This window comes from Micrasema longulum, unplaced genomic scaffold (assembly GCF_059751315.1).
Source record: "Micrasema longulum isolate JH-2025_06_02 unplaced genomic scaffold, ASM5975131v1 h1tg000132l, whole genome shotgun sequence".
NCBI classification, from domain to species: Eukaryota; Metazoa; Arthropoda; class Insecta; order Trichoptera; family Brachycentridae; genus Micrasema; species Micrasema longulum.
Genome location: NW_028277338.1, coordinates 1 through 224,689, shown reverse-complemented (window position 1 = coordinate 224,689; position 224,689 = coordinate 1). Strand labels below are relative to the sequence as shown.

Below are 224,689 nucleotides of genomic sequence, written 5' to 3'. Positions count from 1 at the left end.
TTCTCCAAAATATGAATTAGGAAGAGCGGAATAGACCTTTGTTGAGTCAAACCCTCAAATAGATTTTTCTCAGTATAGGCAATAATGCTTTCAGAGGGTTTTATCAGTACAACGATGATACCTATATATTGTCTAATGATCTATTAATTTTTTAAAATTAATAGATATGTAAAAATATTTCATTTGTAAAAATAACCTAGCAACGAATTACTAAATTTATTATTACTAATTATAATTTGAAAATAATTTTGGCATGTTATGGCAAAATACGAAATAATGATCACCCTCTTCCTAGTGAATTCAAACTCCTTCCTCTCACCTCTTCCCTTTTTCAAGATTAAAAAAATGCGCATAAGTAATTACTGCACATAAGTGTTAGCTACTAAAAGCATGTGGCCTATTAGCACGTTAGTTTTATATTTTTGTGCAACTACCATGGTAAAGGAAATAGTAGGATTTTTGTGTAGGTGTAATAAGGGTACTGATGAAAAAACGGTTAGGTCTTGAAACCGGTGTACATAGAAAAATTTATTAATCGTTATATACAATCATTTACTTATGTTCTTTTTAATTTTTGACCACACGATTAATTCTTGTTTTACTATTTATGTATATATTATGTGTATATGTATATATACATTTATGTTTGTTTATGTTTATGCATATATTATTACAGGTACTAACCATTGTGACTAGGAACATATCATTAATAATATAAATGAATGCCTATACACAGGTTGTGTCTAACGAGATGTTCATAAAGAAAAGAAAAATATAATGTGTCAAGTGAAATAAAATAAAATCAAATGTTAGTAAATAAAAAAATAAAGTTCAAGAATAAGCCACGGAGTGAATGCAAATATTTTAAAACGTTTTTAATCTAGCGATGCACGTATCGCAGTGGTGAATGATGGTTTTATTTACAGGTAAGCTATAAAAAAATATCATAAATTTATATGTACCTACATAGAAGGTACATAATATAATGTAAGTAATATATACTGTAAATTGGTATTTTTCTGTGGTTCTGTGTGATACAACAACTCTCATCCATGAAATCAACTCAAACAACATAACTTCGTGATATATTATCCATTATTTTAATACATAACTCATTAAAAAAAATATAAAAAATAGCACTACAAATTCAGTCGATATTGAATGTTCAATTGAAATTTCAACTTGCCGAATTATTCTAGAAATTAATAATGCTAAAAACGGCCGCGTCGAGCGCCATATGTCCTGCATTATGACGCATGAAAGTAAATATGGTCTTATGTCAAAAGTACCATCTCAAGGAAAAATAGCTCCTAAAAAATAATGTTTGAAATACTGTATTCGAAATCAAATATTTTCAAATAATTTGTGTAATCTGCAAGTTTAATCTAGGAGAAAAAACCCCGACATTTAAAATATAGTATACTTATTTAGATGAAAAAATAAGCTGGAATAATCGGCTAGTTTCTTGGCTAACCGCAGGCGCTGGGCGCACTTTATTAATATTAATATTTATAATAGAATGAAGATACAAACGGTAGAAATGATTTAAAATTAATAGTTTTAATTTATTTGTTTTTCTGTAATTAAATAACAGTAAAACATTATTATGGTTAGTCAAATATAATGGTAAGCTGCGCATAATCGCTTCTATACACGGTTCGCCTCTGACATATCGTCACCTTTACTTGTAAAACTCATAAATCCACAATGGTTAAAAATGTTTGTTGTTTTTTTTCCTTTATATGTGTGTAAATTTTGTATATCCGTACATTGTTGCATATTATATTTAATATCGGAAAAAACTTCACTAAAATTCGCTACTAAAGTAAAAACTTTACTAACTCTCCACTAAAAAAAAGTACGTTTGGGATTTAAAAGTTTTACAAGCTAGGCTGACGATATATTATAACGTTAGAACACCCTCTTACAAAATTAAGGTGATTCAGTCGGTTCAAGCCACGGAATTCAATCTGAACGCTGTACGTTTATTCATTTCTTGGTACATTTTACGGGGCACAATCGAATCATTAGTCGGGTTAGTGAGGTGCAGTCTCCAAAAACCGAAATATTTTCTCAATTAAAAAAAGCAATTTGACCCTTTTATTTATGTATTTATTTTGAAACCTTCAGGTACAAAGAATAAGGACTTATTGTTAAAAATAATATATTTCAGCCGATCGAAAAACAGATTGATCAAAAGAAGAATTAATTGAAAATTTGTGCTTAAAAACAAAAATATCAAAAATGTACGTATACAAAAAAAAACAATTTAAAATTAAATCTGTTATAATGGGAAGATAAAGTTTGCACATATTAACTTAATAAAAGTACTAAACATTATACTATACACATTAAAGGATGTCCTCATCCTGGGACATCCTCATCTTCCTCATAAGGGATCAGGTAATGAGTTTGGAAGGAGACAGTCAGAGGAATCTGGAAAGAGTGTGTAGGATTTGATGCATGTTGATGCATGGAAGCTTCTACCCAGTTGGAAGTTGACAGAAGAAACAATGTTGGGGGTTGAAGTGTAATTATTACATGTTGAATAGAGTAAAAAGGAAAGTAGCTGCGTAGACGTTTTTATACTGAAGTCCGAACTACCTATTGTAACAGAACATCTTAACTGAGAATATTATTACTTACGTATTTTCCCGTGTTTATTTAACTTCCGGAAGAGATTCTGAGGTTACGGACTAATTATGTGTTTGACAGCAGTTTTACATCCGCTCGTATAAGCAGTTTGTTAATAGTCAATTGAATAGTTTGATAATTATTTTTTTTTGTACTTGAAATGTGTGATTTTGTTTTTGCACTATCTCGAATACAATAATAGGTCAGCCGAGACAGAATTAATTTCCAGAGAACTCTTACAAGTGTGTGAAAGGAAAGTTTTGCATTTCAAATTAAAATAAACATTTGCGTTCTTAAACTTTTGGGCCATTTTCAACGAGATGTAAACTCACCATTAAAAAATGAGAATCAATCTGTAAAGGGGTGAGTTTTAAACCTCTGATCCGTGAGTCCGTGACACTAGCCACGGGGTCACAACTTGATTCCCACGGCTCACATATATTGATATAAAACTTTTTCATTTCAATTAAAATGACAATCAAACGATTTAACATGGCAGCATGTTGAATGTCATAATTAAATATATGAAATATCACCAATAAAATACAACGAATAGTTTAAAAAGTTTTCTGAATCATACCGTCAAACATGTCGGAATATTTTTTGAAAATTCTAAAATAAACTCAGGTGAACTTATTAAGTAAAACATTAAAGCAAATAACCGAAGAAAAAAGTGGTCGTGTATTGGATTCTTGCCCTCACTTACAGATACATATGAATATTAGGTTACTTTACCTTCTCCCCTAAGTACGTTTTATACTCAATCAGGAATACCGACGAACCCTCACATAGATAAAATGAAAACCTCAATCTTCTTCCATTTGTCTCATTCTAAATTATTTATCTGAATAATAAAGATAGGAATCAAATTGAACGGTTTCAAATGGAAAAGTCTGACATTAACTTACATAATTATTTATAGGAAATCTATTATTGAAAAGTGAAATGATTCAATTCTTATAATTAAAATATTATTATTAATTTTGAGGCCGTTTTGAACAAATTATTAATAAATTTTACACAATATTTATTTATTTATTCTATGAATTATATTTTATTTATTTTATTTATTTTATTTATTTTATTTATTTTTTTTATTTTAATTTTTTTTTTATTTTATTTATTTTATTTATTTTATATATTTTATTTTATTTATTTTATTTATTTTACTTATTTGACCTTTTTTACTTATTTTATTTATTTTATTTATTTTATGTATTTTATTTATTTTATTTATTTTATTTATTTTATTTATTTTATTTATTTTATTTATTTTATTTATTTTATTTATTTTATTTATTTTATTTATTTTGTTTATTTTGTTTATTTTGTTTATTTTGTTTATTTTGTTTATTTTGTTTATTTTGTTTATTTATTTTTTTTTTTATTTTTATTTTTTTTTTTTTTTTTTTTATTTTTTTTTTTATTATTTTCTTTTTATGTTATCTATTATTCATATTATCTACTTTATTTATTTCAATTATTTATCCTAATATTCATATTACAAATAAAAACTTACCAAGAGCCCTGTGTTATATCTTTATATATATAATTTCTCTGTACGTGTGATGTCACCGAACTCCTTAACCGCTCCTTAAACGCTTTAACCGATTTACGTGTGGTTTTCAGAGATATATACATAGATCTTTGCGCTGTGCGTGTTCGTAAATATTAAAATCTTCAGTACAATATGTAAAAAAAGAAGTAAGGAGCATAAATGTTTTATTCGTCGATATACCAGGGTTGCATTTGAGGAAAAATGGAAAGATGTTGTTTTTTTGTGTTTAAAAAAGTTTGTTTTTGAACGTTTACAAACAGCATTTGTTTTTCGTGGATCTCAATCAGATTTTTTCCTTAAATTCCTTATAATTGATTTCTTTTTATTGGATTTTTCGTAACACTAATATAATATTAAATTCAATAAATTAAAAAAATCGGATTCCTACATTAGTTGTTGTTGAGAAGATCGGAGTTTGGCGTTTGTAAAAAGAATGCCATATTAGAAAAAATATTTATTTTATATTTTGGAATCCAACCATAAACAATTACCAAGGTACCTACTTAAATTCAATATTTGAATATTAACAGTTTTTAGTTTTGGAATTTAATCACAAACAAGTACCTAGGTACCTACTTATCAATGAAAAGTCTTTTTCAAAGCTAATAGCAGGCAAGCCAACGTTCGGGCAGGACAACATTTGTCGGGTCCGCAAGTATATGTAAAAATAAATAAACAACCATTTTCTTTACCTCGTTATTTAAACACATAATAAAATTAACTTAGCACCAATACTAAAAAAAACTGAAAACATCAACTTAATACTGTTGCCAGGATGGGGTTAAATACCTTAGGCTTAATCATACGCGCCACTTTCAGGGAACATCACTATAGCGGTGTTAATGCGCAAGCCTTTTATTGGCGTGTGGAGCATGCAGGCAACTTGGGTGTTAATTTGCGGAGTAACTAATGTATGAGAGTTGTTTACTTCCCTTAAGCTTGTCGAGGAAGTAATTAAAAACTTCATAACACGAAAGTTATTATAATAATTTATATTACAACGTTCCATCGAGTTTATAATGAAACTCATTTCGTTTATATCCATATTATAGGTACATGTGTACGTGTTATGCATGTAATTAATAGAGTTCAACTTAAGAGCCTCCTAATAAAATACAATGTTAGTATGTATTAAATCTTAAATTCTATTAGATTCATGAGATATTTATTTTATTATATTTTTTATTCAGAAAATAAATATATCCATATAATATTACTACTTAATTTAATTTTATTCAGAATCAATAGATATATTCACGTTAACGTTTCCCATTACCCAAAAGAAAAAAAAATAAATTGTTGTGCACATAATGGAGAGTGACGTCTTACAATACTGAGTTTATTTTATTTTTAATCATAAATATTTTTAGGATAACATATATAAATTACAAAAAAAAAATTAAACGGTGTTTTTAATCAGAGCTATGCAAAAATAGAAAATAATATGAAATAACACTTTTTTTATGCTGTTGCGCAGTTGGTTAGACCAACTGTAAAACTGGATCGCGGGTTCGATTTCAGCCAGTTGTAAGCAAAAAGTCCAAGAATTTTTTTTTTCTAAATTGGTCTAGGTGTTTTTTATTTTTCAAAATTTTTTTTCGATATCCTTTTTTTTAATTTAAAATATGATTTTTAACTAAAAATACCTAATAATTTTTTTGTATATTTTTTTTCCTTTTTTGGGTTGGTTCATCTGATCATTTTGAGAACAAATATAACCATCAAAATGGTAATAAATTACATGACGAAATCTAATGTTACCATATTCTTTGCCCAGGTGGAGGAAGAATACAGTTATGTACGTGGAATGGAACCAGAACCCTGAACGAAGGTTTTTGACTCGATCACTACTCTCAGAAAAAAAATCTGAAAAGGGAAATCGAGTGAATAGTGGTTAGTGCGTTGGCCTGCCAATATAACACGATGAGTTTTTCTGGGTTATCGTGTCATTGTACTGTTTACCGACGGTTCGGTTGATTTTGAAAATCTAAGAAATTTAACTTACTTATTTTTCCGACCACTCGCCAGACGCACTATTTTACTCAACTGAAATCTGAAAATTCAACCAAAAATTGGGGTTCGTCTTATGGTCCGATGCGTCTTATCGTCAGCAAAATACGGTACATATTATTATGTATGTGTATATTTTTTTCATTAATTCATATATTCTTTATTTTCTCTTCATCATTTTATCAATTACAAATTTAACTGTACGTAATTTTTCTGGTTTAGCCATTTAATGATATATTTTTTTCCCTATGTGAAGTACTTTTATGGTTGCATACTATATATAAAGAATATTTCATTTTTGTTTACCTATATTCATAATATAATCGACTATAAAGTCAGATTTTTTATATACTAACCAATGAACCAACATACTTTTATTTTGTTTACACTCATCTCTCGAAAAAAAACTAACTCGCGTTATATAAGTAATTAAAGTTCTTTAATTAAAATTTTTGATATTAGTTCAAAGTCGTTTGTTTTACTTGTTGGTTTTTTTTTTAACAGTTAATTTATTTTTTGAAAAGTGTATTTTTTTTCCTCAATTTTTGTTGATAGATTATTAACGTTTTTAATGCCTGAACAGATGTTATTTTATTTGTTTTTTTTTTGGTATATTGTATTTTGGTATTTGCGCCTTATTTGGAAATCTTTGAAACTAAATTGTCTCATATGTTATGCAATGGTTTTCTTTGATCAATTGAATAATTTAAATAATTCCATATACATATTGATATATATGTACACACCAGATGCAGCACTAAGCACCCGTCTTGCGTTCCATTCAATTTAAGTTCCGAAACTTAACTTGTAGTCTGTAAAGTTGAAGCAGCGTAAAAGAGGGGTTATATACAGCTTAGAAATAACAGTAAACTGGAATAGACAGTTAGTCTGTTTTACTCTACTAAACGTTTTGCACGGCAGTGTTAACGCAACAACGATCATTTTTTAGAACATAATTTCAAATTATCGTTGTAAGCATCACCTGTATTTAATTATACCTCAGTGCTTGTACCAAAAAATCTCAATAAATAAATTGCTGCAACGGTGATATATTTTGTTTTCTATACATTTGATCTTTTGTTTTATTTTTTCAACTGTTATCAAGCGGAAGCGATACGGTTGGCTTGGCCTTGTGCTGCGGATGCCTCTTGAGAGTCTTAACCACGCTTGCCAACTTAACAAGGCAACAGGTTCTCGACCTCCTGGACGTCCACTGCTGACTGTTCTTCGATAGTTCGTGTCCGAACTACGGGACGCGAACCTGACTTGGGAGGATGCACAGCAGTTGGCTGACGACAGAGATGCTTAGAGGATCTTTGTGGACACCATATGCTCCAACTGGGGAGCGGACATGGAACAATGAATGAATTAATATTTGTTCTTTTAAATATTTGTGTAAAATACCTACAAGCGTAAGTAAATAAATCAATATTACTTTTACACGAAGGACTTATAGTTTTCCAAAGGTTAAGCGGATTAATTTATTTCAACACCGTTTTATATTAAGATTTTTCTCGTTGAAACGTGCTAGAAATCTATATTTTCTGTTCAGTTATAAGAACATATTTATGTAGGTATTAACATACGTGACGTTTGAACTCGTACTCAAACGTATGGCAATCGGAAATTAAAAAATAATTTACAACCTTCGCAACCCACATCTGTCCGTAGAACAAAATGGAGTTATATGCAATCGACGCCGCGCCTGTGACGAAACTATGCGACGATGAGCACGAACGCGAAGTATTAATTTGAAAAGATATTAGAAATACGATTTATTCTTTATTTATATTTACGCCCAGTGGGTAATTTATAACATGATCGTTATAAATTACATGATAGAAAAAGGAAAAGAAAACAAAATTATACAGTAAAGAGTGCAAGAATATACATCAAACTATTGATATAACCTAAGGAAGAGATGGGAAAAAAATGGAATAGATGGGAATTGAAGGGGGAGAGAGATGGATCAAAAAAAAGATGAAGAAAACTAAATGGATGGTTTTTTTATTTTTATTCAAAATATTAAATTCAATATTTGACTTTTCCTAGCTGTTACAACTAATTAACTTGCGGGTTACGGGCCAGGTTACCCGATTTAATAAACTCTTCCATGTAAATGTATCTACAACAAGATATAGTGCACATTCGCCAATTAAGAGAATTTGCAAATGAATACGCAAATAATATAGATATATTTAATATAACACTTTTGAATTTTAAAAGGCAGTGTATCAATTTACTTCCTTCAAATTGAAATGCCTAAATAATACTCTGTTCATTTGAATTGGGTACCTTTTTTTTACTTACATCTGTAATTCTAAATTATTATTTTTATTACTTCTTTTTTAAAGTTTTTTTTAACTTAATTTATATGAAAAAATGCACTTTCTCTCCACTGCAAGTTTTGTGTGTATTATTATAGGTACTCATATATTTTAACTAATATGTCAAGACGATTATTTGTATTTATTTTTCTTACTCTATTAATTCATTTGAATTTTTCGCTACTTTTTTATAAAATACATTTTATTATTTTTTATTTTTTTTTGAAACCAACACAGTCATAGTAATAAACAATACATAAAGAATAACAACAAATAACAAGACCAATAATGGGTTTCATATAGGAACAAAAATATAAAAAAACAAAACGTACAGTTCGCTAGGGGTGAAAGGAAGTGTGATGGGAAAATAAGGAAGGAAGGGAAGAAGAAGAAATAGTAAGTAAATAAAAAATAATGATTAAAGAAATAAAAATGTATCTAAATGTACACATGCAACATACATACACACACACATCCATATAAGTATATAAATACATACACATACATACATACATATGCACACACGAACATGCATATATATATATATATATATACACATACATACACACATGAACATATACGCATACACTAATGCACATACTTTCGCGTACATATATATAATTGATAATAAAATAATAAATATTAATAAAAAAAACGATAAAGCTGTTTTTATATTTAGAAATGCATTTCTGTTCTTTCCACTGCAATATTTGTACTTACTATATGTATAGTATACCCGTATATTTAATACTTATATGTAAAGATTTTTTTTTTTAAAGATGTTTTTTTTTTAACTGTTTTTTTTAAAATATGATTTTCATTTTTCTTCTTAAAAACATTTAATATTTTTTACTACTTCTGTGTAAAATACATGTTTGTCTCTATATGTATATAATTAAATAATTTAAAAAAAATCATTTTTCCATTATAAAATGTTATCATCAATATTAGACTATGTCATTAGTCGAGAAATCAGACAAGACGCTTACGAGAAATGGTTAAGACGCTTGCCTCATGCTCCGATGATTCGGGGTACAGGAATTCACCTGTTCTGACTCAACATGATTTTTTATGAGTCGGAGCAAGTACTCATAGGCATGAGTTGTTTCAAAGTATCACCTAATTATATATTTGAGTCACCTTTTGTAGTATTTTCCCTTTGCTATTTTTTTTATTTTGCGATCTGCATATATTGTGTTTGAAGTCATTTGTTAATTTACAAACATATTTTTAATTTCTCTATCGAAATGGCATTTATCAAACTTGTAAAACTTGCTCAAGTTGATACTGTGGAAAAAAATTGAGACACTCCATAGCTATTTATGACTAAACTTTCGTTCTTTTAAACAACTCTGAATCTTACAAGCTATAGGTGCAAACTTGGAACAAAGCAATCCCATCTCTTAACGAGTGTTACCTACTACGGTTGTCGGCGTTCGTTGTGTACTAGGGCGTACTTTAAACATGCAAAATACTTTAAGTGTTTATTATTAAATTATTTTTAAGTCACTCGCTATTAAAAAAGGGAATTAAGCTGTGATAGAGTGAGGTTCGGACTTCTGAGCTCTAATCCGCGAGTCCGCGACACAAACCACGGGACCACAGCCCGGTTCAAATGATCATTCAATTTATCATCATTGTTATGAGTTTACCTGCACTTAATAGTTCATAAATTAATTAAATTAAATTACCTACTTAATGCCTTGGATTGGAGATTCTAACTGGATGTTAAAAATACAATATAAAAATAAAGAAAAAAAATTAAAAATTCAAATGGCAATCATTAAGTTTTGCATATATTAAATAAATTGTCTATCTTTTACGTATGTATGTGTGTGTATGCGCATGGTTATATGTATGTGAATATATATATATATATATGTGTATGTATATATGAATATGTGTATATATATATGGTGTTCTTTAAACCCTGTCACATCTGAAACCACGATGATCAATATGAGCATGAAGACATATTAGCATATTAAAAAAAATATTGAGAACAAATATCATTTTTTTAAATAAAGTACATAAAAAAAACAAATGGTTGCTTACTTCTGCAGGAGAGAAGAGAGGGGAGCGCGGTCGCTCGATTGTAAGCGCATCAGACTCCCCCTCCCCCCTCCTCGTTTCTCCCCTGCAGAAGTAAGCAACTATTTGCTTTTTTTGATATGTTGTTTTTAAAAAATTTATGCGTTCAAAAAAATCATTTTAGTGTGCTTATATGTCTTCTTGCTCATACTGATCATCGTGGTTTCAGATGTAACAGGGTTTAATGAACAACCTGTACCTACGTATCAATATGTGCATACGAGTAAGTTTATATTTTGTTTTATATATTGTATATATTTTATTTGTCAGTTCTTTCTTTCAACTTTTATAATATTTAAAAATGTAAGTGCCTAGCTTGGAACGAGGTTTGTACCTTTGTTAGCTGGGCAAAGTGAACAAAAAATTGTATGTATGAAAAAATATATAAATGAATAGATAAACAAAACAAACAAACCATCACGCCGTTTCCCCGTAAGGGTAGGCAGAGAGGATAGAACGCCACAACACTCTATCTTTGCATACAGATCTCGCTTCCTCTACATTCATACATCTTCTCATGCACGCGCGCCGATTATTCCGACTTTTGACATGTCCATCTTTAAGTATTTGTTGGATTTGGTCATGCCATGTCTTTCTCGGTCTTCCTCTATTTCTGCATCCATCAACATTCGCATTGTAAATATTCTTAGCCGTTCTCTCGCTGTCCATTCGTTCTACATGTCCAAACCAGCGCAGAGCTCCTTTCTTGATTTTGTCGATAATGCTTGTCTCAGCCTTACATAATGTACGGATCTCAACTCTTATATTTGATTAGCTTTTATTTATAATTAAATGGTTTTATGTTTTTTTTTTGTTTAGTCGGCCTCGTGGAGTAATGGTCAGCGCGTTTGCCTACCACGCAAGAGGTCTTGGGTTCGATTCTCAACATGGTGAACATGAAATATTTATTTAAAACGGTGTTTTCACATAAGAATATTTCATAGTCCCTGGACTGATACCTGATGCGTAAGACTGATCATCTAACCCTAATGTAATAAAAATGATCAAAGTACGCTGCGATTGGTATACCAATGCACCATCAGGTGCGGAAAGGGAATGATGATGATGATTAGGGAGACATTTGCGAGATAGTGAAAGAAAAACAATGTTCAAATACATATTTATTAAAACTTCCAACAACCGCATATTTTCTTTAAGTACGTCCCTGGCTATAAAATTCGACCCCCCACTCCACACTCACCCCTCACCCGCCTACTGTAATCCAACAGGAAGATGCAACCTTATACGACAATTGGAACGGGAAGATTAAAACAAGTTTAAAACACAAATGGGTAGATGGTTGATTTTTACTTATTTTATTTTTGTATTATACCGAAAGAAAATGTTTTGTGTCCTGCGGATGAAGAATAAAGTTCTAATAAAGAAATATAACCAAAACCCACAAATACTGTTTTCGACTTCAATTGTGCTCTCGGGTAAAAACCTTAAAAGAAAATCGAGTGGAGATGCGTCCTCTTTTCAGGGTAGGGGATTTGACTCGTTCGCGAAAAATTATAAGATATAGCCAAATAAGAATTATCAAAAAATATCAGTGAAATAATGACATATTAAATGTTCCAGCGAGGGCGACTTATGTGGTGCAAAGTCTAAGATGCCTGCCTCACGGAAGGAGAGTTCCGGGTTTAGTTCCCGCTGAGAACATAAAAATCGATCTCAATTTACTACCGTTATTCGATCTCTAGGCCTGCTGTAGCAAAATATCTAATAAAATTAACTTCGGTACTGTTAAGTCAATATTAAATAATTGCTTATAAAAAAAACGCACTTATTTGTTCTTAAATTTCATATGGAGCTTACACTTACCAGGATACGTATTACAATGGGAAGTTTATCATTTATCTTTAGTTTTATCTACGAAGTAAATTTTTTTTTCTAAACATGTTTAATTCTAGGTTACAAAATTTAAACGATTTAAACCAACTTTTTTTTCTGATATTTATTATTTATTTAACTTTTCGTACATAATGTTATTTATACATTGGCGGGCTTATAGCCAAATGGCAATTTCTTTCAACCAACCAATATATTAGTAAAACCTTATGCTTAGTTACTATAATAAAATCTTGTTTTATCTCTAATTCTTAATACTTCATATATTTTTATATTTTTGACGCTTGTGCAATAATATTTACACACATGTCCACCCTCAATCCGTAATAACACCCACTCACCCACCCTCTCACACACTTACACTAACACAAACACACTTACATGTATTGTACCGAGTACTTGTCTTTCTGTGGATATCTGTCATTGGTTTTATTCTCCGTATATTTTATTTGTTGTATTTTTTTATGTATTACTGTTGATATCCCCAATAAATAAATAAATAAAAAATATAAAAAATACCGACGAAAATACTTTAAGTTTTCATACAAATATATATTTTTTCGTACATTAATATTGATTTTACTTTATACTGTCTCGATATGTGCCGATAAAGATAGCAAATATATTTTTTTTTGTACATTAATATTGATTTTACTTTATACTGTCTCGATATGTGCCGGTAACGATAGCAAATGTAGTCGCGGCCCGAGATTTAAATTTATAGCCATATGGAGGGAAAAGATTTTTGAGCCGGAAATATGGAAGTTTAAGCATTTACGAGGCTTATGACTTGTCATTGATCGGTGTAAGTGGTCACCACTTAACGTGTCATAAGCCCTGTAAATGTCTACGCTTTCGTTTTTCCGTCTCGAAAACGTTTTTCCTTTCGTTTGCAATAAATTTTATTTTGTTTTCAACTAGTAAAAATTAAACTAGAGACATCTGGAAGCTTTTGCATTAACTTCTTGATTCAACAAAGTCCTTTTCAGCTTGAGCCATTACGTCCTTTTTGTTCGCCAAGAAAGTCTGAACCATAGAGCGAATAGCAGAAAGGCAAGATATGAAGTAAACAGCAAAGACCGAAGAGCAAAGCCACCGGAAGGTGCTACAAAGTGAAGCATTGATGCATCAAAGGTTTCTTTTCAGGAAGTAAAATAGAAAGAGTGGAACTTAACGTGCATAGAGTTGAATGGAGATTTAACATGCGTTAAAAGTAAGAACATGATTAATAATGCCGAATATAATTTATTATTTTTTTACGTTTTTACTTTATTTTCAAAATATTTACGAATAAAAAATAGAAAACACATTATTGTAAGACGTCACTCCCCATTATGTACATACAAATTTTTTTATCATTTACGTGGTGGAAAACGTTAATATAAATATACGTATTTAATCTATAAAAAAAAAATATCTGAACAAAGTGAAAAAATCGGTACGTAGATTTTCACGGTCACTTTCATCCATGTGTATCATTTTTGGGTGATACTGTGTAAGTTGGATTAATTCCGACGTTTCGGCTACCATTGCAGGAGCCTTCTTCATATATGCATGAAAACTTCAATAACGTGAACAATGATGATGTCAATGGGCTGAAATTATACTCTACATGGTTCCTGGCACTACACACTCATAAAATGACACGGAATGTACCTACTGCCGACTGCGACACGGTACAATTTAATATATAAGCACATTTTTTTTCTACAATACGTCTCTTCAATTCGTTTTTATCTATCAGACCAAAACGTAAGGATGCCTCAGCTCCATAGAGGGATAACTAAAAAAATATGTTTAAGTTATACTATTCATTGTATTAAAAAAACCTTTTTCAATTCTAAAAAGGAGTAACACTTAAAAACTATTGATTTTCTCCTAAAAGACATTTTTTTTATATGGAAGTAAATAAACTCTACAATCTCTCAACTCCATAACTAATTAAAACGTTGTGATAATTTGTACACCTTTAATTCTAACACAAGTAACTATTGTGTACATATTTTACATTGAAAGCATTCACCACATACCCGAATCCGCTTTAAAGATTAAATTTCTTTCTTCGAATTCACTCACACAAGCAAGTTTTTTTTTTATTTCGAATTGATTATATTTCATACTCTACTAACCTAATTCAGTAAAGAAAAGCGCGAACAAATATTAACATTTACAACTTTCAATATCTCTTTCACTGTTGCTCTAAAACCCCCCCTCATCGTTCACAAGGTAGGGAAAAGGGGAAGTATAAATAAAAAAAACCTTCACCCATTTTAAACCCCTTTATGTCAACAGTGATAGAAAACGTTAGTTACTACTCTCTGGAGCACCAGAACGCCCCCAGGTGACACTCAGACAAGTCACCGGCAGCGCACCCAAAAACAGCAGACTTACCCAAAGACTGCTGGTTGCAAACCATCTTATGCCACCACTCATACCTACGCAAACTGTAATTATTGAAGAATGTTACCTCATCAAGCGAAAGCAATAGAGGAGACGTATATTCTGTGCTCAGGGAAGTCCTCATCAAAAGATGTCTACTGACGGGGGCACCCGCAATCAAAAACTTTAGGCCCCAGACACGTCTGGTAACTCCTGTTTAGTAAATAATTAATTACCCCCCCCCCCCTTCTCTTAGATCAAAACAAAGACGGCACAGATATGAGTTCCGCACCTCGACCAGCATGGATCTACTCCTTCCGTATATGTGTTATCTACTGGTGCAGTAACAGGCAGGGCGGCAGTGGATACGGTTCGGTAGGCACACGAAATGGCTAACATATTTTTAATAAATACATTCAAATAAACAACACTTACGGTAATGTAAATATTAATTTGTTACAAATCAATTTAGGTCTGTCAAAACTTTGGTCAGCCATTACTCAAAACAAGCTATTTCTAATTATCTCCATCTGGAACTAAGCTATCGATAAATCTGCAGAAATAGAGCTTTAAAGCTTTACGAAATAGGCATAAACTATGACCACAACTTACGAGAAAATTCGTGAAAAGACTCTTAAACTATTTTTTTTATTGTTTTAATTTTATAAATAAAGGCTTTCTCAAAGCTCCTGTACTTAACTCAATTCCGTCAAAAATAGACTGTTGGACAAAAACGAACTTAAGCGACCATCACACAGTTTTCTCTTTAAGTTTTCTCCTGAAATGGTAGCTAAAACGTCGGAACGAATCAAACTTACATAGGATCGCCCACAAAAAAAGAGGATATTAAAAAAATAAAAAGTTATATCAAATTTAACAAAACATTTTAAGTCAGGACTTTTATTTCAAACAAAAGATACTTTGAGTTTGTTCAATTTTTGATACTTTCTTTACCTGCACAGGGTACAGTCCTTCTTAAATTAATATTTTATGTCAACCATGTCACACATAAACACATAAGCACACGTAAACACATATCCTTATAATGCATACAGGCACAATTGAAATAAATACAAATAAAGAAAATTAAACTTAGAACACAAAATAAACAAGTATAGTTTACAAATAAGTATAGTTTATGTAAATCAACTCTATTCAATTAATTCAAAGACGGTGAACGGTAACTTACATTTGTTAGGCTATAGACATGTACTTACAATATATATTTTTAATTTTATTTTTGTATCTTTTGTATCTTTTTGTGAGTATATATTATATATATTTTTAATTGTTATTTTAAACTTTACGAAAAAACTTTTTTAACTTGGTTTAATCATATTTTGTATTTTGGATTTAATTTGGGCTTTTCTTTTTTTTATTAAAAAAAATATCAGTTTTCTAACTTCCTAACTTCCTAATTTTTTATTTTATTTTTTTGCACCACAACAGGCCAGGAGACCCAATTACAGCGGTGAATTACATTACAGAACACCCAGGCTTGAGAAAAATCACATTTTAATTTTTGTGTTCTCACCTGGAATCGAACCCGGAACATTTCGTGTGTGAGTCAAGCGTCTTGACCACTACACCACGGAGGCCGCCATGCCTTTCTATAATTTATTTTTGCACAATAATATGTTAGCGTGATCATTGTATGAAACCACTGCGTATAATATGTGCTTGTAAACTTTTTATGCATTTTTATTTTTGTTTATTTATTGTATATTATTTTAAGTGTTTATTTCTACATACTATTTTTTTTCACAACGTACCCCTTTATATTAATAAATACCATAACTTAACCACATCATCAATGTTTGGTTTCCATTTTATTAGCATTCCGGAAAACAGTTCAATTACCGGGTCGCTATTTATCACACATCTTGATTCTGTACTTCAAGGGTTAAAATGTGTAATTAAACCCATCTTCGTTGTGATCTCGGGTTAATCTAAACTCTGAAGCTAGCTAGCTTTCCAACTTAATTGAATTATTTTAGGAACAACGTATATTAGAATTCCTAACACTGATTACGGGGCATTGTGTTTAACCCAGAAATAACTAGGAAAAAGGAAAACAAGTTAACTAAATTTTGGTGCCTACATAAGTTGTGTCCTTTTTTTTCAAAATAAAGGTACCAAGAGGACACAAAAAAAAATTACGATAAATTATTCAATAATGTATATTTCTTCATTATTTTACAACAAATTACCGTATATTTTGGACCATAAGACGTACTTGTTTTCTCTAAAAAATTCAACAAAAAATATAGGCGAGTCTTGTAGTTCGATGCGTCTTATCATTTAAAACTTGTGAACGTGAAGAGATTTATCTGACTAAATTAATTCACATACTAGGCAACAATAAAGATTTCAGCTCTCTAACTACACTAAAATCAACAAATGAAAAATTTAAGAAATATGGATGTTCAAACATAGGCGAAATGGTGAATGTTACACAGTGTGTAAAATGGCCACATAAACCAGCCAACGATATGTCTTAAGCCCTGTAAATTCCTAGACTTCCATATTAATTCCGTAATTTGTTATTATTATTATTCACTTTTGGTGGTCATTTTTTAATTTGGAAAAAAACGATCACAACTTATGTTAACACATTATATATAGCTGATGTTACAAGATAGAAAACAGAGAGCAGCTTAAACTGTGTTTATTTTATAATCTGCATATAAATTTGATGAATATTTGGGTTTTCTTAAAATAACTTACTGCCGAACGAACAATAAATTCTATTCATTGGATTTTTTTGCTCAACAGGTTAGAACATTTACAGTACTGAACACCCAAGGTTAAAAAAAACACATTTAATTTTTTCAAGCTCACTAAGACTCGAGCTCTCCGTGTGTAAGATAAAGCATCTTAGTAACAAAGATGGGTGTTTCGGATATTAAATTGGTGTAGCAGCAACAGTTATTGTTTCACAAATTAAACTGTTATTGTACCGTTTCCTTTTTTCTACAAAACACTCAGTTTATCCTGAAGATGGCTCCTGCAATGGTAGCCGAAACGTCGGAACAAATCCAACACACACGGTATCACCTAAAAAATAAACATATTGAAAACAGTCACCGTGAAAACCTTCGCACTTATTTGATTATGAAAGATTAGTAAACATCGTTATAAATTTTAATTAATTTTTCGAAAAGAAGTTAAGGCCATAATACAAAAAAAAAATAGAATCTCTGTTGACATTTATTGGTTGAACTAAAATTTATGTTTGCATTTTATATATATTTTTTTTTATGTTTATTTATTCACATATGACGTTTCTCTAACACTATGAGGCCAAAGTTTAGTTGGGATACAAATATGGTCTAAATAAATTTTGTAAAATAAATCTAATCATATTTTTTTGATTTGATCGTAACCAAAAAATAATGGACATAATTCTTATTTGGATAATTTGATGATAATTTACTTCCATAAACAACAAATCACGGCTCATTAACGTACGTTTCTAGCCTTTTTAAAAATACGCCTGAAACATAATTATATGTTCTTAGAACCTACATATTTTAATTTTTATAAAAACATTTTCTATTCCATCTTTTTTCAAGTTCCTTTTCCTGTCTCCTTCAAAACTCATTACCTCGTCCCACATACCTACTTTATATTTTAAAGTGTATAAAAAAATGAGATTATATTTATTTTATTCAGTTTATATGTGCAAGCTTTATCTTCCCATAAAAAAATAGCTGTTATTTTTAATTCATTCGTTTGATTTTTAAATGTATCTTTTGATATGATTTAAGTGTTAGTGTAATAGTTTTATTTTGTATTTGTAACTAATGTATACCTTTTGTAAAATATAAAGAAAAAATATTGTAAATATTTTATTTTTTTAAACTGATAATCCCCGCTCTCTCGGTAGGCTGTTCAACATACCATCATTCTTCCCACATTATCAACGATAAATTTGTCCTGCACTCGGGAAGAACAAATGGTTTTGTGTTGTCTAGCTGTTAAATAGTTGCTCGGTACATTTGATATAATTTTATGCGCTCCAAAATGTTGGGATTATAAATTAATTCATTTTGAATTTAAAGGCTATCATACGTAAGGCAATGCTCCTTCTGGCCTGCAAAATTGTGATACCAAGCATACTTTGAAGGAACAATGATGGGAACTGCCATGGGTAGTATCCATACTCTCATGTACCGGTAACGAAGAAACTTCTTCTGTATTCTCTCAACCGTTAGTGAGAAGTGGCTTTTTCAGATATTGCTTTAAGCAATAAAACCGCCTAAATACTTGTTATTTGTAATTGAAAATAAATATTTAAAAAAGAAAAAGTAATAATATTATATCAATGGTAAGGATAAATATTTTTTAAAGAAAATCCTTGTTATTTATTTTATTTGTTTACTGCAGTTACGTTTTTTTGAGACTGAAGTCCCAACTCCATGGGACCAAAGTCCTGTATTGAGTTAGGACGAATAATTAAATAAAACAACGTAGTCCAACAAATATTATAAATCAGAAATATTATAACAAAAGAAGGCATAGCACATCAATATGATAAGAACAAAGACAAGCATTTGATTAACGTGAAATTAAAAAAAAAAAATATCTAAAAAATCATCAAAGAGTTTCCTACTTAAATCCCTCCAGCTAAGGAAAATCCGGTCCTTAACCTCTCTCTTGAAAAAGGTTTTGTCCTTGAGAGCTTAAAAGGGTATGCGGTGCTAGAAAATTTTGATGAATAGGTATTTGAACATAGTTTTTCTCGCAAATGCCTCCCCGATATTGTGCAAAAAAGACAACTGCTCGTCGGCTTGATTATGCCTCACTAAAATTGACATTTCGATTTTACATTTTTCCCACCTCAAAACTGTACCCATTTCGTTGTTATATTTTTGGGAACAGTATCAGAATAAACTTTTTTGTGTCGGTATACTTCACGTTTTTGAAAAAAAGTTTCGATATTCGAAGACACCACATAAAACTGAGCGCTTTTATTTATTTATTTTCACTTCACAAACAGTAAAAGATATTACAATATAAATACAATTTATAAAATAAAAAATTATAACACTAAACATCTTTCATCAATTATATGTGAACACCAATAGTCACAAAACAAAACGCTCCTGCGAACGTTTTTGGATGGTTCTAGTTCCCATGGTAAACACAATACTTTGGTTCCATGGAGTTGGGACTTGTGTCTCAATAAATGTTTGAATTAATGTATTGTGAATAAAAAAATAAAATAAACAATTTACCAAAAAAACAAAACTAATGGATACGCCGATAGTAAATATCTATACAATGTAAAAAAATGAATCACTGCTCTGATGCCATGGTCTAGCTAGAAAATACGTAAGTACGTTTGTATGAAAAAAAGGCAGACCGCGTTTTCTTTTAATAAGCTCTTCCAAAGTACTGAACACTCTCGATGCAATAAAAAAAAGGTGCATCTGAGCAAAAGATTCTAATTTGATTCTTAATCAGCTTTAAATGTTAATTTTATTCATACCTGTTGATAAAAGAGCGGTTCATCCTTCGGGAAACCAACACCGAATGCAAGAGCGAGATGGGCTGCTGACAGTAGAGCGGCTATCACCAGTGCAACAGAGCGAGACACAGGAAGCATTGTGTGTACAGCCTATAAAGAAAAACGAAAATATAATAAATTTACTAATTACTTGTCCTAACGTATATTTAATAACTCTTAACAATATTTTTTAAATATCCAAAATTTTATCGTGTCATTAGTTTTTCCATTTTTGCACCTGTTAGTGCATAGAGCACTACATTGGTAAATTAACTGTAGCAAATCTCGAGAATTTTCGAAACTAGAAGTAATTTTTTTTTATACGATGATCAGTCCTACGCTTTTATTTTGTGTTAGGTATTACCGTTAGTTTTGTTCGTTTTTTTCCAAAATAAAAAAAACAAGAGGACACAACAAAAAAAATACACTTACGTACTCAATAATATATTCTCCATCATTATTTTACTACAAATTTATTAATAATTCATAGCATCTACACTGTACACTGCACAAAAATCGCGAGCAGCTTTGGGAGCTTTATTCCCTCGATTTAATACGTATTAAAGAACGTGTTGAAAATGCTCACTTTCATCTACTTGACATTTCATTTTGATCAAATAAAATAATACATGTAATGCAAAAGCAAACACAACACAATTTTCTTTCGAATAATGTATAATTCTTACCATTTTATTTTACTTTTGGTGCTCATTTTTTAAATTGGAAAAATGCGGACACATCTTATGTTAACACTTAATACTCCACAATAGTTGTAAGATTATTATGATGATAGTCTTATTTTAAATGCAAAAAATACTAAATGCTTGAATATAAAATATCCACATGCAAAAAAAAAGTTTTGCCTAATATTATTACCCATGGCACAAATTGCTTACATGGCGGTATCTCTAACCCATGTAATTGCGAACTTAAAGCATTTGTAGGGAGACAAAGTATTTGTGTTTTAATAGAATTTTATACGGGATTGTCAAATATTTAAACTTTGCGGTCGATTGCGGACTCTTGTGAGTACTTCTTATAAGTCATATTTTATTTAGCATAAAAGCATTCTAAAAACTTTTTACTTTTTATTAGTAGAAATAATAATAAAATATGGCATAGAGTCGTGGGGACATTCAACTAAAACTAATATTAAAATGATCCAAAGTCTGCAGTAATCTATAGTTAAGAAAATTATACCAGCAGAGAATTACAGACAAAAAAGTGATAAAATTTTCCAGTACTAAACACTTTAAATTCTGCCAGTTCTAGGATTACTGTGGATTTGCATAATTTTAGAATAATTAAATAGTAATAATTTCAAAAACCCTCTCAAACATAACCGTAATAAACGCTTCACGTATAATGATGGTTTAGTAGCTAAAATAACTTAAATTTAACTCACAATGTATCAAAAGCTAAATAAGAGAGTGGCTACACGATCAAAAGTTTATTTTTGTGAATAATTATTCAATTTCATTGAAATACATATTTTTTTAACATTTAACTATTTTATTTTATTTTATTTGAACAAATAACTTTATCATTAATGTTCTAAAATTGTCATCCTAAATATTTACATATTATACTTACATACATGTAATCATATTTGTATGTGTGTATATGAGTACTTACATATATGTATTTTTTTGTTTTTTATTACTTTTTTGAATTTTAATATATTTTTAAATTTCGATTTTAGGCCGGAGCGTTCTTAACAATTTCACATCTATCGATAAGGTGGTTGGTAGGTTTCCTCATTCAGGTTTTAAAAAAAATTTGATAATATTGGATAATCATTGTTCAATAAGTCCACTTATATTCAATGCACATTGTCACATATATACAATACTAACACACCCATACACATATACACACATCCTCACTTACCCTGACATGTACAATAATAACACTGATACACTAAAACAAGTTCTTAGCATAAATATTATTTTTTTATAATAAAAGTTATCCTCATAATGTGATTGAGACACATTATAAATACGAGCAATATTTCTAGTCATATTGAATCCATTGTATAAATTCTATAATGTGTTTTGTTTTTATGAGAGACACAAATACGTATAATGAGTTAGAAACTAGCTTAAATATATTTTCTCTTCAAGGCCGTCGAAATAAATGCAACCTTCTAGTCCTATTTAAAATTCTCAACTCACTCTTTGATGCGCCTGAACTACTGAGCTCAATGAAATTAAATATCCCAACTAGAAACCTCAGCCAAAACTCACTCTTTCATACCGATAACCATAGAACTAACTATAGTTTTCATTCCCCTATGCCCAGAATTCTTAGGACTGCCAACAAACATACCAGTCTTGATTTCTTTGATTACAAGTTGTCTTCTTTCAAACGATCACTGAATCAAATTCAATTATAAACACCTCTCTCCCGCTTCCACTCCCACAAAGTCTACAATATACCATTGTTTTGTTTCTACTTTTCTTTATAATAATTTTCTATGTATAAAAATATGTCCTTAAAAATGCCCATTGGGCGAATATTAAAATAAATCAAATAAAATAAAAATACAAATAAAATTAGCTTACGTGTAAATATTTTGTTTCAACAAAACAGTTTAGTTTTATGTATATAACTGATCTTTGTGGCTGTTTATTAGATCTGCAAATTCATCATTTTTTCATACATTTAGGTGATATTATATAAGTTGGTATTAATATTAATCTCCACCAAGCCACAGAAAGTGTCTTGGTGGGATTTCAGTTACTTGTAAATAAAAAAAAAGAAATGCTTAAAGTGTAAAAATGTATCATAATCATTCCCTTCCCGCACCTAATGGTGCATAGGGCACTGCATTGGTACACTAAGCGTATCTTTATCATTTTGTAACATTAAAGTAAGATGATCAGTCTCACGCTTTAGGTACCAGTCCAGGGACTATGAAATAAGTATTTCAACTCAACCACGACAGATATCATGTGTAATGGTCAGCGCGTTTGCCTACAATGCAAGAGGTCTCAGGTTCGATTCCCGACATGGTTGATATGTAAAAGTGTATATTAATGAAAATTTTATGAATATGGATGTTTAAAAGTTGTGAATGTTATAACGTTATTATTTTTGTCATCAAACTCTTATCAACACCTGATAGTGTATAGGGCACTGCATTTATTACGGAAAGGTAAGGTTCAGGTGCCAGTCGTTTGACAATGAAATACTGTATTATGCACCTTTACACTGCAATATATAAATAAATATTTCATGTCGACTTTCCCAGGAATTGAACCAGGGCCTCGAGCGGGAAAGACAAAAGCGCCAACTACTACACTATGAAGCGGAGTTTTCTCTACCCAATATCCTTATTCAGAATTTTCATTTGAAAGTTGTCATCGAGACGAAAACACTCGTCCGGGATTCTGGTTCTATTTCACACACAGTGTATTCTTAATCCGCTGAAGACAGACAAGTAGAACTGTTAATTAAAATTAATGCAACCTCTGTGATGTAATGATGTTAATGATGTTGTGATGTAAAAAAATGTGATAACTTAATCCAGCCAATCACAGATTTTATGACTGTAAATGCCTTGACGTTTATTTTCCATTTTTCAATCGTTCTCCATCTCCGATGAAACACCTGTCAATTCACCTTAATAACGATCTTCGGGCAAATATTTATTTTTTTCATAATAATCATGTGTAATTTCAACAAAAAACGTATTGGTAATTAAATGAAAACATGGAAAAGATTTAAAAACAGCAAAAAAATCAATACACACACAAAATATGTTTACAATATTTTAAGTTTGTCAAAATATTTGTAGACAAAAGACTGGATTTCACCCCCTATGAAGTCAGTCATTAAGATTAACAAATTACAACAGGGATGGAGAACGTTTTAGAAAAGGGAATATGAAAGTCTAGGCATTTACAGGGATTATGACCTGTCATTGGCTGGTTTGTGAAATTGGTTTTGTGGTTCAGTTTTTTAACTTCACCAAAATCAACGGATGGAAGAATTGAAGAAATATGGATGTTCAAACATAGGAAAAATGATGAATGTTACACATTGTTTGAGTTATTTATTTATTTGAGTTATTTACAACTCGTTTAAAATGGCCCTAAAAATTAAATATTTGGGTAAATCATAAGAACGCAAGTATTTATTATAATGCATAATATTTCTTTTATCATAAAAAAAAAAGTTTGTAAAGTGGCTACTTAAACCATTTAATGACAGATCATAGGCCCTGTAAATGTCTAGTCTTTCGTATTACCTTCTCTAAAATGTATTTTTTCCTGTTGTAATTTGTTAACAAAATATTTGTTTTCATGCAAACGTGGATATAAAGTAAATATATTTTCTCATTCTTGTACAAGAAAAACAAAAGGGTAGGTTTGTTATGCTTTAAACTTTGGGGCAAATCTTTGTTTAGATTATTTTGGTTAAACTTTGTTTACCGTTCTTGTCTGTCTATAAACATATCTTATCAGCATTTACATATTCATGCACCCTGATTTACTACATAGAAAATAAAATAAAATATTTGAAGCAATGTTCTATTACTTTTAGACAAGGATTGGATTTTCAGGTAGATAACCCTGTGAATGTCTAAACTACCATTTTTTTTTAAATAAATATAAAAAATACTTCAGTTAGTCTAGCCTGAGTGCGTGGCCGTAGGGGCGAGCATTTATTATCTTGCTCTATTGAGGAGATAAAAGAAAAATCGTAAAGGGAGCAAAAAGTCATTCCGAAATCGGCATACGAGAAGTGCCGTCGAGATTTTAAAAAACCTTTGCAAATTGTTGTTGCCTCTAATGGTGATTACTATAAAGGAGATAAAATAAATAATGATGAATAATTAAGCTAACGTTTTTGTTTTAAATTCCGGATCGCATTGTTACACAAGGCATTTAGGTATACAAATATATTATATGCAAATTTAAGTACAAATAATCCATCTTTCATATACTCGGCCACCGACTGATTACAATTTATTGTTTAGATAGTTATCTTGTGGTTAAAAACCTAGTTAGACTGGTTAAAAAGCTCAGAGACAATAAATGACAAGCTTTGTTGGATAGTATTCAAATCCTTTCATGAAATGGCTCTAAGATATCTATCGAACTTTTGTATCAGGGAAAATACATGTCAAAGAAAATCTACTCTTAGGTCAGAATTTGATTCAGGAAGAGGAAAACTTGTCGAAATCCGGCGCTCCCCAAACACTTTGGAGATCGTGCTTTTGCCGTCTCAGTCAGTTCAGATCCCAACTAAAATTTCACTTCTTTAGATTATCATACTCTCAATTTTAAATAAGTTAATATAATGTCACTTTAGTTTAGTTAGAATGTAAGTTTAAGTATACAATGACGAACTTTAGCCCAACGGGAAATAGTATACCAAAAATGTTTTCTTGCACGCGGTAAAAATTAAAACCTTAAATTGTAGGAAAAAAATTATAAACAATATTTTGATAAAAACACACTACTTTGAATGACGTCACTGGTTCATATGAACCATCTTATGATATGGGAGCTTTTAAGGATATCCGGTTTGGTCACCGTAAACGAACTAATTGGAAGAACTGTTATTGAACACCCGCGGAGTTATTTCAGAAATACAAAACGTAAAAAATCAAAGCGCTGATAATACGATTTATAAAAATAAAAAATTGGCTTAGTTTAATATTTTACTAACAAATAAAAAAAATTAAAAAGACACTGAACTTCCTCATTGTAAAGTAAGGTAATTTTTCACGAAAATAGCGCTATGTAAATCAGCCAAATATTATTATTTCTATTATTATTAATGCACATAGCGCTTTTACAACATACTGCTATGTTTCAATATGATCCGGAGTTTGGAATTTAAAAGAACCGCGCGTAAGATATTGGTATTTGTTTCTTCTTTAGGTTGATAAAACGATCACGAAAATATATGTCCATTTTTAACACGACTGTAATGCAGTTTGTTCGTGGCAGCTGTGTAAACAAGTCAATCTTCGTGTATTCCGCGAATTTCGTTTAATTTAGCTTAATTTTCCTCAAAAAGATCAACGCAAATCTAGATATACTTTTTATGAACGATACCGCACCACCGTTCGGCGCATCATGACGGGAGATGAGACGGAGATTTATGAATATGACGTGGAAACGAGGAGTTTAAACAAACTTTGGAGTAGCGCTTGCTAACACCAAAACCCAAAAAACCAAGACAAATCCGCTCAAAAATCACGGCGATGTGAACTGTTAATATTTCAATTCAACTATTTATTTCTACTTTCACCCGATGTATCGATTAGGTTTATGTTAGAGTAACACATTTCGGAAAAAAACACGGTATTACTCATACACACAAGTGAAGGTATACCACCGTGATTCTACCGTGAAATTTTTTAAATTATTTTGTGAAAGCTTTCCAAGAACTAACCCGTCCATGTTGACAACAACAGACTAGCTTGCAACTGACAACCGAAGAACTAAAATCCACTCTATTTAAAATGTCTTTAAAAGTTTTGTAAATATATATCTTGATACTTTTTTACTTCCAAATATTCAAATAAACAAATTCAGTGATGCTTTTACGGTGTTATATATTTCTCAAACGGAAATATACGTTACGGTTTTAGCATACGGGTACTTAAATATTATTGCCTAAATTAACTGAAAGAATGGAAACCAAACTCAATATTTACAATAGTTGTCTTCAATTGACAGGCGCCGGCGCCGTGGCGCAGTTGGTTAGACGGCCAACTGTGAAACTAGCGTCGCGGGTTTCGATTCCCACCAATTGCAAGAAAAATATCTAAGAAAGATTTTTTTCTCAATTATTCCGGGTGTTGTGGTGTATTTTTCATTACCTCCTGCCATTTCCCCTCTATCCCACCTCCTGACAAGCCTTAAAATAAAGGCTTAGCGGGTTATTCCTTTTTTTTTTAAATATATATTTAAGCCGTAGTTTAGCATGTTTTTTAAATTAATTGTACAACAAAATATCATTATTTTTAATATACTTATCCTGTGGTGCGTAGGACACTGCATTAGATACTCTAATCGCAGCATATCCGGATTATGTTTGTTACGTGGAAGGTTAGAAGGTCGATCTTACACTTCAGTGCCAGTCCAGACATAATAAAGTATTGCAGTGTAGAACCACTTTAAAAAAACATTGTTTTACCCCCTCCCCCCCTGCCAGGAATTGAACCCGGAATATGTTAATGTAATCGTAGCGGCTACTTAAAAAACATTTTGCTTCTTTTCACAAGTATTAAATGTATCTATCGATTTATTTTATGAATTTTCAAAGATATCCTGAATTGCAAGTTTTACACACCATAAATAATGATTTTGATTGATTTATTTACATTGTTATATTCCATCCCTTAGAGTAACTAATTCTAACGTTAAGTCATGTGAGGTCTGTTTTGTTACTGGATCCATCATGTGCTTTTAATTAATGATTAAAAATTTGTATCCAATATAATTTTTTTTAATATTCAAGTATCAGTAAATAATAAAATCTCTTATAGTTTACCCGTTTCTTTATCCATCTCTTCTTTAGAACGTTCACTACATAACATGTAAATATTAAAATACACCAAAACTTTCGCCATCACCACAGTAGGTAGGTTTTATTAATATTTATTTAAACATTAGCATTGAAGCACAAGCAATGCTTTTTGCTAGAATCAAAGAAGACCAGCAATTGTTGGTAACAAAAGTCTTTGATGTATGCAAAAAAACGGTTTGCTCATAAATGTTGATAAATCGAATATTAGGTTTTAAAAGGGATGAAAATACAACTAAATGCGAGATCAGTGTAAACGGAGATAAACCAAATCAGGTAGAAGACTCTGTAAATCAGGGAAGTATGTTTACTTGAGATGGAAAAACTGAGAAAGATATTGAAAGGAGGGTGAGTGCCGGGAACAGAGTGAATGGTGCACTTAAATCTATTTTGGCAAACAAATGTTTGCTGCAGTAGGCAAAACTAGCAGTTAGCAATGGCATTCTGGTGCCGAGCCTTATGTAAAAGAGCGAAGTTTGGATTTAAAAAAGGAATTATGAAATTAATTGCGATCTCTCGGGCAAATGTGTGGTAAAACGGTGTATAATAGGTGATCAAATGTAGAGATCTGTACATTATGTAAGGCTGAGACTATCATTATCGACAAAATCAGAAAGCAGTGCTGCGTTGGTTTGGACATTAGAGCAAATGGACAGCGAAAAATCGGCTAAAAAGATATAAGATTCGAATGTTGATAGATGCAAAAAACGAGGAAGACATGGCACGACCAAATTCAACAAATTCTTGAAAACGGTCATGTCAAAAGTCGGAATAAAAGGCATGCGTACATGAATGTAGAGGAAGCGAGTGATGTAGCGTTTTATCCTCTCTGCCTACCCCTACGGGGAAACTGCGTCATGCATTTTATAACTCAGATTCAAATAAGGAGATGGTGACGATTCAAATCTGATCATTATACTTTCCTAGGACAAATCCCCTAGATAATATAGTTTTCTATGCACCATTATGTAATAAGTAATAGGCCCGCCAATGTACAAATAACATGTACAAAAAGTTAAATAAATAAAAAATTATGACAGTGTTTTTTTATTAAAAAAATACGTAACCTGCTTTTTAAAAAAATATTTATCATATTTCATAGATATTTTACAAATGTATTTTTTAAACTATTATAAATTCCCGCGAGCGAACATCCCGCTATAAATTTATATATATTAGCATTTTTACGTCATTTATAAGCTATAAAGCAAATTAATGTTAGTTCCGTCAAATCATAAATTGAAGTTTTCTCTTTAGCTGAAGACTTAAATAGATCTGTAGCCATTACGTGTACAGTTTCCAATCCATTAAACTTCGGGCTAGGAGTTAAAGAGCTTTCAATGGATGGATGACTCTCTTTCTTTTCAAACCCAGTTTTCATATTTCTATAAATAAACTCATATTTTCAAAAATAAATATTCGCCGCAAATGTTTAATCCAAACATATATTATACTAAGTCATGAGATTTAATTATTATATTTATTATTCACGGCTAACCATGCATTTATGAAATATAATCTGTTTTCTTAAAATTACGAAATTCAGTAGTAGAATTATGACTATCTTTGAAATATTATTTAATAGGGATAATGTTTATTATATGTTAACAGTCAAAAGATTATTTTGCATACATATTACAAAAAAATATAATAATAACGTATCCCAAACTCAATGAGGCCAAGGGCCTAGTGTTGAGTTGGGATACAACATAATGGAAAGTGGTAGCACATACATACTTAAATAATAGCAAAAATAAAAATGAAATATTATTACAAAACATACATATACGAGTATTTTAATGGGCATCTGGACAGCAAGCTTAATCTTTATATATATCATTTTTCTGTACGTGTGATGTCACTGAACTTCTCCTAAACGGTTTAACCGATTTACGTGCGGTTTTCAGCGAAATGTAGATCTTTGCGCTGTGCATGTTCGTAAATATTAAAAATTTTAATCGAATCAGTGAAAAAAAAGTTAAAAGCATAAATTTTCTTTTATCGATCTACCAGGGTTGCATTCGACAAGAATGCATGTACAAAAAAATAATCAAAGGATGTTGTTTTTTGTGTTTAAAAAAGTTTTTTTTTTAATGTTAACAAACAACATTTGCTTTTTATGGATCTCAATCAGATTCCTTCCTTACATTCCTTATAACTTCTTCCCATTTATTTATTTTTGAAATAAATACATTTTTGAAAATCGCATTCATTCAATTCCCTTGCTGGTGAAAAAAGCCGAGTCTGACATTTGCAGAAATAATATTTTATTTGAAAATTAATAATTTTTAGTTTTGGAATTCAATCACAAACAAGTATCCATGTGCTTATTAATAAAAACTCCTTTTCCAGTGTAATAGCAGGCAAGCCAACGTTTGGGCAGGACAACGTCTGTCGAGTGCGCTAGTGGTATATAAATCTATGCAATATCTCGCAGCAGTCTCCTGCAATTGTCTATTCCCTTAGACAAAATCCAGACTTGTACACTCTTTCTGATAATGGCTTTTATTTCGAAGAACTTAATATGTTCATTCAGAACATTGAGCACTCTTGGGGCCACAAAAAAGAAATTCTTCTGAGCAAACATCAAACGTGTTTTTGGAATTCAATAATTCAAATTACAGAATAACCTCGTACGAGCATTCTGCTGGGATCTACTCTTGTAGCCGCATGACCAGAAATGTGTCCATGACTTTTTTTTTTCAATTGTCTAGAGTCTACTCTGAATGAAATGAATTGGAACAATGTCTCAGATGGGAAAGTGGAGGGACATCGCAGGATCACTCTTGGTATTAATTTTTGTACGTTTTTTAGGGGGTTCATGATAGACGCAGTGCAACCTCCCCAGCCCACTATACCATAGGTTACTACTGACTGGAAAAGAGCGAAATACACAGTTCTGAGAGTGCTTGAGATTATCTAATGATTAAGTTACTTGCAAGCATTTGTCAAACCGAAGAACCGGGTCAAATGTTATCTAATTAAAGATTTTGTCGAAATTAAATTATTTTAGCATGTTGATACTACACAGTCATATTCAAAATTACGTTTCCACGAGACGTGATATTATTTGAAATTAATTATTCTTCCGAAAACCACACCACTTCCGGAATACTGTTAACTCCCACCTTTACAAACTAGGCCGTAAGGTATTTTCTTCCTTTTATATCTTCTTCCTTTAACTGTTTAACTTCCCAAACTAAACGTAGAAGCATTTTGGAAATACATGTATTTTCTTTAGTATATAACCACTTAACGGCATTTCTTATGTATCTAAATAATTTGTAACAGAAAGTAAGATTAAAACCCGTATTCAGAGACAATACTTAAGGTTAGGAAAGTACATTCTAATCTCATACGCAGAGAATAACCCGAAGGTGAAGACAATAGAATGTACTTTCCTCACCTTAAGTATTGTCTCTGAATACGGGGATAAGAATCTGGTTGTGGTCCCGTGGATAGTGTCTCGGACTCATGGCTCAACGGTTCGTGGTTCGAATCCCACTCTTCCCCAACTTGATGCCCATTTTCTAATAGTAAGTTATTTACAACTCGTTGAAAATGGCCCTCAAAATTAAATATTTGGGTAAATCATGAGAACGCAAATATTTATTTTATTTTTAAAAAAAAATATCAGTCTTACGTTTCAGGGGCCAGTCGATGGACAAAAAAATCCATTGTAAAATCACCTAATAAACAAATATTTAATATTGCCCTACCCGGGAATCGAACCAAGAAACTTAAGCATGATCGGCAAATGCTCTAACCACTGCACTTCAAAGCGGACTCCTCTTAACTCGATTTACATTTTTAGTATTTTTAACCATCCAGTCAAAAATGATCATCCACGATGCATATTCGTAAATACCCTCTGCATTTTCCATTCGGGATGCTTTAGTATCACTCGGAAATGTGTCTCCCATTCGGAATATTTAGAAATCACACGGGCACTCGTTATTAAATAGCACTGTTAAATCTACAAAATAAACTTATAAATGTACTTATTTATTATACGTACACTTTATTTTTATTTTTATTATTATTTTATTTTTTTCAAACTTTTTTATTACTATTTACATATTTTATTTGCAGTTTCTGAATCACTAACATTTCTTAACATTTCAAATAATTTTCTTCTCTTACTGGGTTTTTTCAATGTGTACACTTGATTAATAACATAAATAGCCAAATAATAGGAAAATGAATATTGACTGTTTTTACAATTTAAGTTCCAATGTACCCTTATCTTATATATAAAATATTTAAAAAAACCGTTGTTTTTTTCTCAAATAAATAAAATAAAATCTCGTAACGCGACAAAATTGCCTTTGAGTACCTGCTAACGTCACTCAACATAATCGTTCTCGTTTTTATTGTAATAAATATCTCGGCTACGCCATTTATTTTTTTAAAAAATAGGTTGAATTCGTTAATTACTGGGGTGGATAGTGTTTTAGGCATTCCCATCCGACACGTCTGCTATTTACAAGGCCACTTTGGGTGCATTCCGAAACATCCCGAACGGGTAAAGCGTCAGGCATGCAACCGGGTTGCGATCCCGTGTTAGTGGCCCAAGGGAGTAAGCGGCATAAAAAAAATATCGTGCGAATTTCTTTACCAAGATGAGCGCAAACAGCGGCAAAGGCGCGTGGCTGGACGCCAACAGCAGCGCAGCCGCGCCCAGAGCGGCGGCGGTCAGCAGCGCGGCGATCAGCGCGGCGAGCTCGCTCTCGAGCCACGCGGGCAGGCGCGACGCGCACAGCACTACCGCTATGATGCCAGTGACCCCGACCAAAGTGGCCACAGATATTGATTCCGAGTACAGCTCCTGAAAAAAGAAGAAGAATGCTTTAATATCATGGCCATCATCATGGTTATTAAGAACCAACTACATCAGTATCACTCAATTCCTTCCTGGAATAAGGAAAATAAAATAAGGTTAATGTACTGATTGCACTGACCAGGTGTATTTAATTGATCACATATTGACAATACTACAGAGGAACACAAAAAAAGTTTTTGAAGTTTTAATGTTTCGTAATTTTCGCAGTTCATGTGCAAAGAAATATAAATCTTTCAACAAGTTAATTTTTTTTTTTTTTTTTTTTTTTTTTTTTTTTCATTTTATTTGGGATTTTTACAGCTATTACATAAACAAAATAATTAGAAAAATCTTAACAATACTAAAGCCAATTAAAAAAATCCACTGTAAATATAATGACACATAATATATAAGAAAAGAAGTTTAGTAATTGTATTTGTGTGACGTTTGTATTCATGTGTATGTGAATGTGTGTATGCGTGAATGAATGAGGGAGAGGATACATGTGCGTGTGGGAATGAAAGAGGGAGAGGGTGCGTTTGTATTGTATTAAAAATGGTACAATAAAGAGCTTAGTAAAAAGTTAGAAACCTTTTTGTTAAAATTCAAATGACGAAATGATATAAATTGTTTTTTTTTTTTTTTTTAAGTACGTTAAATTTCAAAACCGTATTCTGAAGAAAAAAAAAAGCATTTTATTTTTTAAATTTAACTGATACACATCGAATGAATAATGTGGGACGAGTCCTATACAATACAGTAGGTAATCACAAAATGCAGTAAATACGAAATAATGACAACAATAAAATAAGGATTGACAATACGCGAACGTTGATTCAAAACGAACACACAAATGCATATTATATGCACCTACATAATATATAAATAAGAATAACATATAAGTTTAATAGAAATGATTCGGATTATAAAAATCAGGTTTCACAAACAGTTGGCCCGCAGTACGGGGATACATAATTATATTAAAAGATCTTCTCACTATAAAACTTATATATGTTCAGGGATAGAGAGCAACGGAGAGGAGGATGCGGACAAAGACAATTTATTACCTATGGCAGTTTTGATAAATTTAATATTTTTGGTAAATATATCTATTTCGTTAAATTTCCTGTTATACGTATCCATAATACGGTTAATCGTAGCGTTTTTTGACGAATTTGTTCTGCATTTAGGTATGTGGAAAAGTTGTGTATAACGCGTTTGTCTCTGTGGTACCTTAAGATGAATGCGGTTAACCAATTCGGGGGAATCTATTTTATCAGATATTATGTTGGTGAGTAACACTATATCAGCTGTGGTTCGTCTATCAGCGAGAGTTTGGATATTATGAAAAACGCACGCTTGGCGATAATCTGGAAAATTGAGATGTAATCTACGATTTAAATTTTTTATAAACATTTTTTGAATTCTTTCAATTTTGCAGGAATGAATTTTATAATAAGGAGACCAGACAGGTGAAGAAAATTCTAGTAAACTACGAACATAAGAAAAATATAATTTTTTAAGAGTATCGGTATTTTGAAACGGTTTGCCTGTGCGTAGTATAAATCCTAGTGTTCTAAAAGATTTTTCAGTAATACCATCGATGTGACGATTAAAAGTTAATTTTTCATCTAAGAGGATACCTAAATCACGGACTGTTTCGACAGATTTAATATTTGTATTATTTAATTTGTAATTAAAATCGATGGCACGGGTCTTTCTTTTGAATGTTATTTTATTGTTATTATTTTAGGCATTTTTCAGGGTTAAGCGACAGTTTATTATTTAAACAATAAACCGACAGTCTAGTGAGGTCCTCCTGCATTTTATGACAGTCATTAGTATTTTCAATATTTAAGTATACCTTCATGTCGTCTGCATACATAATGTATTTAGAGTTATTAAAACAATCGCCTATATCATGAACATATACATTGAATAAAAGGGGTCCTAAATGGCTACCTTGAGGGACACCAGATGGAAGCAAGGAAAAGTCAGAAGAGTGCCCGCCAACGACGACTGCCTGACTCCTTTTACTGATGTAAGAACCAAGCCAACATAAGAGATCTCTATTAATTCCGATTGCTATTAACTTTTTTAAGAGGATTGAATGATCAACACGATCAAACGCCTTTGAATAATCAGTGTAAATAACATCAGATTGTAATCCCTTGGCCATATACTCAGCAATATCGGTTGTGAAGAGCATTAAATTAGAAACTACTGATCGTTTCCGCATAAAACCGTGCTGTTCATTTGGGATGTGTAAAGCAACTTCAGATAAAAGGTGATTATAAACTAACATTTCAAATATTTTGCCAAACACTGGTAAGATTGAGACCGGTCGATAATTCTCAACTTTATTTTTGAGGCCACTTTTATGAATGGGAATGATAAGTGCTCTTTTCCAGTGATTCGGAAAGACTCCATCTTTTAATGAGCGATTGAATATAATTGTTAGAGGTTTGGCAAGTTGATTTGCACATTTGATTGCGAATAATGGAGGAATGTCATCGCTTCCCGCGCCTTTGCTAGAATCTAATTTAGTAAGAATTTTACGGACATCGTCGTAAGAAAAGTTAATTGAAGATGTAGCAACATTGCGTGTGCTTTGATGGAGTGGGGAGGTTATGCAGGCTTCATCGATCAAATTGCTTTGAGTATAGACCGAATTAAAATAATTAGAGAAGTGGTCGACTACTTCTTGGGCATTATTAGACACTTGGTTTTTATACTGCATATTCAAGGGAATGTTGTTAGAGTTACGTTTACTTTTAATAAAAGACCAAAAATATTTAGGATCGTTCACAATAGCTTTCTCACTTTCGAGTATGAATTTTTTAAAACATTCTTTTTGTAATTTTTTTTGCCTGGCCCGGAGCAAAACAAATGTATCATAATCACGTGGATTATTGTATTTCTTCCATTTTTTATGATATTTGGATTTCTCCTTAATAATTTTTATGAGAGATGAGCTGTACCAGCGAGGATATGAGTTATTTTTCAGTGTTTTTAGAGGTACAAACTCACTGAGAACATTTTTTAACTCTAAATAAAATTTCCGTGTTGCAAAATTCACACAATCACAATTAGAAAATTTTGTTTCCCAATCAATAGTCGAAAGAAAGGAATTAATACATTCAAATTCCGCGCGCTTAAAATTAAACGCAACACGCTCCACTTCAGGTAGTGTCCGGGCGTTTAAAATATTCAATTCAACAAGAAGTGCTGGATGATGACTATCCTCTTTTACCAATGTAATATCACTACGTTGAACCCTTAATTCTACGTTACTAAGCATTAAATCAAGCAACCTGCCATTTAAGTTCACTGTACCGTTATACTGGTGCAAGTCAGAAAATGACATGCACTCACTCAAAATATAATCTGTGCTACCTATGATATGAGGTTTAAGAGGTAGCGAAACAGGATCTCGTTCCCAAGTCATGTGTGGTAAATTAAAATCTCCCATTATTAGGAATTGGTCGTCAGGATTGTCGATGGAGAGCTGGTCTACTAAATCACAGAAATTTTGTAACTGAGAGGTGTGATTGGGGCCACCAGGTATATATACACATGCTACGTGAAGTTGATTGTTATGGTTAAAGTTACCTGAAGGAATGGTGACCCAAGTGCAGTCAGCCTCGCACTGCCAGTTGATATTGTGCTGGGCGCGTAGTGTACGTCGTGCTGCAATAAAGACACCACCTCCGCGAGATCGGCCGGTACTGGATATATCACGGTCACATCGAAACAGATCATATCGATCGTCTACTATTTCGGGGCCAGCTATACCATCAGTAAGCCAGCTCTCCGTGACAGCAATTATATCAAAGTCGTTATTAAGTACACTTTGTGAAAATTTCAGTAGCTTTGTTCTTAAACCCCGCACATTTTGATAGTATACGCTTAACTCGCCGGTGATGGGTAACTCAATAGTTTAAATAAACAGAAGTCAGCATAAAATATAAAATGAGAAATTACAAGTATTATATAGGTGTCGCACATTAAACATTCCATGTATATCAATAATATACCAAGTGTAAGCATTAGAGTAACATAGGCAAAATATAGGATGGTAGACCACTGGTAAATATTAGAGGTATAAAAAAGAAAAGGTATTGAAGTGGTTCTACTAGGAAAAGAAAAAGTAAGAGAATCGAAATAAAATTTTTGCAAAAATAGGATTAAGCATATTGTGTATGAGTATGCGTGTGTTTGTGTGAAGTATAGTATGTAAACAAATATTAAACTATTTTTTTTAAGTCGTTCTCCTCGCTGATTAGTATGGGTGGCGATTCTTCGTTGCGGCGCACGTATATACGGCAGTTTTTTGTCCATGTAAATTTATGTCCTTTTTCCTTAGCCAGTAGTTTAGTTTTTTGTAACAGAGTCTTATTACACGGAGTCAGATGTTCATTCACGTAAATTGATCGACTCGGTCCGTGGATCCCAATATCAGGTGTGCTAATACCTCTGCATTTACGCGCGCCAGAGATGATGTTGTCCCTCGTTTGTCGACATTTAAGTTTGGCTACTATGTTTTTCGGTCTGCTTTGATTAGCAACTTTAGGAGTTATTCTTGAGGAAAACTCAATATCCTGCCGGTCAATGTTTACTCCAGCCTTCTTTGCGACGGAAATAATAATTTCCGCAGTATTTTTTCCAGATTTTTCTGGAACCCCAACCACCTCAATATTTGAAACTCGTGCCCGTTGCTCGCGGTCCTCATTAAAACGAAGCACGTTATTTAATTTTAATTTAAGTTCTGCGATTTCTGTCTCGTGCCTCTTAATTTGAGAATTGTTTTCTTCCATATTGTAAGATAAAGATGCAATGGTACTACACAGTTCTTCGCGGAACGCATTCATATCGTCTTTTATTGTGCTGAGAATTTTGAATTCATTTCTCATTAATTTTACCTCTTTAAGAAGCGCGACTAGCAAGTTTGAGTCCTCTTGGTTGGAGACCCCTGCCGGCGATGTACTGTTTACAGGTGCTTGTAGGCAGGCAGTACATTTCAGCACTTTACGCCTGTCTGCAGTAAGGCGTTTAGAGGCCGTTGCAGGCAACCCGCCGCAGTTGTAATGGAATGCACCTTTGCATTCCGAACATGTAAATGAGTCACTGACACTCACCGGCTCGGGACATACGGTGCACTTTGTTGAAGCCATTATTTGTATTAATGACAGGCACAATAATAATAAAAGAGTTTGATTTTTGATAATTTAAGAAGATTTACACAGCGAAACACCGATTCTAAAATAGACAAGTCAATCTAAAATGCGTAATTTGTTAGTTTGTTATAAAATTAGAGTGAAATTTTGATTTTAAACTGGTAAAAACTTATTTAATTGTAGGAGAAGATTTCAAAGCGTGACACTTTGTTATAAGTATTGTTGTGATTACTTTAAAAAATTATTATTGTTTGATTATTTTAAAAAATTAATTGTGAAAATGCGAAACTGAAGAAAGTCATCAGTTTTTATTAAAAGTTTCGGGAAGAGAGTGGGCACTTTCATTTTACTTGTCACTTTCGTTATCTAAATTATCAGCATCATATATTTTACCAACAATATTTTGAGTTTGTCCAAATTTTGTAGACAAAGACTGGATTCAACTCCCTGGGAAGCTGTTAATATTCATATATTACAACAGAGAAAAGTCAATATTTTAATGAATATAGATGTTCAAATATGGGCAGAATGGTGAATGTTACACAGTGTGTAAAATGGCCACTTAAACCAGCCAATGACAGGTCATAGGCTCTTTGGATGCTTAGACTTCAATTTTACCTTCTATAAAATGTTATTCATTTCTGTTACATGTTAATATAATTTACCATTTTTATCTACGTCTTCATCATTAACTACGTTTTTATCTTTTTTAAAGAAATATTTCTCATATGATGATTTACAAAAAATATTTTAATTTAGGGCCATTTTCTTTAAGTTGTAAATATCTATCTAAGAAAATGGGAAAAAAGTTACGAAATAACTTGGTTTGAACCTCCGATCTTCTGATCCGCAGTCGGTTATATTACCTACGGGACTACAACCTGTCTCTTTTATTACATACGTACATATAACATTTTTTTATTTCCCATTATCATTTGCTTCATCACCATCAATCATCATAATAATCGATATCACTGAATCTTCATAATCCATTTCATCTTTTTTTCATCTGCTTCATATTCTAGGTCATCATTGTCTACTTTATCATCATCATCTTTTTCATCATTATCTCTACTTTGCCGACGTCATTTTTTTATATTCGTCTTAAAAAAAATTTTTTTTTTTTTCATCTTGTATTAATCAAAATCATGTTCGCTTGACCTAGCATCCTTGAAGCCCATACAACTTATTGATGTAGAACATAACTTTAAATTTGGATCCAGAAAAAAGTTAATAATACATCATATCAAATAAAACACGACTTAGTTTAAAAGACAAAAAATATTTCAATTGGGTACTCTTTTTATAAAATATATCAATCGCTTTAGGTTAGTGTAAAAATAAAGCATGTTCAATAATATATAATTTTTTTAAGAACTAGGCAAAATTTTGCACTGTTTATTGGCTGCGATTTGTTGTATTTGTCCGTGTTTAAATCTAAGGACAACTTAATATAAAGTTTTAAAAATATGAACACGTATTTTAATAAAAGAAGCTTGAGCTTTGTAGACAATATTCCTACTTTGAATTGGATAAGAAAATAAAAAGATATTTGTATCTTTGAAGAAAGTGAGCTATGCTACGGTTATATTATAAATTACAATAGGTTTATTATTTTTGCAATGAAAAATGGCATTTAACAAAGCATTAATAAAAAAGAACTAGATGTTTCGAACTGCAAGAATTCCATATTATATGGGAACAATACAATATTACTTACATGTGCCCGGAAAAAGCCCAAACAATTCTTTCTTATCAAAAATAATAAAAATAACACACAATTCCTGCATAGAATAGAACCCCTGGACAAGTGTTTCGAAATCAAGTGATGATCGTGATCCAAGTGGTTGGCGCGTTTGGTTAAGCGTGGTCAACATTAAATTGTATTTATTTAAATAGCGGTTTTACACAGCAATACTGCATTCAACGTACGTACGTATATTATACCACAATTTGAAAAATATTTTTTTGAACGGGATTATACCTCGGTACAACGGTTTCGGGTGGGTGGAAATAGTGCTTTGTCTAAAATGCTTAACAATCTCTTAATAAAAATCAAACGCTGTTCCTCGATTAACACAGCACAAACTATTACTTACATGCACTAATGTCCCGGTTGTGTCATATTATAAACTCGAGACAGGATCTGGACTTTTTTGGTGAGGGTCTTAAGGATCTTGTCTCACGTTTGTTGCTTTTTATCCTAGCTAGTTCACCGTTTTCGTTTAAACTGATTACCGGTCATGGCTCCTGAATTTATATTAATGTATCTGTTTTGTGGCGAGCAACACCAACAGCCGTGAAGTTGGCAGGTCCGAACCCTGCTTTGGCCCTTAACGCGTCGTCTGCTGCAACATCAGCCCGGACGAGATATTAAACGCCGTGCATCGGAGAACTCACTACATTTCATCTTGGCATTTCGTGTCGCCTGCCCACAGCTTCCCGCCAGTGCTAGCTATTGTAAATTCCTTCTGTACAAGATAATTGGATGTAACGCGTGTGTAACTTCTTAATAAATAACTTCAATTGTGATCCATCTTTCTCATTTAATCTCAAATTCACTCACGCGTATCCGTCCTAAAGTGTATTTCTAAAGTACGATGAAAAATTTTAATATGTTTAATTATAAAAATAAAAATACATTATAGTTTTATTCCACTTTTATCAATTATTATTTTATAAATTTTCTCCATTATTGTATCCATTAAAATACAAACAATGAAACTAATCGATAAGAATTAACTGCCGGGAATTTTTGCTTTCAGAGAATCACTTAATTACCCCCCGGGCCCGGAGACATAGCTGTCGGTGGAACTACCAACCAGCGGCCCCTGTTTTAGTTTTAATTAAATTTAAATACATGTAATTCAAATACGTTTTCATTATAAAACTTTATAAAATTATAAATTTTACTCCAGTTTTTATTATATACATTCAAACAAAACTTATATTCTCATAATTGTTATTACCCTATACTTAAATGATTTTAATTTATATTCTTTTGTTTACATAATTTTATAAAATCATGATTTACAACCCCTGCTTGCACTTGTATATAACATAGAAATTTGTTTAGTCTCCCACCAGTCTGACGATGTTGGTCACGACGAAACCCTGTCGCTGGTAAAAAATTTATAAAATAATTATAAATAAAAGTGGAATAAAACTATTTACGTATTTTTATTATCATAATTAAAATGCAGTTCCACCAAGAAATGTCAGTAGAAAAACTCAACATACTAATATGTTTAGTCTATGTTGTAAAATAAACGTATTTTATCTTCTATACCAATAAAAAATATTTTATTTATTTAAATATATACATATCTGTTTAACCAACAACTAATACTTCGGTTTTTTAGTCTCTCCCGAGAGTTACATTAGCTACCTGACCGGATCACCTTTGACTTCTTTGCAATATTAGCCCCAACATTTGGCTTTTCTATGGACCCTACTAAATCCCCGTGTGCGGGCTTAAAATTATTATTCCAGTGTTTTCTTATTCGTGAACCGTAGATACGAACGGATGATTTTATTTTTATGTTAATATGACCTATTGTACTTTAAACACACAAAATAAAACATTCATACGTCAATAATATTTGAGGAAAGTTCTAATCTTTGTTAAAAAAACTGGATAACCCTAGAGGGTTTTCATTGAGACCCGTGTGGATATGGTTGCCAGAATAAAAAATGTAACAGGTGTATAAAGTACAAAATGATTACATAAACTAGAAAAAGCCAGTGACGAATTATAAGCCCTTATAAACCCAGATTCTTTTTATTCTGTTCGCAAAGTTTTTCCATAATTGAAAATTGATATTTTTAATCTTACAAGTATTAAAACCAACTTTACAGAAGAGCTTATCATTTTTTTTTTCATTAATGAAGAATGTCGTATTTAATTTTTTATTTAAATTATCCAGGAATCACGCTAAAAGAATACGTATGTATGCATGAGATTTTTTAATTAGCTTCGCCGCTTAGTAACTTTTTGCTTAACAGCTTCGATATGTTGGCAAATGTACTGAATGTAATTCGTTAGAATTTAAAAAAATATATAAATGATTTTTTAAATATTTTTTATAATTATTTTTTATGTTTCTTATCCTATATTTGTCGTGATATACTCATGGCTCTGCGTCATATATTTGCTCGTCCCATCTCAACACAAGACTTTTAGTCCCATGGAGTTGTCTCAAATAATGTACAATAAATGTATGTATGTAAATTAATAAATAAATAAAATAAATTAAAAATAAAAATAAATGTAAAATGTTATTTCAATTTAACCTCATAAAATTAAAAAGAAAAAACATGTAATAAATTGTCCACTTAAAACAGTCAACGTCAGGTCAAAATACTGTCCAGGTTTTTATTTTATCTTTCTTAAAATAAATCTGCTTCTTTGTTGAAAAAAATTAAAGCATACCATTATTAAAACTTTTGAGAGGCCTGTATTTTAATGCCCATTCAGTAGGAAACTCGATTTTTCTCGGTTACTGTCCCGTGTGCTGTTTGCACACTTTGCCGACGTTTCCGATTTCATTTCAACGTCCATCTTTAGAGTAGACCAAAAAATTTCAATACGCACTTTAAGAGCCGTGTAAAACCTTTCAGTACACAAAAAAACAGGCAAAGTCTTTGATCTGAAATTCGCAGTTTTCTCATTTGTCACTTCAACCATTTTGCATGCTTAGAACAGCACTTCAAAACTTTACAAGTTGTGTCCACAAAGTTTTTTGATATAATGAGACCCTTTTGAATATTCTGCGCGTCATCGGCCCCTTCAAATTATCATTTTTATAAATGATTATGCACCCTTATTCTCTCTTTTCTTCCCCAGCATAAAGAAGCTATTCGTTTTCCTATCTATTTTAAGGTGAAGTCAATAGCCTCATTAAAGAAAGCATTTTTTAAACTATGAATAATTCTTGTTTTTCGTACGTTAGTACGTTTTAAGTACGTAAGTGTATTAAAATGAAAATTCATTATCACACCAGTGCACACAATTATCCAAATTTTCATAGTGCTTAATTGTACATCCTAAGAAGTGAATTAATCAATTCTTTTATTGATTTTATTTTGCTCTTTTCCGGTCAGTAGCTACTTATGGTATAGTGGGGGAAGGTGGCACGGCGTCTATCATGAACCCCCTAGTAAATGTACAGAAAATAATTCTTAGATTGATGCTTCAAAGTTCCCTAACATTCTCATCTGAGACTTTTTATCAATTTATATAGGAACTGGACATAAGCCTATTTTTTTAAGAAGAGTCATCGGCATAATTGCCATCCCGATCAATGTATGTAGTGAGTTGCGGCACAAACTTCCTTGTGCCCTCCTCGAAGAACTCTCCCGCCAGCTCCTTCCTTTACTTCAGAATCTCTTTTTGCACCTGCTCGTCGGTTAAAAATTTAATTCCACTCTCGTGTATCTTCAAGGAGGTAAAAAAAAAATAATCTGAAGGCGCCAAGTCAGAGGAATACGGGGGTTGGTAAAAAAAATGTTCTTCTACACTTATCTTATATCTTTAATTAACCTGGATCTCATAATGTTTGCCCAATATACTTATTTGTGTTTGTTTTTTTTCTTTTTCTTTTTCTTTTTGCGTTTCTAGTTTTATGTTACTGTACATGTTATTTTCGTTATAATTTATATTTTTAATTGCTTTTGTCCGTGAAACTATTAAAATAATAAAAAATGAACATGCAAATTTCTTACAATCTTTTTTGATTTTTTATATTGCAGCAAATCTTGATCATTTTTGTTGCATGAACGTAAGATGATCAGTCTTAGGCTTCAGATACCAGTCTAGGGAATATAAAATATTATAGTGTGAAAAAAACCTTTAAAACAAATATTTTATATTAACCATGTCGGGAATCGAACCCGAGACCTCTTGCATGGTAGGCAAATGCGCTGACCATTACACCACCAGGCCGCTTTTTTATTAACAAAATTTTCTCCGTTATAGATACAAGGTGTTTATATTATATGTGCTTGATGCAAAAAATAAACATAATAAATTATGTTGTTGGCGTAGTGTCAACTCGGTTCAATCACATGCTTCGTTCGCTTTACGATATAAAAACAGTATTTTTAAAATGAAGTAGTTTCCTTGAACCAACAATAGACCAGTTATATACACGATTTAAAAAAGTTAACGTACAAATTTTAAATCGTTTTTCAATAAACACCCGCGTTTTTACATACGGTGCATTCGAATGTTTAATAAGTGAGTCAATGATAATGTGTTAGTACCTGTCGATGAAGCATGTAAACATGCTAATTTTATTTGTGTTAGTAGGCATACCAGAATATATTTTTTTTAAAAGGTCTAGTTACACACACATAGGACTAGGTTTACTAAAGATTTAAGTGGACCGCACGTGCGTGGCGCAAATTGAATAGGTGCGTATTGTAACGTTGATAGAGAGAGATATCATATTCTAATGAGATTGTATTTTATACAGGTTCCTTTTTTTCTACCTTTTTTATCTTTTTCCATTTTTGCACCTTATTCTATTTTTATTTATTCCACCTTTTATAAAAAATAGTTAGAAATGTACGTAATTATATTACTACAAATAAGGATAGAATACAACTACAGCAAATAATCTCAAAATCAGAAATATTTTGAGTTTGTCCGATTTTTGTAGACATGGATTAACATATTACAGCAGTGGTGGACAACATTTTAGAGGAGGAAATATCTAAGTTTAGGTATTTACAGGGCTTATGATATATCGTTGGCTGGTTTGATTGGCATTTTTACACAATGTGTGACATTTACAATTGTTGAATGTTCAAATATGGTCAGAATGTTAAATTGTTCAAAATCATCAGTTCGGATAGTTTCATTTCCGATTCCATATTATATTATTCAACATCTTATATGTAATATGCATCAACGATTTCTTCTGTCATCTCTGACTGGTGCAAAAGCTGTATGCATCAACAAACAAAAATCCTACAAGCTTTTTACTAAGTCTTTTAATTCTATTAAGCTTTTGGATTAGAGTTTCTATGGCCACCTGTTAGATTTTTCAAACTGTTGCATTTAATACGATATAGGAACTCCAAAGATTTTGCCAAATAATTGCCGTTCTTATAAATTATGTCTTCACTCTTGTGATTCTATGATGTCACGTGAATCTACACAGAATTAAAAGTTTAATATATCTCTTTTATTTTTTCAAATAACACTGACACGTTTTGCTATAATAGGTATATATATTAATGCTAGCGGACCCGACAGACGTTGTCCTGCCCGAACGTTGGCTTGCCTGCTATTAGCATGGGAAAAGACTTTTCATAGATATGTAGATACCTAGGTACTTGTTAATGATTACATTCCAAAACTGAAAATTGTCAATATTCAAAACATATTGAATTTAAGTAGGTACTTGTTTATGGTTGAATTCCAAAACAAAAAATACATATTTTACAAATATGGCATACTTTTTGCAAACGTCAATCTTCGGTCGTCTCACCAACAAAGGGGTGTACTTATGTAAAAATACGATTTTTAAAAATGTAATGAATTAAAAATTATTTTAGTATTACGAAAAATCCACAAAAAAAATGGTTAGAAATTATAAGGAATTTAAGGAAAGAATCTGATTGAGATCCACAAAAAACAAATGCTGTTTGTAAACATTTAAAACCAAACTTTTTTTAAACACAAAAAAAAATATCTTTCCATTTTTTTGCAAATGCTTTCTCCACGAATACAACCCTGGTCGATCGATGAATAAAATATTTATGCTCCTTATTTCTTTTTTACATATTTGATTGAAGATTTGAATATTTTTGAACACGCACATCGCAAAAATCTATATTTATCTGAAAACCGCACGTAAATCGGTTAAGCTGTTTAGGAGGTTAGCCGGTTACATCACACGTATAGAGGAATTATATATATATATAAAGATACCGTATTTAAAAAAATGTACGAAATTAGTTTTAGTTTCCTGCTCACTAGGGAAACTTGTTCTAAGGAGGACTGTAAAGTGTTAAATAATTATATGTTTTTTCAATACATGTATTCAAATATTTTTTATTTCTTCTATCCTTATTTTCTTTTGCCAGATTTAAATTTCTCTTTCGAAATATTGTTTTTTTATCAGTTAACTTAGTTTTATGTGGAAGCATATTACATAATTTAGCAGAAGAATAATCCTTGGACCCTTGTCTAAATGTTGTGTTAAAGGAAGGAATATTGACAATGATATTATTTCTTGCCCTTGTTACTCGTACATATTTAAAATTGTTTGGTTATATATGACAATTATGGAAAAAATATGAGTCAACAATATATATAGGAATGTGTGAAATATTTGTTATTTAAAGCTAGTTTTTCAAAATATGACTTATTTTGCTTAATGTAACAAACACGACGTTACAGATTTTTCAGCACAGTATTTAAAGGGTTAAGATAAAAACGTTTTTAATAGACAAATAAATAGCAACCTTACCTTATTCATCATCATTAAACCCTCTAATTAACCCAATGAAATATTATTTTTAAAAACCAAAGTTTTAAACTCAAAGATTGAAGTTAATATTAAAAGTTTTATTTCAAATAATGAGGATGCAAATTTGGACAAAAATTATTAGAAAACTTCTTTCCGGTGACTTGTTAAAAGAAAATGTTACGTTTTATCAATAGTTATATAATTTACACTTTCGGGAAAATTGTGACTCTTTAAAATTACAAAACTTTACCATGTAAAAGGAAATAAAATATATACTCGTATAATAGTCTTTTAAGTGCTGTACTTACTGGTAAGTACGTTTGCCTACCGTGCCTGGGAACCGTGTTCGATTCCCAGCAGTATCAAAGTGAAATATTTGTTTAAAAGATGGCTATACTCGTATTCTGCAATATTTCATTGTCCCTAGACAGGCTCCTAAAGCGTCAAAATCAAAATCAAATAAGCGGACAGTGATGAAATCTACAGATATTTCAGCAGAAATGGAGAATCTTTTCCAAAAAGGATTATGAAAATTTAGAAATTTAGGTTCCATTTTACACACTTTGTGTGTTATAAGATAATATTCATGAAAGATGGCATTAAAAAGATTATTTTTTTTATTAAGGATAAAAGGATTTTCAAACATTTTCAACGTTACCATGACGAAAAAATTTAAAAAGAAGAACAATATATTAATATTTAAAAATACTCAATATTATTATGCCAGTGTTTTCATTAAATTTATCAATTAAATTTGAATCGAGTTGTGGTCACGTAGCTCGTGTCTCGAACTCACGGATCAAATGTCCGTGGTTTGAGGCTCGCTCTATCCCAACTTGATTCCCATTTTCTAATAGTGAGTTGTTTACAACTCGTTGAAAATGGCCCTTAAAAATAAATATTTGGGTTAATCATAAGAACGCAAATGTATTTGGATATTTTAAAAATAATATCATTATTACTTATTAATTTGCAGACGTATTAAGTCCATTTAACAATGGTCAGTTCATTTCTTTATATACCGGTACAATTAAAATAAAATACATCCAAAGAATATTAAAGCTAGGACACAAATAAAATTATAATTTCTACCTCAAAACAAGATGTGGTCTATTTTAGTGATTGTTTAAAAATAAAAAGGCAAATATAAATAAATAAACAAGTAAACATTTTGTCTCAAAATTTAGTCAAAAATTAATTTACGAAATGCCTTTCAATGAAATATCTGGTTAATATTAATGATAAGATCAAAAACCTTTTGGGAAAGTATTTAGGGAAATCTTAAAATATAAGAGAATCCTAAAGAAAAAATCACTTTTGACAAATCACTTTTTTCATTCGTCGAAAGTATGACAAGAAAATCCCAAACCCCTGAAAATATTTCTAAAAATGCCAAAATGCTAAATGAAATGTCGGCTTAATTGACATGATGTATCTTTTAAAAACAAATAAAATGTAAATCAAATTCGTCTCCTTAAAAACATTTCTCGAATCCCATGAGATGAAAAAACATTATTGAATTGTAAAGCACATAATTTATTTCATTGATGCTGTACTCGCTTTACAAAAGTAAAAGACATTCATGATTCAGCATGTCGTTGGCAGAAATTTCGTTCAAGAGTGGGAAAAAAATGGAAAAAACACATTTATGATTTAACAAATTATCAGTCGATATTTTGTTGAGTCAGATGAATCTTCCCAGCATTATAAAAGGTTCAGCTCTTCAACTTCACAAAAACTCATCTCTAACCATAGCTGCTTTAGAGTCCGGGAGGACTCTGTCAGTCACGATATTTTAATGTTTTTTGTGTTTTTTCGACAAGTGATAAGTTGTGACAAAAATGTAAAGCAGTAAGAACATGCAATCAATAAATTATTATTTAAGCTTTACCTACCCCAGTCTCTGAACGCCTTACGTCCCATTTTTTTATCATCCAATTTTATTTTTTTTAAATTTAAAAGAGCATAAATATTTACATAGTTAATAAAAATCGACAGATGTAAGAATTGAAAAAACATAGATGTTCAAACAAAGCTAGAATAGAAAATGTTACACAATGTGGCCACTTTAACCTGCCAAGGACAGGTTTATGCCCTGTAAATGCTTAGATTTCCGCATGTCATTCTCTAAAATATTTACCACATCCGTTTTGAATATCTTTATTAAACGTATTTATTTCCATATAAGTTATTAATTTAAAAAATACTAGTATTTATTTTTGTTTTTTTATATTTTTTTTTACATTACTATACATTTTTACACTTTCAAAATTTCAAGTTTTTATATTTTTTCTTACACCGCCTTCCTTACTTCCGCCAGTGTAAATTATTTCTGTACAAAATAATAAAGGCCTACCATGAGTACTAAATTAGTTTAGGATGAAAGGATGCATAATTGGGCAATAGCATTGGTTGTCTGAACTGAACTTTTGTCCGTCTGTGTTGTTCTTGTCCCATAGAAGGGAAATGGTAAAATACAAATTTAAATAGTAGACTAACTCAAGAGAACCACGCGCTGACCATGCTCTAGGACCCGTTTCGTCTGCTTTAAGGTCTGTGAGATTGTTAGGACAATTAAGGTCTTTGCATAGGATTGTTTCTACTGTTGGTATTAGAAAAATAGTTTTTGCAAGGAATTCAGTACTATGACTCAGTACTATATAGTGTCTTGATAATTTGATGTTCCTCTGTGATTTGTTATAGATAAGTATTGTTTTTCTTCTGTTGATTGAGTGCATGTTGTATAGGGCATATTATTCCAATGTTTCCTATATGTATTTGGGTTTCGTGTCGTTTGATTGATTTGTTTGTATTACTACGTTCTTCTTCCTTTCCGATGCGGGATCTGGAGCGTGCGGCCGCGGTCTCAATTTGGAACTAACACTGTATTCCTCCACTGTCATACTGGGAAATTAGAAAAAGGTGATTGTGCTGACCATGTGTATTTGATTGATCACAAGCTGACAATACTGCAGTGAGGGGTACAATGAAAGTTTTTAAAGTTTATTTGTTTTGTTATTTTCTTGGTTTGATTGTAAAGAAATATTAAATTTTCGCTTTATTAGTTTTTAAAAAAAAATTATATATATATGCGAAACTGAAGAAAGACTTAAGTCTTTATGAACAGTTTCGGGAAAGGGGTGGATGCTTTCATTGTACAAAATAATATGATGTAACTCGTGTGTAACTACTTAATAAATAACTTCAATTGAAATCCATCTTTCTCATTTAACCTCAAATCAACTCATGCGCAACCATCCTATAATATTATCAACAGCCATATACATAAGTTATAAATCAGATTAAAACCAGTCTAAACTAATAATAATAAATACTTTCTTACGAAAGTATTTTTTATTGTCCATTTTAATTTACTGACAAAATCTTCATATTAGAATTTCAGAAAATAGTCAAGTGAAAAATTGATAAATTCAATAACAAAACATCATTTTTATCTATAAATTTTAAAACGAGAGGAACACTTGGTACTTAAACATCAAAACTTTTACGAGTGATATCAAATTTAATAAAACCCTATCGTAAAAGGGGGTGCAAAAAATGCTCTTAAAAATACTAATTTTTGAGCTACTGAAATGCTCGAAGATAAAACTGTAGAAAAGAACAAGGGGAAAGTATTTTTAATTACAATTTTTACATTAGTAAATGAAAAGTTCGAAACTCAATTTAAGAGTTCAATGAAATATCGTGGGGAATATAATGTATTGAAAAGGTTAGTGGTCGGTGTTTCGTCGGGCCAGCTCGGATTAAAAAGTTTTCGCATCTTTACATCGTTATTGAGAAAATATTTAACCTAATTATCACTTTCAATGAGAAAACTTTTATGCGTTCACCGATAAATATGGTTACGTTGGTACTTTTGGTTTTTATTTATTTTGAAATATTTTTGTTTATTTTAAATCTTGAAGTAGGGCACACGTAAATATATTCTTATGTGTGATCTAATAAGAAACTTTGTTAATATATTTAATTCATTAGTTATTTAACACATACATCTATGTTTAATTATAATAATTAAAATACTACGATAGTTTTATTCATCTTTTATTTTTACAGGTGACCGGGTTTTTCCGTTACCGACATCGTCAGACGGGGGCGAGACTCAACAAATTTCTATGTTATATACAAGTGCACGCAGGGGTTGTTAATCATGGTTTTTTTTATAATTAATAGGAATAAAATAGTTAAAATTTAAATAGTTTAAGCACAAATTAATAACAATTGTATGAAATTATGTTTTGTTTGAATATATAAAATAAAAATAGATGTAAAATACGCCATTTTATGAAGTTTTGTAATAAAAATGTATTTGAATAATATATTTTTAAATTCTATACAAATTATAATAGATATTTGTCTTAACCTTCGGTTCGAATTTCGTTTTTTTTCATAATTGTTTTTTACCATATCATTTTTTTATCCCTTATATAAAATTGAATTGTTGCCTCATTAAGTTTACGTTTTACATACAGCATCATCCCACTTTAAACGCCTAGTGGTACATAGGGCACTGCATTGGCCAACCAAATGCAGTGTAGTTTGGTCATCTGTTTAGGTAATCAGTCTTGCAGGTGCCAGTCTAAGATCAATGAAATATTCCATTAAAAAAACAATATTTTACGCCCATTCTCCCAGGAATTGAATCCAGAACCTCAAGAATGGCGGGTGGACCCGTCAACCACTACGCAACAAGGCGGACTTTTCTCAACTCGATTTCGTTATTCAGAGAGAAGTCATCGAGTCAAAAACACTCGTCTAGTGTTCTTTTATATAAACAGTTTTTACACGTTCTCACGCACAATCACGTATTTGGGTTTCAAATTAAATATTAAGCTCACGTCAAAACCGTCTGGCGGTTAAAAAACTACTAAATACGCGTTGGCCATGACTGAGCGTTTGCGCATAAATTAAGTGTTATAATTTAAGAGGGCTCAGGGTGCGCCTAGGTGTACTAATAGTTCAATGGTTTTATTTAACAAAACTGAACCTGTTTCTTTGGTAACGTAAAAGCATTATGAAGCAAACTTTGTAAGTATACTTAATAATGTTTTATCTTGAGAGGAAACGCGGTCTGATTTTTCTTAATACAAACGTATTCTCGTATTTTCACCCTGGATTATGGCACTATAAATATTTACCATCGGTGTTTTAATAGTTTTGCTTTATTGATGAATAGTTTATTATAACTATCCAAAAACCCATAAAACGTCTAGTTTTATCTGTAAATACTCACATAGAAAAAAACAAAACGTCCTGATACATAAAATTTCATTTTGATCCTATGTTTTAAAAAAATAACAAAATCGGTAAAGTTTTGAAATGAGACAACACGCCGATTTTGTCTATTTTAGTTAATCATAAAAGGATAGAAATGCGGTTGTCTTTTTCGCATAGCATTTTCAAGGCAGTGTCAGGAAAACATATTTATTGAAATTCCCTGTCACCGAATATCCTCACAATTCATATAATCCGAAACACAAAAATAATAGTAAATACATAATTTTAACTAAATACAATAATTATTGATATCAAACTTTCGATTGTGTTTATTTAATATACGAGTATATATACGTACGTATATATAGTCACTCTCATCGGTACCTTAAAATTAATAAGTAACAACAGTTCAAGACTGTCCAATTTTGCATGGATAATTTTGAATAAAATGAACAGATCATGAATTATTCTTTAGTCACTTAGTTTAAAAAAGCAGAAATGATTTGTTCAAACTAAGTGACCGACTCGACATTCTTAATTTAAAATAAACATACCTCGAAAACTTTTTCTGAAATTATTTTTTTACATGTGTTTACATTTTCAAGTCCTTGGTGATACGCAAAATTATCCCAAGCATCTTCAGAGACCTAAAGCAAATATCATTTATGTAACAATTTCAGATCACATCCAAATCACGCATTTCAGTAACCGAATAATAATTTAAGAAGAAATAAATATTATTTTTTTTGTCTTAATTTGTTGAAGTTAATGGATTTTAAACAGCTATTACACAAAACAAATATTTTGTTTTAGTATGTTCGTCTAGTTCTAATTCTTTTATGAGTATATAATCCGGGAATTAATGTTATAATGCTTTGTTTGGATGTATAAAACTGTTTGCGAATAAATGAAGTGTATCTTGATCTCTTAATCCTTTATTCAAATTTAAAAGCAGCCATCTTAGGACTACTTATCCTGTCAAACAATGAACTGGCACGCACTCATGCAGAGAAAATAAATAATTAATCTGTCCAGGATTATCATATTATGTTCCTATGTGGGAGCAGAACAGCCACGTATCCTCTATCCTAAATCATATTGAATTAATAATCAAACCAAAAGGAGAGAGGATAAATCTGTCGAAATTTGAGAAAAGCCAATTAAGTCGGTTGAATTAAATCTAGGACAGGGAAACATAAAAGCTGACTTGGTGATTTAATTATTGTAAAAGGTCTGTTCTATAGACTCAAAGAGTTATCAAAGATCCTCAATCAATTTTACTATGAGAATTCTCACTTCATAATCGTATTTCTTCATTACTTCATAATTGACGGCCTCTGTGGTGTAGTCGTTAAAATGCTGGAGTCACGCACAAATGATTCCGCGTTCGATTCCCGGTTTGAACACAAAAAAAAAGCGATTTTTCTCAAGTCTGGGTGTTCTGTACTGTAATTTACTACTGTATTTGGGCCTTCTATGGGCCTGTTGTGGAGCAAAAAAAAGGTAAATAATTAAGAAAATTAAAACGAAAATATTAATTATAATAAAAATATTCAAATAATTACAACAAAAAGACAAAAAATAACAATTGTACAAACTTTCTTTATTTTCATCAATATTAAGTATTTCCAAAATAATTAATCGAACGACTGAGTATAATATACTTCAAACATATCATATGCTTCCAATATGTATTAAAAGTTATTATATTTTAAAACGTGAAAGAGAGAGACGTATGCTGGGGACCTGGCTAATCGAACGTACAATATTATTATTTTAATGTTTTTAAACCTTAAAATAATCATAATAATCTGAAATGTTTTGTATTTAAAAAAAATATACTTGAGAAAAGAAGTAGTGAGTAGTAGTTTTACTATCACCTTTAATAATACCTGTTATACTTAATGGTTTGTAAAAGTTTTTATTATTTTACGACTTAATGCAGATAGAATACATTAATACAATCTGCAAAATAGATCGCAAGCTGTTACTACAAAAGGTTTACAGTCTTCTTCTAGACCAACTCCATCGGGCATCCAAAAGATTTTCATCTTGGTCCACTACTTTTTATTTTATGTTTTAATTACATAGTTGAAGAGCTGAAACCTAAGAGTAATAATTCGCTAGTAGCTCTATCGCATAGAAGAAAAGCGTTCCAATTTTTTGGTTTGGTTTTTCGGTTAGCAACAAACGTGTAATAGATGGTTTAAATTTGCGCTTGCAATTCTCGACCTGAGTTCTTACGGCCCGTGGTATTGCTGTTAACTGTGGCTAACTTCGTGGTTGATAATCATAGAACGGTTTTGTCCGTATAGGTAACTCTATTAGCCCTGTTATAGGTCCTGTTATAGGTCATGTCGGTTATACAGATCTGGTGGCTTCTGAAAAGAATTTCAAGGCTTTTAAAAACTTTTGTTATCATTTCGGCGAATTGATCATGTCCAATCAATTTTATCTCAATCAGTGAAAAATTCACATTCCTCTTTTCTCAATCCAATGAAGTGCATTTTATGAACTTCTGGATTACCATTTTTTCAACATAAATATGCTCAGGCTACCAGATTATAGAGAGTTCGTTAGGGCAGATTTTCTCGTTCGGCAACGAGAAATTTTTCCATGTATGTGGGCACCGCTAAGGAGACTTATGTCCTCAGATGTAGTGTGCGGAACGTGGTGGGCAAGCTGTATTCTGTACTCTATGCTGGTGATACCAAAATATTCAAGCCAATAAAATCAACAAACGATTGTACGTGTCTTCAGAAAGATCTGGACCGCGTTTTTTTATACTGTGCGCGTAGCAAATTATATTTAAATTACTGCTATTTCGCCTTTACTCAAAACATTAATTCATCATCAATAAAACCTTTTTAACTAACTAACTAACTAACTAACTAACCATCACGCCATTTCCCCAGAGGGGTAGGCAGAGAGGATAGAACGCCACACCACTCTGTCCTGGCACACTTCCTTTGCTTCCTTCACATTCATACATCTTCTCATGCACGCACGTCGATTATTCCGACTTTTCACATGACCACTTTCAAGAATTTGTTGTACTTGATCATGCCATGTCTTTCTCGGCCTTCCTCGACTTCTACAACCAGACACATTCGCATCATAAATCTTTTTAGCCGTTCTTTCATCATTCATTCGCTCCACATGACCGAACCATCGCAAAAGACCTTTCTTAATTTTGTCGATAATGCTTAACTCAGCCTTGCATTCTGCTCTAATTTCGACATTAGGGCACCTATCATACATTGTTTTTCCGCACATTCGCCTGAGGGATCGCATTTCAACAGCATTCAGTCTACTTTCGTCCCTTTTTTCCAACTCCATGCTTCGCTTCCATACATTAGGGTTGGTACCAGAACTCCATTATGAACTGCTAATTTAGCCTCTTGCGATAGACACTTATTTGCTACGACAGACTTTAAGGCACCATTAACTCTGTTAAGCTAGGGTTTCCTAGGACAGCGGTGCCCGTATTTTAACGGCCGTAGTGAACGGTGATGCAGTGGACAGCCGTCGTAAAGGTGACTAGAGTGTGGTTTTCTAGGAAAACGGTGTTATCAACACCATTTAACACCGTTTTCCTGGGAAACCACTCTCTAATCACCTTTACGACGGCTGTCCACTGCATCACCGTTCACTACGGCCGTTAAAATACGGGCACCGCTGTCCTAGGAAACCCTAGCTTTACCGGCACTAACCCTCCTTTCAATATCCTTGTCCATATTTTAAAACCTTTTTACTAAATCTATTCAATTTTTTTTAATAATTCGGGACTTCGTTGTTTTGTTAATTAGTAAACTTGACTACATCGAACGTGTCAGACACATTACAGGTGATGCATTCAAATTTTTAGGTTTCTTCAGTAGAGTCACATTTAAATATATAAATAAGCATGTATGACAAGATGTATGAATGTGGAAGAGGCTAGGATTGTATGCCAGGATAGACGTGTGTGGCGGTCCATTCTCTCTGCCTACCCCTACGGGGAAATGGCGTGATGGTAGTACCTAAAAAAATTATATTACGCATTAGTTAGAAGCCGGCTTCAGCGTGCAGCTTTAATCTGGTTCTCATACTATGAAAGTCTCAAATTTAAAATAGAAAATGTCAAACACAAATTTTTAAAATGTCTTTTGTACAGAAACAATGTCTTATTTAACAATTACAATGAATAGAGAAGACATTTTAGAATAAACGTGATAAAGGTTTCAGCTCTTTTACTTCACAAAAGTCAACAGATGGAAGAGTTGAGGAAATGTGGATGTTCAAACTTGGGCAGAATGGTGAATGTTACACAGTGTGTAAAGTGGCCACTTAAACCAGCCAATGACAGGTCATAAGCCCTGTAAATGCCTAGACTTCCATATTCCCTTCTCAAAAATTTTTCCCTCTCTGTTGAAATAAATTTAAAAAGACATTTTAGGGTTGACTCCTTGGATAATAGACTTGATGTTTTTATTCAAGCTTTTAAATGGCATTACTGACTGCCCTAATTTACTAAGATTAATTAATGTTCATGTACCCTTTAAACGTACCCTTCACACCAAATTATTTTAATGTGCTGACGTAAACACTTATACAGTTAAGAATTCATGCATACATAAAATTTGCAATTTGTGTAATAACATTATTGGAGCCAATGCGAATGATAAACTCAACTTGAGTAATAATAAATTCAATAGGAAATCAGCGACAGCATGCAGACATTATCGTTGTGGATGAGCAATGATAGGTAAATACAACACTATTTTCTTTATTTAAAAAAAAAATTACAATGGTATTATGTAAATACAAACATTCCACTTTTTGTTTTCCAAATTCAATTCTTAACTTATGCATTACATATTCATTATAAGTTTGAAATCATTTTTATTTATTTATTTATTTATTTATTTATTCACACTCTTTATCAAAATACAATTCCATATTCACTTTGCCCAGCTAACAAGGGTACATACCCCGTTCCAAGCTAGGCAATTACATTTTTATATATTATAATATTTAACAAATTAATATAGAGCACAGACGTACAAAATATACACTTATTCGGATACACATTTTGATTCATATACATACAGACATACACACATATACACACATGTATATATAAATATACACATATATACACATGTACATACACCCATGCGCATACACATACATACATTCATAAAAACATAGACAATTTATTTATGCGAAACTTCATGGTTGTCATCTATAAATATATATTTTTTAAATTATTCCTTATTTTTTATATTTTATTTTTGAAATCCAGTAAGGTTCTCCAATCCGTGGCATGCATCAACTTTTCTGACTCCCTACGACCAATGTCATGAAAGAGCGAGGTCAACACCTTCCGTAACTTGACAACACTCCCGTCTTTCCACGATTCTGGCAAAAGGTTATGGACCTTTTTGCCTACGTTATAGTGTTGTCTCGATGCCAGAACAGTGTTGACCCCTTCACTTAGTATCAGATCCCTATTAGAGTATCTTGTATTATTTAGTAAATATATATTACACCATAACTGTATCATTGTGTGTATGACTGCAGATTTCAAAAAAATGTGTATAAATAAAAAAATCAGCTTTAAAGACGAGTTTTTTATAAAATATCTCCTTAATTGTCCATACATAAAAGAATCCTTTTTAATTTAATTATTTTTCTGATTTCGATTTTTAAGGATACTAAAATTCTTATAAAATATTTGAACATTTATCTATTTTATGTAATTATGGTTTTATTTGTTTATTTTTACTTTCTCTAACTTATTTTCCTTCTTCTTCTTTCCCTATTTTCTCATCATATCTTTTGTTTCTTATTGTTATCATCTTGTATGCCATGTTTTTTATTTTAGATATATGAATTTATTTACATTATGTGGACACGTGTCCCAAATCCGAATGGATTAAAGCCCTGGTCTGAGTTGGGAAGTAAATATTACTAAAGTAAATACAATGTACATCATATGAAAAAAACTAAAATATACAAACGCTAAAAAATAAAGAATCAAAGAAAACGAAGTAGACTATTTTTTTCCAGTGTGAAACCTATAGTTAGTCTTGGTTATTTACACATGTTTGATAATATACAGCATCGTAGCTAGGATCATGAGCGTTCCTTACAAGATTTGAATTTTGCGCTCTCTAAAACTTATTTTCTAGGAAGAGAAAGAGAAAAGATGGCTGTGGGTCTGCAAAATGCACCCCCCTAAGGGTTTTACCCCTGGCAGCCGCCCGCCTGGCCAGCCCCTGGCTACGACAATGATTATAATATTAGGTTGTGTTAGTTTCAAAATTGTGTGAATCATTATTATCAATTAATATTATAACTTAATGTATATTTTAACTCTTTGACAACCCCTGACGCTACTTGTGAAAAACTATAATTGATTTATTTGTTCCGTTTATTTCTATATAATAATTGTGGCTGTTGGTTATCCGGATAAGGTTTTTAAAAAATAAAAATAAGGGAAATAAATGTGTTTCTAAAATGAATACCAAAACTATTTCCATTCATGATTAATAACATAACTCGTGTCGGCCTCGTGGTGTAATGGTCAGCGCGTTCGATTCGATCAAGAGGTCTCGGGTTCGATTTCCGACACAGTTGATAAAAATATTTATTTAAAAGGGTGTTTCTACACTTCAAATATTTCATTGTCCCTGAGCTGGTACTTGAAGCGTGAGACTTATCATTTTAATTTTAGCTAACAAAAATATCAAGATATGCAGCGATTAGTGTACCGATGCAGTGCCCTATGCATTACTAGGTGCGGAAGGGGAATGATGATGATGATAAACATTATGAAATTATGAATATAGAAAATATTACACATATCATTAATTAATTTGACAACAGGTTTGATTCCCTAAAATCTCACATTTTCACAATTTTTCTGTATACCCATATATCTATGTGAGTACACCTCTATATTTTAACTTATTCTTCTTTCTTTCAGTCTTTCTTATGTTATTCTTACTTTAAACTTAATTTATATACTTATGTTACACTGTTGCACTTGAATGTATTGCTAATAAATGTAAAAGTCTGTAGGGCGTATAAATAAATAAGTGAAAATTTCGTAACATAGTGTATTCATTTCAAATTTAAAGCTTAAATAAATAATTAAGAAACGTTTTGAGACACAGGCTGTTGACCGGTGATTTTTTTATGCATAAACTTATTTCTTAATAAAGAGCATGGCTAATAAAAGTCTAGAACGAAAACGAAAAAACCTACAAAGAGGGTTCTTAAATCTCTAGGGATCCACTTATCGATGACTTAAGAGTCTTCTGGTGTAAACCTTCTTTCTCGGTCAAATTAAGTAACTAAATGAGGTTTCATTATTCGATGCAATAAGTGTTATCGACATTTTGTGAAATGTTTATAGTGGAAAGTAACAAATACAATGAAAATTGTTTGTAATATATCTCTAATTTAAATAAAAAAAACAATAAATTTCAATTGTACCTATTTCTATTTGTTCTCTGGAATTCGGTAATAATTGAAGATGTATATGCACGTAGAATTGTAACCACGATTTCTACAAATAGTGTATTTTTGCTAAAACACCTAATAAAATAAAATAAAACGAATGATTTCATTGGTAATGGACAGTTGCTCAAAAAACTGTTGAATTAAAAAATGTAAATGTTCAATGATCGTAGTGTTTTATTCAAAATGGACAAAAGGGTTACATGTAAAAAGGTAAGGCACAACCCCTAAACAATTTTTAAACTGTATTTTTTATGGGGCGATGGTCCTTTGGGTATTTACAATACATTTATTTATTTTATTTTTATTTACTTATTTTATTTTCAGTTAACAAACAGTAAAAGATATTACAAAATTAATACAATTTATAAAATAAAAAATAATATCACTAAACATCTTTCACCAATTATATGTGAACACCAACAAAAGGAAAATTAAAAATTGTATGTAGACCAAAATTTAGTTTTCATTATATGTTATTAAAGCAGTCTATTAGAATTTATATATGATTAATTTTAATAAAATGTAAGTTTAGATAGATGCAATTTATACAATTAAATTTAATTTTACTAGATTATTAATAAAATCTCGTAGAAGTAATAAGTTTTTTTGATTTATTTCAATAAATTATAGTAATCATAGTCACAATAAAATAAAATAAATAAAAAAACAATGCGTACTCTTATTTAATGTATCCGTTTTATTATTGTACATGTTAGTTAGTGTGAGTATATATATTTAGGGTGTGTAAGGGTGTGTGTATAAGTGTGTGAGTATTGTGTACATGCGAGAGTGTGTAGTGAATATAAGTAGACTTATTGATCAATGATTACAAAAAATATTTGTTTTTTTTAAAAAAAACCTTAATGAGAAAACCTATCAACCACCTTATCGATCGATGTAAAATTGTTAAGATTATTAAGAACTACAAATTTTTAAAATTTACAAAAATAACAAAGAAAAAGTTCTACAAATCCTTTCAAAGGTGGTTTTCCATGATAAAAGAACCATTTTTAGACACAACATTACTTTTAAATAAAAGTAGCTTACAAACAATTTAACATGCTGATAAACAAATAAAAAAATGTATTCCCGCCTAGTTTATTTACTTCAATAAACATCGGTAAAAGTTAATAGAGTTTGCGTCATGGTCTAGTAGTTAACATATTTGGCTACGATGTCTTATTCCTGGGTATTGTTCTCGGAAAATTCTGTATGAAATGTTTACTTAAAAGGTGTTTTTTGGATACAATTTCTTGACTGTTGTTTTTATAAGCAGCGTTTGCTGTACCTTATTTTGATTATTTTATTTATATAATTATTTTGAGTTAATAATAATGAATCATTTTCCCTTAGTATAAAGATTTTCTACAAATAACTGCTATTTAATGAGGAGGAAAGGAAAACCATTAGTGGTAAGACCGAGATTAGTTGGTAAGATTAGCTATCCTATAAAAGAGATTCCAAAAGTATTGAACTGGAAGAAAGCAGCAAAATCAAGATTTATTGGGGTGAAAGATAGAAGGAATCAATGCTCAATTGAGTTACGGCGCGTATTGAAAATCAGAGAACTGAATTCAAAGACATGAATAATATTCAATTTTTACGTAATATGAACAATATTTTGCATATGACTAAATGTTTGTAGACGAAGCTAAATTTCATACCCTAGAGAGTAATTTAGTTTATTGCAATACAGAGAAAAAACATTATTGTGAAAGAATAGGGAAATATTTTTTTTTACAATTTTTAATTAATGGCATCCGTTTTAATCCCCATACGTTTTTTTGCATATTGCAATCTTACTCTTACAACATAGTTACGTATTAACAACTCCTCTAACATGTGTAGTACGTTTGTATGCACTCGTATTCAAAGCGATGCCCTTCTGATATCCCTCAGCAATCCGCACTTACCCCATGCCCCGCGAGTCCCTAAAATTTGTCATCTCAAATTTAGAAATATTTTTAACAAATTACATCAGGGATGGAGAATACCATAAAGAAGGAATATAGAAGTCTAGGCATTTACAGGGCTTATAACTTGTCATTGGTTGGTTTTATGTGGCCACTTTACACACTGTGTAACACTTACCATTTTGCCCGTGTTTGAACATCCATGTTTCTTCAATTCTTCCATTTGTTGATTTTAGTGAAGTTAAAGAGCTGAAACCTTTTTTGTTGTGAAGAGATATTGTACGAAGGATGTTGAAGTTGTGACAATATTTCAACAATGCATACCCACATAATTCGAAACCAAATAGTTTTCGTTAATACCTGCACTGCTCCTGAGAAAATATTTTTTTTAGATCTCATAATATCATATTGTTTTTTTCGAGAGATATATATATCTAGTTGAGGTATATAATATACAATTTATCTGTGTAAAAGTAAAAAATAATAAATAATATAATTAAAAAACTTTACACTTTTTAATTTTTTGTCATGAATTCTGAGCTTGGTTCCGCAGTGCGTTGGTTGAACCTGTTAGAGGAAGAGATTCAACAATTAATATGAAAGCATTCGCTCTCCATTCAGTAGCCCGGCTCTTCAAATACCTTCACTAGGAGGGCGAGAACTTATCTACAGGGACCCGTCACAAGATCTACACAGGTGCAGTGACGTCAGAGCTTACTGGAGCACAAGAACAAGATACGATAACGATAACTCGACAAAAATATAATTTTATTTCCGTCGAAAAATCTGTTTATGTCATGTGGCAGCATATCAAATAATATTGGAATACGTTTTTATTAGTTGTGTACACTTTAGGTTTTTTTAGTACTTGGGGGACCAAAATTTTAACCACTACGGCCGACCTGCCTTTGAAATTTTTGATGTCGGTCTATTAACACTGAAATTAGTTATCTTAAGCCAAAAATAATATTTAATGGAAAATTAAAGTTGATAAAATCAATACTAATTCAATATCGAGTTATTTTAATAACAGCAATTAATGACTTCACATAAACATAAAAATTGTATGTTATTTTAATTTTATTAACGCAAACAATATGTTTATTATTAGCTTTACAATTTGTAAATATTAACTATTTATGTAATATCAAAAGGCGCTCTGAAAACATGGCATTCCATAGTTTCAGCATGCTTATCATAATTTGATCATAACAACTTATAGCTGTTCGTAAACATGCTGTAAAATGGGCATCTGTCAAACGGACGCGATGTTTTGTTTTGTTTTCATTCATTGCAGAAAATGTAGATCTGCAGGATTCTTGAAAAAGTTGTCAAACACGCCCCACATCTCCACAAACTGAAAGGTCGAGGTTATGTGTACTGTTGCGCGGTTTGTCGCAAAGGGCGCGATGGTGCTTTCGAGTTTACATTTCAAGCAATCTCTTATGGGGAATGGATAGAAATATAATGAAGAAATTTTAATGAAAGGTAAACAAAATGGATACACTTTTGTAAACTAACCACGGAAAAAAATGTACTGAGTCTCATGAAACCCGAACAAATTGATTCGTGTTTCTACGCATTACCAGGAATGGATACGCGGCCGTTGCTTCGGCTACCCATGTTTTAGTGCAACCTGTTTGATCTATTTATTTATTTACTTCACAGTTTTAAAATTTACGGAGGTTGTTTGTTTCAGGACCAGAATAGCTAGGGAACTTTGTTTAGGCAGGACCTAATGGCGAAATGTTTTACAATGACAAACAAATATATAACTTGGTTTAATTAATGTGATTAATTGTCAATTGTCTGATAAAATTTCATTTGAATTTTAACTATTGATTTATGTTTTAATATATAAATTATAAATTAAAAATATTTGGAACACTTCGACTTATTTATTTAACTAATTTACGCTTTCACCCTCTAGTGGGAGAATATTACATAATAAGATAACTCGTTTATCATCTTCAATTCATCGAAAATACGTTTATAGTTTTATTTTACTTTTATTTATAAATTGTTACCAGTGACTGGATTTCGTCGTGGCCGACATCGTCAGACTGGTGGGTGACTAAATAAATCTCTATATCATATCCAAGCATAGGTTCTAAATCATGATTTTATATACTTATAGAAAAAAAGGTTTAAATTAAAATAATTAAAGCATAAAGTAATAAAAATTGTATGAATTTAAGTTTCGTTTGAATGTATATAGTAAAAACCGGTGATATATTTATAATTTTATGAAGTTTTATAATGAAAATGTACTTGAATTACGTGTATTTAAATATTATAAAAACTGTATGTAAATAACATAGAAATTTTTTTAGTCTCCCACCAATCTGACGATGTCGGTCACGACGAAACCCGGTAACGGGTAAAAATTTACAAATAAAAAGTGGAATAAAATTATAAACGTATTTTTATTATTATAATTAAAATGCAATTCCACCAAGAAATGTCAGTAGAAAAACTCAATCTATTGAATTCATTGGATATCTAAATTTATTTCAACAGAGAGGGAAAACATTTTTGAGAAGGGAATATGGAAGTCTAGGCATTTACAGGGCTTATGACCTGTTATTGGCTGGTTTAAGTGGCCACTTTACACAATGTGTAAACCATTCACCATTCTGCCCATGTTTGAACATCCACATTTCCTTGACTCTTCCATCTGTTGACTTTTGTGAAGCAAAAGAGCTGAAACCTTTATCACGTAAGCGAGATTCATCCGGCTGAACCAAATCACATACTAGGCAACGCCTGAGAACAATTTTCCATTTTTTATACTTCTTATTTTACCATGTAGTAATTCAACAATGTTTGAGTATATCTGTAAGCATTTAGACATACTCAAACATTGTCATTGTATATCAATCAAATAGTTGAGTTTCATTTAAAACCTGGAAGTATTTATCTCTGCTTTAATATGGTTAACGACATTATGCGGCTGATCTGCTTCTTAGGTAAACAATCTGTTTTCTACCGGATTTCACCAACATAAATTACTGGGAGACGCTTTTGATTGAGTTACATGGGACGATCTCATGCAGATATTGATTTAATTAAAGTAAATTAATTACGTACATCTCCTAAGCTCTCGGTAGTTTGTAGGCAAAGCATGTCGTATTAAGACACATTTAATAATTAATCTATCATTAATAATAACCTCGAATTTTGTAAGATTGACGAGCATTTTCGATTCTTTTTGTTTATAAAATAAAATCTCTAAGGAATCACCCGAATGTTTTATTTTTTACGCTATTCTTGTAAGATAGAAAACCATTTTACATTTTGGGAAATAATCTGTGGTAGAATGGAGTTCTGACCCTAAACCTCTGATTTGGAGTCCTCAATACTACCACGGAACTATTAACCAACGTCGAATATACTAATTTCATTTATTTCATATTATATTCAGTAATAGTCAGCACTGCATTGGTAAATCAAATGCAGCATAGATCGTTTTCTCCTTACATGAAATTAAATTTATCAGTCTTACACTTTAGGTGCCAGTCAACGAACAATGAAATATTGCACTCCAAAAATCTTTTAATTTAATATTACAAGTCCACCCTGCCAAGAATCGAACCAATTTAAACTAACCTAATAAAAATATAATTAGAATTTTGAAATATCAATTGTTACTATTTTTTCATTTTTAAACATTTTCATCTCCTTATTTTTTTCTTTTGTTTATATTGAATTCAATGTTTTATTGGGTATATGTTCAGTTTTTTAAACATCATTTAAAAAAAAAAAAGGTTCCATGTAGTTGGAACATATGTATTTCATTATCATTGTTACGTTTAAAATATTGTACGGCAATATACAAAATAAATCAATCCTGTCGAGTTTTTTGACTAGATGGCTACCCTCAGATAAAGGAAAAGAAATCCAGTCCACCTCGTATCAAAGTGGTTGGCGCGTTCGCCTACCATGTTTATGGTTGCGGATTCGGTTTTCGGCAAGGTCAACACGAAACTTTTTTAAAGGGTAGTCCTTACTGAAAAATTTTTGACTAGCACCCAAAGCGTAAGACAGATGAAATGTCAATTTTATGAAACAGACGATCAAAATAACGTTGCATTTGATGAATAATTGAGGTATTCTATGCACCAATGGGTGCGGACATGGCAACAATTAAAATTAAAATGGGTTTTTATTGAAAGAAATTTTAAAAAAACAGCCGCTAAAATATCTGTTGATTTCTCATGAAGAAAAAACAAAATAGCATTAAGAATTCTTAATAAATGAAAGGCATTCAAATTTTTTTAATAAAATACCCGTAAATCTGAAATTTTTATGGCGAAAATTATGAAAACTCTAACGAATTTTTTACAATCAGTGCCAAAAAATTACGAAGATATTAAAGCTTTTGTCTTTCATTTTCACGAAAAGCCGGCTTTTAAATTAAGAGTTCCTCCTTTATTTTTCTTTATTTGAATTCCTAGTCTAAAGTTGACCAAGGATACAATAACGAAATTTCATAAGGTCTTGAAGATAAATTCAAAAGATTTGTAATTAAGGATAACTTCAACATTTTATTTTTACAAATTTGCGTTGGCGCTGGTAATAATTATAATAATTTAACAAGGAAGTTTAGTTTTTTTTATTATTATTATTTGTTAATAGACCATAAAACAAAGCCAAATTATTTTTTTTAAATAATGGATCGTATTATCAGCGCTATGATTTTTGTTTAATGTTTTGTATTTCTGAAATTACTCCGCATGTGACGTCTCAAGATCTCTTCCGCTTCTTCTCGGTCAGTTATGCCAATCGGTTCGTTCAACTCTCTTATCATTGGTTGATTCATGTGAATAAGTGACGATTTAAGTAATCCGTTTTTTAAAAATCGATATTGAAAATTAAATATGTAATATTTAAGCTGGTCCTAGTAGCAGTGAAGCGTAAGACAGTTCATCTAACCTTCATGTAACAAGAAACTATCAAGATACGCTGGGATTTGTGTACCAATGTAGTGCCCTATGCGCCACTAGGTGCGGAGAGGGAATAATGATGATGATGGCGTAGCAGTGTTTAAGTCGTACTGCAATTTACAGAACATCTTCATTGAAAGTTGAGTAAATAATTGATTCCTCTAAAAAATTCGTGTTTTATTTGATCAAAATAGTAAATATTCCAAAAATATGCTCTTTCAAAAGGTAGCGTCTTAGTTGTGACTTAGACCGTGATCCGTGGTCCTTGATCCATGAACCTGCAATACTAGTTAAGGGACTAGACAGCGGTTTCGGTAACAGGGGTTTTTTTTGCAATGTTTTTAGTACGAGTATAAAAATACCCAAGTCAACATTGGCATATTTTTAAGTAAAATGTATTTATGTTTAAATTACATGTATAATACAATTTTTTTTCATGCAATGAATCTCAATACCTCTTTCGTTTTTGACAACATGGCATTTCTAGATTTAAAATAAAGCCGAGACACTATTTTGATAAATGCCTGATAAACATATTTTTGTTAAATTTATTAAAATGCCTGACTTTTGCAATTATCGCACTAAAATAATGGTTATAAAGCAATTTAAATCTATAACCTGCTTCCCCTGTCCATTAAAACAATAATTAACAAGAACATGTTTCAAAAGGCTATGAAAAATTGATAGTGGAGGTAGGTAGTAAGTACACTGTGTTTTGTCATTCAGCTAAACCAATTTTGAAACCCAAACTCCATCACTTTACTTCGATAAATGTATATTTAAAATTGTTATATAAACAACCTTCGAAAGAAAGGCTGCTTTTCTGCCAGGAAAAACCTACTTCTAAAATATGCATTTTATAGATTATAAACAAAGTCAATAACACTGCAACACCCATATAAATTAAATTATATGGCTGTTATACTGACACGAAAAAGAAAACTATGTAATGTTTTCCATCCTCATCAGCAATATGTAGCTGTGGTTTTGCCTTGCTACTTAATTTTATTTCCAAACCAGCACTGAAATTCACTTGTTTATGCATACAATTATCAAAGCTTTTACAAGCTGAGCATGATTAGTAAACCACTTAATTAATTTCTGCCCAGGGTTACAGTAAACCCGTTTTGTTTCGGCAGTTATTAACTTATTACCACGTTGTGCTCTTCACAAATTCTGGTTCTAGTTACGAAGAATAAATTGAGGTTAAGTGGCAGCTAAATCTAATAGTGATGTACATATCTAATCGATTTTTATTTATTCATATTTTTTGTATAACAAAGTAGAATTAATAATTAAAATAATGTTACCTCACTGGTGCCCGTGCCGAAGCCACTTAACAATATACTTTTTTTTAAATATTTTTGCATTTGAGAATAAACAAAGAAAACTAACTTAATAAACAGAAATAATTAACAAAATCTTTAGACAGTTTTAAATACTACATATATATGTTTATAATTAATTTATGTACATCTTTATTATTTACATTACTAAACGCACAATGAAATAACAAAAACCTAACATAAGCTATACACTTGTCTAGCAATTGATTCAATATTGGTTTGGGCGAATGAGACAATCCGTTTTACTTTTTTTATAGCCTTTTTAAACATTTTCTCGTTACTAATTGTTTTAATAGATAGTGGAAGTAGGTTATAGATTTTAATTGAATAATACTCGAAATCTCTTTGTCCGAATACAAATTCATAACGCATTAGCCATTATCAATAGAATCAACATTTTTTTGAGCATGTTAAAATTTCCCTAGAAAAGCAACAGATTTAAACCACTGAGGACTCTTCTAAAATTGATAGATACAACAACAGAAACAGAGAACAATGCTTATAAAAGTCTAGGCATTTACGATGCTTATATCCCATCATTGGCAGATTTAGTTGATAACTTTGACTCAATGTGTCATCGTGTCACCATTTTTTTCACGTTTTTTATTTTTATTTTTAAATTTATTTTATGTGCGTATATATATTTATTCCTAGGGAATTTAAATAACATGAGAGCATTTTAAAAATTTTATGGAGTGTCCTCGAGTTAGTTTAATCTCCATTCATCATCATTCAGCTTCAACCTGTTCTGAGTTGGAGATTTTGTGCATGAAATTATAAGCATCTTAGTGTCACTAATGAAAGATGGTTAAAAAGTTGAACATCTGAATATCTTTCGTTTTTCCACGTGTTAATTTTTCTCAATTAAAATAGCTGAAATATTCATTGATGTGGATAAAATTCATCCAAATGGTTTCACCTACTCGGTAGAATAGTGATTGCGAGTGATTGCGCGATCGACATCCCATCACATATCAGTATATATTAGAAAACCAACCTGTTCAGAGAGTTAATACCGTAAGCGATCTGGGTGTTATTCTTGATAGCAAACTTACATTTGAAAATCACTTCGATGACAAACATGGGCTTTGTACTTCGTACATGTCAAGTATTCAAAGATATCGCGTGTATTAAAATGGTCTACTTTACATATGTTCGCAGTTTACTCGAGTATGCCTCTTCTGTTTGGTCTCCTCAATATGTCACACATAAAGAATGGTTCGAGAAAATTCAATGGACATTTCTTAGACATTTTAACTGAAGATGCAGGTATACCGATCTAAATTATATGTCTTCCTGCAAAAAGCAGCACTTGCTTAGTTTAGAAGACCGCCGTCTACTATTAAACATGGGGGTCCTTCGGAGTTATCATTAAATGTCCCTGGCTACCGCACCCGTCACACGTCGAGCTCTTTATTTCATGTGCCAGCAGTTCGTACGAACTATGCCCAGAACTATCCATTTATATGTTTAACTCGTGAGTATAATTTGAAATTTCCCCTTATTGATCCGTTTGATTGTATAAAATTACCATTTAAAATGCGCGTTTTAAAACACACATTTTTGTCTTATACTTCGTAGTTTCTGTAATAAAATCTTATTTTATATCTCATTATTAATATTTAATACATTTTTGACACTTGTGCAATAATATTTACACACATGTCCACCCTCCGTTCATTATAACACCCACTTACCTACTCTTTCACACACTTACACTCCCACAAACACACTAACATGTACTGTACGAGTATTTCATGTATTTCTGTGGATATCTGTCATTGGTTTTATTCTCTGTACATTTTATTTGTTATATTTATTATATATCTGTTGATATCTCGAATAAATAGAAATAAAAAATTACGCCCTTTGAAAGTTATCGTCTCGCATTGTTAACTCGAGACAAGATCGGGACTTTTTTAGTATGCATAATTATGATGTAGATTCTTTCTAGATTTAAACAATCACTAAAATAGACCAGATCTCGTCTTGAGGTAGTTATTAATCTTTATTTTTTGTCCTAGCTTTAATCTAATTTTATTTTAATTGTACCTGTATATATATTATTTAAAAACTGTACATACTGATGTTAAATGGACTTAGTAAGTCCGTAAATAAAGACATGATCATTTAAACTAGTAAATCACGAATCATAAACCCAGTGAATATCTAGTCTTCCGTATTTCCTTTTTTTAATGTTCTTAGTTGTAGTAGGTATATCAATTTTTATAAATATTGTGTTGTTACATTACTTGCCAATTTTTCGCTTTATTTAAAAAGTATTCAGTGCCTTACCAAATAATAATTTCTATTATATCGTAGATTACCGCATACTCAATGGTTTACGGCAGTAAAAACACTTAAATTTTTTCAACAACCCACTCTTAATTCATTCTCAAGAATTCAAATAATATCAGCTTTTAAATCCATCATTATTATTTGAGTTAACATCTAAATTTATTCCAATAATAAACATTTTGTGGGTTCTGTCGGAATATCAAGCGGTTGTAAAATTATGTTACATTATAATTCTGAAAACGGTTTTGGAAATTATCTGTAATCAAATCAAACAATGAATATTATTACAACCTATTTTTCTCTTGCCCTTCGGCTACAAGATGTTTTTTATTATTAAAAGAACATTTTATCTAAGGGTCGGAGAAAAACATGAAATTAATAAGAACGTGCGCATCGATTGGGTAAAATATACGAAGGACATACGGTTGAACTGTGGAATCATCTCCCATCCATGACCAAAGGTGTTTGTTTTTACAGCACCTTGTTTAATTCGTACCTGAAAAAATATCTCCCCTAATATACTAGTAACGATATAAAGTTATTTATGTACACATATTATTGACGATATAAAGTTATTTTTGTACGATTCCAGGCATGGTTGACATGAAATATATATACAAGGGTATTTTTACACCAAAATATTTAATAATCCCTAGACTGGTACTTGAATAAAACTGATCATCTTACCTTCATGCAACAAAAATGATCAAGACCCACTGCGATTGGTGTACCGATGCGGTGCCCTATGCACCATTAGGTTCAAAAGGGGAATTATGACGATGATGATATACACATATTGTTTTTTTTTTTTCGCATGTGGATTGAAACTATGAAAAAAGGACCATTTATTTTATTGACAGGTTGGTAGGGCAGAGGAAGGATGAAAGCCGAGTGAACACGGTTGAAATGCGATCTCTTAGACGAATGTGTGGGAAATCAATGTATGACAGGGTTACGAATAATGAAATCAGGCGAGAGTGTAAATCTGAGACAAGTATAATTGATAAGATTAAGAAAGGGTCTCTTAGATGGTTTGGTCACGTAGAACGAATGGACGACGAAAGAATGGTAAAACAAGTTTATATGGCGAAAATGAACGGCAACGTTAGACGAGGACGACCAAAGAAGACGTGGCATGATCAGATAAACCAAAATCTTAAGTCTGGTCATGTGAAAAGCAGACAGAACCGAAGGGCATGTATGACAAGATGTATGAATGTGGAAGAGGCTAGGATTGTATGCCAGGATAGACGTGTGTGGCGGTCCATTCTCTCTGCCTACCCCTACGGGGAAACGGCGTGATGGTAGTAGTAGTAGTAGTAGAGGTAGAAATTAAAAATTCACAATGCGCCCATGTACAAATATGAATGTTCAAAAAGTTAAACAAATAAGTAAAATAATACAGACAGTAATTTAATTTTTGAATTTTTCCCTTCTCCACGTTTGCTCCTAAGTGGAGCATATTATGAACGATACGCCTGCAGCTCATCCCTTTCGCTAGCCAGCACTCTCGCCCCCTCCCACGTCCCTTAGTTCTGCCGATGAAGCCAAAATATTGTCATCGACGGCCTTTCAAGACGGCGAGAGCCCGCAGGTGTGAAGGAGAGGTTAAGTAACAGCAAGGGACCGAGTCTGATCCACCGCCGCACCCAAGAAATGCTCGTTATAGCTAGATACTGCCTTATTTCTCGGACTTCAATGATGGTAATGAAACTGAACCACCTTATACCCAATACTCTCCTCAAGCACTTACTATTTAAACTGAGAAACTTGACTTTTGAGTTTTGGTAAGTTGCCAGGATTGGCACTCGTATAAGAGTACTAGCATTATACAATAGTTGAATTATCGGCATTTTGTTTTGAGTGACTAGAGTTCCAGACCGCAAACACCATGTCAAAAGTTGCTCCAGCAATTCGTAGGCGGTTTACGAGCTGTTTGAACGCGCTACCATTCTCGTTACGAAAGCTCCCAAGTACATATTTAAAACTGTCAACTTTCTCGATCCTATCCCAATTATTATAGAGATGATGATTAGGGTGATGACAGGATTTGTTGCACATAATTTGGGTTTTTTTGTATTAATATTAAGACCCAGCCAAACAGAGTCAATATTTCAATGAAAATCGAAGGCGAAATCTATCGTTCCACAGACCTGAAAATCATATAAACGTCAAGGGCAATGATCTGTCTATTGGTTTAACTTACACAAAAAAAAAGACAAAAATCGAAAGACATTTTTTTGTGAAAATTGAACCAAAGTTTATGTCCGAACGCAGGCAGAATGGTAAAAATTACAGTGCAAAATGTGAAGCCAGCCAATGAAAAGTCTCGAGACTTGTAAATCGTAAACTTTTTATTTTATTTTCTACGAATGTCTTCGTGTCTATCAATATAGATATATCTGTATTCAAATATTCAATAAAGTTATGAGTTCCAGAGGATTACCATCCTTCATTGCCCCCTCGGGGAGTAAAAAGTTTGATAATTTAGTTTATTCCTCCGCTGTGGGAATCGTTTCTTCATTTTTGGGTCATTTGCCATTGTGTCCGCTTCTCCCCCATCCTTCCATTGTTAGGCAATTATGTAAATGTACAATCTTGAACACAAAACTGTAAAGACGAAACTTTCAAACTTTCATAATAACATAAAGAAACAAATAAAACAATAATCTTTATTAAAAGGAGACTTCAGCTGTCAAGGTCCCTGTAAAGTTAATGTAATCAAATGCTTATCAAATAAATTGAATTACCAAAGAGTAAACTGTTTAAAATGTAAGAGCTCAGCTTATTAAAAATACTGTCATTGAAAATACAAATAATTATATTTGAAAGGGGCTTCCTATGGTAATGTCGTGGACTCTAGATCAAGAGATCCTAGGTTTAAGTCCCCTTCTACCACAACTTGTTTTCCAATTTCCTAACGCGGTTATTTTCATTCAACAAAAACTGGGTAGAAAATTCAAATATTAATATTTCTTTCAAAACTTAAATTGGACTAACGGGAGCTGGCCATGGACAGAAAGACAGATTTTGTGGATATCATATGCTCCATCTAAGGAGCGGACGTGAAATTATCAGATTTAACCAGTCCTAGAAGTGATTTTAAGTTGCCGAATAGTCAATATCAATCAAAGGGATATATCACGGTTTTTTTTAAATAATTTTTCAGTAATAGGGATCTATGAAATACTGTCTAGTAAAAAAATATTTTTTACTACTTATTAGTAGTATAAAAAGTATTTTTAAATTTATAATTTTGGATTTCCACGAAAACGGTCATTGTATTGGCCACGCCCCTTATACGTCACGATTCATGTTATTTATGAAATTTATTTGTAACCGTTTAAATTTGTATGGAACAGCGTCACAAATTTTGACGTCACAATCATCAATCCGAACATGTCGCGTTTTTCTAGGGACATACATTTTATAAAGTTATGTATGAAAACATTTCTCCACAATATACATTTGAATTTGAAAAAACGATTTATTTTTCTCAATCCAATTCACATATTTTTATCGATATTCGTAGTATGTGATATGTCCCTATTACATTAAATCTTATTAGATAAAATTTTTGTTTTGCGATTTATTTCGAACGTATCGTCTTACGACGAATCACAACTAGGATTACCGACTCTCCCAGTAATTCCGGGATTCCCCCAGAAATAGGCTAATATGTTTTTTAATCTCCCGACTCGCGGAATGCAGACGAAATCTCCTGGAATATATTGCTGTATGGTGATTACTTTTTGTTACAGATATTTCGTGAATTTGTGGCGAGCGAAACAAAGGGGGTAACCTTTTTTTTTATTTATTTAATTTGCATTTTTAATATACTAAATGGTTTATGTGATGTTCCAACAATTTTTCAGCAAATACCTCTAAATTTTCTTTCATGTAGAATCAGAAATAACGAAATTCTTTTACTTGATCATCATAAGACTAACTATGGTTTCCAGGAAACTTTACCCAGAATTATCTAACTTGCTAACGAAAATCAGGATGAGAATATGTTTTATTGCAAATTAAACTATTTTATATTTAAAAATGAATAATTCTCTGTGAATTCGTTATATCTATAATCAACCTGGATCCCGTAAAGTTTGTCCAGTATCCTTATTTCTCTTAGCACTTTCTTTTTATTGTTGCGTTTCTAGTTTTATGTTTCTTTATATAATGCTATTCGTAATAATTTGTCTGTAAAATGGACTTTGTTTGTAAATTTTATAAAAAGAAAATAAAATTCTGTATATAAATGTAGAAAAAAATATATTTAAAAAAAACGCATTCGCATTTGCAAATCCCGCAACTTAGCGCGATTTATGGCGTAGTAAATTTACTTTTGCCCGGGTGACCTGTGATTTATTTTATAGGTAATTTTCAAAAAAAGTTAATTAAGTTTTACCAACATATGAGTACATAATATGTAAATAATATAATTATGAAAATCATTTTTTTCTGTGGTTCTGTGAAAACCAACTCAAACAACAATTATTATTGACCACGCGATACACGTATATTTACGTACGAGAAAAATTGTTGACAAAATAACTATAAATTTTTTATTTGATTTCAGCTGTTTTTTATTCTATCTCTCGGATTTGGTCGAAAGAGTTTTCAACCCACAACCCAGTCACAACCCTACAATCAAATTACGAATCTCCAGATAATAGGTACATAAAAAACGAACGAACTTGATACAAACTTCATCTTTGATTACTCCTTTTGAACTTCGTACCAAATTTACTATTCCACAAATTTACAAATTTACATTCCGTCGTTCGTGCTATATTTGACCCACTGCGTTTCAGAGTTTAAAATGCCGAAATCAAATATCTAAACCTAATTTTGGATACTATTCACAATGCACAGTTTGGCATAAAAATATCTTCATATTTACGAGCTACATAGAGAAAAATGAGAATCGTACGAGTGCGTATTTATTGCGAAAAGTAATATCTGGAAAAAACATGTGACTAACAATTGAGTGTATTACATTCACTCTTTCTTCACTTCAATCGTATTTATAGAATCAAGGTGGGTATTAAAAATACTTTAGAAAAAAGTGACACAGCTTAAATATTATTTACAAGATAGGCACCTACCTGTTATATTTATTTTTTTAGCATTTACTTTGTGGAAAAACCTTTTTTAATTTATTTTAAATAAAACACTAAGTAATTATTTACCACAAACGAATTTAATACTATATGTAATATTAGCAATATTCAAAGAATTCGCAAATCACGTAATCAATTTTAATCATAACTTCAGTAAAGATACAGGAATTAAATAATAAAGGATTAAAAGCAAATAATATGAAAATATTTTATTTTAAGAAAGCAAAAAATAATTTTACTTTGAACAATAATCAAAAAATCTTTCAATATAAACCCAGTATACGTTGTTCCATAGTAATGGTCACTCTGCGTAATCGATATTTTTAAATTTTGTATTGAAAGCATTTTTAACACACAATGTTTTACTTATTGGTACATGAAACAAGTGGAACCGTCTACAAGTCCTGGCTGGCACATGTATTGTTATTAAACTAAGTAGTTCTGTACATTCAACTATTCCTGTCATAATTTTGTGAAGCAGTAGTTGGTCCGCACACACTCTGCGGTATTGTAAAGAAGTGATTCCATAGTAGGTGGAGGCAGTGAGAGTTGATACGTAATAAATAACGGTTTTGTATTTTAGGTACTTTATAAATTTGTTTTTAATATTTTCTATTCTTGTTATGTATATGGCATACTGGGGATTCCATATCTGAGATGCGTATTCCAATTGGCTTCTGACAAACGTATAATATAATAAAATTAGGGCCTTTGGATTATCAAAGTGTTTACTCATTCGAATTATGAAACCTAACATGCTCAATGCTTTGGAGGTAATTCTTCCTTACATTTCCTTTTTCACATAAATATTGCATGTATATTGCGAGTTACGATCGCCGTTTTTTAAATTCTGGGAGATAGCATAATATTTGCTATATCTTAGATGGAGATCTCAAAAAATATCGACTTTTAACCTCTAGTGTCCCAGAGTACACATATGTAGAATTTTTTTTTTTTTAAAACTGTTAATGATTTTTATACACTGAAAATACTTTTAAACAACTCTCTGCTATGTTTTTTTACTGCAACAGCAGAACATGGAATTTTTTCGGAAAATTTTACTGATTATATTTGAATTACTCAAAATGGCGTCTAGTTTTGCAACCTTTTTGTGTTTAAAAACAATGTTTTTTAAAGAAATTGTTTTAGTGAGAAAGTTAAATTAAATATGAAGAAAAAAAATTAAAGTAAAAGAAAAATACTATAGCTCTTATTATTTACTCAAATATTTAAATTTTTAGACCATTTCCTAAAAGTCGTAAATAACTTGTGCTAGAAAAATGGAAATCGAGTTGAGTTAGAGTGGGATCTGAACCTGGGACCTTTAGACCATGAGTTCACAATACTGACACGAGTCCACAACCCAGTTAGCTGTAAGATAATTAATTATTAAATTAGCTTATATATTTATTTATGTTTAAAGTTATTAATTTAATACAGAAATACGATAATATATGCCGATCATTATGTAATATGTGTGTATAGAATATAATATGAATATGTATATGCGAATATACTCGTATATGTATGTATGAATGTTTATGAATGCATTACAAGTGCCTCGACTCAACACGGATTTTCTGGCGAGTCGGGGCAAGTTCACAGGCATGGGTCGTTCTTGATTGTGTCGCTATAAACTGTGTATCTGTCCTTAATAAATATATGTACAATGGTAATTATAAAATAAATAAGTAACTTTGTGAACAACAAAAAAAAAACGAAAAAAAATATTTTTTATTGCTTCGGTTTAATTTGACCACCCCTATGATTTATAAAGAAAAATTCCGTTTTCTGGTAGCTAGGTTTGTCTCGGGCCTCAAGGGGTTAAGCCAAATTTCCAAACTTACGAGAGCGGTTCCTCTGTAGCTCAATATAATTTATTTAGAGCGGCTGCGGACAAAATGAATATTTCACGATGATACAACCTCCACCGCCGAATGGCGCCACGAGAAGAAGAAGAGGTAGAAACAAATTAGCATCTGACTATTTTGAATACGAATTTATGTTATAAATAAATTCTACTATACAAATATATAAAGAAGAAAAAATAAAAGAATTTGAAGTGAATAAGTCAATCAGATACCAACATAATATTAAAATTCCTAAATTCCATACAAGTCATGTTCAAAATAGCTTTGTCTTCAAAGGTGTAAAAAATTATAATAATCTACCTAATGAACTAAAAACTATTAAAATTAATATATCAATAAATACATTTAAAGTTAATCTAAAGAAATTTTTTGAACTCGTGTAAAAACAACATTAAATTTTAATTAGTATGAATGTATAATTGTTTTATGTTTTTTTCTGTATATATTCTATGTTTTTTTTTTCTTTCGTGTACTCGTTATTTAAAATTATATAAACTCTTGTAAATAAACAACTAAAACAGTGTAAGTCAAGAGTAAGTCTCTTTTTTTGGAGAGTTACAGTGACTTAGTACAGCCAATCTGCCAAACAAAATAGATTTTTACCCTTGAAAATAGACGCACTGTATCTGAATTATGCTATTTACATAAATTATCAAATAATAAAGTAGACTCTTTTAACCTACTCTCCAAAATTAATCTTAATGTCCCCTTTCGCGTGACAAGAAATAAGTATTTATTCTATCTGCCAGTCTGTAGCCCTAACTATGCACAACACTCTTTCCTCTATCGATTTTGCTCTAACTTTAATGTTTTTTTCATCTATTGATTTATTTTACATACCCCTTAATTTATTAAAAATTAAATTAAGACTTATTAATTCTGGCTGCGATACGATTCCACTTACTATTTAATGATGCACACTCCTGAACACTTACTTCCACACTAATACACATAAACACACATCTACACTTACTCTCATACAAATACACATAAAACACATCCTTTTGTTGTAACACAATTGAATAATATGTATGATTTTTATTTAGAAACTTTGCTGGTCTGTCTTTAAACCGTATTTTTTTCAATTTTATTATATCATTGTCGACTGTTTGTTTCTTTAAAATAAATAAATTAATAAATAACATTTACTAGATGTGTAAAAGTAGATATGTTTAGAATTTTACAAAAACTTGTACTTTTTATGAAATTTATGAATATTTTTATTTTTTTAAATGTATTTTTTACTCACATGAGAATGCAGAACACACAGGGTGACGAGAACTGCAAAAGTTGTAACCATCGCAACACAAAGTGCTGATACGAATAGGGCATGTTTGAGGCGAACACAGTAACGCCGGTATAGCGCCTCCAACTCCATCCCATCCTCCTCTGAAAAAAAAAGGATTTTTAATTATTTCAACACTTTTAATACTGGTGAACTCCTTCGCTGCCCTACTTCATCAACGAACCTAGAGCCTATGGAAACGCCTTAGAAGTTCAAATAATTCAACGTAGTTATGAAACGTAGCAGAAAGCAGCCAGCCATAGAAAAGTGAAACTGAGATAATAGCACTTTTGTGAAAAGGGTAACTAATCCAATCTACACAACATTTTGAATGTTTTTGACTCTGACAAATGATGAACAATGAATACATATTTTTTTATATATTACAAACAAGAATCTAATTGTGTATTTGACCAGCTTTAATGATTTTTCAAGTAACTTAAGATGTTGCTAGTGCTGTGGGTGTTTTTATGCAAATTGAGAAATGCCGTTTTTGTGATCGACATCATTTTCAGAAGGCGATTAATACAGTTTTTGTTTGAAAATGGTCTGGCTGTTTTTAGTAGAACATAGAATTGACCTTACTGCCCCCGATAATACCAATATCTCATTTTTTCAAAATTGTGGACTGGCTGCTTTTTGAATAACTATGTTCAATTATACTCTACTCCAAGCCACTTCAGAGTGGATCTACTCATCCTGTTCACGTTCACGCATTGGATACAAACATTGAGACCACCATAAGACCATTATTATTTTTTAGTTGTGTCTTTTCATTGTTTTTTTTCTTTACCATTTGTTGCATTATTGTGCATTCTGTTTAATTTACGCACTATTTTTTTTTATTCCGGAACATTTTTTTTTCACTTTTCATACATGATTTACTACTATATTGTTCCTGATCCCAACAGTTTAGATAAATTTAAAGAAATTTAATTGCAGAAAAATCCACTTTTGAAATATAAACCTTGTATATTATAAACAAGGTAAATAATAAAGCAACTCCTATATAAAAAAAATATTTTAAAAAAACTACTATATTGTTATTAAAAATAACAGCCTCTGTTGTGTAGTGACTAAAACGCCGCACTTACGCACGAAAGGCTCCGGGTTTGATTTCCGGTGAGAAAACAAAAATTATAAATGAGAATTTCATCAAGCCTGGGTGTTCCATGCTGTAATTCACCTCTGTAATTGGGCCTTCTGACCTGTTGTAGTGTTAAATTAAATGTTCAATTATAATAAGAGCCTTACTTAATTATAGCTTTTCATAAAATAAATAAATACAAAAAAATACAGAAAATGTGTATTTATTTATCATTAATAACAAATTAAAATACAATATTACAACTATATACATTTTTTTTCATCAAATCCATATTATTTGAATGGTGAAATTAGCTCCGCACTATTCAGCATAACTACGAGTAGATAAATTATTATCAATATCTTTTAGTCTGAAGAGGCCCCGCCCCTTATATATTGAAAGTACCAGGTAATTTAATTTTTAAGACAATAATCTCGTTAATCTAGAGCAAAAAGATAAAATACAACAAAAAAAATAGGATTAGTTGGTCTTACATCAATTCATTTTTAACCATCATATTCCAACTCCTCTGCGGTGGTTTAGAGAACCATGCACCGATTAACCAAATGCAGCGTATCTCGATAATTTATTACATAAAGGTAAGGTGCAGAATTACACTTCAGTTACCAAAACCAGGAATTCAACCCGAGACCTCAAACATGGTAGGCGATCGCTCCAACTGCTGCTTTACGAAGCGGACTTATCTTTGCTCGATTTTATTTTGAATTTTTACCTAAGCTATTGAGTCGAAAACACTGATCATGGATTCTAGTTCATTCGCCTGAACACAGAAATACAATTTTTATTTCAGGTTTTGTGCAAAAATCGATTCAGCGTGTTCGACTACCATGTAAGAGGTTCCGGTTCCAAAATGGCCTGAAATAATGGTTTGAACATGTGAAAAGTCACAAGACTGGATTTATTTATACAAAGATACATATTGTAATACAAAATAATAATAGAGTAACTCCAAGAGGCCAAGAGGCATGTGTTGAGTTGGGATACAACAAAATGAAAAGTGGAAACACACATATTATTCGAGAATACAAAAATAACAATTATTACATAAACATTAATTTTAATCAACACCTGGACAACACGATTAACAATATACAAATCTATGCTATGTTTCGCAGCAGTTTCTTACAATGGTCTCTTCCCTTAGACAAAATCCAAACCTGTTCACTTCCCTAGAAAGTGACTTTTGTTTTGTAAAACATAATATTGATATAATCTTACCACGGTACGCAAAGGGAATTATGAATAAATTAATAAAAGAGCAATTACTTTGTAAATTAATTCATTTAAGCATTAGAATAGTTAGGTAATCACAGGAGCACACGATACAGCGGGATGTTACGGAACATCAGAAAATATTGTAAAATACTTCAGCCTTTTTTCTATATGTACGTATACCCGAATTTCGGGAAACAGGCTGGAACGCGGCAAAGAAGTTCTTAAATTAGAAAATCGATGAATTTTCACAATCTACTGCACCTATTAAGACTCGTCCCTTTCAGACAATTTTAAGCAAGCGCATCCAAATGCTGACGTTGTTTTTTCAAACGGGTGTTTTTTTGGGTGACAGAACTTTCAATTAGTAAAACTGTATTTTCAAACTAAAGAGTTTTTTTAACATTTGTGCTCTGTCACAATACTGAAATTATTAGTATAACGCCTTACACTCGAACAACGCTTGCAAGTTATGGAAATTTACTTTATCAGTGTTCAGTTCCATCACACGTGAATTCACATTATGTGTTTCCAGAGATAGTCCTGTTCATTGGCCTCTACAACCTTGTGATTTGACGCAATTAGATTATTTTCTATTTCATGGTCTACGGAAACGAACCAATGACATCTCAAGTTTAATGTTATTTATGTATATTACTTTAATAGACTTGTTTAACCCTCTTTCAACCAGCGTTGTTTTATTCTTACGCATGAAGCCTATGTCAAATCAAAAATATGTTATATGCAATAACTATGGGGAACAGGAAACCAAAATGACATAAACAGACTACAACGACAGCAAAATAAAATATTGATGCTTGTATATGACCTCCTTTATCTAACACCAACCAAAGTAATAATCTCTTTAAAAAAATTAAATGTTTATCAACTTTTACAACTAGGATCTTTAAAATTTGTTCATTAGTTAGCTACTGATATCATTGTAGACATAGAACTAAAACTTGTTTTTTTAAAAATAAACACGGTGTTATAGACGTCATCAAAACTTTGCGGCCCTTACTAAAGCCGTAAATATCTAGTTAGAATAGATACCTCGGTATATGTAAGCAAAATATTGCTTCCTCAATAAAGACTTTTATTTGTTACCTTCAGGGATGGTCTTTGCTATAACCGAGGCATATAGAATTCGTTATATTTTATATGCCTCGGTATAGCAGAGAACCCTTTAATAAAAAATATACTACTCCATAATCATGTCCAATATGTTGCTTCCCGCACGGTTTACGGTGGGGGTGGTCTTTATAAGTGGCGAGAGGGAGACAAATAGAGCGGGCAAACAGCGCGCCATCTATCTCGTGACGCGATTAGTCAGCGAACTCACACCCGCTATTGGCCGGCCGGTTTAGGCTGTGCATATTTTCTGTGTATAAATCGGCCACATGGTCCCATTTTAAATCAGTCTCACTCTACTACTCGTGTTTGAATCATCTCTCCGCTCTACACACCACCGATACCGACTACTGTACAAGACCTTCCTTTTGGATTCAACTACTGGACTTTTCACTCTGCGGGTCCCGACCGCGGCGCTTTCTTCTGGATTTAAAAGTTCTTTTAAGGACTACAAGTCAAATCGGCTTTAATTCTTCCGTTTCCGCTGCCTTAAAACCAGCGGAAGGGACGGTCAAGGGAAAATGATGGAACTGCTTAATTATCGGTAGCGCGTCAGCTATACATGGACATAATACAAGAATATTTCATTTTCTTCTTATTTAATTTTCCTTTATTATTTATTTATTTTATATTATTTTATGAATCTATATTTTATATACTTGTGTACATGTGTTTTGTTTCATTATAATTGTTTTTCAATATTATTTTATACTTTGTCAAAGGCGCAAGCCGTCGAAATAAATAAATAAATATCAGAACAATATCGTATTTAACATTCCAAAATGAGACAAGAATAATCGAGACTAATAAATCAGGGACTGAAATTATACAATAAACTACCAAACTAAAAAAAGATTCGGACTAACTTTTCAAAAAGTGTAAAAAATATTATTATCAACAATAGTACTGCCCCTCTGCCTGGATCCAATTGCCTTTAAACTTACAAATCATCGACAGTCCCAGTCAGTTCAAATCTTTACTAAAATCTCACTTATTTAGTTTATCATACCCTCAATTTCAAATCAAGTAATATAATATGTCAGAATAGCTAAGTTAGAATGTAATTTTTTAGTATGCAATTGTAAAGCGCCTTTGAGGTTATTTTTTACAAAGATGGCGCTATATAAATCAGCCGATTATTGTTATTATTACTTTTTAAATTATTGGCAAAGTAAGCACTGACTCTATTTACTTGTGGCTTTTTTGGAATTCATTTAGTGAATCTTTCCCGGCAACATTAGTTTTCATTGCTGGGTTCAGTGCGAGCAAATTTTATATCATATACAATCAGACATTCAAAAGAACTGTTTCCTCCGTCCTTACAGTTTTCATTTAAAAAAAAATAGTGTATAATAATAGTAACTAACTGGTCCAAGAAGCAGTAAAAAAAAGAAAAATAATTTTTAGCTTCGCGAGTCTAGTAGGTAGGTGAAATAATCTAGTCAAACGAATCTCACCCGTACCAATAAAGGTTTAATCTCGTAAACTTGACAAACATCAAAAGATAGAAGAATTGAAGAAATGCGGATGTTCAAACATAGGTAGAATCGTAAATGTTACACAGTGTGTAAAGTGTCCACTTAAACCAGCCGAAGACAGAGCATAATATATTTTAATGCTTAGACTCTCATTCTCCCTTCTATAAAATATTCTCCATCACAGTTGTATTTTTTTACTATTTTCATATTCATAATTACTCCAGAGGTGGTATTCTGGATCTTCTCTACCCCCTAGAAAGTGATCAATTTTGAGATTTTTATTTGCTTCATATAATGGCCACACTGATGAATTAAAGTCAAACAAATACGAACGTGGGTAACTAAATATAAAATTTGTCATAGAGACCATTTTTGAGACCTTCAGCATTCCTTAAAACACTTAATTAGGTTTAATTAACCAAACAGTATTTTTTTCCGTTTTTGAAGCAGTTTTATTCTCCATCACGTTTAATCATCAGTGTGGCCATTATATAAAGCAAAAAAACACAATTTCAAATTAATCACTCTCTAAGGTAGTGGTTTTCCTTTTTGGAGTCAGGGAGCACTGTTAGTTATTTTTTTTTAGTTTTTAAAATTAAAATTTTTACATATTTAAAAAAAAAATATATATATATATTTAATTTTTTTTAAGGGTTATTATTTTGTTTCTTTTTATATTTTATTTTTAAAAACGGTTGAGAACCCCTGAGCTCTTATCGGGAGACAGTTAGTATTATTCCTAGGGCATTCAATATACATTGCAACAATACCAACAAATCAATGATTTATGATTTTTGCTATTTCGAATATACCGCGTTATCTTTATTTTTATTATTTTTCTACCTAAGTATGTTAAGTATTAAAATTCCAAAGTTATTATATAAATTATTTATAAAACAACTGTGTAATATGTATAGATATATTGTTATTATATTATTTCATAATTTTGTAATAGAACACTGTAAGTTTATTGTATTTATAATTATGTTTATAAAAGGCATTTGTGCCGTGTATACACTAATAAATAAAAATAAATAAATAAATAAAGTAAGGAAAATTCACGGTACACCATAACGAAAGATTTAAAAAACATACAAAGGTAACTTTTATTAAAAATAAAACTGATTATTTTATTACAGACAAGTTAAAAATTACATTAATTTAAAAAATACTTCAATGAAACTTTTTGTGGCGAAAATGATTTAATGTGACACCTGAGCTTGTCGGCTTTTACAAATGTCAGCGATATTAGTTCTAAAATTTGACATAGCTACTCACATTTCTTCATCCAAATTGCTAAGTTTTTTGCGTTTCTTCGTTTCGTTATTTCTTTTTTAATTATTAAAAAGTTTATATTATATAAATATGGTATGCTGATATTACGAAAACACGATTTATTTGCAGTATGCATTTATTTTATTTATTTTTTTAATTTAAAGAAGGTGTCTATCTGTTTCTTCCATGCTAATCCAAGAACTCAAACCTACTTTAAACTGTACCAGTGATTTAATGGTTTGTAGTTCCTTAGAAGATTGAAGGATCTTGAACCAACATGTAAGGAGTGCCTCTGTGCGAACTTAATTCTGCATCCTGAAACCGACAGTACACTATCGGATCTATTGCTAATACGATTTAAATAATTACTCAACAATTCCCTATTCAAGTAAACATATTTCAGGTACTGAGATAAATATAATTTTCTAAACGAAGGAATCCACTCTCGGCGTATAATTTATTAATGGGAAAAAATAGTGTTTCAATGTCGAGAAACCTAGCTCACACAAATATGAGGTTGAAAACTATAATAATTTATTTTTTTAATTAATCATGCACTGATGTTATAAACAGTATACACATAACACTTTCGAAATAAACACACAAAAGATTATTTAATCACAGGGCCTGTCTATTAGCTTTATAAACGCAATAACGCAAGGGGAATCCCCTGGGCGGAAGTGCTAGTAACCGAGCAACGGTTCTCGATAGAGTACTTGACCGCTGTTGTGAGGAGTGCGCACACAGCTTCACTTTGCAAGGGTACTGCCATCTAGCCATTATATCTGCAACTTAAATTGCACAGTAAATGAGTCAACATTAAATTTTGGTGTTTATAGTTTCGCGGAGCACCGGTTAAGAACCACTGCTCTAGGGGGTAGAGAAGATCCAAGGGGGGTTAAATCCAGTTCTTATTTACGAATATTTGTACAAACCCGATACAAACAGTCCGATTTTCAATAATTTCATGTTACTTATTATCAGAATATTAAATCATTTGAATCAAGTAGGTATTTATAACTTCAATAAATCGTGCTCTGCTTGACAAAAGTACCAGACAAATAGTACAGAAGACAGGTGTTGTCATACTTACACATGAGAATTACATTTGGGATAATTTTAGTGACTATAATTTAATTCACAACAACATACTTATACAATATAAGCTACAAGTCGCATAGTCATGTTACATATTAACGCTTTGATTTATGAATTCATTAAAATGAAGTAAATTTATATTACATTTCATGCACGGTTAAAATTTATCCACTTCTAGTTACAATTCGAAGAAGACAAAGAAACGATCAGTGAAGCAATAAAGAATTTATTAATTTGCGAATTTGTATAAACCACGTCGGCCTCGTGGTGTAGTGGTCAGCGCGTTTGCCTACCAAGTCAAGTAGTCAAGAAGTCTTGGGCTCGATTCCGGCATGGTTAAAATGATATATTTATTTTATAAAGATGGTTTTACACTTGAATTCTTCATAGTCCCTGGACTGGCACCTGAAGCGTAAGACTAATCTCATTACCTTCGTGCATCAAAAAATGATCTTCGCCGCGATCGGTATACCGATTAAGTACGGAAAGATAATGGTGGTTGTGATGTGATAAACCATTTTAACTTTCAAACTATACGTTAACCGGTTTTAAGGTTACTTCCTCATCATCAGGACTTGAATTAACTTAGAATACAACAATGTTTTGAGTTTGTCCAAATGTTTGCAGACAGGCTAGATTTTCTCAACAGGGAGTTATTTCGATCTTAATTAACAAACTGGTATAAAAAGAAGTATAAGAAATGGAACATTGTATTTAGGCGTTGCCTAGGGGGTGAATTGGTTCAGCGGGATGAATCTCACTCACACGATAAAGGTTTCAGCTCTTTTACTTCAAAAAAATCAACAGATGGAAGAATTGTGGACATTTGGATGTTTATTTGGAGCAAGTTTGCGAATATTTTAACTGCGCCTCATATGTCGAGCTGAAGAGGGCTGCAGAAAATAGAGACCAATAGAGGACGAGATGCAGGACTTTGCAGCAAACCAATCCCTAGGATTGAGACTGCAAAGAAAGAAACATAGGCAGAGTGTTGAATATTACACAGTGTATAAAATGGCCACGTAACCAGCCAATGACAAGAGATAAGCCTTGTAAATAGCTAGACTTCCATTTTCCCTTCTCAAAAATGATTTCTCTCTTTGTTGCAACAAATTTATATATAAGTTTGAAGAACTCGCGTTGCTATTTATATTGTAAAATATTGTAAGAAAAGAACTATTAAATTAAATAGTTTGGAAATTTGGAAATTTGTATATTGAATTGTTTGAATTGTCGTAAATTAAAACTATTCTCAAAAACAGTTCAGTCTATGACCTCTATTCTCCAAGTCGTCATCATATGATTCTCGGTTTGATATAAATTTGACACACACATTAAATAGCATTAACATCAAGATTATTAATAAACAGATTTCCCTCCTTTCTATAAAGTTACACTTCACTGACATTAACCATGACCCACACGACACGGTAAAATAAGATGGATAGACTTTTATTATATGAATTTGGAAATAATTACAAATTTATTCAAAAAAGCATATCCAACAGAGATTTGTCGGTCTTATGATGTACTGGTTCTTTGCATTTGCCTGGTATTTAATAAATAATTATAATATTTTCATTACACTGTTTTATCAACATCAGAAAACATATACACATGTTTCAGGGTCAGACCGAAAAATTTTAATGGAAAATTCCTCGTGGTAAATTTAAAAAAAATCACAATTTTATTTTTCCAACAACGATTTTTATGTTTATAATTAGCACATGGAGTAAATTTATAATTTCTCCGACTAGCCTCCCTTCCACAAACCATTACCCCGCCCTACAAAAAAATGGACATAAAACAGGTATTTCACCAACGAAGCGATACGCAACGGACACGGACAAGGGAAGCGGCTGGGTAGGGGAGAGGTGGAAATTTTGTGAACGGGATGCTAGTTCGAGAAATTAAGGATTTACTCCATTTTTCAACTATGAAAATAAAAAATTGAATAAGTTTTTCAAAAAATGAATAAAATAATTTTTGATAAAAAGATTTTTGAAAAAAATTATTGCTCTTTTATTTTAAGTTTACCATAAGGAATGTTCCTCTTAAGTTTCAAGGTATGACCCTGAAACACCGTGTATATACACATAAAATTTCATTTTAAGAAACCGAAGTCCTACCAAGAAACTTTTTTGTGGTTCTTTGGTGTTGGTGGTTGGTAAATATAAAATTAATTATAATACAATCAATATCAGGCCACGATGTGTGCAGGTACTCGAACCAAAAAATGTTAATATCAGGCTACCCTAAGTTTTTTATTGTAGCGTGTAAATTTTTTCCATGGTGTGAAATGGGCTATTACATGTACCGCGACGATATTTCTGAAATCCATTAAAAAAATAGGCAAAAAAGTATTTTTTACAGTTTACAAATTTTTGAAGAGTACTGGATTCAACCCCCTTAGGAGTTGTTAACATTAATATATTACAGGATAGATAAATAACATTGTACAGAATGGAATAAAGACTATAAGCTCTGTAAATGCCTAAATTTCTATATTCCTTACATAAAACGTTCTTGTAATATATTGATATACCTACTAAATTTCTCCTCATTATTTCACCTAATAGGAAACTCTCGAAAACACGTAAATAAATATACTTTGATTTAGAATGTATGATTTTGACATTAATGAAAATATCTAAAAAAAAATGTGCAATTATTTCAAAACGATTTTTGTATCCAGGGGGATGGAGAATACAGTTCTGAGTGCAAAATAGAACCAGAACTTTGGACGAGTGTTTTTGACTAGATGACTGCCTTCAGGTAAAAGTCCTAAATAAGGTAATCTTGTGGAGATAAGGCCGCCTCGTTGTATAGTGGTTGTCGCATTTTCCAACCATTCTTGATTCCTGGCAGGGTGGACTTATATTGAATTTAAAGGTTGTTTAAACTGTATTTTTTTATTGTTCCTGGTCTGGCATCTGAAACGTAGTACTGATCACCTTCCCTTGTGTAACAAATGATCGAAATACCCCGCATTTGGTTTACAAACGCAGTGCACCTCTGGGTTCAGAAAGGGGAATGATGATTGTAGTGTAAATTCAAAGTCAAAGTCAAATATATGAGTACTTTAATACTAATAGTAATTATTGACAAACTAATATAGTTTTGTGTTAGTTCAGAATGTAGTGCTGTCAAGTTTAATTTGCTTTATTCTCATTTATAACTACTCCTTAATAATACTAAGTAATATTTTATTCGAGTAATAAAAATAAGCAGTAAAAGGCACTTGATGTATTGCTATTGACTTATCAAAGCAATTGTACATGACATCGTTCGGTTAGTATGTATTGATTATCAAAAATACATCTTATTTTCATACCGTATCAATTGCAATAGAACAATACAAATATTTTATTTTGTTAATGTTCTTCTAAAAACAAAAATATAATATATTGAGTTATTCTACTAACATTTCTTGGTGGAACTGCATTTTAATTATAATAATAAAAATACTTTATAGTTTTTTTCCACTTTAATTTATAATTATTTTAGACATTTTTTACCAGTGACCGGGTTTCGTCGTGACCGACATCGTCAGACTGGTGGGAGACTAAACAAATTTCTGTTATATACAGGTGCAAGCAGGGGTTGTAAATCATGATTTTATATAATTATGTAAATAAAAGAATTTAAATTAAAATCATTTAAGTATAAGGTAATAACAATTATAAGAATACACGTTTTGTTTGAATGTATATAATAAAAACTGGTGAAAATATATAATTTTATGATGTTTTACAATGAAAATGTATTTGAATTACATGTATTTAAATTTAATAATTTAAATTTAATAAGATAAGAATTAACTGCCGGGAATTTTTACTTTCAGAGAATACTTAATTACCCCCCGGGCCCGGAGACATAGCTGTCGATGGAACTACCACCCAGCGGCCCCTGTTATAGTTTTAATTTAATTTAAATACATGTAATTCAAATACATTTTCATTATAAAACTTCATAAAATTATATATTTTACAGCAGTTTTTATTATATATATTCAAACAAAACTTATATTCTTATAATTGTTATTACCATATACTTAAATTATTTATATTTAAATTCTTTTATTTACATAATTATATAAAATCATGATTTACAACCCCTGCTTGCACCTGTATATATCATAGAAATTTGTTTAGTCTCCTACCAGTCTGACGATGTCGGTCACGACGAAACCCGGTCACTGGTAAAAAGTTTATAAAATAATTATTTGTCGATCTGCAAAAGGCATTTGATAGAGTTGACAGAGAGAAATTGTGGAAGGTTTTATCGGAGTACGGAGTAAATTGTAACCTGACAAGGGCTATTGCGTCACTGTATAAGGACAGCACAGCATGTGTGAAGGTGAATGGGTCATTCACATCGTGGTTTAATATTCCGAAAGGAGTCAAACAGGGATGTGTAATGTCACCATGGTTGTTCAACATATACATCGATAACTGTATGAAAGAACTGAAAGATTTAACAATGGGAGCAAAAATGAGTAGTATAACTGTTAACTGTCTTCTGTATGCGGATGATGCCTTGCTTCTTGCTAGCAGCAAAGAAGACCTTCAATTCTTGGTAACAAAAGTCTACGATGTATGCAAGAAAAGCGATTTGCTTATGAATATTGATAAATCGAAAGTGATGGTTTTTGAAAGGGATGAAAATATAACTAAATGTGAGATCAGCGTGAACGGAGATATTCTGAATCAGGTAGAAGAATTTGTGTACCTGGAAAGTATGTTTACTAGGGACGGAAAGGCCGAGAAAGATATTGAAAGGAGGGTGAGTGCCGGGAACAGGGTGAACGGTGCACTAAAATCTACTTTGGCAAACAAATGTTTATCGCAGGAGGCTAAACTAGCAGTTCACAACGGAGTTCTAGTTCCAACTCTAATGTATGGGAGCGAAGTATGGAATTGAAAAAATTATAAAAGTAGGTTGAATGCTGTCGAAATGCGATCCCTCAGGCGAATGTGTGGTAAAACGATGTATGATAGGTGCACAAATGTCGAGATCCGTGAAGTGTGTGAGGCTGAGACATGCATTATTGACAGAATCAAGAAAGGGGTGCTGCGTTTGTTTGGACATGTAGAGCGAATGGACAGCGAAAGAACGGCTAAAAGGATCTACGATGCAAATGTTGATGGATGCAGAAAACGAGGAAGACCGAGAAAGACATGGCACGACCAAGTCCATCAAATACTTGAAGATGGACATGTCAAAAGTAGGAATAATCGGCGTGCGTGCATGAGAAGATGTATGAATGTAGAGGAAGCGAGGTCTGTATGCCAAGATAGAGTGTTATGGCGTTCTATCCTCTCTGCCTACCCCTACGGGGAAACGGCATGATGGTTTGTTGTTGTTGTTGTTGTTTATAAATAAAAGTGGAATAAAACTATAAAGTATTTTTATTATTATAATAAAAATATAATAGCATACGTTAGAGACATATGAACATTTCAAGAAACAATTGAACCCGAACAATACTCTAAAAAGTACAGGACAAAGTGAAAATCATACTAACCATATATCATATAAAATGCACGGTTTTAACATTTGTACTGTTTAGAATTGCCACAAATACTAAAAGAATCTACAAATTAATTACCGTCTTTATAGAAACATGTAAAATAGGTGAAAAAAACATGTATTGAAAAATATAATTTAAATATAAAGGATGTCAAGTGGCAGATTTTAAACTTTAAAAAAATAAAGCAAAATAAATAGACAAATTCTTTCAACAATTTTCAATTTTATTTTAAGAACATGAATGATGATTTTATTTGTTTAAAAAAAAATATAAATGCCGACCTTTAAGGTGCAAGCACTATTCCAATCTTTCGCGCATATTTTCAAAAGCACGTTGACAGAGATTGCTTGAAATTCTCTCGACCTCTGTCCATATATTATTTTATTTCAGTTCCGTGGTGGAGGCAGGTTGGTTGTAATAAATAATGCTCTCAAGATAGCTCTACAAAAAAAATCACTTGGACTTAGATCAGGCAATCGAGCTGGCCAGAAGATATCATCAAACCGAGAGATCACTTTTCTTGGAAAGAAACCTCTCACAGTATTCATAGAGGCAAACGCAGTATGTGCAGTAGCGCCATCTTGTTGAAAGTGGTTATTTCTTTTTTTTAAAGTTGTTGGCCACCTAACAATATCTTACAAAATTTACCATCACCGCTTGGTCAGTATAATTTTCTAAAAAATATAGCCCAACTCTACCTGAAATAGCGCACCAAATAGTTACCTTCAGACTATGCAATGGCTGTTCGTTTATTTCCCGCGGATTGTGTAAACTCCAGTTATGAAAATTTTGCTTGTTCACAAAACCTTCAATATAAAAATCAATTAATTAATTAATTTTATTAGTCTGTGCTTTCTATTAACTTGTTACCTATTATCATGTATTAAAATGTAATTGCCTAGCTTGGAACGGGGTATGTACCCTTGTAAGCTGGGCAAAGTAAACATTTAATTGTATTTTTTTTTTTTTTTTTTATTTATTTCTTAAGAAAGCTTATATTAAAACTAATATAAACTATTATGTACATTTACATCATCTATATATATTTACATTTCCTTACAGTAACTTATACATTTATTTTTAAATTCTTTCAGACACTTTTCATTCTTCATACATTCAGGCATCTCATCATAAATTTTTAAACCCTTATACATTAAACAATTTTGCGACTCAGCTCTTTTCAATAATGGTAGTCTTATTTTATCCTTTTGTCTAGTAGCATATTCTTGACAATTTTTGTTTAAGACAACTTTATCCTTAAAATATTTTGGTAATTTATCGTGAAAAAATTTATGTATAAATATCAACATATTAAATTTAAGTCTCCTTCTTACAGATAACCATTTTAGTTCATCTCTCATTTTTTTTACATTGCTATATTTATTTTTCTTAAGAACTATTCTTATAGCTTTATTTTGTAAAATTATGGTGAAATGTATAAATAAATCAAATTAATTAATTGATTAAAACGTGATTTATCACTGTATAAGATTTCGTTCAGTCGCGTTTCTGTAGAAAAACCATTTAACATTCTTTTGGCACAAGTTAATTTTGTTTGATAGTCATTATGGTTAAATTTTTCGATTAAACCGCTAATTTTGGTTAAACACGATTTACACAGGCGAGTACATGTTTGATGATCAGAACCATATTGATTTCCAATTCAATTATTTTATTGTCAGTGATCTTCTTTTGTTTTTGTATATTATTTATGAATTCAAAATTGATTATGAAAACAAGAATAAACACGAACAACATTTAAATTTTAAAGCGTGCTCTCGGAAATTCGAAATTAAATTCAAGGGGAGAAATCAATTAACTGACAATTGAAATAAATGATGGAACTTGAACGAACAAGTGCGTGTGTAAACATAAAACTCAATCAAGGATTATTTTCCTCTGTGGGTGCCCCGATTGATTGCGTCGAAAATATATTGCGCTTTGATTTTCATGTACAATGGAAACACAACCGTATTCTCATCAACTTCAGTCAGTGAAAGATTGCTTTGCTTCAATAGTGAACATTTTCTTCTTATTGATATATTATCGTCGTGTTTAATCGAATTAAACCGAAAATTGGATTAGGTCAATTAGATTTATTACGCTTGTGACATAAGTAATAAATCTAATTGGCTGTAAATAAAAACTGAGTTATGAACATCGGTAAAAACAACACGGAAAGCAGCAACAAAACATATACGGCCTTACTCATTAACTTGGCATAAAGTTACACATAAGCATAGTGGTATAATTCGGATGGGAAAACCATTCTTTTTATGGGAGTAGAATAAGGATGGTAGATCCATCCAAATTATATCACTATATTTAGGCATAACTTTACCCCGAGTTTATGAGTAAGGCCTATATTGTTGTTCCTCTCCAAAAAAAAGACAAGCTCTTGTACATGAAGAGAGACACTTATACTGACTTAATAATACAAAAATATAATTACATAAAAATAATAAAAATGCAATGTATATATATTCTTCATTTTTACATCAAATGTTTTTTTGTTGCAAGCTATTCCTTTAACCAAATACATAAATTCAGTATACTTTAAAAATCAACGTAAAATCGTGCATAAATCAGCTTTAACTCAATGTATTGTATAAAAAAGAACAATAACTATTCTATATACAATGAAAAATAGCAAATAATACAGAAATATGAATTAAAATAAGAATCCTGTTTTTACTCCATTAAAAAAAAAAATATTTACTGTGAATTTATTTAATGACACAATAGTTTTAAGTTTTTTAGGGATATATTAATCATGTAATTTTGTATTCCTTTGTATTATGATAATATAAACCTCGTCTGGTGTTCCCCGGGGAAGTCTACTTGGTTCCCCATTATTTCTAATATATATATATATATAAATGAGATGTATGCTTGCTTCCAATGTTGAAAATATATATATATATATATATGCCGATGATATGAAAATATGCCCTTAAGTTGAATCTCATGAAGATTGCCGTCAACTGACTATTGTATTGAATATAAACCGCTTTTGAATATTAATAAATGTGTCTGTGTTACATTCACAAGGAAAATATAAAAAAATAATTTCGAAGCACGAAATAAAAGATATTGGGATTTTTTTAGACTCTAAATTACGCTTTGAATCGCATATCAATAAAATTGCCTCCAAAGAATTGGGCATGTTAGGTTTTATAATTTGAATGAGTAAACACTTTAATTATCCAAAGACCCTAATTTCATTAAATTATACGTTTGTTAGAAGCCACTTGGAATACGCATTCCAGATATCGAATCCCCAGTATGCCATATACAGCCTGTAACAGGAAGGGCAGATCATTTATTTATTTATTTATTTAACTTTTTGTACATAATGTTATTTGTACATTGGCGGGCTTATTGCCAAATGGCAATTTCTTCCAACCAACCAATAAAATAAAGGTTTTATTTTTATAATTCAAGTTACAGAACATATTCAATAGAAAAAAAAAGATTAAAAATTTAAAAATATATATAAATAGAAATAAACGTATTTGTTTATAAATTACCTCAAATCAAAACTATTACTCAATGGGAAAAAGGAAAAAAGAGGAAAGAGGAAAAAGGAAAGGAGGAGAGATTAAGGAAGAGAAAAGAGATGTTTCTTCAGACGTGATTTAAACAGAGAAAATGTAATTTTTTTTTTTTTTGCACCACAACAGGCCAGGAGGCCTAATTACAGTGGTGAATTACATCACAGAGCACCCAGGCTTGAAAAAAATCACATTTTTGTGTTCTCACCGGGAATCGAACCCGGAACCTTCCGTGCGTGAATCAACCGTCTTGACCACTACACCACGGAGGCCGCCGTAGTAGTAACATCTTTGATGGTGGGTGGGAGATGATTCCACAGTCGAGCCGTATGGACACTATATGAGTTAGAGAAGAAAGAGATCATCGGTAGCAGAGCGATGGGGGACCTCGATGCCTATCGATTTAACCCCCATGTATGTTCAGTGATATTCAGTCGTTTAAAAGTTATTCAGATTTTTAAGAATTTTTATTAAAAATCCGATTTTGGGCTGGATGTCCCAAGTGTAGCCAAAAAGTCTACGATAGCATTTTTTTTTACAAGTAGTTTAATAGTAGGCTTTTTATCCTACAATACAGTTTTGAGTCGTTATTTGATTGAATTCTAAAAAAAAAAAAAATCTTTTCCAAAAAGTATGCAAACTTAATTTTTCAACTTACTTTTAAGGGCTAAAAAAATTTGACATAAAAAAATTTTCTACGTCCTATTTTAAAAACTACTATTATTTATGGAAAAGTTACCCTGAACATTTCATTTTGCTAGTGCAAAAGCATCATGTTAAACAGTAAACTTGAATTGTGCCAAAATAAATATTTTTTCTGTGCGTCAAAGACGTACTTTAAAAGTGAGCTATCTTATTTTGGTTAGACTACGCAACGATACTAAGTAAAGAAACAAGATTTTCTTGATAAAAGGACTGGATAGTGTCAAATTGAAATACAAAGACATATGTTTTTTTTTAAAATGTAAATGCTCGAAATAGGCTCCATCGTTCGCTTCACCAATTTTCCTGGTTTTAAACATTTATATATGTTTAATCATTCTATAGGATGGACTGGAACCTGCATTAAATAAAGGAAAGATTTTATATACTTCTCGGACTAATTGGTTTACTTAAATATTAATTAACTTTTCACGTCGTGAAATTTTTTAATAGTCGTATTTTTTTTCTTGTCGCTTACAATTATTAAAATAAAACGATAATTTATTGAAAACTTAAGTTTTTAACTAAAAGTAAATATTTTTTAATCATGAACTGCCAAAATTATCCCTAAGAGTTTTAAGGATTTTTTAATTAGGATAAATAACGCCCAGCGGGAAAACTCTTAATGATAAAACAATAATCTCCTTAATTGAATAAAATTTGTGTGAAACAATTAAAAATTTCAAGTATATATCTTGGACTTTTATATTCTTACTTTTTGAAAAAAAAAATCTTTCACCTTTCTTTCTTCGTCTTCTTCTTTTTTAGTCTTGCTCTATCCACTGCTGGATACAGACCTTTTCCAATCGTTTTGACTCTTTTCTGTTCTCCACTTTTTTCATTCATGTTTTACCGACTATCGAGTCAACGTCATCAGCTTATCTTTTATGTGGCCTTCAACACCTCTTTTGCTTGCCCATGGTCTCCACTTTATTATTCTGAGTATCCAACTGTCATCACTTTGTCTCGCCAAGTATCCTGGCCACTGTTATTTTAATTTTCCGATCCATGATACATTGACTACGATCTACGACCACGGTTTTGGCGCGCGCCTTATTTTTTCATATCTTATGTATCTTTGACATACACCGAGCATCTGTCTTTTTATTGATTGTTGCGTACATTTAAGTTTCTACCTGTCACAGATATGGCTTCCAGTTCGTAAGTCGTCACTGGTAATAAACACAATGCATTGATTTTTCTTTTTAAGTATTCTGGGACATGTTATTCTAAGATTTTTTTATTTTTTATTTTTACCAGTCATTGTATTGTTGAAAATAAATAAAAGTAGTATTTTTGTTTTACATTACATAACAACAAAGGCGAATCATGAAGTTAGCTTGTCACATTCAAATACAATTTTTGTAGTGCAAAAAACATTTTTTGAATTTTATTTACCTCCCCGTGGTTAAACCATTAGGAAGAACATTGTCTTCACTCAATCTTAGAATTAAAAAAAAAAACTGAAAAAACTTGTTAACAAAATAATTATAAAATTACAAATGGTTTGCACATACGTAATTATTAAAAACCTTCTTTCCTCTCTAATAGAGTGAAAACGCTTGTTTGGAGAGAGAGAGAGTTTGTTTTACATGTACATTCTAAAAGATACACAATTTTCTACTGTTTGCAGTTCAGGATAGGGTGAGTTTTGTGTGTTCTTTTATATTTAAATTTAAATGAAGATATCGACATATTTCATATTACTGAAAGAAAGTTGAAGACACGCTGCAATTGGTGTACCAATACAGTGCCCTGTGCACCATTAGGTGCGAAAAGGGGAAAAAACTAAAATAAAGTTCAGCTAGCAAAGCTTCTTTTAACTCTTATTACTGGATACTTTAACTATTATTTTTTCACATTATTTGGTATTTTTATTTATTTATTCGTACAAATACACATGTATTACAAAAAAATAATAACATATTCCTAACTCTATGAGACCACGAGCCCTGTGTTGAGTTGGGATACAACAAAATGGAAAGTGGAAGGACGTATATTATTGAACAATAGCAAATATTAATATGAAAAATTATTACATTAACACATATTTTAATAAACATCTGGAAAACACGCTTAGTAGAATATAAATATATGCAATATCTGGCAGCAGTATCCTGAAATAGTCTCTTCCCTTAGGCAAAATCCAAAGTTCAGGGTACTACTTGCAAACCCGGAAAAATCCATCTTTCTTTATTTTGAGCAAATCACAAAAAAACTGATACAATACTTAACTTCAACTTTTTTTTAACTTTTTCATTATAATTAGAAAATATTTTATACGCAAGCAGTAATGACATAAGCATGATTATGTCAAGAAACAGTGGTGAAATAATAAATGTAATTTTATACAACACCAAATTTGCAATACTCAAGTAGAGGTTGCCATGTCGGCAACAAAGCCGATAATTTAAAAGTCAAGTCTTACAAATTAAGCCGTATTTTCAACTGACAATGTTAAAATTATTGCAAAAAATAATATTCTGAATTAGGTTCAATTAGTATCTCACTTTTTTTAAATTTTGGATTTTGCCGGGTTTGCATGTAGTTTCTACTTGTACACTTCTGAAAATAGCTTTTGTTCTGGAAATCTTAATATGTTCATCCGGGACATTGAACACTCTTGAGGCCACAGAAGAGAAATTTCTCCGATTCAAATTGAGCTGTTATTTTATGTACATAAATTGTTGAATAAATAAATTGAGATTGAAATATTAATAAGGGAGCTGCAAAATGGGAATATAGTTTTAACCGAAATTGATTCCAGAAATTCAAACTTTATTATTAATTCGACCTTAATGACTTTATTTGTGTTTACATATAAGATAGTATATGGTACGCACTGTCAAGGTTGGCTTATCTTGGCACCGATCCTAATATTAAGTTGCACTTATACGATATGCGCTGAATTAGTTCAAAGGCAATTAGATACGCATGTTTATTCTGAAACGTTTATTCAATCTTCTCTGAGTTTACGATGTGAATAAATAGGTACATCGCGCGCTTGTGAAAACTAGAAAAAGCTCGATACTAAAAGCTTAAAGCTTTTTTCTTATATATATTCGTAGTTTTTTATCCTATCTATCGTACCTATTTATTTAATTGTTAAAAAAAAATCTTTTTTATTTTCTTACCATTTTGACTTTTTTTGATTCTTTCAAATATGTTGTCTCTAATTTATTTCTGTGACTCATGTAGTAAACTTCGAGCCTAGTCAATCCTGTGATATTCTAGCGTTGTAGCCTAGCCGGTGGCGATTGATTTTGTAAACGGAGGATCGCGGGTTAGGAAAAACAATAATTTCAAATAAACCCTTTTAAACTTCAACTATTTTTTTCATTTATCGATCCTCCACGAACAAATCGTTGCCATTAGGTATTTCTATTGTTTATATAATTACATATTTTATCTGTTCATATGGGGAAACACTAGCTCTACACCATTCAGCCATTTTGTAGTTGTATTTTTTTTGCACCGCAACAAGCCAGGAGGGCGAATTGTAGTCATGAATTCACTTTCCATCTACTAAACAAATATTTCGGGTTTACCTAATCAGGAATTAAACCGGGAACCTTAGGCATGGTAGGCAAAACTTTACTTAACTTCTCTTATTAGTCTTTTAATCTGAAAACTAAACCGGCGGTACTCAACAGAGCTTTAGTCCCAACACTTGTGTATGGAAGTGAAACGTGGAACTGGCAGAGGATGGATGATTACAGAGTGAACGCGGTTAAAATGCGATCTCTTAGACGAATATACGAGAAATCAATGAATGACAGGGTTACCAATGATGATATCAGGCGAGAGTGCAGATCTGAGACTTGCATAATTGACCAAATTAAGAAAGGGTCTCTAAATGGTTTGGATGGATGGCAAAAAAATGGTAAAACAAATATAAATGGCGAGAATGAACAGTAACGTGAGACGAGGACATCATAGAAAGACGTAGCATGATCAGATTAACCAAACCAGTCTTGTCATGTTAAAAGCAGACAGAACCGAAGGGCAACTATGACAAGATGTATAAATGTGGGAGTAGCTAGGTATGTATGCCAGGATAGACGTGTGTGGCAGTTCATTCTCTCTTCCTACCCCTACGGGGTAATAGCATGATGGTAGTCGTAGTAATGCCTGAAAGTAGCTATGAGTCGTCAACACTTGTCAATGTTCTGGATCTACTTCACACACGGAACAGTATTTTAAATTTTATCCGGAAACAGGAACTGTCACAGTTGTTGAGTTACATTTAGGTCTAATAAAAAATTACTAATTTTTATTTATCTAACTGAATCCCTGTAAATGCGGCAAGCGCGGCCATTACATTTTTTAATATCAGACTTTACCACTAAATTTCAAGAAAAAAAAATACAACTGTTTATTATGCGCTTAAAGTCACACGCCATTTGTAAGATCTTAAAAACAAAGAATGAACATTCAAAATGTCATCAAGATCATCTGCCACCGACTTATGATTACTCCCCTAATTTTCACATTTTATTGACAAATTCCCGCCTAGTTTCAGAGAAAACAAGTTATAAATTAAACCAAAGTATTATTTATAATACTTTACAATCCATCTAATAACCTGCTTTGTAATTTCATTTTACTATAAATCTTTCCCAAGTGTATATTTTAAACGGTAAATTATGGGTTTTTAGATTTTCTTCATTTTCCTGCACGCCATTCGCTGTTGCAAATATTTTATAAATGCAATTATAATCATTACTATTTATATAGCACCGTTTTAACCTCAAGGATGCTGTTTGCCTTTGAGAAAGGAGTATGGAATTATTGGCATCAACGTGGTCTATGAACTCTCATTGTCTAACATATTAAAACATATCGTCTCCGATCAGACCAAAGTGACTAACCCAAAAATATCATGTTTTTAAATCGCCATTTAAAAGTTTGGAGAACTGGGCAAAATCAGATTTTCGTTCGAATCATAAAATCAAAGATTTGTAATTTAATTAAAATTAATAAAATATAAAAATATAACTGAAATGTGTGTAAAATTGCATTTCTCTTTTTTTTTCTTTTTAATATAAAGCGGTAAACTTTAAAAAGCATTATTCAAAAAACAGATAAAACTCAACGTTAGTAAAGTTGATTCTACTATCTTTGCCTTCAAATTATTCTCTGCGTATAAAATTAGATTGTACTTTTTTCGCATTTAGTTTCATCCGTGAATATGGGGCTTTAATAATGGATGTTTCGATTGCGTACTGGAAAAAAAATGCTGAAGGGTTCCATTATTCAATTATATCTTCTGTATTTTTTAAAAGAACTATTTCTAGTGCGCTTATTTTTCTTTTCCGACCAAACACTTCAAAACATATTATTTATTTCATTGTCAGCGTAAATAATGTATGGGTACTTAGAAAAAGAACCTTTTTTAACTGTATGAGAAAAAATCGATCGACAAAGGAAATAATAAAATAAGGAAGAAACTCACATTTTGAAGTGTTAAAATATTTATAAATAATATTGAATAACAATAGGCATATTGAATAATCGAATATAAAATAATGTTTTACAATTAATCACATTACTAATGTCTGGGATAAAAATGGCTTCTATCTCCTGGCAATTTTCATTGGGTTTTACTCATAAGCATTGAATAAAGTTACGCCTAGGCATAGTGGTAGAATACGCAAGGAAATACTATCCTTATTTTACCAGTTTAATTATAACTATAGTCAGTTTACCACTATAATAAGGATGGCATCCTATCTTTATTCACAATGCCTAAGCGTTACTTTATACCACGTTGATAAGTAAGGACCTTAATAAGATGAATTAGATTTTGGTCATGTGACTAGTGTTGCGGATTCACGAATCTAAGGTCTAAGATTCTAACCCCACTGGATACCCATTTTCTAATAGTGAGTTAATTAAAACTCGTTAAAAATGCCCCCAAATTTCAAATAATTAGGTAAATCATACGAACGTAAATATTTATTTTCACAAAAAAAATATAAAGTTTTTTAAAATATTCTTTATTCAAAAATAAATCCGGACCCAGTAGTCCAGTGACACTCCAATGGAAGTGTATCTGGATTATTTTAGTTCCATGGAAGGTAAGGTCTCATCAATCGGTTCAGGTACCAGTCTAAGGACAGTAAGATATCGTTTTATCGAGCAGTTCGCGGCTTTTATATTTTATATTTCATATCAATATTTATCATATCCCCTTTAAAGTAATCACCATCGGATGCAATACACGAATGACAATGTTTTTTTCCAATCTTCATAGCATTTCACGTACAACGATTTCGGAATAGCTTTAAAATTCTTCTGCGAATTTTCTTTTACAACCTCAATTGGGTCAAAATGATTTTCGCAAAGTGGTTATTTGAGTTTAAGGAACAGGAAAAAGTCACGCGGAGCCAAACTTTTACGTTGTTTTTAGCCAAATAATCGCTTACAGGGATAGATGTGTTAGACGGCGCATTATCGTGATGCAAAATCTAATAGTTATATTTCCATAAATATGGCCTTTATCTATGTACTTCCTTATTTTTTTAGATCGATAGTAAAAATGATGATCAATTTCTGTAAAATGCGAAATTCTATTTCCCGCATCGCCACGCAAGAGGTCATGGGCTCAATTCCCGGCATGGTTGACATAAAATATTTATTTAAAAAAAGTTTTTTACACTGGATTGGTCCCTTGGACTGACACCTAAAGTGTTTGACTGATAATCTTACATTTATGTTAGAAAAATCATATATACCAATCCAATGCCCTACTCGAAAATAGGTGCGAAAACTCAGAGTAATAAAGCACTTTATTAGTCTGAGTGTGAAAAGGAAATGATCATCATTTCGATTACATTGCTTCCTACTTAACGGCACGGACAATTCATTTTAACAATTAAAATACGTACTTGCAGTTAAAATTATATTAGAACCCATTTTTGTGCTGATTCACTTCAGTTATCGTATTTAGATAGTTATTGTGAAACCAGCTTTTAATTTTGTCGTAAATAGAGAACATAATATGTGCTTTCAAAACAATTTGAATATTGAATAGAATCTTTCAAAGGTTTGCACAGTATGCTAGCGAAACAAATGTCATACTTTTGCATTCACAACACAACACACAGAGTTGATAGGATACGAAACTCTGTTTATTAGAAAATTTTAGCTTTATTGAAAGTGACGGCTTGTCAATCCGGATTTGCAAAACAAAGTAACGTCTTTCATAGTAAATTAGAGTTTTCTCACTAACTAACACATTGCAAAGTGTAATTTATTATAGACATTTGAAGCAATAACTTTGTCGTCAAAAATTTTACTAAATATAAGAAAATATTTGTATGTAACCACTAATTGACTGCATGCAAGTATAATGAAGAAGTTCAGTGTTAATTTATTTATTTTTTTGCTTTTTTAAATTTATATAATTCTTCTATACGTGTGATGTCACTGAACTCCTCCTTAATGGTTTAACCGATTTACGTGCGGTTTTCGGTCAACCAAACTGATTTTATTCCCAGTGAGTCGTGTGCGGACCATATCCATAACATAAGTTGCATTCTTCAACAGAGCAATGAAATGAACTCACCCCTTGCGTGTTGTTTCATTGACTACGAGAAAGCATTTGATAGTCCGCATCGACCATCTCTTTGGAAAATTCTCGATGCGTATGGTATTCCTCCCAAGATTATTGCTGTTATAAAAGCACTCCACATAGATAGCAATTGTCGTGTGAGAATCGGTAGCTTTTTGAGGCAAGGCTGCGTCCTTGCACCGTTCTTATTCATCATACTGGTGGATTTTATCTTATGCAAATCAATACCACCTGATCGAGGTATAGAAGTGAACTCTCCCCTAAGGTTGTGCGACTTGGAATATGCAGATGATGCAGTCCTTTTTGCAAAGTCTGTTGGTGATTTTCAGGAAATTGTTGACACTAACTCAACTCGTCTGGATCTTAATATTAATAGTAAAAAGACTCAGATTATGTGCAACAAATCATTTCCTGACCCTGATCAGCCTCTCTTTAATAATGGACAGAGGATTGAGAAAGTTGACAGCTTTAAATACTTAGGAGTTCACATAACTGAGAATAGAAGCATGCATAAAGAGCTCGCAACCCACCTAGGAATTGCTGGAGCAACTTTTAACATGATGCGTGTTGTCTGGAACTCTAGTCTATACCCGGTAAAAACGAAATGCCGATTATTCAACTCTTGTATAATGCCAGTTCTCCTATATGCGTGCGAATCTTGGCACCTTACCAAAGCTCAAAACACCAAACTTCTGAGTTTTAAGAGTAAGTGCTTGGGCAAAATATTAGGTGTAAGGTGGTTCGATTTTATAACTAACATTGAAGTCCGAGAACGGACGCAATAGCCTCCTATAACCAGCGTCTTGAGCCTGGCTTGGACGCGTACTGCGCATGCCTCAGGAGAACCTAAACCCTAGTTGCCTCTTCTTTAAACCTGCGGGATCACGCCGTCCTGGAAGGCCATCAATGACGGTCTTTAGACTTTATTCGGTGGAATTAAGGGGCGCTGGATTGACTTGAGAAGAAGCGAGTCCACATGCTCCACTTAGAAGCGGATGTGGAAAAGAAGAAGAGAAGATTACATGCGTTTTGTTTAAACGCGTTTGTTTCTATAATTATATAAAATCACCATTAACAACTCCTACTTTCACTTGTATATATAACACAATTACACATTAATCTCTCACAAGTCTCACCACGACCACGACAAAACCTGGTCATTGGTGAAATTTATAAATAAAACTGAAAAAACGAAATATATAAATACTAAACAAAAAATACAATCAGCGTTACAAAGCATGTAAACGCGAAGTAAAAAAATATTTTTATATTTTAATAAAGCATTTTTTATAAATGTTCCAAAATAACCACTTGTATTTTGAAATAAAATATGTCGCATAGACATTTTTATATGGGCCAACGAAAATAACATCCACGAATATTAGTCGACGTAAGTCACTAACAAAAATATTTATATCGCAATTGGTCGCACAACCACAAATAATACTGTCGTCTATCGAGAGATAAATGATTTTATGGATGTAAGGTTACTTGATAAGAGATTGAGCCCATCCGGCTTAAAGAGATTTAAAAATAAACTTACATATTATAATATCCTCTTTGAGCCTGAGGCAAGTCAGTTAAGTTAAGGAATATTTTTTTGTATTCTTATTCAATTGGGTCAATTTTTTATTTATTTTAACTTTTTAAATCAAATTAAAAATCGCGGTTTATGAAATTGAAATTAATAACAAAGTTGCTGTTTTTAAGTATGAGCAAAACCGATAGAAAGACACGAGGTATTTATTGTAATACAGTTTTTTATTTACAGAACAGATATAAGTACAATTTAAAAAAAAATTGACGTTAATTTTTTTTTTATATTTCTTGTACACAACATAAAAATAACTTATTAATTATTGTTTTCTTATTATGAATCGCTTACCAAATAAACAATATTTATTTTAGTCCTCTCCTGTCTTACTTCGAAAATAATAAATAATCAGATTACCACCCGTGTAAGGGGAAAAAAAAAACACTTGATTTATTTTTACTTGTAGTATTTAGTGAACATGATAGAAATAAAATAAAAAGGAATCAATTCATTAGTTACGTAAACCTTGACAAAGAAGCTTGTTTGCTTTGAAACCGGTCGGTGAAAAATAAAAATTAGTGGTTAAAAACAAAGTTGTTTTATTTATTTTACTACAAAAATAACTATTTACGAAGAGGAGCAGCAGGATTGAAAACATAATTATCATCATTCCATACCTGCTCCCCAGTTGGAGCATATGGTGTCCACAAAAAGGAACTGCTAGCTCCTGTGTGGCCTCCCAAATCAAATTTTTATCTTGGAGTTCTGGCTCAAGCTGCCGACGAACAGTCAGTAGCGGATGTTCAGGGGGTCAAGAGTGGCCTTTAATAGCAGTCAAGCATGGTTAAACCTCTTAAGAGTCATTCGTAGTAAGTATATAGCCAAGCCAACCATATCACCTACGCTTTATGAAATTGTCACTGCGTCCATTATATTATTAAAGATCTCTATTTGCGCATGCGCGGACTTCTGTACTCACGGCCTGCCCTAAAGGAACTAAAGCACTTGCGTAGTTCCATAATCAAATAAAGCGCGGTGTATTTTATACCAGTTCGCGCATAACCAGGCAGTTTTCAGCCAATACAAGACTTTCTAGTCATTCTTCCGATGTCGCACAAGCCACTTGCTAGTAAATCAATACAGTTTGTGGCGCAACTGTCGGCGGCGTGTGCCCAGCCACGCCGTGCCGGCCGGCGTCCTTCTAGACGAACCGCCAATTTATCCGTTTCCATTCGAAATCGCTGTCACACTGCTCTCTGTGTTTTTGCACTTTTTCTTCGAAATACCGAGTTGTTGCGTACCGAATCGTAATTCTACGAAAAAACTACATCGTTTTCCGAAACGATATCCACATTTATTTAAAGAACGGATCAATCGTGTTCAAAGTCCCAAATTTATGAATTTATCCGATGACAAGATTAATCGACGTTGTTTTGTGTGCATTAAACACTTCAACGCATTCAACTTTAGCCAATACAATGACATCCAGCTTTTATTGTGCTCTGTGCCTACCATTGGATTGCCAGGTAAATTACATGATATTTCATACATAATTATTTCAAGAATTTGTCTCATGTTGCACGTTTATTCGTCCCGTTTGCCTGCCCTGCAAATTTATAACTCATAGGGAAAGCATACTTTTATTAATCTGGACCCATTTTACAATTAAAGTTATTAGTATTTCTGCAAGAAAAATATATGTACGACTTAGGTTAGCTTTCCACTGTAATTGCACCTTATTTATCTGTCTTGTGTCTATACAATTGCAAGTCTGCTCTTGGAATGTGGTGTTTGTGATTTGTCTTACAGTTTTGCTATATCGTTCCATATTTTTTGTCTCAATCGGAGTTTATATTGTTTTTACAGTTGATTAATCGGGTTATAATGTATGTACAAAGTTGGCGTAGTGCCTTTTCCTGCAACTTCCGACATTTTTATTTGGTCATTATTTACAAACAATTACTAGGGTGGCATGGTGTGTATACAATTGTAAGGATGTGCTTTTGCAATGTGGTGTTGGTAATTTGTATTTTTTTTACAGGGTTTAACAAGTCACCATCCAAAGAAAATAGTTTTCATTATTTACTTGGTGAACAGAGTTCGGGTATGTATTTCTATAATTTTCACATTTCCTTACACCCCTTCTTTCAGACTTATGTTCTATCTCAGTTATTATATTATCGTTAATGCTTTCTACACGTCCTAACCATCTCAGCTTATTCTTTTCTATTCGTTCAAGCCTTACTCGATCTTTCAAGGTTTTTCCTGAAATTCTTGCATTATGTTATCTGGTATGATGTTCATTTTATTTTCATTGTGAATTACAGTCGGCGTAGCTGTTACTGAAGAACTCCCCTGTGCACTCCCGGAAGGCGTTGCCAATTGCAGTGGTACGACTTTCATCCAACCTATTTCTGGTTTGTAGTAATATTTTTTTATTTTTGTAATAAAAATTTACAGACATACATATTTATATATAAGAGAAAGAGAAACATCTTTGTTTCTTTGTTAAAAAGAAAAAAATAATAAAAAATACATATAAATTCAGGAGAGTTCAGCGTGTGTAAGAGTTAATGGGAGATTTACATCTTGGTTTGCGATCTCAAAAGGCATGAAACAGGGATGTGTAATGTCACTATGGTTGTTTAATCTATACATGGACAACTGTATGAAAGAGATAGAATGTATGGGTATTGGAGCAAAAACTGATAATTTTTCAGTCAGCTGCTTGTATGTTGATGATGCAGTTCTGTTAGCAAGCAGCAACGAGGATTTGCAACAAATAGTCTCTAGAATGTATGATGTATGCCTGGAGAGCCAATTGGCGATGAACCAAACTAAGTCAAAAGTGATGATATTTGAACGTAGTTATACAGAAAGCAGCCAGCCATAGAAAAGTGAAACTGAGATAATAGCCATTTTGTGAAAAGGGTGAATTATAAAATCTACACAACAGTTGGAATGTTTTTGACTAACAAATGATAACAATGAATACATAAGTTTTTTTAAATATTACAAACAAGAATCTTATTATGTATTTGACAAGTTTAAATGATTTTTATAGTACCATAAGATTTTTCTAGTTTTGTGGGTGTTTTCTGCAAATTTACAAATGCCGTTTTTGTGATCGACAAAGACTACAGCGTCTGAGCGTGGGCCATTCCTTTTTTAATTATTAAAAAGTTTATAGCACATTTATATCGTATGACATGACCATGAAAGTGACCCTCTCAGTTGAAACAAATTTCTGACCCATAATTTTCTCCAGCAAATCAGCATATTAAAGCTGTTTGTATTTTCGAAGAACTTAAAATGTACACATACAGTTACTTGTCCGACTCATTGACACATTGTCACATATTACTAATTAATAATGTTTTTAGATATCAACGCTGATGACATATCAGGCCCACTGCGTATTTCTGGTCTGAGTGCACTCCAGCAGAGTAATGTAGTCCAGTAGTCAATGTTAATATTTAGATTTTTCAATCACTTATATGATATTTGAGGAAAATAATTGTATTCTGTGCTTTCCCCGCTATTATACCCGACCCAGTGATTACGAAAATATTGATGTACTTCGTTGAATAACTAATTGAATATTTTAACTTTAATATAATAACTCCTATCTAGTGAGGTCCCAATATCACCGGAAAACCCCTTAATTAAGAATATAAACAAATAAGTAAAGAGCCATAAAACATAAAAATAATTTACCATGGAACCTAATGTTTGTCAATTAGGATGTTTGAATATTAAAAAAATAATTTGTTAATTTATTATAATGGGTACCCACAGTAATGGGAAATTAAAATGTTTTAGCTGTTCATTAGGTATTAATTATTACTCTACAAAAAAAACGTAATTATTATTATACAAACTCTATTCTACAAACTATTCTACAAACAAAACGTAATTGTGGTAAATGAGGTATATCAGCTCGATATTGATCCAAGAATACTTCAGAAAAAGTTTCTTCGATTTCTTCCTTAAGAGTCATATAAACTATCATCACATCACTTAGAAGTTGATCGTTATTGTCTAATTCACTTTCGGAATAGGTTGAGCTGCTAAGTCTCCAAGTTTCTCGGTGAGGTACTATTATTTCTATATCACTTTCACTATCCGTTATCATTTTGAATGATATATTTTGTAAATTTATTCACAATAAAAAGGACGCTTTGCAGAGTTAAATTGTTTGTTAGAGTAACAAAGTAAGATTAAATATATATATAAATGTAAAAAATATGTAATTTACCACAGCTGTTTGTAATTTCGGCAACTGTTGTCTATCTCGCTCAATCCATTATGCGTGAACTAGCTATTAGTGAAACGGAATATTTTTCTTGGAAGAAATATCAATTTGTGAGACAGTTGCACAAAAACTTTTTTTATTTTTTATTATATTATTACATTTACCAAGAAATAACATAACTTCTTAGTACATTTACCAGTTATCTTTAAGTTTCAATCTAAATAACTCCCTACAAACATTTGGACATACTCTTAAAATATTGTTGATTAAAAAACTTGCATAAAAAAATTAAAGTGTTTTTAGGCATTACCTAGGAGGTGAAATAATTTATCTAGATGAAACTCACCGACATCAATAAAGGTTTGATGCCGCCCGTCAATTAAAAAATGCGTTTGTAGTGTCTAGAGGCGATTATTGTAATGGTATCTATGCAGGTCTACCAATGAACAAAATGACTCGCCTACAATCTGTATTGAATACCGCAGCGAGACTTATTTTCGGAATCTCTAAGTTCAGTCATATCACTCCACTACTTCAGGAACTACACTGGCTACGTTTTCCACAGAGGGTGGAATACAAACTCTGTTGGCTTATGTATATGTCACTGCACAACTCTGCTGTAAATAAAATAAATATCCTGAAACAGGAAACCCGTGAATTGTACCTTCGGGGTGGTACTGAATATAGAGTTCACGGGTTTGAAATTGAAGGCCATGAAATCGTACAAATGTTTGATGTGCCACATCTTTTGAAGGGATTTAGAAATAATATGCTAGTAAAAGATGTACATTTTGTTCAAAATTCTGTATCAAAAATAGCAAAGTGGTCCCATATTGTACAATCATACACATACGATCAAGCAAGAGGGGAAGACTTTTTCCAAATGCACAAATTAACAGATTGTCATATTTTCCCTGATAAACTTAGAAAAATGAAGGTCAAGGTTGGTGTTCAGCAGGACAGTAGGAACTACCATGAAATCTTTGGCAGATACTGTGGATGATATTGACGATGGGGCATCGCAGACTGCTGATCTTGTCTTATTTATAAATAAACTTATCGACAGTTTAAATGGCAGTTCTCTCAATGCTGATAGTATTATTTGTAAATACCGTTGTGGAGTCAGATTAACATCTCCCTACTGGAAATTTTGGCAGGAAGCTATTTCCATCTTAAAATCAGTAAAATTTGTAGATTCCTAAAACCAAAAAATATCAATACCACCTACAGTGCGTAACTGGATTACAACTCTGGAAGCAATATCATATTTGAGTAATAAATTACTTACATGTTATAAATTTACTTTTGTGCTTCCACGTAACCTTAACCAAGACCCCATTGAAAACTTTTTTGGCATGGTAAGAAGTCAGGGTGCACGTAACATTAACCCCTCTAGTTCAAATTTTATAGATGCTTTTAAGTCGCTTCTCATATCAAACTTATCTCATACTCGCTCCATTGGAGCAAATTGTGAAAATGATGACGGTGAAATTTTAGATTCATTAAAACTTTTTTTAACATCGGACATCGAAGTCACTCCTTACCAACAAGTTCTTCAAGACAGAAAAGTAGTCAATATGTTGCGGTTTGTAAATATATAGCTGGTTATGTGGCAAAACGGGCTCTATCTAAATTTGGATCTTGTTGTGAATGTAGACTGGATCTTAAATCTAAAATACAGTTACCGGGGCATAGTTTAATAACTTCTAGGGCATGTGGTCCAAATACTTTAATCCATCCAACAATCAAAATCTATAAAGTTTTTAATACCATTGTCAATCACTGCAAAAATAATTTACCGATTATTTGCCATAAGTTTCATGTTATGTCGAGTTTGAAGGAAATAGTACTATCTAAATTAAATCCAGCATGTTTATCTTGTCCAGCACATAGAGGCCATCTTTTTGATTTTATTGTCAACTTAGTATTACGATTATATATTTTTTCTTGGTGTAAACAAATGAACTTTCTATTAACTGGGCGAAAAAAATTAGAGTCTTGCATTGTTGATCCTCTCAAATTACAAGCTAGAAAGTCTTATAATAAAAGACTTAAGAATAAGAAGCGCAGACAATAAAGTAGATACATGCATACCCTTTTCTTCTTACCTGCCATATAAGCACTTCATTTCATTACTTAATAAGCTTATAAGTGCTTCCTTCTTGTTTTATTCCTAAGCAGCAGCCTAGAAATGTCAATGTGAAATAAAATAAATTATCCACCATTAATAATATTTTTTTGTTTCAGAATGGTGATTGTTGATGCCATGGCTCTTAATCTGCACGAAGAAAATATTTTTCATCCAGGAATAGCAGGGATCCAATGCTGATCACAATGCTGCACAATTTTTAAATAATACTCAATTGTTATTTTTGATAATCCAATATACTAACTACACATGTATATAATATTATTTTACAAGTGTCAGTTTTCTTTCTCGATTCTTTCTGACGTATATAATAGAATCGAGCGATTTATTTTAACAGTAAAATAAAACTATTAAAAATGTTTTTAAAATTTTTTATTTATGTATTCCTATTCCATAATAAATTTATTGTGCAATATCAATATAAAATTGTTTTTTTAAATACAAGACAGAAAGATTAAATTGCGTGCTAATACTTGTATTTAATTAAGCAATTTTGTATTGATATTGTACAATAAATATCAATATATAATGCAACGCAGTGATTTGAATTTTCGCGCCATCGTCAAGCTTCTTGTATGCCACACTAGACAGCGCTGCGATCGACGCCAAAAGTACTTAGATATAGTACCATAGTTTCCTGTCTAAATATATCTGTAGTCTGTGCGCATAACTGCGCGGTCATAAGGTTGTGTGGGGGATTGTCGCAATTTTTCGGATATTATTGATGAATGCATATCAAACCCTTCTAAGATGGCTTCGATACAAACAAAAAACCAACAATAAAATATTTCTTGTAGTTATTTAAACGATTGGTTAACTTATTACTGATTTTATTAATTAAAAAGAACATTGATACTAAATGTTTAGAGTTTGTTTACTTTTAGGGAAGCATTGATTCCATCCAATAGATGAACGGACTGCGCATGGTATATCTTAATATTTTATGCCATATAAAACAATATTTACTATCACACACACACGCGCGCACATTTTTTTAGAAAATAAAAAAAGTAGTCATAAATCAACAAATAGAAAATGAGTTTTAATCATGATTTTTTTCGATCCAGTCTTCAGATGAAATGAAAAATTCAGTTATGTGTGTGTAATAGAACACACATAACAACATCTCACACAGGACTTTTAGTCCCATGGAGTTGGGACTTATTGTCTCAAAAAATGTACAATAACTTTATGTGTGTAAATAAACAAATGAATAAATAAATAAATATAACTAGACGAGTGTTTTTGACTCGATAGATACACGCTGTTGTGTAGTGGATCACGTGAGATCTCAGTACACAATTTAAATATAACAAATAATTATCACCTTGAATTAAATTCCAACACTTTAGTTTGAATTTCAAAGAAAATTCTCAAATGTATCATAAATCCATCACAAATCGTACATTTATATGATCGTAAATCATGATGACCCATATAATGATTGACTGTTTTACCCATAAGTATAATTACAACATATTGCAAATACCAACTATATATTGTCTTTCAAAAATAGTTTTACTTGAATATTTCTTATTTTCTTTAATATAAATAATAAATATTTTTAAATTAAGACGGTTTAGTGATTGAATCATTTAACGTTGCCGTGATTTGATTGTATTATGATGTATTATTATTTTAAATAAAAAAAAATCTTAGACATAAATAAATACGAAAAAAATTTCACTCAGTTGCAATAACATATATTCAATGTTCAAAATGTATCGCACATTAGTCGTGAGCTGAATTTTGGGCTGTTATAAAGTCGTGCTGATTGAATCGGTCACAATTCGCTCCTCAAAAATCTCCTTCTATTTCGTAAGGAATGGTAGACGGCACATAAAAGGCTAGTTTCAAAGAGCCAATGAAGACAGCTCTAATGAGCTGGACGATTAATTGATCGTAGTTATCTAGAAAGTAGCCAGTCCACAATTTATAAAAAAATAAATATATTGGTGGTATGGGGTGCAGTAATGTCGATTCTATGTTCTGCTAAAGGCAGCCAGGTCGTTTTCATCCAAAAAATTATAATAATCACCTTCTAAAAACAGTGTTGATCACAAACACGGCATTTGTTAATTTGCAGAAAACGGTATAGATGCTGATAGGAAGATTAATCCCTCTAGAAATCTAGTTTTTTTCAATTAATCAAAATGGATAAATACACAAGTATTTCAATTTTATAAATTCATTAATTTTTCAAAAATCTGGAGCAAAATAACATGTTTTAATACAGAATATCACTTCATACTTTCGAAGTTTGAATGAGGTATCATTGTATATAAGCTCTGGCTGTTTTCTGATAAATGCATATTTTAATTTGTGTGGTCAGCCAGACTTAAAAAATCCCCAAAATTACTTTGATTCATAAAATTATTTTTAAACTTAATATAACAAATAAATGAATGATTTTTTTACAACTAAGTACACTAATATATAAACAAATTAATATGTTCAAAACATAATGATACAACATCATCAACATACATCAGAGTTTTACTGGGGCTGGCTGTTTTCTGCAAAATGCACATCTTAGATTGTGTGGTCAGCCAGACTTAAAACATCATTAAAACTGGTCAAATAAATTATCAAATTTTTTTTTTATTATGGGAAAAACCAATGTATGCAATATTCATCATTTAATAAAGTAAAAAACATTCCAACTCTTGTTAAAAATTGATTTTTAACTTTAAATTTATTTCAACAGAGAGGGAAAACATTTTTGAGAAGGTAATATGGAAGTCTGGGCATTTACAGGGCTTATGACCTGTTATTGGCTGGGTTAAGTGTCCACTTTACACACTGTGTAACATTCACCATTCTGCCCATGTTTGAACATCCGCATTTCCTCAACTCCTCCATCTGTTGACTTTTGTGAAGTAAAAGAGCCTTCATAGTGGGTGAGATTCATCCGGCTGAACCAAATCACCTACTAGGCAACGCCTGAAAACAATTTTCCAATTTTTATACTTCTTCTTTTACCAGGTAGTTAATTCAACAATGTTTGAGTATGTCCAAATGCCTGCAGACTGGCTGGATTTCCTAATTTTTAACTCTTTCCACTAAAATGATACTATCTCAGTTTCACTTTTCTATCTGGCTGCTTTCTGCATAACTACAATAAATTGATACGGTGTGTAATATTTATACTTTTTGTGAGTCACCATTCATATATCTTTAATTTTTGTAACATTATTACATAAAGTATAATAATTATTGTCAAAAATCTAAGATGAGAGGTTTAGGTCCAATCGCTGTTTTCCAGATTAAAAAAGCTGTATCATGTATTCTGCTCACTCGGGAACATTTGAGACATTGGCAATCTCAGAACTGTGTATTTTTTTCTTTTCCAGTCAGTGGAAACCTATGGTATAGTGGGCTGGGGAGGTTGCACTGCGTCTTTCATGAACCCCATAATAAACGTACAAAAATTCATACTAAGAGTGATCCTGCGATGTCCTCCCACTTTCCCATCTGAGACATTGTTCCAATTCATAAAGCTACTGGACATTAGACAATTTTTTAAAAAAGACTCATTGACACATTTCTGGTCATGCGGCTACAAGAGTAGATCCCAGCGGAATGCTCGTACGAGGTTTTCCTGTAATTTAAATTACTTAATTCCAAAATCACGTACGACGTTTGCTCAGAGAAATTTCCCTTTTGTGGCCGCAAGAGTATTCACTGTCCTGGATAAACATATTGAGTTCTCCAAAACGAAGGTCATTTTCAGAAAGAGTTTACAAGTCTGGATTTTGTCTAAGGAAAGATACCATTGCAGGAGACTGCTGCGAGATATTGCATAGATTTATATATTACTAAGCGTGTTATCCAGATTCTCTTTGAAATATATATTTATCTAAAAATATTTTTCCTTTATTTCTGTTAATATTTCATTATGTACGTGCTTCCACTTTCCATTGTGTTGTGTCCGAACTCAACACAGGGCACTTGGCATCATTGAGTTTGGGATACGTTAATATTATATTTTTTTGTAATATGTATGTATTTGTAAAAAAAAGTTTTTTATAAAATACATACTTGTGAAATTATAAATGAGCGTATATATATATATATATACAAAATATAAGACATAAAAGCGTACGCACGAGTTTCAAACTCCTGCTAATGCAACGAGGCCGTCCGCTTATTTTTATCCAGTAATAGAACTGTTTGTGTCTGGGCGGACGAAAAATACGGGTGTTTGTGAAATAGAACCATAGCTTTGGACGAGTGTTGTTGAGGAATAAATCTGTCTCATAGTGTAGTGATTGGCGCATCTACAATGCCTGAGGTTCTCCACAGAATGAACTATTTAATTTATTTGTATTTTTACACCGTGATATTTCTCTCTGGACTGGCACGTAAAACTAACAGATAATCGAGATATTTAAATATTTATTTTATTTGACACTTTATAAACGTACACAATATAAATACATATAAGGGCCGGCATATTGCCTTAAGGCAATTTCTTCCTACCTTCCCAAACAGTTCAGTTTGAGAAAATTATAAATACATGGACATATTGAATCTTACAATTTACAATCTTACGAGATACTCATTTGGTGTTACAATATAGTGCCCAATACACCATTAGATGCAGTTAGGAAAATGATTTAAATAGCTGAAACCCCTACTTTGACCTTCAAAATAGAAAGATTTTATCCATATAATATATTCTGCCCATACAATATTGTGTCAAACCTGTTACTTGCCTGTAGGTTAGTAAAACTTTTGTATCATGTATTTCAAACCTTATCTGGTTATTAGTGGGAAATATATTTTACTGTAGTGATAAATTATCATAAAACAAATTATTTTTTATAAACTTATTTTTAAAAATATATTTAGCTATTCAGGAAGTTTGTTTGTCATGTTGTCACGTCGCCGTCGTAGGGACGCGGTATAAGCAAACGGGTAATGTAAAATGTTGCACCCTTCCGTAAACGATACATGTAGTAGGAATGTTTTTGTTATCCTGTACTTGGCTTTATTTGCATTTCCGTTTGTGCGGTAAATATTCCTATATGCCCATCATGTCTTGTAACATGTATGTATTTTTACTTTAGATTATATGCTAGCTTCGGAATATGTAAATGGTTAAAAAATCAATACGAAATATTATAAACCTAAAGTTAAAACGGCTATAATTTATACTTTAACTTTAAGAAAATAAAAGAATTAAGATTGCTTCTTCTTCATCAAGTGCCTTGCCGGGTCTCCCCACGTTGGCGTTTACTAAAGCGAAAGCATATGTATCCGTCCTGCGCTACTTTTACATTTCGCAGCCAGGACGACTGCTTATTGATGTACTCGCCGTAGTGATTCCCGAAAAAAGATGACCAGAGTGGTTTCTGGTGGATTTTCTGTCAAGGTTACCTTCCCTTAGCTGGTTGGTTTTGGTTTTGAGGCGCCAAATACTCGCTTTTCATTCTCTCGTTATCTGCTGTGATCACACCGTTATGAGTGTAATTCCATTGCCCAGGGTTCGCGACGTGGACGCTAACGAGTTGAACTAGTCAAGGTTGCTTACAATTAAAATTTATTTCACACACAAAGAATACTGCGGGTTCACAATTTACCTAGAAATCCATAGATACATAGGTATAATAAATTTAAATCTTTAGCATGAAATGTTGGTTACATTTATTACTTAAACACATATTTTATTAAATTAGTTACAATAGGTTGGTGAATTTATTGCCAAGTGGCAATTTCTTTTCACCAACTGATAAAATGAAGGTGTTATTTAGATTATTTAATGTGTTTTGTTTTTTTGTTTTTTTTTGCACCACAACAGGCCAGGAGGCCCAATTACAGTAATGAATCACAGAACACCCAGGCTTGAGAAAATACACATTTTAATTTTTGTGTTCTCACCGGGAATCGAACCCGAAACCTTTCGTGTGTGAGTCAAGCGTCTTGACCACTACACCACGGAGGCCGCCAGATAAGATTTCTTATTCCTCTAAAAAACTAATTATTTACAAATTACTTATGTTGCATCAATATATTATTACCTAGTTGGATACTAACCACTTTATTTTTATCTTAAACTATTCTCAATTCTACTTTGTTTTATTTATATTTAGAACATAAAATTTTCTCATGTTAATTGTTATCTTTTATTTAGTTATGTAATGTTTCTTTTGTACTTATTTAGTTTTTTTTATATTTTATGTTCGCTAAATTGTTTAATTTTAATTATTCTATTATATTTCATATTACGTACTTTATAATTATTGTTCACTGCTGTGATTATTTCTGTAACACATTTTTTTTTGTAAAAGGTTCTTTGAACCGTTAATGTATAAAAAAAACAGTGATAAAGAACGTTTTATGAAAAAGGGAATATATAAGTCGAGGCATTTACATGGCTTTCAACTGTCATTGGCTGGTTTAAGTGGCCACTTTAAACACTGTGTAACATTTACCATTCTACCTATGTTTGATCATCTATATTACTTTGATTCTTACATAATTTAGTATTTAACCTTCTTGGTACCAATGTTTCCATTCAGAACACATTACTATTAAATAGATAATAATAAATTCTATCCAATAAAGAAGTTCAATGTTTTTTTATTTGTTAATAGACTATTAGCTAAGCCAACAATTTTTATTTTTAAATATCGTATTATCAGCGCTCTGATTTTTTTCAAGTGTTTTATTTCTGAAATAATTCTGATGTTCTTCTCTGTCAGTTATTCCGATTGGTTCGTTTACAATAATAAAACCGGATATCCATCACATCTCTCATATCATTGATTGGTTCATATGAACCAGTGACGTCGTTCAAAGTAGCGCGTTTTTATTAAAATATTTTATATGATTATTTTAGTACATTTTTATGAAACTTTGCCGCCCAACGTAATGCTTTGTTTTTTACCAAGCGCAAGAAAACAGTTTTTTTATCTAATTTCCCGTATTGCTGAAATTCTTTATTAATCTTTTTCTTTTAGTTTTTAATATATTTATTTGTATATATAAGGGGTATTGGAAGCAAACTTAGAAATCTCGATTGAAGGAGACTGAGATATTTGCGAAAAACTTTTAAAAAAGAATTGTGAGATTTCTAATTATGTTATTATTTATTTTTTCTAACTCAATGGAGAATGCTAAGTTTGCGGTGTCAAGTAGTATGAATGAAATCTGTTCTTTGCAAGATTTAGAGACGGTTTCAAATTACGCTATTATTTAAGTGGGTGGATTTTTATGTATAGTTTATTTTGGCATCAATAACTAATTTTCTGTTTTTGGTGAAAATTTCTGATTTTGCTTCTAATACCCTCCATATATCTGTATAGACATAAGATAATGATACAAAAGAAGAACTTGTATTGAATGGCCCCATAAAATACGAAATTATAGAGATGCTAACAAGTTGAAAACCAGAATGATTGTGGAGGCAGAGAAGGGCGAGTGACGTGTTGCGCGCCCTTATCTTATTAAGGTGCATTGGGTACCTCGCGCATGGACGATAATTTACAATCGTCACTGAACTCTCTGGTCCCCACAGTTCCACCAAGTGACAACGCCAGAGTGGGAACAGTTTCCAGCATTTTGCATCGAAGGTCGAGGTGTCGAAAATGCTCACTTTCGTCAACTTAAACAATAAAACAATATGTACTACAAGTAACATAAAATCAAATGCAATATATTGTAGAATATATTTTTTTTCAAATGACGTATAATCTTTACCATTTCTTTTACTTTTGGTGCTTTTTTTTAATTTGGAAAAAATCGGATAACTATTTTTGACATACATAAAAAAAAAATGGATCCTTATGATTTATTCAAACTTTTAAATATGGACTGCTATTCTCAACCAGTAGAAAATAGCTCAGTGTTAGAAAATGGAAATCAGTTCGGGTAAAATGGGATTCGAACCTTGGACCTCTCTTCCGTGAGTCCGCGACACTAGCAACGGACCACAAACCGTTTCGATTGTTTTATGACCTATATCCTATATTTTTCTTCCCAATGAAGAAATTCAGCCCTACGGGAAATTGGATCCAAAAAACGTTTTCTTGCGCGCGGTAAAAATTAGAGCATTAAATTGTAATGCAAAGTTTCTTAAAAATGTCAAAAAAAAATAATAAAAAATATTTTAACTAAAACGAACTACTTTGAACGACATCACTGGTTTATATGAATCAACCAATGATTCTTATCATATCTTAGCTCTCTTGAGCTGTGAAAAATATCCGGTTTGCTTACCGTAAACGGACCAATCGGCAGAACTGACAGAGAATAAACGGAAAAGAGCCTCTGACGTCACACGCTAAGTTATTTCAGAAATACGAAACTTAGAAAAATCATAGCACTGATAAAACGATATATAAAAATTATTAAAAAAGTATTTGGCTTATTAAAATAGTCTATTAAAAAAATATTTAAAAATCCACTGAACTTTCTCATTCAACACAGGACTTTTGCCCAAGGATGGAACTTGTGTCGCGATAAATGTAAATAATTTATACATAACGTAAATTAATGAGTAAATTAACAGTTCAGTGAACAAACAAAATATGTTTCAAATCTTTATTTTTATCCAGCATATTTTTTCGTCTCTTATTTTTTCACCTAGTATTTGTAATCCCAAGATACCTGTAACTAGGGAGTGTGACATCCGACCCCTCGCTATACGAGGTTCGTGATATGACACGAGTACCGACCGCCCGCCCCCGACATACCTGGCAGGAACGTGGCACTGGTAATACACCATACGTAATGGCTATGTCCAGCCATATTGTCTTCGCTTGGTCGCCTAATCTATTTCTGTTCTCCACGGCTAGCTAGCTACCCTCGGGAGATTAACTTATAGAATGGGGTTGCTTATTAATTTATTATTATTTATTTATTTTATATGCTTGAATAACACACATCAAAATAAGACGTATCTCTCTGGTAGAGCAAATTTTTTAATTTTAATTTTACAGTTCGTATTTTTATAAATTATATGTTTTCAAAATCAATTACTAGATAAGCCTTTATTTTAGAGGCTCATCAGCAGGTGGGATAGAGAGAATTTGATATCACAATACCCAGACCAATTGATAAAAAAATATTTCGTGAATTTTTTTCTTGTAACTAGCGGGAATTGAACCCGTGACACCAGTTTTACAATTTGCCGTCTAACGAACTGCTCAACAGCGCCTTTCATATACTCGTATTTATGTTTTAACAAATATTTAAAACATTAATGTCTTACTGAACTGCTTATGTACAGTTTGTCGGTGGATAAAGTGTATATATATTCATGTACGAGTAGTATACCAATTTTAACCGTCTCATTCATAAGGTTTTGAAATTTATTGCAACAGAAAAGAAAATAATTTTTGAAGAATATGAAAGCCTAAACTTATACAAGGCTTATTACTTGTCATTAGCTTGTTTTTCTACCTGTGTTTGAACATCCACATTTGCTCAACTTTTCCATCTGTTGATTTATGCGAAGTAAAAGAGCTGGAACCTTTATTAATATGGGTGAGACTCGTGCGAGTGAATTGTTTAACTGAATACTTTTAAAATTTCATACTTCTTAAACCAGTTAGTTTAGATCAATAATTTATCTAAATCAGATTTCTAAATTAATTAATTGATTTGTAAATTTCTAAATTGATCTGAATTAGAAATATTATTAATCAGATTTCTTACTTATTCTTCTTACTTATTCTTCTTATTTGTTTTCTCCTTTATTCTTCTATTGAACGCGAACAGAAAGAGTGGTAATGATAATTTTCGTTTTTATGACATTCAATTTTGAAGGCGTGTTATCAAATAAAATCATGTGAGTAAACGTATCTTCAAGCAAACACAATGTCTTTTAGATCAGAAATGTAATTTCAATGAAAATCATGCCTTTACCATTTCAATATACTTTTGGTACTCATTTTTAAATTTAAAAAAAAAGCGGACACAACTTATGTTAACACCTAATATTTTGAAAGAAATGGTAGAAGTCACGGATGAAAGAAAACAACCTCGCTGAGAGTTTATACATTGATTCAATAATCAAAAGAGATACTACTCAACAATATATAGCCTTTTGCCTTGAGCTAATGAGCTAGAACTAATAGAGAAGATGCAAATATTTGCCATTGACATTCAGATTCCCTTCTCAAGTCATTTCTTCGTCTTTATTGTGATAGTTGCTGGTTTGTGTTTCGTTTCAACATTTTTATTAGATCATAACAGTTAGTTACTAAAAATATTTACTTTTGTGTTTTTTGGCAAGGAGTTGGATACGATTTATCGATGTATCAAAATGATTTATCTAAAAAAAATGTACAATTTAAATAGAATTCTCCGACTTTTCAATGATAATGTATTTAAGACGTTTGGAATGTAGTAAATCGTATTTTTATTAACAGTACTAATCTTTTACCAGTCTTTTTTGGTGCATACGGCGCAATAGTTACTGAAGTATATTATTTATAACAATATGTTGAGTGTATTAAATTTATTTAAGAAAAAAATAATTAATAATTAAGTATATTTAATTTGACGAATACATAACTAACTGCTTAAAGAAAAAATTTTAAAATAAAAAAGTACTTAGCCGGTTTCAGTTTTAATAATTTGGATGAATTTTACCTACATCAAAAAGGGTTTTAGCTGACTTTTTTAAAATCAACAAATGGAAGAATTGTAGAAAACCTAAAAATCAAATATAATAATACAATATTTAAAACACAATATTTACACACATTTATTTATATCCGGACACTGTCTATTTATACAATTTATAGGGATAAATATTACAATATAAGAATAGTTAAAAACGATTAAAAAGAATAAGAGAAGCATTGACAGCATTTCAAGCATTTCAATCAATTGTCCCGTAAAGTCAACACGAGTGGCCACTTTACACACTGTGTAAAATTCACCATTCTGCCTTTATTTGAACATCTATATTTCTTCGAGTCTTCCATCTGTTGACGTTTGAGAAGTTAAAGATCTGAAAACTTTATTGTTGCGGGTGAGATTCATATGATTAAATTATTTCACCTACATACTAGACAACGCCTGAAATATTTTTAAAGGTTACTTAAACCAGCCAATAATAGGTCATAAGCCCTGTGTATACCTAGACTTCTATATTCCCTCCTCTTAAATGTTCTTCATATCTTTTATATTAACAGCTCCCTGGGGGGGTTGAATCCAGTCATTGTCTACAATGAACGATTTCAAAATATTATTGAAATTTTGTATTTTTCATTTCGTTTTAGAAACTTCCTAGTGTAAAGCTAGTTTATTACTTAATTTCACATCGTGTGTCTAGTATTTGCTGAATTTAATAAATTATTTCCGGGTAATTTATAATCATGAAAAATGTATTCAGTAATATCGAGATTTTCTCGTCCAATTTCTAACAAATTTTCTGAAATATTTATGTTTACGTATTACTAATTATGTATATAATTTGTAGGGCAGGCGTAAAATCACAGTCGTAAAACAATAAAAGCTCAATAAGCTTGTGAAGTCTTTGAGAAGAACTTTTGGACGAGAGCCAACCACCTGTTGACGACGGGTTACTGAACCGTCATAATAGAGCCAGCAGTTAACTACTACAAAATTCGTTTATATATACTTAAGAAATTTAAATATCTCTCTTAAAAAAGGTGATGAATACATTTTTTCAATGTGTGATTACAGGTTATTACAGAACAGACAAGCGTATGTTGCAAAAAAAGAGGAAGAACATTTTTAAAAAGAGAATTTGAAAGTCTAGGCATTCATTGGTCTTTTGACTATTACAAACTATAGCACCCATTTACATCCCCATACATTATTTCGTATATTGCTATCCTACTCTTACACCATAGTTACGTATTATCGACTCCTCTAACATGTGCAGTAGGTTTGCATACTCTCGCATTCCAACACGGTGTCCTTCTGACATCCCTACAGCTACCTGCACTTACCCCAGGCCCCGCGAGACCTCAAAACTAGTCATCTTCCTTAACTTTGGCCTTTGTAAAGCAGATTCCTAGCTCCAAAAATCAGAGTAGCACGGGTCGTCTTCCTGCCGTTTTGCATACCTATCTTTTTGGGTACTTTTCTGGCTTAAGACACCTACTCAGGGCTCCCTTAGTCTAACCAGCCTGCTTTCCATGTATGGAACTCTTTGATACTAAGGAAAACCTTGACTTTCACCCCGTACGGTCATTGTTATATTGATCTTCCATTGCCTACCGGTCGCAAACCTTAATTGGTTCACAAGGTTCTTTGGTACGACATACGACTTTATTAACACAGATCGTGGTAATTGATCCCCGGTACTCTGTTAAGTACGAAAGCTTCGCAAACTTTTAAATACGGTGAAATGCATCAGGTAACTTGATAGAGGGCTCGGCCGTCTCAAAGACCACGTGTTCTTTTGCTTTGGCCATCAGATCCCCATAAATCACCCCGTGTCGAGAAACAATACCTCCGTCACTCAATCTGTAAAGTCAGTGCATGTCAACTCGTGTAATCTACGATAGTAAATTTATTTAATGTTCTAGTCCTTGTACTATTTCTCATGTTTGAACTGAATTAATAACCAGAAGTGTTATAAAACATAATTTTGAAAAAATAATAATCGCCTTGCTGTAGGTGTGATATCTTACCGATGCCCTACAAGACAGGGGGGGTATCTCCACTATATTTCCTTTTAAAGCGCCCATATTACAATGGGAAGTTAATTGTCTGTTAAGTAAAATCAAATTTTCTGTATAAAAAAAATAATATTCATTTTTAATGTTTTATTTTATTGACTATACATACTTGTAAATAAATATAAAAAACCCGCTAAACCAGCTTGCCATCCGGTGTTTTTTTTTCCTTTATAGAAATAGACGTAAAAAGAAGTTATATAAATTAAGAAACAATTATAAACATTATTGAAAACATAATGATACACATTCATATTTTTAACTTTATGACAAATTGTTTGAAAATAATGTTAAAGTTTAATCGGTAAATGTAAATGAGGAATTAATATCAATATTAATTTCGGATTAATTTTTAAAATACTTTTAGTAACAGGTTGCCGACAAAATATTATTTATTTTAAATATAACTCTCCAAACTTCCCATTGCAATCGAGGCCCGGGATTTTTACCTGAGTGTAGACATCGAGTCGAAAACACTCGTCCAGGATTTTCGTTATATTTCACACAGATCTGTGTTCTTTATCCAACAGACACGAAAAAAAAGTAGAAAAGGAAAAATTGTGCTCATTTAATTAAAATTATTGTTTTACTTTAACTAAGAACTAATTTATCAAAATAATTTTAAAAATTGTATTTTACATGTACTTTGATATAAATACTTTTTATCTGATATTGCAATTGAAATACTAATATCTTCTTAATGTTATGGAGGAGCTATAATACAATATTTGAACACGGCATGTTATTTTATTAAACCGAATTATATTTATCGTATTTCTAAGACGTAAAAACAGAAAAACAAATACGTTTTTGAACAGGGATCAGGAAAATAATTGAACCGTGTATTTCTTTGTATTCACGGGGGTGAACATAAAACCTTTACACCCCCCAAGATTACGTAGGTATATAATCCTCTATCTACCAATTTAATTGAATACATGTACCAAAGAATACGTTTTAAGATAAGTGGCATCCATCACTTTTATTTTATTACATATGTTTTTACGAAAACAAAAGCCTTTTTTCTCCTTGTTTTCAATGAGTTTTTCTGATTTATTATTTCGTGTCTTGATCGCACTCTTTTCTGACTTTTCGGATCGCATTACAGCGTCCATCATCAGGTTTCATATTATTTGTGTAGATAAATATATACAATATATTTAATATTGTAACGTATGTATTTTATAAGTAGGTAGATATATACGCATATTATGTCAATGTGTATAATATATGCCTGTGTATATTAATTATTATTTTTTTCTAAACTGTTATATTTTTTTCAATATTTATTTGCTTATATACTTATCATCTGCTTATTATTTTTATTTGTTATGCATTAATGTTTATTTTTTAATATTATTTTACACTTGCCAAACGCAAGAGCCTGACTCTTTTTTGGCAAGTTACAACCTGAATTGTTCTATTTTTTATTTATATTTCTATTTCGATTTGTACCGTGTCGCAGTCGTTAGTATATGCACCTTGTTAATCTGAATGCGTAATCGTAACCTGAAAGAACTCGAAAACATAATGGAGACAGATTTCAATTGTCTAGCTGACTGGGTGAGATTAAATGAATTAAGTTTGAATGTTAAAAAAACAAAACAAACAGGACTTAAATATCAATATTTCTCTCGGAACTGGCAATATTAAAAAGACCAATGTAACTAAATACTTGGGGACTATTTATTGACTCCAAACTTTCATGGAGCTACCAATTTGAGCATGTAAAATCAAAAATAGCACCCATAACTGGCGTATTGTATAGACTTCGAGGCTTGCTTCCTTATTCCGTTTTGTTTGCCATCTACTATGCTTTGATTCATTCCTACCTATCTTATTTATCATGCATATGGGGTTTTGCCAGCAAAAATCAGATCTCGGAAAGACAAATTCTTCAGAACAGAGCTCTAAGAAACATTCTTGGACTTAACGGGATTCCCATGTCAAGGATATCTACAGACAAACAAAGATACTTCCTTTCAAGGTAATGCCACTGCATGACATAACTAATTCAATTTTAAATATCATCAACTTTTGTGCTCACTCAAATTTAAAATACACATTTGGTCATAATATGCATAATTACAATACGCGTTATTCGGGGAATCTTCATGTGTCTAAGTTTCGCTCAACAAAGTTTGGCAGTAGGTCCTTGGAAAATATTGGCCATTCCGAATATAATAAACTGCCTAGTGAGCTAAGAGACGAAAAACTGAAAAAAAAATCCAGAAGTATCGCAATTAAAAAATATTTCTTAAATTTTTTTGATAGTGATAATTATTAATGTAGTTTATATAAGATGGTGTTTAGTGTTTCTCATACAATAGAAGAAAACTAGTGACGTCACTCTCAGAGTAATAAAACAAATCAAAACTTTTTAAAATCGCTGCTATGACAATTCGATCCAAAAAAAAATTTTTGACTTGCTTAGATAGTCTATTACCAAACAAAAGTTTAAAAAACCACTGTACTCCCCCTCATTGCGGAAGTGACACTTACGAGTATATCATCGGATTTCCTTTCCATTCATTTGTCCTTGAGTGATTTTAAGGCGAATTCTACTCGAGATAGTTCACTGCTCCCGGTATTTCTACCCTTGAGGATGCCACTTACCTCTTCCGACCTCCGGATCCTTTACTTCCCTCCCTTAATATCTGACTTCCGCTTTACGCGCCTGGAGAGGAAACGCGCAATCTTTCAGCTTTGTGACGTTAAAGGATTTCTGAAAAATCTGCTTTTACTTATCTCTGTTGGCTCATTCGTTCTTTATACTCGAATTAATATACTCCGAACGTTATAAAACTAGTGTGTATATTTCTTTTCTAAATCTTTACCTTTTTATACTGTAATGGAATTTGTCAAATTGTCATATAAAAAGAAACTTGGTATCTTTTTATCGTGCCTTCACTTCACAAAAACTCGTACATTAATTCAACCTTATATAATATTTTAACTTACGGCTTTAAGGGTGCTAAGCTTATATATGGAGGTAATTAAAACAATAACATTAATTATTAATTGATCTTCTTTGTCGATATTTATTCATAAAATCCATTGTTTGATATAAAGTTATAAATATACCTTTTTGTTTAATGCCTGCGTGGCACTTATTCTCCGCTACGAAAGCAAATCGTAGCACCTAACTAGGGCCCGACTACATTCGTCCAGGGTTCTGGTTCTATTTCACACGCATTTCTGTATTCTTCCTCCGCAAGAATACAAATAATTAAATGATCAAAGATTTAAAAAAGTAAATAAAGAACGAGTCACAAAAAACATGTTTATTTCTAACAGAAAATGTCAAATAGACACTAAGGTATAACAAATTAGAGATGATGCTTCAAATAACGATAGTTTGAAATTATGTTTTGAAAAATGAGCGTTGTCGGGTCAACACTACCGAGCAAAATGCGTAGTAGAGTAAAAATATGTTTTTGTCAATTTACTGTGAATTTAAAGCTGGATGTCGTCGCTCTTTTTTACACTGCATCACATTTACTGACTACATGTTTAAGTAATTTCGAAATTTAAGTTGAATGGAACACAAAACGGGGACTTATTACTGCATTTGGCGTTTATTAATTTTTTTTAATCGGTTTGCGGTCCCGAGGCTAGTGTTGCAGACTCACGGGTCAGAGGACCGAGATTCGAACTCCACTTTACCCCAACTTGATTTCCATTTTCTAATAGTGAGTTATTTACAACTCGTTAAAAATGGCCACCAAAATTGAAATATTTGGGTAAATTATAAAAACGCCGATATATTTATTTTTTTTTGAAAAACTTTGAATAATTCCAATTTTAATGACATATAAAAAAATAACATAAACAGAAGTATTTTTAAGATTGATTTTCTTATTATTTAATTTACTTCTTCTTCACAATATTTTAAATAATCCCGCTTCGCCTATTTATCTGAGAGAGCTCATCCAACCTCTTTCACAACACGGACTATCTCTTCGTTCTAGTAACGTTAGAACCCTTTTAATACCCTGTCATCGCTCTAATTTTTTTGCCTCCTCTTTCACAGTAGTAGCTGCTCAATTGTGGAATAATCTACCCACTAATGTTAGAGACGCCCCTTCTTTATTTACATTTAAGTCAAGATTGAAATGTCGCTATCTAAATATTTTAATTGTTCCTTTATCCTTCTTCTTTCCTTCCCATCCCCTCTCCTCTCTTCATAGTATAGTGATATTTTTTTTATATATATATTTATTTTTGTCTTTGCTTTTAATTTTTGTATGAAATTGTAGGATTCAATATGTCCATGTATTTATAATTTTGTCAAACTGAACGGTTTGGGTAGGAAGGAAGAAATTGCCTTAAGGCAATATGCCCACCCTTATATTTATATTTATTGTATATGTAGATAAAGTGTCAAATAAATAAATAAATAAAATTTAGGACTCGCTGGTATTTGACAAATAATTTTTGTACTTTATAAATTGTTACTTTATAAAACATATCGTCGCTTAAGCGGCAACATGACCAATATCATGTTTTTACCAGATTGAGAAAAGTATGTAAAAAGCTTTGTAGTCTTTTGAATCGACCTGCATACAAAGTTTTGACAAACTCCCACTAGAGGCGCCACAAATCGACTCATATTAACATGACATATCATCTTTTTCTAGACAATATGACGTATATCTTGTTTAGTTTTTTGTCTTTCCTGTAAAGTGCAAAAAAATGTGATAGGTCATGTTGCCGCTTAAGTGACGATTTCTCAATTATTATTTCAATTATTTTTTTGTATTATTTTCAATTGATTTCAATAATTCTTTTATTTTGTATATTTGACTATGTTTTTGTAACCAAATTTGTTGAATTTATATTTTAATATTGTATCTGATTATTTTTAAGCATTCTTTTTAAAATGTTATTCTTTATTTTTCTAGATTGCTATTCTATTGCACAACATGTTTTTATAATTAAATGTGAGAGTATTTTACCATGATTTTTCAATTCCTGTAAATTATTATGGCTTAGAGATTTTAATATGGTATGAATGTAATATCGAATAAAATAAATAAATATAGTATATAGAGATTTTTTCAAATCTCTTCAGGTCTCTTGAGAACTATATGTACAAGTAGATACCCCCAAATGTATAGTATGTTAAATTTCAGCGAAGTCGCTTTTGTAGATATTATATATGGAAATAATATACCACGATTGTGTTGTGATGAGATTCCAGAACAGCTTGTGCGAAAATGTAGCATTTAGCGAAGGAATCCGGGAGATGATATTGCACAGTCAATTTGACGTATTCGCCAAACAAATCAAGAATCGAAATGAAATCTCGCTACCGCACAAAGCCGAAGAATCTGTTTACACTTCTCATCTTCCCTTATCTTCTCTCGACTCTTCTCGTCTCTCTTCCCCTTCTCGGCAGTTTGATTTTTCCGATTCTCCCCGTCTCTTCTGTATTCTGAAGATTGGTACGTGTTACGGGGATTCACAATGGAAATGTTTGGTTTCTGCGTAATAACATTTTACATAGGTATGGATAATGAAACTGAGTTTTACAAAACTTTTAAAAAAGAAACGTTTCAAGTTGTAAGACGTTCGAGAAAAGACTTTGTAAAAAATAATTACAGGATAAAAAATGGCCTTCCAAAATGCAGTCAATTCGATACTTTCACGAAACTTATTTCAACAGAGAGGAAAAACATTTTTGTGCAGGGAATTTGGAAGTCTACAGCGCTTATGACCAGTCATTGGCTTTACACAATAACAAGCAAAATGGTTAATGTTACATAATGTATAAAGTGATAAATTAAACCAATTAATAATAGGTACAAAATGACTGTGACATTTATAATACACATTTATTGTATGTGTATGTATGAATACTACATATACTTAATAATTGTATTTTTTTTTGACGTGCAATAAATAAACGCATCAAAAATCAACCCCGTGTTTTCTCTTAATCTCCAACTGGAGTTAGAGCTCCAACCCTCAAACAGGAAAATCCTATGTATATATATTATGTACAATTAAGGACCCAAAATTGATCCTTGAGGCACGCCTGATGGACATTCCCTTGCTAAGCAAAAAATGTTAATTTTTACTCATTTTAAATCATTTCTAAAAAATTACAGAAAATTTCACCACTAAAATTATATTGTTATATTTTAGTGGAGAAAATTGTTAAAATTCTAAATTCTATTTGTGTGATTTCTATTATGCAAATTTTCTAAGACGCTCTTGTATAGGTACTTAAATAGAGAGAATCTGAAGTGGGTATTGCGCGTGTTTAAGTATTTCGTTAGCCACGATTTATGAGGCAGAGTAAAATTTACCGCCAGTATGGGATTTTACCCAACTAAAGTAGAAATGCCTCGGAGCCTCTCTCCATCAAATATAAACCACCACAACCTTACTCATAAATTTCCAGTACATTTTAAACTTCTGACGTGAAGGGAAACGCAAAGAGTTCCAAGAAACAGCTGAAGATTCTTCTGTCGAATTTATTATTCTTCAAACATAAAATGACACGCTCAAAGATCTTAAGACAAAATAAGAATGCCTGTTTGTTTAATGTTTAAAATAAAAAGGTTTTATTTAAAATGGTACCAATCACATAAGAATCAAAAAAGAGTTAATAATAATCAAGATATCCAAGATTGTAAAGGATTATTTTTAAATATTATTCTTAATACTTAGTTATTTATGTACGAAAGTACTAATAATGTAAAACTAATGGCTTTATTATATCCACTTGTCCCGTGGCCTGGTAGATTTAGAATACAGTTCTATATTTGTATGTAAATAGAACCAGAATTCCGCAAGAGTGTTTTTATCATCATCATAAGCTCGACATCCCCGGGTAGGCCTTGCCTGAATCAAGGAGTCTCCTCCACTTTTGCCGGTCTGCTACCCTTCATCTCCAGTTCCTAACTTCCTGCGCTTATACAGTCCATTCACCCCATTTTGGACCTTCCCGGTCTTCATTGTCCTTGTGGCACAGAGAGAGTTAGGCGTTTTATGGTTAAAAAATGTTTAAAAGGCATATAAAAAAATGGATAGTGGAGCTAGGTAGAAGTAAAATGGATTGTCTCATTCGCCCAAACCAATATTGAATCAACTGCTTCACAAGTGTATAGCTTATGTTAGAATTATTTTTTTCATTGTGCGTTTTGTAATATAAATAATATGGATGTACATTGTACATATATACCTAGTTTTTAAAACAGTCTGAATATTTTGTTAGTTATCTCCGTTTATTAAGTACGTCTTCTTTGTTTTTTCTCAAAACATTTTTAAAAAGTAAATTGTTAAGTGTCTTCGGCACGAGTAACCTCAGTGAGTTCACATTATTTTTATTATTATTTATAATTTGTAAGAGTAAAAAAATAATAAAAAAATAAATAAATACGTATCCATTTGGCTTTCAATTGATTAAACCTAGTCTCTACTGGTGATAGTTTTAATTATTTAATATCTCTAATGAGATTAGTCCAGATAACGAGCAGTCTAGATACTATTCAATCGGATCAAAAGGTTAGACATAAGAAAAGTTAGCGGATAAGAAAACGTATTAAACATTAATGATGAATTTATCAAAAGATAATTCAATTGTGTATTTTTTATGAAAGGGATTATCTTTCCTCGTTTATAAACATAATGGTATTGTATCCTTAGCCTAACCCTTGACAATCGCATAAACCTTAAAAACACAGCAAAAAAGTTGTATAATGAACACCGTTTGCCTGAGGCGGCCATTTTCTTTGCCATCTAACATAGCTTGTATGTAAAAATCCCGTGGCAAAATAATGTTACAAAGTTCCGTTCATTACTAAACAAGTATTTTTATATGGTTTAACTTTTATAATAATAATAATAATAATATTTGGCTGATTTATATAGCGCCATTTTTGTAAAAAATCACCTCAAGGGCGCTTTACAATTGAATAATTAAACTTACATTATAACTAAACTAAAGTTATATATTATATTTCCAGATTTTAAATTGAGGGTATAATAGTCTAAAGAAGTGGGATTTTAGTTAAGATCTGAACTGACTGGGACTGTCGATGATTCTTAAGTTTGAAGGCAATTGGTTCCAGGCAGAGGGGCCGGCGGCGGCAAAAGCACGATCTCCATATTTAGTGTTTAGGGAGCGCCGGATTTCGGCAAGTTTTCCTCTTCCTGAATCAAATGCTGACCTAAGAGGAGATTATTTTTTGACATGTATTTTCCCTAATACAAAGGTTTGATGGGTATTTTGGAGCCATTTCATGGAGGTATTTGAATACTGTCCAGCAAAGCTTGTATTTTATTGTATCTGGGCTTTTTAACCGGTGCAAATCTCGAAGGTGTTGTGAGATGTGAGAATATTTTTTTACTCCTTACAAACAAAGCTTACTTACAACTTACTTAACAAAGATGATCAAGATACGCTGCGATTGATGTACCAATGCATATTTAAGTGCGAAAAGAGAATGATTATGAAAACTAAAAAATATTTAAACATTTTTAATAAAATACGCAACTAAACAATCTAGACAGTTTGCAGTCTAAATATGTAAAAAAATGTTCCTCCTGGCAACCTGTTTTTATGTTATAATGCATTGATTACATAACCAAATCTAAAAATACTCAATTACACTCAAGGTTCTATTCATTACATTCACAGTCGCCTTATTATTGATGTGATTAGAGAACATTTAATTGAAGCGGCGCGGCCTTGCGCTTAAGATCATTAAGAAAAATATGTTTCTTTTTTATTTGTAATTCTTAAAACACTACGCAAAAATACACTTAGATTTATTATTATCATATTTTTAGTCAATTTCAAATTTAACAGTGATTTTATTTAGTAGCCTAAGTCAAAAAAACCATTTAAAGAAAAACAGCTTTTTTAGTTTTGTCAATTTTTATCAAATCAAGTGATCACGAAAATATATATTTTAATTGGCTATTTTTACTTTATTTAATATGTCTCCCAAGTATATTTGTATTTTATTATTCTACGGTCTCCAATTATCCATTTAAACTTCTACTCTTAGTATACTTTTGAAGATCTTTTTTGGAAAATGGGTCATATTTTGGTCTTATTACTTTTTTCAATCATTTTTTATGAACTTATATTTTTAAATAAATTAGTTTTTTTTTTAATTCTAATAAAGCAAATCGGGTTATGGTCTCATGGTTAGTGTTGCGGACTCACAAATAAGAGGTCCGAAGTTCAAACCCCACTTTACCCTAACTTGATTTACATTTTCTAATAGTGAGATATTTACTACTCGTTGAAAATGGCCACCAAAATTGGAATATGTAAGTAAATTATGAGAACGCCAATATTTTTTTTCGTTAAAAAAAACATACAAATTCCACTTTACTTCACAATAGTAGTTGCACAAATATATTATAACCAACGTACTGATAAGACACATACTATTAGAACTGACACCAACATACCCTTATTTTTTCTAATAGCATTGTGTCCTTTCACCACGTTGGTTTTGTATTATTGTACAACTACAATGGTGAAGTTATATAGTAAGATTTCCATGTAAGTGTAATAATTAGCGTTCTGAAGAAGAGACGTTAACGTCTCAAAAGCGGTAGACATAGGAAAGTCGGTTAGTGATTTTACATATACAAATATTTATTAAAGTTTATTAAAACGTTTGACCGCGAAGTCGATGCTTTAAAAATATTTATTTATTTTATTGTTTGCATCACAACAGGCCGTGGAGAATTACGACACAGAACACCCACAGAAGAAATCAAACAAAATATTTTAGTTGATGTTTGATATATTTTCAAATTACTTTTGTTTACTATATGTTTTTTTCAATGTTTTTTTCAATGTTTTTTTCAATGTTTTTTTCAATGTCTTTTTCACTATTTTTTTTCTACAGTACTTTAAGTTCTTTTGTTAAGTAACTTGAAAACCTTATTTTATAATTTTCTTGACCGTGTATTATTATGTATGAGGAAGGGTGTGTATGTGCGTGTGATTGGGTGTGCGTGTATATGTGTGTGTAATTATACACGCATGCTTATTTGCATGCATATGTATATGCACTTATTTATTAAAAAAATAATTATAAACCTTCATTTTTTTTTTTTAAATATAAGTGTATTTTGTACTTAAATTACTAATATTGTAATCCCACAGCAAGCACAAGAGGTTGTTTTTTTTTGTTGGTATTTTGTTTCGTTTTTGTTACTGTACTTTTGCTTTATTGTGTATTTCTATAATATGTTGTAACTTTTTTTTTAAATTTAATAAATATATAAATGTTATTAAATATTTGCACATAACCACTTACCGATTATTTAAGTTTCAAGACGTACCCGTCTTTTCGTCAAGACCCCAATTAAACTAACATTCAAAACCCACCTTACACCTTTACCATAGTGGTTGCACAAAAATAAAAAAAAACAATATGCTGTTTTAAAACCACGTGCTTTTAGTGGACAACCCTAACATGCACTGATTAGTTTGTGAAAATGTTTGATGTTGTGGAAGAAATAATTGAAAAAAGAGAAAGAGGATGAAGAGAAGGGCGTGAGTTTATTTCATCAATAATATTTAAGGTTTCCATCTCAAACCCATTCTTATCTTCAAACGTTTTGACACACTCAAAATAAGATGATAATAATCATTATTTTTATTTTTAACAGCCATAATCTGCACGGTGTGTAAACGAACATCAGTTTAATATTTTACGACTATAGCTGGTCATACTTTCTCATTCAAGTACTATGATTGTTATTTTACTTGGCTAAAATCGGCAAATTGTTTGTTACGTAACTAGAATACAATTCTCCCTTCGATTCTCAAAGGGCATATTAACTTAGAGTGGAAAACAAAATAAAAAACATAATCGTAAAAGAAAATGACCCCGTCGAATTGAAAGGGAAACCTCGTGAATTTATCTTAATGTTTAGTACAAAGATGACTTATTAATAATATCAGACGGGTTTGAAATAGGTAAATGTATGCCCGTTTAAGAGGGCTAAACCCATAGAATTAAGAATAGCCCAGAAGGAGCGTAGAATCATATTTGAATACATCGTACCATGTCTTAAAATCTCCCCTACTATGCCCCATTTTCACCGCGCGCATTCGTGATGTCGCCGCGTAATGTTGCACGATGGGAAAAAATATAATCATAACACAAATGTAAGATGAAAATAAAGCAATCTGTTAGTTTCTCTAAAATGTTATTATGCACGTGGAAATATTGATTGACACAACAGAATAGATATGTAAAGAGTCATTCAATAAGAGTAATTGAATTAATGAACTTTGATTTTACAATATAAAACAAATTTTATTTTACATAAAACGGGTATTTTTATATCATGTTTGATGTTTTAAAGATAATTTTGGTAAAATGTCCACCACAGAGTTGTTTAATCCGAGGTCCAATTTTCATTAGTTCTCTCATTAGATGAGCAAAGTAGGGTAAAAAAATTTACTACTCTGGCAACACTAACGAAATGTCCATTTTCTTTTCTTAGATTATTCAATTTTTAAGTAATGTATTTGCTACTTACACATTCATTTGCTAATTACATATGAAATGTAATCCCATCCCGTTTCTTTAAGATCCTATCTGTATTTTTACACTTTAAAAGGACACATAATGGCATAGTTAAATTCAAATCAGGAGTTGCGTACTGAGCAACGGTGACGTCTGCAAAGAAACTTATGGGTCAAAACGTAAAACTACTCATTTTTGAGTAGTTTAATAGCCTTCTGTTTGATGCTCGTATGCGATTTCTAGACTATTCTTAATTTTATGGCTAAATCTATGGATTCCTGAAAGAGCGGTGTCATCATCTAGCAGCCGTCATGTAGCGGCGATATACGTCATAAAAACTTTTTTTTTATGACAAAATACAAGGTTTTTAAACTTTACATTTTACATATTTTATTTGTACGAAATATCCCCAATCAGCAAAAGTGCTCATATGAGGGGATATCACACGGGCTGTAAGAACTGTTTTATTTTGGTGTTTTTTAAGTACGTATATGTTTTGTATATTTTTTAGATCATTAGAAAGTGAATTGTAAAAATTTATTCAGGTATACAAAAAACTGTTTCTTTTTCTGTTGGTCCTAGGTTGTTTGCAAGTTAAATTATTTTATGCTCTTGTATTTATTTTATGTATGTTGTAGTTTAACCGATAGCAAATAAATTTAAAGTATATTTATATTTTTTAAAAGTCAGTAACGTGAAATAAAAACAACTTAAAATATTTTATTTACCCCTACTTCGTTGCCCATTTTCACGGAAAAACCTTTAAAATGATTCAAATAATAATTACATATTTTTAGTAAAAAAATATCGAAATTTTATGCCTAATTTATTATATTAATTATTCCACATGGTTTTTATACATTTTTGGACCAACGTGTGTAAAGAAACATGGACCATCGGAGATTTAGTAAGCTGTGTCATCAGATCATCAAGAATGTTGGAGCTGGTTAAAATAGATTATTTATTTAAAAAATTACAAGTATATTACAACACACCAGCTTATTAAAATGTAAATAAGAGTTTTATTTTTTTTAATAGAAAAACACGGCCACGCGGTTGTCGGCGTATCAGACTTCCCCCTCCCTCCTCTTCGTTTCGTGTAGCAGTAAGCAAGCAACCATTTGCTTTTTATGATATTTAAAAATAAAAAAAAATATCCGTTCTAAAAATTTATTTAGATGTGCCAATATGTCTTGCACATACTGATCATCGTGGTTTTGGATGTGATAGGGTTTAATGAACACCTATATAAACATGTACTCCATAAAAACAAAGACAACAAATTACCAATACTCAGAGAGAAAGAGTCTAAAACTGTTAATTTAAGCATTGAAAAGATCCACTTAACATAATTCCAGTCAAACACAAACATTTGGACAAACTCAAAATATTATTGATTCAACCAACTGGTCAAAAGAGTATAAAAATTAAAAATACCTTTTCGACGATAGTAAAACAGGTGAATCTCGCCTACGTTGATTGAATAATCACTACTACGAAAAATTGCAGATGGATAAATTAAAGAAATACGAATGTTCAAACATAGGTGGAATGGTGATTGGTGGACAGGGTTTTATTCACATACCTACCAAAACCACACTCCACGTTTTTACACACGCATCCTCACACAAAAAAAACTCGCACACATGCACTTCTATGAATTATATCTAACTGAACTGGATTTTTATAATTGTATTTATGTGGAAAACTGATTTGGCTTTATTTTATGTTTTTTTTTAATGTTGTGTTTATTTTTTTGTATTGCTGTTGTTTTTCTGAATAAACAAAATTAAAATTAAAAATTAAACATTTTCCATTCCTTGACATACCGCATCATTATTCAGCAATATTTTTTTGTTCAAGGTGCCAGAAATTAAAATGAGTTGCCTCGTCATAAAAAAATCACCTGCTTTGGCCACTTTGAGGAAACGCCTGAAACATCCTTAGACCCCTAACATTCGTAAATTTTTTAAATTTCTTTTCTTTCCTAGGTCCTCTTCCTGTCTTCTTTTCCTTCCAAACTCATTAAATAATCCCACATTCCTCATAAAAATAACGGAATAAGTTTATATGTACAACTATCTACCCAGACATCTTTAAACAGCTGCTATTCGAAAATAATTTTTTTTTTTTTTTTTTATTTTCTTTTATTCAGGAAACATACAGTACAGTTACAAAGTTTAATATTTTACACAATTGGACTTAATTCTAATGGACCAGTGAAGTTTCCATATTAAAAAGCAATTAAATGTTAGGTTAATTATGAAAGTATAAAAAAGAGAAGGAAAAAGAAAACATAAATGAAAGTTGTTTAAAAATTAAACTTAAGTGAAAAAAATATATTTTAAGGTTTGTAGTTTGTAGTGAGTATTTACAAATGGAAATAATATTAAAAATGAAGAAAATTTGTAAGAGTAATTAAGAATTAAGAATGGACATGATCATAAACTGAATACGAATATCGAAATGTCATTTCATCAAAATCTGGATTTGCATCCGTCTACCTCTGAGGTACAGACATTTAAAAAAAAAAAAATACTATAATAGTCTGTTTTTTGGCTAAACAGTGTTTTTGAGTATGTCCAAATGTTTGCAAACTGGCTGGATTACCTCCCTAGGGAGTTATTCACAACTTAATTTGTTGCAACAGAGAAGTGGAGTAAGTGAAGTGATTACTTTTCAAAAGTCAACAGATGGAAGACTTAAGGAAATGTGGATGTTTAAGATAGGCATAATGGTAAATATTTCGCAGTGTGCAAAGTGCCCACTTAAACCAGCCAACGACAAGTCAAAATCCCTGTAAATGCGTTGACTTCCATATTCCCTTCTCAAAAATGTTTTCCCTCTGTTGCAACAAATTTAAATCTATTTTTGGTTGGCTAAAAAAAGTTGCTTTTAGCAAAAAGTCCACCTAGGAGCTTAAGATTATTATCCTTAAAGTTTAATATAAGGAAGGAAAAAAAAAATCCACTTGAACCAGACAATATTTAAAAATAAACATATATTCGCAACACAACAGACCAGAAGCCCTAACCACAGTGGTCAATTATATTACAGAACACCTAGGCTTGAGAAAAAACACATTTTTTTAATTTTTGTGTCCTCACCGGGAATCGAACCCAGAACCTTCCATGCGTGAGTCAAGCGTCTTGACCACTACACCAGGGAGGCCGCCAAGGTCATATAAGGTCATAATTTCATTCTCAATATGTTTTCCGTATCTGTTGAAACTTGTTAAAAATATTATTTTTATTTCTAAAAAATATGTTTATCTGGTTTATTTCGGTGTCGCTGCTCGGACGCGAACTGGATACCTTAACATCAGGATATCACTATGGTGAATACAAACATTAATCACGGTTGAATGCCACTAGTTTATTAAACTAATTAATTTCGATCATTGTGTTTACATTATTTGAATAATTTACTCGATTTCCATTTACAAAAGCATAAATAGAATTTGTATAAGCTTACCGTACAGATAAACATATTTCATGTGCAATTTCCATACACACTTATTTATTATATTTTATCCATGATGTTGAATTGAGCTTTTTTGTTAAATACATATTTGTATGGCAAGCATCCAATTATTTGTGTGTTTTCTGTATTAATGCATTTAAATAATAAACAAAGCGCTTAAAATAATAAAAGAAATATAAATTCTGTACAATAATTCTAAATATAATACGTACCTACCGCTATGCAGCAGATTGAAAATCAAAAGCTCTTAACTTTAGTAAATGAATATTTAGAGTATCTCATTTTTTGTAATGAGTACCGGATTTTAATTCCTTAGATTATTTATTACAACAAAGATGGAGAATCTTTTGATTATCTTGTACTAATATAAAAAATGAAAGATAATTTTAGACATTTCCTAGAAAGTACTCGGAAGTTATATAATAAAGTAAAATTTCAATTATATCGCTCAAAATCAATGCCATAATATTAATATATTTTTTTCAAAATTAACAGAGAGAAATAATATTTTTGAAGAGAGAATTTTAGACATTTACTGGATCTATTACCTGTCATTGGCTGGTTTAAGTAGGCATTTTACAAACTGTTTAACATTCACCATTCTGCCTATGTTTTCACATTTACGATTCTCGCAGTTGGAAGAATTTATGTACGTAAGTGGGTAAAATAATTCAGCCAGATGAATTTCACTTGCATCAATAAAGGTTTACGTCTTTAATTTCACAAAAATCAACGTATGAAAGAATGAAATAAATATTGATGTTTAAACTTAGGCTGAATGATGAATGTTACACGGTGTTTAAACAGGCCACTTTAACCAGCGAATGACAGGTCATAAGCCCTGTTAATGTCTAGACTTCCATATTTCCTTCTCAAAACGGTATTCTCTCTCTGTTGAAATAAATATCAATCTTAACAACTCCCTAGGAGTGAAATCCAGCCATGTGTATAAATATTTGGACATTCTCAAGATACAATTTTTATAATTTTATCACTTAAATAACTTAAACTTGTCAATAGGTCAGTGGCGCGGTCTAGTCCATAGGTCCGAGGTTTGAACCCCGCTATACCACAACTTGTTTCCTATTTTCAAATATGTTTTTTTACAACAAAAAGATAATTGTTCTTAGATTTTAATGTTTATAGAAAATTTGAATTATTTCGATAAAGCGCTAGAAAATATATTTAAAATTTAAATTTGATATTACCAACTCTGTTTTTGACATTTTAAACCAACGAAAGTTTGACTTTTTACTATTGAATGTCACTTTTGTAAAACAAGTTCATGGTACTATTTTAAACCTCGAACCATAAATCAGAAATATTTTTTAATTAAGATTTTAACTATTTATTTCCACATTAAATCAAAGCACAAAAAAACGGTTATTTGCTTAATTTTCAAAAAAGGGTGAAAGAATACAAAACATTTTATTTTTAAAAAAAGGTTATCGAAAAAAATAACAGCGCGGGAAATTTTATGATTTGTGGAATACATTTTTTACTTTCATTGAAAAATAATGTTTGAACATATTATTGTTTTTCGGTTGTAAACACATAAATCCTTTGTTATGAAGTTGTAAACTTAGGGTTAATGTAGAAAGTTGTCTATACAACGCCTTAATGGTAGCGATAATTTTCTACTTCTCATTATTCTTCTCTTACTTTTGAACAATAAGGGCGTATTTTTCTTTATAACTCGAGCGCTCTGTAGCTGCAAGACGTTTAGTACCTTTTAATTTATAAAGCCTTGGGAAGACTTTACATTGAATGCTTAAAAAGCGATCATTAGATATTTAAAAATCCATCATACTAGCAATAAATACATGTTTTTATGTCTTCACAATAACAATTTCGCCGAATTCGCAAATCACCTAATCAATTTAAATCGTGACATTAATAGAGATACAGGACTTTAAATCTTACATATAAATAATAAAAGGCATATAGTAAATAATATGGAAATAATTCACATTAGAAAAACTTTAAAAATTATGTTTTTTTTTTTTTTTTTTTAATTTCATTGATAAACCCTTACGGGTTAAATACATTTAACAAAATATTTTTACTTTTGAAATTCACATTCTACTGTTAATAATAATATTTTTAACATCTTTTGTAAAGGTTGTCCGTGTCTTTTGTTTAGTTTTGTCTGGTAGTTTATTGTATAATTTCAGCCCATGGTTTATTTGTCTCGATTGTCCTTTTCTCGTTTTAAAAGGTTGTATATGATATTTTTCTGATATTCTCGTATTGTGTTCATGTTTACTACAGCTTTTTTCAAGTTTTAATTCTTCGTCTACAACTACATCAGTGGCTAATTTATGAATAAATTTTAAGGATTCTAGTTTAAAGAGTTCAGTTACATTTAATTGTTTAGTTTGTTTAAAAAGTTCTTTAGTTGCTGTTAGATAGGGAAGGTCATATACTAACTTTAATATTTTATTTTGCTGTCTTTGAACCCCATAGTAGTTGCATATAATATATTTTAGTTTTTACATAGGCTTCATAATTTTTTAATTTTTTTTTTTAATGGAACAAAGTTTTTGATTTTAAAAAAAAGACTCGATAAAGTCGCCACTTTGCTAATTAAATTGTTGATATGAATTGTCTATGTCAATTGTCTGTCTATTGTTAGTCCTAAGTATTTAACATGTTTAATTTCAGTTTGTCGTTCATTATTTATGTAAGCATCTACTTTGTGACATTTTTTTCTAGATTCGAAATGGATACTATTGCTTTTTTTATTAAGTGTAAGTAAGTAAGTTACTTTGATAAATAATCAAGCAACCTTTCAATATAGCCCATTATGTGATGTTCTATTGTAATAGTCACGATATATTTATATATTCACACTTATATTTAAACATAGATACCTAAACAAAATGTAAGAAAAAAAGGTAAAAATGATTTGAATTAAAACGTTCTACCTACTTCAAATCAAGAAATTATATAGTGTTGTGATAAGTTTTCGGATTCCGGGAAGCCAATCACTTAGTCGGCCTCATGGCGTAGTGGTCAGCGCGTTTGTCTATCTTGTAAGAGGTCTCGGGTTGGATTTCCGACATGGTTGACAAGAAACATTTACTTTTAAAAAGTACAAGAAAATTTATTTGTCCCTGGACTGGCAACTGCAGCGTAAGACTGATTTTCTTATCTTTATGTAACAAAAATGATCAAGATACACTGCGATTGGTGTACTAATGCAGTGTTCTATGCACCATTAGGTGCGGAAAGGGAATGATGATGATGATGAATCAGGACAACTCACTGAAGAGGAATAGTAACGTCACGCGCGGAGTAATAAAATAAAAAAGAAACCAAAAGATTGTATTTATCATCTTCTTCATTCCCTTTCCGCGCATAATGGTGCATAGGGCACTGCATCGGTACATAAATTGCAGCGCTTCTTGATCATTTTTCTTACATGAAGATAAGATGATCAGTCTTACGCTTCAGGAGCCAGACCAGGGATTATGAAATATTCAAACCTAAGAACACAAATATTTCAAATAAACCATGGCGGGAGTAGTAATAATACGAGGCATAATTTATTAATTTTATCCATTAGTTTTAAAAAACAAAAAATAATCATTCGCTCATTACGTCGTATATATTTACATTAAAGGAATAATATTTCTTGCATTATCAAAAAGCCTAGACGATCGATGACGTATTAACGTAAAAAGTACGTACTGAAATTTTAAATTTACATAAATATTATTTTATACCAAAACAAAGATAAAGTAACGAGTATAAAATGCGTTTTCATATCTTTTTTATAGACTTTTTACGGGTGAAGCATTTTCATTTTCAATTTTAATTCTTTTCAGCGGACATTTCAGCGAACTGTATGAAAAAATTAGCATTAAAGAATAAATTTATTTCAGTTGCTCAATATCTCTCACGCACGCAAAGCTCGTATGATAATACTCTGAGCTAGACTTACGTTTTGATCATGTATTAGCAAGCGAGGAAAAAATATATCGCTTAGTTGAAAACAAAACAATATTACTGAGCATCTATGAGTAATATCATTAATATTAAAAACATTTAGTTCATGGCCAAATATTTGACTAAATGTTATTGAATCGGCTTTTCTATGTCCACCGGTTTGAAAAATCTTCAGATACACCCCATAACTCCATCCTTAAATTAAAAGTTACGTTGCAACAACTGTGGTGATGGTGAATAGTGGGTTTGGCATGTTGGTTTAATTGGTGTCCTGACGAAGAGACGGGTGCGTCTCGAAACCCGCAGACAAAGAAAAGTCGGTAAGTGGTTACATATAATTATTTCATAACATTTAGCTATGAGTTAGCTTAGTGCTCTTCGAAAAAGTTTTTTTTTTATTAATGTCTTCTAGAACATGTAACAATATTCATTTTTCCTAGATCCTCTCCCTGTGGCCTATTTAACTCTTTACCTCATACCATGCACTTATTATTTCTTCTTCTTATTTCTTAACTTTTTATTTCACCATAAAAACTGTTGAATAAGTATTTCTAAATAATCCGTTTTTTTATGTATACTCATTTCTGTTAAGTTAGTATGCCATAAAGGCTGTAGTCTGATAAAAAGCAAGAAAATTTTACGATTTCTCCATTTTAAAAAGCCGTTCTTCTCAAATATTTTAAAGAATACATCCACACCTCCTACGTTTAATATCGAAACTCACAAAACGCGATTTTACAGCAGAAGGATTTAAAGAAGTTTTTGTCCAGTATAAATCTAAATATTGACTAATTAAAAAAAAATGGTTTGCATATTAATTTTTATATCTTTTTTTCATATAATCTTTCAAAAAATATTTTTGGCGGCTTTTGTAAAAATGCACATACGATATTATACTTTGGAAAAGACATAAAGTAAAATATCGTATTAATGATATACGATGTTATGCTTTGTAAAAGACGTAAAATATAGTATTAACGACATACAACATTTTGCGTCGGGGTTGATTTGAAAAATGAATTGTAAGTATAACATACGATAATTATTTCATACTCACAAATGGTGTATATTTTTAATCATAATCATAAGAAGCACTAACGATAATATATTATAGAATAACATAATATGTTATTCTGCAAATTTTTTTGTACTAAAATCAAACAAATACAGTATCATTAACTGGTTTGTTATACTCGTATAACATCAAGCATTTTGCTGTCATTCATACAAATATAGGTGTTGGTAACTATACTATATTTTGGTTGCTAGAGTTTCTATTGGACGTAGTGGAGGTTTTATTTCCAAGGCTAAATCACATTTTTTGTGATTGTATTTTTGAATAATTGTAATTCCTTTTGGAAAAAGTGTATAATTTTTTTTTTATAAACAAAGATGCACGCGATGGTCGTTCGTTAAGTCCAAAGAACACAATCGTAATTTCCTGTCGTCTCTTTTGTCCCGCAAAAAATATCGCAAGGTTCATACAATAGTTTCCTTTCCAAAAATATAAGATATAATAATATATAGACAAAATACATTGAAAACTCAAAATCTTAATCTCGGGTTACAATTATATACGTATGAGAGATTGACATATAAAAATTAATACTCGTACACAGTCTCAAGTTATCCCATTAAATGTATTTTACAACGCACAAAAAAATACGTATTCGATTAGATTTTTATGGTGGTATTTCTGACCATGAATCTTTTTCATACTCGTTTGATAATTAAAAAAAGCAATGAAGTTTAGAATATTTCCCATGTAAAACCAGACTCACAGAAGACAGGATTTCCGATAAAATTATAGGTTGCCTGTACACTAATGGTTTACCCGGTAATTGTTTTATTCAAGTGGGATTATTGTTTCAGTCTTTGTTCACTAATGTTCCCTGTACGCCAGTATCCATACTCGTAAAGCATACAGTGGCTGTACTTTCGTATATTTCTGCTTCAACGGCCATTATAGGTTGATTATTGTTTATAACTTGCTCATAAACTTTGAGACAATATGGTAAACTTATTAGGCCATTGTGGCTAACTATTATTAGAGGACGCATTTAAGTTTGACTCACCACAGGAAAAAAATATCTCCGCCAGCACCTATTAAAAGGACATGCGGTGTTAGAGAAATTTGATGAAAAGACATTTGAACAAAGTTTTTCTCTCACTCTCGCGGACTAATTATGCCCAATTAAAATTGAGGTTTTGTTTTCCGTTTTCCGCACTCACATAACTGAACCGATGATGGTTTTTTTTTTGAGAAAAGGTATTAGAATGAAATTTTCTTTGTCGATAACTTTTCTGTTTTTCAAAATTATTTATATACCGTACGTTCGATGACTGTAAATAAACCTTGGCTTTCTATGGATTTTTAAATGGTTCTAGCTCCTAAAAGAAACATTTTTTAATGCTTTATTAAGCTAGTTCATAACATCTTAAAAACCAATATAAACTTTTAATTACACTTCAATTTTTTATCAAAATTTCTCAAGAACATAATACATTACACATACATAACATATTTTTTTCTAATTAATATTAAATATTTTAATGCTTCCTATTTCTTTTATTTCTTAAAGTAACTACGCTGTACAGCTTCAATCTTTTGTACAGTGAGTTTTAAGACTGTTTTTCTCCTCATTGGTAATCTTTTATTTTTTATCCCTAGTTTCATATGTATCACAGTGTTGGTTAAATTCATCTTATTATCTTATTTTAAGTGGTACGCTAATGGTTAATGTCTGTGATTTGCAAAAAAATCACAGCGCTTGTGCCATAATCAAGGAAGAAAATACGGAATACGTTTGTATGAAGAAAAGTCAGATTGCGTTTCTTCTTAAAGAGTCTTGGGACGCACGCCATCCCAAATACATTATCATCATCATTGTCCTTTGCGTACCCATTGGTATATAGGGTACTGAATTTGTAAACCAAGTCCAGCGTATTTCTATCTTCTGTTATATGAAGGTAGGGTCATCAGTCCTACGCTTGAGGTGCCAATCCAAGGACCATTATATTTTGCAGCAAACAACCTTTAAAATATTTCACGTTCACCCTGCCATTAATCGAACCCATGATCTCGAGAACGGTAGGCGAACTCGCCAACCAATATACAACGAGGCGGACTTATCTACACTCGATTTTTTTAGTCAGGAGTTTTACCAGAGAGCAGCCATCGAGTCGAAAACACTCGTCCAAAATTCTGGTTTTATTTCACACATAGAACTGTATTCTCTATTCGTCAGAATACAGATAAATATTTATATGAATTAACAAATAACAATAAGAAAAGAGAACATTTCAAAAAAGGAAAATGGATTTTTAGGCGTTTACAGGGCTCATGACCTGTCATTGGGTGGTTTAATTTAGAATTTTTAAATCCAACTACAAATGTATGCAATTCTGAAGATGAATTAATGTTATTTTTGTATTATATTTTTATCATATTATTTACTAAAAATTATACATTTATCCAAAGTTGCTTCGACTATCTAACAAAAATTATTTACCTCGTTCTAAGCCAGTCAAAAAATATTTTTTTAAAAAGTAATCGAAACATGGAAGAAAAAAAAATATAGTAGACATAGTGAAAAAAAAATACATAGCAAAAAATGTAGTGAAAAACGTTTTTATAACCAGTAAAAACAAAATATATGATAAGAGACATAGTAAAAAACACATTTTAAAACCCAGTCAAATACGTAGTTAAAACAAAATATATAGTAAGAAACATTGTAAAAGACAGTAAAAAAATATAAATGTATTACAATAAACATATTTAAATATTATATTACTTTATATTACTAGTGTTGTGGAAATGTTCGATTTGCATCTAATAAGCGAAAAATAAAGCAAATCTTATAGTTTGGTGACCGGATCGAACCGTTACATTATTAGAATAAGTCATTTGTCAAACGTTGCAATCAAAACGGCAAATGCGTTTATTTCCATCTCATAATTTTCTCGCGAATCTGCCAACATGCAACAGCTGAAATAAACCCACATAATCATATCCATGCTTGTAGAACACGGAAAGCTACAATCATGAATTTTATGCAATATTAAACCAGAAGAGTTGTGGTCTTCTCGTCCCGTGTAGTGTCATCCGTGTAGCGGATCAGGAGGTCCGAGGTTCGAACCTCGCTCGACCGCAACTTTTTTTCCATTTTCTAACGCGGTCTTTTACGACTTAATGAAAATAGCTGAAAAATCAAAATTCAGTAAAACACAAACAAACCATCACGCCTTTTCTGTAGGGGTAGGCAGAGAGAATCGAACGCTATATCACTCTGTCTCTGCATAAAGATCTCACTTCCTCTACATTCATGCATCATCTCATGCACGCACACCGATTATATGTACTCTTGGCATGTCCATCTCCAAGTATTTTTTATTTATTTATTCAGATTTATTAAAAAAATTACAATATCTAGATCGCGTCAAACTACTCATAAATAAAAGTTTATCGGCGCGCTTCTAATACAAATAAAAATAACATAAAGTTATCATTGAAAAAAACAAATCAACACAAAAATAAAACTATAAGTACTTAAAACATAGAAAGTAATACAGCGAATTTATAAAAAAGGAGAAATAAAGTTCACACATTTTAACACTTTAATGTGTTGATTTTCGAGAAAGTCCTTTAATCGACTGCTTCTTTGCTCGAAACTGGTTTAGTTCTTTACTAAACTCTTTACTAGAGTATATACTCTAAGGTTCTTTACCTCGGCGGGAAGCTTGTTAAACAGTCTTAGTAAAATAAATTCTGTTATTCCGCTTCCATAGAAGATTTGTGCTCAAGACTCTACCAGTTTCATGGCTGAAATCGCCCTTGTTCGATGTTGGTATTATCATCTTAAAGTGGTATAGTTTCTTCACCGGAAGTACCCCACAATGCTTAAAAAGGATTGTGTCATCTTCTTTGCTAATCTTTTTGATTTCATCATTTACAATCATCATCTTGAGAATTCTTTTTTGAAGATTGTATATCCTATGTCTTGTGAGTTCCTCCCAAGACGAAATTCCGTGTGAAAGAATGAATTTTGCAAGACTGATATAAACTAATTTCAGCAATTGAAAAAGTAATATTTTCTTTAGCTGATGAAGTTATATAATACACTTTCTGAGCCTCGTGCAAATAATGTTGACGTGTTTTTCAATGATTTTTTTTTATTGATTTATTTTTGCACCACAACAGTCCATTGGGCCTAATTACAGTAGTGAATTACATCACAGAAAACCCAGGCTTGTTTTTTTTTGTTTTCTCATCGGGAATCGAACCCGGAACCTTCCACATGTGAGTCAAGTGTGTTTACCACTACACCACGGAGGCCGCCAAATGATGGACTTAGTCGTGCCAGGTCTCTCTCGGTTTTCCTCTATTTGAGGACCGTTTTAACAAAGCGAAATATCTACAAAATGTACATTTTCCGGGGAAAGGTTTTTTCATGTTAAAAATAAAACTATTACGATTTTAAATAAAATAAATATTACATTTTATAGATAAATAAAATTATTCTACATACACTAAATCCAACAATGTAAAATCAGTAGAATTATTTATAAAAATGTTCTAAATTCACGAGTTTTCACAAAAAAGAAATATCAACATATTTTTGTGATAAGACTTTATGTACAATTGATTTATGTTGGGAATTAAATAAGTTAACTTTTGCATGAAATCATTTTAAACTGATTTTTCTTAAGTACCTTCAGAAATATACACATTTAGGTATTTACTTCCTATATATTTTTTACATACATAATAGCACAAATAAAGTGATAACAAAATATATTTCAAATAATATTATTTTATTATAATTATTATACTTCTTTTGTCTTGGCCAAAATCGTGGTTTGATTGTGATTTTTTTTCGATTTTAAAAAACTTAACACCCCAAAAAAATATGTAGATATTTAGCTTAGTGAAAACCCTATGTAGTGTAGTTATTTTGTTTTGTGAAAATTCACGTTATTTGAACCGCTACAACTTTTGTTAAAGTTTTATTTCACCAATCGATAAAGCTCTCATGGAAGAACTCATTTCATTAAAAAAACGAATTTGGTTTTTTTGTAGAAATTTCACTTTTATGAAAACGGTCCTCATTTCTGCATCCATCAACATTTGCACCGTAGATCTTTTTAGCCGTTCTTTCGCCATCCATTCCCTCCACATTTCCAAACCAACGCAGCACCCCTTTCTTGATGTTGTCAATAATGCCTGTCATAGCCTTACAAAGTTCACGGCTCTCGACATTTGTGCCCCTATCATATATTGTTTTACCACACTCGCATTTCCACAACATTCAACCTACTTTCATAATTATTTATTATTCCCATACATTAGACTTGGCACTAGGACTTCATTGTGAACCTCCTGCGACAAACATTTGTTTGCCAAGGTAAATTTCACTTCTCCGTTCACCCTGTTCCCGGAACTCACCCTCCTTTCAATATCTTTTTAGTATTTCCTTCCCTAAAATTACATACTTCCCAAATACACAGTATATTTAAGTTCAACGAAGTTTTGAGTATGTCCAAATGTTTGCAGAATGGGTGGATTTCCTCCCGAGGAATTTAGATCTAAATTTGTATTAATTAACAAACTGGTAAAAGAAGAAGTATAAAAATTGGAAAATTGTTTTCAGGCGTTGCCTAGTAGGCGAACTGGTTCAGCCGGATGAATCTCACCCACATGATAAAGGTTTCAGCTCTTTTACTTCTCAAAAGACAACAGATGGAAGCGTTAAGGAAATGTGGATGTTCAAACATAGACAAAACGGTGAATGTTACACAGTGTGTAAAGTAACCACTTAAACCAGCCAATGACAGGTCATAAGCCCTTTAAATGCCTAGACTTTCAAATTCCCTTCTCAAAAATGTTTTAGTTTTTGTAAAAAACTATAATTTGTAATAATTTAATATATTCACAAAATATCATCATTCCCTATCCACACCTAATGGTGCATTGGTACACCAACTGTAGCGTCAGTCTTACGCTTCAGGTGACAGTCTAGGGATTATGTCGTCGACCTATTAATACACATAGACGCGCCCTATGGAGTAAAAATATTCAAAAAAGTCCTTAGTTACCGAAAACGTACCCATAGTTACCGAGTTTGTTTATTTATACCAGGGACGGATTCTGGAAGATTGCACATACTTCCAAAAACCGAAGGGTACCCATTATTGGTACAGCAAAACTCCAATTTTCCGAATCAATGAGTTTTTAATGCTTTTTGAATAATACAGCGCATCGGAATAACATTATATCCAGACCAGATAAATGGAGTTCGACTGCATATTTTATTACAATGTTTATAAAGAACATTCGTTCAATTGAATTCCAGTCAGATTATTTCATTAAATTCCTTATAATTTCAACCATTTATTTATTTTTACCGGATTTTGGGAATTGGTAAAAAAATATTAAATAATATTTATTATATTTTTAAAACCAAATTCCTACCGGTGCATCCCTGTTAGTAAGAAGAGCTTCAGTATTGTGTCGCCAGGCGTAGTTTGAAATTTGCAAGAAAGAGGACTTTTATTGGAATATTAATTATTATAAGCTTGGTTTATCACTCGTGAACAAATATTTACCAATCAAAAGTTACACCATCCTTTTTACAATGTTTATCTAAGCATTTTTGACACGTTTTCATGACAAATGTGGTCGTTTTGGTTTCGATTATAAACGTCAAGCTCACGTCATATCCAACTTGCGGTTAAAGAACGACTAAATACGCACTGGGCATAACTGAACACTTGGGCATGAGTTGAGTGCCATCATTTTTTGGGGCTCAGGGCACATCTAGAGCAAATCTAGAGCATCTAGGGCAAATTTTAGAGGGCACCCCCGACGGGAATATTTGGAGCAAGTGTGCGAAGATTTAAACTGCGCCTCACATGTCGAGCTGAAGAGGGCTGCAGAAAAGAGACCAATGGAGGACGAGATGTAGGACTTTGCTGCAAACCAATCCCCAGGATTGAGACTGCGAAGAAGAATAGTATAAAAATACCTAAATATTATGTCGGGAATAAAACCCGAGGCCTCTTGAATGGTAGTCTAACGCGCTTACCATTTTTCTCAAAGAATTTCTTCCATCTAATAAAACCTTTTAGTGATATATTTATTTCATCACCATTTTCCTATCTGCACTGAGTGGCGTATAGGGCGTATCTATATATTTTTTGTTACATGTAAGGTGATTAGTCTTACGGTTCTAGTGCCGGTTCAGAAATAATGAAATATTACAGTATAGAACCACCTTCAAAACCAGTATTCCACGTATACCCTAGGAATTTATCCTAGGAACTTAAGAATTGAAGGCAAATATGGCAACATCAGCATAACGAAATGGACGTATCTCCACTCGATTTTCTACTTCAGGGTTTTTACCTGAAAGTAACGGTCATGTCTCATACGAAAAAACTGTATTTTTCATACGCCTGGACTCAGAAAAATCCAATAACAGGGCTTTTAAATATTAACACTTCCTTTTAGAGGAGTTCTTCACCTTCATCGAAATATCTGTCAATATTATTTTAATCGAATATCGGATAATATAACATAAACATTCATATTATTGTGTTGTATACATATTAAGGTTAGGAGTTATTGTTCCAACTACACGGCACACCTTAAGCCTAATTGTTTCACAAACTTGCAACAATTTTACTTTATCAAGTATACCTGTACAAGCGATTCATTATGTATTTTAAACCACGTGACATTTTATACCCTCAAGTAAAAATTTGTGAAAATGACAATATTATTTTTTTCTACTGATTATGTAAATTAATTATCGCGATAACAACAAGAACAGATCTAAAAGTCTATGATTTTACTTTCTCTCAATATTCACACTTACCTAAAGACAAATAATTATAGAATTTTAAAGATACAATTTTAAAATGCAAAGAAATTAATTATCTACATACCCTCCGCCATCTCAACGTTCTCTTTTGACAGCTTGATGAAACAGTCGTTAGTAAGTTAGTTTAGTATCACTAAAACCGTCACAAAATACACAAATTACTTAACACAACTTATCCGTACGTTTACTGTCTCAAATTCTTATTTTTTGTATTAACTAACTTAACCGACGCCGAATTCAACAATAATGAAAGAATAGAATATAAAACCAAAAAAAAACGCGATCTAATAAAACTGATGGTTCTTTATTTAGTTCTTTTAGCGTAATTTTTGCGATACACTTGTTGAGCTTTGAAATTTACGAGTTCGATGCAAAATACGCGGCAAAACTTGAAATTTCCCCGTGAAAATACGAGCCGCCCGCGGACACACGTCAAATCGCGAAGAGCGTCCAACGCAGACTAAATGGAAAACGAAACTGACTGTTCCGTCTTGGGCCGAGTACTGAATTAATCCATGCCCTATACATCGATCTTTCTATATTTATTAATTTATTTATAAAGGCCAATCACTTGTCGCATTGTCATTTAGTTAAAGATGTTCTTTTCATGTAATGAAAACAAGATGCGTCGCTTTCAGTTGTCCGGTCAATTGGGGACGGCGAGAAAATGACAATTATGCGGTGGCTAAGCACATTATATATTATGAATATGGGTACATAGATTTTTTTCTTGAAGTAATATAGTCATAGGACTGTCATTGACTGGTTTGAGTGATTACTATGTGTAATACCGACCATTTATTAGATATTCACCATTTTGTGATAACATAGAATTGGCAAATAAAATTTCAGTCATTTCCTAAAAATCAAGAGTTACGTTACAATCCTGTATTTACTTCTGACGAAGCTAACCCTACATATTTAACTGTCTGATTTTTAAATTGAGGGTACGGCAAACAAAAGAACTGCGGTTCGCCCTGCTTAAACGCATCGTTTTTCCGTTATTTATTTGTGAAGGTATTGAAAATTTCGCCAGATTTTAGGGTTCACCATGTCCCTATCAATTAAGTGACAATAAAAATAAAAAATAATATTCGGACGTAGACGGAATGGTAAATGTTACACTGTGAGCACGGAGTCACTTAAACCAATGAAATTTGATAATGATCAAGTTCAATTCTACGGGAAATCGGATATAAAACATGTTTTCTCGCACGCGGTAAAAAATAACTAAATCTATTCTAAACAGCTGTTGTCCAGAACTTACGAAGTTTTACAGGAGTTTTTTTTTTTTTAATACGTTTTTGAGAAACTTCGCCCTACAATTAAATTCTCTTATTTTTACCGCGTGTAAGAAAAAAATGTTTATTTCAAACTTCCCGTACCACTGAACTTCGTCATTGCTGCTGCGTACCATATCGATAAAAAAGTATTTGGATTTTTTTATGGTATACTCGGTATGGTTTGATATCGTCAATTTCCTTTCATAATTTACCAATGAAATTGTCATTCTAACAATCTGGAATTAATCCTATCAACACATTTGCCACAATATCTAAATCTGGCTGCTAAACAATTACTTGGCTTTTTCATCCGTGACAAACTCGTTTGAAGTGTTTACATACGTAAACCAAACTATTCTGAAGAACGTACATATGTATTCTGCATATATTCGTTTGATAAATAATTAATCAGGATCCCGATTGATTTACATATATACTGACTAATTTACGTACTGTCATCAAACAATTCGCGGTTTTGAATTGGCAGGTGTGTGTTGATTTTATATTGAATTTTTATAAAAGCTTTCACTATTTATGTTTTAAGCGATTATGTTAAGAGAAGAGAGAGGTACGTCTCGAAACCGGTTGACATAAAAAGTCGATTAGTGTTTATATACTAATATTGGTTATTCTTTTCAGTTTTAACATATAATAATCGATGTATAAAACAAAATATGCAGCAGCGTTGGGAGGATAACTACCGGTAAAGGTAAAATCACTAAAATGTTTTTCTCAACGCTGGCTGATGCACCAAACTTCCGTCGCCATCATCCAAAGTACTTTCGAAACGACCCAAATCTTTACCGGAAACGGAGCTATGAGAAGTTATCTATATAGGTTTAAATTAAGGAATGATGACTATTGTCCATGCGATGATGTTTCTTCACAGAGTATCGTACATCGGTTATTTCAGTGCCCATTTTTCAGTTAACAACGCCATAATCTTGAAGCAGAATGCAGGAAAGATGGAATATCCTTAACAGATATCCACACTGTAGTTAAAAGTAGTTATTACGCGCCATTGTTCTTGGACTTTGCAACAATGGTGATTGGACTCATAAAGGCAATAAACCAAAATCAGTGATCGAACATCCTATTTCCAAGACAAACAAAAACGATTTTTTCCGAGTACCTTAGCCTTGTACATGATACGTAAGGCTACTAAATACTGGGGTCCAAATATATATAATAAAATAAAAATAATAATAAAACAAATAATAAATATACATATTATTGATTTTTAGGGACTTTTTTTTCTAAGCGGTGCTATCAAGGATATTTATTTCACATTATTGTTCGTTTATTAATGAATACAAAAATTATTACTGTTTAATTATTCACTTACCGAAACTCAAACATGACATCCTCTAGTTGAACTAATGGTCCACGGCTTCTTTTGTGATATAAAACATCACATTCCCATAATATGTATGAAGGTATTTTGACTATTAATTTTACAACGCGCAATTTACATTTACATTTACATTTATTTTTGCACCACAACAGGCCAGGAGGCCCAATTACAGTGGCGAATTACATATCACAGAACACCCAGGCTTGAGAAAAATCACATTTTTATTTTTTTGTGTTCTCACCGGAAATCGAACCCGGAACCTTCCGTGCGTGAGTCAAGCGTCTTGACCGCTACACCACGGAGGCCGCCAGCCATCAATTTTATCATCTGCACTGCAAAACCTACATGTAGAAGTTTCATAGAGATTATTCTAGCAAGGTTATATATTTATTTATTCAATCTGCAGTGCCTATGATTAACATATTTGCCTTCAAACATGACATACGTAAAATCGCAAATTTGACTATTTTAAATTAAATAGATTGCTCAACGAAGGTTAAGATATTTCTTAAACAGAACATGTATTTGTATTATATTGTAACTGATCAATAACTTATATAACTAAAAACTAAATAAATCGTATAATATGCAGCATTCTTTCACTAGATGATCATTTTTGGACGCATACATACTACATACATTGAAAAATAAGAGATCCATCGGATTTTTTTTTCCTATTTAATTAACTATTTTAATCAAATCCAATCCAGTACTTTTATCTACAAAATCATTTGAACAAATCATAACAAAGTGTACAATCTACTTCCTTTATCCATAAGGACAATAAGTTAGTTCTCACAATATAAAATGGCTATTAAGAAACGGATAGTGGAGGTGGATTGCGCACGGATCAATGAGTGGATCAAGCCAAATAGGTAAAATGTGTGTACTGTTTATGAAATTTGTTCTATTGGTCTATATAAATTGGTTGTGTTTTTTATAATTATTTAATTTTTTTATTGTTTATTATGTTAATAATAATCAGGTTAATTGGATGAATTACGTTTTTTTATTGTTATTATTATGTTAACTTTGTTAAATAGCTACTCTTAGGCACGTTTCACATTTTGTAAAGTGTTTCCCTCGGCACGGGACACACCCCAGTGAAGGAACATTATTCTGTATAAAAAAGAATACAAACAATGTAAAAGTATAAATAAATAACTGAACCAGTGAATACGTCTGGTTCATTTAATAGAATACATCTAAAGTTCGGTTAAACTACTAGTAAAATCATTCTTTTATTTTATTTTTCTCATAATACAAAACACACTATAGAATTTATACAATGGTTTCAATGTGTCGGTAGAAATATATATTATATATAATATATATATATATGTAATGTGTCTCAATTGCATTATGAGGATAACTTTTAATATAACGAAATAATATTTATCCTAAGTACTTGAATAGTTATGTCCGAATTATCGTCGAAATGTACCGGCCCCTTCGGGGGTAAGTTGCATTACTTGTATAAAAACAATTTGACATACTAAAAATGTTGTTGATGTTTATTCTTATATGTCGTCCTCTTTTATGAAAATGTTTAAAACATTTTTATTGTAATTTTCTGAATTCAATTGCCATTAAACCAACCTAACTTAGCAGAAAATTTAGTAAAAGTTTATCAAAGGGCGATTGTTCTGTTGGTTTAGTCTTTAATCAAGCAAATTAGTGGGAAGTGGTTTTAATTACTCAATTTTCGGTCAATTACCATTTTTACTATGTATGAATTGTATTATTTGCTACAAAGTATGCTGGTATCGTATTGAAATAAAAAGAAGACATCATCCTAACACGATAGCGCAGATACTAATTTAATATTCTAAATTTTTCAACTCTTACAAATTTAATAGTAATATTAATATTTCTATGACTACTAAAAAACTCTGAAAACAGATACATGTTTTCTACTCATTGAAAGGAGTTTTAGATTAATTACAGAGCGATTAAATCGGTATGTTTTGCACTGTTCTAATCGATTGCGTCGTATGGAAAATTGGATGGGGTGGTTGTTTGGAGACAATTTTAAAGCCATTGGCCAATCTCCAACAAAATATTAAATGTTTCTATTTATGTTTCATTTCACAAAATTTAAATGGGATATTTTTTAATTTATAGTTATGCTTCAATTCTAATTATTAATGGAATAAATATTTTTTTAATATTTTTATGCTTAAATTTTTATTATTATCGGTATGTTTTCTAATTTACATATTATTTTTTAGGCGTCATTTAATAAATAAAAACACATGTGAAAAATAAGGTCTTACCTAAACACAGAAATTTCTTAGCTAGTCGGTATATTAGACAAAGAACCACTGTACATTTTAAAACGGTAAAATAAATTATTATTCGAAATTCTCACTACCCATTATAATGTTACATTAACAATATTTTGATCAAAGTTTAGTTAAAATTTGCCAAATATTGTCCCACTTTACTAAACTGCCCGGGTAAAAAACACCATAAATCATTATCATTTTTCCCTATTCGCATTTAGTGAAGCATAGGCCACTGCATTGATATCCTAATTAAAATGTATCTTTATCATTAAATACACGCAGACAAGATGATTAGTCTTAGGCTACCAATCCAGTCCAAGGACTTATTAAATATAACAATGAAACAAAGTACCTCGACCATACGAGGAATCAAACCCCGACCTCAAACGCGGTAGGCAAAAGCTTTAGCCCTTTTAGATGTCAATTGATTCTTATGGATAAAAAAGTATTTTCCACTAGCTTTTACCCACGTTTCGCTCGCGTGCTATTAAGGAAAAAATACGAAGTATTTTTCAGCGAAGAGAGACAAACTAGATAATTAATAGTAACTTAAATCTTTTTAATTTTCAAAAAAGAAAAAAAAAGAAAGAAAAAGAAAGGAAATGGGATGAAAAGTAGCCAGTGTCAAGGACTGATGTAGTAGTATGGATTGTGTTAGTGTACTTTTTTAATTTTCAAAAAAGAAGGAAAGAAAAAGAAAGAAAACAGGACGAAAAGTAGCCAGTGTCAATTCCCGGCCTTCCTGCTGTCTATTTGCACGATAATCTGTTGGTCTTTTATATAAATTCCTTTTCCACTAAGAATGTTCCCGGGCAAGTGTTTTCGGGTAAAAGGTCACTTATGACGCTTGTCAGCTCTCCCGCTATACCTATGCAAATAATCACTTCGATCGGTCGCTCCGTTACGAAGTGAAAGAAACCTAAACAAACATACGAATGTACTTTCACATTTATACTAATTAGTATGAATCGGCCGCCTTCGTGACGTGGTGGTAAAGACACTTAACTTAAGAACGAAAGGTTCCGGGTTCGATTCCCGGTGAGAACACAAAAATTAAATTATATTTTCCTCAAGCCTGGGTGTTCTGTGTTGTAATTCATCACTGTAGATGTAATTTTGGTGGTGCAAAAAATGTAATAAAAATACTCCTGGACTGATTTCTGAAGCGTAACACTGATCATCTTACCTTCATGTCACAAAAAGATATCAAGATACGCTACGATTAGTGTACCAATGCAGTGACCTACGCACCATTAGATGCGAAAAGGGAATGATGATGAGTATGGATCCTATTTGTACTAAAGACAAACTAAAATTATTATATGTTGGATTTTTTATTATTTTATACATTAGAAATTATTTACAATAATATTATTAATTTATATCGAACCCTCAAACTGATAATAAATCGACAAAGTTCATGAAACGTGTTATTTTCTTACAGATCGTATATTAATTAAATTAAATCATTTTAATTTTATTGAGATACAATGTTTTGAGTTTGTCCAAGTTTTTGTAAATAATGTCTGGATTCAACCCCCTAAGGAGCTGTTTAACATCTCAGTCATTGTCTACAAAAATTTGGACAAACTCGAAATATTGTTGAGAAATACACCTGATCCAAGAACAAGTATAAAAATTGAAAAATATTTTCAGAAGTTGCCTGGTATGTAGGTGAAATAATTCAATCAAATGAATTTCACCCGCATCAATAAAGGTTTCAGCTCTTTGAATTCACAAACATAAACATATGAATGAATCGAAGGAATATAGATCTACAAATATAAGCAGAATGGTGAATGTAACACAGTAAATAATGTGGCCACTTAAAACAGCCAATGACAGGTCCTAAGACTTTTATATTCTCTTCTCTAAAATCTCTGTTATAATATGTTCTTCTTGAAACACGTTTGAAAATGAATCAAAATATCATTTAAAAGGAAGGCAGGAATTCGTTTCAAAACTTAGATCACTTTGTTAAATCGGAATATAAAATGAGTTTCCCACACTCACAACATTAGATTGAAAACTAAGGGTTGTTCCCCGAATTACAAATTACTTCGGAGAACGAACATTAAATTTCGTTATTCCAAGGTTGTTAAATTATCTCCCACAAACCATTATAACATGGAAGATCTTCAAATGAAAAAAAAGAACTTAAAAAAAATACCTGCTCAATATTTTATGGTGACTGTTAAAAGGTAATAAATAAATGTGTAATATATATAAGCGTGTAAAATAAACCTGTCCGAAAAAAGTGTATACCACCAAAAAGTCTTTAGACTTAGTGGGTAATTAATTATAATATGATACTAAAAATACTTAAATAAAGGCCGTTCTGCAGCACTGAAACTGAAAAAACCAACCGACCCTCAGCCATTTGTACTAAAAAATAAGCTTTTCTATGTAGTTTATGCTGACCTCCAACATAAGCATTAAAAATAGAGACGTACTTAGATATACAGGTAACTTAAAGATAATCTACCTGCTTTTTAGTTTTGATAGGTACGTGAGTTAATTAATCTTAAATTTCGCACATACTGGAATATACACCACGAGGCGAACTAACTTCCGCTCGATTTCTTTAAAGCGTCTTTACCTGAGAGTTGCCATCGAGTCAAAAACACTCATCCAGAATTCTGGTTATTTTTCAGACACACAACTGTATTCTTAATCTGCCCGTACGCGGACAAATAGGGTTGATTGATATGCTACACCCCAGAGATATTTCGAAGTGGACGGAAAAAGTTTTTGTGTCTTACTTTTTGGAGTAGTCCGCCTGGACTTACGTGCACTTCTCTCAGCGATGCTCCAACGTTTCCATAGTTTCAACCCATGCCAACCATCTACACAACACGTGACCACATTGTCGTTCAAAAGTGTACTCCACGCAAATGTTCCTTGAGTTTTGGGAGCAGCTGTTAGTTACTGGGAGCTAGGTAAGCTAGGGTGTTCAACCAATGGGGAAGTTCAGTGCTACGGTAAATTAAATATGAAAAAGGTTTTATATCACGCGGTAAAAATTAGAACATTTAATTGTACTGCGAAGTATCTTGAAAACGATTTTCAGTTTCCGGTAATCCGACTAACCAATCAGCAAAACTCACTGACTAGAACAAACCATCACGCCGTTTCCCCGCAAGGGTAGGCAGAGAGGAAATAACATCATATCACTCTATATTTGCATACAGATCTCGCTTCCTCTACATTCATACATCTTCTTATGCACGCGCGCCAATTATTCCGGCTATTGACATGTCCATATTGTCCATCTTATAATATTTGATGGATTCGGTCATGCCATGTCTTTCTCGGTCTTCCTCTATTTCTGCACCCGTCAACGTTTGCACCGTAAATCTGTTTAGCCGTTATTTCGCTGCCCATTCGCTCTACATGTCCAAACCAACGCAAAGCTCCTTTCTTGATTTTGTCGATAATGCTTCTCTCAGCCTTACATAATGTACGGATATCGACATTTGTGCATCTACGAGAGATCGCATTTCGATAACATACAGCCTACTTTCATCCATGAGTAATTTCAAAACTACAAAATATAAAAAAATCATTGCGCTGATATTACGATACGCATTTTTTTTTAAATTTTGACTTGGTTTGATAGTCTTTTAACAAATAAAAAATAATTAAAAACCACTGAACTTCCTCATTCAAACCCGGCTTTGTAAATAGCTGCCGTTGACGCTAACTCCTCGCGTGCTGGGCTGGGATTGTCTCGATGAAACAGCACCTTTAACATTTTGCAGTGGTCGGGGCTCTGTTATAAATTATAACTAATTCAGTACATATTTCAAGTTGTCGGTAGGTACTTTTTTTTTGTTTTTTATTCCAGTAAAATGGCTACATAGTGCAGAGCCAATTCTTCCATATAAACATTAACATAAAAAATATATATATATTTGCAGCACTTATGGTGGTCTTAGCATATCCCGCCATCGCTCGAACAATGATGAATGGATCCACCCTGCAGTGGCTTGGAGAAGTGCGTTATTAGAGCTTTTCAGGCGTTCCCATAGGCTCCAGGCTTTTTGGCGAAGTAGGGCAGCGAAAATGTTTACCCGTCCAGCTGTTAACATTTCGGAGGCACTGCAATACCTAGGCAGTCCGAATAATTGCCTGTATGAATTATTAAACGTGACCCTTAATTTATTCCATGCTGCTTGCGTATAATTGTTTCTACTTTACTCTTCATATTAATCATATTAGGCTACATAATGCATAAACATCAGCTCTACTGGTCAATTCGAAGCAAGTAAGGGGTGGAGCATATGAAGGATACAGGACAAGAACGAGCTCATTAAAAAATGACAACTTTTACAAGAGAGCAAAAAGAACAATAAAAACGTTATTTGTGGAACACTAGGTAAACATATTTAATAAAATAGGTTTTTTATTAATTAAATATAAATCTTTTCATACAATCGCAGAAAATAAGAAACCAAAACGTCTACTTCATATAAAAGAACTCCTTTCTTGATCTGTCGAAAACAAACTCATTGCAGCAATCGTCAAATTTTTACTTCTTTTTTTTGCCAGCTTTGACTTTACATTTTTTATTATATTATTTCCTAGAAATCATAAGACAGGAATCCACATTTTATTGGTTTTTATATTCAATTTTATTGAATTCGTTCGGGAAAAAAAATGGCATAAATATCTCGCAAATCGAAAAAACGCTCTGAACCCGTTTTAGACGTGTACCCTTTCAATCAACCCTCATACAAATATAATTTTTCAATTTATTTTGTATAAACTTTAATTTCATGTTATTACTTAAATACTCTTTTTTAATGCTCGTATATTAAAGGGGGAAATTTCGAGTATGTAGATGCTTGTTTTTAGATTAAACGAGGACTGAAATGTACACTTTTATGTATATTTAACTTATTTTTTCCCAGAGCAAGTCAGGACCCAAAAACCGACCCCTGTGAGTTGGTACACCTGTTGTACACACTATAAACCATAAAAACTCATTTTAGGATAATCTAAATTATGCACATTTTTATTACGGCAAAAGGTTACCATATGAAATACAAGCAAAACATTGAAAGGAAATATAAGTAACTTTAAAATAAAAACATATGTTCCACATAAATACTCGTACATAATTAATGAAAACACATTAAAATGCGCTACATACAAAACCTATATTTTTTATGGGGTCTTAAATTATTTTATAAGTTATCTCAAAAATTAAAAAGTACCACAAAGTTATCACTTAACCCAGACGGTGACGGATCATTTGCTATACTGTACTGTAGAACCACCTTTACAATCGATGATCTAGGTCCACCGCGACGTCCGTGACAGACTACCCTATACATGCGAACACACCAACCATTTCGCTACGAGCCGGATTTATCTAACCTCGATTTCCTCTTACATGATTTTTATCTGAGAGTATGCGTCGAGTTGAAAATACTCTGGGCCTTACTTATAAACCTGGTAAAAAGTTATGCCTAGGTATAGTGGTAGAAATTTCTATGTCTTCTGTGTGTTGAATTATTTCGTCTCTACAAGTTGCGGAATGTATACAACATACCTACCTCAAAATTTCAAAAAGAAAATAAATAAATAACAAATCAGAAGAATAATCTATACTAATATTAAAAAGCCAAAGTGTATTTGTTTTTTTGTTTGTATGTCCTTCAGGTCTCAAAAAAGCGTCTTATCGACTTGATTTTTTGCACACGGTTATCCGGAGAGACGAAAAGCAAAATAGGGTTCTTATATTTCATCACGAATCTTTAAAATATAATGAAATATAGTAACAAGTAACAATAAGCAACATTGTTTGCAAATGAGTAGGCGATAAAGTTGGATATCAAAAAACATCAACTTGAAATCAATTTTTTAAATGTATATAATTGACTTGCTTTATCTATGGTGAGATTAGTTTGCTTTTCGTTTTAGTTTTGTAGTAAGATTTTGGATTTGTGAACAGAATAACGTTGCTACGTCACCATAGACTAACGGACCATCGTATTTCTTTCATTGAGGTAGTTGGAAGACCAAGCTTCCTTTGATGATAAATGAAAACTCTTATTGATAAAAGACAAAACTAATTTGTTACCTAAATAATTTATCCCTAATAGCACGTGAGCGAAGCCGCGGGTAAAAGCTAGTAATAGGACGAAATAGCGACAATGTTTAGACACTCTTTCACCGTATTATGGATACATATAACAGGAAATTTAACGAAATAGATACATTTACCAAAAATATTAAATTTATCAAAACTGCCATAGGTAATAAATTGTCTTTGTCCGCATCCTCCTCTCCGTTGCTCTCTATCCCTGAACAAATATATGTTTTATAGTGAGAAGATCTTTTAATATAATTATGTATCCCCGTACTGCGGGCCAACTGTTTGTGACACCTGATTTTTATAATCCGAATCATTTCTATTAAACTTATATGTTATTCTTATTTATATATTATGTAGGTGCATATAGTATGCATTTGTGTGTTCGTTTTGAATCAACGTTCGCGTATTGTCAAACCTTATTTTATTGTTGTCATTATATCGTATTTACTGCATTTTGTGGTTACATACTGTATTGTATAGGACTCGTCGCACATTATTCATTCGATGTGTATCAGTTAAATTTTAAATTAAATGCTTTTTTTTTTCAGAATACGGTTTTGAAATTTAACATCATTTAACATCATTTCGTCATTTGAATTTCAACAAAAAGGTTTCTAACTTTTTACTAAGCTCTTTATTGTACCATTTTTAATCCAATTTACAAGTTTTAAACAATTATTTTTTTTCATACTTACGCACCCACACACACGCACCCTCTCCCTCATTTATTCCCACACGCACATGTATCCTCTCCCTCATTCATTCACGCATACACACATTCACATACACATGAATACAAACGTCACACAAATACAATTACTAAACTTCTTTTCTTATATATTAAGTGTCATTATATTTTTTTAATTGGCTTTAGTATTGTTGAGATTTTTCTAATTATTTTGTTTATGTAATAGCTGTAAAAATCCCAAATAAAATAAAATAAATAAATAAATCAAACGCTCTACTGGGCGACTGGGCTGTTCATTAAATGCCGGCATTCAACTAAATGCATAGACCGTTAGTTAAATTAATTAAGATTGCACAACGTTCAACGTGTTAGCTGGTTGAAAGTTAGCTCTTCAGAAACGGCCGAATCAACAACCACTGGGTTAGACGGCGGCACCGATGCTTTGACGTTATGCTCGCAGTCAACGCTCTCTAGGAAACCAGCGCAGCGCCATTGATTTATACAGTCAACGTTTTAATGACGTCATCCGCTGCCCCGTGACCCGTGACGGGCGCTAGGTAACAGTACCGCTTTCCTAGGAAACCATGGCTTTAGGTTAGGATAGGTTCGGTTAAGTTTTTTTTAACAATTATTATTGTTGCATTCAAATAAAAGAGGTTACCAAATGCCGAACGCTCTCAAAGTGGAACGGAAGATCTGCTTATGCCTGTCAATAGTCCGGCTTCTCCTGTATGAGTTTCCACCACCAGATCCTCACACTATAGTCAAAAAAATAGAAGGAACATACCTTATGCAGTCAATATAAGCCTTGGACTTATATAATAATAACCAATAATTTTGTGTTAAAAATATTTTCCTGACTTTATTACGCAAACGTAAAAAAATCGTGAAGCAATCATTTGGTAATTAAGTAAATTAATACCGTTTAATATTACACTAAGGCATATTAATAGAAAGCCGGGTAAAATATTCGACTACCCTGGCAATACTAACAAAATATCCACGAAATTTTATTTAACAATCTGACAGATGGTAAAATAATCGAATTCTTTAATAATACTACTTGTAAATTCGCTTCTTACACGTAAAATGTGACCCTACCGTATTCGTATTCCCTTTTAATCCAAGCAGTATTTTGACACTGACAAACGACACAACACGGCATAATTGAATTTAAATCAACAAATGCGTACTCAGCGACGTCTACAGAGTACCTAAAATCGTAAAACTACTAATTTCTGATTAGTTTAGTCGGCTTCAGTGAGATCCGCGTGCACGGTTTCTGGACTATTATAATTATATACACTAGCCATTATCATGGTCATCGATGAGTTTTTATTGTTATAATAGAAGCATAAATTAAATAAATACTTACTTTTTATTTTTATTACCATATACCTACTTCTTTTTTATTGTTTACTATTATATCAAATTGCATTGTAGTATTGGCAAATACGCATTTCATAGATACATATTTTTATATCTTACTTTTTCGTGATAATATATGCTTGCTTGTTTATTAATTTAACTTAAAAATGTCTTTCTTGCTTACCGTAACACTTTATTTATTGTTTGCTTTACAGAATTTATTTCATAGGCTTATATCTTTGCATTTTTGTTTATATGCTTGCTGTTTTTTCTTGCATACCTTTGTTATTATTGTTTTTTTTTTTACTTTGTAATACTTTTTATTATATCCTTTTTAACTAATTTCACATATTTTTTTCTGTATATTCTGTGTTTATTATTTAGTATGTTAGAATGTATTTAATTTTTATTTTTTGTAAATTGTTGTTATAGTATTGTAGAATACGTTATACTTTATAATACATTATTATACATACCACAATATATGCGCAGTAAAATGAGATGTGAATATTCAAAACCTTCACCTATTTGCTCTCTGACTCAATAGGTGCTCTCTTGTGGCCTATTTTAATACGAATCTCCTGAAATGTAGGAGAGTCAGAAACAAGTTAGATTTGCAAAGACCCTTTGAAGGACTTTTGTTACACAACAAAATGACATTATTATAAAAAACACATTATGAATTTTTGTGTCGGGCTCAAACATATCTTTTTTACACCACAACAGACTTGAAAGCCCAGTTACAATGGCACAGAACACCCAAGCTTTAGAAAAAAAATCATTATCGTAAGTACATTCCAAAATTACAGGGATAAAAAAGATAATTGAGAGAAAAATAATAATGCATAAATTCTTGTTAACATTTTGCTTTTGGCAAAGATTATTATTCTCTTGTAATAATTAATCTGAAAAGGGCCCTTTTAAACTCAAGGGAAACCTTTATCTAAAGGAAAATTGAAAGGGGTTTTAATACTTTCCTTCAATGATTAATAAACACCATTATACTTGTATGTATCAGAGGCGTAACGTACATATCATAAAATGGATAGTTTTAATTATAGAATAATTATTATTGGTGTCCATTTGTTTTTAATGAGAAACCGCACTTCATAAACCTCCATCTTAGACCAGACCAAATCTGGTTAGATGGTAACTAACCGAACTAGAGGACGCGCCATAATGCTCTATGTAATGTTGTATAGATTCCTTGGAAATATGTATGTTTGTGCAAATACAATAAATTGAAATGTAACTGCTTTCTCTGCGAGTTATTCAATTTTTTTACTTGTCTATTTGTCGAATATAATAATCATGAATGTATTGCAATTAAATAAATTGCGTTTATTCACTTGTATAATTCCGTTACAAAAATCTTTTTTCTCATAATTTATTATTATTTTTAATATTTTTTTTTTATTTTTTTATATATATTATAAAGTGATGCCAGCATATATGTTCATTTATATATCTCCATACACATACACACACGTGTGCACCCTTATAAACATTCGTACACATAAACAGATACATACACATTCATACACACATATACATGCATATATACACCCATGTATGTATCTATACACATACCTACAAACATACATATATACACACTCATATACATTCATAGTTGTATTTAATATAAATAATACATTCTGATTTGCATTATTTTTTAATATTAATTTAGCTCTACCGACCGACGCGACGCCGACGTCCTCCATGCAAGTCACCAAAAGAATCATTAAAAAAACAGGAAAATAATGTTTATTTACAGGCGGTGAACGCATTGATTATATTATAAAATTTATCAACATTATTTTTTTTCTGTATGTATATTTTTCTTTGGTATTTTTGTAATCTTTGATAAGTTTGCATAACACAATGAATTTCTCAGAATCGTTTTAGCATAAAAACATTGGTATGTATATTTATTATAAGAAAATCTTTATTCATTGTCACACTTAATTTCTTTGTAGATACTTTATCTCGAAATACAAACGAGTGTACTCGAAGCATTCTTTAGTGGCCATGAACTCTACATAGCATTTAATTATCGTTGATCCCAATCATTCAATGAACACCGTATACAATATTAAAAGTTTACTCAGAAATAGTGTCGTGAACAACAAACTTAAAATACCTGTATTCATTTGAGTTTTACATTTCTTAACAAAGTCAGGGCCGCAATTATGAACTCTATCTTCCCCTGTACATATCGAGACGGTATACTTAACTTCTGTTCTACAGGTGTTCTTTAAACCCTGACACATCCGAAACTACGATGATCAGTATGGGCAAGAAGACATAATGACATATTAAAAAAATATTTAAAACGAAGAAAATTTGTAAAAATAAAATATTAAAAATAACAAACGGTTGCTTACTTCTGCAGGGGAGAAGCGAGGGGGCGCGGCCACGCGATTAACGGTGTGTCAAACTCCCACCTCCCCCCTCCTCGTTTCTCCCCTGCAGAAGTTAGCAACCATTTGTTTTTTTATTTTTTTTATTTTGTATTCGTTCTAAAAAATTATTTTAGTGTGCCAGTATGTATTTTTGCTCATACTGATCATCGTGGTTTCGGATGTGACAGGGTTTAAAGAACACCCTGCATATGTATCTTATGACACCAACCAATGAATGAACCCAATAATTTAGTCCGCTTTTCTTACTTTATTAACATTTAAATAGTTCTCGTTTATATTTTAAATCGGCTTCTGTGATATAAAGTGCCAACTTCAAAGCGATTATAAACTCCAATAAATCCCTATTCAAGCAAAAAAGCTCACTTGACCATGATTTTTATATGACTTTTCATTGCCGTTGGTATAGAATAATATTTTTTAAACAACTTTATTGAAAAAAGTTGTATTGATATAAATTTTATATCTGCATACCTCCTAATATACACAAACACACATCTACACTTACTCATGCAAATACACACATAGACCCTCTTTTGTTGTACCATATGGATGATTTTTATTTAGAAAACTCGCTGGTCTTTAAACCTTATCTTTACTATGTCATTGAATCATTGTTGAGTGTATATTTCTGTTAAATAAATCAAATCAAATATGTAGGTATATTATGTTTTTCATCCCGCAAAGAATAAATAATTAATTTTAAAAGGTACCTATCGAATTCAAATAAAATATTAATAAACTTATTGATAGGTCTTCAACAGATGTGTTCTGAAACCGGTCGGAATGCTAATTTTAATCAGTGATTTTAAACTAAATAAATTTTCAATATAACAGATTTTTTAAAAGTTATACATATAGGTATACATATTTATTTATTTATTTATTGACACTTTATATACATATACAATAAATATACATATAAGGGCGGGCATATTGCCTTAAGGCAATTTCTTCCTACCTACCCAAACCGTTCAGTTTGAGAAAATTATAAATACATGGACATATTGAATCTTACAATTTTATACAAAAATTAAAAGCAAAGATTAACAAAAATAAATATATGTATAAAAAAAAAAATAACACTTTACTATGAAGAGAGGAGAGGGGATGGGAAGGAAAGAAGAAGGATAAAGGAACAATTCAAATATTTATTTATACATACTAAGATTTACTTGTTAGATTTCCTTATACCAAGGAATAACTATACCGGGTTTAACTATTTATACCCAGTGAAAGACAATGGTTATTTATAAAAAATATTTACGACCTAGTATAACTATACTAAGTTTATTCCATAATTTATTTTTTGACCATACCACATTTCTGCATACATTTATGAAAAAGCTGCGTGCACATGTGCAGTTACAAATACTAATACGTTATTTGTATTAGTACTGGTAACAAAACAAAATAAACTAATCAAATGTCAAGCGTAACTTACGAAACCCAAGTCAATCAAAAACTGTAATGATGTTTATTTATTAAAAGTATTGTGATATTTAAGAGTTGAAATTTCATCTAAAAGAACAAACTGTAAATAAACTACATTTTCTGGGTGTCGTGGACTTTAGAAATAGAATATTCAGTGTAAATAATTAAAGGAAAACGATTTGAATGTTGCCTACACCACGCATAAATTGACATTAGTCATAAAAACTATAATTACCTACCGAAATGAAATAAGCCATTGATAAATGTTAAGACCCATATATTTTCATTTAATACATTTAAATATATATTTTAGGTATAAACACTGCAAAGTATAACAAGTATCATTTTCAAAATAAATGCTAAATAAAATTTATCTGAATGAAATGTAAATTGGAAGATCATTTTTACACCCATAAATGATATTTCACTTTAAAATCTTTAAAAAGACAGCATGTTTTCAAAATTGTTTAAATTCGATATAAATGCAATCTATTTTATCTCTGAAAAATGTGACAGGTCGCAGGCTTATTCCATTCGTTATACCACGTTGGATGAAGGTATTAACGTGGTTGTATGGATAGTGGGGTATAAAGTAAAAAAAATACTATCCCATCCTTATTCTATCACTAAGCCTATGCGTAATTTTATACCAGGTTTAAAAGTAAGGCCCATTCTGTATTGTTTTTTCCGACTTTTTTGTTTAAAAAAAATAGCAAAAAATATTCCGGTACCGGGAATCGAACCCGAGCCTCCTGGGTGAGAGCCAGGTATCCTAGCCACTAGACCATACCGGAGATGGCATGCGTGGCAAAATAACATTACTTAAGCAAAATTACATTCTAAAGTAAATCTGGTGTCACAATAGAGAAGTTCAATGCTACGAGAAATCGGAAATAAAAAGTGTTTTCTTATACGCGGTAAAAATTAAAGCATTTGATCGTAAGGCGAAGTTCCTCTTAAATCTATAAAAAAAATCATAAAACGATTTTAATAAAAACGAACTACTTCAAAAATTACGTCACAAGTTCTTCTAAATCATCCAATGATTATTATTACTTTGGATAACGTATATAGCGCCATTTTCGTAAAGTAGTACCTCAAGAGCGCTTTACAAAGTGATAATATAAATAAATACATTTAATTTCAACTTTTTAAATTTGTAATTTAAGTAAAACAATTTAGGTACTTTGTTATTACATCTACGGATTTATTCAAATGATTAAGAGAACAGGTGGGTTTTAACATTTTTCCGAATCATCACTTCACCCTCACAGTTTCGCATTTCCTGGGAAAGCATTCCATGCCATAGGGCCTGCGACCTGCGACCGCAAATGCGCGTTTACCGAATTTAGTGCGCTGTTTGCGTAGAGTTATAATAACTTTTCCTCTCGACGTAGATGTAGGTATCTGATCTAAGCGTAAGACGCCTATCAGCTAGTTCATCTGGAATACAAAGTTCCCTTAGATATTCCGGAGCAGAGTCGTTCAGTGACTTATACATAAGCCAACTGAGTTTGTATCCCACCCCTGAAGAAAACATAGCCAGTATAATTCCCGGAGTGATATGACTGAACTGAGAGATTCCAAAAATGTCTCGCTGCGGCATTCAATACAGACTGTAGGCGAGTGATATGATAAATTTCCGATTTCCGGAAAGTCAACCCCCCAATCAGAACAACTCACTGAAGAAAACTAGTGACGTCACGCGCGGAGTAATTAAAAAAATACTTAACTTTGAAAAATCGTAGTGGTGTCAATACGATACATAAAAATAATATTTTTTAAATTTGCTTAGTTTGATAGTACAATATATTAACAAATATATTTTTTATACCGCTAAACTTCCTCATTTAGTTTACGATAAAATATACCTATTATTTTAAATTTTTTTTTTTTTTATAGATATCGTGTTTTTATGAGTGGTTGGTTGTTTTGTAAGTTACGTTGGAAATAATAACATAACTTACAAAACAACCATACAGTTAATTGTTTAAATTTCTTTGAATAAAATGAGAGATAAACTTTTGTATTCCGTGTTCGTTATATCAATAAATTTTAAGAGGGTCCGATGTCTCGCAGGGCACTCGCTGGCACAGCGCGGGTTTAAACTGTGCAACTCGGTTATAAGCTTAGACTATATCCTGTCTGCGTAATCTATAAATGTGAAAGCAATACAATACAAAAATAATTATGATTTTATTAATTGAATCGGCAATCACTTCGTAACACTCTATTATAAATTATTACAAAACCAGTTTTGTCTCTCCCGAAACTACAGTCGTGTTCTTTGAATATAATAACTTACATGTGTAACACTAATAATAAGTTTTTATTTTATTTATTACTTGTAGGCACCGTATTATGCATTGATACACCTAACGCAGCGTATATCAATAATTTGTTACATAAAGGGAGGTGATCAGCCTTACGCTTCAGGTGCCAATCCAGGGGCAGTAAAATACTGCAGAGTAAAACCACCTTTCGAACAAATATTTACTTTCGACTATGCCAGGAATCGAAACCGGGAACTCAGCACGTAAACGAACGCGCGATTCCCTACACTACGAGACAGACTTATTTTGCTCGATTTCTTTATAGGGATTTTTACCTGAGAGCAGCATCGAGCCGAAAACACTCGTCTAGGGTCCTAGTTCTATTTCACACAGAGGAACTATGTTTGCTTACATCATATTATGTATACCTCTGCACAACTCTCCTCTGTAATATCTAAAAGAAAGATGCATTCCTGGTGAACTAGCTGACAGACTTCTTACGCTTCGATCAGCTACATCTACGGCAATAGGAAAAGTTATTATACATGTACGTAACCAGCGCACTAAATCCGGTGAATGCTTATTTGCGGTCGTAGGTCCTATGGCATAGAATGATCTCCCAGCAGAAGTGTGAATGAGAGTGAGGTGATCTTTAGAAAAAAAATTCAAACCCAAAAGGGCTGTTATTCCAAACGCTCTCGCGGCCGTATTATGTACCTATATAAATACACGAGAAACACTCCTGTTCTCTAAATAATTTGAAAAAATCCGTAGCATGTGATGACAAAATAAATCGTTTTACCAAAAAGTTTTACTTAATTTTCAGATACAATTAAAGTCCGTATTAATAGAATCGCTTTATAGAGCGCCCTTTAGGTATTATATTGCGAAAATGGTGCTATAGACACGGATAATCCTGCGCTATATTTATTTTAATATTTTCTTTAGAACAGGTTTTCGTAGCGAGGAGGACTTTTAAATTAATTTTGGATAAAAAAAGTGTTTGTAGTGTAATACAAAAAAATTAATTAGAGGTGTTTTCGTCATCTTACCACTTTATTCAATAAATGAAAAAAATACAAAAATTGAAGTAAGGTTTTAGTAGACATTTGATTGTTTTCGATATTTTATTATGCTTAATATATTTTTCATTTATATTTCACAGTTACAAAAATTTTATAATATTAGTTTTATTCTACATGTTCATTTAATTTTTTTTTCGTGTTTCTGAAGGTACGCCATAATTATTTTTCGGCTTATTTGGCGAATTTTTCGCTCTTTCTTTTAATAAAAAGATTTCTTTATAGACATCCTTTGCCGTAGAACATTTCTTGCCAGTAGTTGTGGTTTCTTCAGCTGAAATATATTTTTTTCGTTTAAGGCCACTAACACTTTTCGAACCTATTATGCCAACACCTGTAAAAACCGTTATTAATTTTAATCGTATGTTTTTTTTTACTAAAAATACAAGTACTAATCAGACATGATTCCAAATGACACATTTTCATTAATTGCACTTTTGTCTTGGCAAAGGAACTGTCCGGCTAGTAAATTATTTTTATTATTGTTGATTTTAAGCGATGTATGTAACATAATAATATGTTAATTGATTGGCCTGAAAAATTTGTTTGTCAAACATGTCTTTATTTTTTAAAGTTGTTTTTTTTTGTTTTTTTTTTTGTTTTGGTTTGTTTGTGTTTCTTTGTTTGCATGTTTACTTGTGTTTGTTTGTTTTTATTATATTAACATTGTTTATATTTTCGTTCATTGAAAACCCCGTTAGGGTCATATAAGAAATATTATAAGGTCAGAATATCTTATTTTTTCTTTCTTATGTTACACAAAAATATTATGACTGTCCATTATTTATTATAGGAGCAAAAATTCATTAACATTTTTTTGTATACCCACAAACAGGTCATGCCTTTGGGGGATTTTTTTGTTTATTGTTTTTACTATTTTTTTGCTATGTAATTATGCTTTATTTTTTAATTCTCTATTTTATCATTTATGTTTATTGTAAAAAAACTTTTAAAAAAATCTAGTCACACGTTGTCTCATCTGATTAGTGTATTCATCGTGTGCTTTTTTACGTTGATTTTAAATTTGTCTCCAATGTAAGCTTTCAAGTTGTAAGGTAAGTCATTTTAGTGTTTTAGTCCATTGTGATTGTTTTGTTTCTATGTTTATTTGTTTGTAATTTTATTTGTTACTGTGATTGTTTGTGTATTTTTTTTGTTCGACAGTTGGATTACTTGTTTTATCGTTTGTTTTTATTTGCCTAAACTTCCGTAATATATCAATTACTGTATGAACTTACAGGCTTTACGATATATTTGTGAAGTTAAGTGATTAAAAATTAATGTGTATATTATATTTTTTTACATTATCTCTCGCCACATAATTATAATAAATTCTCTTACCATGTTCATTTGAATTTTCCCATGCTTCTTTCACTTCATATCCTGAAGTTGATGGTTTGTGTATATCATTAATATGATTTCCCCTGCTATTTTCAATTTCCAACACATTTTGTCTACCACCGGGAAAATTATTAGAACATATCTCGGAAGCTTTGAAAAAATCAGTTTTCATTCTTTGCTTGGTTATGACTTGGAACTGAAAAATTAATCTTGATTTTATTAGTATTATCAATTTATTTTAAATATTTAAATATGAGTTTTGTTACCTTCCCAAATTCGTTTTGATTATTTTCTACATCTCGCGAATGTGACAACACACTTTGATTCTTGTATCTTTCAATATCCATCTTGTATTTCAAAGTTTGATCGCGAGAGTATTTCAATGCATTTCTTAACCTAAAAAAATATATTAGATTCAAAAGTTAAAAATATAATAATAACCTTAACATAAAAATAACCGTGCGATGGCCGGGAATCGAACCCGGATCAACTGCTTGGAAGGCAACTATGCTGACCATTACACCACCATCGCCCGTTGACAGAGCGACAAATTTACCGTATATATTGTTGTCCATGTTCATATTCTTTCTTTAAATTTTCATTTGATTTTTTAATTTGATTTAACTTTGTTTTAAGCTCTTCTAGAGTAATTTTGTCATTCAATATTTTACTTTCCAGATCTGCATTTTTCGATCTACTCTCTCTTTTCTCTTTGCCTAAAATAACGTTATAATAACTGTATTAACAGAATTGAATTAAATGGAATGGTGTGAATATTAAAAAACATTTTTTTTATTAATGCAATTACATGAAAATGTTAAAATATACAAACATTTTTCACTGTCAACCGTCCCACTTAAAGCTGCAGCCATCTGTCCACGAACATTTAAATTAAAATTTCTGTTTAGTGTGACAGCAATCCCATAGGTGTTTATAAACTCGGCGACAGTATCACAAAACATTTTTTGTTCTTCGTCGGCTTTTTTTTCTAGATCCTCCTTCAGTAAAAAATCATTTATATTTTAACAAAGAAAAATTTTAATTAAAAAATCATAAAATAATGTGGAAAAACAAAATGACTGATTAGAAACATCATATTTGTATTAAATTATTATATTGTTTAAATTATAGTAAAATATTAAATGGGTATAAGTCAGGTATGTCGAATGCAGTAAAGTTTTTTCATTCCCTACCATTTTCTTGTTCAACCTGTCGTGAGATTTAAGAGTTTCTTCGTTAACCTTAGCCCATGACTGAATTTCTATTTTTAATAATTCCAGATCACATTTTTCTTTGTCATACTGATTTTCACAAGCTTTCAATTCCAACTCTAAGTCCTCAATTAGTGTTTTATTATCAGACTTCTCTTTGTCCAATCGAGCTAACTTATCTGTAACTTTAAAACAAGGATAACATATGACCGAGTATGCTTGTAAATCTTTATGTATTTTTTTGCATCACAACATACCAGAAGGGCCAATTACAGTGGTAAGTTACAGCAAAGAACACCCAGGTTCGAGAGAATTCACATTTATTTTTTGTTTTCTCACTGGGAATTGAACCCGAACGTTCTGCGTGTGGGTCAAGTATCTTAGCCATTACACCATGGAGGTCGCCTCATCACATTATAATTATGTGCAGATTTACATGGATAGATTTTCAGAGATCAAGAAAATACTCACAAGGAATAATCGTAGATTTAAGAAGAAAAAAATATAAAGGTACCTTAATTAATTTGCTCTTCATCCATTAGGAACAAACCTTGTATTAAAAGCATGTATTATGATACTTTTTTACCAATTAAACTATGGAATACTTTTCCAAAAGGACGTTCAAAATGTATCCATACTTACGTTCCCTAATCTCTTTTCTTTCTTCCTCAGTCTGCTGTTCATTTCTCAAAATGTTCTCAATGCTACTCAATTCTTTAAAATCATTCATTTTCGATTAGTTACCAACTCATTCCAGGTGAATTATCAAAACACAAATTTATTATCGCTTTACAAGTTAAATTTCTTTAACAGGACTCCTTCAAAGTTATCAGTGGAAAATACAGTGTTGCCAAAAGTGTTAAAGTAGTATTTACTTAAATTTTCTATAGTAGGTACCTACTCTAATTTTGGAAGAATGGGTGCTCTATCTAAATACTACAAATTTTGGTAAAATGTATATGATTTTCATTCACAATATATTTTGGTAAAGAAAAAAACAATGTCATAAAAAAATAATTTATTTTAACAAATTTAAATTACGCATAAAACTTGGCTAAATGCTGAAACGGTGTGAAAAATTGCCATATTAAGTTAATATGAAAACCTTCAGTCTTTCCTCATCACATTATATATTTATATATATATTTTAAATTTTAAATTAATTTTATTTTAATAATTAGTTTAATAATAATGTTAGAACAAAGTTAATAATCCAAAAAATATACATAATATAAATATCAGCTATTTATATCGCTATAGTCATCAAGTAAAATAATTCACATCTGTTTATACGAGTATGTAAAGGGTCTAGTGACTAATCAAAACTAGATTTTTTCAGCTTCTGTTCTAGTATTGGCCAAAATAAAACCACAGCCGAAACCAAAACCACAGCTGAAACAAAAACTTCGGTCAATTTCTAAGGTCTTTCAATACAAACCATGCATTCAAAATGGCTTTGCAAATAATAATTATCTTTACCTATCATTTAAGAGAAAAAAACTTTTCAGAATAGAAAAGGAAAATTACTGGAGTTCTTGTGTAAATATTTTCAAAGTCATAAAATACATATTAAAAAGGAAATTATTTAACTAAAGTACGATGAGGGTAAATAAATTAAATTAAGCATATTTGAAGCGCCGAGAGCGATAGGAGCTTTAGCGAGACTTTACATCAATTTAATTTGAGAATGTAGTTAGATGTAAAAAAAATGCTTTGGTTTAAGCCACACAAACTATAGCGTCAATATTAAAGCTAGAAACTAAATAAACACAAAAATCTGTATGGCTAAATAAAAGTTTCATAAAAAAATTGCACTCTGGAAACACAACCTCCAAATTTGCATGTCTACTTTTCTAAGCTATTTTGCATTGTATTTTGATACATTTCTCAAGCAAATATAGTTAAGGCATGTTTAGCTTCCTTTAAAATCAATAAATTACGATGCAGAACATTTAAAAACATGACAATAGAAATATTATTTGAAGTTATAAACTTAAGAAAAGAAGATGGATTAAACCATTGTCATAAAAGTGTGAAACAGTTTTGCCGTGATGTAAATGACACCTGAAATTCAATGGTTCCATATAAATAAGATTTCACATTTTGGGGGAAAATCATTGTACGTATTTTATACAAATCCAAATGTTTATTTTTGTGTTTTAAAATTTGTATGTAAAATTATTGAAACATGTTCTTTTTTATTCGATAAAGCAGTATATTTTCACTTTAATCTAGTAGAGCTGTTCTCATTATTTTTTTGCTATGGGGAACCCCAATTAATTTATTTTTTTTGACGGAACCCAATCCTGACAATAAACAAGTAAATTGACAAAAATGATATTTTAGAGACTTATTGTTAGCATTTTGTAATGTTCGACTTGTAAAGAAAGACCATATTTTGAATTACAAATATTTACTACGCGTTTTAATGTGGAGAATGATTTTTTTTCGGCGTCAACTGCCTGTTTTCTATGACAATATGCCTTAACTCTCGAAACCCCTGTGACCCTTCCACGGAACCGCTGGTTAGTGCATTAATTCTATTTTTATGTAATTCTATATGTTTTTCATTTCCTCACTTAAGCGTTTTCCTTGGTTTCACACTTTTTTGTTGCTCCCTTGAAAAATTTTAAAATGGGGGTGTTACTGTAAATATTTGTTCTGGCACGACAGCGGCTAAGCATTTTTTAAAGTAGGTTGGTTGAAGCCAAATAAGACAACATCCTGAAAACGACTCCATAATGATCGCTGTGCACTTTTCCAACAAAAAACAGGAAGGAAAATGTGGACCACAGTGAACTATGTAAAATGTCACAATATCAATGAAAATTAATCATAAGTCTCACGCAATATCATCATCATAAGTAAGAATAATGTAAAATTTTCGGCAGGGATTTAAAAATAAAACTCAATAAATCATTGTGGCATTAATGTAATACCAAAAAAAATGTTTTGGCTTAGTTTAATAGTATATACACAATTTTTTTTAATATAAAAACTGATCATCCTCATTTTATTCGGGAATTCGATTTTCATTTTATTCTTGCTAGACATGATTCAAAAAAAATATTTACTCACTCGCCTATTATTTATGGCAACATCATTTGCTATTACGTCAAATAAGTCCAACATACCCTAATATATGTTATAATTATTTATTTATTTCTACACATTCACATAAAATCAATATTTAATGTTTATTTGGGTTTAGTCTCTTGATCAGTAACATATCTTATATAAATTGTATCTTCTGGTTTTGGATCGTCAGATTCCTCGGGATCACCAATATTTGAACAGGCAATAGCCAGAGCTGAACCATCATGACAGAAACTGAGGGATGTAATGCCAGTGTTGTATCTGTGGAACTGACACAATCTTTTCTTGTTAAAACCATCCCATATGTTAACATACCCATCTGAACCTCCAGTGGCGAATGTATTGTAAACAGAGTGAAAACTTATAGCATTTACTGGGTAGATTTTTTCAATACCTGAAAATAAAAAAATATTAGCTAAACTTCATTTATAAGTCTGGTTGTGGTCCCATGGCTAGTGTCACACACTCACGGACCCCACTCTACCCCAATTTAACACCCATTTTCTAATAGTGAGTTATTTACAAAGCGTTGAAAATTATGAAAATGAATCCTTGAAAACTTTAACAAATCAAGGACATTACAAAAATATTCGGATAATATTAACAGTTTTTATTTCATTTTCCTTATATTTGTGCAAACCTACATTTTGTACAGGTGTAAACTAAATAACTAATCAGATACAGATACTTCACCCCCTAGGGGATGAAATCCAGTCTTTTTAATTGTCATTTCATTTTCATTATTAATCTTTAAAGTATTTATCGAACCTATCAATTATGATCACTTGCGCCTGGAGTATTTTAAGGATCCAGGCCAAGGATTTCACACTAATAAAGCTGACATATTTCCAATGTACAAAATCACTAATCATCAGTTGAAAGATTGTTAAAAATATCATGCACAAATTAATAATTTATTTTATTGTTATTTGCAAACTTGCAATTTGGAGATGTGTTGTTAATAACCTTCACGATCATACGCCTAGTGATAAGATTACTTCCAAATAATACAGTTCTTTTTTCCGAAGAAATGAAATAATAAACTAGCAGAAAAGTCGACTGTCACCGATGGTTACATGCTGGAGGTAAATAAATCACTTGGAAAAGCGCCCTTGAGATATTACAAAAATGGCTCTATATAAGTTATCCATAATAGTAAAAGACAAAATACTTAACTGATTGGAAATGCAAAAAATGCAAAAATGGCTCTATATAAGTTATCTATAAAAGTAAAAGACAAAATACTCAACTGATTGAAACTCAAAAGCCAGAGATAAATTAGTCTAAAAATAGACATTGTAATAAGCTCGCAAGAGACAATATTTTTTTGGTTCGTTTTAGAGTGATACCTGCATAAAATGGCTAATATGCAAAAAAAAAAAGGTCAACACATCTTTCTAACTTTTCTTTTATCATCCTTTCTTCTAGTTTTAGCTTACCATGGTCAAATTACTGAAAACGCAAGAAGCCCGAAATCACCAAATGAAAGCTAATACTAGAAGAAATTATAATCTAATAGATTGTTTTCACATGAAAATACGGCTCACCTGATTCTTTGATTCTGTGACATTTAAAGGCATATTTTTTCTTTTGAACTTCTGGATTACTATCGAGATATTCCACTGCAACACGTCCTTCTATGGAGCTCAGGACATAGCCCTGCTTGTTGGGGAACACTCTGATGCATCGAGTTTGATACTTGAGAGAAGATTCCCTTCTCTGATTGGCTTGAGCCATGTTACGTACATCCCAGACAAAGATCTTACGCCCTGTTGTCCCCACCACAAATTTTTCTCCAATCACGCTCATTGTATAAACCTACAGAAATTCCAAATATTTTATTTTTTTATTTCATAGACAATCATCATCATTCCGTTTCCAGGCACTGCGCTGGTACACCAACGGCAGCTTATCTTGATCATTTTTGTTACATGAAAGTAAAACTTGTGAACAAAAAGACAGTCTTGTAGTTCAGGTCCTGGGACTATGAAACATTTTAGTGTTAATTCATGTCAACCATGTCGGAAATCAAACCCAAGACCTATTGCGTGGTAGGCAAACACGCTGACTATTTAACAATCATCATAATTTCCCTACCCCGGTGGCGTATAGGACACTGCATTGGTACTCCAATGACGATGTTCAGTGGTTTTAAAAAAAATATATATTTGTTAATAGACTAACAAACTAAGCCAAAAAAACTATATTTTTATTTTAAACTATATTTAAAAATAGAAAAAAGTAATAAACCGTTCATTAAAGCTAAAAAGGTTTTTGCAATGTGCGGATCTGAAAAGAGGCCACAAAACCTCTAAAACGGATCCAGGTGGATGGAACTCTAGTGGGGTAAAAAAGTAAAAAAAAGATTTTTGAGAAACTTTGCCATACAATCAAATGCTCTAATTTTTACCGCAAGAAAATCATTTTTTTTATCCAATTTCCCGTAGCACTGAACTTCCTCATTGCAGCGTATCTTGATCATTTTTATTACATGAAAGATAAGGTAATCAGTCTAATGGTACTTTTATATTATTGTATTAACTCTTCGAGTCTTGATTTTGGGCATCAAGGCACAAAGAGTTACACAGCAGATGGGTTTTTGCAATATTGATTTTTAAATCAATATTGAAAAAATACGCCCACAAGCAACTATGTGTGAGCAGGGACGTTATCATGGTGCAAAAGCCAATTTTTGTTCTTCCGCAAATCCGGGCGTTTTTGGGGGATTGGTTCAAATTGCGCCTGACTTGTAGGTAATATTCCTTATTGACCGTTCTATCCTGTGGCAAAAACTCACGATGCACCACGCCCCTGCAATCGAAGAAAACTGTAAGCAAAACCTTCACATTCGACCGAACTTGGCGCGCTTTTTTCGGTCTTGGCTCATGCGGCAGCTTCCATTGGGATGATTAAGCTTTGATTTCCATGTCATAACCACAAACCCAAGATTTGTCGTCGTATTTGGGTCGTCGCTGACAGAGTCCAACAGCTCCTGAGCAATGTTTTTGGGATGCTGTTTTTGGTCGAAATTGAGCAATTTTGGTACAAATTTCGCAGCAACCCGTCTCATGCCTAAATCATTGGTAAAAATTGAATGGCACGAGCCCATGAGTCATGTTTAGGTCCTCAGCAACTTCTCTATTTGGTGATTTGACGATTGGGCAATACAATTTATCAATGTTTTATTGTGTTGTTGAAGTGCTCGGGGGTCCGGCACGCTCTTCATCGTTCACATCTTTTCGGCCCTCTGAGAACATTTTGTGTTACCAATAAACATTGCTTCGGTCCAAGGTAGCATCTCCATATACCACAGTCATCATTCGGAATGCATCCGCGTACTTCATTTTGTTTTTCACACAAAATTTGATACAGATTCTTTGATCCTTTTTTTGGAATAAGCAAAAATCGAAGACGAGCCAAAACACATGCAAGCAAAGCAGCTATCAAAAATTAACTGAACATTCAAAATAGCCGAACTTGTCGGCATAAGTAAGAGACATGAGTACCAACATAACATCACAAAAAAATCAAAAATCGAATATACGTAACCTGCGGAAATTCAAAATTTGCGATACTTTATGTATATCTAAATGAGAAAATTTAAATTCCAGTTAGTGGGCCAATTACAGATTTTAGATTTTTATTTTACAATTGATATTTTAATTTTTAACAAAGAGAAAATATCATAAGTATTGTATTTTTTTGCTCAGTTTTTGAAAGGGACATGAAAGTATGGCTAAAGGTAATGGCTGATTGTAATTTATTTGTTGAAATTTTTGAAAGATTGACATATATGCCTTTTAGTTATAGTTTTAAAAATGTGACACGCTAAAAGTTGGAACAATCGGCATTCATGCGTGAAACGATGGAGAAAGTTAAATATGTTTGTAAATAATATTATGTAGTGGTATGGCATCCTCTTAGCTGACAATGAAACGGGGTAGTGGTTAGTAAGGTAAAAAATAGTTTAATCACCCTTTCATTTCCTTGGTTATAGGTTCCTACACACTGAGGTGTTCTGTTATCCCACAGCTTAACGGAACCGTCCCAACTTCCTGTGAGAACCGCATTGATTTCAGTAGCAAATTCGACACATCTAATAGCATCTTTATGTTCACCCATTATGGTTTCCATGTTGCTGTTAAAGTCATACATTTTAAGAGTGTTATCCAGGCCTCCACTATAGGAATGGACAGCATCCTGGAATTAAAACGATTGTTAATGCGTAAAGCGTCCAGATAAGATAAGTACAAGGTGCGCCATCTTTTATGTTGGTATGTAAACATTGAATAACTTTGAGATTTATCGACCGATTGACTTGAGTAAACATGTTTTCAAAATGCCAATTCAGAACAATTTTAACCATGAATCGCTTCACACCAAAACAACGAGCCGAAATAGTGACACTGTACATTGAAAATAGTCACTCAGTTGAGTTAACTCGACGTGCATATTTTTGAAAATATGGCCAACTAGCACTGTCTGACAACACTATTAGTCATTTGGTGTCAAATTTTCTTTAGGACGGGACAGTGGGAGATCATCCACATGCCGTTTATCAACGCTCTTCCAATATACTGGTTGAAGCGGTAAGAGAGTGTTGCCGAGAACCCACATGTGCAGTATCATCACTGCGCTCAGCATTTAGGCATCAGTGGAACCACTTTGCGGCGCATTTTGAAGGATGATTTGCATATGTTTCGATGTAAAGTGCAATTGACTCAAAGAATATTGCCGACAGACCGGCCGAATCTATTGGAATACGGCCAGACAGTCGTTCAAATGGCTGACACTGAACCTAATTTTTGGAAACAAATTTTGATGGTTGACGAGGCCCATTTCACACTCTCTGGCACCGTTAACAAGCAAAATTGACACATTTGGGGAACAGAGAATCTACACGAGATCCATGAAACACCATTGCATGGCCAAAAAGTAACTGTTCAGTCCGATATTTGCGCCAAAACCATAATTGGGCCATTTTTCTTCAGATAAGGCGAAACAGTCGATTGGAATCGATATCGGTAGATGATGGATTACTATGCCTGCCCACAAATGTCAAACAACGCAGTTTCTACAAAAAAAATTCCCTGGACGTGTGGTGTAAAAAAAAGACATCGACTGGCTACCCAGATCCCCAGATTTGACTCCTCCGGACTTTTTTTTGTGGGGTTATTTGAAAAACAAAGTGTACGCCAGCAAGCCTCGGACCATTGAATAGCTCAAGGCAAACATTCATACCGAAATCATAGTTATACCGCCCGAGATGCTCGAAAAAGTGATGGAAAACGCAGATGTTGAATTCAAGAACTAGTTCAAATAAATTCTGAAGAGCCAAATTCAATATTCACATATCGACATAAAATGTTAATTTAATTCACAAGTGAAAATTACGATTGGTTTATAAATATAGTGAAATTGAAGCTGTAAGATAAATATTTTACCCTGAAGCAAACGTCCAAAACCGGTAAATCATGAGTGTACTTATGTCTCTCAACATTAGTGGAAATATCATAAAGGCGAACGCTGCAATCCCAAGAAGATACTAAAAGGAATTGGTTAGATTTCGGTGCGAATTTCACTGATGAAATAGCATCTTCAGGGGTGCTTTTCAATTTGAATTCAGTGCGAGACTCAGAAACCGACATTTTTACTGAGTAGTTAACTTCACAAAAAAATTAGAGTTGAACAATATTTTTAAAGGTTGCACACATTAGTAAACCACAATATCCTTCTCTTCAAGTAATAATATTTTTTAAGAAAACCGGCGAATCCAAAAATTGGTTATAGTTTAGCTAGTTAAGCTTAGACAAAATGACCATAAATAAATGACACCCATGACACCAAAGACCGCACCAGAAATTATACACGATCGAAGACTGAAATCCAAAATGATAAGAGGCCATAGACCAATTAATTTGCCGGATGAAAAAAAAAGTATTGGGTGATTTTTCAAATAATGCTCTACCAACATCGTCATTGGCTCTATTTTTCTTAATTTTTAGAGACTTTTTTCCTTTGGAATTTTAATGTTTTATTTGTCGAATTTTACTACGTCAAAAAATATCAAGAAAATTAGTATACTTTATAGAAAAAAGTATACTTTTATTTTATTTGGAAGGCCAGTAGACATTATTTTTTTGCAAATCAAATATAACATTTGAAAAACACATAAAAGTCCAATTTCGGGCTTTTAAATGTCAAACACAAACATGGCATATGTGTGATTTCAAGTGAGATATGGCTATAGAGAAATGGCCAGCCAAAATATTTCCACATTTACTACCAAATTGCCGTGCATGTCAGTCCAAATGTTATCTATATTTACGATAACAAATATTAACAAGTTTTTAGTTATTAAAACCTTTTAAATTGTATAAATGGACCATTTTTGTTAACAAATAAATAAATAAACATACCTGATGAAGAAATTTGTAGCAATTTAACAAGTGAGTTATTCGTATTTTATCATTTGATCATGGTTGAAATTGTTTTAGAGCAAATGGTCATAAAACTGTTAACGTTGAATGTTGATATATTATTTACCGTATTTTAGGCTTGGGTTATTTAGTCTAAGAGTGGTCAGTTTGAATATTTAACCCCAAAATGAGTTGTTGTTGATTTGAATCGAAAATTTTTGAAAGAGACATTTTTCTTATTCATTTTAGGAGAGATAGCCAACCTTTTTTTAGATGAGTTGGCCATACAATTTCAAACTGTAATTCTTTGTTTTTAATTACATGTGTGTCAAATACAAAATGTGTGTTGTTTCAAATGCCTAACCGGTGTATATGAGTATTGAACCAGCGCGGGAAATAGAGCCAAAGGAAGGAAAATTAAGGAATGGTTACGGAGTACATTACTTGCAAACGTTGAGTAGATAAAAACTGTATTTAATTTCAATTTAGTTATATTCAATTATAGTTTTTGTGCACCCAACGGAATCAATCAAAAATGTTATCCATGTGCTATGAAGATCGATTGCAATTTTAAAAAAAACACAAATTTGAGTAATGTGACTACAGGTAAACGGAAGGGAACTGGCAAAGGCAAAGGAAACGCGTCATCTGTTAAATGTCCATCTTATCACTAATACCATATGTAAATTGGCCAGCGCTGTAAATAAGTTTTTTTTTTTCAGTTTCTTCACATTTTTTTTTTATGGTATTATTATGCAAAAATTGGAGAATAATGTATAAAAACTTAATTGAAAATGAATTCGCTGTTTTATTTTTTATAGAAACGAAAGTATTCAATTTCAAAAAGTTTTGGCCATCTATGTTCAAATAACCTTTATTATTATGAACTTTATATTTTATTATTTCAACTATACTTCTGAACTTTAAAACTCACTCACTCGCTTTCGGTGGATCGAAGTACAACACCCCCCCCCCTGGTAGATTAAAAAAAATTGTAGATCTAGTGAAAAATCCTTAGAGTATAGATATATATATACTCTTATCAACACCCCTCTTCACCGTCAACCTCGGGTTGGAACCCAATTTAATCTAGTATGAGTGAGTCTCTGGAAGTTGTAGCATGAGACCCGAACTCACCCAATACTAAATTTCTGACCAGCTGGAGGCGTGATGAATGTACTAAATTCTTTATGAAACAAATATTTATTCAAATGTAATCTTAGACCTTTGCAAGTAGAGAAATGGTAGTGAGGGAGGAGAGAAAGAAGACAGAATGTAGTTATTTTACAGATTATATTAGTTAAGAGAAACAAGAGAGAAAAAAAACATTTACACGAGAGTTAAAAAGAAATAATACAATTAATTAAGTTATACATCAATATGTTCAAATAAATTGTCAGTAAACATTAGCTTAAAATTAATAACCGGTATTATACTAGTAATTTTAAGAAGGAAACCTGTATTTGTTTGTTACAAGTTACTGTTGAAGGCGTGTGTGAAGCTGTTGACTGAATACTGTTGTATCTGTTGCTGGTAGAATTTGGCTGGACGTGGCAGGCTGTGATGGTGGCACTGGCTCCTTGAAGGCTCCTTTGGATCGGTCGCTATGTTGCGTCAGCCTGAGCTTGCTGGCAGCAATTGTCTGTTGGCTTGGATGTCCAGGGCCAGAGTTTCCACGTCTTTGTAGAGAGCCCCCACGTCTCAGTGTGGCTGCCGGTAATGCAAGGAAGCAAGAGACCCTTATTTTTCCTTGTACTGCTTATATAGTGCCCTACCTAGGGCTCTGTGGTGGGGGTTGGACCTTGCCTCCTATTGGCTGTATAACCCAAGCCCAAGCCAACCTTTTTCTTCATAGTAACCATATGATACAATGTGGATATTATTAATTTATATATTAGCCCTTTATTCCTTTTTTTAAAAAAAATACATAATACATTTTCCTTCCCTTTAAATTCCTTCCTTTTTAAAAAAAATAAATAAATCTTACCTAGTTATATAATACTAAATCTCATATAATACTACACACAATATACATATATTCTTTTTTTGTTTACAATGACCTTTGGTTTAATTACAATTTTTTTATGTGAACTAACTATAGAAACTTATAACTAATATGAATAACCTAAATACTTAATTAATGTATATAATTACAATTAAAATTAAGATAAATTATAAGGGGCATTATTCAGCAGTATTTAATGTGGAGGTTGCGTGAGGACAATTGACTAAAGGGGAAAAAATATTTTCCAATCTTCCTACAGCTTAAAGTGGTCTTTTAAGACCGATTCCTAAGTTATTAATTAATTTTTGGAAAATTAATTTATCTTTTTTTTTAACGTCACCTGTGGTGCGTCCATGAAAGCTCTAAATGATTTCTATTTTTATCTGGGATTCGCACCTATCCTTTGTGAATATTGGAAAATGCTGTAGAGCACTGCCATGGCTTACAATTTCTACCGCCAGATGGGACTCGTAGTTCTAAAATCAGAGTCTGTTTACGTTGCAAGGGAAACTTCAAAATGATTGTTCCGGATTTGAATATGTCAAAAGTGACACAGGTACTGCATTTAGGGGTGATCCAGGTAGCGGAATTAGCTTCGTCGGCCGAGCTTGCATTGTTATTGTAAGCCGGCAGCCGAGTTGGGTTAAATTCTTAGAATTATTTGCCGTTGCTAGATGAACGACAGACAGGTAGCACGAAAATTGAATTTAAAATGTGTCCACACGCAACGCCCCAGGTATTGTGTTCGAAGTCTCATAATTGATGGCGTTTTTTCATCAGCCGCAAAATAGCAGAGTATCACTCTAAGGAAAAATCGGTCAAATTTGTAAAATATATTTTCATTTGTATTTGATGTTATGGTTAATTTCTACGCTTTTTCTATGGAACCATAGAATTTGTAGTCTGTGGTCGAAGTCGAAAACTGATAAAAATCGATGGCAATGGCGAATTCGCCACGAATATTTGTTTGTTTCGTTCAGTTTTAATTTTAGGTGAGTTTGCAGTGTATTTCTCGTTTGTATCAAATGCTTGTTTTTGTATATATATAATATTATCGACCTCTGCTTACATTATATGTAATTTATTTCATTATATTCCGCGTTTTTCTCCATTGTGTCAATCTCCCGCCAACGTTTGTTTATATTTTTCTAGATAGAAAATCAATATCCAGTTCCCCGCCCTGCTTCAGTATTTATGATTATTTTGATCACTTACTAACTGAATGTGAAAACTGAACTCACAATGCATCGTCGCGGAGGAAAACGCATCCGAATGGATGATCCACCTCCAGAATATGAAAGCCCGATGACTCCCATGACGCCTATGACGGAGCATGGTGGACAATCAGTTCACGAACCGGATCATTTTATTAACTACTCGTCTTTCAATCCCAATGAAGCAGTTAATACATCGTAAGTTCTTTAAAACAATCTCATCAATTTACTAATGTAAATATCAACGTCAATGATGGAATCGCTAAAAACTCCGACGACTCCTGTGTTATTATTGGAAGAATTTGCACTACTTTAGCAATCTTATTGTTAAAATATATTATATTACCAACCAAAGTAGGATTCTATTTCATTCAAAAATTACGAAGCTGATACAATTTTAGCCCATTTGTGTGATAAATATTATATTCTTAAACTGCTTCCACAATATTTATAATTCTTTTTTTATTATTATTTAGATACTTACTAGTCCGAAATTCCGAAAGAAAAATAGTCAATTTGGCAGGCTTTCTAGTTACCAAGTTCTGCTGACATTTTGAAAAAAAATAGTAAACAAAAAAGCTTTTAAATTTTTTACTCTTTGAATTTTTGTCAATTACTTTTGTAAGAATGTTATGTACTATATTTAGAAAACCCTTTTTTTCAAGCAGAAGTATGATGGGCACTTTTATTTGAACATAATGTTATTTTAAAGTTACTTGTATTGTTTGTGGTTCAGATTAAGAGCGGTACACAGTGATTGAAATTTCAAAATGAAATTTTTTAAATTCCATAGAAAGTAAATGCAGAAACTTAGGTTAAAACATTCCTTCTTCAAAATCCTTTTCCTGTCATCCTCCTTCCACATTTTATTAAAAAAATCCTTTCATAATCCCAGATAAATTAAAAACCTTTAAAACCATTTCAAACTAATTGAATTTTCACTCTAATTCAATTAAACTTTGAGAACATTTCGAAACACTAAAGCCGCCTGTCTCCGTAAAAAAATATATTGGTAGTATTGCTCACAGGAGTTAAAAAATAATTCTATCAATACATTAATTTATTTATCAGTTTGGAGACAAACATTGAGCTGGACTCACTCCGGTTTAAATTGTAAAATGTTTGAAAAATATAAGGCGGTATTTAGTACTGCGGTAAGTACATAGTCGGCCTTGTGGTGTAATGGTCAGCGCATTTGCCTACCATGCAAGAGGTCTCGGGTTTGATTCCCGACGTGTTTGACTTAAAATGTTTATTTTAAAGGGTGTTTAACACTAGAATATTTCATCGTCCCTGGACTGGCACCTGAAACGTAAGACTGATCATCTTACCTTCATGTAACACAAATTTTCAAAATATGCTGCAATTTGTATACCAATGCAGTGCTCTATGCCATATTAGGTGCAGAAAGAGAATTATGATGATGGAGTACATAAAATACCTTGCATCGGTGGCTGGGATGTTTGTATCCGGGGCCTTTAATGTTAAGTTATTAAAGTTTATATTACATCTTAAGATGTTTACAATGAAGCATAAATAAATGAACATAGTTATACAGAAAGTAGCCAGTTCACAATTTTGAAAAAAATGAGATATTAGTGTTATTCAGGAAGGTCAATTCTATGTTCTGCTTGAAACTGCCTGGCTGCTTTCATACAAAAAACTGTAATAATCGCCTTCTGAAAATTCCATGATGGCAAAATGTCATGAAAATGAATGTCACCTCATACATTCAGAGTTTGTATGAGATTTCATTAAATATTAGATCTGGCTGTTTTCTTCAAAATGCATATTTTAGGTGTGTGGTAACCCAGACTTTAAAAATCATTAAACCTTGGTCATATACATAATTAAATTATTTTGTATATTAAAAAAACGAATGCATGCGTTGTTTATCATTTGTTAAAATAAAAAACATTTCAACTGTTGTGTAGATTCGATTATTCACCCTTTTCACAAAAGTACTATTATCTCAGTTTTGCTTTTCTATGGCTGGCTGCTTTCTGCATAACTACGTGCAATTGTAGATTTACGATAAATTCTGCCAGTCAAGTGGTTGCGGGAAAATGATGTTTAAATAGCCTGTGAATTTCAATAAACATCTGATTTTAGTGATTTTGGAGCTCCTGATGAAGGCCGAGATGGAGATTCTTTGGATGAGTCCCCCTCCACCCCGCAGCCCAGTAAACGAATCACCCGCAGTAGAGGAAGAGGTAACTTTATCCTGAATATCTCATTTATTTAAAGGGGAAAATTTCATTTTAATTACTATTCTATTGCATGCCATTATTCCCTCTCCCCACCGAATGGTCCATAGGGCACTGCATCATAACATTGACCGCAGTTTGAACACAAAGGTAAGATGATTTTGCAGAAATTATTTATAATCATATTCCGGCTTCCTCCAACATGTCTGTCAAAACAGTTGTTCCAGTGCATGAAGGTACTGGATGTGAGGCGACTTTACCTAAAAGAGGCACTGACACACTTCTGGTCGAACAATAAGGAGAGGTCTCAGAAAAACGTTTGTACGAGGTTTTCCCAGGGAATGAATTATTTTAAACCCAAAACCGGGACGACTTTTGCTCAGAGACTCCTCTCCTTTATTGCACCAAGAGTGTTTATAATTTTAAAAGAGCATATTAAGCTCTCAAGGACGAAATATATTTTCAAAAGAGTTTCAGGACTGGATCTTTCTTAGGGGGAGGGATTTGAGTGAGATGGTTTTTCAAATATTTGAGTTGGTTTTATTTCAATTTTATTTTTTCATATATTTAAATGTCTTTTTATTGCACGTTCGAGAGTGAGAAATGAGGTCTCAGGTTCGATTCCCAACATGGTTGACATGAAATATTTATTTAAAAAAGTGTTTTTAAGACTGATCATCTTACCTTCATTTAACAAAAATGATCAAGATACACTGCGATTGGTGGACCAATGCAGTGCCCTATGCATCATTAGGTGCGGAAAGGGAATGATGATGATCCATTTATTATATAATTAACATTATTAATGCTTATTTTTCTTCACTTGTTTTAGGAGCAAGCGGCTCGGCTAGTGCGTCATCCCGCATGCCCCCTCCCGCCACGGTTCCCGACGTGATCCTCCCGGCGGCCAAGAAGAGGCGACCGGGAAGGAAACCCAACAATCCATCCATGTATATTCCCACTGCGTCCATGGCCGCCAATGAAGAAGAGGCCAGTCTCTATAACATGCTTAAGAGTAATAAAGTATCGCTCAATGTAAGTACGACAATAATAATGAAGTACATACCCCTAATGTACGCTAAAATTATTCAGCTAGATTTGAAAATTGACATTGTCATACATCTCCCTGCTCCGTGATACGACTAAGCCCAAATCAATGGACGGTGTTTAGCTGAGTATATAATTATATTGTTTTATTTTTTTTACCTTATTAACACATTATTAACTTTAAATTCTAAAATATTTTTTAAAAACACATTCATAAATTACCACTTCACAAAAATCCCTCAACATTTTCTGTCACAGATTACAGACCTATACCTATTCTTCCAATTTTCTCCAATCATTGATCGGGTTGTATGTAATCAACTTTATCATTATTTACTGTCAAATTATCTTCTTGATCCCAATCAATTAGATTTTCGCATGGGGCATAGTACAACTACCGCTTTAATCAAGGTTACACATTACATATGATACGCAATGAATAACAAGATACTAACCTTGATAACTTCAACATTCAATTCAGCCGTTTTTGTTATTTTATTAGCTAGGGTCAAAGCACTAATGTTACCACAACAAAACACCAGATTTCCACTCGGAATGGGTTGAATTTTATCACCACTAACTCTTCTCTGTTTACCAATCTGATAGAATGTTTAACTGTCATCTCTATGCAAATGTCTTACAACTATATCTCCATAGCAGACCTGAAATCAACAGTGAGACAATAGAATCCATTTCTCATACATTAAATAGTGTCCGGTTTGAATATAATAGAAGTATGGTTTACTTAGAAACCAATCTAAAGTACAAATTATGTTTGCAAGTAGCTAAAGAGTGCTTAGTAAGTTAGAGGTATCTTCTCTCACTCTTAATGTCAATGATACCAATATACAATACAGGAAATGTATGAAAAATCTAGGAGTTATAAAAATATTTGGCTAATTTATGTAGCGCCATTTTTTGAAAAATCACCTCAAGGATGCTTTACAATTTTATATGTAAACTTACATTCTAACTAATCTAACATTAATTATTATACTTTCTGATTTTGAAATTAAGGGTATGAAAAAAATAACATTTCAATTGACATCTGAACCGACTATTGATGATTCGCAAGTGTGAAGGCAATGAGGAAGTTCAGGGCTTTTTATTTATTAATGGACTATTACACTAAGCCAAAAAATTTTTTTTCAATTTTTATATGTCGTATTATTAGCGCTTTGATTTTTTAAAGTTTTGTATTTCTGAAATAACTCCGCATGTGACTGCTGAGGTTCTCTTCTGCTTATTCTCGATCAGCTCTGCCCATTGGTCCCATTGACGGCAAGCAAACCAGAAATCTTCCATAACTCTCTTATCATCGGTTGATTCATATGAACCAGTGACGTAGTTCATTTTTATTGAAATATTTTTTATTATTTTTTTCATACATTTTCAGGAAACTTTGCCATACAATTTAATGCTCCGATTTTTACCGCACGCAACAAAACATCTATCGTATCCAATTTCCCATGGTGCTGAAGTTCCTTATTGGTTCCAGACAGAGGGGCCGGCAACGGCAAAAGCACGATCTCCTAACTTAGTGTTTGGGCAGTGCCAAATTTTAACAAGTTTTCCTCCACCTGAATCAAATGCTGACCTAAAAGTCGATTTTCTTTGACATGTGTTTTTCCTAATACAGAGGTTCAATAGGTATCTTGGAGCCATTTCTTGAAGGGATTTAAATGCTGTCGAGCAAAGCTTATATTGTACTAATGGAACAAAACATCTATGCTCGTGAGCTCCAATGAATTATGTTTTAAAATATTTTTCAGTCAGCCAAATTCTCACTTGTTTCAGCATTATAACTACTCATTCTAGATTACGTTGTTTCCATGACTGATTAAGTCTGTGAACTGCCTGATAAACTCGGATTTCAGAATACGTGCGTTAGGTATATGTTTGGTCTTAGGAAATATTATCACATATCAGATTATCATAGGCAACTAATATGGCTCGAAATTAGACAGCGGAGAAACTATCGCACCCTCTCACTTCTGTTCATAGTCCTAACACTCCAATATATCTTAGTGAAAAATTTCAACGCTTATCAGTTCATAGTTTATCTCTTTGTTCTTATTATCAAAGCACCCCCTCAATTCCCATCCACAATTCCTCCTTCTTCTCTAACTTATTTAGTGTCCATGTACCTTGACTGTGAAACATCTCCCATCCACTGTCGAAGATACAGTAGCTCTGTTTAAATCACACCTAAAGAAACATCTCCTTTTTCTTCCTTAATTATCCTCTTTTCCTCTCTCTTTATTCCCCTTTTCCCTTTGAAGACTAGTATCAATATTAATTCATGTACATACACGTATTGCTAGTTCTGTTTTTGTATTTGTATTTTTTTTCTCGCATGCGTTTTGAAACTAAAATTATATAAATAATGCCTTTTAATTTATTGATGGTTGGAAGAAATTGCCCAACTCAAATTTACTAAAACACCTTATTTTGTTTAACATGTGTTATAATTTTAATTTTTTTTTTTTAGACAATTGTGGACGACTGGATTGAGAGTTACAAAGCCAATAAGGAAGCAGCTCTGGTCCAGTTAATGCAATTCTTTATAAACGCTTCGGGCTGTAAAGGTCGAATAACACCTGAAATGGCACAAATGGAACATGTCTTAATTATTAGAAAAATGACTGAAGAGTTCGATGAGGTAATTTACAAAAATAATCATTTTATGGCCATAAATACTAATAAAAACAATCCAGTCACCAAATTCTTATTATGTTTAGTAATTTGTTTTAAAAAAATAGGTATTTATCTAGTTTGACAATATAATCCATTTAAACTGTTAAGTTTGTCCCCGAAGTAAATAAAAATATTTTTTAATTTTCGATAACATAAGTTAGATTATGGTTGTGATTTTTAAAATGTACTTATTACATAAATAAAAGTTAATTCATTAGGTATAGCAGATACCCCAATAAGATAAAACGGGACATTGTAAAACATTGACCAGGAATCATTGGCTTTTTTTTAAAATGCTTAACATTGGCTATGAAAATGTTGTGCATCATTAAAAAAAAGTTTGAATATACATCATATTATCTACATGTTATTTATTAATTTATATGATTTATTTATCTACAGGAAAGTGGCGAATACCCTCTCATAATGAATGGACAAGTTTGGAAAAAATTCCGTTCCAATTTTTGTGAGTTTGTCCAAACATTAGTAAAGTTGTGCCAATACTCTATCATCTATGACCAATATCTCATGGACAACATCATATCTCTTCTCACTGGACTCTCTGACTCCCAAGTGAGAGCCTTCAGGCACACTGCCACATTGGCGGGTATGTGAACATTTATTATTCGTACTTAATTTCTTAAAATGGTTTTCCTTTATAACTGAAAAATTAAATTTAAAAAAAAAAAAATTACTTTGTATGACATTTAAATGCGCTAATTGGTCAAATAAACAAATGAAAGTGTACCAAGTATTTTTATTTTATAACTTATATTAAAATATTATATATTAAGACGTGATAGTAATATGATCCATTATTATTTGAATGTTACAAAAATATAATGTTAAACAATGTCTGTTCTTCGAGGGCATTGCACCTTATCCAAGAGCCACATGGTAATGAATCTTGAAAACTCCATATGGTGTGATAGTTATTAACAATAATTCAATAAATGTATTTCCAGTTATGAAACTGATGACTGCCCTTGTGGATGTGGCGCTGTTGGGCAGCATTAACTGCGACAACTGCCTCCGGCAGTATGAGGCAGAGCGCCTCAAGGGAAGGGATAAGCGTGCCTCTGACCGCCTCGAGGTCCTGGTGGCCAAGCGCCAGGAGCTCGAAGAGAATATGGATGAGATCAAAAACATGTTGTCCTACATGTTCAAATCTGTCTTTGTACACAGATATAGGTGAAAAAGAATCTTAACAAGTCATCTCAGATTTCCTGATATGTTATGAATCCTCGGAAATATGAGTCGTAGGTCGTAGAGTTACAAAACCTGTTAGAAGGCATTTTCTGCTTCTAGGTTTGTTAGTCCAGTAATGTTTGTAACAAGGAAGTTCAGTGCTACAGAAAAAGGAATATAAAAAATGTTTTCTTACACATGGTAAAAATTAGAGCATCTAATAGTACACTAAATTTCTGAATGTACGAATTAAAAAAAAAAAATGGTTTTAATTAACCTGCTTTGTGACGTCACAGGTTTATGTGACCATGTGTTTCCAATAGCCAATAAATTATACCGTTGTTATGTTATGTTAACCATGGGCGATCATGATTGCAACCGGTAACAGATTTCCGGTTTCTGGGGTAGCCATGTTTATCATGTTTTGCTAATTATTATTGTATGGGTTTCAACTTTCAAATGTCTGAAACAAAAACAAACTGTTTGTCGTTCCTACAAACTGATCCGATGTCAAACCATGTCATAGAATGCCTGCAAGTCAGAAGTTCTTACAATAAACGTCAGTCAAACCCATATTTTCTTTGCTTCTTGTCAGTTATGTTCCAATTTTCAAATGCGTGTTTTGATCACTCACCGATCAGAACTCATGACGTCATGGACAGTTAAATTTCGAGATTTCAGTGGGGATTTTCAAAATTACAAAACTTTAAAATATCATAGCAATTATAATACAATACATAAAAATAGATTTATAAAACCACTGAACTTTCTCATGTATAATAAATTAATAGGTTTATTTGTCAAAGTCTTAATTTTTATTAAATATTATTTTGCATTATGGCAATTCTGATTTTAAAATTGTTAATTCAAGATAATGCTTTTTAGGGATACATTACCAGAAATAAGAGCCATCACAATGTCAGAGATTGGTATATGGATGGAAAAGTTCCCTAGTAACTTTTTAGATGATCTCTATTTGAAATATATCGGTTGGACACTTCACGATAAAGTATGTACTAAAGTTTTTTTAAAGCATTTATTTTTTTTATCATATTTTAGTGTTTATATTTTGCGGGATAATTATTCAATTTATTATATTACTCTGTTCATCCCAAATTAACACAGGACTTAAGTCTCTTGGAGTTGGAACATGTGTTAAAAATAAATAAAAATGAACAAGCCCGAAATTGTAATATGTAATTATATAACATTACTCCTATTTCTACCTCCAGGTTGGTGAAGTGAGACTAAAATGCCTGGAAGCTCTCATACCTCTATACAGTTGTGAGGAACTGAAAGGAAAATTGGAATTGTTTACGAGCAAATTCAAAGACCGAATAGTCTCCATGACTCTTGATAAGGAATACGATGTTGCTGTAAAAGCCCTTCGATTAGTAATTAGTATACTCCGGTAAACTTTTTTTTTTAACAATCTATAAAAAAAACAAACCACTTAACTTTCTCATTTGTTTTACTGATAATGTTATACAAATATTATGTATTTAGTCAGTTGGATTTTTTTTTTCAGAATTCATAATGACATCCTTACAGATAAAGACTGTGAGCATGTTTACGAATTAGTGTATTCATCTCACAGAGGAGTTGCGCAGGTAACTAATTTATAACCTTGCACATTTATACCCTTTATTGTTTCTGCATTCACTTTGTAAAATACGTTATTCAATTAATAGGGAATAATAATTAACACTTTGCTTTTTAAGACCACACATACGGGTTTTATTTAGAAACTACTGTATCTGAAAAATGCTAAATAATTCTACAATAAACTTGGATGTGCGGTTTACAAAAAAAACTAAGTTTGAATTATTTGCAATTAATGGCCAATTTAAATTGCTCCTTTTTTATGAAACTTTATCTCAAGGGTGTTTTACTATAAGTTTTCTGTTTTATATAAAAATGTTTATATCATTGAAGTAATTTATTACATCATTTACGTTAACAGGCAGCGGGAGAATTCCTCAATGTGCGACTGTTCAAATTGGAGGAAGATGCTCCGAGTGTAAGAACCAGAAGAGGGAAGAAGCGTCTTCAGAATACACCACTTATAAGAGATCTGGTTCAATTCTTTATTGAATCCGAAGTAAGTTTTGTTATTTATTTCCTTGGTTAGTTTGCCTTATAGAACAATATAAAGTGCATATTTGAAATTATGCTATTCATCACAATAATCAATCGATATGCATGTATTTTTATATGACCAATTTCACTTAGAGTAAAATAATTCATCGTTGCCAGTACACAAGCAATCTCAATTACATTTCATCATTATTAGAATATATTTATATATGGCAGGTGAATGTCACCGATTCTTGTTATTTCTCATATCTAGTACTGAAAATATTCACATGTATCAATAATAATTTGTTGCAGTCTGAACTTATTCAAGGTAAGTAGTAGTCAGAATTAAAAACGTGATTTGTATAAAAACTTATTCTGACCCTCTGTAACCTTTTTTATTTGTTTTGCTAGCTTCACGAGCATGGCGCCTACCTTGTCGATTCACTCATTGAATCCAATCCCATGATGAAGGATTGGGAGTGTATGAGTGATCTCCTGCTAGAGGAGGCCGGTCCCGGAGAGGAGGCCCTGGACAACAGGCAGGAGTCTTCCCTGATAGAGCTTATGGTCTGCTGTGCCCGCCAGGCCGCCACCGGAGAGCCTCCTGTGGGCAGGGGGGCCCAGCGCAAGCAGGGGCACCACACTCAGAAAGAACAGTCAAAGGTAACCAAAAATGAAATCATATTATTGATTTTAATATAAGATGCCACCTATGAGAAATACCCTGACAATGTGATATCACGCATACTTTATTTATTTACTGACATTCTCAATTCATAGGGTATTAATTTTACAATGTGAGAATAGTTAAAAACATTAAAAAAGAAGAAAAGAAGCATTGACAAACATAAGGGACATCAAGATAAGATCTGGACTATTTATTTAGTGCTCGTTTAAATCGTTGTAAACTTAAACCAAGAAAGTCCAGATCTTGTCTTGAGTTAACAATACGACTAAGACGGGTCATTGGAGAATTAAGACCATAGTTGGTTCTTTGCTGATCTATGAACAGTACTTCATTATTTCTCAACTTACGAGTCGGAATACAGAATTTTACCTGTTGCAGTAATGATGGCACATTGATTAAACCATTTAGTATGCCAAACATGTATATGGAGTCAATATTAGTTCTACGTTTTTGTTGACTAGAAATACACCGCAAGACAAATAAATTTACGAGTTCTCAAAAAAAACTAAAATTGACATATAATGAATTATTCTTGATATTTAATTAGTTTTTTTTATATTGTTTGACATATGTGATGACTACTCGTTATTTCAAGGTTAAAATAAAAAATCTTACTCATGAATTGTACTTAGAAATTGCCATTATATATCAGGTATCAGATTACCCGAACCTTAGAGACCCATAACGGTTCATTTATGGTCGAGTGTTTGTGATGGAATAATAAAAGACATGTTATTTTTTAATTCATATTTAAGAAGTAGGTTCTTATCGCTTTATTTTAAATTAAAGTATTTTACATTTAAACATATTTATAACATTTAAAAATATTTAGTACTTAGTGAATTCACCTTTATTTTTTATAACATGTAAAATTCTATTATTTAGAGAAGCGTAAAGCGAATCTAAAATTTCTGATGTTATTTCTTCTTCCCAAACTTGAATTAAGTTTTTTTTTAATTCCTCAATGTTTTTTGATTTTTTTTTCCCGACTTTTTTTTTCATAATCGCCCATAAATTTTCTATCGGGTTCAAATCAGGGCTATTCCCGGGCCACGTCAACGATTTTAAGCCAATTTTCTCCTTGAATTCATTGATCTATAAAAAAACAATAAATTATTTATCATGTGGTCACAAAATGCATTTAAAAATATATATATTTGTACTCACAGTGCGGGCTCTATGGCACGGCGCAGAATCGTCCTGAAAAATTGGGTCCGCGGTATACTGCGTAATGTCCTCGATTGTTGGAATAATATGTTTTTTTAACACTTTTTTGTACTGAATGGCATTCATCGTACCCTGTACAAAATTTAGAGGTCCTAAACCGTATGCTGTCATGCACCCCCAAATCATCACGTAGGGTGAATGTTTAACGGTTCGAGTGACGCACGACGGATGATATCTTTCCCCACGTTTTCGTCGAACTATCTTTCTGCCGTCTGGACCAAAAAGGTTGAATTTTGATTCATCAGAGAAAACAACATTTTGCCAATCCTCCAAGGTCCAATTCTGGTGCTCTTTCGCCCAATCCAGTCTAGCCTTCTTCATTTTGTCCGTGAGTAATGGTTTCTTTGCGGGACTCCGTGCTTGGAAACCATGCTCCAACAGCCGCCTGGACACTGTTTTTACTGAAAATGTTGATGTGCTGGTAGACTGCACCTCTGCGTGTATTTCAGGTGCCGTTAAAAATCGATCGCGCATAACAATTTTTTTTATTAAGCGATCATCTCGGGCAGATGTCACGCGCCCCCGTCCGCTTCCTTTTTTCCGTTATATGGATCCAGTTTCTTGGATTTTTTTTAATAAAAACCTCACTGCACCTTCTGAATACCCAACTCGACGAGATATTTCACAATTAGATATGTTTTATTGCGACAATGTGATTATTTTGGATTTTATCGCAATCGACATTTGCTTTGCACTTTCCATGATTGTTGTGTTATGTTCACTCAAACGCGGGTAAAACAAGACTGTTGAGACATTTTAAAATGTAAATATTGTAGAAAGGTGACACATAGTGTCCTTAATTTATTAAACAAAAGAAAGAGGTATCGATAAAGGATTTCTTAGAAAAAGGGTTCAGTAAAGTCAAGGGGCGCGGTAGCAGGTAAACTCGTATTTTTTTTTGTCTTGCGGTGTAATTAACACTGACTCAATATCAGCATTTGAATAGTTACCTCTCTCTAGTCCAAGCATCCACGCTACTTTTCGAAGCCAGCGATGTTAGACTGATTAACTTTAACTAGATATACAACTTAAAAAAATTGTAGAGATGTGGAAATCACAAACGTTAGGCAGAATGGTAAATTACTTATGTTTGATTTAGTATCAATGAGGAAGTTCAACCCTACATGAAATTGGATATAAAAAATAATTTCTTGTATTCGTTCAATTGTACTACAAAGATTCTTGAAAATGTATGAACAAATAATAAAAGGTATTTTAATGAAAACGAACTACCTACGAACCAATAATGAGAGGTAAGTGAAAAATTTCCAGTTTGCAATACGTCAACGGACCAATCGGCAGAACTGACTGAGAAGAAGCGGAAGAGAACTAGAGATGTCACACACGGAGTAATTCCAAGAATACAAAACTTTAAAAAACATATTGCGGATAATACAATACAAAAAAAAAAAATTAGCTTGGTTTACTAGTCTTATTTTTTTCTTTAATTGTCAATTTGAAAAAAAAAAACACTTAACTTCCTCATTTAAATTCATTAAGTTGATAGCCCTTGTATTTGATTATTAGTTGTTACAAATAAAATAAAAAATTACTCATCAGTACTTAATGTTTCATATCGAATAAATTGTTTTTATTTTATAGTTTACTATAAACTTTGTACTGTGAAAAATATCTCCAGTGGAAATTCTTAATTTTTTAAAAACAATACTTTTAAACATTATACAATGCATAGTGTTGAAATGTATTTATAACAGTGGAGATTAAAATAAATTCCGTTCTAATAACTTTGAAATGCGCTCTAAATTTTTCTTGAAAGTATGTAGTAAATGATATTCTTTTAACAAACAGTAAATTTTCGCAGATATTGAAATTTATGTTTCAATCACCAGGTATCAGATGACAGACAACGTCTCACAACACACTTCATACAAACTCTTCCCCCGCTGTTAGAGAAGTATGCTGCTGATGCCGAAAAATTAGCCAATCTTGTATGCATTCCTCAGTATTTTGATTTGGATGTATATACCACTTCAAGACAAGAATCTGTAAGTAGAACATTTGTTTTTCATTGTATAAAATACATAAATTATGTCACATGTTCTAACTTCATGAGACTGCATGCCCTGTGTCGATTTGGAACAAGTATAATGATAGGTAAAAGTATATACAGTCAAACTTGGTTATAATGCTCATGGAAATAGCGAGATCTCGAACGTATTTAGAAAACATTTGTTGACAGTTCAGTTTAGTTTATGGTTTTCTCCGTAAATTTGTTTACTTTTATAACTAACTATTTCTCGGACAGAGCGAACAAAATCCAACAAAAATATTGCCAGCAATTGAGCAAAAACTCTTCAATCTTTTAAAGCATAATTTTCAAAACAAGAACCTTAGTAATAAAATCCAAACGAGCGGCTAACTTAGGACCGGTGCCGCTGGGCTTCGGGATCTGATTGCATTTATGACAACGTGTAACTGTCTAAGTACCTCATTGGTGCTTTCACCGACAACATTGAAAAAGTATCACACATATGGTTGAAATGCGTACTTATAGTGAGGAATCAATAGAAAATAATGATCTGCGCTGACTTCATAAAATTATACACCATCTTTGTTCGGGATTTGCAAAAAATGTTGATTTTACATCATACTTGTCATGTTGTTTATTTGCAGAACCTAACAGCATTATTAGCTAAATTGAAGGAAATAGTGTCAACTCACACTGAAAATGAGTTATTGATAACATGCGGTAAAACGTTAGAAGTTTTGTGTACTGAAGGTACTGCTATTTATACGCGCTGCAATGTTGCACGTTCTACTATTACCGACATGTGTGTCAATAGATACAAAGAAGCTATTGATGAATGGCGTAATCTAATGGAAGGGGTAAGTTATTATATTATATGATAAATTACTGCAGGTACGTTATAATATTTGTGGTACACATAAATGTATACAAGGGATATAATAAAACAGTGAAGAGCCAATCAAAAATGCAACTGGGAAGAAAGAAGAGGAAAATACATGGTAATATTTTAATTTTGTTCAATCAAAGCACGAAGGAAGACAATTTCTTAACAAAATACATAATCAATACTTGGAATATTAATAGAAAAACTAGGGTGTCTGGGTAAATAAGAGGTTATCTTAATTACTAACATTTTAACTTTGTTTAGAATAAGTTTTATTATTTTTAACGCAATATTGTTTAATCATTAGGGTGAGGAGCCTGATCCAGATGAAATATTTAATGTAACGAATTCGTTAAAAAAAGTGTCGATTATGTACGAATGCCACAACTTGAACAGCACTAATATCTGGGACTCTTTGTTCGATGACCTTCCAAAGTGCAAGGAATCCTCGGAATTCCCGACTCAGGCTCTCTCGTATTGCATCAAGTGTTGTTTCTTCTCCATAACATGGAGTCTCGTCGATTTGGAAGACAAACTGTTAAATAATATGGATATAACGTCGGATATACAAACATTGAGAGAAAGATTACATGCCTATATTGACCAATGTAAGAATATTATAAAACACGGATATGATAAAGGACTTAAAGAAGAGGTATTATACTTTTATTTACATTGAACAAATTATTTCGCCATCACTTTGAATATAATTTCTCATTGATTTATATTTTTTCAGGCATATGTATCAATATGCGATCTTTTGATCTATTTTTCTGAAAAACTATATTCAGTTCAGTACAAAGACGAACCAAAGATTCAATGGCTCGTCTATGAGCCGGATGATGATCTAGGAGATCTCCTTAATGCGTTTGTTCATCATTTTGTCTTTGACCAACAGAATTACGGTAAGTTTCATGTGTCTTCTTAAAATATGAATTGATCAATGTTTTACCTTTTCTGAAGATATTATTTTTGTTAATATGTGACCGTAGTATTATTGTTGTTGGAATCTCTTAGTAAGAGTGAAAACATTTTCTAAATTCTCTTAGTGTTACAAAAAAATATGCATTATTTGAACTATTGATACCTCGTTTCAAATTTATGATTCTGTGACATAGATTATAGAATGTAGACAAAAACACTTAGCTGATGTGTGTTTTTTGTTTTACATGTCACGCCGATAAAATAATTGTGACCGCTTACTCATTTCTCGGATTTGGGTAAGAATATTACTATGGTACATAACTCACTGCCAGTTAAAGGTGGCTTATTTTCCCTTAGTAATGACATAGGTACATCTCTCGTGTATCTCCCCCTCACTCCGTAACTTAGCAACTTTGTACAATTTGGTGTGGTTACAAGAAATGTCATTTATTTACAACCTAACAAATTCCAATTAACCATACTAAGTAATGCATATTTTTGGTAACACCCACTTTTATTACATTTTTTCGAGTCCTTATAAAAATTTAGCTGAATTGTTATAATTTATCATTACTAAGGAAAAATTAGCCCTGGTCGCATTCATTTTCTTTCCTTTTAGTTTCAGCCATATTAACATTCCTTTTTACCTTTTCTAATTATTTCTGCGTGCTATGCCATTTTGCTTCGCATCAAATTTTGCTTCTGGGATGTTTAAACATAATTTTACTACTAAAATCAACCTGAACGTAAATATGATGTATCTAAATATGCATGTACCTTTACAACTGTTAAATTATTTTTGGATATTACATAAATAAACATAATTTGAAAACAAGATTCTGCTGATCTCTCGCATAAAGCTTCCCAGTTTTCTGTAGAAAAGGGATGGCCACGATGTTAATTAAGAGTTTGTAATACAATAAACCAGTATATTATCAAAAAAAATCATTATGTTCATTGATAATATTATTTATGCTACATATGTTCCAAAAGATCTTTGATATTGCATAGTTTATTTGGTCGTCCCTTCTATAGATGCGTAATTGATTTTTTTCTATAGATATATAATTTTCTTTTATATTTAGGTCTCACAATTTTCTGCTTAGTGCAATTTTTTATGATATTTATTCACATAATATACAATAATATGCTTCAATGTTTCATTTCATTTTAATATTCAAGCTTTGGTTTCATCTCTGTGCTTTGTAAATGCTTATGAAAACATACTAAATAGAAGATTTTAACCCTTTATTATACCAAATTAATGTACACTACCCAGTTTCATATAAATTCATACGTTTTAGACGGTCAAGATGAAAGAAGGATCGAAGAACTACACAAGAGAAGAAACTTTTTGGCGTCTTACTGTAAACTCATAGTTTATAATGTAATGCCAACAAAACGGGCCGCTGATGTATTTAAGCATTATATTAAGGTATATTTAAGTCTACGATCCAATAAAACTTTCCGACTATCATCATTTGAATGTTTATTATATTCAGTTATTGGTTTACAGTGCTATAATGACTATGGTGATATAATTAAGTCTACACTAGGCAAGGCTCGAGAAATCAGTAAACTAAACTGCGCCCTGACTATGGTTCTCAGTATGCAGAGTCTCTTCACAGACATGCTTCCTCTGTGCAATGGAAGAGTCACTCGGAACATGTCAGAGTTCAATGACTTGAAGGTATGTAAAGTTCACTTTTTATTGGCTTAGTTATTAAAGCATGTTATTATTTGTCATGTTTTATTCCAATTTCAGAAGTTGGGCTATGGACATTTTTAAGTTCTCACAAATAATCTTATGAAATCGATAGTTAAATTGTTGGAAGAGTTATCTATTCTTTCAAAAAAATAATAGTTATAATCCAAATTGATGTTGTTCAATGAGGAACTTCAGCCCTACGGCCTATTAAATTATACGGCAAAGTTTCTTGAAAACAGTACAGAAATGTACAGAAAAAATAATAAAAAATATTTTGATAAAAACGCACTACTTTAAATGACGTCACTGGTTCATGTGAATCGACCTATGATCTGAGAGCTATGGAAGATTTCCGGTATGCTTGTCGCTTCTGGACCAATGGGAAGAACTGAATGAGAATAAGCGGAAATGAACCTCTGACGTTACACGCGGAGTTATTTCAGAAATACAAAACTTTGAAAAATCGTAGCGCCGATAATACGATATATAAAAATTTAAAAAAATAAAATTGACTTAGTTTAACAGTCTATTAACAAAAATTTTTTTTTTTAAAACCACTGAATTCCCCCATTTATATTATATACCAGAATGGTATTGGATTTTTGTAACTAGATTAAACAGTTTATTCGGAAGAAAATACTGCAGTAATTAAATCCAAGTTTATAAAAAAACATTATTGTATTGGAAAATATTGATCTGAGTTTTGGTTTGGAAGTATAATTTACTTGAAATAATCACAAAATTTTTGTTTTATAATAATTTATCTTGAAATGTTACGAAGTGAATGGAAATTCAATATATAACAACTTCATATTATTTTGTGAAAAGCCTGTGATTTATATGAAATCACTATGTTTGTATTAATGAGGAACTTCAGCCCTACGGGGAATTGGATACAAAAAATGTTTTCTTACGCGGGGTAAAAATTAGAGCATTAAATTGTACGGCAAAGTTTCTTGTAAATGTACAGAAAAAATAATAATAAATATTTTGATAAAAACGCACTACTTTAAATGACGTCACTGGTTCATGTGAATCAACCTATAATCTGAGAGCTATGGAAGATTTCCGGTCTGCTTGTCGCTTCTGGACCAATGGGAAGAACTGAATGAGAATAAGCGGAAATGAACCTCTGACGTTACACGCGGAGTTATTTCAGAAATACAAAACTTTGAAAAATCGTAGCGCCGATAATACGATATATAAAAATTTTAAAAAAATAAATTTGACTTATTTTAACAGTCTATTAACAAATAAAAAAATTTAAAAAAACCACTGAACTTCCTCATTGTTTACAGGAATTAGCAAAGCGCTTTGCTCTCTCATTTGGCCTGGATGCTCTGAAGAACCGCGAAGCCATCACAGCACTGCACCGGGCTGGCATCCAGTTTGCCGTACAGGACTGGGGAGGGGTTGAAGGAGGAGTAGACCCTGGCTCTCCTCCACCACACCTCATGTTCCTGGAGATCCTCGCTGAGTTCACCAACAAGTTACTCAAACAAGACAAACGAGTTGTGTAAGCAAAATATTTTTAATAGATGCTTTCATACAATCGAGCATTAATTTATTTTTGTATTATTTTTTTATACTTTTATACATTTACAGAACTCCCAAAGCAGTTGTATTTTGCCTAATATAATATTAGGGTAGGGTGGGACAAGAGTGCGCGGTTTTGGGTTTTAGAATTAATGCAAATAAAACTAAACATTTTAGAACAATAAAAATAAGTTTATTTTAACTCTTCACTATCTAGCTGTTACAAGAAAAAATGCGAGTAGTCTAACTCTTACCTATTACTACACATAATTTAAAAGTCAGTGCGCCCACTCATGCACACCCTGCAGCCCAAGTGTGTACACCAGTTCGCAAACAGTATATGGTGCGATTATCAAAGACAAAAATCACAAACATAATCTCCAGATCCCAAATAACAAGTGCATCTATCGTGCCCCCATTCCTGGCATATTTTGCACTGAATCAATGGTTCCTTAAATATTTCTCCGCAATCTGGCCATTTCAAGATTTTTTTTGGATCTTGCTGAGATTTTTTAAACATTTTTTATAAAGGAGCCGCTTTTTTCTTTGTTTTAGTATTTCTACTTGCTTCATCTTCTTCTAATTTATGTTTGTATGGAGAACTGTTGAGAATTTCCGATTTTTGCGCGAGCACCCTTGCACATTTTGTCGTTGCGCACTCTTGCACAGCCGGCGAATATTTTGTCAAAAACATACTACTACCGTCATCTAATGAAACCTTTCAAATTTTGGTCGTATGGCAGCTGATTAGATAGATTTGTAATAGAAACAACCATACAAAAACAATATATTGCATGAAACCTCCATATGAGAGAATTTCCGGAATAGATAAATATCATAAAAAACAAGCAAAAAAGCGATTCGCTTACCTGCAATCGTTAATTGTCACCTAGAACACTCAGCAGGCAACAGCAACACAGCATCACTTTACACTACCTACTAGATTTTTTATCTGTTCAACCTTATTTAGGGGAACTAGGTAATTTTAAAACTAGCGATTTTTAATTAACCACTAATAATACATATCTGTACCTTAAAGGATAAACCACGGGAGTCACATTGAATGAAATGTTCAGGAAACAAGATTTTGTGATTGTGCGATGCCCAAAACATCGTAACTTTTGAACCAAATGAGATAATTCAAATCTATTAAGAATTTTCAATGTAAAATAATAATTATTTTCATAATAATAGTACTTCTTAAGATATCGTATTTATAAGACAAAAGTGGACTTCGGTGTTTCATTTGCATATAAAATAGCTTATTGCGATACTTTCTACATTATTAACTTCAAAACGGCAAAAAGTGGATTCCCGTGCTTCATCCTCTAATGCAGCATTTCCCAACCGCCGGTCCGGGCACCGGTACCAGTCCGTTGAGATTTTCTGCCGGTCCGCAGAAATACTAGTCTCCCATTTTAAAATTCCTGTACTAAAAAAGCGTCATTTGTTATTTCTATGCGTGTTATAATATAATATTAAAAACCAATAAACAAAATACTACATAAATAAAAGTTTTTATACCTGCGTTACCGCTCGCAAAATTTTTCTTCTTTTTTCACCAGTCCGCAGGCTTAAAAAGGTTGGAAAACGCCGCTCTAGGGTACATCTGTACCCACTGAATGCTACAAATGCACAAGTCAGGGTGAATCAAATCATAAAATGATTCGAATGTATCACGACTTGTTTGTAGCATTCATGGAGGATATGAACCGGGTTGTGGTCCCATGGTAGTATTGTGGACTCACGGACCAAAGGTCCGAGGTTCAAATCCCACTTTACCACAACTCTATTTCCATTTTTCCAGCCCAAGTTCTCTGCAGTTTTTAGGAAACGGTCTGAAAATTTAATAATTGGAGTAAATAAGTATTTCTCAAGTATTTTCACTTTTTTTTTTTTTTTTTTAAGTGTTTTTAGTAGTTAACTAAAAAAATTTTTTATAGCTGATTTTTAAGTTACCTAGTTGCGGTAACAACTTTATAATTAAAATGCATTTCATAAGGACAATATTATGGAGATGAATTATTTGGATGTGTTTAAATTTTTAAAAATTGACAGAATTATGGATAAAAAAGCTAATATTAGCACTTATTTTTTATTTTTTGATATCAATCATATTCTTCCAGTAGCCTTTATTTAAATTTTTAATAAATTGTATACCCAGCCTTTATTTAAATTTAAAATAAAATGTATACCCACACACCGGCCATTGTAAAATGCAAATAAAAACTTAAAATAATAATAAAATAAAAAATGCTCTTCCATAGAAAAAAATTTAAATTGTTTACAAAATCATTTTACAATAGTCTTATTATTTTTTTTAAGTCATAAAAAAAAAACCTTTTCTATCACGGTAATGAGGAAGTTCAGTGGTTTTTTTTAAAATTTTTATATGTTAATAGACTGTTAAACTAAGTCAAAAAAAAAAAAAAAATTTTTTATGTATCGTATTATCGGCGCTACGATTTTTCAAAGTTTTGTATTTCTGAAATAACTCCGCGTGTAACGTCAGAGGTTCATTTCCGCTTATTCTCATTCAGTTCTTCCCATTGGTCCAGAAACGACAAGCAGACCGGAAATCTTCCATAGCTCTTAGATTATAGGTTGATTCACATGAACCAGTGACGTCATTTAAAGTAGTGCGTTTTTATCAAAATATTTATTATTATTTTTTCTGTACATTTTCAAGAAACTTTGCGATTCAATTTAATTCTTTAATTTTTACCCCGCGTAAGAAAACATTTTTTGTATCCAATTTCCCGTAGGGCTGAAGTTCCTCATTGCAAATGTTCATTCTATTAAGCAATGTATTTTGTCTGGGCTAGTGGGCTTTCCAACCTGTTTTTAACAACAATTTTTTTTTCGTATGTTTATTTTCCTATGTTACAAATAACTGTTGAAATAGGGTATTATTCATGAATTTAGGGCAACTAAAATTGTACAACAACGTAATTTAATTAAATGTGCAATGTAATATTTCAGCCTCAACTTATTGGATCAAAAGATTGCTGCAGGAATGCCGTCCTCTCGGGGAGAAGATTGGCAACCACTCCTGACGTATAGAAATACTCTCGTTCACGGAGAAGCTGAATTACCCCCACAAACCTCTAAACGAGCATACACCAGAAAACGAAAAGATCTTGGTAAGTTAAGATTATTTTTACACAAATAATGACAATTATTTTCAGACTTTATGCAGTTTCATTACCTGTGAGGTGCAATCTTTTTTTTTTTCAGAGAAATATTACCGTTCTTTTCCTAAAAGAGACATTTCACTTTAATGTAGTTATGTAGAAAGCAGCCAACCATAGAAAAGTAATACTGAGATAATAGCACATTTGTGAAAAGAGTGAATAATCAAATCTACACAACAGTTGGAAAATTTTTGACTTTGACAAATGATAAACAATTAATACATTAGTTTTTTTATACTTTAAACAAGTATCTAATTACGTATTGACTAGTTTTAGTCGTAGTTTTAAAGTATTGTAAGATTCTTCTAGAGCTGTAGGCGTTTTCTGCAAATTGAGAAATGCCATTTTTTATATCGTCATTATTTTTATAAGGTGATTATTACAGTTTTTTGTATGAAAGCAGCCTGGCTGTTTTTTGCAGAACATAGTATTGACCTTACTGCACCCGATAATACCAATATCGTATTTTTGCAAAATTGTGGACTTGCTGCTTTCTGCATAACTACATTCAATTTTGATGGCCATTTTCAATGAGTTGTAAATAACCCACTATTTGAAAACGGGAATCAAATTGTGGTAGGGTGGTATTCGAACTTTGGTCCTCTGTTCCATGTATTCGCGAGACTAACCACGGGACCACAACCCGGCTCATCTCTTCCGTAACATTTACTAGAAAATTCATCACCCAATACTTTTTTATGAGTTGGTTATATAAAATAACCAACTCATAAAAAAGATTGGCAAAAGAATGGAAAACTAAATGAAGTCTGTATTTGCCAAATGAATTAATAATTTCCTGTTAGAATTGGGTCGAGATCTCATTCGCGCATACAGTAAAATATGTTTGAAACTTTTGTATTAAATAGTGTAAAGTTTAAGTCTCTGGAACAGGCTATCCTGCCTTTGAGGAACCTCGTTTATTATTTACTTATTAAAAGTGTGAATTTTACATTGAAAAGTTTTTATTTCAACTTTTGAAAATGTCTTTTTTCCAGGTCATCATGACGAGGAAGAAGAGGATAATGGCGACTCGGATCAAGAAGCCCAACGGTATTTGTATTGATGTTCTGTCAATAAATACTTCACCTAGCCGCTTCTTTCATGATGCTTATTAAATCATTAGAGTATCTTCATTTATTTATTCATACATATTCATGTTGCGAATTTTCATTTTACCATATTATGTATTAGTTATTTAATTTTAGCATTAGTCAAATTCAAAACACTTTCATTCAATTGTACACCATTTTATTGTTTTCTTTCTCTCTGTGTTGTTTTATTTTAGTAAGTTTTTTTTGTTGTATTATCGAAATAATTATTTTTTAAATTTGTAGCGCTTATTTATTCTTTATTATGATTATTACATTAAGTTTGAAATATTGTTGCCCTAGTTTAATTTATGCATGTGTATATTTTTTATATTCCCTGTATTAAGGATATTAAGGATATTATGACATTTAAAAATATATTTCATTCATAAATAATCTGGAATTATGTTTAGAGTAATTCTATTAGATTAGCGCCGTAAACTTGGGCAATGATGTTTTTTGTTAATGGCATTATTTTTTATTATCTGTATTTTTTAAAAACAATTTAAGAACTTGATAAATCCTTAACCCTCAGAGTGTTAAGCTCTTCATATACAATGGCAACCCCAGTGGTGAAATGACTAAGACGCTTGACATTTATTTTTATGACTAATTACATACAATTAGAAATCATCCTCATTAGGATGGATTGCCTTAAAAAAAATAAAAAAATACATACAATTTATACAACATAATCCCACAAAACATGTTTTTAAAAGTCTCGCTAAGCCAATTGATATGGCTTTTGAATCCTGGTCAGATGCAATAATTGGGTGATTTTTCTCAAACTTGGGTCTTTCTTGTGGCATAATTCACCATTGTAAAATTTTTTTTTTTTTTTTTAATCCAAGCTCTTTTTATTTACTCAAATATTCAAATTTTCTGACCATTTCCTAAAAGTCGTAAATAACTTGTTAAAAAAAAATGAAGATCGAGTTGTGGAAGAGTGGGATTTGAACCTCTTGTTGACTGTCAATGTTAATTGTCAATTAGGCACATATATATGCATAGATTTTGGTATGTGGAGGGCAAAAATATTATTTTTTTCATTTAATTCACTAACATAATTAAGTTTATGATAATTCTTAAAGTTATATTAGTTCTGAACTACCTCAATAAAGCATAAATAAATAAACATCAACGGCGAACTCATTAGCAATCTCAGATTCGTAGATGATATTGTCCTATTTGCTAAAGATGAGATAGAACTCGAAAACATGATAAACGAAGTTAATACAGCATCCCTGAAAATAGGCTTGAAAATGAATGCTTCAAAAACTAAAGTAATGAGTGATGCAAACCAATCATGTAACATCTTCGTAAATGGAGAAATAATTGAAAAGATTGATAGTTATATATACTTAGGACATGAAATAAAGCTCGGCAAAGATAATCAAGAGGTAGAAATAGAAAGAAGGCGAGGTTTAGCATGGGCCGCCTTTGGTAAGCTCTCATATATCCTAAAATCTCCGAAGTATTCACATTACTTAAAGAAGAAACTTTTTGATGCTTGTGTTCTCCCTGTATTGACATATGGCTGTGAAACTTTTGTGTTCACGAAAAAAAAATTACACAAATTATCAGTGACACAGAGAGCCATGGAAAGGAGAATGCTGGGTATTTCGTTGAGAGACAGAAAAACCAATACATGGATTAGAGCGAGAACAAAGATCACCAATGTGGTCCATAGGGCTGCCAACCAGAAATGGAGCTGGGCTGATCATATAGCCAGAATCACAGACTCTAGATGGACCAAAAAAGTCCTAGAATGGCGACCCAGAACGGGTAGAAGAAGTGTCGGCAGGCCTCAGACAAGGTGATCTGATGACATAAGACGAGTTGCAGGAAGTGGTTGGATGCGGTTGGCTCAGGATAGGGAAATATGGAGACTAAAGGGGGAGGCCTATGTTCAACATTGGACAAGAGACGGCTGATGATGATGATGATGAAATAAATAATTTCGTCGTCTTGATGGTGAAAAGACCTAAGTGAAAAATACCTAATCTCTCTTGTAACAAACTTTTATGCAAGTTTTTCTTTTGAAATATGTAGTCCATTCTTTAACTATATTTCTAGAGTGTTTCATTACCCTAGCTGAACAAATTTCAATACATACTATGATCATTATTTTTTTGTTAACCTAGTCACATAGTTGTTTTTCTCAAAACTGGCCACCACCAAAATGTCAATTGTATCTAATACAATGAGGAAGTTCAGTATCTTTTTTTTGTTGATGGAATTTTAAACGAAGCTAAATTTTTTTAATATATATATCGTATTATCAGCGCTATGATTTTTTTAGAGTTTTGTATTTCTGAAATTACTCCTCGTGTGACGTCAGAGGTTGTTTTATGACAGTTCTTCCGATTGGTTCGTTTACGGTGACCAAACCGGATATCCTTCATAGCTCTCATATCATTGGATGGTTCATATGAACCAGTGACATCATTCAAAGTAGTGCAATTTTATTAAAATATATTTTTTTTTTTTCTTACATTTTACCGTACAATTTATTGCTCTAATTTTTACCGCATGCAAGAAAACATTTTTTGTATCCAATTTCCCGTAGGGCTGAAGTTCCTCATTATTTTGAGATAAATAGAAACATTTGATCAGATTTAAATATTGCAAATACCTTAAATAATAGTAGCATATATAATTCCATCAATAAAAACGGCACCGCACTCTGAGTGGTAAAGACATTTGTACTATTTTGCTCTTTGTATCTATGTACTGTTCTTAAGGATTCATTAACTTCTTAAATTTTACTGTATAGTTGGGTTTTTGTAGCATTTTAATAATTATTTAGAACCATCTTTGCAGAAACTTGTGTATTTTTTAAAAATGATTTTTATTTAGTTCATGTTTTCTGTAGAAATATTAATGTAACATAAAGTTAAATCAATGTAAGATCGAACTTCGGTTATTGAAATACAAAAATAAATATACTATAAATGAACACTAAAATAGTATTTACGCTTTTCAAAATTTCATCTGAAACTCGATGTTTAACCCTTTGCACTCGAATGTTGCCATAGAGGCGCCAAACATGGTCTGCCGTATCTCTCGAGTGCCGCTGCTCTGGGGAAAAAAAAAACTCATTTCTTGACAATTTAAAAATATTAGTTTTTTAAGTTTTCAATATTATTTAATTGAGTATCATTTAAATACTATTAAGTAATAATAATTTATCGAGGAATGAGTAATATTTCATTCAAATTTAACATTAATGCAGAACTATTCAGGTATAATTTAATATCACAAAGTGTAGCCTAAGTTACAAAAAACTAAAAAATATTCAGCTATCTTTTTATAAAAGTTCAGGATGGTTTTGCACATAATTGTTTAATGAATCTGTTATGGATTTATCTTGTGCCTGCGTAAAGTTGTACGTACTGCTGAAAGGTAGGTTAGTTCTGCAGAGAAGTGTATTTTTTATGATCTGACAAGTGAGAGAGCAAGTGAGATATCAACCCATAATGAAATCTTTTGTTCAGACAAACATGTCCCAAGGTCGACACATATCCTTTCCGGGTATATTATCACCTTGTAAGCTATCTGTTCTGAGAAATATTATAACTCAATGCGTACTGCACTGTTATGTTGCAGTCACGCTCCAATAATGTTTTCGTGATTATTTCGTCTGAAAGTATATCTATCAAAATAGAGGAGTGAAATGATGAAAGGGAAATGAAAAAATTCCAGGTGGAAGGAAAGAATCAAAGTTATATTTTGAAACTTGCAAAAGTAATACTGGACTTCTTGGGGATTGTAATATAAAATACCATAGCAAGAAAAACTTGAAATAATAATTTTTCTGTTCATTCTATTTCTTACATATCTATTTTAACAAAACAAATGTTAAAATATATTTTATTTTATATGTTTAATTATATATCAATATAAATGTTTTTTTTTTTCTACTTGAAAAAATACCTTGTGTTGGCAGTGTGCACAAAACAAAAACCTTTCAAGTGCAAAGGGTTAACTGATTGATTATCATTTATTTACATAATAGATTTAATTCATTTAGCATTTTATATTTTCGATGTAGTCTTATTTACATTATCATTTTGTAATACTAAATTGTTTGATGTATTGCAGGTACTGAATCCAAAGGAGTTAATATTATAACATTTGGCAATAATGTTTTATATAAACTCATAAATGTCAGGATTTAGTAAATAAAGTATTTTGGTGTTTTGTGAATGCAGTGGTGCATTTGATATATTTTTCTATGTACATTACTACTTTTTTAAGGGTGTAAAAATAAGTAATCTTATTATGTAGATTTATATTATTATATACATTTTATATTAATATTGTTTTTAATTTGTAACTATATCAGTTTGATCAAAATGCCTTTTTAAAAATAATATCTTTTATTAAATAAATGTAATTTTATAATTATAATCTTTTACTACCGTGGCAATAAGTATATCCTTAAATAATTCCATTGAATTCCTGAATCCTTTCCTGTTAACTAAATTATAAACCCTTGAAACACCTCTTTATGTGTTTTTCCTTACAGATGGAGATAAATATTTTTAAGAAACCGGTTTAATGAATGGCTCGGTAGTTCCATAGCTTCTTTTTTTTAATGGCATATGCGTTTAACAAATTATAAAAAATGTAATCATAAAAACAAAATAATTTTTGGCAAACGGGGAAAAAAAACAATTACATCACCCGTAAGTTATTTTCACAATACAATACTACATTCCACTGCCATTAGACGTTTTTTATCCTGCCAATCGACTTTTGATACTTGACAAGTTTTTGAAAGCATTTTTGAGTAAATAATTCCTAACCTTAATCGATTTGTAATTTTTTACCATTTTATGATCAACTCTACACTTTGGAAAGCTTTCTTTGCTGTAATGTGATCATATTCATATGTACAATATTTGTACTTCAAAATGTAAATATTACGCAGTTTGACTAGTTCAAAAATATTTTACAAGAACATTTAGCTTCCACTTTGAACCATCTCTTTTCTAACCACAAGTAATTATAACTTTTTCACCGTTATTCACACCCATTTATGTATAGGGTACTACATCAATGCACCAATTCCAATTATTTAAACTATGTCAATGTGACTTACGGAATTATAAAAAATATTGTATCTAAAACATAGTAGAAAAATTTATAATCAAACGAAAATTACTACGATGTATATATTTTATTTTATAATAATAATTTCAAAACCTATTACATATGTATGTTAAAATCTTTTGTGTAATTGTATATTTTTTTTATTATTTACCTTGTCCATTAGAGCTCTGTTTTTTTGACATCTATATTTAATGTATAGCAGGCCGAGGAGAAAAGAAAAAATAAGAAGATTGAATATTGTGACACGCAAAAGATGTATGCCTCGAAAGAAGAAACCAATCAGTAGCGATACTTCTAGCGGTGATGATATGTCGCAACACATTTCCCCCGTGTCTTCTCCGAGTTCTTGTCCAGATTCTTAAGGTAATATAATCCATGTGTAATTTGTATGGATGATGCGTGGAAATAGATAAGATGGGCTGAGTCGATGGATTGTCAATAAACGAAACTGACTAAAAGTTTTTAAATTTTCGCAACCTTTTAGAAAATAGTTTCACTCACCTAACTGCAAAATGTGTTGAGCCACTAATTTTACAAGACATTTATTTTTAAAGTGTGCTTTTGATACATGTTACGGCGGTCGGCCTGTAATTAAACGAATTAGGAAAATATCTAAAGGCAGGATTTGGTCCAGTAGTGATGTTGCTGGTTTTTGATCCAATGGTTATTTACATATCCCAAAATGTTTAATATTTCTTTAGTTTAAGTTAACTAAGACTGAAGATAATTTTCCGTTGGTATGTCCAAATCTCTTTATTTTTAAAGTGTGCTTTTGATACATGTTACGGCGGTCGGCCTGTAATTAAACGAATTAGGAAAATATCTAAAGGCAGGATTTGGTCCAGTAGTGATGTTGCTGGTTTTTGATCCAATGGTTATTTACATATCCCAAAATGTTTAATATTTCTTTAGTTTAAGTTAACTAAGACTGAAGATAATTTTCCGTTGGTATGTCCAAATCTCTCTAGACACGTCCTGGAATTATTCAAAAGTAAAAATATTTTCAAAGATAGAAAAAAAAACTATTCACTTTTTCATTTTTCGTTAATGTTTATAAATCCACCATTTATAGGGTTTTGTAAAAAAAACATTTATTGATTTATCAACGTAATTTTTAATACTATATATTTTTTGCACCGCAACAGGTCAAGAGACTCAATACAGTTGTGAATGCACAGTTGTGAATCGTACAGAATACCCTGGCTTGAAAAAAAAAACATTTTTAACGTTTGTCATCTTACCAGGAACTCTCCTTGCATTAGACAAGCATCATATCCATAAGGAAACATTTGAAAAAAGTTTTCAATTTTGTATAGGTACTTTTTATTTACGGACGCAGCAAACTCAAGCGGAGGTGATACGGTTGGTTTAGTCATGTACTGCACATGCCTCCCGAAAGCCTTAACCAGGCTTGCCTATTTTACAAGGCATCAGGTTCTCGGCGCCCTGGACGTCCGCTGCTGACTGTTCATTGACAGTTCATATCAAAACTACGAAGCGCAAACCTGACTTGGGAGGATGCACATGTGGCGGCACCTGACGACCTGACAGAGATGCCTGGAGGATCTTTGTGGACACTATGACACGCTCCATCTAGGCAGCGGACATGGAATGATGATGGATTTTTATTTTACCATTACGCTTTTATTAGATTTCATATTTTAAAAAATAATAATTTAAGAATGGCTATGCATACTCGTAAAATGTTATTTTTTTTAATTTATCGTATAATTTACGAAACTCCTAATTTTGGTTTAAAAATTTGTAATATATTGCTTTTTTTAGCAATATATAACAAATTTTTAAACAAAATTTGTCATAAAAAGTTGTGCTAGAGAGGGGTAGAACCTGGGATGTCTGATCCAGGGTCTGCAACACTATCACAGGGCCACAACCCGAATCAATAATATAATAATTAATTTAATGTTTTTATTCTCCTACAGATGGCCCAAACATCAATTTGATGAGACAAAAGCACAAGATTTGTTTTAAATATATTTCAAATAAATAAAAATTTATTTGTTATTCAAATAACTTTTGCTTTCATATCATTTTGAAACATCAATTTGATGAGACAAAAGCACAAGATTTGTTTTAGATAAATAAAAATTTATTTGTTGCTAAAAAACTTTTATTTTCGTATCATTTGAATAAAGATATTAAAATATTAATGGTTGGTGTTTAATTTTAAAATAAGATTGAATTATATGCAGAGTATTTTTTTTATTTCGCAGGGAATTGGTAAAAGTAGAGAAGAATCATTGAGGACCGTTTTTTTCAAAACGCGGCATTCGGTTGAAATGTAATATTTTCAGGAGAGGGTTTTGGAGGATCATCGGTTACATGAAGGTAAGGTTATTAGTCTTAGGCTTCGGGTGCCCGTCCAGGAAATATTTATTTATTTGTATTATAGAAACATACAGTAAACAATGATAAAATTATAAATTGAATATAAGGTTGAAAGACAGGCTAGTAAAGTTTCTAAATAAAAATCATACGTTAAAACGTATGGTAATTTAAAAATTATGGTACATTCTTAAATGTGTGCATGCGTAAACATATAATATGTAAGAGTAAAAACCATTTAGATAAACGTAAAAAGGTGGTGTAACTTTTCATTGGTAAGTAGGTACCTAGGTACTTGTTTACGATTGATTCCAGAACTTAAAATAATTCATTTTCAAGCATAGAATTATTTTTGCAAATGTCAAACCCTGCTTTTCTCACCAACAGGGGTGCACTGTATTTAGGAATGCGATTTTCAAAAACGCATTAAATGTCGGTCACTATTATATTAGAATTATCAAAAATCCAGTAAAAATAAATAAATATTTTATTTTATTTATTTATTTATATACGGCATTTCTGCCATTTACATATATGTGGTATAACGATTGCTAAGAAATAAAAATATTAAAAATAAAAAAAATCGAGTATGAAATATTAATATACTCGTACTGTACACATTATTAATTACTTGAAATACATATTTTAAAGAAATTATACAATAACAAAATACATTAATCAATCAAATTATAACTATTCCAACCCAATCTTCTGAAGATGATTTGCTCTTTTTGATAAAAATATGTTGTTCACTTTATTTTTTAAGTTAGGCAGAGATAAACTAAATATATCAAAATGTGATGCATATTCATTCCCGGTATTCTGTAATCTAACAATAGGTGAGTTATATTGAGCTACCGTTCGAGAATTTTGACAGTAAAATATTGTAGATGTTCTGCTTAATCTAGGTGGTACATAGAATGAAATCAATTTCAGTAGATCAGGGGTATCAAACATTGGTTTTATTATTTTATATAAAGTCATAAGATCGGTCGATGTTCTTCGTTCTTGCAATTTAGTTAATTTAAGAGTCTAAAATAGTCGAGTCTAATATGTAGAAATTATAAGGAATTTGAGTAAATAATCCGATTGGGATCCATAAAAACGAATGTTGTTTGTTAACATTCAAAAACAAACTTTATTTAAACACAAAAAAAACATCCTTCCAATTTTTTGTATATGCATTATCGGCGAATGCAGCCCTGGTAAAAATACGCGAGATAAAAGTGTTTTCAACGGCCGCGAGAGCGGTTTAGAATAGCACTGCTGATGTTATTATTATTTCGTCTGTTTACGAAATTGACGCCCGTTATGTAAAAATTAACTAACAGACTAACATTATGCTATGAAGATTGCATAACTTCTGGCGTCCTTATAAGGAAATAGTGATCATTATTACCTTACGAATTTGCCTTTTTTAGACAGGTTTTTTTTATTATGTCGAAAACATATATATGTTTTTGTTAATATGCTTTAAGTCATACTGTGAAGCAACAAAAATATTGGTAATTGATTCGCATTAAATGTTAATACTTAGCGTGTTCGGTTGGATTATATCCTGCCACTCCAATATGCGGCGACAGATATCGCCTTGTCGTTTGCCTCAATAAGGTCCCTAGCAGCTCAATCACAAATAACTATCGACGTGCTTAAAAACATGCTAAGCATTTGAGCGATCACAATGAACATGCTTAAGTTATCATAGTCATAAGTCAACGCGTATGTAATCTCTAATTGAACGCTCGTGTCAGTTTGTTTTTTGTTTTCCTCGTAAATAAATACAGTTCATTAGCGAAAAATCGGCGTTTACTATAAAAAAATAATACAATATATTGCATTTGCAAAATAGTAAGGAGTATTTAATATAAAAGTGAAAATAAATTACAATTACTATGGCGACTGCTTTTCTTGACATTTGGCTTGCCAACCGCTGGCTAAATGCAATAAATAGCATGATAAATAATAAATAAATAAATAAAAATAGCCGTTTTGAAATATTTTCCATTTTTACACCGGTGAAATCAAAATATGTGATTGCGCAGCAGGATTATACGTCGCGAAACGTACATATTCTGACATTTAATATTAGGTGTTCACGGATGTTCCATTGTGATCACGAATAGGATAAATAACCATGGTGAGAAATTGTTATCACGTCGCTTATTAGCACGTCGATAGTTATTTGTGATTGAGCTACAGGGGTGCTATTCTGAACCACTTGTGGCACGAGAAAACAGTTTTTTTTTTTGTGTATTTTATATGTAAATACACGAGATAATACGGCCACGACAGCGTTTGGAATACCAGCCTAGGAGTGCAGTCTTCTCCCATGAGCGGGCATGAATAATTAAACAATACGAAGAAGTGGATTGCCAGCCTATCAGATCAATTAGCAGAAGACATCTCTCATGCTGTTAAAAAATTGTTTATCAATTATAAAAAATATTCCATAATTTTTTCTTAATTACATGGAACTATTAATACACATAGACGCGCCCTAAATACTAAAATATTGAAAATAGTAGTTACACAAAAACGTACCCGTTAACGTTTTCGGTACATAAAAGTTTGTATTTGAATGAACAACTTTTTTTTCCATGGATCTATTCCTTATAATTTCCACCCATTCATTATTTTTTACTGGATTTTGGATAATCTTTATATATATGTAATTTTTCTGTACGTGTGATGTCGCTGAACTCTTCCTAAACACCTTAACCGATTTACGTGCGGTTTTCATCGAAATGTAGATCTTTACCCCGCGCATGTTCGTAGATGTTCAAATTTTTAATTTAATCTTTCGAAAAATGTTAGAAGCAAAAATATTTTTTTCATCGACTTACCAAGGTTGCATTAGACGAGAATGCATATACAAAAAAAATGGAAAAATGTTTTTTTGTGTTAAAAAAAACTTTGTTTTTGAATTTTTACTAACATTCGCTTTTTATGGATCCCAATCCGATTATTTCCTTGCATTCTTTATAATTTCTTTCTATTTATTTCTTTTTACTGGATATTTGGTAATGCTAAAATAATATCAACTGACATTTAAAACATTTTTGAAAATCGCATTCACGAATAAAGTGCGCCCCGTTATTCTAGTAATAGTTGTACATTATCTCTGCCGTTATTGAGAAGAACCTAGTTTGACATTTGCGAAAAGAATTCTATGTTTGAAAATGAATTATTTTATGTTTTGGAATTCAATCATAAACAAATACCTAGGTACCTACTTAAATTCAATATTTTAATATCAATAATTTATACATATACACATACCCAAACACGTATATATATATATATACACACATACAAACTCTTAAATACACATACATACGAGTTTATATATAAATGTTATCCTTCTTGTCATTGTATTGTATAGTGTTTAAATTGTCGTGGATAATATTAATATTACTTACCTTGTGATGTAATGTAATAACCTTTCAGTTTTTTTTCTTCCTTAATAAGCCATTGTGTTATTTTATTTTTTTGTATAGTAGTGAATAAAATATCGTTAACCTTATTAAAAATCCTAGGAGCCATAAAGCTAAAAGATCTCTGCCCGAAAGAAGTTCTCGCCTGCGGTACAATGTGTAATACAATTCAATTATAAATATATATTTCCAGAAATCAACTCATAAAAATGTTTCCTCATTTTCATATCGGGAATCGTACCCGAGATCTCTTGCATGGTTGGCAAACGTGCTAACCATTTGACCGCCAAAATGTTTTAGTACAACAATAATATAGCTACGCAAGTAAATATAACTTACCCATATTAATGACGGTATCTATTATATTTTTTCTCGGAAGGATTTTTACAACTATTAAATTGTTTGGAAAATACAACCTTGATCTTTGGTGTTATTGTCATGGGATGTGGTCGGCCGCACTTCCGCTAAATGATGTAACACCATGATTAAATATGTAGGAAGCAATCAATCCATGGTGAAAAAACTGTTTAAATAGGAATAATCGTAATTTCCATACATACGTATTTCAATAGAGATTTAAAACCCGTTTGAGAAGAGAATATGGGAGTCAAGACATTTACAGGGCTTTTGACGTGCAATTGACTGATTTTTGTAATTACTTTACACGCTGTGTAACATTTAAAGTACCTATTGTTAGTTGAAATATTTCTATCCCCAAATTAAGCAATCCGTATGTATTGTAAGCAAAGTATGTGCAAATGTTTGTAGGCAAAGCTGGATTTCACTCCCTAGGGAATTAATATTGAAATTTAACGCAACAGAAAGGGAAAATCCTTTTTTTTTCAGTTTCAGTGCCGCAGAGCAGCGTTTATTTTATAATTAAAAAATTCATGCAAGAATTTGTTACCCACTAAGTCTAACAACTTTTCGGTGGAACACATTTTGTTTTATTTTTATGACAGGTTTATATTACATTTCAGAAGGGAATATGACAGTCTAGGGCTTTACAGGGCTTATGACATGTCATTGGCTGATTTAAGTAGCCACTTTATACACTATGCAACATTCACCATTCGACCTATGCTTCAGCATTTACATCCGCCATGAAAATGTGGATGTTTAAACATAGGCAGAAGAAGAGTAATTTAATACGCTGTGTAAGTGGCTATACTTCCATATTCCCTTCTCAAAAATCTTTTCCCTCTCTGCTGCAATAAATTTCAAACAAACGATGATCGAAATAGTATTTAACAAGGGTATATGAAAGTGTAGGCATTTACGGGCTTCGTGACATGCTACTGACTGAATAAAGAAATATATTTCCGATTTCACGATTCATCCACTTTTTTAACATTTAGGGTCTTTTTAAAAAAGCTGGGTTCGAACTTCCAACTTTTTGTAGACATGGACTGGATTCAGCTCCCTAAGGAGCCTTTAATATTGACATAGACCCCAAGGGGTCGAATCTAGTCTTTGTATACAAAAATTTGGACAAACTTAAAAAATGGTGGATATTAGGCTGTATGCAAAGAGGCCACTTAAACCAGCCAATGACAGGTCGTAAGCTCTTTAAATACCTGGACTTCCATATTTCAGATCCGTGATTCCGCGACATAATATTATGTATTTTTGAGATCACCTGTGAAACTTTCACCATTGTATCTATATTTGGATACCAATACTTTTTCAAACCTTCTATCCGTTGATAAATATTTAAACATAGACAGAATCGCGAATTTTCAGTATAGAGTGGTCACTTAAAACAACCGGCAACACCGTGACCCCATTAACCCTATGTCATAACGACTCGAATATTTAAAAAAAATTGCGCGCGCGCATAAAAAACCCGCCTTGTCGGAAATTCCGTGCGTCTTTCTACCAACAAGACAAATGTAATTCTATTGAGGAGAATTGATAATATACTTGTTCTCACATCAGGATCGGATAGTAATATTTTATACGTTATTTACGTAGGTGGGTATGTACCGGCATAGTTTATGAGCAGTTTATAAAATAAAAGTATATCGAAACGATTGTGGGAAATCCGCGTGCGCTATGCGTTGCCACGGCCAATAAAACACTACTAACTATCACGTCTTAGAGATGGGCTTAGCCGATTATAATAATAGAACAAAAGTAATATTATTATTTTCATAACAGGGTTATTATTCGATTATCCCAGTGAACGTTATGACAATCGATTATGAAAAAATCTTCTAAAGGCAATTATTTTTTAGTAAAAAATATGATATAATGTAACTTTTAAGTACCTTCGTACATTTTTTGATGAAAATATGGCATTAAACACATATGTGTTTTTAAAATTTTAAAATATGTAATAAACTTCAAATTTTGGGGCTCAAATTTTAGTAGGGCCGCGGTGGTGCATATTTTGCTGGAAAATATGTACATATAAAATGCCGTGTAATGCCGCAGTTGCATTCCATCAGCAACACTACCAATAGTCCTACTCCCTAGCGTCCATGAGTGGTCTCTTTGGCCCCGCGAGCCCTGGGCAATGTGGCCACTGGCATTAACATCAGTGCCATAGCAGATAGGGAGAGGATGAATGGCGAGTGTCCGGCGCCATAAAAAAGGACCCCTCCAGCTAAGGGTAGGTAACCCCGACAGAAAATTCCACCGAAAAAGGCAACGGGAAACCACTTCGGTCAATAATTCCCAGGATATCAGTATGAAGAGAAACCAAACAATGGCCCCGAGTCCCGGGCGGTCCTTAAATGGACCAGGGGTGCGAAGAATCTCCCGGCTCGACATAGAAACATAGAACTGTGGGGGAGCTGTTTCGCACTGCTCAGGATAGGGAAGCTTTCTCCCAAGTGATCGTCAATGTTGGGGGGACCCGACATGACACGTGAAGAAAAAGAAGAACAAACTTAAATAAATAAATGTATCATAATTTTAAATAAAAACAACGAAAAATGTTTAAATGGACCTTAAGATTTCTAAAAACGCAAACGAAGTTTAAATGGAGAAAATCAATTTTATGAATATTTATTCATTTTGCAAAATAAAAAAAAACATATCCCTAACTCTATGTGACCAAGAGCCCTATGTTGAGTTGGGATACAACATAATGGAAAATGGAAGCATGTGTATTATTAAAGAATACTAAAAATAAAAATAATTACATAAACGTAAGCTTTAATAAACAGCTGGACAACACTCTAAATAGTAAATAAATCTATGAAATGCCTCGCAGCAGTCTCCTGCAATGGTCTATTCTCTTAGACAAAATCCAAACTTGTACACTTCTCCAGAAAATGGCTTTCCTTAATATATATCCCCTGAAAGGACTGAAAAAATATGCAAAATAAAGATCCTGATATATATTTAAAATCCCGGAAAACTCACCGACTAAAGAGAATTATTCCGTATTTTCTTTCATCCATTGGCTATTTGGTTGTATGTTATATGTTAAGTGATTTTTTAATCTAGCAAACGACGGGTCATACACTCTATAAATTGTGACTTGAAGAACTTCCATATTGTCTTCTCAAAAATATTGTACACTTGTTTTAATATATATCGAAATCAATAGTATGTTTTTATGATTGATTATGAATTATTCGATTATTTATTTGACTGATTTTTCGCTTCACTAAAGTCAGCTGCACCGGTTTATCGCCACTTGTGCTGGCTAACGGGAAACCTTGCAAAAAGTGACTCGGAGGTGTGAGCGACGTATGTGAAGATACATATATATTATTATAGATATTGACAGTATGCAGTACTGCCACGCGCATTCGGTATTACCAACTGCTCCACTAGAAACGTGTCGCTAATTTCTATTTAGCGACCTTCATAACTTTTAAATAATGCAAATGAAACGTATTTTCCGTCAGTCAAGTTCTCGGGCGCTTTTATTATGCTAAAATATCCTTAGATAAATAACCTAATAGAGTCGCCCATACGGAGAAAAACCATTCTATGATTATTGTCCACGAATGTACCTACAAATTACAGCAATACTACGGGCCGTAAGTACTTGGGTTGAGAATTGCGAGCGCAAACCGAAACCGTCCATTACACGTTTGTTGTTAAACTAAAACTAAACGAAAAATTTGGAACGCTTTCGTTCTATGCAATAGAGCTTAAGAGCTTCTCTAGAGAATTATTACTATGAGTAAATTATCAAATGTCACGAATGAAATGAAAGAAAAGTTGATGCATGCCACGGATTGGAGATTTTAAAGTTTTTAAAAAAAAATAAGGAATAATTTAAAAAATAAATATTTATAGATGACAACCATGAAGTTTCGCACAAATAAATTGTCTATGTTTTTATGAATGTATGTATGTGTATGCGCATGGGTGTATGTACGTGTGTGTGTATGTCTGTATGCATATGAATCAAAATGTGTATCCGAATAAGTTTATATTTTGTTTGTCTGTGCTCTATATTAATTTGTTAACTATTATAATATATTAAAATGTAATTGCCTAGTTAGGAACGGGGTATGTACCCTTGTTAGCTGGGCAAAGTGAACATGGAATTGTATTTTGATAAAAAGTGTGAATAAATAAATAAATAAATATAACTAAATTTATTTATTAAAACTACAAATACAAAAATATATGCACTTTGGTGGGCGGGCTTATTGCTAGAAAAATATATTTAAACCAACCAAAAACAGATTGGTTAAAATTTTCATTTACATAAATAAATTTACGTATTTATTATCAAATAAGGTAGATTCAGCCGTTAAGTTGGA

At 31.8% G+C, this 224,689-nt stretch overlaps 5 protein-coding genes and 2 non-coding genes across 12 annotated transcripts; 2 read left to right on the top strand and 5 right to left on the bottom strand.

Annotated features, from left to right (window-relative positions):
* Positions 1-20,344: 20,344 nt before the first annotated feature.
* On the bottom strand, positions 20,345-151,485 carry LOC148284319 (adenylate cyclase type 2-like; the record flags this gene model as incomplete). The annotated part of the gene is made up of 4 exons (XM_088241727.1): positions 151,088-151,485; positions 77,883-78,022; positions 32,529-32,738; positions 20,345-20,473 (listed from the first exon to the last, which is right to left on the bottom strand). Coding segments are annotated over exons 1-4 (489 nt in total), but the record flags the coding sequence as incomplete, so codon positions are not given.
* Positions 105,184-110,852, top strand: LOC148284320 (uncharacterized). Of its 2 annotated transcripts, none has more exons than XR_015825184.1 (4): positions 105,184-105,645; positions 106,161-106,223; positions 106,447-106,536; positions 110,622-110,852. XR_015825184.1 is itself a non-coding variant. In XM_088241734.1 (4 exons), the coding sequence occupies exons 1-4, from the start codon at positions 105,516-105,518 to the stop codon at positions 107,580-107,582; spliced, it is 363 nt and encodes a 120-aa protein (XP_088097860.1). In that variant the 5' UTR covers positions 105,184-105,515; the 3' UTR covers positions 107,583-110,607. The 2 variants fall into 2 exon arrangements, 1 of the variants encoding a protein (XP_088097860.1); XM_088241734.1 differs by lacking the exon at positions 110,622-110,852 and adding an exon at positions 107,503-110,607.
* Positions 151,486-168,683: 17,198 nt separating the features above from the next.
* TRNAE-CUC (transfer RNA glutamic acid (anticodon CUC)) lies at positions 168,684-168,755 on the bottom strand. Its single transcript has one exon. It is a non-coding gene; the product is annotated as a tRNA-Glu (tRNA).
* Positions 168,756-171,271: 2,516 nt separating this feature from the next.
* On the bottom strand, positions 171,272-174,687 carry LOC148284316 (uncharacterized). Its single transcript, XM_088241788.1, has 7 exons — positions 174,511-174,687; positions 173,851-174,053; positions 173,490-173,655; positions 173,214-173,373; positions 172,924-173,053; positions 172,658-172,853; positions 171,272-171,650 (listed from the first exon to the last, which is right to left on the bottom strand). The coding sequence occupies exons 1-7, from the start codon at positions 174,596-174,598 to the stop codon at positions 171,442-171,444; spliced, it is 1,152 nt and encodes a 383-aa protein (XP_088097914.1). The 5' UTR covers positions 174,599-174,687; the 3' UTR covers positions 171,272-171,441.
* On the bottom strand, positions 173,118-173,189 carry TRNAG-UCC (transfer RNA glycine (anticodon UCC)). Its single transcript has one exon. It is a non-coding gene; the product is annotated as a tRNA-Gly (tRNA).
* Positions 174,688-176,784: 2,097 nt separating the features above from the next.
* Bub3 (mitotic checkpoint protein Bub3) lies at positions 176,785-182,845 on the bottom strand. The gene is made up of 4 exons (XM_088241800.1): positions 182,409-182,845; positions 180,940-181,164; positions 178,512-178,782; positions 176,785-177,358 (listed from the first exon to the last, which is right to left on the bottom strand). Exons 1-4 carry the CDS (start codon positions 182,610-182,612, stop codon positions 177,066-177,068), a joined length of 993 nt encoding a protein of 330 aa, XP_088097926.1. The 5' UTR covers positions 182,613-182,845; the 3' UTR covers positions 176,785-177,065.
* Positions 182,846-186,242: 3,397 nt separating this feature from the next.
* On the top strand, positions 186,243-216,257 carry SA1 (stromal antigen). Of its 5 annotated transcripts, none has more exons than XM_088241757.1 (23): positions 186,243-186,380; positions 186,541-186,800; positions 188,715-188,815; positions 189,642-189,844; positions 192,348-192,518; positions 192,956-193,160; positions 193,519-193,744; positions 194,627-194,750; positions 194,974-195,152; positions 195,270-195,351; positions 195,705-195,842; positions 196,232-196,483; positions 199,586-199,741; positions 200,370-200,582; positions 200,916-201,263; positions 201,345-201,513; positions 202,846-202,967; positions 203,049-203,222; positions 204,539-204,756; positions 207,759-207,919; positions 208,966-209,020; positions 214,376-214,539; positions 216,120-216,257. In XM_088241757.1, exons 2-22 carry the CDS (start codon positions 186,631-186,633, stop codon positions 214,536-214,538), a joined length of 3,630 nt encoding a protein of 1,209 aa, XP_088097883.1. In that variant the 5' UTR covers positions 186,243-186,380; positions 186,541-186,630; the 3' UTR covers position 214,539; positions 216,120-216,257. The 5 variants fall into 5 exon arrangements, with proteins under 5 accessions (XP_088097883.1, XP_088097875.1, XP_088097896.1 ...); XM_088241749.1 differs by having other exon boundaries at positions 202,837-202,967; XM_088241770.1 differs by lacking the exons at positions 214,376-214,539; positions 216,120-216,257 and adding an exon at positions 213,163-213,303 and having other exon boundaries at positions 202,837-202,967.
* The last annotated feature ends 8,432 nt before the right edge of the window (positions 216,258-224,689 follow it).

Bases quoted from the DNA above. Each gene is read 5' to 3' on its own strand.
- Bub3 (XM_088241800.1), bottom strand. From the start codon at position 182,612: ATGTCGGTTTCTGAGTCTCGCACTGAATTCAAATTGAAAAGCACCCCT. The intron at 178,783-180,939 runs GTGATTAAACTA...GAATTTCTGTAG, and splicing joins ATAACCAAGGAAATGAAAGG to GTTTATACAATGAGCGTGAT. The intron at 177,359-178,511 runs GTGAGCCGTATT...TTTTATTTTCAG, and splicing joins TCACAGAATCAAAGAATCAG to GTATTGAAAAAATCTACCCA.
- SA1 (XM_088241749.1), top strand. From the start codon at position 186,631: ATGCATCGTCGCGGAGGAAAACGCATCCGAATGGATGATCCACCTCCA. The intron at 188,816-189,641 runs GTAACTTTATCC...CACTTGTTTTAG, and splicing joins CACCCGCAGTAGAGGAAGAG to GAGCAAGCGGCTCGGCTAGT. The intron at 194,751-194,973 runs GTATGTACTAAA...TTCTACCTCCAG, and splicing joins GTTGGACACTTCACGATAAA to GTTGGTGAAGTGAGACTAAA.
- LOC148284316 (XM_088241788.1), bottom strand. From the start codon at position 174,598: ATGAATGATTTTAAAGAATTGAGTAGCATTGAGAACATTTTGAGAAAT. The intron at 174,054-174,510 runs GTAAGTATGGAT...CTTGTTTTAAAG, and splicing joins AAGAAAAGAGATTAGGGAAC to TTACAGATAAGTTAGCTCGA. The intron at 173,656-173,850 runs GTAGGGAATGAA...TTTTTACTGAAG, and splicing joins ACAGGTTGAACAAGAAAATG to GAGGATCTAGAAAAAAAAGC.
- LOC148284320 (XM_088241734.1), top strand. From the start codon at position 105,516: ATGAATTTATCCGATGACAAGATTAATCGACGTTGTTTTGTGTGCATT. The intron at 105,646-106,160 runs GTAAATTACATG...TTTTTTTTACAG, and splicing joins GCCTACCATTGGATTGCCAG to GGTTTAACAAGTCACCATCC. The intron at 106,224-106,446 runs GTATGTATTTCT...TGTGAATTACAG, and splicing joins ACTTGGTGAACAGAGTTCGG to TCGGCGTAGCTGTTACTGAA.